Source organism: Lynx canadensis, chromosome C1 (genome assembly GCF_007474595.2).
Source record: "Lynx canadensis isolate LIC74 chromosome C1, mLynCan4.pri.v2, whole genome shotgun sequence".
NCBI lineage: Eukaryota > Metazoa > Chordata > Mammalia > Carnivora > Felidae > Lynx > Lynx canadensis.
This window is the reverse complement of record NC_044310.1, coordinates 53489935-53767056: the sequence shown is the minus strand read 5'-3', so window position 1 is coordinate 53767056 and position 277122 is coordinate 53489935. Positions and strand designations below refer to the sequence as shown.

The window sequence follows — 277122 nt, the reverse complement described above, 5'->3', positions numbered from 1 at the left end:
GAGGCGAGGCGATCCCAGCAGGAAGGCGGCGCCGCTGCTACATTCAGCAGTTAGCTGCAGCGCGCCCACCCCAGCCCCAGCTGGGGCTTCTCAGACTCCCGGCTGGGCCTAGGGGTTCCAGCGGGGTTCCTCCCACTCCCAGACTTGCGGGCCTCTGCTGCATCAGGGGCGCAAAATGCTACAGCAAAGATTGCAATAACTGAGAGGGATGGGAGAGGAAAGCAAATTGGCAAAGGGCGGAGGTAGTGAGTTTCCTGTCACCAAGTCACCAAGGATGTTCCCGCCAAGCATGTTGGTCATGCCTGTCAGGAAGGCTGAAGAGGGCACTTACGCGTCTGTGCGAGGCTGGACTAAATGACCACTTTACTTCTCTTGCAGTCCTGAAATTTAATGGCGTTCGATGTAGCAAGCAAAAAAAACCAAGCAAACAAAATCCGTCCTTGAACAGAATACAGCCCCTAAGTAATAGACATTTCCTAAGTCTCCACTCAAAACGTTCACTCCCTAATCTATTTATTAATACACTTTTATTGAAGGCCTACTATGGGTCAGACAACATGCTACGTACAATTATGATGTTCATTCAACTTGGACTAATGACAGACTAGCAAGTGTTCATAACATTACCAGTTATGAGGGGTGATATGAAGGAACCCAACGGGGAGAGAAAGAAAGAATAAAGGGAAGTGGACATACTCTGGATTGGGTGGATGGTTAATTTTCAAAGGTCTCTAGAAATGAACTTGCCTAATACCCTCATAGGAAGATGCATCAGACACACAGCGAGAAAGTAGCCCAGAGATGGGTAGGGCCAGAAGCAACGTGTCTTGGCTCCTGGCCCAGCCGCTTTATCAACTTGTGAGCTTTGTTAAACGAAACTTGACCCATAGGAATATCCTCTCAGAATCAGTGACACTTTTATGAAGAGCATTTAGATCTCTAGACCACTTGTTGAAGCCACTTCATTCAGAAATTTCCTATTTGTGGGGTGCCTGGGTGACTCAGTCGGTTGGCTCAGGTCATGATCTCACTGTTGGTGAGTTGGAGCCCCACACTGGGCTCTGTGCTGACAGCTCAGAGCCTGGAGCCTGTTTCGGATTCTCTGTCTCCCTTCTCTACACCTCTCCTGCTCATGTGCTCCCTCTCTCTCTCAAAAGTAAACACTAAAAAAATTTTTTAAAAGAAAAGAAATTTCCTATTTGCGCCCTGAATGGACTTTCTGGGGCACTGTGGTTAGAAGCATTAACCTTTGGGTTTTATCAAACCACAAAGAGACAAATGTCTCCATTAGATAGAGACAATAATTGGAGTAGAGATACTGACTTCCCCAAATTATTGTGAAATGAAACAACACAACAGAATCCTTAATTAGATAATCCCCTATGAACTAGCATATTCGTTTCCTAGGGCTGCCTTAACGAACGACCAGACTTAATGCTTAAAACAAAGGAAATTTATTCTCTCACTCTTCTGAAGGCCAGAACTCCAAAATCAGGTCCGCACTCCTTCCCAAAAGTCTAGGAGGGAAACTTCCCTTGCCTAGTCCAGCTTCTGGTGGCTCCAGGAATTCATTGGCTTATGGCTGCATCACTCCAATCTCTGCCTCCATCTTTGTATGGCCTTCTCCTCCATGTCTTCTTCTCTTCTGTCTCCTACAAGGACACTTGTCATCAGATTTAGGGACCATTCACATAATCCAGGATGATCTCAGCTCAAGATCCTTATTTAATTACAACTGCAAAGACCCTTTTTCTAAATAAGGTCACATTCACAGGCTCTGAGATTTAGAATGTGGACATACTTTGCGGGGGAAGCCACCATTCAACACACTAACTAAGAGGGACCACATTCATTGTCTGCTGTGGTATCAGGGTGTCATTTCAACACCATTATACAAAATCATATTTATACTAAGTATAATCTATCCTTTCATTGCAAGCTACTGAAAATAAGTATCATCAAACCCGAGCATTACGTGGAATAACTACCATCAGGAAAAGAAGTACAGAGGCCCAAGCCCGAAATTCATGTTTGAGTCACAGGTGATACTTAAAGGCCAACCGTGGCTCTCAGCAGCTACCATTGTTAAATTACTACAGAAATACACCCCACATCTGTAGGTATGGATTTCTGATAACGTCATCCAATACTGAATGTCTACTAGGCCGCAGGCTCTCCATCAGGGGCTCCTATGGAGCTTATATTCTAGGTTAGGGGGCACCTTTGAGTCTCATTCCCTCTGGCACAAAGCCTGCTGCATATCTGAAGCCGATAAAGAGCTGTTGAATGAGTAGATGGGTATAAATAAATCACTACCAACCTTTTAGGCAATTATTACCACACTGAAAAACATGTCTATAATAAGATAGGATTTACTAGAGAAAACAGATTAACACTCTGACTCATTCAGCATTTTCTTGAGTGAAGAAAAAGTCCTTAAAGGAAAAATTTTGATTTGAAAAAGAAAATAATGAGATATCTATCTATTTTCTCTTTTTTAATCAATAATATGCCTATTTACACAGAAACAGATCCTGCTGGGAACAGTCAATCATGACTGAAGTAATAGTTACTTAAAATGAATAAAATATTTTGTCTAAGTATTTGGTTGATAGTTTCAAAAACAAACATTATTCAACTAGTAATTTCATAATATTGATGCATCACTTCTTTTTTTTTTTTTTTTAATTTTTTTTTTAACGTTTATTTATTTTTGAGACAGAGAGAGACAGAGCATGAACGGGGGGAGGGGCAGAGAGAGAGGGAGACACAGAATCAGAAACAGGCTCCAGGCTCTGAGCCATCAGCCCAGAGCCTGACGCGGGGCTCGAACTCACGGACCGCGAGATCGTGACCTGGCTGAAGTCGGACGCTTAACCAACTGCGCCACCCAGGCGCCCCTTTTTTTTTTTTTAATTTTTTTTTAACGTTTATTTATTTTTGAGACAGAGAGAGACAGAGCATGAACGGGGGGAGGGGCAGAGAGAGAGGGAGACACAGAATCAGAAACAGGCTTGATGCATCACTTCTTAAAACTCTTGCAATGATTTCAGTGACTCCACTCTCTCCTGGTTCACCTCTTCCCTTTTTGACTTCCCTTCTCACTTTTCCCCTCTTATAATTTTAGACAATCAACCAGCATATTAATAGGTACCAAACTGAGTCTTATTCTTGGGCTTCCTTGGGTCATAGGCCAATCCCTTCACCAGTCACAGTGGCTAATGAGTTGGAATACGATGGCCATCCAGGTATGAGCCACCTGTGCACTCCTGGAAAACAGGGATTGGGAGGAGAGTTGATCTCACTCACCCTAACCAAATGACTTAGAATGGGGAAAAGTGGTATCCCAAAATAAAACTAGGGTGCCCTTACTGAAGAGGAAACAGGCAAAAAAGCACAGATACTCAATACAATAGACATTCAAAAAGGTTTGCTGTTAACTGAATGTAGTTTTAATTAAAACAGTACTTCACCCTTTCTACGGTGTGCTAAATGTTTCTATAAAGTTTTCAAAACTGAAGTGACAATCATAACTATTGATTATATGTGTAATTACCACACAAATCTTTAACACTTACATTTATAAAAGACTGTGAAAAATATTTTTGTATGCATCCAAGGCCATATAGCAAGCACATAGACTCTGGAACCTAATTGCCTGAGTTGGTTTTATTTTTTATGCACATTAATTATGAGAATTTGAATAAGTTCTCTACCCTCTTTCTGTCTCAGTTTCCTTTTTTGTAAAATGTAGTCGATCATAATTACCCCCTCTGAAATCTCATGAAATGCAATGAGACAATAACTATGCCTTTATAACGGGACTTGTTACCTAGTACTCTATTATGTTTATTTATTGTTAACCACATTTATCTTTCACAGCATCGCTGGAAACTATTTTGGGTTGTCATACTCTGAGCATTTATTTTTCTCTTAACAAATAATCAGTATCTATTATGTTATCAGGTACAATTACCAAGATCAACAGCATGGGTCCTTTATACCCTCAAGGAGTCAAGGGAGGATTCCCATAGTTCAGCCAGGTTGGTGTAGGGCACTCCATTCAGTGGAACATAGAATGGAAAGAAAGGCACAGAGAAGAAAAGGCATAGCACCTTACACATCACAAGGTACTACAATCACACCCAGTAGTGTAGCGGTGGGTGTGTTCAGAGAAGTGTACCTGGAAAAGTACACAGAAGTCTAATAGGAAGAACTTTGAAGGCCATGTGGATTTTGAAGGTCATTTGGACTTTAACCTCATGTATGATGAAATATTGAAAACTTTTAGACTCCAGAATTATTTTCAAATTTGTAGAAGGAAAGCACATCCTGGGTATGTGAAGTGTGACAGAAAAAGGCAAATGTCAGGGGTAACAGTTAAGAAACTAGGCAATTGCAGCAGACCAGTGTTTCTCAAATTTTAACGTGCACCTGAATCAGATGAGGGCTATTTAAAACATATATTCCGATTCAGTAGTGCTGGGGTGGGGCCCTAGAGTCTGCATGTTTAATAAGCTCCCAGGTGATATCAGTGCTGCTGGTATCCAGCAAGGCAAGAGACTATTAAAACACTGCCAATGCTGTTTCCAACAAAAAGAAATTTATATCTAATGTACATTGAACTTTTAAGTCCTCATGGAGAAATAATTTGAAGCTCATAAAGCTGTCACCACTAATTGAAGAACTATTGTGTGCCACAAGCCAATAAAATAGAAATATTTTATCTTGATTCTTAAGATATCTCTGAGAAGAAATCCCTTTAAAGCCTGAACATCCAAGTGAAAATTACTTTGTTGTGTGTATGAGGAGGCAGTTGTGGTGAGTGAAAGAAGTATAATATAGGATACTGTGACGGTATTTTTTTTTAATTTTTTAAAAATGTTTATTTATTTTTAAGAGAGAGAGAAACAGAGCACAAGCAGGGGAGGGAGAGACAGACAGACAGACAGACATGGAGACCCAGAATCTGAAGCAGGCTCCAGGTTCTGAGCTGTCAGCACAGAGCCAGATGTGGGGCTCAAACTCACAGACAAGGAGATCATGACCTGAGCCGAAGTCAGATGCTTAACCAACTGAGCCACCCAGGTGCCCCTGTGATAGTCTTTTTGATGTTGTTATGTTGACTCAGCTACAGTGTCCAGTTATACAATCAAACACTAAGTGTTGCTATGAAGATATATTGTAGATGTGATTAAAGTCCATAATCAACTGACTTTAAGCAAGAGAGATTATCCTAAATAATCATGGAGGGCCTGGTTTAGTCCATTGGAAGGCTGAAAAAGCAGAGCTGAGGATTCCCTGAAGAAGATATTCCACCTGTGGACAGAAGCCTCAGACCATGACTAGTCCAGCTTGCCTTTCCTGACAGTCTGCTTTCTGGATTTTGGACCTGCCTAGCTAGTCCCTACAACCACATATGACCTGCAATAAATATCTTACTATGTATCTCCTACTGGTTCTGCTTCTCTAGTTGAACTCCAAAAGATTTTAGTGACTAAAAACAGAGCGCTGCTATAACAAAAACTCAAAAAATGTGGTAATGGTGTTAGAATTGGTCAGTGGGCAGAAACTGGAAGAATTTTGAGACACATGATGGAAAAAGCCTACCCTGTCTTAGACTATTAGTAGAAAGACAGTTGTTAACAACTCTGCTAGTGAGGACTTAAAGGAAGCAGGGAGCGTGTTATTGGAAATTTGAGGAAAGGAGATCCTTGTTATGTAGTGGCAGAAAGCTTAGCAGGATTGTGTCCTGCAGTTTTGTAGAAAGCATAACTTGGATACAATTTAATTGGACATATAGCAGAGGGGATAGCCAAGTAAAGTGTTGAAGATGTGTCCCGGCTTCTTCCTGCTACCTACAGTAAAATTTAAGAAGAAAAAATAAATTGAAAAAAGAATTCTTAAACAAAAAGGAACCAGGATTTGATGATTGAGAAATTCTTGGCTCAGCCAGTCTCTGAAAGGTACAAACATTGAGAGATTTGTGGCCAGGAAGGCCAAAAATATGGCTGGTCAACCTTTTGCTAATACTTCAGAAGGAATAAAAAAATCAGAGTATTCAGTCACACAGTGGCTCTTTGAAGAGATTCAGTATGTGACTCATAAATTCCCTCATATCCCCCAAATAGAAATGGTATTATCTAGGGAAGATCTATGGATAAGCCTTTTCTTTTCTGGAGTGAATTCCTTGTAACATACATAGGACACCTATAAGGTTCTTGAGAATTTTATACAGTGGAAATTCTGCCAGCTTGTATTTAAAGAGATAGAAAAAGCTGCTGGACCCCCAAATTCTAGGTACAGGAAACAGGCTGATAAAACTACACAGCTTGTACTACAAAACAGACAAAAATCCTGGGGCCCATCATAGACCTAATGAACAAAAGTCTCTGGGGTAGGGAAAGAGAACTCTGTGCTTTAACGGGCATGCCAAATGAAATCAGAGATAATTAGCTTTTGGAGAAAGGCAAGAATGATAGTTTACTTCCAACACTGAACAGACAACGATGAAGACGTGATAGATTTTTCTATATAGACCCTGTAAGCCAACTAAAATCAGCAAGTGGAAAGCACAGGTAGCCAGATTTAAACCAAATCAAAGGAATCACTTCCAGCTATCATAGCCATTAGAAGCAGAGTAGGCTACCAGTGAGACAATGAGCTCTTCATCAGTAGGTATTTTTAAATAGAGACTAAAGGATTGTCCATCAGAAATACTGCAGGACGACACTGGGTAGGAAAGACCTTAGATCAGAGTGACGGTAATTAGGGCTGCACATATCAAAGAATCTAAGGCTTGGAGCTGCAACTTCAGAGTATTTACGTGAAGAGGTTTTGGGCTGTAAAAAACAAGTTATGTAGTAAAAATGTTACCTACTATCCAGGGAGTTGATCTACCATTCACAGAGCATGAACAATCCCTCCAAAAATGAGGATTGCTTTACCTATTGCATCTGCTATTTTTAAAAAATTTTAAAGTTTATTTCTTTATTTTGAGAGAGAGGAAGAGGAATTGCATGGAGGGGAGGGGCAGAAAGAGAGAGAGAGAGAGAGAGAGAGAGAGGAGAGAGAATCCCAAGCAGGCTCCATGCTGTCAGCACAGAGCCTGACATGGGGCTTGATCCCGCAAACCATGAGATCATGACCTGAGCCTAAATCAAGAGTCAGACACTTAATCGACTGAGCCAACCAGGCACCCATGCCTGCATCTGTTTTGTATTGCAATAAACAAGTAAATAGAAAGTGTGTGTGTGTGTGTGTGTGTGTGTGTGGTGTGTGTGGTGTGTTTGTGTGTGTGTGTGTGTGTGTATCTTATTTTCAAGATAATTGGGGTGAATCAGTAAATCTGAAACAAAAATTAATTGATGTGGAGTGTTATTTAAACATACATATGCATGTTTGACTTTAATGAGTTCAGTTAAGCAGCCAAAGAACTACTAAGTAATTTGACAGCTTATAATGTATATGCTCTGCTGTAACCTTCACATTAATTGTACATAAATCCTTTAAGTTTGGGGCACCAGTACTCTACAGGAACCATTAGTATCTGCGGGTATAGGGGTATTTAGCAAATTTACCTTGATATTGATCAGTTATATATTCCATATCCCATAGTAATGTCAAAGAGATATGGAATACTCTAGTAGTAAAAAGCAAAAAAGAAAAACACTTTAAACATTTAGAAAGGAGACTGAAGAACAAATAAACAAAATCTGAGTTTCCAAATATTAACAAACAGGACAATGAGTATCAACTAGTGAAGTTTAGCTATTAGAAATGCTAGCAATTTTATCTTGAAAGGAATGATACTCAAAACTCCTCCTACTAAAATGCTATCTCCAGGCCCAGAATTTAGTCCAAATTATCCAGAAGACAGTTTCTATAATCCTCATTATATAATACAATATTCTACTCATAAAGTTGCTCCATAAATGTTTTTTGAATGAATAAATGATTTTATGAAAGACAAAGGGAACAAATATATACAAAACAAATGAACATTATGTTGTCAAGTTATAAATGATAAGAAAACAAATACTCCTAATAAGGAAGTTTAGACATTAAAATACATCAGTAAATTCTTATGCTCTTCTTTTTTTTTTACTTCTTTAACAAACTTTTTATTTTAGAATGATTTTAATTTTATAAAAAAAAGTTAGAGACAGCCCAGAGTTCCCATATACACCATAACCAGTCTCCCCTATTGTTGACATCTTGTGTTAGTATGGTACATTTGTCACAACTAAGAAACCCAATATGATGGATTACTGATTCACTAGTCATTACATTATTTAGATTTTTAACATTTTTTACTTAATGTCCCTTTTCTATTCAGGATTCTATCCAGGATACTATGTTAATATAGTCATCTTGTCTCCTTAGCTTTCTTTTAGCTGTGAAAGTTTCTTAGGCTTTTCTTGCTTTTAATGACCTTGACAGTTTTGAAGAGCACTTTTTTAGTCATATATTTTTTGGTCACGTACTTTGTGGAATGTGTCTCAGTTTGGATTGGGTGATAGTTTTCTCATGATTAAACTGGAGTTGTGGGCTTGAGGTTTAGGAAAAGCCACAGAGTTAAAGTGTCATTTTCATCACATCATATGAAAGGTATATGCTATGAACATGATTTTCCACTGTTGGTTTTAACCTTGATCATCTGGCTGTAGGTGTTTTTCAGCTTTCTCCACTGCTAAGTTACTCTTTTCCCCATTTCCATACTGTACTCTTTTTAAGGAAGTCAGTATATTTAGTCCATAGTTACAAACTGAAAAGTTATTCTCCACCTTCCTGAGAGGGGTGTGTCTATGTAAATTATTCGGAATTCCACACAAGAGATTTTTCTATTCTCTCCCATTTTAAAATTTATTCAGTCAGTTATTTATATAAGTATCAGTTCATGGTATATATTTTATACTTTCAGTTATAATACAATATACTATATTATTTAATATTTTATTCAAATTGTTCTAGTTTGGGCCATTGGGGGCTCTTTCACTTGGCTCCTGTGCCTCTTCCAAGTACACTTACCATTGTGCTTTTGTTACTTTTTTCTTGTTTTTCTCTTTTTTTAAATATAATTTGGGGCGCCTGGGTGGCTCAGTCGGTTGAGCGTCCGACTTCAGCCCAGGTCATGATCTCGCAGTCCGTTGAGTTCGAGCCCCGTGTCGGGCTCTGTGCTGACAGCTCAGAGCCCGGAGCCTGTTTCAGTTCTGTGTCTCCCTCTCTCTCTGACCCTCCCCTGTTCATGCTCTGTCTCTCTCTGTCTCAAAAATAAATATACATTACAAAATAATAATAAATAAATAAATATATTTATTTATATAGAAATATTATATTAAATATATAAATATATTTATTGACAAATTGGTTTCTATACAATACCCAGTGCTCATCCCAACAAGTGCCCTCTTTAATGCCCACCACCCACTTTCCCCTCTCCCCCACTCCCCATCAACCCTCAGTTTGTTCTCAGTATCCAAGAGTCTCTTATGGTTTGCCTCCCTCCCTGTAACTTTTTTTCCCACTTCTCCTCCCCAATGGTCTTCTGTTAATTTTCTCAAGATTCACCTATGAGTGAAAACATATGATATCTGTCTTTCTCTGACTGACTTATTTCACTTAATATAATACCTTCCAGTTCCATCCATGTGGCTGCAAATGGCCAGATTTTATTCTTTCTCATTGCCGAGTAGTATTCCATTGCATATATAAACCACATCTTCTTTATCCATTCGTCAGTTGATGGACATTTAGGCTCTTTCCATAATTTGGCTGTTGTTGAAAGTGCTTCCATAAACATTGGGGTACATGTGCCCCTATGCATCAGCACTCTTGTATCCCTTGGGTCAATTCCTAGCACTGCTATAGGGCATGTCATTTCCTTTGAGTCTCCCTGTCCCCATACACTTGGACTCCCAAATGTTCCCCTCTGGCAAGTGAGAGCAGGAAGAAAGATGGATTAATAGTTCCCAGCACACATGACCCTGACCAGCCTGAAGGAAGTACTGGATAGGCTGTCTTTCCACATATACAGTATAGTCCACCTGTGGCCTGCCATTTGATAGCTGTGTGGACATTGTCCCAGGCCTCTCGGAAATGAGAGAAGTTAGGCAGGGGGTGGGGATCTGGCTCAAGATGCTCTGGGGACCCCTACCATTGGGTTTCCCAGGTGGTTGAGTTATAAAATCTTTGCTCTAGGCATGTCAAGTTCCTAACAGAGATGGTAGAATTTCTGCCCCACTGGGCAAGACAGTTTTTCCCAATAACTGAGCTTTTGTGGAGCCAAACCCCAGTAGTAGGACTGGGGTATTCTGTTCCACTATAAGGTTTGCAGGGAACTAATTCTCTAGCCTCCCAGGGCCATTGATTCTTCATGTTGGTACCAACGAAGCATCCTATCCACAAAGGGAAGGTGAGTGCTATCAGAAACCTCTCATCACACTCCCAGCTGGCCAGGGTGGCCTCTGCCAATTCTGTGGTGACAAGTAGAGCAAGAATCACAATAACAGTGAGAGACAAAAGGTCACAGTGCATCACAGTAAGGAAACAGATATAGAAAATATGGACAGTCTATTTGTTCCACCGGACCATCGACTCCTCAGGCTTCTGCCATGCGTGGATTAGTCCGCTTCTGGAGTGACTAAAGCAGGGCTGCAGTCTCCCAGAGCCTCTGGAGTTGCAGATTGCTTCTTCTGTATAGTCAGCTTGCACAGGCTTGATGGACCAGGAATGAACTCCCAGTTTTGAGATGCTGGCTTCACTCTGCTGTGGTGATCCAGGGACCCACCTCGGCCACCTTTCCTGCCATTAGGGAACAGGGATGATGACCTTACTGGCTTCTTCAAGCTGATAAGGGATGGTGTGGGGGTACAGCAGTTAGAGTTTACCCAAGGGTCGGTTGAGTGGCCCACGGTATGGTTCTACAGGAAAGCTTTCTGGTTCAAACAGTGCCTCCAAGGTAACACGTCTGCAAACCACCTTCCATTCCTGGGGTGTCCATTGATTTTTTTCACACTTTCGATGGGAAATACACTCCAGAATTCTGGCAGCTTCCAGGATAGTGGTAGGAGCTAAGAAGGGAAGCCGTGCTCATTCTTTTCCGAGGCCCATCCGTCATTTCCACCCGTGCAGCGCCCAGCTCTTCCCTGCCCGCTAACGCTACTTATCCCGGGAAAGCTCACGCGGGGCGGTGGAGCAAACCCACAGACTAAAAGTGAAACTTGAGCAGCGCTGGCCCGGCTGCTGGCTGGTGCCTTTCCCCCTCCTGCCTCCCCGCCGTCGCCACCTTTATGCTCTTCTAAGAGTTCTAAACAAGTATTCTTGGGGTGCAGTGAGAAAAAAACATAACTACAATTTACATTTTTAAAAAAAGATATTTTTCTAAATATCTAAACAGTTTCTAAATTTTCCAAACAGTTACCTGAACACCTACCTACACCCAAATGGCCATGTATCATTCCGTGTAGGAATTTTAGGTCTTACATAATATTCTTAAGATACAGACTTCATCATTTTATGGACTGCTCAGAAGTGTCTGTGGTTCTCCTCTGCCTACAGTTTAAAGATTAAACTCACTCTGGTATTCAAATTCATTCTGATATTTAATTGACCAATATTTTCTCCCACTATTAAAGACAACTCCTAGTTACCTAAACACACTTTTGCTTTTTTTTTTTCCACTTCTTGCTTTTGTTCATGCTGTTCCATCCTAAATGTTCTTACTCCATTCCGCAACATCCCTCTTTCAACCATCACCCATTACCATCATCCATCTGCTGGGCGAAATCTTAGCCAATATTCCAAGATCCAACTAAATTGACTCTTCCCTATAAGCTCTCCAATTGGAGCTATGGTAGCTATGGTCCATGATCACTTAGAAATTTATTTTGTGTCCATTTTATCATCACCCAGTTAGTTGTGTATATACCTACATAAATGCCTTTGAGGGCAAATGATGTATTGTTATTAATGTTTGGTTTTCTATCCCCTAAAAGTTTATCACAGTATCTTGGATTTCTCAATGAATATGCATTGGACTAAAACAGAAGAGGCTTGGGGCTCCACAGTGGCTCAGTTGGTTACATGTCCAACTCTCAATTTTGGCTCAGGTCATGATCTCATGGTTGTGAGATGGAGCCCCACAGTGGGCTCTGGGCCGACCAGTGGAGACTGCGTAAGAATCCTCTCCCTCTGCCCCTCTCCAGCTCATGGGTGCATGTGCACTCTGTCAAAATAAATAAATAAACTTAAAAACGAAAATGAAATAAATAAAATAAAATAAAATAAAATAAAATAAATAGACAAATTGTATATTTTCAATTTGTTTCATTAAAAAGAACAAGAGCAAAAAATGTTTTATTTTATGGATAATTACTGTACAATGAGTATTTACCTACAGTACTATTTAAAATTTGCATACCAGAAAGAAATTTTATTCTAAATTTCTGTAGAATATATATCATAGAAATTATATATGTAATATAATTTCAATGAATTTTAAAATATATATTCACATGAAAAATGAGGAGACATATGACAAAATGTTACCAGGAGGTATCTTTCGATTGAGAAATTGATGAGTTTGTTTAGTCATTAATTTTTACCTTTCCAAGTGATCCAGAATAATCATATGTTACTTTATAGTCCCCCCCCCCAAAGAAAGCTACTTGAAAATATCTGTGTGAGATTACATGTTCTTTGGAAATGACTCCCAAGATCTAGATCCTTTCAGATACACCTTAAAGCCCAGGGCAGCCCAGGTACTGTTGGCTGTTGCTCACTGGGCAGTTGCCCCAGTTTGTAACTCATTTAGGCTCCTAATCTGTTGGAACACTTTTTCTTGTCCTTGGATGCTACTGGCTCCAATGTGGAGGAAATGTTATTATCCTGAATGCCTAAAAAGCTACATAACAGCAAGGAAATTCATAGTAGCTATTTCAGCTGTGATCAAAAAACTGTTTCGAGTTGAAAGGCAAGTTAATTGGATTGTTTGCTTACAATTTAGTACCAAGGATACAAATTACTTAACTCTAAGGTTAAAATTAGTACCAGAGCTTGGACTAAAATAGGACTTTTCTTCAAGGAATTTATTTTTTTGCATTGTCAGTATTTTTGTCAGGATACACAGTGTTATATTCATATATTTATCATCTATTTACCTCCTTATCAGAAATGGTACCAGGGTGTAAAAGAGATTACAAAATTCTCCAGACTTTATACTTAAGCCAAAGTAATTATTATTTCCTTGCATTTGAAAGAATATAATAAGAACTCAAGTTAAGAAAATAAATGTTGTGGCGCACCTGGCTAGCTCAGTCAGTGAAGCATCTGACTCTTGATCTCAGCTCAGGTCTTGACCTTAGGTTTGTGAATTCAAGCCCCATGTTGGGCTCTGCACTGGGTATGGAGCCTATTTAGAAAAAAGAAGAAGAAGGACAAGGAGAAGAAGACATGCAGAGAAATTACTCCTAGACTATTGCCTGAAAAGGCTGCTATGAATAAACAGTTGGCTAGAATCATTTCAGAATTATGCAGCAAAATGAAGTTTTCATAGAAATGCATTTCAGATTTAAGTCCCTACGGACCTTAAAGAAAAGTGGCCAGTATTTCTGATAATCCTGATGATTGGTACACACATACTATAAACTAATTTTCACATAGCACAAAGCACTTTGTTCTCTGCAGGCATATAATGAGATTTGAGTGCAAAAACCACCAGGCCCATTCATGGCCTATAAACCAAATCTCATCGTTGAACTGCTACAGAGTTTACACACATTTACAATGAAAAGGCTAAGTGTTTTTGTTGTCACTGTTGTTTTGTTGTATTCTGTTTCAGAGCCCAGTTTCTAGTCCTGAACCAATGGGTCATAAAAGACACGGTATCTTATTAATTATTTTACTTACCTTCATCATATCAATGTGATATTAAGAAACCTTAATTTTTTTCTTTTTTAAATTTTAGAGAAGGGGGGGAGCAGGGCAGAGAGAGGGAGAGTGACAATCACAAGCAGGCTCCAAGCTCAGTGCAGAGCCCAATGCAGGACTCAATCCCATGGCCGGGGATCATGACCTGAGCCAAAATCAAGAGTCGGACGCTCAACTGACTAAGCCACCTAGGCATCCCCAGGAAGCCTTTATTAGTGTGGTCCTACTAGATACCTACCCAGTACAGACTGTGGGGGAGACTTACTATTTTCCCAGCCAGCTCCCCCTTTTCTCTTCCTCTGGTCACAGTATTTCCTTTGGTAGCGAATTGCTGCCCCTCGGATTCCAAGCACATGGATCTGCTACAGCATCCTGGCTTCAGAGGCCACCTTGCACATGGCTTTGTGCTATGTGAAAATTCATTTATAGTATGTGTGTGCCAGTCACCAAGGCTATCAGAAATACTGGCCACTTTTCCATAGGGACTTAAACCCAAGGAGGATTTGTCATAGTATATCACAGTTCTATGGGGTGGGAACACCAATAGAAGGGTAGTGAACATTGATCTCTGAAGCTTTTCAAACAGAAGCTGGGTCGGGAGGATCAAGGGGTGGGCGTCAAAGGGTTCAGCAGCATTTTCCCCTCCTATGGTGGTGAATAAGTGTGGCTGTGAGCGGCAGCTTCCAGCAGCCAGGTTCTCTGCCACATGGAAGATCTCAGCCTGGGGGAGAAGACATAATTTGAAAATCAGGCCACGCAAGCAGGTGTTCAGCAAATGTGACAGTTTTTGTATGCAACTGAACTCCATTTCTCCAGTGATATCCTGTTTTACCAATGGATAGAAACCAAACCTCAATGAGTTCAGGTTCCTCTTTTTTCCCTTAACTTCTCTTCTAACTTCTAAGCAGGAGACAGTAAGAGAAACATCAGCTGGGCCCAATATAAGCAAAAGCTCTGATCCTTGGTCAGGTATTGAATTTCACATGGGACTCCTCATCCTGTCTGTTTTTCAGATGTTGATCTACATGGGTCCATGCCAAAGGTCACTTCAGGATCAATGACTCTCCCTGCTTTCCCCTAGTGCCTTTCTGAAGTGAATCGAGAAATATTCTCCAACCACTACCTGGGCTATGGCCACCTTGGCAAGGCTTTCTAACCCACAAGCATGCCCATGCTATTCTCAGGAATGATGCTACTGTCCCTACACCTCAGTGAGTCAAGTCAGAACTCTGCAAGGCTACTTCAGATTTGACTGCCTTCATTGCACAGACATGCTGCCCCATGCTATCCCAAGTTGCCAAGCCATTAGGGTCTTCTCTCCATCCCTACTTCTATTTAGGATAAAGGGCAACCACTCTTTCTACTCTGGATCCTCTCCACTCTTAGGTTTCCCCCACACATTGAGAGTGTCTGTTGCTCCCCCATTGAGCTCAGCCCTCAGATATAAACTTCATAGGATACTTCAAAAATTTGTTTCAACTATAGATTGGCTGTAATTGATATTATAAAACACATTCAGTTTAAGACACCAAACAACACAGACACTCACAGGGTGTTGATTAGTGAAGGATTCATTAACAGTATGCAGGGCCTCTTTCTGAACGGTGTACCAACTTAGCTCTCTTTGTTTCACCCTTGGCTTTCTTCTTTTCCCCTAATTTAGGATACTTCTCTTAGTCTGCAGAGTCTGAATTCACTCCCAGTCTGTGTTTCTGAGACTCAAGACACAGTCTATTATCACATCTCCTGTGGCAATGGACACAAAAAAATGCCCACGATGAAAAAGTGTTATAGGGAAAATAAACGAAGAGTACTGGGGAAAAACATAGCAAGTAATATATCAAAACATTCCTCCACAGAGAGCATGATGTCCAGGAAGAAGAGGGGCAGGGGTCACATGAGGGAAAAGTGAATCCTGATGGTACCCACCTCTTGGACCACGGCTCTGAGTCCCTCCCAGAGAGCTTTCTCCTGCCTTCATGAAGCTTAGTTGATCAACTCTGCCTCAAGATCTTTCCTTAATTCCCTCCTTTTGCTTAAGCTAATTCAAGTTATGCATGGCTGACTCAATATAATAGCTTAGCCAAGAATGGGCATTTTTATTTCATGGAATCAGGAAGAGTTGAGCAACTAAACAACCAGAAGAGCAGACACATAGCTGGTCTTCATGAACTCTAACACTACCATTAGCCTTCTCCATCTCTTCTCTCTGCTGCTCAGTATGAGTGGGTTTCATTCCTTTTTACTATGTCTCTCCCCGAGGTGGGAAACATGGCTACTGATCGTTCCCCAGTTTTTCATCAGTGGGTTCTACTATCAGATAAAAGAAGAAATAAGTCAGTGTTTAAAGTCTCTATTAATTTGTTTCAAATGTAGAAATGTAAAGAGAAAGAAAATTATTGGGTTCGCCAATTCTTCTTCCATGAAATATGGACAGTAGCTTCTGTTTGGATTATAACTGCATAAAAAAAATTCTCTCTATGACTAAGCTATCTGGCCCTTTTAAATTCCTTCTTAAAAGTGCATAAAGGAAAGAATGAATTTCAAAAGACTACTTTGTGTCTTTTTCTCAAGCTAAACACAGAAAAGAAGTAATGAGAACATAAACAAAAAATATATTTTTAAACAGACGAAAGCTAAAAAAGTCACGTGTTAATGTCTCTGCAGTCAAAATTAAATGTGATATGACACAACAAAAGAGGATATTACATTCCCAACAAAGAAGAATTTTAAAGTCAAGGAGACTGAACTACGATAAATAACGCCCTATGTTCTTCTACCCTGCCCAAACGTTGGGTACTTTGGAAATTTTGTTTCAATTACAAATTGGCTGTACTTGACATTATGAAACACATTGAATTTAAAACACCAACAAATACAAACATCCAAAGCCCGTTGCTTAGTGATGGAGTCATCTATAAATGAGCTTCTGCAATTATTTATAATAAAAAGGACTTGGATTAGTGCAAATACAAACGTTTCTGGATCTGTGAACATAAAAGTTCTTAGTCACTCAAACTTCATGGAAAAGTCCTGTAAACGTCTTGTTTAAACTTCCAGGTGCGCTCTTACCCTCTCCTCTCTTGCTTCCCCCGTTGGAGGGACAGTGAAATGCAATACCGAAACATGCAGAAAACAACCATTTTGGCTTTTAAACCTCCTTCTATTTTCCCCTGATACTATTTCCCTCTTTACCAGGATTGAGACCCTGTTATGTAAACAACTAAACTTGAGTGCCTGCCTTGACATCTTCACATTGGCCACTTGCCCCAGATTTGTAAGATTCTTGTGGTAAGATGAAATACAGCTGAATTCCCTTCATGTTTCAAAGTCAAACACTCACTTAGATCAATGCTTCCCAGGCTCTGGATTTCAAAAATGAAATTTCACAAATGAAATTTCAAAAATGTGTGGTGAACCAGCACAGGCTTGCCAACTTTTTCTTTTGCCAAGAAAGGATTTAGGGAAAATAATGCTCTCTACTATCAGTACCATTTTACAAAATAAAGAGCATTTTTAAGGCCAAAGAAGTAAGCAGTATATTATGTCAAGTTAAAAAAGTGGGGGGAGGCGGTCATCATTCCCAAGAAGAAAGAGTAGACAACAATACACTGATTGTATCACTCAGAATTCTCACAAGAAGCACATGGCACTCTTAGAGGGGTTAAATTAAAAGTACTTCATTCAAGTGACTATTTACAGAGGTGTGGGCAAAATTTTAAAAATTCCAACAGGGAATATGAGTTACCCAGAAATAGCCACAGCAGGAAGCCATTACTTCTCTGGGGCCTGAAGGGGTGGGGAAAGGGAACAGTGTTCCTGGAGCCAAGTGAGAGCGGGAGACAACAGGAGCTGGATCTGGGACAAAGGCAGCCATGGCCTGCCATGATGAAGAATGGAGAGAGTGAAGCTAAAAAGACCACATCTATCTCCTCCATCCTGCCTAAACTCAACTGGAAATCAAGGGCAAGGGGCCCTGGGTGTTGCAGTCCACAGACAGCCTCTAGGGGCACGGAACAGATCAAAAAGGGTGAAATATGGATGGGGCTGTGGGTCCACTAGAGCATATAGACATTCTCTGGTGGAGGGGCCAGGGACCAGGCAGAGCAAAGTGTGTACATGTGAATGTCATTTTTCATTTCAATTGCAGGAAAATTACAAGAGAAATTTTATTTTAAGATATAATATTACTTGTAATTACATGCTTGATACACTGGTCATTTAGTGGCTCAGTATCTAATAGCGTAACGTCAAGTGGTGTTCAAATGGGCAACTTGTTCTAGTACTTTATTTTTATCACACTCATTAAAAATTCAACTTCACAAAGCTATAAAATAGAAGCAACACTTGACATTTTTATTTAGTTCAGAACATTTTGAATGCCAAAATATAATAGCCTCCGGCCTCAGAGACTTCTCCTACCAGAGAGTTTCCCAAACTTTTGCTGCACGTTGATATCATCTGGGATCTTAAAAAAAAAAAAAAAAATACTGATGCCTGGCTTACACCCCAGAAATACTGATTTAATTGGTAGAGGTAAAACTTTGCAAAGGATATTTTTTAACAGTTTTTATTTTAGGAATTTTAGATTTAAAGAAAAGCCGTAAAGATAGAGTTCCCAGGGCATCTGGGTGGCTCATTAGGTTAAGCGTCCAACTTTGGCTCAGGTCATAATCTCAGGGTTCATGAGTCTGAGCCCCACATTAGGCTCCCTGCGGACATTGAGTCTCCCTCTCTCTCTGCCCCTCCCCTGCTCATGTTCTCTCTCTCTCTCTCTCTCTCTCTTTTTCTCTCCTTCTCTCAAAAATAAATAAATATTAAAACTTTTTTAAAAATAAAAAGATAGTAGAGTTTCCATATACGTCATACTTGATCTCCCCTATAATTAACATCTTACTTTAGTATGGTGTATTGATCACAGTCAATGACTCAATCTTGAAATACTGATACATAATTTTAAACTAACATCTATACTTTATTCAGATTTCCATTAGTCACCTTATGCTCTTTTTCTGTTCCTGGATCCCATCCAGGATAGCACAATACATTTTAGCATGTCTCCTTGGGCTTTTCTTGGCTGGGATCATTTCCCAGAATTTTCCTGTTTTGGATGGCCTTATAGTACTGAAGAGTACTGGTCAGGTATATTGTACGATATCTCTCAGTTTGGGTCTGTCTAATGTTTTTCTGATGATGAGACTATGCTTCTATGTTATATAGGGAGGAAGACCACAGAGGGAAAGTGTTACTCTCATCACATCATGTCAAGAGTACATACTATCAATATGATTTATCACTGTTAATGTTGACCTTGATCACCTGAGAGACACAGTGTTTATTTACCAGGCTTCTCTGCTGTAAAAGTACTTGTTTGTTTTCCTTTCCACCCTGTATTCTGGGAGAAAATCACATGCACAGCCCACACTTCAGAAGTGGGAAGTAGGCTCCTCCTCCTTGAAAAAAAATTTTTAATGTTTATTTATTTTTGAGAGACAGAGAATGAGCAGGGGAGGAGCAAAGAGGGAGGGAGACACAGAATCCGAAGCAGGCTCAAGGCTCTGAGCTGTTAGCACAGAGCCCAACACAGGGCTCATACTCATGAACCACAAGATCATGACCTGAACCGCTTAACCGACTGAGTCACCCAGGCACCCCAGGCTCCTCCTCCTTGAGGACAAAGGATTTACATAAATTATTCGGAGTTCTGCATGGGAAATTGATCTATTTCTGCCACGATTATTTATTGATTTAAGCATTTATTTGTATCAATATAGATTCATAGATATTTATTTATATTCTGGATTAGAATCCAGTGCCATTTTATTTATTTTGTTTGTTCACATTGCTCCATTTTTGGTCATTAGGAACTCCTTTCACTGGCTCTTGTTTCCCTTTGGTACACCCCATCACTGGGAACTGTTGTGTGTGTGGTTGTTTTCCTTTGTTTGGTTTTCTTTCTTTCTTTCTTTCTTTTTTTTTTTTTTTTTTTTTTTGGAACTTCCATACTTTCTGGCACCATAAGATGCTCCAGGCTCATCTTGTGTATTTCCTCTATAGTCAGCCATTTATCCAAGGATTTCTGGTTCCTTTCATTGGACAATAGTATTAGAAATAAACATATGGGTATGTATGTGTCCTTGTTTCTAAGCCCTTTCATCTGACAGACCAAAAAGATATGCGTGCATATAGCTAATCCCCATATAGATACATATCTATAAATATTTCTATATATAAACACCTATACCGTAGAATTCATACTAATATCTCTAACTCTTATCAAGAACCAAGAGGATCATTCCTGCCTCTCCTCTTGCCTACCTGTAGGCTCCTAATATCCATTTACTTAATTGTTTAATTCTGGTATACGTGTATATTGGTTTCAGAACTGCTAGTCCAAAAGGGCTAGTATCTAAAATCTATAAAGAGCTCACCAAACTCCACACCCGAAAAACAAATAACCCAGTGAAGAAATGGGCAGAAAACATGAATAGACACTTCTCTAAAGAAGACATCCAGATGGCCAACAGGCACATGAAAAGATGTTCAGCGTCACTCCTTATCAGGGAAATACAAATCAAAACCACACTCAGGTATCACCTCACGCCAGTCAGAGTGGCCAAAATGAACAAATCAGGAGACTACAGATGCTGGAGAGGATGTGGAGAAACGGGAACCCTCTTGCACTGTTGGTGGGAATGCAAATTGGTGCAGCCGCTCTGGAAAGCAGTGTGGAGGTTCCTCAGAAAATTAAAAATAGACCTACCCTATGACCCAGCAATAGCACTGCTAGGAATTTATCCAAGGGATACAGGAGTACTGATGCATAGGGGCACTTGTACCCCAATGTTTATAGCAGCACTCTCAACAATAGCCAAATTATGGAAAGAGCCTAAATGTCCATCAACTGATGAATGGATAAAGAAATTGTGGTATATATACACAATGGAGTACTACGTGACAATGAGAAAGAGTGAAATATGGCCCTTTGTAGCAACGTGGATGGAACTGGAGAGTGTAATGCTAAGTGAAATAAGCCATACAGAGAAAGACAGATACCATATGGTTTCACTCTTATGTGGATCCTGAGAAACTCAACAGGAACCCATGGGGGAGGGGAAGGAAAAAAAAAAAAAAAGAGGTTAGAGTGGGAGAGAGCCAAAGCATAAGAGACTCTTAAAAACTGAGAACAAACTGAGGGTTGATGGGGGGTGGGAGGGAGGGGAGGGTGGGTGATGGGTATTGAGGAGGGCACCTTTTGGGATGAGCACTGGGTGTTGAATGAAACCAATTTGTCAATAAATTTCAAAAAAAAAAAAAAAAAAAAAAAAAAAAGAACTGCTAGTCCATTCCCCCATGGGAAACTTCATCAACCAGACTAGAGTGCTTATGTACAATTCCTTTTTCCTCTGGGCTTCTAGTTGCTGCCACTCATTTCCAAGGCTATTTAGGTCAATGTACTTTTCCTCTAATCCTGGCAGTGAGGTTTTGTTCATACATTTGTAACATATTTAGATTGTTTTGTCATATTCTATATTCCGTCCTGGGATCCCTTGACCTCCCAAATGATTTTTTTTTTAATTTACATACATTAAGGTTCACTCTTTGTGTTGCAGAGATCTATGGGTTTTGACAAATGCATAGTATCAGGTACCCAACATTACGGTATCACACAGAAAGTTATCACCACCATTATGCTCGTGGATACTTCACCTATTCAACCTTCCCCCTCCCTAAACTTCAATAATGACTAATCCATTCATTGTCTTTATAGTTTTGCCTTTCAAGAATGTGCTATAAACTCATACAGTACATAGCCTTTTTAGACTGCCGACTTTCACATATGCATTTATCACTCATCTGTATCTTGAATGACTTGATAACTTATTCTTTTTTATTACTAAATAGTATTTCACTATATGTATGTGCCACAATTTGTTTATCCATTCACCTACTGGAGGATATCTGGTTGTTTCCAGATTTTGTTGATTATGAGTAAAGCTGCTATAAATTTTACATGGAGGCTTTGTGTGGATATAAGTTTTCAAATCAACAGGGTAAACACTTAGGAATTTCTGGATCATATGATAGATTATATTTAGCTTTATAAGAAACTGCCAAACTTTCTTGCAAAGCAGATGTCTGACTTAGGGATTTTTAAGAGCTTCCCAGATGATTTCAATGTGCAATAAAGTTTAGGGGCTGATGCTCTATTCCAAAAGGTTTGAGAAAAGCGTCAGTTAGGGATAGGATGAGTGTCTACCCATGAGGGCTGCAAAAAGAGAGTTTCAGGGCATTCTCCTCCTCAAGGCTACTCATAACTCAAGATACTGATCACACAAAGAGCAGTCAGTAATTTTTGTGGTGGATAAATCACAGGTAAATCTGGTGATAAATCTTGGAACTATACCTTTCCACCTACTTAACTTTGTGAGAGGTCAGATAAATGTCCATACTGCTAAAGATGTCCTCTGAAATGCCACCTCAATAGAAGATGTAAACAAAAGAACCAAAACGGGTAAGAAGGATGGGTTAGTCAGATGCTTTGCATTCAAGTTAACAGAATCCCAAATCAGCATAAGGAGAAAAAGGGTATGGGGAGAAGGGGTGGTATCTATTCACTTATGTAGTTGAAATGTGCAGGGGTAGTCGAATCTCAGCATGACACAAATGATACCAACAAATTGGTCTTTCTTCCATTCTTCTTTCTTCTTTTCCTCTTCTCTCCTTCTCTCCCTCCCCTCCTTATCAAACCCCACCTTCATCTCTCTAATCTTTTCTGTATTAACATTCTGGGTGGTGTCTCTGAATGTGTACAAATTTCTTCTTATAAGGACACCAGTCAGATTAGATTATGGTCCACCCTAATGGTCTCATTTCAACTTAATCACCTCTTTGAAGGCCCTATCTCCAAACACAATCAAATTCTGAGGTATTGGAGGTTAGGACTTCAACATACAAATGTTGGAGGAGAAAAAAATTCAGTAGTCCATAACAACTATGCTCCTAGTGGGGAATCATTTCTTGTTTTCTACGTGAAGGAAAAAAAGGTGAGGACCAGTGCATATCTATCTCATATAACTTTCACATTTTCTTTTTTTTTTATTTTTTTTCAACGTTTTTTATTTATTTTTGGGACAGAGAGAGACAGAGCATGAACGGGGGAGGGGCAGAGAGAGAGGGAGACACAGGATCGGAAACAGGCTCCAGGCTCCGAGCAATCAGCCCAGAGCCTGATGCGGGGCTCGAACTCACGGACCGCGAGATCTTGACCTGGCTGAAGTCGGACGCTTAACCGACTGCACCACCCAGGCGCCCCATAACTTTCACATTTTCAATGTTGACTTATTAAATTCTCTTCTTCTCTTTTTTAAAAATAACACTCATTGAATTTTTTTAAAGAATCCATCGTAAATGTGCTGTGAAAGGAAAAGCTAAGGGAAAGTAGCTGTAGTCTAGGAAAATACATCAGAAAACTATATCTTGAGCATCCTACTTGGATTCTTGGGTTTTGAGAGTCACCACATTGGGTGCTAAAAACTTCTTTTAGTTTTTGTCATTATTTAAATTACTGCTGAGAGAAGCCTAGGAAATCACTCTGAAGAGCCCTAATACTTTTAAAAAGAGGTAAAAGATGGGAACCCCATTGTTATCAGTAAAATTGTTTTTCCCAGAAAGCTATGTCTTAACACCTAATACTTATACATGTGACCTTATTTGAAAATAGAGTCTTTGCAGATATAATCAAATTAATATGTGGTCATTCTCAACTAGGATAGGCCTTAATCCAGTATGACTGGGGCCCTTATAAGAAGAGAAAGTAGAGACACAGGAAAAGAATGTTGCAGACAGAGAAGATGTGAAGATTCAGTCCGAGACTGGAGCTATGTTGCTATAAGCCAAGGAAAGCCTGGGGCTCCCAGAAGCTGGAAGAGTCAAGAAAGATCCTCCCCTAGAGACTTCAGATGGAACATGGACCTGCCAACATCTTGATTTTGACTTCTAGAAGCCAGAACTGGGAAATAATAAATGTAAGTTGTTTTAAGCCATCCAGTTTGTGGTACATTTTCACGGCAACTTCTAGGAAACTAATACACCCACCGAGAAGACTGAGAAGGGGAAGCCAGAGAGGAAGTAAGAAACCCAGCTTTTGGAAGTCAAAAGAAGAAAATGGATGGGGAGTTGTTTGTATTGTCAACTACTCTAGACAGGTTACATAATATCCAAATTGTAAGTATCTGTTGAGCTTAGCATTATGCAAGTGCATAGGCATTTACTATTAATATAAAGAATTGTTAAGCAGTTTCAGTAGAGAGATCACTTCTGGCTAAAGGATTAAGGAAAATTTCATGGATGGTATGGCATTGAAGCTGGAATTTAAAGCATAAATAGGATTCCAATATGTAAAAATGGAAAGTGTTGTAGTTAGAGGGGGAAAGTGAGTAAAATTATGGAGAGAAAAAAATTCAAGACATGCAGAGGAAATGGACAATAGTACATAAGGTCTTTATAAAGGAGATGTTATTTGGAGTCAGATCACGGATGTCCTTAAATGCTATGCTAAGAAGTATGAACTCTACTCTGGAAATTGGGACATGGTACAATATTAAGTATAAGTTAAAGAAGATTGTATGGAAAATGGTATATAAATACTAATGAGTAAGCAAAAATGGACAAATGAGAGGACTATAGACAAGGAAAACTGGAAGCTACTAGAATGCCCGGAAGAGACATTCCCAAGATCTGAACTAAAGTGACAATGAGAATGGAAATATAGTTCCTATTTTTGAAGCCCTATCATATACCAGGTGCTCAGCTGGCTGCATTATATAGGTTAATTGCTAAATCTGACAATTCCTCTCTCTGGTAGGGCTTACTGTCCTGATTGTACATTTGTGGAAACTATGACTCAGAGACATTAGGTATCTTATCCTAAGTCACACAAAACAAATAAATAGTGGGGCTAATATTTGTACCCAGAAATCTGGTTTATTTTTAGGACTCTTGCCTCATCAACTTACCTATCCTACAGTTCATGTTGCAAATTCTAGATACTATTTGGAAAGTATATTAAATGAAACTCTGCACACTTCAATTTGGCACCACCTCCTTCAAAAAGGAAAGAATAGGGGCGCCTGGGTGGCTCAGTTGGTTAAGCGGCTGACTTCGGCTCAGGTCATGATCTCACGGTCCGTTAGTTCGAGCCCCACGTCGGGCTCTGTGCTGACAGCTCAGAGCCTGGAGCCTGTTTCAGATTCTGTGTCTCCCTCTCTCTGACCCTCCCCCATTCATGCTCTGTCTCTCTCTGTCTCAAAAATAAATAAACGTTAAAAAAAAAAGGGAAGAATATTGTGAAAACACAGCCATTCTCTTTGGGAAACTCACTGTGTGGATTGTATATCGTTTCCCATCTATTTTCCCATATTTTCTAGCTCCTAAAACACACTGTTTCACTATCATAAGCATTTAATAACTTTCCTTTTCCCACCAGTACCTGGGACGCCAGGTGCATTTTGACATAGTACCTTTGAAAAGTACCTTTTTGAACTATCTTTGAAGCACTGCTACTCAGTGCACATTGATTTTCCTTTTAAACTAGAATCACTTAGTGTTTCCCTGTCAGACACTCACTGATGACCATTTATCCCTGAGACATACATGAATGAATCAGACAATGTTCTAATGATACTGAATTGGAAAGAAAATGGTACCTTGATTCCTGTTTATAAGTTTATTGTATCAAAATAAAGATACAAACTTTTAAAGAGGGCATGCTTCAATGCTTGATGAAACAGAACACAAGCTATCCTTTGATGAGCTTTTAAAGAAATCCTTTATTTATTTATTTTTAATAATAAAATATTGGGAAGTCAAGTGTATTCCTGCACATCTCAGGCATTGAAGGAAATGATCAATGTCATTGCAAGATAACTGGCTACCATCTTTTGAGAATCTAAACTAAAAACAGGAGAACTGGGGGATTAGGAGAGAAAAGCACAGGGACCGAATAATTGCCTTTCCTCCTTCTGTTTATATAATAAATGCACTCATCGTTGCCATGGCAAAGGAGCCAGTCTGTTTTTCCCATTCCTCTGTTTCTACCGGTTATTATATCCAACACCAGCAAATGTCATATTTCACTATCATCTTTCTTGGATCATTATGTTTATCCATCTACTCTGCATTTACTACTCTATCCATAGTCTTTTTCGTAGTGATACTGAGACAAAAAGTGATTTCAGATGAGGGAAGTAGCTTCAGATACAGTTAGAGGAACGAGGAAGCAAAGAGTGATGGAAGGGAGAAGGAGAAAAAGACCTCTGCAGTTAGCCTTCCTAACGTTGGAAAGCCCCGCAGGTCCAAAAGGAAAGAACTCTAAAAATGTCATATAAAGCAAATTCCATCTTGTTGATAAGTTGAATCAACTTTGTAGATGTATATTTTGGCTTTCTAAACCCAAACCACCATAATGATGGCAGTCATAGTCTCTTTTGTCATGATCAGGCTGAGCTCATCTCAGCATCAATTCTAAATTAGGGGAATTAATAATACCACTGCTCTCAGATAGTCGTGCAACATGTGGAGTATTCTGTCCAATCCATGATGCCACATCTTGTCAGAGAAAGTGACACATTAATGTGTTTTGCAAAGATGACAACCAAGGTCTTGCAACCACATTCCCCCACTCATTAATTCGTTTGTGTATTCAAAAATTACTTATTAAAAGCATATTATGTGCTAAGCAGTGATTTAACCTGAAATTAAAAACAAACAAACAAACAAAACATGAGTAAGCCTTCATCCCCTTCTCTCAAAAAGTTTACATTTCAACCCAGCCATGCAAGAGGCAGTTGAACGAACAGGGTGTTTTTAGTTTAGAAAAAAAGAACACTGAGTTTGAAGAACTATCCCTAAGAAGATAGAAAATTTAGGAAAATGCCACAATCTATAGGAAACAATCAATAAGGGCGAGATAAGTGGTTGCATCCTGTTTATATGCCCTAAGGATTGAATGTATAAACAATCAGCTCAATTGTTCTTTCTTGTTCATTTCCATTCCACAGGCAAAAGGATGAGGTAGCCTGCCTTTGCTTTCATAAATCCTTCAGTTGCAGGCTCTGATATTCTTGTTGAAACAATTCTACAGAACAAAGGGACCATGGGAAAGCTCAGGACAGGAAAGTTTCCAGCCTTGCACAATTTAGAAAGAGTCCAGCCAACAAACAACCTGGATTCTGCCTCAAAGATTTGAAAAGTTCCCATGTGGAATAACTTAGAGACTAGACTCACGCAAAGTTGCAAGAAACTAAATTGAGACTAATAAGTGGATAGTATAAAACTAAGCTTTCAAATCAATACTAAAAACAAAGAAACAAAAAAACTCTAGAGCAATACTTCTCAAACTATAATATGCATATAAAGTATTGGGAAAGCCTGTTAAATGTAAATTCTGATTCAAGTCTGGCATACAGCTTGGGATTTTTAATTTCTAACAAAATCCCAGTTTGGGCTGATGCTACTGATCCTAGGATTAAATTTCATGTATTGCTGCTCTACAGACCTCTAACATTAGGGCTTACGAGGATGTACTGGGTTACAGGCACTAGAACTACTTAAGCAGAAGCTTATTTGTCAGGCATACAACAGAAAGGAAATCTATGCTGCATGAGAGAGTGGGCTAGATGTTCCTTTTTAAATCTAAATCATTCAATTCAGGGCTTTTTATAATGGACTTAATTTTACATGTGATTGCTTCTTTTTAAGTATTAAAACATTTTCGCATAGATAATGAAAGTAAAGTGAGACTTTTCTTACCACTTCAATAGATGTGGAAACAGAAGATCTTAGACACTGAGTGATTTGCTCAAAATTCACTCTGTCATACAATGAATTTATTAAGCACCTACTCTTAGCCAAGATCTAGCAGAGGGCTGGACAACCAGCAATGAACATAGTAGAACCCTGCCTCCCAAAGATCACAGACTAGCTGAATAGCACATAACACATCTATGTGATCAATTTCATTTGCTATTAGCACACTGAGGTGCCAAAGACTCTCAGATCAGGAAAAACTGATCACTATGACAGTGAGACCAAGGGGAAAAGAATCTATCATTTGAAGTGCCATCATTCAAGTGACAGAGAAGAGCTCCACTGAATTTTCCAGCAGTTTGGGATCTATTAGGAGGGACAGCATGACTCTGGCACTTTGACAGGACAGCATTTCACTTAACTTGAAGAAAGTGTGATATAAGCAACAGTTAAGTCATCCTAACCTCTAGCAACAAAACAGAAACTAAAAATCCCATCTACTCACTTCTCCACCAGCTGACCTACCTCCCCACCCCCACTTTGTAGGATGGGACCGAAATCCTCCCATTAAGACCATCTAGAATCTTTCACACTGCAAAAATAGGCAGACTGAGACCTCACAGGAAATAAAAACCCACCAAGACGTTGTGTGCTGATTAGCATTTACACATTTAGTTTAGTGTAAAGTGAACCTGATAATTCCTTTCTTCATCAAGCTCGTCCATACAGCACCTCAGTATTACTCTCTTCCAATCCCCTCAATAATTTCCAGGATGACTTCCATCATACTTTATCTCTTTCTAAGACTCGGAGTACTGCTCAGTCCATTATGAATTATGTCTTCTGACTTCTGTTTCACTCTTACTACAAGGCTCCAATCCTTTCATCTTTTCCCTATGCCATCTTTATTTTCTTTTCTTCAACGCACTATTCCTACCATTTAAGGTTTAAGGTAATACAGTAGAGAGAATGTTGAGACATGCTAAAATAATTTTGTATATCCTCAGGTCTCTTCATTGTGTGTCAGAGGTTGGGTTTCCCAGGAAACAGACTTCCAGATAGAGATTTGCATGCAGGTGGCTTATCGGGAAGTGTTCCACAGAACACCATCTCCAAGGGAGTAAGAGAAGCAGGACTGGACAGCTGGGAAAGAAGAAAAACAATACAGCTGCCACAGGTGCCTAAGACAATTTCACAAGGAATACTGAAGCTGGGATGACCCTTCTGAGATATCCCTAATTGAGGCCAGGGGAGAGGGCTTTGTATCATCTACATTGATTAGTCAACAGTCCGAATAGCAAAACACAGCATCCACTATAATCCACTTCTCACGCTGCCTGAATCCATTTGCTTCACATAATGAATTTACCTCATCTGGGAAGAACTCTTCCAGAATTCTAATTGGTCTTTCCTCCTTGGAAAAACTTACAAGATGAAGAAAGTTGGTGGAACAAACTATAGCTTCTGCCACTGCAGCTGGTCCTTGAAACATAGCTGATTCTTTTTTTTCTTTTTTAATGTTTATTTATGTATGAGGAGAGAGAAAGAGCACAAGCAGGAGAGGAGCAGAGAGAGGGAGGGAGACACAGAATCTGAAGCAGGCTCCAGGCTCCAAGCTGGCAGCACAGAGTCCAATGCGGGGCTCCAACCCATGACCTGCAAGAGCATGACCTGAGCCGAAGTTGGACGCTTAACCGACTGAGCCACCCAGGCGCCCTGAAACACAATTGATTTTTATCACCTTCCTCTACTTCCTATTCTTTATTTATTTGTTTGTTTATTTATTATTTTAATTCCAGTGTAGTTAACATACAGTGTTATATTAGTTTCAGGTGTACAGTAGAGTGATTCAACAATTCTATAAGTTGCTCGGTGCTCAAGATAACTAACTGTACTCTTGATCCCTTGACCTATTTCACCCATCCCCACCCACCTCTCTTCTGATAACCATCTGTTTGTTCTCTATAGCTAAGTGCCTGTTCTGTTAGTCTCTTTTTTTCTTGGTTCATTTGTTTTGTTTCTTAAACTCCACATTAGTGAAATCATATGGTATTTGTGTTTCTCTGACTTATTTCACTTAGCATTATACTTTCTAGGTCCTTCCATGCCACTGCAAATGGCAAGATCTCATTCTTTTTTATGGCTCAGAAATACTTTATTGTATATATCTACACCACATCTTCTTTATCCATTCATCTATTGATTGACCCTTGGACTCCTTCCATATCTTGGCTATTGTAAATAATGCCACTATAAACATAGGGGTGCATATATCCTTTTGAATTAGTGTTTTTGTATTCTTTAGGTATTTACCCAGCAGTAGAATTACTGGACCATACGGCAATTCTATTTTTTACTTTTTGAGAAACTTCCATACTGTTTTCCACAGTGGCTGCACCAGTCTGCATTCCTACCAACAGTGCAAGAGGGCTCCTTTTTTTCCACATCCTCACCAAGACTTGCTGTTTTTTATTTTTCATTTTAGTCATTCTGACAGTTGTGAGATCATATCTCACTGTGGTTTTGATTTGCATTTCTCTGACAGTAAGTGATAACGAACATCTTTTCATGTGTCTGTAGGCTATCTGGTTGTCTCCTTTGGAGAAACGTCTGTTCATGTCTCCTGCCCATTTTTAATTGAATTATTTTTCTTTTGTGTGTTGAATTGTGCAAGTTCTTTATATATTTTGGATACTAATCTTTTATTGGATACATCATTTGCAAATATCTTCCCCTGTTCAGTAAGTTATTTTTCAGTTTTGTTGATTGTTTCCTTTGCTATGCAGAAGCTTTTTATTTTGATTTAGTCCCAGGAGTTTATTTTTGCTTTTATTTCCTTGCCTCAGGAGACATATCTAGAAAAATGAAATATGGCCAACGTCAGAGAAATAACTGGCTATGCTCTCTTTTAGGGTTTTTATGGTTTTAGGTCTCACATTTAGGTCCTTAATCCATTTTGAGTTTATTTTTCTGTACGGTGTAAGAAGGCTATCCAGGTTCATTCTTTTGGATGTACCTGTCTAGTTTCCCCAACACTGTTTGATGAAGAGACTGTCTTTTTCCCACTGCATATTCTTACCTCCTTTCTCAAAGATTAGTTGACCATATATAATCATGGGTTTATTTCTGAGCCCTCTATTCTGTTCCACTGATCTATGTCTCTATTTTTGTGCCAGTGCCATACTATTTTGGTTACTACAGCTTTGTACTATAACTTGAAATCTGGAATTATGATACCTCCATTTTTCCCCTTCATTTTCAAGATTGCTTTGGCTATTTGGGATCTTTTGTGGTTCCATACAAATTTTAGGATTGTTTGTTCTGGTTCTGTGAAAAATTCTACTCCTTATTCTTAATCCCCTTTATTCAGCTAGCATCTCTACTAGTCTAGGTAGCTTAAATGGTGGGTGATTAGGACTCACTTTCTCAAAATATATGACCCCTGATTACCATGCTGTTCTTCTCATGCCATTGCTACTTCACTTGTACATTTATTAGCGATAAGTAGTGATCAAGGTCAACATCAACACTGATAAGCCATATTAATAAAAAATCACTCTTTACTTACATCCAGGGTCTTCCTCCAAAAAATATATAACTCTAGTCTACTGAGGAGAAAAACATCAGACAAATCTCAGCTGAGGGACATTCTACAAAATACTCAACCATTACTCGTGAAAACTGTCAAGGTCATCAAAAACAAAGAAAGTCTTAGAAATGGTCACAGCTACGAAGAGTCTAAGGAGACAAGACATTGAAATGTAAAGTGGTATCCTGAATGTCATCCTGGCATTTAGGGGAAAAAAGGACATTAGGAAAATATTAAGGAAATATGAATAAAGTATAGACTTGAGTTAGTAGTCATATGTCAATATTGGTTCATTGATTCTGATAAATGAACCATACTGATGTGAGATGTTAATAAGAAAACTAGGGGCAAGGTACATGGAAACTCTGTTTTTGCAATTTTTGCAATTATTCTGTAGATATAAAACTGTTCTAAAATAAAAGTTTTTGAAAAACTAAATTACTTTTAAGGAGATAAATATCTTTTTTTAGTAAAAATGAACAAAAACTGTTTGTCATTATAATTATGGAATGGCAGTCCTAGGGCATGATAGAAATTTGGACAAGATAAACAGTGGACTAAATTTGGAGGGAATGTGATATTCTAAGAACTGACTAGCAGAAGGAGACTGAGGAGGAAATGGGAAGTAATCAGTGGTATAGCAGGAGACCATGGATACTGAAGAGTGAAGTCAGTCCCCAAAATACTTCCAGTGGTAGGAATGGCTAATGAAGTTTAAGAACAGTGTTCCGAATATCTAATTTAAAATTTTCTCCACCATTATGATGTAAGTAAGCTCCACCTTTGTGCTACTTCCTTTTTTTCCACTTAAGTATTTCTTCTAGACAACACCAGTGGTATTTTTGAGAAATCAAGGAAAATGGGATGCTTTGGGGCACATGTTGGCTAGAGGATAGAGAACAGCCACAAGAGGCAAAATGCAAAGCAAAAAGAAAAATTTCAGAAGTGGAAAATCAGAACAAGATGACCAGAAAAGACAAGCTGGGGCACATGGGTGGCGCAGTCAGTTGAGCGTCTGACTTCGGCTAAGGTCATGATCTCACGGTTTGTGGGTTCGAGTCCCAGGTCAGGCTCTGTGCTGACAGCGCAAAGCCTAGAGCCTGCTTTGGATTCTCTAATTCTATGTCTCCCTCTCTTTCTGCCCCCCCCCCAAAATAAATAAATGTATAAAAACAGTTAAAAGACATAAGCCCTCTGAGAGTCTTCAGAGGTATGAAGGGGAGCAGGAACACAATGGGTCTCCCCTAAACCTGGAGACATTAGTCACATGCACAGTATAATTCTGTGAGGCAATTATGTAATGAAACATATGCCTAGAAGAGTGCTAATTTATAGGCCTTTTTTCAAAAAAGGAATTGTGAAAGTAGCTGTCACTTGGCAATTTCATGAGTGTAAAATGTTCAACTCCAGTTCCTGCCCACCACTTCAAACAAAAGGAAGTTGCAATTTATTTGTTACCATCTTAGTTAGAATAATAATATGCCAGCACAGAAACTTCCTTTCAATTATGTGTTCCTGGCTTTCTGCCTTCTTAAAATAAATAAAACGGCTTCATCCTACCTCTCAGAACAAAGACAACAGCACCCTGTAGCAGTTAAAGCAAAACCTCCTTAGGCCAACTTCTAACTGTGGACGTTCACCTCCCTTGCTTATGTAAGTGGAAATGTTTTCAAATTGTTGTTTCATTGATGGCAGGATCCAGGTCTGTTAGCAGAGTAGGGCTCTTGTGGAAGGCACGTTAGGTGAGAATATAGGGGAAACAGATCAATTCAACTTCATGAAGCAATTATTAATTGATCATACCAGGCAGTTTGATAAGGGATACAAAACTCAGTAACACTGCCCTATCCTCAAGAAACTTTCAGTCTAATAGGCAAGGTAAATAAAGCAAACAAGTAAATAGCTATTTAAAAATATAAAGAAGGACTGCAAGATGAAAAGAGTTCTGGAGATTGGTTGTACAACAATGTGAATATACTTAGTACTACTTAACTATATACTTGAAAATGGTTACAATGGTAAATTTTATGTTACATGTATTTTCACACAACTGAAACTTTTTTTTTATTTTAAAAAGGAAAAAAAAAGTGTAAATAAAGATAATTGATTGACCACCTCCCTCTGGCTTGGCCCCGGGCAAGACTGGATTCTGCCTAAGAAAATCCACTTTAGGGGGGCGCCTGGGTGGCGCAGTCGGTTGGTTGAGCGTCGGACTTCAGCTCAGGTCACGATCTCACGGTCCGTGAGTTCGAGCCCCGCGTCGGGCTCTGGGCTGATGGCTCAGAGCCTGGAGCCTGTTTCCGATTCTGTGTCTCCCTCTCTCTCTGCTCCTCCCCCATTCATGCTCTGTCTCTCTCTGTCCCCAAAATAAATAATGTTTTCAGAGTGTATGCTGGCCCAATTCCAATGACTGCTTTGGGCACCTCTGGCTCCCTTTTTAAGTTGTTAGGCAAGCAATTCAGAATGTGTAGGGGCAGAGACTGGATAGCTATATAGTAAGGGCTAATGCTGGAGAACAAATTCCAAGGACCAGACAAAGAGGAAGGAGGATTAAAATGAGCTTTACCCAAATAAGTCAATCAGAGAAGACAAATACCATATGATTTCACTCATATGTGGAATTTAAGAAACAAAACAGATGAACATATGAAAAGGTGGGGGGAAAAGAGAAGAGAGGAAAACAGACCGTCAGAGACTTGTAACGATAGAGAACAAATTGAGAGTTGATGGAGGGAGGTGAGTGGGGGATGGGCTAGATGGGTGATGGGTATAAGGAGGGCGCTTGTGATGAGCACCGGGTGTTGTATGTAAGTGATGAATCACTGAATTATACTCCTGAAACCAATATTGCACTGTATGTCAACTAACTAAAATTTAAATTAAAAAATAATAATAAAGTGAGCTTTACAAGATGAAGACATTTTGTCATATGGGACGAGGGGGAAAAAAGCATTTCTGTATGAAATGAACAACATAACCACTGAAGCTGGGAAAGGCCAGGGATTGTGGTCACATATCTAATAGATGAATGTATCCAAAATTTAGAGAATTAAGAAAATTAAGAGAGTGGAGTGCCTGGCTGGCTCAGTCAATAAATAGAACATGCAACTTGTGATCTCAGGGTTGTGAGTTCAAGCCCCACGTTGGAGATAGAGTTTACTTGAAAGGAAAGGAAAGGAAAGGAAAGGAAAGGAAAGGAAAGGAAAGGAGAAAGAAAGAAAGAAAGAAAGAAAGAAAGAAAGAAAGAAAGAAGAAAATTAAGAGAATTAATGTGAAATAACCCTGGGGGGAGGGGGGGGGGGTTGGCAGGGAACTAAGGCCACACTATTAGGGTCTTTCAAACCAGAATGAAGCATTAAACAAAATTAAACTGGCAATAGTGTTTTTAATATAATTTAGAAAGAGAATACATAAAAGACCTACTTAAGGCTTTTGCAGTGACTCAGGTAGTAAGAAGATTGCACCCAATATGAAGTTTCATCTTGATTATGGCTGGTATTCCCAGAAGCTAAGGCCTAGTACACACCTGAGCTAAGATCATGACAATGGTGACAGGAAATGGGGAATAAACAGAAAAAATATGAAGACAAAATCAATAGGATTTAATATTAGATTAGAAGTGGGGAAAGAATATATGATCTTGAAATTTGGAGCTTGGGTGCTTTGGGAAAGGAGGGAGAAGAAAATGTATCTTCTACCCCTACCTGTGCATAGAAAAGATTTTTTCATGCAAATCTTTCTCATTAGAAGTATAAACTATGGTTGAGCTTGGTAAATACAGTACAGAAAGGAGCACCAATAAGTAGATTATAACGGACATGAAACTGAGTTTATAAATTATCTAGCTATACACGTTGAAACAGCCATGAACAGTATTCTCAGCTAAACTAAAAAGGATTCTAAGCAAACTATATGCTTTAATGAATGAACAGCTTAGATCCTACTCCGTTTTTCTCAACAGCAAATACAAAAAGAAAAAAAAAGCTAAGTAAATAGAAATGCTGCCCTATAGCTCAGCTCACAGTTTAGAAGCAATCCATTTACCTTAACGACTCCTAACAGATACCTTCTAAAAGGCAAAGATACAGGTAAAAGGAAACTCAATGTTCCCAGCTCACAATGTTTCCATCTCTGCCCGGATGGACGGTAAAATAAGCAAGATGATTTACATACTTCCTACCATAATATCTAGCTATTTGCTAAAAAGGATGTTTGCTTTTTACACCAGAGATATCCTGAGGTTCCCCTGACAGTCAATCAGAGAAGAGAGTGGCTCTCTCCTAGCAGACAATGTTAGAGAGTGAATTACATTAATATACCTGACTACATTTCTCTTTGAAATCTTAAACTACAGCATAAAGATGATGCTTGGTTACTTAATAGTCAGTTACTTAGTGGGATATTCACTAAGAAATCTCATCTTTCTTCAGAGAAACATGAGCATTTGAGATTTTTCTGAAGTTTTACAATCTAACAACAAATAGACACACGAACCTGTTAGCTGGAAATGGAGCCTCTTCTTAAGACTCCCTTAACCCACTTGATATAGTATGTATATATGGGAAAATAAATATATTGTAAATAATATTTACAATAAAGGTATTTTAAGTGGGGCACCTGGGTTGCTCAGTTGTGTCTCACTCTTGATTTTGGCTCAGGTCATGATCTCACAGTTTGTGAGTTGGGATTCTCTCTCTCCCTCTCTCTCTGCCCCTCCTCAGTTCTCTCTCTCTCAAAATAAATAAACATCTAAAAAAAGAGAGAGATTTTAAGTATATCACAAACACCAGCCACTTCACACCTGAACAAGCAACAGCAAATTTCTAAGGCCAACGACAGCACTTATTTTAGGTAAGGATATGGAAACACTTTGCACAACCATATGCACAACTGTATATTGCTTAGCCAACAGTGTTGTGTGTGTGTTTTTTTTAAGATTTTTATTTACTTATTTTTAGAGAGAGGGAAAGCACAACCAGGGAAGGGGCAGAGAGAAAGGCAAGAGCAAGAATCCCAAGCAGGCTCCGACTGTCAGCACGGAGCCCGAAGCAGGGCTCGAAGTCACGAGCCATGAGATCATGACCTGAGCTGAAGTTGAATGTTTAACCGACTGAGCCACCCAGGTGCCCCCAGTTTTTATCTTAGAGTCATCACTTGGTGGGTGGTCACTTGGTCTATCTAACCCCCTGCTCCCCCAATAGTGTTGTACCTATTATTGAAAATCAATGGGCATCTGATTCCTCAGGCACCCTGCAAGTTTGGCCCAGTGTTCCACAAACCTGATCAATTATTTACACTTTTGGAATCAACTCTCTGCTCACAGTCCTTTCTACTTCTTAGTTGAAGTCTAAAGAAACTCACTCAGAAAGGAGGTTGGAAGGTACTTCCAAGTCATCCAAGAGGGCTGAGGGCAAAATACAAGCACTTCGGCCATGAAGGGCCTGGCAGATGGCTAGTAAGAACTTTTTCCTAGATTCTATCATTAAACACACACAGGATAGGCCATTTCCCACAAAATGTCTAAGAAGGATGAACAGTTATTCTGGGTCTTAAAACACAGTGTTCACTCTGAAGAACTGTCATTTCTCATGTGCCTTTCCCCGAAATACCATTCTCACCACAGCCCAGATTGAAATTCCCAGGATTGGAAGGGGGAAAGTTGAGAAAACCCATGGTGCATTAGGGAAAACAGAATTTCTCGACCAAGAAAACAGAAATTTAAGAAGCACGAGGGAGTTTGTGCTCACAGAGAAAGAAATCTGGGATAGGACTCATAGGAACACTCATCCCCAGGACAGGCCTTTAAAGAAGTTGTGTTACCACTGACAAATTTTTAAGATTTTTCAAACTAACATCTGAATTCCCAGAAAATGTACTATGCTCTTAGGAAATGTTTCTCTCGGTCCTCTGCCTTGCACATTGTTTTCTGTATCTCTCTCTGGGGTCATGGACAGCAGAATCTCACAGTTAATACAAACAACAATAAAAGCTACCATCTATTGAACACTTACTGCGTGCCAGGCGCTACATGAGTATTTTATAGACATTGATTGTTTTAACCCTCACGGCAATTCCTGTAAGTTGGTAGTATTAACCTCATTTTAGATATATAGAAACTGAAGTGCAAAGAAATTAAAAGAGCTGTGGGAAAGTATGGCGTGAGGTAGCAGAGCCAGGATTGAAATCCCTTAGTTTGGCGCCATACCATTTTTATTCCTCATGAAAACAGAGGATGGACCAAGTATAAACTTGGCTACCACACTGGCATTTGGACTACAGCAAAAAAAATGTGCCTTCTTCCTCATGTCCCTTCTCACCCCTAAAACTGAACCCACAAGGGATGAGGACTAAGGGAAGGCATACACGTTGGAATTGGAGAAAGGCAGCTTAAAAGCACGTGTTTAAAGGTTGGTTAATTTGATTGAAGTAAGAGTGGAATGGAAGGGATGAATTAAGAGCGCCATGAATGGCCACGTCTAATCTCTGGTTTCATTCAAGATGCATAATTAGAGAGACAAAGTCCCAAGTACATCTGCCAGTCTAGAAATCTAACCAATTTTATTTATTTAAATGTCATCGAATCTTCTTCACTGTTGGATTCTGGTAGAAACCTTATTTCATTTTCCCTAGCTACGTACATATATTTAGATAGAAACTTGCGTGAAATGTGTGTGTGTATACATATATATATACACACATAACACTCGACTTACCCAATATTTATTTACTACACCTTCAACAACCCAGAATCTAAAAGGAAAACAAAAAGCAGGCAAAATGTTCTCTTTGCAGGCAAAATAGATATAGTAAACATCATGTACTTTGAGCACTGCATCATCCCTGCACGTGCCCACACTAAGAGCTTAAGAACCTTTATTTTGCTGTTACCGTTCACAGCTTGGTATTTGGCAACCTGTTTGTTTTTTCATTTCACTGTTGATAAGAGGTAAATAGAAAGGGATGATTATTAGAGGCAACAGTCCTTGTCAACAGCACAAAGTGACAACTGACAGGCCAATAGCTAAATGATAGAAAGTATATTCACATATAGTAGTTACTTAATGTACTGTGGTAGAATGAATGGGTGAATGAATAAACGTTCTAAAAACCCTATTACACAACAAGTTTGACAGCAGTTCATGGGAAAAGATCTAGGTATTTTAGTTGTCCAAAGGCAGAATGTGAGTCAAAAATTAGTGTTACATTAGGTCAAATAAACTGTTCTATGCAATGTGTGTGCATATGTGTGTGTGTCCATCTGTAAAGGTGGAACAGGGATTATGCTAAGGATTCAGAGATCTCACAGAATGAAGGCAGCTGACCCTAGTGGAAAGTGGAGCCAGGCACTGGGAAACCATGTGGTTCACAGGCAGCCAAGGAATGTGTCTCTCCCTCTGTGTTTCTCTCCATGGACCCGCACTATTTCTCTTGCTTCTACTCCATGAGGCTGTGCCTACACATGCCTCTACCTTTATACTCAATGCTGGGCCTTTCAACTTCTCTCCCTAGAGACAGAACTTCCAAATTCCCGGGAGAGGAATCTAATTGGCCCAAATAAAATCATATTATGTACCCTAATCCCAACCAGTTGTGTTCAAGCATGGCAGGGCCCAGTGTAACACCATAACCACCTGGAGTAGCCTTTAAGCATTTATTCATTCAACCACTCATTTACTTCTTTACATATGACATGTGGTCCCCAACCACATGAGCTCACATTTGAAAAGAGTCACATTTCATGTTTCATATTCAAAGAAACAGAATCTTCTGTTGCAGTCACTTTATGAAAGATATTAAGAAACTAGACCACGTTCATGGACGGATCACTAAGTCTATGAGAAATTTGGAAGCCCTGCCTCAAGAAGAATTGTTCAGGAGTCTGAGGCTGCTAGTGTAGAAAAGAGAAAACTCATTCAGTCATTCATCAAGACATTTCAGGAGTACCTACTTTATTTCCCACACTGTTCTACACACTGTAGTTGTAATGGAGCACAAAATATGACCCAATTTTCTCACATAGGAAACCTGTCTCACAAAGGAAACTTGATTGTTGTCTTCAAATTTTAACAATTTGTCATGAATAAAATATAGACTTATTCTATGCTGCTTTCAAAGGCAGAACTCATCAGAGAATGAAAGTTATAGAACTGAAGACAGAAGAATGTGCTATCTAACCATTGGTGGGGTCCAGAAATTAAAATTCCCAGGAGATTATGTCTCCATCCCCAACTATGGTACATGGGAGAACTATCAGGAATATTGTCAGTGATTCTGGCAAAAAAGAAAAGATGGAACTAAGGTATTTGCTAAAGTCCCTTGTAAGTCTAAGACTCCAAAATGGAGCTTCAGAGAACAGAGTTCGGAAACATAATACCACATCTGAACCTCCAGTTTAGCTCAGAGAAAGGGCTTCCCACTAGGCTTCATTATGTTATTTTCCACCCTCATTCTTCTCAGATACACTCTGTACAGATGGCATTGCAGGAATGTTCAGAGACACACAGTGGCTCCAAAAGAACATTTTTATAAGTAATGTTGTAGGCTGACTGTATAAATTGGCAATAGAAGCACTATAGGATCTATTGTTACTGATCTGTTTTTATAACAATACTGAAAAATGACACTTCTAACCAGAAAGGGAACTAAATAGTCTAGCTTGTGTGTGTGTGTGTGTGTGTGTGCGCGCGCGCCTGCATATGATGGAGATGAAGGATTTACGTAAGTGACCTTGAAGCTCATCTATATCTACCTAAGATGCTTTCTGTGGTAACAGTGGGAGACAATGAAGCTGAATTTTACATGTAAACTTCAGAGCCCACGAGATGTGGGTTTGAGTCCTGGCTCTCTCATCTCTACTTATGCCTGTTTCCTCATTTGTAGAATGAATATAATGACAATGTGTATGATTAAAAGAGATAATAGTACACACAAAGCACTTAGCCCAATGCAGTGCCCCGCCCACAGTGACCATACAACAAACACTAGATATAATATTTACATAACAATGAACATGCAGTGACTATCCTTCTATATGCCAGACAATGTGCTGACTGCTTTACATGTGTTTTCTCATTACTCTCTCTGTTTTATAGTTCAGGAAAGTAAGACTTAGAGGAGTTAAGCAAATCATTCAAAGTCAAACAGTGCATGAAGGGGCTGGAATTTCAGCCTAACTTTTAAATAAAGAGTTTAAACCCCAGTGGTTTCTAACTAGTGAATATAGCTCCACTTCAAGTTCATTCTCTCTGCCAGCATCTTGAATATCTGGCTTCTGCCTGAAATAGTATCTCATCATGGTTTTAATCTGCATTTCCAAGATTGTTCATGAGTCTATGTTCATGGTTTTGTCTTTCTCTTATTGATTTGTATAAATACTGTATATCGTGAATACTAATTATGGAGTTTATTTGCCAGATACACACTCACACAGATATGTGAAACCTTCTCCACTTCTTTTCCTTTCTGCTGTCTTTATGGCGTCTCCTGATGAATGGAAATTCTTAATTAAGGCAATTACATGCATCAATCTTTATGGTTTGTACTCTTTAGATTTTGTTCAAATAGTATCTTCCTATTTCAAGTCATAGACATTTTCTTATACTTTCTTCTAAAAGTTTTATTTAGCTTTGACTTCCACATTTACATTTTTGCTAGATATGGAATCAGTATTTGTTTACTGTGAAGTAGAGGTCCAATTCCATTTTTTCTAATAATTTCAATCCATTTGTTGACCATACCATTTTTCCACTAGTTTCTGTTATATATCAAATTTGTTCTGTTCCATTGGTATCTCGGTCCCTTAGTTCTTGCACCAATCACATTTCTTATTTAATATAACATCATAATAAGATTTGCTGCTTCTTTTTCAGAACTATTTTGGCCATTCTTGGGCCCTCAGTGTTCCACATAAATTTTAAAACCAGCTTTCAAACTTTGCTCTCTCAAGCCTTCAAGGACAGCACAAATAATTTTTCGATTTTTACTTTTATTTTTAATTTTTTTAAATGTTTATTCATTTTTGAGAGAGAGAGAGAGAAACAGAGAGCAAGCAGAGGAAGAGCAGAGAGAGAGAGGGACACCGAATCCAAAGCAGGCTCCAGGCTCTGAGCTGTCAGCACAGAGCCCAATGCAGGCTCAAACCCATGTATGCGAGATCATGACCTGAGCTGAAGTCAGACGCTTAACTGACAGAGCCACCCAGGTGCCCCTAGATTTTTACTTTAATATCATTGAATATGTTGTTTCATTTGAGTAGATGTTACATCTTCAAGATAGTCCATTTAATTTACATATATGGTTTACCTTCTATTAATGAATTTTAAAATTTTCTCCACAAAGATGTGGTTTTTTTAGGTTATTCCAGGAATATGTTTGTGCATGCCTGTGTATGTGTATAAAATTTCTAATGTAAATCAAATTGTATCTTTTTATTTCAACTATTTTCTAAGTTTTTGTTGCTGTTGCATAGACATACAATAGATTTTTGTGTATTACATTTTACCAACAACATATCTAAACTTTTTTATCAATTTTAGTAATGTATCTCTAGATTGTACAGGTATTCTATGTAAATGATCATATAAATTTCTCACAGCTGTAATTTCCTCTCTGTAATACTTAATACTTTCCATTTTCTTGTTAGTTTTGTTTTGTTTGTAGCATTAACTAATACCAGGGGAGCCTGGGTGGCTCAGTCAGTTAAGCATCTGGCTCTTGGTTTCCACTCAAGTCATAATCTCACAGTTTCTTGAATTTAATACCCACCCACCCCCCACCCGCCATCAGGCTCCATGCTGACAGGGCAGAGTCTGCTTAAGATTCTCTGTCTTCCTCTCTCTCTGCCTTTCCCCCACTTGCACTCTCTCTCTCTCTCTCTCTCTCAAAAATAAATAAACTTAAAAAAACTTTTTTTAAAAATTAAGAAAAACACACACACAAATACCTGAAAGATCATGTGTTAAAGTTGTACCATTAAGTATGGTTTGCTGTAAGTTTGGGGGAGATACCTTTTCTCAGGTTATGGAAATTCCCTTTATTTCTAATTTTATATGAGGTTTTCTCCTCAATCATGAACAGATACTGAGGGGGTGCCTGGCCAACTCAGTCAATAAAGCATACAATTCTTGATCTTGGGGTCATCAGTTCAAGCCCACATTGGGTGTAGAGATTACTTAAAAAAATAAAAAATAATGATAGCATATGAACAGACACTGAATTTTATCAAATGCTTTTCCTACATACATTGAGATGATAAAATCATTTTTATATTCTAATTGGTTGCTGTGAATGTTATTAACAGACTTTTCCAAAGTCAAAGCATGTTTATATTCTGAAATAAATTGAACTTGATTGAGATGTATTAATGTCTTCGGGTGCCTGGGTGGTTCCGTCGGTTAAACATCTGACTTTTGATTTCATCTCAGGTCATGATCTCACCATTCACGAGATTGAGCCCCAAGTCAGGCTCTGCACTGACACCACAGAACCGGCTTGGGATTCTCTCCTCCCCATCCCCCAGATCCCCCTCTCTCTTTGCTGTCAAAAATAAATAATATATTTTTTAAAGATGTAATAATGTCTTATTGACATTGCTGGGTTTTTTTTCAAGTATACTGTTTGGATTTTTGGTAGCTATGTTTTGAACATGAAGCCTATAATTTTTTTATACTTATTTTATCTACATTTAGAATGAAATAAGTTGGTCAACTCTTCTTATCTTTTTTTTTCTGGGAAAACTACATAATACCAGGATTTTCTGTTTCTTGGTTAATGTGTTTGAGCTCACCTGCAAAACCAACAAGGTTTCAATTCATTGATGAGTGGGGGAGTAAAAGAGGGAGGTTGATAACCATACTGCTATTAATGTATTTAATTTTCTGCTTTACCTTAGGCTAGTAGTCCCCCACCCCCACCCAGAAATGTACTTTTCTAGGCTATTATGGGCTGAATCGTGTTCCCAGAAAATTCATACGTTGACGCTCTAACACCCAGTACCTCAGGATGTGACTCTGTTGGGAGAACAGGGCCTTCAAAGAGGTGATTAAGTCAAAATGAAGCCATTAGGGTAGGTCCTAATCCAATCTGACTGCTGTCCTTATATAAAGAAGAAATTTGGATCCACAGAGAAATATGACAGCACGTATGCTCTCACACAGAGAAAACAACACATGAGGATACAGTAAGAAGGTGGACATCTGCAAGCTGAGGACAGAAGTCAAGGGAAACCAAACTGAGAAACACCTTGACTTTAGACTTCTATTTATTGTCCACAATATAATGGTGAGAAAATTAATGTCTGTCCTTTAAGTCACCCAGACTGTGGTATTTTGTTAGAGCAGCCCTGGAAAATAAATACAAATCTACTGAATTATAAGCTAGCTGTTGAAACTATTTTTTTTCTCTCACCCTTTTTATTGTGTATTTTGCCTCTTCATCTCTTTGCTTTTCTCCTCATCAGGCTTGCTAGAAGTTTTTCTGTCTTCTGAAGAGTAAACCAGACCCTCTGGTTTGGATCCTGGCTCTGCCATTAACTAGTTGTGGAATGTTTGACAAGCCACTCACCGGGCTGTTGTGGCGATTAGGAGCTAACATGAATAAACCACTTAAAACAGTACCAGTCAGTGCTAAGTATTAGCTCTTTTTGTTAGTATTGTGATGGTTATTATTCAAAGTATCATATTTCGGTATTGTTCATTTTCTCTATTGCCTTTCTGTTTTGTATTATCTTTATTATTTGTTCTTGTTTTTTGTTGCATGGTGGTGTTTTTTCTTTAGCTTACTCTTCTTTTTCTAGGTTAAGTTAAAAACCTTTGCTAACTTATTTTTCAGTATTTCTATTTTTTGTTCAGAAAATCTACTCAAACCTATAAATTTCCTCTGCTTTTAGCTACTTTCAGCAAATTTTGATACAAAATGCTTTCATTATCATTTACCTGTAGGCATTTGGTAATTTCCTTTTAATTTTTTTAATGTTTATTTATTATTTTTGAGAGAGAGACACACACACAGAGTGGGGGGAAAGGCAGAGAGAGGGAGACACAGAATCTGAAGCAGGCTCTGAGCTGTCAGCACAAAGTCCAACATGGGGCTTGAACTCACAGTCCAAGAGATCATGACCTGAGCCGAAGTCAGACGCTTAACCAACTGAGCCACCCAGGCACCACTGTAATTTCCTTTATTTTTTTAAATTTCTTTTTAATTTTTTAAAATTTACATCCAAATTAGTTAGCATATAGTGCAACAATGGTTTCAGAACTAGATTCCTTAGTGCCCCTTACCCATTTAGCCCATCCTCCCTCCCACAACCCCTCCAGTAACCCTCAGTTTGTTCTCCATATTTATGAGTCTCTTATGCTTTGTCCCCCTCCCTGCTTTTATATTCTTTTTGTTTCCCTTCCCTTATGTTCATCCGTTTTGTCTCTTAAAGTCCTCATATGAGTGAAGTCATATGATTTTTGTCTTTCTCTGACTGACTAATTTCACTTAGCATAATACCCTCCACTTCCATGCACATAGTTGCAAATGGCAAGATTTCATTCTTTTTGATTGCCAAGTAATACTCCATTGTATATACATACCACATCTTCCTTATCCATTCATCCATCGATGGACATTTGGGCTCTTTCCATACTTTGGCTATTGTTGGTAGTGCTGCTATAAGCATGGGGGTGCATGTGCCCCTTCGAAACAGCACACCTGTATCCCACGGGTAAATGTCTAGTAGTGCAATTGCTGGGTCGTAGGGTAGTTCTATTTTTAGTTTTTTGAGGAACCTCCATGAGGTTGTTGCCTGAGTTGTGAATATTAGCCATTCTGACAGGTGTGAGTCAGAATCTCATTGTGGTTTTGATTTGTATTTCCCTGATGATGAGTGATGTTGAGCATGTTTTCATGTGTCGGTTGGCCATCTGGATGTCTTCTTTGGAGAAGCACTGTAATTTCCTTTTAAACTACCATTTATTGCAAGGCTTCCTCAGAGCCCACTATTCTTTTTTAGTTTGTTTCTAGAAATTTTGAATGTGTTATCCTATTTCCATTATATTTAGCTTTATTGCAGTCCCTCCTTAATACATTCATCTCCATCCAGCTCACTGTCCGAAGTGCTTCTGTTCCTGGCACACAGATACCATATCTCCCTGTATTTTTCTGAGGATGACAAACTATCTCTTAAATAGTCCTCTGGATCCTAGAGTAGCTTGTTTTGAGATGTGTACTCTTTCCTCCAAATCTTCTTGATACTGCTTTTTTTTCTTTGCACAGTTTTTTCCACCCAAGAAACCATTCTAATTGATTTTCTCTTCTCTACTTCTTGAACAAGGCAAGACCTATTCAAGCTCCAGGTTCCAATAGCATAGGCTGGGTGGATCTCCCCTGGGTCCTACTTGTCATCTCTTGGTATGGATGTTGGCTACCTTTCTTACATCTGCAACCGAAGGGCAGATTCACTGCCACTGCTCTCATTCCAAAGTCTAGTTCCTAATCCTAGTCAACTTCCCTCTGTCTGGACTGCCTGTGCTCTACATGGTGAACATAGCCCGCTCACACTATTCCACAATCCCACTCTCCTGAGCTTGCTTTTATTTATTTATTTTTTGATTTTAATTTTTTTATCTTTAAGCCATCTGAACTGATTAAGTACCCATCCACTAAGAGTGAGTTTCTTCTTTTCAACTCAAATCTTCAGGACAATATTCCTGGGAGTTAGCTGTTTAGAATACAGTAGCGGCTACTAATTTTCTTTTACTCTCTCCCCAGTTGTTTCAGGGGATTTGTAGTTTCATGTCCATCTGGCATGAAGAGGATGGTTGAGTTTGATGGTGGACACAGGGAAGATCAAGAAACATGTCCTTTAAGCCCATTTTCTGTTTGTCTGAGTGAATGAAGAGGTATGCAGTATTGCCCTTTCATCAGGTGGATGTTTCTGGAAAAAGACCTGGTGTATGCCAGATGTTGCTTTGAAAATTACTTTCTGATGTGTCCTATCTCTGTCACTTACTTACAGGTAACCCTGGGTGCAAATTTATTAGCCCCTCTGTGCTCTGTTCTCCTCTTATTTTAAAAAATGTTTTAATTTTATTTATTTTGAGAGAGACAGCATGCATGGGGGAGGGGCAGAGAGAAAGGGAGAGAGAGAATCCCAAGCAGGCTCCATGCTGCCAGCACAGAGCCCAACGTGGGGCTTGAGCTCACAAAACTGTGAGATCATGACCTGAGCCGAAACCAAGAGTCAGACACTTAACCAACTGGGTCACCCAGGCGCCCCTCCTATTATATAAAGGAGATACCTACCTCATTGGGTTATTATGAGGCATAAAAGAAACCATGCATATAAAGTACTTAGAATTATGCCTGGCTGTAATGAACGCTTCATCAATGGTAGGCATTATCATTATCACTCTTATTATTTAATAATGCAGTTGTTATTAAATGTGTCCTGAACTGTGAGCTCTGAGAGGTAGGTCCATTTCTATCTCTACCAGCTGAATAATTCTGAGCTTTACTTTCCTTGCTGTGCCTTAATTTTCTCGTTTGTAAAATTGTAGTGTTCAGATACATAATCATCAAAATCCTGCCTGCTCTGACATACTGAGATTCTGTGGAAACTATAGCAACGCTGCTTCGCACATCCTCTGGGGAAAGAGATCCTTTGTAAGAAGTCTGTATTAAATAAACACAGGTCTTTAAACCTCACCAAGTAAAAAAAAAAAAAAAAAAAAAAAAAAAAAAAAAAAAAAAAAAAAAAAAAAAATAAACCTCACCAAGTAGAATGGGGCCTGGGACAAGGACCTTAATACAAAGTTCTACTTGTCCTCAAGTGGCTCTGACCAAATATGTCTTTGCAGTGCGTCCTTCTTTTTTTCCTTCTTACTGACTCTCTGGGGTTCTTTCCCTCTGTCTTAGCTCAGGGCGCTAAAACAAAATACCATAGACTGGGTGGCTTATGAACAACAGGAATTTATATCTCACAGTTCTGGAGGCTGGGGGTATGAGATCAGGTGCCAGCATAGTCAGGTTCGGCTGAGGGCCTTCATCTGGGTTACAAACCGGCCACTTCTACTTGTGACTTTATGTGGGAGAAGGAGAAAACAGACCCTCTTGTGACACTTATAAGGACACAATCTTATTCATGAGAGTCCCACCCTAATGATCCCATCTAATCCTCATCCCCTCTGAAAGGCCCCACCTCCCAATACCATCACATTGGGGTAACATAGACATTCAACATATAAATTTGGGGGGCACATAAACACTCAGACCCTAACACTCTCCTTTCAAATTACTGGGTCCTTTTCTTTACCAACATTCTGTTCCTCTTCTCCAAATTGAGCTGGAACCTAAATCAGTTGGCTAATCATTGGCTAATTATACTTTATGACATAATACGATACTTCATTATTAAATCAAAATCTTCTCCTTCGCTCTATAATGTAGAACGTTGCTTCAACCAGAATTCTAGGCATCATCAAATAGGTGTGAAAGATATTTGGGAATGAAAAGAGGTAAAAATAATCTTACAAATCACATATTTATCATTTCTTCTACCGGGATGTGGCTTTATCTTCTCTATTACCTAGTCAGGACCATGATGGCAGAGTATTTTTTTTATTTTTACCAGGTTTGTGAACCTATCATGAGAATTCTCAACCAGACCCTACCTGGCCTAATCTGTCAGAGCTCACCTCTTTCCTGTCGCTACTTTAGCACAGGTGGTACCACCATCCACTTCTCAGCAGCATAACTCAACTTTACAGCAAACTACTGTCTACCACAAGAATTCCAGACACTTAAAAATAGTTCCAGAGCCAAGAGTCAAAGGAAGGTCTATCTGATCCAGAGCTGGTACGCTTGACAATCATTCAAATGCAAACTTGAGAACAGCATTTACCAAAGTGTATTTGGCACAAATCCAGTGTCATGAAACATGAATGGTTTTTGTGAAGTATAGGCAAAAGTTACTACGGTCACATAAATTTGGCTATCACTATGCTAAGCAAAATCAAACGATTTTATTTAGAACAAGAGTCCTCACAACCTTTAATAAGGCATTGTATTTTGGAATCGTCTAAGACATTTCTAAGCTCTTTTAAGCATGTTCCTATTTTTTAAAGACATTTGTGAAAGCTTGGATTAATATTTAGCAAACAGTCATTCCCTCTGCCCCCACTGTAGGTAAAGTATCCTTCCCAACCCCATTGACATTGGACTTGGACATGTGACTTGCTTTGGTCAATGCAACATTAGAGGCCTTAGATATTCTGGCACCGATTATTTCTCTGTTACACTTCTGCCTCAGCCTGGAGAACCTGTCTGGGTTAGCCACTTGTACTAGAATAATGATAGACACATAGAGAAGATCTGAACCCAACCAGTAGCTTGGAATCAAGACACGGTGACCACAACCTTGATGCCTAATATGCAGTGGAGCCCAGCCTAGACCAGCTTCACTGTGGTTGAACTGCAGACAGTGAGCATGAAAATAAATGTGTATGGGAGATAAGCCACTGAGGTACTGAGGTTAGCAGTCATCAAAAGCTGACTAAACACCTCACTGAAGTGATGTTCCATACAAAACAGTTTGGGAAAACAACTCCAGAATTCTTCAGAATCCCTCTTTCTACTAAACTACCATAATTCTTTGGTATTTAAGATTAGCATGGCCTTTTCAATTGAATAAACATTTCCAGTTTTCACTATGATTCACATATCTATAGTTCCCATAACAGAGTTTGGGAATTAGGATGAGCAGCCTCATTTCCCAACTAAGTAGGGAACTAGCAGGGCTAATGATGGGCAGAGAAGCCCATGGGACTCAGATTTCCTGGGCCTTGGCCCTGGTGCCTTGTCACTACACTTCATTGCCCCTCTTAATTTTTATAAAAAGCCCTTCATGCTGTTCTTTGTATTTAGTTCTAAATTTCTATTTTCAAATATACTTTCTGATTTAGAAATTCAGTGATTAAAAAATGACTTCAAAACAATCTCCAGTTGAAGAATATGAGTGTGGGTTGCATATTTTTGAACATTAATAATACCAAGAAAGCTTCCATTTATTCAGGTGCACAAAACCAGTCATCCAATGTCCTATACCCAAAATGGCCCAAGTAACTTTAAAAGCTGTTCTAAAGGATAGAGAGCTGTGAGAAATGACTAAATAGCACTGAAAGCAGTACTCTGCTCATAAAAAGTTTAAGAATTAGGCCATCTGGATGGTAGAAAGATGTGAACCAAAGGAACCAGGACAAAGTCCTGAACAAGTTCCCAAATTTGTTATGTAGACAAGTTAGGTGCTCAAGTACTGAAACCAATAGCTGCACATGTTTTTAAAAATATTCCTGTTGAGCCTGTTCGAGGGCAGGTGGGATCTTCAACATGGCATTTCCCTTGTGTATGGCATCTGCTGTTGGCCCAGTGGCCCCAGACATCATACTTTGTTTTCGTGTTGTAAGCTCCTGATTCCCGATACCCTCCACAGATCCTAGGAAACATTCAAGTGGTGCCTCCAAGTCCTACCCATCAAAAATATTTCTCTGACACAGACACTGCCTTAAATTTCTTGTAGGAGTGGAAATAGTATAGCATTATTGAAGGGCACTTTGTCAATTTCATTCATTCATTTTCCACATCCTCTCTGTGCCAGGCACATTTCTAGGGCTATAGATACTGCAATGAACAAAGCAGACAAAACTCTCTGTCCTTTTGAAACTGATATTCTAGAGGGTTGGGGATAGGAGAAGAAGATAGGTTCCTCTGGTGGAGAAAAATAAATGAATTAAGATGTCATGAACAAATAGAAGGTCAGAAATTCTAGAGAAAACTTAAGCATAATGGGGAAAGGAATGGAGTAAGGTGGAAAGAGAAGATCTCAGTGATGAGGCTATGTCTACCCCAATATTTTGTTTAAAAGTTTAGAGCCACAAAATAGAAAGACCCAATGGAAACACACAAAGTACTATTTGTGATTATCTTAAGAAGGTAGGATTTGGGGTCATTTTTTGTGCTGTGTTCTATATGTGTATGCTTGTGTATTTTTAATTAATTGTAATTTTTGAGAATGATGTACTTAGGCATTTCTATTTTTCATAAACTCCCCCAGGGGCACCTGGGTGGCTCAGTTGGTTAAGCATCCGACTCTTGATTTTGGCTTAGGTCATGATCCCAGGGTCATGGGATCAAGACCCGGGTTGGTTTCTGCTCTAAGCGTGGATTCTCTCTCTCTCTACTGGCACAAAAACAGACACTCAGATCAATGGAAAAGAATAGAGAACCCAGAAATGGACCCACAAACGTATGGCTGACTAATCTTTGACAAAGCAGGAAAGAATATCCAATGCAATAAAGACAGTCTCTTCAGCAAATGATGCTGGGGAAACTGGATAGCAACATGCAGAAAAATGAACCTGGACCACTTTCTTACACCATACAAAAATAAACTCAAAATGGATGAAAGACCTAAACGTAAGACAGGAAGCCATCAAAATCCTAGAGGAGAAAGCAGGCAACAACTTCTTTGACCTCAGCCGCAGCAACTTCTCTCTCAACACATCTCCAGAGGCAAGGGAAACAAAAGCAAAAATGAACTATTGATACCACATCAAAATAAAAAACTTCTTCACAGCAAAGGAAACAATCAGCAAAACTAAAGGCAACCAACAGAATGGGAGAAGATAATTTGCAAACGACATATCAGATAAATGGTTAGTATCCAAAATCTATAAAGAACTTATTAAATTCAACACCCAAAAAACAAATAATCCAGTGAAGAAGGCAAAAGACGTGAACAGACACTTCTCCAAAGAAGACATCCAGATGGCCAACCGACACATGAAAAAATGCTCATAACCATCACTCATCAACAGGCAAATACAAATCAAAACTACCTCACACCTCTCAGAATGGCTAACATTAACAACTCAGGCAACAACAGATATTCGCAGGATGTGGAGAAAGAGGATCTCTTACGCACTGCTGGTGGGAATGCAAACTGGTGCAGACACTCTGGAAAACAGTATGGAGGTTACTCAAAATACTAAAAATAGAACTAGAACTACCCTACAGCCCAGCAATTGCACTACTAGGTGTTTATCCAAGGGATACAGGTATGCTGTTTCAAAGGGACACATGCACCCCAATGTTTTTATAGCAGCACTATCAACAATAGCCAAAATACGGAAAGAGCCCAAATGTCCATCAATGGATGAATGGATAAAGAAGATGTGGTATACACACACACACACACACACACACACACACACACACACAGTGGAGTATTACTCGGCAATCAAGAAGAATGAAATCTTGCCATTTGCAACTACATAGATGGAACTAGAGGGTATTGTGCTAAGCAAAATTAGTCAGTCATAGAAAGACAAATATCATATTATGTCACTCATATAAGGACTTTAAGAGACAAAACAGATGAACATAAGGGAAGCAAAAAGAATATAAAAACAGGGAGGGGGACAAAACATAAGAAACTCTTAAATATGGAAAACAAACTGAGGGTTACTGGAGGGGTTGTGGGAGGGGGGATTCCTTAAGGAATCTACTCCTGAAATCATTGTTGCCCTATATGCTAACTTGGATGTAAATTATAAAAAATAAATAAATTATAGAAAGAAAAAATAAGATTCTCTTTTCTCTCTCCCTCTGCCCCTCCCCTGCTTGCCTACATGTGTGCTCTTTCTCTCTCTCTCTCTCTCTCTCTCTCTCTTTCTCTCTCTCAAAAAAACCAAACCAAAACAAAACAAAAAAAAACCTTCCCCAGGCAATTCTGATGCACAGCAGATATCAAAGAGCTTCCCACCTTCCCACCTAATATTTCAGGTTCTATGGTCAAAAGAATCCCAGTAAACTGAGCACAATGAATTCAATATTTTAATTAATTAATTTGTGTATATATATATGTATACACACATATATAATATTAAAATATAATATATACTATAATCATATAATATATATTAAATTTAAATATATGTATATACACATACATATACATATATATATAGATATATATATGTCTTCCTAAAATCCCATCAATTAGATTACTGCAGAGTCATACATAAATATCTCATAGTGCACCATGAGAAATAATGTAGTCCAAATAAAGAGGTTAACATCCTGCGCAATAAATGTTTAGCTATCATCACTGTTATTGTGAGAGGCTTAACCTTGAAAAAGGAATGGGATGTATGGGGAGAAGATACGTAAAGGATGTGGATAAAGGTCAGCTATTAGATTTTCTAGGCAGGAGAAATACATGGCCAGAGCCCTGGGCAATGAGCTTGTTTGGAGCAAAGGCCACTCTTCCTTTCATTCTGAATACATTTACTGAGCTATTTGACCACAAGCTCCATGAGCGCTGGGTCTGTGTCCATCTTGCTCACTGCTGTACCCCAGAACGTAGCTGTAGATACTTGTTGAACGTTCAAAGTATTTGAACCACAACTGAAAGTTTTCCATTTAAAATGTACCCTCAGGCTGTTTTTATGACATCAGTCATCATTTTAATGAGGAGCTAACCAGAACCATGCTGAGACAAAGAGTTAAGTGAGACATACTCAAACTTAACAATAAAATGCAGTCTTTTCTTGGATTTGTATGGCATCACAACTCATTTATCTGGTGTGGTTAGGATATGAGAAAATTCTTTAGAATGAAAATGGCCATTTAATGCTAAATAACTTAAAATTTATTTTAACAGAGTCAGATGGAAATATTTTAAATTTTTATTACAAATACCTGGGGCTTTTTAAACACTGCATATGGAACGAAATTGAGCCTTTCCTTTAATGAATCTGTGTCGATTAGAGATCACGAACTGTGAGCAGCGTAAAAGTACCTTTAAGCTAAATATTTTATTGGAATGTTTCAGAGTAGTCCCCAAATTAAAGGAAAATTAGATAACCAATCTTGAAAAGGTCAGGAACCATTGCAGTTCCCAGGGTCTGTGTGGAAGGAAAAATAAAGTATCTATTCAGGGTCCCAGGATGAAGCACCCCCAAAAGCTATGAGTTACCCTGCTTGACATGCAAATTCCTGTCCGAAAGCTACTGATCTGCTTAGACCAGACACTCAGCCTTGTCCAGGAGAGGAGAGGACACTTTAGGTGATGGGTCTTCTGAGACAGAGTACAACATGAGAAAGGAGTTTTCCAAAGGCCACAGTGCTGCTTCCAAAAGAGAGCAGAATGAAAGCTGGGCACGTGAAAACACAGAGGTCCAACACAGAAATCAGTGATCATGTTGAACACCACGGACAGTACTAGATTATAATCCAGTGATGTTCTTGGAATCTACTCAGCAGCTCAAGGCTGGTTTTCCCCTTTACTTAATGGTCTTGGATTTCTGTACTTCCGAGTTTCTAATTTGTGTAGCTCTTTTGCCTCTCTTTTTCTTTTAAAATGATTATCTGTTTCTTGCTACCTTCAACGTGCCTCCCTTTGAGACTTTCAATTTATCCCCCCAGCTATTTTCTTTTTTTTTTTTTTAATTTTTTTTTTTCAACGTTTATTTATTTTTGGGACAGAGAGAGACAGAGCATGAACGGGGGAGGGGCAGAGAGAGAGGGAGACACAGAATTGGAAACAGGCTCCAGGCTCTGAGCCATCAGCCCAGAGCCTGACGCAGGGCTCGAACTCCCGGACCGCGAGATCGTGACCTGGCTGAAGTCGGACGCTTAACCGACTGCGCCACCCAGGCGCCCCTACCCCCAGCTATTTTCAATTTACCTACCTCTACTTGACTATGGACTAGGAAATGAAGGAGCCAAGCCTGTCAAACGTATGTGTGTAATGAAGCTTTAAATGAGTCCGGGTCCCCGAGTGAAATGCAGATGACAAACACGTAGGCTTGGTGTCATCCACACTAGCTTGCTGCTCAGGGGCTTCTCCTGCCCACAGTTAGTGGTTTAGCTATTTTGATAGTGACTAGATGAGGAATTTATCTGTAAATGGTATGCCACTGCTTTTTGAAGAACGCAATGTTCTTTTACAACTATTTATTTCATCTTCACCATGGCACTGAAAGGAAGGAAAGGGCAAATATTTGCTCAGGTTTATAAGTATAAAAATGGAGCCACAGAGAGCTTAAAGTGCGTAGATGGAAAGGCTAGTACGAACCCCAGGTGTCTGGTTTCCACTCTAGAAGTTAGTTAATAGATTCAGCTATGTCAATATCGGGAGACCTACAGCATCATAGGTTGGAGGCGGCTTAAAACTCAGGGGATCACGAGGGGATATAACAAGTGTATGATTTTTAAAAGGCACAAGGAAAATCCTACATGTAGCTGTTGAACATGTATTAAATCCTGAGAACAGTGGAAACAAGTAAGTGGGAACAAACATAGAACAGTATAAGTTAACTAAATGGGAACATAAATTTCACTGTGTAATCACTTCTAGCAACAACTTTAATGAAATACTGAAAATATGTTTACCAATTTTCAGGCAACACAAAACTGGGAAGGATTACTAATATATCAAATGACAGAAACAAGATTCAAGCTGGAAATATATGTATATGTATATATACATACATATGTATATGTATATATGTATATGTATATATATGTATATGTATACATATATATATACATATATATGTATATGTATATATATATGTATATGTGTATATATATATATATATATATATATATAAGATTCAACTTTACAAACATGGTATAGGGAAAGCCTAGCTTGATAACAGTCACAGGGATTTTGGTTTACTGCAAAGCAAGAAATAATAATAATAATGTTTATCATTTATTGAATATATATAGTGCTGTGAGCCTCAGACTAAGTTTTTTAGCTGCATTATGTCAATTCTCACAACAATTATAAAAAGTAAGCGTCATTATCATCACCATCCTCATGATATAGTTGAGAAAACTAATAATCAGGGAAGTAAAATGCCCAGAGTTTAACAGCTTGTCAGTATTAAAGCCAGGGGTTAAACCTACCTCCATCTCTATCTTAACTAATATGCCACTGTTAGTTTTTAAAAACAAATTTAATGTTTATTTATTTTTGAAAGAGAAAGAGAGAGAGGGAGGGGCAGAGAGAGAGGAAGACAGAATCTGAAGCAGGCTTCAGGCTCTGAGCTGTCAGCACAGAGCCCGATGCAGGGCTCAAACTCTTGAGCCATGAGATCATGACCTGAGCCAAAGTCGGATGCTTAACCAACTGAGCCACCCAGGAGCCCCTACTGTTACTTTTAAAAATAAATGCCATTCTCTGCACTGAGTATGGAGCCTGCTTAAGATTCTCTCTCTCTCCCTCTGCGCTTCTCCCCCACTTCCACTCTCTCTAAAAATATACATACATACATACATACATACATACAAATGCCATTAATAAAAGACTCAATAAAGGAAGTCTCTTTGCAAAACTCACATGTCAACTGGAGTACTATGTGCAGTTTTCTGGGCATGTATAAGTTTTAGATTCATCCATATATACGTTTTATAAAGATCTAGTCATGGTTTATCCTGAGAGCAATGGAAAGCAGCACATGAAGTATGAATAAGGAAGCCAAAAAGAGTTTATGAGATGCCTTCAAATACACTATTCTGAAATCAGAACTACCATGGTGTTGAGGAAGGGGCCTAGGCACTGGATTTAGCCCGACTGGATCCACCTGTCTTGCCCATGTGACCATATGTTTCCCCATCTGTAAAATGCCCAGGAGGATCCTTCCGGCCACTACTGCTGGGAGCACTAGAAACAAGGCATGGGAAGCCTCTTGGCCCAGCTCTGCTATCTAGAAGTGTTCATGAGATAGTATTATTACTGCTCCTCATGGAAGTATGGAAAATGGACTTTACCTTGATATTAGGGAGAAACTTTTAAAATGGCAGCTGCTGGAAAGAGAATTAGCTACCTCGTGAAATAGTGAACTGAGGGCAGTTAGTCAAATTTATACATGCACTTTAGGAAAATACTGCACTACATTAGATGAGTTTTAACATTAAATGCTCTCTGAGGTCCCTTTAAAAGTTGAGATACTACATACGAACTTATGTGCTTCCTTTCATCTACAAAATGTGCTGACCAACCAGCCGGGAGCCATGTGTTGAAATGCAACAGTGGGTGAGTGTGCATGGGGACACCTCAGCATCTTACCCACTCCCCAGCGGGTTCAAGGACATGCCCTTTACAAAAGCCTATCAAAGCAAAGGACAATTTGTAATCCCAGGTTGGCAGGCCCTTCATATTGTTAAGCAGGTGACTTTGGCATCAGTAATCATATATGTTTTATTTTTTTAATGTTTACTTATTTTGAGAGAGAGAGAGCAGGGGAGGAGCAGAGAAAGAATCCCAAGCAGGCTCCATGCTGTCAGCGCACAGCCCAATGCAGGGCTTGAACTCACAAACCATGAGATCATGACCTGAGCCGAAATCAAGAGTTGGACACTTAACCAACTGAGCCACGCAGGTGCCCCATACGTGTTTTATTTATAGTCATCACAAAAAGATCCAGAAGAGTAGAGTTCATTGAACAGGGGACAATAGAAATGGAAAGAATGAATGACTGACTCTCAATAGATGCAGAGAAAGCATTTTACAAAATACAGCATCCTTTCTTGATAAAAACCCTCAAGAAAGTAGGGATAGAAGGATCATACCTGGAGATCATAAAAGCAATATATGAATGACCCAACACTAATACCATCCTCAACGGGGAAAAACTGAGAGCCTTCCCCCTAAGATCAGGAACAAGATAGAGATGTCCACTGTCACCACTGTTATTCAACATAGTATTTGAAGTTTTAGCCTCTGCAATCAGACAACACAAAGAAATAAAAGGCATCCAAATCGGCCAGGAGGAGGTCAGACTTTCACTCTTGGCAGATGACATGGTACTCTATATGGAAAACCCTAAAGATTCCACCAAAAAACTGCTAGAACTGATTCATGAATTCAGCAAAGTTGGAGGATATAAAATCAACACACAGAAATCGGTTGCATTCCTGTACACCAACAATGAAGCAACAGAAAGAGAAATCAAGGAATCGATCCTATTTACAGTTGCACCAAAAACCATAAAATACCTAGGAATAAATCTAACCAAAGAGGTGAAAAATCTATATACTGAAAACTATAGAAAGCTTATGAAAGAAATTGAAGAAGACACAAAAAATGGAAAAAGATTCCATGCTCCTGGATAGGAAGAACAAATATTGTTAAAATGTCAATACTACCCAAAGCAATCTACATATTCAATGCAATCCCTATCAAAATAACACCAGCACTCTTCACAGAGCTAGAACATACAATCCTAAAATTTGTATGGAACCAGAAAAGACCCTGAATAGCCAAAGCAATCTTGAAAAAGAAAACCAAAGCAGGAGGCATCACAATCCCAGACTTCAAGCTATACTACAAAGCTGTAATCATCAAGATAGCATGGTACTGGCACAAGAACAGACACTTAGATCAATGGAACAGAATAGAGAACCCAGAAATGGACCTACAAACTTATGGCCAACTAATCTTTGACAAAGCAGGAAAGAATATCCAATGCAATAAAGACAGTCTCTTCAGCAAGTGGTGCTAGGAAAACTGGACAGCGACATGCAGAACAATGAACCTGGACCACTTTCTTACACCACACACAAAAATAGACTCAAAATGGATGAAAGACCTAAATATAAGATAGGAAGCCATCAAAATCCTCTAGGAGAAAGCAGGCAAAAACCTCTTTGATCTTGGCCGCAGAAACTTCTTAATCAATATGTCTCCGGAGGCAAGGGAAACAAAAGCAAAAATGAACTACTGGGACCTCATCAAAATAAAAAGTTTCTGCACAGAGAAGGAAACAATCAGCAAAACTAAAAGGCAACCGACAGAATGGGAGAAGATATTTGCAAATGACATATCAGATAAAGCGTTAGTATCCAAACTCTATAAAGAACTTATCAAACTCAACACCCCCCCAAAAAATAATAATCCAGTGAAGAAATGGGCAAAAGATATGAATAGACACTTCTCCAAAGAAGACATCCAGATGGCCAACCGACACATGAAAAAATGCTCATCAACATCACTCATCAACAGGGAAATACAAAGCAAAACCACAATGAGATACCACCTCACACCTCTCAGAATGGCTAACATTAACAACTCAGGCAACAACAGATGTTGGTGAAGATGCAGAGAAAGAGGATCTCTTTTGCATTATTGGTGGGAATGCAAGCTGGTGCATCCACTCTGGAAAACAGTATGGAGGTTCCTCAAAAAAATTAAAAATAGAACTACCCTATGACCCAGCAATTGCACTGCCAGGCATTTATCCACAGGATACAGGTGTGCTGTTTTGAAGGAACACATGCACCCCCAAGTTTATAGCAGCACTATCAACAATAGCCCAAGTATGGAAAAAGCCCAAATGTCCATCGATGGATGAATGGATAAAGAAGATGTGGTATATATATAAATGGAGTATTACTCGGCAATCAAAAAGAATGAAATCTTGCCATTTGCAACTACATGGATGGACCTGGAGGGTATTATGTTAAGTGAAATTAGTCAGAAAAAGACAAAAATCATATGACTTCACTCGTATGAGTACTTTAAGAGACAAAACAGATGAACATAAGGGAAGGGAAACAAAAAATATAAAAACAGGGAGGGGGACAAAACAGAAGAGACTCAAAAATATGGAGAACAAACTGAGGGTTACTGGAGGGGGTGTGGGAGGGGGGATGGGCTAAATGGGTAAGGGGAATTAAGGAATCTACTCCTGAAATCATTGTTGCACTATATGCTAACTAATTTGGATGTAAATTTCAAAAAAAATAAAATTAAGTTAAAAAAAAAGAATAATGAGTGACTGATTGTTAATTTCTTTGGCTACGTTGCACCCTTCACCCCTTTTCCCAAATGACAGCCCTGTTAATGAATCACAGTGTCTGGTCTGAGTTGCTTCCTTTTACTTCCTCACAATAGCATGCCATTGGTGAACTGATTTTCTTCTTTTTTTTTTAATGAATGTCTGATAGTAGCTCAAATTTACATGATGTTTGGAAGACCTGGGATGCTCTTTGCTTTACCTTTTGAACCAGATTTCACTGTAGCTTATTTATTTACAAAGTCAGGGGAAAAAAAGGTTTTATTATGTTACTAAAGTCTGGAAATTTATCCGGGGTGATGAAAAAGGGTAATTATAAACTAACCTCAAGTGTTGGGAAAGTGTTTTTTAAGCATTTTGTTTACAAGCCAGAAAAATGAAATCCACCTCTTTGAAGTTTTCTTCCTGACATATTTCTGGCCAGTCTAAAGTAAAGTGATGAGATTTGCTAATATCATGGGATGCTGAATTTCTATTTTGAACTTTGGAAAATTTTCACAATATGAAATGTATTAAAGTCACAATATACTCTGTTCTACATGCAGCTCCTCTTTCTTGGAAATCTCTTCCCCTCACCCTTGACCAGATTATTTTCTACTCATCCAAGGTCTCTGCTTAAAGGCATCACTTCCTCAGAGAGCCTTCCCTGTCTACCCTGCATTAGGTCTCTGTGTTCTCTCCCAGTTTTCTTCTGTATCTCCTCAAAATTTGTAGTTATGTATTAAACTGTAACATACCAGTTCTATCTTCTTTTCTATTGTGTCTCAATATTTAGGATAGTGTTTGGCATACATTAGGTGCTCAATAAATATTTGGTGAATGAATGAGTGTATTCTAACACTTTTTTTTTAATTTTTTAATGTCTATATATTTTTGAGAGAGAGAGAGTGAGCAGGGAAGGGCAGAGGGGGAGAGAGAGAGAGAGAGAGAGAGAGACAGAATCCAAAGCAGGCTCCAGGCTCTGGCCTGTCCACACAGAGCCTGATGTGGGGCTTGAACTTACAAACCATGAGATCATGACATGAGCCAAGGTCAGACACTTAATCAAGTGAGCCACCCAGGCGCCCCTAGTGTATGCTAACTTTTTATGACATTAAATCAAAGAAAGATAACTCAATGTTAAATTTTTACTCTGGTAAGTCTCCTCTGAAAGTTAAAAGTTTAACTCAGTCCCTTACTACTGCTTTTTTTTCAACTTTAGTCCACATTTCGTACTTAAAAATTATGACACTATAGAACTTTGTAGGTAGATCCTTTTTGAAGACATCATTCTCTGTTTGTTCATCAAAGGTTTGATCAAAGGTCTTTTGGAAAAACAGGTCAACCAGATCATTTTTTGACTGGCCACATGGGCAAAAACATTCGTGCACAAAGGTCACAAGAAATGTAAACATTATAAAGGCATAAGACCTACCACAGTCTCATTACTGCACTCCCTAATACTTCCTAGGACTATAATGTTGTCAAGATAATGTTTTGGAGAAAAAGTAAAAATTTAACTCAAAATGTGGGCATGTTTAACTGATAGCAGTGGTTTCCAGTTGGTTTGCCTTGAAGATTTGTTTTTTGTTTTTCCATTCCCTGATCTTAAACCCCATTCTTACCATAGATCCATGAAAGCAGGCACCAAACCCACAGTGTTGTTCATCTTACCCTTAGTGCCTGGCATAAAAAAGGTGCTCAATAAGCAGTCACTGAATAAATGAATGGATCCTACCTTAATCATGGTTCTCCTCACACAGAGGCAAATCAAGGGTGACCAAAAAAATAAATAAATAGAAACTTTTATATGAGCAAAGGAAGTTTGATATAAAATAAATAGTTCATTAATCCAGCATTACTTGATTACCAGTCATCATGAGTATTGTCTTTCTTTACTGCCATTTACAAGAACACCTTTGGAGCTCCCCTGTGTGAATCACCTTCAGAAGTTGTTTTTGAACTTCATTAAGGAAGACTGTCCTGATTGCTACTCGGGCCTGTTTACTGCCCCCTCCCCAAATGATTATCACGTGTCCCAAACATCCACTTTATTCACCATGCTTGACTTCAAATAGTCCTTGATTGGGACACCTGGTTGGCTCAGTCGCAAGTCCAACTCTTGGTTTCAGCTTGGGTCATCATCTCAAAGTTTGGGCCCCACATTGGGTTCTGTGCTGACACTGTGAAGCCTGCTTGGGATTTTCTCTCTCCCTCTCTCTCTCTGCCCTTCCCCCATTCATGCTATATGCCTCTCTCAAAATAAATAAAGAAACATTAAAAATTTTCAAATAGTCCTTGATAAATGTTGAAAATTACTTATTATAAAACAATTTTGGACATTTTTGAAATAAGGGTAGGACTTTCCCCATGCTATTGTTTGGATAGAAAAAAACACACATTTGGATATCAAAAATGATCATTGTTTAAGCTTTCACATAAAGTTTCATTCCTACAATATACACATAAAAAAAGTTTTCATTATAAATCTTAATGGCAAAGTCATAAGCAAATTTCCCTCTATTAGAGGGAAAAGAAATTTTCCTCTGTTTGCTTTGTTGGGAAGGGACCAGGGATTGGACAGGGTCCCAGTAGGGATTTACACTATATAACAACTTTTTCAATGTTGCTGATAGTTTCTGTTATTAAGAAATGCTCTTTCATATAATTATGATTATATTAGAGCTACTCTGATTTGTGTCGTTGTACAGAACTAGAACCAATGGATAGAAGTAACAAAAACACCAACTTTAACTGATTGTTAGAAAGGACCAGCCAACCATTAGCAACATCCTACTTAAAATAAGTAACTGGCAGTTTCTTGAAATCTGGTTCCTGCTTTCACCACAGGGGGCTTATAATAAATCCTAGAAATGATATTTGATCTCCTTGGTGATGGTGGTAAGGTGAGGGTAGTTACTGCAGCCTCTTGTGGGCTATTAAAATGCCAGGATTAGAACAAAAGGAGTTTGAAATATAATGCTATTGTTTAGGGAGGAATGTGTTCATCTAGTGGCCTAGTGGAATTTGAAGCAATTCAAACAGACATTATGGACTATGTTTTTGAGGGGAAAGGATGCCTAAAGGAGAGTGAGAAAGGAGGGTGAGAAAGGACAGCCAGGCAGAGAGGGAAAAACTCCCCCCTAGATAAACCTTTTTCATTTTGCTGGCTGTGTCCCATACCTAAGAAAGCTTCCTGGCTGACTCTGATCTAATCTTACATTAAATATCACTGCTGTGTGCTGTGTGCACAGGTCAGGCATAGGTTTCTCCATTTCAAAAGCTCTGGATCAGTGTAATAATCCTTGGGGGTGGGGGGTGGGTAAAGAGGCACTGAGACAGGAAAGAGAATGAGGATGAATCTAACCCTCCTTATTGGTACAAAGCCGGGGTGCCCATGGGAGCTGTTCTGATGACCCCAAACAGGCCCACCTAGCTCAGTTAGAAAGGTTATGTATGTATCAAACAACTACACAAGGGTATATGCATAAACACTCTCTGGCTGCTTGTTAGGAATGGTCTCTTTCACCTGAATCCAATTTTTCTAACTAGACTCAGTACACTCATTTACTCTGCCTTTCTCCTGGCTGGGAAGTCCAGGTGTGGATGGCCAATTTCTCATTCTAGTTTCTGATTTCCACCTTGGGCTCTTTCAAGAGAAGCCAGAGATTAGTCACATGTTGCCAATAGCATAGTGTCCAAATGCCCAGGACCACCATAATCTAGCTCCAACCCGACTTTCAAGGCCAACAATTTCCCCTCTTCATGAATCTTCAATCATCCGATCTCCTAGACATACCCTGTGATGTTCTAAGCCTTGACTTTCTGCTCATGCCACTTGCCAGGGATGCCATACAGCTGTTCTCTATATTATCGAAACTTTCAAGAAGGAGAGCAGAGCTCTTCTGACAGCCCAGGACCCAGACTGGCCTCACACTTTACACAAAGCTCTGACTCCCCTAGATTGGTCCACCTGGCTCATCAGAGCTCAGGTTATAGACCATGTCCACAGAAGTATTTCTTTCAATATAGTTTGGGTATGCATAATGCTTTACAAGAAGAATTTCTGAAATTCACCAATGTTTTAAAAGTAGACTATTACATGTAATGTTTTTTCACCTGGATTCCCAGCTTCATTTGAAATATCAGTAAATAAGGCATCTGAACTGACCTTGCTGCAGAGCAAAAGTTGACCAGCACTGAGCAGCAGCTGCTCTTTTGTGTAAGGCTTGTCTCTCCTATTTGCTGCATTTCCAGGCCCTCCTACAGTTCTTATACCCAGCTTCCTTTAATCATTTAAACCACCTAACTGGATGCTATGGGCATTTGAGTTTGCACACAACCACCCCTGCACCAAGAAACTGGCAACTCTAATCTTCTGGTACACATGGCTCTGTGAAGCTATTTTTCTTCCCAGGAAGAGCCATGAGACAGGAGAGCAGAAACAAGCTGGATATCCCAATTTGGCTTAGCCCTTCTCTGAAACAAATGTCATCTCCTTCCTCCCACAGCAGAGAGGAATACAGGTCCTAGTACTTTGTGAATTTGCTCCAACTCTATTTTCTCCTAGTTTGCAGGACAAAACTATTACTCTTCCTATGCCATCCACTATTTTAGCAAGCTTTTTACTTTAGAATAATTTTAGATCCACAAAAAGTTTAAGATAATACAGATTGTTTTCATATACCCCAGACCATATTTTCTGTTATTAACATCTTACATTATTAGTATGGTTCATTTGTGACAATTTTAATGTTTGTGACAATTAGTATGGTTCATTTATGACAATTTGTAACAATGTTAATACATGATTAAAAAAAAATTTTTTTTAATGTTTATCTTTGAGAGACAGAGCACCGGTGGGGGAGGGGAAGAGAGAGAGGGAGACACAGAATCAGAAGTAGGCTTCAGGCTCCAGGCTTCAGGCTCCAAGCTGTCAGCACAGAGCCTTATGCAGGGCTTGAACCCACAAAATGCGAGACCATGACCTGAGCCGAAGTCGGACACTTAACCGACTGAGCCACCCAGGCGCCCCTATTCATACTTGAATATTAACTAAAGCCCATGCTTTATTCATATTCCTTTTTTGCCTAATACCTTTTTTTCTGTTCTCAAGATCCTAACCAGAATATTATGTTAAATTTAGTCATCATGTCTTCTTAACCTCGTCTTGGTTATGAGATCAAAGATTCAGGGAGCTCAGAGAATACCAAGCATGATAAATACCAAAAAAATCTACACACAGGCATATCATATCCAAACTGCAGAAAATCAAAGACAGAGTAAATCTTGGAAGAAGATAGAATGGGTGGGGGAACACTTTACCTTTAGAAGAACAAGGATAAGAATTACACTGACTTCATTTAAAATCACATAAACAAGATGAAAGTGTGGTGATACATTTAATTGAAGTGTTGAGTGAAAAACAATCACCATCCTAGAATTCTGTATCTAGCAAAACAGATATATTTTTATCCTTCAAAAGTGAAGGAGACATAAAGACTTACCTGATCAACAAAAACTGAGGGATTTTGTCGGCAGAAGATCTGCTTTGAAAGAAATGTTTCTTCAGAGAGAAGAAAAATGACAGTGTAGGCCAGAAACTTGGATCTACATAAAGAAAGGAAGAACATTCAAGAAGGAATAAATGAAGGTACAGTTTGCCCTTGAAACATGGTTTTGAACTACAAAGGTCCACTTATACGTGGATTATTTTCAAAAAATACCATACAGTACTATAAATGTATTTTTTCTTCCTTATGATTTTCTTAACAACATTCTCCTTTCTCTAGCTTAAACCACAGGCCCAAATTGATGCCACTTAAGTTAAGGCTTCAAGTCCATAAACCAAGACTAGCCTGGTCCCTACCCTAACTGTAATTTTAACCCCTCAGAAATGTAACCTTTAACCAGTCAACATGGGAATTTCCTGGTTAGCACTAGGAAATTTACTGATATGCCATTCCCCTTGAGAGGGCAACTTTGCCAAATAAAAAACAATAGATCCATTGCAAATAATTTCCTCTTTTCCACTCCTCTATCTTTAAAAACTTCTCCTTTTCTATAACCCTTTGGAGCTCCCCTCTACTTGCTAGATGGGATGATGCCTGATTCATGAATTGATTAATTTGATCTTTAAAATTTATTCAGCAGAATTTTTGTTATTTAGCATTACCTTATTATAATAATACAGTATATAATATATATGACATAAAAAATAAGTGTTCATTGGCTGTTTATGTTATTTCTGGTCAAGATCAGGCTACTTAACTACTTAATTAGTAGTTAATTTGGGGGGAAGTCAAAGTTATAAGCAGATTTCCAACTACATGGGGGTCAATGCCCTTAACGCCTGCATTGTTTAAGGGTCAACTCTACTACTATGGTGACTCTGGGAGGTAAGAGAGCTAAAGCACCCTCCAGAAGCTCACAGAAAGACTTTCCCTCCAGTATCATCCTAATGTGTCCCTCAGTGTGGATTAATTTCTTAAATTTTTTCATCTAAATTTGAGATTTAGGGATTATGTACAGTTATCAAAGTTGTTCTCTGCACTGTGCTTTCTTGGATGAAAGAATGTTGTTACTACCACAGTTCCAATCTCATGGATCAGAGCGATCACCATGAAGAATATGTTTGCAGTTATACCTGGCCCTCTGCAGGTAAGCAGTATCACACTGTTGTCCCATTTCAGTTTGTTTGCCATACAAGTTTTATAAGCCCGAATTCTACAGGCATTCATATAATATAGGCTGTATAATGCTATGCAGCTCTACCCAATGCTGTATCTGTTCTAACCTGTTGATGGTGATGCTCTAGGCTAGGAATGCCTGAGGCACTTGCCTGGACCTGTATTACTCCTCGTGAGCCCCACAGACATTTTCCCCAGTGGAGCCAATGTTGTGGCTGGACCAACCCTTGAGATTCTTATGATTGAAAGACACACATCAGCAAAAGCCTTCACGGAACTTTGAGGAAGATTTTGTAGCTACAAGTCCTGGAGGGTACAGCACACCCAAAGGCCAAACCAAGATCATGGGTAGAGAAAGAGAGCATGGATCTGAGGCCTTTATTAGAGTCTGAGTGTAGAATGTCTAGGGTGTCATGGGTTCATTGGCTAATTTAAAGCATTAAGAGCATAAGAGCAGGAATTAGGATGTTGGACAGGAGACTCACAAAGTCAGTTATCTAGGTGAGCCAGGACTTTCTGTAACAGGGAACTTCATGGGTGTATGGGGCGGGGAGCCCACTCCCTTGTCTGGTTGTTTTGCTGGTAACTGTGTCATACAGCTGACAACATGTTTATTCAAGACGGATATCCTTTGATGCCTCAGCAAACAAAAGCTTAATGTCAGGCATTTACACTAGATACTAGCATTTGAGATCTAAAAACTCAAGCTGTGGAGAGTTACTCAGATTGGATACAAATGTACTATCAACTTCAGTTTTGAAACTATATGAGTAGTTCTTTATCTCTTAATTTGGATCTGTTCTGCTATTCAATACCAAAAAAAAAAAAAGAAAAACAAAACCTGATTATCTCAAAAAGACCAAGCTAAATTTATATGGAAGCAAAGGGAAACTCCCTATTAGTTTTATGGCAAAAAATATATAGATAGATAGATAGATAGATAGATAGATAAACCTTAAACAGACTGAACAAAAAGAAAGGGGGAGAAAAGAGGGTATCACTCTATACCCTACAGGCATTAAGCAAATAATAAGGAAATCCAACAAACAATTCTAGATTCATAAATTTTATAATTTAGATGAAACAAAAAAATTCCTTGAAAAACACAAACTGACAAAGCTCATTCAAGATCAGATTACTCAAAGAGTCCTCTACCTATTAAAGAAATGATATTTACATTTTTTTATATACAAAAAATAAAAGAAAACATAATTTGACTTCACCAAAATTAAACACTTTTATGTTTTCAAGGGCATCACCAAGAAAGTAAAAAGACAATACCAGCACACAGAATGCCAACCATTTATCTGAGAAAAGACCTGTATCTAGAATGTATTAAATTCCTACAACTCAATGATAAAATGATAAATAACCCAATTAAAAGTGGACAAAGGATCTCAACAGACATTTCTCCAAAGAAAACATATAAATGTCTGATAAACATATGAAAAGATGCTCAACAACATTAGCTAGTCAAGAATTAACTTTGCCTAAAGATAAATTTGGCTGACCCCTAGGAGGTAACCTCTAAACCTCTGGAATGTTCTGCCTAATAGAAGGGTCTTTGATTACTTGGGGTCATAGGTCAAGCCAGATAGTCTAGGCTAACTCTATGACTTACGGTGAGGGCCTTCTACCACATCAGGTGGTCTGGGCTAACAATGTGATTTTTGGTGGGAGTCTTGAGTCACATGGAAACATCCCCAACTCTAGAAGGGCTGGAGACGACATTAGCCCCACAGGGTTAAGCTGTGTCTACCTGGTCAATCTCCACTAAGAATTCTGGCTTGCGTAAGCATATTATAACATACTGTGGCTGGAAAAAATAAATGTTGTCCACACAACTCCACTGGGAGGGGATAGGTTGAAACTCTGCACGTCATCTCTCCTGACCCCTGCCCTATAAACCTTTTCCACTACTGAATTTAATCTATATCCTTTTGCTGTAATAAACCATAACTGTGACAATATTGCTGAGTTCTGTGAGTCCTTCTAGTGAACTATTAAATTTGAGTGTGGTCTGGAAGACATCTCAAACTCACAAAAGTCAGATTTTAAAAAATCCTATTTCTATATACTAGCAATGAAACATTGGAAATGGAAATTTTAAAAAATTAAAAGCATAAAAAACATAAAATACTTAGGGATAAATATAATATGTACTAGCTTTATACACTGAAAACAAAATACTAGTGAAAGAGATCAAAGAGGACCTAAATAAATGGAGAGACAAACCATGTTCATAGATCAGAAGACTCCATATTGTTAAGATGTCAATTCTACACAAACCAATCTACAGATTCACTGCAATTCTAATAAAAATTCCAGCATGGGGGCACCTGGGTGGCTCAGCTGGCTGAACATCCTGCTTTTGATTTTGGCTCAGGTCCTGATCTTACAGTTCCTGAGTTCAGCCTGTGCACTGACAGCATGGAGCCTGCTTGGGATTCTCTCTCCCACTCTCAAAAATAAATAAACATTTTTTTAAATCCCAGCATGACTTTTTGTGAAACCTAACATACTATCTGATTTTCAGATATATTCATAGAAATATATTACATTATACATTTATCATACATAGAAATACATTAGTCAAGACAGTGTGGTATTGGTGAAATGGTAGTCATAAAAAAATCAATGGAACAGATTGTAGAGTCCAGAAACAGGCTCGCACATATGTTGATTTATTCTTTATAAATACACAAAGGCAATTCAAGGAGAAAGATAGACTTTTCAACAGATGGTGCTGGAACAATTGGATATCTATATACAAAAAATAAAAATAAAAAAAGAACCTCGATTCATAAGTCATTCCCTACGCAAAAAAATTAATTCATATAGACCATACACCTAAATCTAAAACTTAAAAGTATAAAACTTCTAAAACATAGGAGAAAATCTCACAGCTTTAGGTTTGGCAAAGCCTTCCGAGATGGTACCAAAAACATGATCAATCAAAAAAATTGATTAATTAAACTTCATCAAAATCTAAAATTTCTGTTCTTCCAAAGATGCTCTTAAGAAAATGAAAAGACAAGCCCAGGACAAAATTATTTTCAAAATTCAATATTAATGAGTCAAACAACCCAATAAAGAAATGAGTCAAAGATTTCCTAAACACCCAACTGAAGACACAGATATCATAAGTAAGTCTATAAAAATATTCTCAACATCATTATTCATTAGGGTAAATGCATATTAAATCTACAATGAGATATCACTACATACCTATTAAAAAGGCTAAACTTTAAAAACTAACAATTTCTTGTACTATTAAGCATGCTGAACTGGGACTGTCTTACATTGCTGGTGGGAATGCAAAATGGTATAGCCACTTTGGAAAATAAAATGAGTTTATTAGAAAGTTAAATGCACATTTACCATTCAACCCAGAAAATCTGCTTCTAAGTATTTAACCAAGTGAAATTACTCATTGGTACTTCAGACAAGAATATAGTCAGCACTTCAGCTAATATCTCTGGTCATTATATATAATCTCATTTGACTAAATAGTATCTTCCCAAATTACTTGAGGTGATGTAATTTTTTTCTTAGTCGGAAATAAACGTTACCCTCAGAAAGATTTAAAATTAAGCATAGAAATGTTGAAGAGAATCAACCACATAATATTAATGTTTTTGTATTAAATCTGCATATTTGATGCTTTATATACTTACAATGTTAAGAGTTTCACCTGTTAGAGAGCTAGTGGGTTACTTTAAAACATGTAATTGAGCAATTGATTCAGCCTTCTATTTTAAGTTGAAATTTTCTTGTTTATTTGCAGAAATGGAACATGGTTTTAAAAAAAAAACTAAGTTCAACATCTTTACAAGTTAGTGACCTCTAACTTAAAATTGCTAATACTATGTATTGAAAGATTTGCAGTTAAAGAAAACCCTCTATTCAGTTAATGCAATCACCAAAAGCTTCACAGGAAAACAAGTATTGACTGTTCCTAGTAATGAGTTTACTCACAGATCCATTCATTATCTTCACATTATTAAAGACTTCAAGAAGAAAGATAAAATTACAGTCAGCTCCCAATGTTAGCTTACTCACACTGTGTTGGACATATGAACAAGAAATGTCATTTGGGGTTAGAAGGCCAAAAGGAAGAATGACACTTAACTTTGCCCCACATGCGGCATATTAACCTCTCCAAGCAGGTGGCATTCCTCTTACAAAAAGCAAACTTTAATTCTAAGCTGCTCTTTATTAAGTTATTTACTATTGACTTGGATCAAAACTCATTAAATGTAGCCAGGGGCAGCATTTACAATCTCCATAACTTGGTAAAGATCTTTTGACCTGTGCTGCCCAGAAGGATTAACTTACACCCAGTTTTCATCCAGTTAGAGTGACTTCCTCTCAAATGTGCCCAGACCATCCTAATTTACACTTGTTGCGCCAGGGCAATGAATGGTGCCTACTTCCACTCTCAAAAGTGCCTCAGGGCAACAATCCATAACCCACACATCTAACTCACTGTCCATTGAGGCTGGCATTTGTATAGTACTAAGTCACGGCCCCTGAAGTCAGAAAACTTGGATCTACGTAATAGCCAGGTTATTTCTGATCTAAGACTTAGAGAACCTCCAGATTTCCCAGTGATGATGCTGGTTTTTCACAGTTGCTTTGTGAACTACATGAAAACATGAAATGAAACAGCTTTGTAAACTACAGATGACTGTACAAACACACATTATCACAGTGAAGCAAGTGGATGTTTGCAAATGTAAGATTGTAATAGAATACAAAGAATTCAAAATGTTTAACTTTTTTGACCCAATTCCACCCTTTCATTTAAAGTTATTCATCCTGGGGCACCTGAGTGGCTCAGTCAGTCAAGCGTCCGACTTCGGCTTAGGTCATGATCTCACGGTTCGTGAGTTCGAGCCCTGCATCAGGCTCTGGGCTGCAGCTCAGAGCCTGGAACCCACTTAAGATTCAGTGTCTCCCTCTGTCTGCCCCTTCGCTGCTTGCACTCTGTCTCTCGCATTGTCTCAAAAATAAATAAACATTAAAAAAAATTTTTTAAGTTATTCATCCTTTCCTCCTTGCCTCTCCTTCCTTTGTTTTCTTCCTTTCAATAATCTTGAGTCCCTACTGTGTGCCAGGTACTAGTCCGGTGCTATGTGAAGAAAAGATACCGAAACAAAGGACTAAGATATGGTCCTTTCCAACATTAATGAACTCATTCAACCACATATCAATATTTACTAAGTGCTTACTCTTTAATGCCTTAATACTTAAACATAGTATATCTTTTTATTCATGTCATACTTATATGTCCTGCCCAAAATTTTTGACATTTTTCTCTAAGGAGGCATTGCACATTTTTTGGAAAGATTTATTTTCCTATTAGAAAATTGGGGATGCCTGGGTGGCTCAGTCAGGTAAGCACCTGACTTCAGTTCAGGTCATGACCTCACGGCTTGTGAGTTCAGCCCCGCGCAGGGCTCTGTGCTGACAGCTCAGAGCCTAAGAGTCAGCTTTGGATTCTATGTCTCCCTCTCTCTCTGCCCCTTCCCTGCTCATGCTCTCTCTCTCTCTCTCAAAAATAAACATTAAAAAAATTTTTTTAATAAAAATATTTTAGAAACTGGTATTCTAATTAGTTGTAACTGGTACATAGGAAAGAAATAGCTTTTTCCTCTGTTTGTTTATTTAGAGAAAGAAAGGGAGACAGAGAATCCCAAACAGACTGCGCACTATCAGCACAGAGCTGACATGGGGCTCAATCCCATGAACTGTGAGATCACAACCGGGGCGAAAATCAAGAGTCAGACATTTAACTGACTGAGCCACCCAGGCACCCAGCAATTGCTTTTTATGTTGATCTGTATAAAATAAGCTTGATAAATATTTTTTCTAATAATCTATAGATTTTCTTGGATTTTCTAAGTAAATAATAGTACAACCTGCAAATAATGACTTGTTCATTCTTTTTCACTCTCTCTAGCCCTTCTGTGTCTAGCAAAATGTGGAACAAGTGATAGAAGTTAGCATAATTAACCATGCTGCCAGAATCGGACTATTGCTATTAATGTTTACATGTCTATCCGTCTTATAGCGGGAGGGCCTCAGGATCATGGCTGATGCCTCCTCCCTGTAAGTCAGCGATTCAGAGAGTCCTTGTACATCCATACATCACAGTCTCTAGTACATGGTCTCCCGTGCACGATAATCCCTCAATAGTGTGTGTTGAACTGAGTAGAATGTCCCTTCCATGAAATTTTTCTCAGCTTCCTTGGGCACACTTACTTGATCTTTGCATTCCCAAGGTGTTTGTTTGTTATTTGTTTTGCTTTTTATTGAGGTATATCATTTGGTGAGATAAAAGGAAAAAATAGTATCTTGGTCTCTGTCCCTGGTTCCTGGCAGTGAGCTCCTAACACCTTGAAATGTCCTAAGTGGTAAGAGCACTAGCAGCATCTTTTTTTTTTTTTTAATGTTTATTTATTATTGAGAGAGAGAGAGAGAGCAAGCGTGAGTTGGGGAGGGGCAGAGAGAGAGAGGGAGACAGAATCCGAAGCAGGCTCCAGGCTCTGAGCTGTCAGCACAGAGCCCGATGCGGGGCTCGAACTCACAAACTGTGCGATCATGACCTGAGTGGAAGTTGGACGCTTAACCGACTGAGCCACCCACGAGCCCCAAGCAGCATCTTTTATTCTAATCTTTGGCCTTTGACCCCAGTTCCTGACATGGAGCTCCTAAATGCCTTGGAATTTCCAGGGTGATAAGTGTCTTTTGTTCTAATGAGGTGACTTTTGGTGGGCTCCAGGAGGGCTCCTAGGTGGGCACTGGTCACCAAAAAGATCAAGCCATGATAAGAAGCGTGGCATTTTCAGTCTCACTCCCCACCCTCATTCTCCAGAGAGGGAAGGGGCTGCAAGTGGAGTTAATGATCCATCACGCCTACGTGATGAAGCTTCCATAAATATTCCAGAAGTACGGGGTTTGGAGAGTTTCCAGGTTGGCGAACACATGGAGGTGCTTGGAGAGTGGCACTCAGACAAGGCACTGAAGCTCCATGTTCCTTCCCACACACCCTGCCCCACACACCTCTTCCATCTTATCCTTCGTTGAATCGTTTTATAATAAATTGATAATATATACTTTTCCTGAGTTCTGTGACCTCCTCTGGCAAATGAACTGAACCCAAAGAAGAGATCAAGGGAACCTCTGCTTTTTAGCCAATCTGCCAGAAGCTGAAGTAATAACCTGGACCTGAGATTAACATCTGAAGGGGGTGGGACAATCTTATGGGACTGAGCCCTCAACCTGTGGGATCTGATGTTATCTCGGGTAGACAGTGTCTGAATTGACTTAAATTGGAGGACACCCAGCTGGTGTTGGCAGAAGTGGTTGGTGTGGGAAGTATTCAGAGTGTGGTGTCCCGTGAGAGTAGAGGAGCACAGGAGGAACAAAATTGCCTTTACACATACACACAGAAAAGTGTACGTATTGTCAATGTATAACTTCATAAACTTACACAAATTTAAAACTGCTCTGTCTCCACCACTAGATCAAGAAACAGAACATTTCAGTATTCCCAGAGCCCCCTTCCCAGTCTCCTGCTGTTACCATAGCCCCATAGCCCCCAGAGTAAACAGCAAGGGTTAGTTTGCCTGTTTTTGTGCTGTTTCTAAAGGAAATCATTCAATATGTACCCATTTGGATCTGGTTTCTTTCACTCCACGTTATGTTTGTGAGATTCATTCAGAGCTTCACATGTGGCTAGAGACCATTCATTCTTATTGCTGTGCAGCATTCTACCACATGAGAATTCTACAATTTACATATCAATTCTACCACTGATGGGTATTTGATTATTTCCAGGTTTGAGTTCTTATAAATAACGCTGCTAAGAATTTCATTATATTTTTAAGCTATATGTTTCATATAACAATTTTCAAGGCAGAGTCCCAAATCCTTGCAGGTAGCAAAGCGCTAGCTAATAATACACCCATATAACCAAAAGATCATCACCTCAGTGTCCCAAAGTCTATAAAATTGGGTGGATTATCTTTCCATGTTATAACTTTAAAATTTGTCATTATAATCATAATTTAAAACAAAACGAGACAAAATTGGCTTGATTCTCAGCACACACATAGCAGGGTCCTCCCCCAACAAACATTTCTGAGGCATTTGGGGTGGCTTACATTTCTCCCACTCACCTCTTGGTCATTTTGTTCTGAATTCTTTATCTTACCCAGTGACTCACACAGTGATGGCTGTCCTCTCTCTTAGCTCACATTGGCCACAACATCCATTCTCCTTTTCTTAAATACCCCCTTTCCTCTATATCCCAAAACACCAGTGTCAACAACAGTGTGCATCCCAGGCTTGGGAGTCTGGGTAAGGGAGAGGGTCGTGGTGAAGCAGGGAAGGCTTCACCGCTGTCCGGCAAAAAAACTGAAAGGTTATTATGGAGCCTTGGTTCTCAAAAGTCATTGGGCTGGGGCAGCTGGGTGGCTCAGTGGGTCAAGCGTCTGACTTTGCTCAGGTCGTGATCCCTCAGTTCGTGGGTTCAAGCCCCACATTGGACTCTGTGCTTACGGCTCAGAGCCTGGAACCTGCTATGTTTGTGATTCTGTGTCTCCCTCTCTCTCTGCCCCTCACCCGCTCAAGCTCGCTCGCTCTCTCTCTCTCTCTCTCTCTCTCTCAAAAATAAATAAACATTAAAGATTTTTAAAAATAAAATAAAAACTAAATAAAAACTAACTAAATAAATAAGTCAGGCAGGCAGGCAGGCAGGCAGTCTTTGGACTGTCAGCCTCAAAGAAACGCCTCCTGGGCACTGTTTCAGCCTCAGGTCCCAGCCCTTCTAGCTGGATTTCTCTGTCCCCCCCCCCCCCCCCCAGCACTTCTTCCGCGTATTTCCCTACTCGCCACAACCACAGGCCCTTCCACATTCTGAGGCAAAGCCCAAATTCCTCCTGCTTTATTATGCAAAACATTTCAACCCCTCTCCGCAGCCGTGGGCCAAGGCTCCTGACACTCAAACGGCTCCTCTGAGTTTAAGTAAACAAAAACTAAACGTTGTGCTGCTGGCCTACAAAATGGCAACTTTCCCCCAGCTCATTTAATTAATTAAATGAATGCAATCCAAGGGGTAATACTGAGAAATCACTTTTTCTTTTTTTGACCGTTTAAACTTAACCAAATATATGAGTCCTGGCGGCAAATGACTTAATTACACCAAAGTCAATTCCTGGAGTCGCCACGAGAGGGCGATAGCACCGAAGCGTCGGTATGCCTCAGGGTTTTTCCAACCCTCTCCCACCGCTGTATCCCTGCCCCTTCGGCTACATCAAATGTTAACATCTTCAATCTTAGCGCCTCAGGAACCGACAAGCCAAGTGGTCCCTGCTGGGGATGTAGCTCACCAAAGGCAACATTATTAGGTTACAGTTTGGGTTATTTTGGTTTTACACAACATTCTTTGCCAACCTCATTGGAAACATGTTTTCAGGAGAACTCATCTCATTCCACCTACTGCCTGCTAAATTTATCTCCACAGAGGTTAACGACGTGGATCTAATTAGGGAGGAAGCCATTTCCTGAGTACTTTGGACATAACTGATTCTATGCCTCTGATTCACCAGTCATTGCTTTAGCCCTCTGTCCCTGAACAAAATGCATTTATTTATGTTTTCTGTGGTTTGTTGGTCTCTTTTTTCCTTCTTTCAAAGACACACAGTTAATTTGTAAAAGCAAATTGGGTTTTGTTTTCTCTCTCTCCTTCTTTATAAAATAGTTCTAATTGAAACACAGGAATCCCATTGAGACAAGTCATAGCATGCTACTCCTGCTCAAATCCTTCTCTTGGCTTGTCATCTCTAGGTAAAAGTCAAAGTTGCAATAATCTGTAGGCTCTATCTTAACCCCGATGCACCCTTCACTCCTCCCCTGAGTGCTCCTTGCTAGCCAACAATGAGAGCCCCACCCTAGGACCTTTGCACTTTGTTTGTTCCTCTTCTTGGGTCGTCTTTCCCCACTGCCACCCCAGAACTATATGTCTTCTCCACTTCCTTCAAATGTCTTGTCCAAAGTAAGCCTTCTCTGGGCACTGTATCTTAAATGAGCACCACCAGGGCACACCCACAGGCATACTCACACACATCATCTTTATACTTCCTTTATAGTTTTGCTCTAGCATTTCCACTACATATCATATATTTGATTTGCTTGTATAGTTTATTCTTTGCTTCCCCTACAAAAAAGTAAACTGCATGGAGGTGGAGGTTTTGCCTATTTTATTCACTAGTATATCCCCAGCACCTAGAATAACATCTGGCACATGCTCAGCAAAAAAGTATTGAAAGAATGAGTCAACAACAAAACAACAGAATTGTGCCCTAAAGATAGGCCATATCATGTTTGTTCCTTATTATTCCTGTCTCTGCTCAACAGTCCTCTGTCCACCCTATTTAAGTAGCCCATCCTGCAAGTCATTTTCTATGCCTTTATCCTGATTTATATCTTCATAGCATTCACCGTTTATTACTCAAATATCTGGTAGCTTTAAAAATTTAGTTATTTGTCTTGCCCATTGGAAGGTAAGCTCCATGAGGAAGAAGAATTTGTCCTGTTCACTGCTTGTCTTCTCAGCCTAGAATTTTTTTAATAAAAAATCATTTTAACCATATATGTGTGGACCTATTTCTGAATCCTTGATGTTGTCCCATTGATCTATATGAATGTCTCTTTTCCAATATCACACTGTCTTAACTAACTTTTACAGGCCTGACAATCAGGATGTCTATTAATTTCAATCCCTTTAAGTCAATCCCTTAAGCAACAAGGACTCATGCCCTAATCCCTGGAAGTACCCTGTGAAGGTGGAAAGACCTGAAAGGGAAAGGAGCTTTCTGGTTTAAAGCCTCATTAGAGATGCCCTTGCACCAATGGTGGCCCCAAAGATGCAGAAACCACTGATCCTAAAAAGATCATGTAACTGGAGGCAATGAGTATCTCAGCAGTGACTCATGATGGATAAGGATCAATGACTGGAGAGGTAGAAAACTTGCTCCTTGCTTTAGGAGGAAGAGAGAGAATTCCAAGCAGGCTCCACACTGTCATCATAGAGCCCGATGTGGGGCCTAATCCCATCAACTGTGAGATCATGACCTGAGCTGAAATCAAGAGCCAGATGCCAACTGAGCCAATTATATTTCAATTTTTTTTTAAATAAAAAATAGGCACACCTGAGGTTCTCTCTCTCCCTATCCTTCTGCCCACTCCTTAGCCCTCTCTAAAAAAAATGAAAATCAGAAATAGAATTACCATATGAACTAGTGATCCCACTTTTATACATATACAATACTTTTGTATCGTATATATCCGGAGGAAATATACACTCTCATGTTTATTGCAGTATTATTCAGAATTGCCAAGATATGAAAACCATCTGAATGTCCATCCATGGATGACTAGATAAAGAAGATATAATGTATGTATGTATGTATGTATGTGTGTGTATATATATGTGTCTGTGTGTGTGTGTGTGTGTGTGTGTGTATTGAAAGGTTGTTACCAGGTGCTGGGAGTAGCAGGGGAGGGTGAGAGAAACAGAGAGATGCTGGTCAAAGGGGTACAAGTGTTCTATTACGAGATGAGTACGTTCAGGAGACCTAATGTACAGTGTGGTGACTATAGTTAATAATGCATTGTATATTAAAATTCATGTATGGAATAAATCTCAAGTGTTCTCTCCACACACACACACAAAAATTATAACTACGGGAGGTGGTGGATGTGTTCATTAGTTTTTGGTCATCAGTTCACAATTCATACGTATATCAAAACATTGTGTTGTTCACCTTATCTGACAATTATTTGTCAAAAATAAGTGATTTCAATAAATTATTTGTCAATTTGACAATTTTTTGTCAAAAAGAAATGAATAAAAAATATTTTAAAAAAGAAAATGCCAACTATATTTTAATAATAACATAGAATAAAAAGAAGGAAAACATGCTGAGTGACAACAGCCAGTCACAAAAGACCATAAATTACATGATTCCATTTATGTGAAATGTCCAGAATAGATGACTCCATAGAGACAGAAAGTGGCAGGTGAGTGGTTTTTTAGGGCTCAGACATGAGGGAGTTGGGGAATGGGTGACTGCTCTCAGGTACAGATTTCATCTGGAATGATGAAAATGTTCTAAAATTGATGGTGATGATGGTCGCACAACTCTGTGTATATACTAAAAACTGTTGACCTACGCACTTTGAATGGATAAATTGTGTGGTATTATGACTACCTGTGAGTTAATTTAATTATCAGTTCAGACACTATTCCCATGTTGCTAAGAGTCGTGTCAAACCCAAACAAACTGAAAAGGACGAACTTGAGAATTTCCCAATGGGTTGAGAGAGGCAAACTTGAAAATCAATGAAACACACCTTTAATAAGACACCACATAGTCCTTAATTACCAAGGACTGAAAAGCAGAGGCTAACATATAGGTCATAATCTAATCTCCTAAACCTATGTTTAGCTAAAGCTATCTAAAATAATCTTACTACATGACTCCTTCTCTAAGAAACTCCCTATCAATTAAATTGCTATTTCATGTTCAGAGTTCCTATTATGTGCTACCTGTATTTGTCCTGATTAAAATATTTCTCAGTCCAAATACAGAAAGCCAAAGCAAAATCAATGTCACCTGATAAAACATGTTCATTTAAGTTCCTCTAATTGCTAATGCCGCCCAGAAATACAAGAGATTCGGCACCTACAGAATCACCTGGGTTATGTCAGACACAATGGGGGTTGTAATAGGATTGATTTGGTGTAGAATTAAAAAGCCCCTAACAATTAACTGTTTTCAGCAGTTTCCAACTTGCCTCAGGATAATTTCTCATAATGAAAAAATGTATTAAGAGTAGAAAAATAAAGAAGAGAGAACACAGGGGCGCCTGGGTGGCGCAGTCGGTTAAGCGTCCGACTTCAGCCAGGTCACGATCTCGCGGTCCGTGAGTTCGAGCCCCGCGTCAGGCTCTGGGCTGATGGCTCGGAGCCTGGAGCCTGTTTCCGATTCTGTGTCTCCCTCTCTCTCTGCCCCTCCCCCGTTCATGCTCTGTCTCTGTCTGTCCCAAAAATAAATAAAAACGTTGAAAAAAAAAAGAGAACACAGAAAAGCCTTCCTGACATTGCCTTCATTCGTCTTCAAAATTCAGTCACTACAGTTCAGGTACAAACTGCTACTGCCTCAACCATCTAAGAGGGACGCTTACTCCCTTCCTTAGCAATGGCCATGACCTGGTCAGAACCCCAACTAACACATCCCTTCCTAGATAGATCAAGAGCTATTTTATTGGCACTTCTTCATTCTCCACCTACAAATGCCAAAGGTAGCTGGAATTTTGTTTTTAATGAAAAGAAAAATCACTGCAGACTTATTCTACCAAATTTAAAAACATATTATGAAGCTATACATTTTTATAAAATGTGGTACCGGTTCAGTTCGGGAATACATAGAAGTCAAAGAAGAACAGAAGAGAAAATCTAGAAATAAGATAGGTGGAAATAAATTTTTATTCTATATGAAAGGTGATATTTGAAGTTGAACACATTACTTAGCCAACTTGTTAACCAACTAAGATACCTGGTAAAGAGATACCAGTCTTGCATCCTATCATTTACCAAAGCAAATTCTAGGCGAGTTAAAGATAAATGTATCTTTAATGAACCCATAAATGCTTTAGGGGAATGTATTTTTCTTCTCTTGAAATAGACAAGAACTTTCTTTTTTAAATTTTATTTTTTTATTTTTTTTTTTAACGTTTATTTATTTTTGAGACAGAGAGAGACAGAGCATGAACGGGGGAGGGGCAGAGAGAGGGGGAGACACAGAGTCGGAAACAGGCTCCAGGCTCCGAGCCATCAGCCCAGAGCCCGACGCGGGGCTCGAACTCACGGACCGCGAGATCGTGACCTGGCTGAAGTCGGACGCTTAACCGACTGCGCCACCCAGGCGCCCCGACAAGAACTTTCTTAGAACACACACAAATTCAGATCTTCAGGGAAAGAAATTAATGTATTTGGCTACACAAAACTCAAAAGGTTCTGTGGGTAGGAAAATTACATAAAGTTTAAAGTCACAGAACTACCTTTTTAAAAAATGTTTCTTTCTTTATTTACTTACTTATTTAGAGAGAGAGAGAGAGAAAGTGTGAGCAGGGAAGGGGCAGAGAGAGATGGAGACAGAAGATCCCCAGTGGGCTCTGTGGGACAGCACAGAGCCCAATGTGGGGCTTGAACTCACGAACCAAACTCACAAACCGTGACATCACGACCTAAGCCAAAGTGGGCTGCTCAGCCAAATGAGCCATCCAGGCAACCCAGGACTACATTTTGCTAGATGATTATGTCATTTAAAAAATGCATTTGCAGAATAGAAGAAAAACAATACTTTGATTCTAAATATGTATAGAATTCTTACAAATCCATAAAAAAGAGAAATTCCCTGGGGCGTGTGGGTGACTCAGTCGGTGGAGCATCCCACTCTTGATTTCATTCAGCTCAGGTCATGATCTCACGGGTGTGGGATCAGATTGGGCTCTGCACTGAACGTGGAGCCTGCTTGGGATTCTCTCTCTCCCTCGGCCCCTCTCCTCTTCTCTCCCAATCACACCCTCACTCTCTCTCTAAACAAAAATTAAAACATAAAAAGATAAACGCCCTAAAATACATGTGATTCACAAAAGAAAGAGAATAATAAGTATGAAAAACAATTCACTATCACCAGTTTTTAAATGTATGTTCCATTTAAAATAACATTGAAGTTGGTTTTTTTCTGAATAAATTAGTAATTCTTTTAAAATAAGAAAACACATATTTTTGCAGGGGGAGAATATTCTCAAGAACTGCTAAACAAAAGGGATGCCTGGATGGCTCAGTCGGTTGAGCATCCGACTTCAGCTCAGGTCATGACCTCACTGCTCGGCTCATGAGTTTGAGCCCCACGTCAGGCTCTGTGCTGACAGCTCAGAGCCTGGAGCCTGCTTCAGATTCTGTCTCCCTCTCTCTCTGCTCCTTCCCTGCTTGCGCTGTTTTCTCTCTCTCTCTCTCTCTCTCTCTCTCTCTCTCTCTCTCAAAAATAAGTAAACATTACAAAAGATTAAAAAAAAAAAGAACTGCTGAACAAGAAGATGATTTGGTACCACCAAAAAATGCATATACTTTTCAACCCACCTTAGGGTTTCTGGAAAAGCATCTTAAAGAACTAATTAAGGATGTGTACAAAGATTGACTTGCCCTCTGAACCCTTGCTCTCTTTCTCATCTTTTTTGGGTCTGAACTACAATGGCTTCACGCCACCCTATCTAAAGCCACAAGGCCCCACATTCTATTTATCTGCCCTCCCTACTATATTTTCCCCACCATAGCACCTGTAGATTCATGACCCTCTCAGGAGTTTTCCTGGTGTAATCTGAAACCAGCCCCCCTAATGCAGAGGGCAGGGAGAGACCAAAGAAAGAGGCAGCCACTTCAGGTCAGTAGGTGGCAATTTTAATGATAGCAAAGGGAACTTCCATAAAGGGTTGTCTTGGGCAGTAGCCAGAGAAATGGATCCCTGTACCTGACCTTCAAATCTTAAAAGCTTATAAAGAGGCCCTAACTGGGCTCGGTCATGTATACTGTGTAGGTGTTTTCAACATCACATCACCATCTCAAGGCTATGTCCTTGGAGCAGCCACTGGGAGCAAGGAAGGCAAGTGGAACCCACATCCCAAGGGAAGGGGAGGGAGTGAGGAGCCTCCAAGAATCCGGGTCGAGCTTATGGGTCAGTTGTGGTCATGTCTTTTTTGATCATGTTCCCCAACAGCACCTACCATATATTTCATTTTTTTTATCTAGTTTTAATTCTTCTTCCCCTGAAATATAAGTTCTATATGGGAAGTATTTTTGTCTGTTTTGATCACTATTATGATCAGGGAGTGTCCTAAGGTTGGTGGGGTCTGACACTTACACAATTTTGGGTCCTCCTTTAAAAAAAAAGAAGTGTTTCAAAAATAAAAATAAATTTTAAAATTTCAAATTTAAAACAATCTGAGAAATGAGACAAATTCTACAAAATCTAGAAAAGTGACAACACAGGTTTAAATTAAAACCCCCTCATAAATTGAATTATTCTGGTGTTAGCTGGATTCCTGAAGATCTTTCCCCACAAAGCCAGGGAATAACAGAATAATACTATTTTTGTATTTCAGAGAGTTCACTCATTCATTATATTTTGCAACTTTATTGAGATATATTTCACATACCACAAAATTCACCTAAAGTATACAATTCGTTTTTATTTTTTCCCTCTATATAATATAATTTATTGTCAAATTGGCTTACATACAACACCCATGCTCATCCCAACAACTGCCCTCCTCAATGCCCATCACCCATTTTCCCCTACCCCCCCCCACCCCACCCATCCTTAGTTAGTTCTCTGTATTTAAGAGTCTCTTGTGGTTTGCCTCCCTCCCTCTCTGTTTATAGCTATTTTTTCACCTTCCCTTCCCCCATGGTCTTCTGTTAAGTTTCTCAAGATCCACATATGAATGAAAACATTGATAATCTGTCGTTCTCTGACTTATTTCACTTGGCATAATATTTTCCAGTTCCATCCATGTTGCTGCAAATGGCATGATTTTATTCTTTTTCATTGCCAACTAGTATTCCATTGTATGTATAAACAACATCTTCTTTATCCATTCATCAGTTGATGGACATTTAGGCTCTTTCCATAACTTGGCTATTGTTGGAAGCACTGCTATAAACATTGGGGTACTTGTGCCTCTATGCATTAACACTCCTGTATCGTTAGGTAAATTCCTAGTAGTGCTATTGCTGGATCGTAGGGTAGTTCTATTTTTAATTTTTTGAGACACCTCCACACTGTTTTCCAGAGCGGCTGCACCAGTTTGCTTTCCCACCAGCAGTGCAAGAGGGTTTCCCTTTCTTCACATCCTCGCCAGCATCTGTAGTTTCCTGATTTGTTCATTTTAGCCATTCTGACCAGTGTGAGGTGGTATCTCATTGTGGTTTTGATTTGTATTTCCCTGATGACAAGTGATGAGCATCTTTTCATGTGTCAGTTGGCCATCTGGATGTATTCTTTGGAAAAGTGTCTATTCATGTCTTCTGCCCATTTCTTCACTGGATTATTTGGTTTTCAGGTGTTGAGTTTGGTAAGTTATTTACCGATTTTGGATACTAACCCTTCATCCAATATGTCATTTGCAAATATCTTTTCCCATTCCGTCAGTTGCCTTTTAGTTTTGTTGATTGTTTCATTTGCAGTGCAGAAGCTTTTAATCTTGGTGAGGTCCCAATAGTTCATTTTTGCTTTTAGTTTCCTCGCCTTTGTAGATGTGTCAAGCAAGAAATTGCTGCGGTTGAGGTCAAAGAGGTTGCTGCCCGCTTTCTCCTCTAGAGTTTTGATGGTTTCACGTCTCACCAATTCAACAGTTTTTAATAGAGTTGTGCAAACATCACCACAATCCATTTAGAACCACTTCATCAGCCATGAAAAGTTTGTACCGCACCTAGCAGTTGATGAGACATTTAGGTTGTTCCTACCTTTTATTCTTTGTTTGACTGTTTTTTATGATTTTTGTAAATTGAGATGAAATTCAAGTACCATGCAATTCACCATTTCAAAGTACACAGTCCAGGGCCGCCTGGGTGGCTCAGTCAGTTGAGTCTTCAACTCTTGATTTCGGCTCAGGTCATGATCCTAGGGTCTGGGACTGAGTCCCCACATCAAGCTCCATGCTGAGCGGGAAGCCTGCTTAAGATTCTCTTTCTCCCTCTCTCTCTTTCTCTCTCTCTCTCTCTCTCCCTCCCTCCCTCTACCCCTCTCCTCTGCTTATGTTAATTTTAAAATAAAATTTAAAAAACTAAAAAATATATACATTCTAATGACTTTTAGTATATTCAAAGAGCTGTGCATCCATCACCACTGATTCCAGATTTCCATCACCTCCAGAAAATTCTGTGACCACTAGAGTCATTCCTCATTTTCCCTTCCCTCAGTCACTGGCAACAACATGCCTATAATTTATTTCTATGGATTTGTTTATTCTGGACATGTCAGGTAAATGGAATTATACAATATGTGGGCTTTTGTAACTGCCTTTTTCCACTTAACATAATGTTTTCAAGGCTCATCCATGTTGTAGGATGTATTGGTATTTCATCTCTTTTTATGGCTGAAAATATTCCACTGTATGGATATACCACTTTATCCACTCATCAGTTGAGAAACATCTGGATTGTTTCCACTTTTTGACTCTTACCAATAATGCTGCTATGAACATTTGTGTACAGTCTTTTGTATGATGTATGTTTTCATCTCTCTTGGCAATATACCCAGGAAAATGGAATTTCTGGGTCATATTGTAACTCAATATTTAACATTTTAAAGAACTGCCAAAATCTTCTACAGTAGTTACACAATTTTGCATTCTCACCAGCAATTTATGAGGGCTCCAATTTTTCTGTATCTTCGCCAATACTTGTTATTGTCTGTCTTTTTTATTTTAGCCATCCTAGGGAAGTGTGAAGTGATATCACACAGTGGTTTTGATTTGCATCTCCCTGATGACTCATGATGTTGAGTATTTTTTTTTCATGTATCTATTCGTCACTTGCCTATCTTTGGAGAAATGCCTATTCAGATCCTTTGTTCATTTAACTGGATTATGTGTCTTTTTGTTATTAAAGTGAGATGGGAGGACACTGGGGCAGAGGAGTGACATCTGCTTTACATTTTACAGGCTCACTCTGACTGTGGTGTTGAGACTAGTCTGATGGAGAAATCAGGCAAAAGCAGGGGACCCAGCAGTCGGGAGACTAGTGCATTAAGCCAGGCAAGATATGATAGTGTCCTTGAACCACAGTGTTAGCAGTGATGGTATAAGAAATACTTTGACTCTGAACACATTCTGAAGCTAGAAGTGACAAGATTTCCTGATGGACTGCATGTGGGATGTGCAATATGTTCTGAAACGCTTCCAAGCCTTTTGTTCTGAGACACTGAACCAGGGTGTCTATAGTTTGATTTTGGACATGCTGGGTTTGAGATGCCTGCTAGGCATCCGAGTGGAGAGATTGTGTTGGCAGTTGGTTATACAACTCTAGGGTTTAGAGAAGTCTGGGCTGGAGATTAAAATGTGTGCCAGTTGCCTACAAAAGGTATTTAAAACCACGAGACAGCATGAGCTCACCAAGTCAGTGAGTACAGATACAGAGGATGGGTTTTTGTTGCATAAATGAAGTTTACTCCTTAATGTATTTTATACATATATAAATTAAACTTCCAAATTAAATTTGTGGGAAGTGTGTTAATCCTGTTGCTCCCCATGCCACTAATTAGCCCTCAAAAATATGTTTTATGTGACATCCTGCATATATCTCTGATGTGTCTTAGGGCCCCACCTTCAAAGAGCCTGTGTATTTGCCCCAGAACCTTCAATGTCCCCTTACTGTTAAGCTATAGAAAAAATAGGAGATAAATGTTGATAAATGTTGATAGGAGGAATATGGCGATAAAATGTGTTTCTTAACTGCGAGGACATACTACTGAAGCAGAAACATAGATGCATTTATGCTTTAAATTATTAAGTGAAATAGTTATCCAGCTCAGGTTGAGTTGACGGTTTAAAGCTATTCCGAGGATTAAAAAAAAAAAAATGAAGGCACAACTTTTGATATAATAATATCTAATAATTAGAGTGTGTGACACATCTATAATTACCCAAATTTTGATAAAGAGATCACCAACAATAAAGATACTGTGCAGCCTCAAGATTAGGACCACTTTGCCTACATGGACAATATTGAACAGGGATAATTATTTCAAAATGATCATCTATTAATTTTGCACTATGCCTGATGACTACATAGAAATTAAAAGGAATTGGAATTCATTCTCTACAAAGTTACACGTTTTAAAAAATGTGGGGTAAGTCTTGAAATTTAAATTCTTCACCAACTTTAGTTCTTTTTTTTTTAAACAGACATTTGTTTTCTACTTCTTTTTGCAAAAACTGATAACTTCAGTGGAAATTTTTAAGAGCCATTTTAGGAAGTACAAAGGAGAAGATAACTTTCCAATTACAATTACTGGACAAGACCTTTTTATTCACATTTAGCTAACAAAAAACAAATAGGAAAGTGTGCTGTTTTTTGTTGTTGTTTTTTTTTTAATCTCAAAACAGGAGATGCTGATAAATACCAGGTGCGTGATTTCTCCAGGCACCCATTCCCAGCCCCAGAGGAATCTCCATGCATCCAGTGTGCTTTCTAAATGAAAATGCGTATGTACAAACCCTTGGACCAGAGAAGTTTCCTTGGGAACTGTGCTTCTTTTTATCGGCATTTTATAGGTATGTTGGTATTATTAAATTTCTACTAAAACTTTAGCTTTACACTTAGTTGGGCGAAACAAAGAAATAACCAGCTCCGTTTGTCACCTAGCTGCCTAACCCCCACCCCCCCCACCCCGTGAGAAAGACACCAGCTCTTCCCCAAACGTTCGGTGCAAAAGGATACATTACTCCTTAAGTAGTATTTTACATCAGTTCATTCTTTTTCTGTAGTGCACAAAAAAAGACTCTTCAGGGTATGTACAGCGTGTTTTTAAAGTATCAAGTGCTCTCTCTTTTCCAATACAGCGAATTATTAAGCACGCCTCGACAGCCACGTCTCCCCACAGGATTGTGAGCCACAACACAGGTGTAATTAGGGCCTGGGTTCTTTCCAGTTTGTGCATATGCCTGGACGGCTTCTCTTCAACCGCAGTAAGTACAGGCTCAACACTAGTCACATGCACGTTAAGATTATCCAAACAAAAACACTGGGGAAATCAATCTGCTAAAAATTAAACATTTTAATTTAATAACGTACATAAAAGTCTTTGTGAAAGTATAAATAACAAGTTTTATTTAAAAAATAATCGTCCTCATCATACATATATAATGCAACCTAAAGCAGTCCTGGAGATCGTTCACATCATGTTTGGGGGTTACACGTATCACTGCTCTATTCCGGTAGCATGGCCACTACAAAGCACCTTGTGATTGTAATAGCATAATGAGCTATTATGCACTGGGATTTTTGCAAATAAGGTATTTCATGAGGCAGAATGGGGAAAAAAAATTAAAACACACAAGTTACATCCATTTACAGAAATAACAATTTCTAGTTGTGAACTAATTACTATGCTTGGAAAATGCTAGCATCCGTATAAAATTTGGTCAAATTATGGTGCAAAATCTGGATTTTTTGCAAACTTGTCATATTTTTGTGACATCTCCTAAGCATTTCCCTCAGAGCATAAGGAATGGTATTAACTTAATGAAACGTTGTGGCCTCTAGAAGAGTCTTCATGAAGGGAATACCTCAGAGGTAAAGATTTCTTGAGGACTGTAAGAAAAATCTGTGAGTCCACAAGTGGAGGAACAGGAACAACCATGAAAAGTACGACCAGCTGAGAACCCACCCAGAGGAAGGGGTGAGGAATGAGAGGTTTGCCCCTAACCCATATATTACCCTTCTATAAACTGCTGGGATGCTTTTTCACTGTACTTGGAAACACTACCATTTTCTGTGAATGAGCCGTTGGGTTCCAAGGCGTTCCCCTGCAAAACTGCAGCTGCCACAGGCGTGGTCACTACACACTGGGGGCACTGGTAAGGGCTCCAGATGAGGGGGAGATGAGCACAAGTCCTCCTTTCTTTCTGGGAAAGAGGTAGACCAGACTGCTTTCTTCTTCACACTGCACTGTATCAGCTATAATAAGAAAATGGACTGGGTAGAAGTAGAGAGGTGGGTGATCTGGGAAAATGAGGAGCCCCAGGAGGTGGGGCAGGCTGGGAGGAAGGCCCCTTGTCAGGAGAGGAGGCCAACAAAACTCAAGGGAATGTACTTGGACCCCAAGGGCATTAGGGGATGGAAAGTGCTGCAAAACTTGAAGACCTTTGTTCTTAGGAAAAGAGGTGGAAACTTCCGCTTTCCTTTCTCCACCCTGTCCACGCTACCCTGTTTCCAAGACCCAAAACTCAGGCAGGTACCTTGAGCATTGTAAGTCAACTACATCAGGGGTTAGCCTCCCTCAGAAGGCTTGGCCTGGCACTCAATCACCAACCTCCCACTTGCTGTGCGCAAGTGTTTCAAAGTCTGCCTGTAAACCAGTTGTGTGGAACATGATAAAGAACTTCCTCATAAGATTACTTACTTGTCAGCAATTCTTTATGTGTATTCTTAGTTTTAGAATGTAAGCAATGTGCTTTGAATCTCCAAAATATTTTCTATGGCATACAGGAAAAAAAAAATGAACTTTTTATAAGGAAAAAGAAATGCCCAACATGTGTGTCATCAAAAGGAAACTTCTGTATTGTACATTCATAGCAATACTTCCCACTGGCATTTATAATGACACTTAAGCACTAAAAATAAATGTTTGTTTTCAGACACAGAGCAAATCCAACAATCTATCACTTCAATAAACCATTCCATTATTAGGGAATGGCTACAAATATTCTCTATGTGTACTTTATATCATTCTGGAAGTACAATCAAGAGGCAATGCTTTATTTAAGGCTACATATTAAGGCTACCTGGGTTATCTGAAATCTGAAATATGTATAAGCAACAAAGATACTTTTGTTAAAGGGAGTATAAATTAAACACTATTTCCGTTTTAGGAAAAGAAATGCTATTACAAGCCAACTAGACATTCAAAATGATATCTTAAAATGTACTGCTATTCCTGTATTGCTCAAACTACCCATTTCAGAACACCAAGAGATTCTTACTTTATTTTTTTTTTATCTTTTAAGCAAGGCTACATCAGAATAAAGACTTTTGAAATTAAACTTTCTTTTGTGTTAAAAGAGAAATTTATTACAATAAAGTAAGTGCAAGTGTTATTAAAAACGCTGGCTAAAATTATAAAGTGTCTATATAATTTTTCTAATTATAAATATTGGAAATAACGTCAACAATTCTATATGCACAAAGAACTTTGAAAACATAAAATCAGGTGATGGGTATTGAAGAGGGCATCTTTTGGGATGAGGACTGGGTTTTGTATGGAAACCAATTTGACAATAAATTTCATATATTAAAAAAAAAGAAAACATAAAATTATGCACAAGGCCACAATATAACTGCACATTATCCTTTTAGGTTTCGCTTTTATCTTCTCCTAGTCCCAGATCATTCCAGAATACGAAAAGATATGCTAATTCCTCAGATTCCAAACTTCAAAATTTTAGTGTTTTCAATGCGTGTAAGTTATCACACATTAATAATCCTTTAAAATCATTGTATTCTCATCAAGTGGTTCTAGTTCCCATATTTTTCTTTACAGATCTTGGACCAAAAGTTGAGCTAGAAAAACTGACTACAGGATCTAGCGTGGCACGTACTCACAATGATTCACTTAAAAGTGGCAGAGGGGTTTTATACATATATATAAAAAGATCTACAAGGCATGAAAGACAGTAAGTAGCGTCTTTGGGCACCCTCTGTTTGCTTACTTGGCTCCTGTTCCTGTAGGAAGGAAAAGTCAGAGCCGTGAGGAAGTAAAGGCAAATCAGAACTGCTGGGAGTGTGTTGGTTTGGAGGGGGGGTGGAGGTGGAACGCAGTACAGAGAAGGAGCTGGGGAGAAGTGTGTGATTATAAAGGGAAGTTAGAAAGTATTACCTATCTGCTCTTGCCCCCCTGCTAAAGCAGGGACTGGTTCCAGCCTGGCCTCCTTCGGTACAGCCCAGTTACTCTGTTACCTTGCAGTTATTCTGTTTCCCCAGCTCTGTGAAAAGAGCTATTGCCTTTCAGACAGTGAAGACATAACTGTTCCCTACTGAGAACAATTCCACAAATGTGAGGAACAATACAGGTTTGGACATTTCACAAATACCAGAGAGACTCTGAAGTAGGCCTCAACATGAAGGCAGGTGAAACAATTTTTACAAACGAGCAGCTAATACCCAGAGAGGTTAAGAGGTTCGGCCAAAGGGAAGACAAGGACACTAGAGGTGATACTTATTCCCCTGTGACAGCACTTGTCAAACTTTAATGTGCATGTAATTCACCTGGGAGCTCATCTAAAATGCACTGGATCTGTTGGCGGGGGGGGGGGGGGGGGGGGGGGGGGGGGGACCTCTGATTCTGTATGAACTGGCTCCTAAGAGATGCCAGGTGCTCTATGGACCACACTTCGAGAGGCAAGGGTCTACAGAGCCGCTCTGTCTCTCTGGGCCACAAGTATATCTTGGAAGTCCTGAGTAAAACAGACTTGCTCCAGTGCTGTCTGCTTACCCACACTCATCCCCAGGCAAAATATGTAAATGCATCACACAAGTGAATGGCTGTGTACAAGACTGTGTTAATATATCTTCTGAGAGCACCATGACTATATGAAGAGCCAAACAAATAAAATAATTCAACTTGAGTACATGGAGAGGTCTATTAGCTGGAAACAAAACTGAGCTTTCTCTCCTGTAGTCCTTCTTACAGTGAACATGATATAAAGGTATAAAAAAATAGCATAGGAAATTTCATAGTAAAAGGCCACATGTGCACACAAATACATATAGCATGACTTCTAAGAAATAAAATGCAATTTATCAGAATAAAGTGCTACCACTGCTCCCAGCTAAAATCATCTCCTCTTCCAAACACAAGGAAAAAACCTTGAATTGTCAGGAAAATGACTGCATTGCCTGCCAGCACAAGGCCACAGGCTCCCCATTTGATCTGAAACACAAGGAAAGAGGATTAAATCTTTACTTTCTTCATATCATACTCTTTGAAAATCTGTTATTTTCTGCATTAGAATCATCCAATGAAATATTACATAAAACTGCTAAAAGGCTTAATAACCTAACAGGCAGGAGACAGTGAACTATTCAGTAATTAGCCTAATTACTTCGTGATGCTTGATAATTAAGTCTGTATCATCCTTATCATTTTCCCCATTAGACATATTTCTCAACATGTTTTCAGTAGACAATGATTGCCTTAAGTAAAATAAAAGCACCCAGAATATAAAGGGTCTAATTATAATACCAGGTACTAAAAGATCTATACCCATTGCCTCCTTTCAGGAAAACAGGAGTTGCAGAGAATTATGGATTGGTCTGTTTCTTTTCTAGGCAAGAACAGACTTTAAATAATAATCTGCATACAAATGAAAACAGCTTCCCAGCGTGGCAGATGGTTCTACAGAGGCGCAGTAGGGGATGAGAGTACCCTCTAGTGGGCATTTTGTTTTAATTTAAGCAATAGAAAGAAAACATCAATGTAAGTTTCTTCATAAAACAGAAATCCTTACAGCCAAACTTAAATATTAGTCTACAGCACAAGGAGAGTAAGGTCTTGAAGATTTTGCATTCAAAAAGCTCCAATGCTTCTCATCTAAATAGAGTTCAAACTGGCATAGCATTCAAGAGCCTGCGCAAGTGGGCTTCCCCAACCTTTCTAGCCTCCTTCTCAATCACGTCCTTTTGACTCCGCCATATTGAACTGCTATTTATTCCACATATTGCATTTTCACACTTGGGTGCCATTCCATAGAACAGCCTTCCCTACTTGAATCAAAACCTTATTTAGCCTTTGAGGCCTACATCAAATGCCAGTTGGAATTTCTCTCTTCCTGGTGCTCCTATGGTGGTGTGATCATGTTTCAATTATCACACATAATACATTCATAGTATACTTACCCATCAGGCTAGTTTCTGTGCCTCTGGGACACAGACAATGTCTGGCTCTTATTCCTGGTATCTTACAAATAGCAGATGTCCCCAAGATCCAATGCCCCAAATAAGAGTTTCATGAAATTGAAACAGTATGTAGTTAGGGGGAATAAAAGCAAGTAGCATGAAAAGCAGTGAATGTTAAAAAAGAAAGAAGTGAATAAATTATACCCACAATGTGTGTTTTGGAGACAAAAAGAAAACAATTATACTGGATATGAAGATGGCATCTTATTCACTGTATCTTCTTGTAACCATGTAGGTGTCCCTTAAAATATGCCTATAGTATTGAGTTGGAAACTGTGTTCACGATCCTATATGCAGAAGAATTTGATGTGATGTTCATTTTGGAACCAGAAAAGCATTGCTATTACATTCTCTGTGGATCGCCCTAAGAGGCAAGGATTTGATAAGCACAATTCCAGAAAACAGTTTAAAGAGCAAGAAATCACATGCCCTGGCTAAAAGTTGTAAGAGAGACAAAGAAAGCATTCTGAAAACATAGCCAAGGCACCGATAGGGAGATCTAAAATGGAAAAGAGAAACTACAAACACATCTGGATTTGAGAATTAAGCCTAAGCAATGGCAGTGAAACTGATGTTCTGAAGTAAACTCAGCAACAACCGAGCAAAACAATAGAAAACAAAACTTACCACAGACACACGGGCAAGAATAACAGGAAATCCAAAGGCAGAAACAACAATTCCAGTAGTGAAAAAATATGCCAGCTCCCGACAGGCACTACTTGTGGCATCAGAGTCATACGTTGCTCTTTTGGCAATGAAATGGGGGATGGGAGAGATGGCGTGAAATATCAGGACAAACAAGGGCCAGTAAACGCTGTCGGATGGACCCAGAAGAAACCCAAAAAGAAAAGTTATGGTTACATTGTAAAGACATGCTGCCATTTCAAAGTTAGAATTATCCTCAGCGTCTAGGTCAAACAATTATTAATTTAATGGTCAATGCTCGTACATGAGATGATTTATACCAGGAACAGGTAAGGTGCAATGATTAAAAATTACTAGTCCAGGGATGCCTGGGTGGCTCAGTCAGTTAAGCATCCGACTCGCGGTTTCGGCTCAGGTCATGGTCTCACAGTTTCATGGGTTCAGGCCCCTACATCAGGCTCTGTGCTGGTAGCGTGAAGCCTGCTTGGAATTCTCTCCCTCTCTCCCTCTCTCCCTGCCCCTCCCCTGCCCGTGCTGTGTCTGTTTTTCTCAAAATAAATAAATTTTTAAAAAATTTTTTAAAAATTACTAGTCCATTAGTATGTCGATACCTTACCCTGTGTTAAAAAAAAAAAAAACAACTACACAATGTGTAATCAAGAATCTTTATTGTTTTCTGTTATTCCTGAGCTGTAATTTCTTGAAGGCAGAATCTTCACTCAGTCACCTTTGCTTTCCCTATAGAACGCAACACAGTGCACCCACTTAGCACCCACTAACTCAACAGAGATCTTCTGAGTGTATACACGTTGGAAACCCTTCAGTGGCTTAGTAAAACCCAGATTCCTTTCCCTGGCCTACAAAGCCTTCCATGATCTGGCCAACTTCTCCCATTTGCATTATGCCATCTTCTCTTTATATACTCAGTCAGTAGCCACGCCAGCCTTTTTTCTGTTCCTGAAACACTCTGAGCTCATCCCCATCTTAGGGCCTCTGCACTAGCAAACCCTCTGCCTGGAATGCTCTCCTCCCTGTCTTCTCGTTGGCTGGCTCCTTCTTGTGCAATCTAAGCTGAGAGGCCTCCTAAAAGTGGCTTTCCCTGATCATTCAATTTTATTTATTTTTTATCGGAGTATAGTTGATGCTTTAGTTTTTGGGGTACAACACAGCGATGCCGACAACTCTATGCAATATGCAATATTCACAAGTGTAGCTGCCATCTGTCCCCATACATTGCTATTATGATACCACTAACTATATTCCCTATGCTGTGCCTTTTATCCCTGTGACTTAGTCATTCCATGACTGGAAGCCTGCATCTCCCACTGCCCTCACATTCTGCTCAACCCCAATTTGTTCTCTTCAATAAATGGTAGTAGGAAAACTGAATAGCTACATGCAAAAGAACGAAGCTGGACCACTTTCTTACAACGCACACAAAAATAAACTCAAAATGGATTAAAGACCTAAATGTGAGACCTGAAATCATAAAACTCCTGGAAGAAAACACAGGCAGTAATCTCTTTAACATCAGCCTTAGAAACATTTTCCTAGATATGTCTCCTCAGGCAAGGGAAACAAAAGCAAAATCAAACTACTGGGAATACATTAAAATAAAAAGCTTTTGCACAGTGAAGGAAACCATCAATAAAATGAAAAGGCAACCTACTGAATGGGAGAAGAGATTTACAAATGATACATCCAAAAAGGGGCTAATATCCAAAATATAGAAAGAACTTTCACAACTCAACACCAAAAAACACCTACATAATCCAATTAAAAATGGGCAGAGGACCTGAATAGAATTTTTCCAAAGAAGATATACAGATGACCAACAGACACATGAAAAGATGCTCAACGTCACTCATCATCAGGGAAATGCAAATCAAAACTACACTGAGATATCACCTCACACCTGTCAGATGGCTAGTATCAAAAAGACAACATGGGGGCGAGGCGCCTGGGTGGCTCAGTCGTTTGGGTGTCCGACTTCAGCTCAGGTCATGATCTCACGGTTCGTGGGTTCAAGCCCCACATCGGGCTCTGTGCTGGTATCTCAGAGCCTGGAGCCTGCTTTGGATTCTGTGTCTCCTTCTCTCTCTGCCCCTCCTCCACTTATTCTCTCTCTCTCTCAAAAATAAATAAACATTAAAAAAAAAAAAAAAAGACAACATGGGGGCACCTGGGTAGCTCTGTCAGTTAAGCATCTAACTTTTGACTTCGGCTCAAGTCATGATATCACAGTTCATGAGTTTGAGCCCCATGCTGGGCTCTACACTGACAGTGCAGAGCATGCTTGGGATTCTCTCTCTCCCTCCCTCTGCCCCTCCCCTGCTCATTCTTTTCCTCTCTCTCTCTCTCTCAAAAATAAATAAATAAACTTAAAAAAAAAAAAAGACAAGATATAACAAGTGTTGACAAGGATGTGGAGAAAAATGAACCTTTATTCACTGTTGGTGGGAACGTAAATTGGTGCAACCACTGTGGAAAATAGTATGGAGGTTCCTCACAAAATGAGAGTTACCATATGATCCAGGAATTCCTCTACTGCATATTTACCCAAAGAAAACAAAAAAGCACTATTTCAAAAAGATATATGCACATCTATGTTCACTACAGCATTATTTACAATAGCCAAAATATGGAAGTAACCCAAGAGTCCATCAACAGATGAATGGATAAGGAAGATATACATGGAATACAGAATATTACTCAGTCATAAAAAAGAACAAGATCTTGAGACAACATGGATGGACATAGAGGATATTATGTTAAGTGAAATAAGACTGACCATCCATTTTAAATACTTCAAGTTACCCTTGAGCACATCACCCTCTTGACTTTTTGCCAGCATTTATCCCTATTTGATATTTCCTTGTTTATGAGAACAAGAATCTAATTTGTCTCAATCAATCACCATTTATCCCCAGGGCCGAGATGAGGTATTCCATTACCACTTACTGAATGAACAAAATGAATTTTAAGTATGGAAATCATAAAACTAAATATGCTTACCAGTACAAACTTTAGATATACTCTAATCTTTATTATAAGACATAATAATACCATAATGCAAAAAAGTTTTCTTCCCAAATTTTAATGTTTTGTATTTATTAAAAATTGTCATCTGCTTTTCAATTACATTTGCTCTATAAATACTTCAAAAATATTTTTCTCCATCAGTCAGATGTTTATTATGCTTCATTCCTTGAGAGAAAAAAAAAAAGGAAAGTCTCTATTCACTTTAAAATATCCACATCACAGTAATACACGGAGGGCCACCCCGACAGTCAGCACCTCTAAGCAGAAGTTGTGACAAAGCTAGACTGTAATGAAAGCTTATTTCAGCCACAGATCTAGGAGTACGGGATGGCAACCAAAAAGCAAGAAGGGGAAATGCCCTTCATCAAGAGGACTCAAGATGTACACACTGAATTCTAACTCCTAATTCTAAACTATAGGGATTATAGTGGGTTTCAAGAATCACCAAATAATATTGTTGAAGGGGCTGTTAGAGATTATCTAGTTCAAAGCCTTTATTTTACCAGTGAGGAAACACAGATACAGAGACAAGAAGAGGTCTGGAAGAGACCCAGCTATGACCTGACATGCCCACAGCCAGGAGCTCTTAATTATTAACTTCCTAGAATATAGTGAGAGTTTTCTGTACAACAATCTAAGGCACTGTGTTCCCACTCATAGTAAGCGATCAATATTCAACTATGAGAACTATTAATGTAGAAGCAACCTTGTTTACATACAAAATTTGGGTACTAAATATACACTATTCAGAAAACGTGTAGGCCAGAGATTGGCAAACTTTTTCTGCAAAGGCCAAATAGTAAATATTTTAGACTTTGCAAGTCACAGGGTCTCTGCCTCAAGTACACAACTCTGCCCCTGTGGTGCAGAAGTGGCCAGAGATGGTACATAAATGAATGTGGCTGTATTCTGATAAAACATTTAATCTCAAAAACAGGCATCAGGCCACGTTTGGCCTGTGGGCCAGTTTGCTGACTCCTGATGTACCGGATAATCCTGGGTCACCATCATTAAATATAAAATTAATTTCTTTGTAGTACCAGTAAATGGCTCGTTTTTTTTAAAACCTTATAGAGATCTTAGAGAATTAGAACACCTGGATTTAGAGTTGGTTGTAGAATAATGGTCAAGAGAGTGAGAACATGAGTCCAATCTCTGCCACTTAATGCTGTGTGACTTGGGTTAAGTCTTTGACCACGCTGGGCTTTTGTTTCCCAGCTAGAAATGAGGATAATACCTTATATCCTTAAAAACCAGACTCTGGTAACAGCTGCAAACACTCTGGACAAATAGAAGTTATTGCTTACAACCGGCTCCCTCTTGTGTTTAGACAATCTCTGGCCAGGACTGGGGTGAGAGATCTGAACTCATCAAATGTCCCAACAACTAGCTCCAGCTGGTTTAAGTTAGTCCCAGCATCTCCTGTGCAGTTAGACGCTCAACCAATCACCTGGGAGGCATCCCAGAACCCTCTCCCCCTGCTGAACCCTGACATCAGTTAACAAAACCTGTTAGTTCTGCCACCTAGATCTCTCTCTTTCCTTTCATTTCATTCCTACTGCCACAGCCCGACATTTTGCTTGCTTTATGACAGTAGTGCCCTACTGCGTGTCCTGAGGGCAGTCTCAGCACCTTGCTATCCACTCTTACATTTTGGCCAGACTGACTTTTTTCAAACAGAAACCCCCTAACCCTCCAAACCTATTCTCAGGATATTTTTCCAGCTCCTATGGCTTGAAGTGTAAAATCTGACCTCTTTTACATGACATACAGTGCCCTAAAAACTGATTGACTCTACATCCTTGACCAACCCTTCTATTGCTCATCCCAGCTACACTCTATGCTCTACCATAATGAACCACATGTGGTTTCCTGGAGAGTCTCTATGCCTTAATGTCTGTGGGCCTGAGCATATGACTTTCCCACTGCCTGAAGTCCTCCTTCCCCAGTTTCTGGCATGGCCTGCTTCCTTATTTTCTTTGCATTTCTGCTCACAAGTCACCCTCTCAGAGAGGCCTTCCCTGACCACCCTCTCCCCAGTCTCTGTGCCCTTTATCATTTATTCTTCATAACATTTCTACCTCTGATAGAATGGACATTTTTAAATCTGTTTAGTGTCCATCTCCCCCATTGCAACACAGACTCTAAGAGAGTAGGACCTTTGTTCTTATTTCTTAATCTCCAGTTCCCATAACAGTGGCTGGCATGTGGTAAGCACTCAACCAAGAGTTGTTGAATAAACACATTTTGGTGAATGTTCCCACTGCCTGGAATGCCCTCCCCTAACTCATCAGCCCCACAAACTCTTATTTAGACACAAAGTCTCAACTTAAAGACAACCGCTTCTCTGCAGCCCTGCCTGACTCTCCCAGAGAAACTCAGATACACCTTCTCAAAGCTCTCCGTGTACTGTGCACATGTCTCCACTACAGCTGTCATCTTCTGGACTAGACCGACGCCTGTCTGCCTCTCAGGCACAACTCAAATTGCAAGCTCCTTGAGGACAGGACTGTATCTTTTCCTTTTTATATCCCCAGCGGGTCCAGAGTAGGTGTTCAAGAAATGCTTACTAAATGAATACATCAAGTCTAAAAAGAGCTTTTCTCTGCACAAATATAACTGACCCACGAATGGACCTGGACTTCACTAACTCATTGGTTAGAGCCCGGCGCTAAATTCACTAAACTTGCTAACACTCACAGGAACAGTGACAAACGCACAAAAACAAGAATAGTTCTTTTTGAAATGAACACTTACCCATAATCTTCTAAGGCACATCCCAGCATAAGAAAAGTCAGCCCAATAGCCCCACTGAAGGATAATGCCACAAGAGCTGTGAAAAATAAAACCAAGAGTTAAAAGGTCCCAATCAGTGGTTGCCAGGACCTGAGGGAAGAGGGGAGGAATGGGAGTGCCTACTAATGGGTATGGAGTTTCTTCTGGGGCATGGGGCGGGGTTGTGTGTGAAATGTTCTGGAATTAAATGGTAGCGACGGTTGCACAAACTTGTGAATAAACTAAAAACCATAGAATGTTCCACTTTTAAAAGGTTAATTTTATGGTATGTGAGTTATATCTTAAACAAAAACATTCACTTAAAGAAGTAAAAGGTTCCCAATTTACGCAAATGTAGTGATTCATTTCATTAGTTGACATCACATTTGACTAGCAAATGACTGCCTGTGTCCACCACTTTAAAATCACTAGGTGAGAAAGGTCTCAAGCATTTTCCAACCCCTATCTAATATATAAATTCCCTCTATTTGTCACAAGAGGCCAACCAGCTTGTCTGCACAACTCCAGTGAAGAGAACTCACTACTGCCTGAGGCATATCATTTCCTTCTGATAGTATCTAAATGCTGAAAATCCTTTCTTCAAATTATATCCAAAACTGCCTCACTGTAATATATATATGCCCTTTGATCATTCTGTCTCTCCCAACCCCAGTACTTCAAGTATTTGAAGACTACTTTCATGTTTTCATAGAAAATGACTCCCAAGTAGTATCCACCAAATAAAATATTTATTCCCTACATCTGTTCAACACTAATCGCTGAGGGGGTAGGAACGTTATTTGTCCTTGTCATGCTGCTAAGTGGGAGACAGAGTATCAAGGCTGTTAAAAAAAAAATCCTGAGCTCTGAGTCACCAATACGGGTTCAAATCTCAACATTGCCACCAATTGGCTGTGTGACCTTGGAGAGAAACTGAACCTCTTTCAATCAAATTTCTCACCTATAAAATGGGAATAATGGTGCCACCTTATCAAGCAGCTTATGAGAAGTAAAGGAGATAATCCATGTGAAGTGTTTGGCAAAAGAAGGTGTTCCATAAATAAATGCTGACTGATGAAGGTACTTGCTCATTTTAGCAATATTCTTTGCTAAAGGTATAAATTCAAAGCATCAGACACAATTTAGCCAAATTTTCTTCTGAAAAAAATCCCTAATACTCACAATTAGTCATTCACTAAATTAATTAACATTTTGATTGCTTCCTTTTACTTTAAGAGATTTAGGGAGACTGTTTTATAGGAAGATGCGAAGGTGCTTTTTAAAAACATCTGGAAGTATACAGACGTTAGGGCACAAGACTGCCAATTTTAATTTTTGTACTCTTCCATGTCGTACATGTCACTTTTTAAAGAAAAATGTACAAAAGGAACTTTTCGCATATTGTTTCATTACAGATGGTCTTTTCTTGGTTGGCACTATCCCTTCCCTGTGCCTGACCTTTTGTATCACTCCCTTCTTCAAAGCTAGGAACCAGAGACCTCTTCTTTCCGGTCTGTGACACCCATCTCTCAAGGTTCACAAATATCTCCAGTTGATTGATTCTTTTTTCTTTTTGGGGGGAATCAACATCCTCTGCCATATTTTAAAGTTGGAGCTAACAAGGAATCCAACTTCATTTCTTTAGACTGTCCTTCTGCTGAGACATTGCGTTTGACCCAAAGTTCCCTAGTATGATGAGGGCCCAGCCACATCTGATGCTGCAGCCCAGAACAGGTCCTGGGACCTAGGCCTGCACCTCCAACTCCAATCTGGACTTCTCTGCCCAGGTAGCCAACAAGGACCTCAAAGTCGACATGTATAAAACCCAAACATCCCACCCTCTCCTTCCAAACACATTCTTCCCTTTAAGTTCTATCCTGAAAGACCAACCAACACTATCATCACCTTCTGTCTTACAGAAGATCACCAAGTTAAGGTGACTCAACCTCCCAAGTGTCACTCAAAACCACCTCTATACACTGAATGAGCGTGTTCCCTCCCCAAATTCATGTTAAATCCTCCTGCCAATGTGATGGTACTTAAAGCTTTTGGGAGGTGATTAGGTCATGAAGGTGGGACCCTCATGGATGGGATTAGTGCCTTCATAAATGATACCCCAGAGCTCCCTTGCCCTGTCTGCCATGTGAGGACACAGTGAGATGTCTATGAACCAGGTAGCAGACATTCACCAGACCCTGCATCTGTTGGCACCTTGATCTTGGACTTCTCAGTCTCCAGAATTGAGAAACAAATGTTTGCTCTATAAGCCATCCAGTTTCCAGTATTTTTGTTAGAGCGGCCCTAAAGGACTAAGATACCCACCCTCTTCTCTTGAACCCTCTACTACTGCCCTGGTGCATGCCCTCACCATCTCATGCCTGCCTCCAACCTTGATTCTTCCAATCCATCTTCCACACAGCAGACAGCGATCTCTCAAATACACAACGCTGGTGTCACCCCTTCACAGCCACTTTCACAGCCTACGAGTTGATCTGGCACAATTCTCCCCACTTGGAAAAACTGTCCTTGCTCCCTCCTTAGCCAAGTGACACCTTACTGATTTTTTTAGATTTAGATTTAGATTAGATTTAGATTTAGATTTAGATTTAGATTCAATTCAAGAACTGCCTTTTTCTCCCCAGAGCAGGGTTAAGTTATCCCATCTGTGTTAGTTTCCTGGGGCTGCCATTAACAACGTACTACAAACTGGACCGTTAGAACCACAGAAGTTTATTTTCTCACACTTCTGGGGGCTTGACGTCTCTAATCAAGGTATTGGCAGGACCATGCTTCCTCTGAAGGCTCTAAGGAAGAATCTTTCCTTGCTTTTTCCTAACTCGTGGTGGTTGCTGGCAATCTTTGATGTTTCCTGGCTTCTAGCTATATCAGTCCAATTTTTGCCTCTGTCTCCACACAGTGTTCTCCCTGTGATTCCATGTGTAAATTCTGACCCCCCCCCCTTTTTATAAAGACCCTAGTCATTGGATTAGGGCACACTCTAATCCAGTATCATCATCAAGTTAATGATAACATCTGCCAAGACTCTATTCCCAAATAAGGTCACATTCACAGATACTGGAGAGTTAGAAACTTGAACATACCTTTTGAGGGATACAATTTAATCCGTAACACCATCTTTGTGCTCCTCCTGTTATCTAAGGACACCCTGGACACTTCAACAGTAATATTATCATTTCCAGTTTTGTCACCCAAAAATAACTTTTATCTTTTTATCCCAAGTCACAGGCATACAATGGTCCCTCAATCTGTAAGATAGTTCACCCCTTAGTGAACTATCTGTAGCTTCCTTCCCTTAGTCCTTTTCCATTTCATGGTCTTCCTTTTCACTACATCACAATTTCTAACACATTCACACATAAACAGTATCATTACTTGATAGTTTCTGGGCATGACTAAGCACAGCGCAGTCCAGTACTGGGATACTATCGGTCACCCCTTTTCTGCATTGTCTTCAAATGGACACGTTACACACTGGACACTGTCCAAGTAAATCACATTTACTAAACTGATGGTGAATATAAAAGTCAGCCAGAAAAAATGATACAATGTGTCTGCTAATAGCTCACATACTCAGATAAATTTCAGAGTGCACACACATGCATGCAAGTATATCCTATACATGTTTATAACAGATGTTGATTAACTAGGAAGATCTTTGGTTACCAATTCCAAAGATGGAAGTTAACTCCAACATAGAAACAAGTTACACTACTCTATTCAAACATCAGAAATCGAATGGTTTCCTACCAAAATAACAGGAAGCCTTCCAATAGCCTCTCCTACCGCTGCCATCCCCCACTTCTCTCAAGTCATACAGATAAGGGAAGCGGCGTTCTTGGTACCTCCTTTTTCAACTGCCCCTGTAGTTGAACACTCTCTGTACAAACACTGCTTTCTTGTCTGTCCATAGATGAATAAACACTAAAGAAAGCAGCGATAACATTCCACCCAATCTATTCTCCACAATTATGAGAAATACAGCATTTCCGTGGGCTTTCTGTTGCCTGCAGTCAACTCTGCCCAACTAGGAAAACTCATCAGTACCGAAAGCATTAAGAACCCCGGGGCCGAGAAGACTGGAGACAATGGCTGCTCTAGAAGAAACTGGAAACTGCGGAGCGGCAGGAAGAGGGAGGAGAGGCGTCAGGGTGGACATGTCGGGAAATGGAAACCCAGTCCGTTTAAAACTGAGCAGAGATGGGGACGGGGGTACGCTCTGAAGTACTGAGGAGCCTAGAGGTGATGCTCCTGGTCTACCCGGGTCTCCAAGAAGGGCACCGCTCCTGGCTCGCCTGGAAGGTCCCGTAGAGACCGGCAGGAGCGTGCAGACCAGTGAGGTTCCACCCGCATCCCGCGGGGCGAAGGAAGAGGGTGAGCGCTTCCTCCGCCCCCGGAGAGAAGGGGAGAGCAGCAGGCTTGGGGGAGGCCGTTCCCCGCCCCACGCTGAGAGCGCAGCTCCAGGCTTAGCCCGGGACGGCGGCGACACCCCACCGCAGAACCAGCTACCTTTAACGCCCGCCATGTCTCCCGAGCTGGGGCCGCGGCTGCTTCCGGCTTCCTGCCACGGCCGGCCGGCCGCCCAGACCCGGCCCGGGGTCGCACCACGGGCCCCGGGCCCGCCCCTCCACGCAGAACCCCGCCCCTCCACGCAGAATCCCGCCCCTCCACGCAGAACCCCTCCCCTCCACGCAGAACCCCGCCCCTAACGTTTCCGATCCTTCCCGCCCCGCCACACAGAGCACGCCCCTGCGGGTTCCAGCACCTACAGCCCCGCCCCCATAGCCCCGCCCCTGCTGGTCTCATCTCCGCCTGCCACGCGATGTAGAGCCCCGCCCCCTGCTCGTCCAAGACCCAATTGGCAGAGCCCCGCCCCTGCCTGTGCCGTCTCGGCCAGCCCTGCCACGCAGAGCCCCGCCCCTTGCCTGTCGCTATTCCTACCTACCCAGCCACATAGAGCCCCGCCCCTGCTTGTCCAAGCTAGCCACGCAGAGCCGGGCCCTTGCGGGTCCCTGTGGGCTCCAAGTTTACTCCAACCACGCACAGCCCCGCCACTGCCAGTCCCGATTACTCCCTGACACGCCACTCAGTACCCCACCCTGAGGGTCCCGATCGCCTTTTCCCCTCCACTCAGAGCCCCGTCCCTCTAGGTCCTAAGCCCACTCCCCCCAAGCAAAGCCCCGCCCAGATCGTCCACAACTCCTCCCCCGGCTCGCAGAGCTCCGCCTACCCCGTGATCCTGGTCCTAGGCTTGCCCCGGAAATGCACTCTCAGCCTGTAAACCGGGTCTTGTTCCCGGAGCCTTTCTCCCAGATCCTGAGCCCTACGCATAATCTCTTAACCTGCCCTACACCCATCCTTTTCAATCTGTCGGCTGGGGCCTCCGCTCCTCCGGGACTGCTGGGTCCGCGGGCCAAGACGCTCCAAGGCAGCCAAACCAGTGCAGGTCCTGAGCTACAGAGGCCCAGCAATCGCGGTTCCTGGCTGCAAGGAATCTCGGCCTTAGGGTGGAGACCGAGAAAATGGGGAGACGGAAGGGGGGAAATTACAACCGGTAGCGAAGGAAAGGACACTCGTTTACTGAGCAGCACTTTTCTCTGAGCCCCAAGATGCTTTTGTGTGTGTGTGTGTGTGTGTGTGTGTGTGTGCGCGCGCCTCCCCGTCTGCGTTTCCGAGGCTGTGGCTGCAGCCGGTTTAGCTGGGGGTGGGAACACCAGAGAACAAGTCCGTAGAAGACCTTTCTGCGAAGATGGACTTGCCTTGCTTAATATGAACTTTAGCACTTTTCAAACACTCGTTTTCTCTCTTACACCCTGGTTTATTTAGAGACACAAAGACCAATAACCTCTTTTGCTCCTGAAGCTTTCATGAACCTTTAAATAGTTATTATTCTTACACCTTGGGACCTCAAAGTCTGCAGGTAACTAAGACCAATTTAAACCTCAGAGGGCCATTTTGTACTTACTCTTCCTCACGGGAATAGAGAGTTTCTGTCTTGGTGGGGACAATCTGGAGGAGATCTTAAAAGCCATTTGATCCAAGTGCTTCATTTTACCTTAATGGAAAGAGGCTCAGAAAAGGTAGGGCTTGCCAGCTTTTTGGAGGAGGTTGGGTTACAGGCCACTTATGCCTCATTGTAACCAGGAACTACTGCCCCCTTTCTATTGCTTTTTCTTAATTTTCAAAGAGACTGAAAGATAAAGGGGTTCCTTTGGCTGCTTGAGAAGTACAAATTCTCATCACCGCCACCTTTCAGGATCCCCATTAAGTTTACTTTTTCAAAACTGTACAGTCAACTATTATTGTCTCAACATGTTTACCTATGAGTTCATTTTTCTAGCCCCTACCATATCTCGTCATAGATGGAAGGTAGTTATTAAAAACATTGTGTTGCTAATACCCGGCTCATTGCAGACCCTTGCAGATCCAGAATTACATTGTACTCTGCTTTGTAGCCTGCAATCTACTCAAGATCCTTCAGAATGTCTTTTTCCCGCTTTTGAGTATTACTCCTTTCTAACAGCAGTGAAAGTATTCAGGGGGAACTGTCTGTCAGCCATATGTTCCTTCACTATAATGCCAAGCCTGTGAGCTGCTCTAGCAAACTAATCAAACATGAGGAGGAGGTCCTGGGAACCTCTGATGTATAGCCAGTCCATCAGAAGTACAGGTAATAACTTGCCAGAGGGCAAGGTGTGGGGAGAGGGCACTGAGCTTCCAAGCCCTCTCTAGGTGTGTCCCCTCTACCCACATTCCCAGGTGTTTGCCAACTGGAAGCTCTCTGAACGCTGTCCTTTTGGGTTTTCATGGAGGCTTCATTACATAGGTACAATGGATTAAATCATTGGACATTGGCGATTGAGCCAACCGCCAGTCCCTCTCTCCTCCCCAGAGTTCAGGAGGTAGGACTGAAAGTACCAATCCTCTAAAAATGTGGTTGGCTCAATTGGCAACCAGCCCTGATCCTTAGGCGATTTCCAAACATAATGAAATCTTTATCACTCTCTACATTTACGGAAATTCTAAGGGTTTGGGGAGCTGTAAGCCAGGAACTGTGGATGAAGACCAAATATATATACTTTGGTCATCTGAATGATCACATACATAAATCACAATATCACAGTTTTCAACAAGGTTTCTGCCTACACCATCTGTCCTTTCCAGTTTACTAAACACTATGAAGAGAAAACCATCTTTCCAGAAGCTCTAACCATCTCCTGAGAACATCTGCTTTCCTTTTGCCAGATGTTGCACTGAAAAATTGTTCTTCCACTTACCCATTCCATGTTTCATCAAGAATAAAAGAGTCCCCAAAAAAGTACATAAAACCTTAGAAGCTGAAACGTACCCCTGATTTGGATGTATAAGAGCCATGTCCTCTACCGTGCTGCCTAGGACTTCTTTAAATCGTCATATTCTCTCAGAACTACTTTAAATCGTCATATTCTCTCCTTGCATTCAGTTCTCTCACACTGTAGGTTATATTATCTCCACTTTACAGATGGGAAAACTGAGGCTCAAATAGGAACTAGTAAGTAAAGAATCTGAGATAAAACTCAAAACTGTTCAACTCTAAAGTCAGACAGTGCGTATACTACTCCATATAAATCTGTTGTAGTAATTAGAAAAACAACAACCTCTTATGTTTAACAGGGAAATCAAATCCATTTGTTAATTTTGATTTTCCCTTACATTTCTATTAGTATCTTGCATACAATTTACACAAAATATTGGTTGAATTAACAGGTAAGTTCACCATCCATAGAACCATCTCTCCCTATCCTAACATCTAGCCTCAAACCCCAGCTCTGGGTAAATGTTTCCATGCTTCTGTTTCCTGAGGTGGGATTTACAAAACCTGCCTCCCAGAATTTTTTGAGAATTAAATGAGAAAACAAATCTATATAATAGCACCTAGGGCAGTGCCTGCCAGATAGATGCAGTGGCATTATATCTATACTGGGGTAGGCTCTCAAATCAGTGCTTAAGTTAAATCCAAAGGTGATGCTACTGTTGAAATTAGTCAGGGTTAGTTTCCCTCCCGCTCAACCACTTCCCTTTTTCACACAGCCATTCCCTTTACAAAACCTACAATTCAAATCTCTGCCATTTTAGGGAGACAGAACTCTATCATTCCAAGGATATAGAAATAAGGGCCAAGGCACAAGTTTCTTTTGATGCTTTTTTCTATTTGTGTTACTCCCTACAACCAACTGGAAGTTTCGATATAATTCCAGCCCCAATGCTGATCTGCAAGGATACACTTTGTTCTACAGATCATTAACAATATCTACTATTTAATGAGTACTTGATAATAGTTTATATACAGTTCCTAATGCCTCCATTGTAGGGCTACTACCAATATCCCTATTATACATATGATAGGATTAAGTCTTAGTTTAACAAAGTTGTTGAATATGACAGCCCTGAAGTAAAAAACCAGGATTTAAATGTAGTTTTCTGGTCTCAAACCAATACCATATCATTATGCCAAATCATGGTTTATTTTAGAACAACCAAAACCTATTTACTTGACCTAAATTTCCCCATAGATGTTTCCAGTAGGGAAACTGTCCTGTTGCTGTGATAACTGTTTATGGAATTTAGTGTTTGTGTTCAGTCCTTATACAATGGTGTCTCATCAGTGGCATTAGGATCCGACTTGAACATTCTTCCAGACAGAGACAGTAAAAGAATGATTCAAATGCTTTTCCTTTGCAGCATGTGCTTCCAAATGAACATGCTGCTTCTATCCTTAAGAACTGAAATACAGTTGACCCTCGAACAACACAGGTTTGAACCACACAGGTCCATTTATACGTGGATGTTTTTCAGTAAATACAGTACAGTACGGTGAATGTATTTTCTCTTCCTTATGATTTTCTTAACATTTTCTTTTCCCTAGGTTATCTTACTGTAAGAATACAATATTCTCAAATACAGAACATTATACTGTATACAGTATATATATGTATACATGTATATGTGTCAATTAACTTTATGTTATCATTTATATGAAGTCAATCAACTTTATGTTATCATTGAGGCTCCTAGTCAACAGTAGGCTATTACTAACTAAGCTTTGGAGGAATCAAAAGTTATACATGGATTTTTGACTACATGTGGGGTCAGAAACCCTAATCCCTGCATTTTTCAAGGGTCAGTCCTGTTTACTATGACAAAGTCCCAGACTTCCAAGATCAATTTCTTTGCCTCAGCATACAAACGCAGCTTTGAAAATTCATTAATATTCTATCCAGGAGACCAGGATTTCTATGCCAATTCTTTTTGAAACATAGTGTTTATGTAGCATGATCGTGTGTGTGTGTGTGTGTGTGTGTGTGTGTGTGTGTGTGTGTAGGGGAAAGGGTGGTAGTGGAGGTGGTTAATGTATAAATCCAGAAATCCTATCAGATTACGTTTCGGTGCAAATGTATTAAATGTTTTCATGCTCTTTTCCCGTTAATTTTCTAAAAAGCGAATCATGTCAGAAGATATAACTCAAACCTGTCATTATATTCCCAAATATAACTTAGGTTATATTTAGTGCAAAAATAACTTAGGTTTCTACAAATATTTTTGAGCCTTTTAATATACATTACAAATATTTTAGACCAATCACATTTTGTTGTGTGTAACTTATTTACAAAACAAAAAATATATTACAATAACATGAATGAAACAGTGAATCTGATCAACAACAAGCTTTGTCACAACCAGATATTTAAAAGGAATGCAAAAATCTGTTGGTCTGCATATGTTAAGAGTTTTGAGATAAATAGGGGTCCAGAATTATAATGTATCTGGAAAAGAGATGAGGGAAATCCCAAATTTAATAAGTTAGGTAAGATTCTTTCTCATTGCTAATTACATAATGTTTAATGATGTTTTAAACTGTGAACATTGATGAATTATCCAAACATGATACAAAGCTAATAGAGTTCTATCATTTCAAAATGTACGTGACATTCACATAATATCCTTTTAATTATTATCATTATATACTGTAGTTCACACAATATCTACAAATGTGAATGAGAAAAAAAAAAAACCAGGTCACAGCAACATGTCTCACATTCCAATTTTAAATAAGACAAGCACATACTGGTTCAAACATTATTTCATAATACGTTAATAAATAACACCTAGTTTGTTATGGTTACCTTGACGGTTTACAGCTGTATATTTAAAAGGAGAACATTTTCTGTGAGCTTCACATTGTCAGTAAAGGGTAAAATAAATAATAAATATTTATAATAAAAAAAAAGGAAAGGGAGGAAGAGAAAGAAAGCAAGCAAGCAAGAAAAAAAGAGAGAGATTTCTATACAGAACATGAAGTATTTTTGACATGCTGCTTTTCTGGTACAGTTTGCCACAAGAAAATTAAAATAGGAACAAAAAATGATTGTCTTTTAAAAACAACTTTTGAAAGCTTTTCACCATATTGAGCATGAACCTTTTAAGATTAGCATGGAAATCTTTTTGCCCATCTGCTTTGCATATATATACTATGCACATCATGGATGTGCACACCAAAAGAGATCCCCCTCAAGTCACAGGATGGCAACTGCTGATCCCTCAAAATGAGGAACAGCCAAAACACTGAAGTGCAATCCAACCAGTGTGAAGTCTGCAAAGGTTTCATTCTTACTTTGCTTTCACAGATGTCCCTGCATGAATGTTATTCCTGTAGACCCCCGACTACTTTTAAAACGCTAACCCCCACTGTAATAATCCAAGGGATCCAGTTTCAACAGGTGGGGAGGAGAACATGGTCCCTCCAAGCAAATCCTGACCAGCCATCTGACTCGGTCCGGTCCGAAGGTGAGCACAGCTCTCCCGCTCCAACTGCACCTGTCTCATCACTGGTGTTGTGTTGTTTTCTACTCTCTTACCACAACCACTCACAAAACTAGAGGACAGGGACTCCTTACTAGACACTGGTCCTGATACGTTGTGGTGTGCCAAACTGCTTTACAACCTGTTTCCAGCTAAAAATATTTTCTTGGCTAAGCAAAAGGAAGAGCATGAAGCCTTATGACAAAATGATAAGTTTCTTCCAAATCAGGTTTAGAGTTGAAGTTACGTCCTTAAGACATTTTCTTTAAGCAACTACAGTTTTCTAGGGAGAGGAAGGTAGCAGCCCAACTTTCTGACCAGGAACAAAGATTTCTCTCTCCACAGAGTCCCTGTTTTCTTCAGTCAGCATTTGCACTAATTTTTAGCTTATCCAGGGTTGGCAATCACTGGATTGTAATACAATCACTTCCCACAATTTACATTGTCCTCTTGACCCAAAGACGTATACAGTATTATGCTAAAGACCATTGTAAATTTCCACAAAAATAAAATACTTGGTGGTTGTGTTCCTGAAGTCAATGGAAAGCCATGGCTTTAATGACATCTTTCCAAGAAAATCTAAAAACCATTAGTTAAAATCCACCATGTACTTCTATTATCATAGCTTTTGCTCATTAATCCTATTCTCATACAATGAGATGGGTGTTATGCCTTTGGTGGCCTCTGGTTTCCATTTCCCCACAAAATGCTGAGTCTGCCCCCCAAAGGGCAGGCTGGAATGTAGGAACTCCACAAGGTCCTCTGACTAAAAGTTCCTTCCCTGCTCTGGACCTTTTATGCTGGGGACTTGAGGAAATAAACATCCACATTCCTTATCAATGAGTAATTAATTCACGAGTAATTTAACAGTTTAGTACTGGATACATGTTACTGGAGTTTTTGGTTCACCTGTGAAAACTTCAGAACTGTGACACACACTAAGCATTAGCACAGGTCTGCAGCAGAAATGGAAAAGCTCAAAAACTAATACAAGGGCTTTTGACCTTGGTTTTCAAACTCAGACCAGGCATCATTGAGCTCCATAAAAATCATCTTTGCGTATTGTTCATAGGGTTGCCCAGTAGCCTGTAGAAAAAAGAAAAAAGAACAGCAAAACACATTAGATACGACAGACTGAAATTTTATTTGTATTAAAATTTTCACTGCTAAGATGTGGGCTGTAAGTAATTGAAATGTTTTTCTATTAGGCCATTTCTTATTTTATAGCTCACTCTATGTGATCCTGATTATTATAACCTCCCCAAAACTCTCTCCCCTTAGAAATTCACATATGGTGGCTCAGTCTGTTAAGCGTCCGACTCTTGATTTCAGCTCAGGTCATGACCTCATCGTTCGTGAGATCAAGCTCCGCATTGAACATAGTCTATGCTGACAGTGTGGAGCTTGCCGGGGATTCGCTCTCTCTCTCCCTCTCTGCCACTCCCTCGCTCGTGTGTGTGCATTCTCTCTCTCTCTCTCTCTCTCTCAAAAATAAATAAATAAACTTTATTTAAAAATTGGAAAAAAAACTAGTCAGTGATAAATCATATACCTAGGGAAAGCCCTCCCATTCCATTATTGTAATATATAGTTTAATTTCTTCTCTTGCTTCATAAAGTATAACTATTTGTTTAAATACTTGATGTTAGCCCATGGACTTTATCATTTAAATGGACTAATAACCAGAAAATTGAGAGTATAATGTTTTAATACATGGTCATAAGCTAATGAAATAAGGAGCAGAGAAGTGCTCTTCCAGGGCGGATCATACTCACTTTATCTGGGTGCACCACCAGCACAGCCTTCCTGTATACCTTTTTCACCTGCTCAGGTGTTACCAGGTCAGCCATGCCAACTGGTTTCCACTTGGTCTCCCCAGCCCACAACACAGTGTGCATCGTGGACAGAAGTGCTCTGATATTTCTCTCTTTACCTTCAATCCATTCCAGAATCTGTAAACGCAGAGGGAATTAGGAAATAGAAATGTTTTCAAGTCCCTAAGGTCTCCACTTAGCCTCTGGAAATGGCTTCTGCCCCAACAACATTAACCACATGGGGCACTGTGCATGCTCCAAGCTGTTTTCTCTACCTAGGATAATTTTTCACCTCCTACCTTGGGTTGCCTGTTAACCCTTCATCATCCTTTAAAAGCCTGCTCAGGAATTTCATACCATTTGCCTTTGAGAGATTGAATCCCTTCCTCTCTACCCCACCCCAGAGTTAATCTCACTCCTAAAGCATGAACTCCATGGGGGCACAGACCGTGTCCATTTTGGTCTCTGCTATCTGCCTCTGTCTGGTATAGTATCTGGCACACACACACTAAATAAATATCCCGGTGGGGGGGGGGATTTCTCTGGGCTAATCCCTTAAACATGTTTCTATCTTAATATGTGCTAAATTTTATCATAATCACCCATGTGTGTGTGTTTTTCCTTGCCATTAGGCAGAGCTGTTTGAGAAAAGGTACTGTTTCTTACCAAGACTATAACTCAAGAGACAAATAACATGACTGCTTCAAAATACAGCTTTAAAAGAAAACTCGAAAACTGTTAAATGAATTAATCCAAGTAGTAATATGAATGTTCACAGTTTGAGTCTTCTCAGGTTGCACAAATGAGGTGATTAAGTTGAAGGGTTTATAAGAACACACCAGCATTTAGCACATAGTAGGAGCTCAGTGTGTATGTTGGTGAATGAATGGTTTAGCCAAGGTTAATAATGCCTACTCTCCCAAGCAGCTAAATACCATGTACCAACTAAACAACCGAGCATCATTTAAAAGACATAAACTATTTTCTTCCATAGAAAAAACTGTCAGAGTTTGCCTAGTGAACAAATGTTGTCAAGATGGAGCACAGAGCTTTGGAAGAAACAGAAAGTCTCGGTAGTGTTACATGAAGCAAAAAGTAAATGCAAACCAAGGATCCTATATTGTATGCAAAAGAGAATCTAAGAATCTATGTATCCTTCACAAATGTTCAAATCTGTCTGGAAATATGTTACATTTTTTCAAAATGTGTAAGATGGACTGGCTGTGCTAGTCCTGGTTTTGGAAACCCTTTAATGCGGTAACAGATTAGAGCCCCATCTCCCAGTTCATTCTGGCATCAGCATACTTAGTATTTTGTCACATAGGAATTCAACCTCTCTGTCTGTCAAGAACATTCCAATTCTCTTGATCTTTACAAAAACTCTTCCACTACCTCACACAATACATCCACATAATGAAACCACCCTTTTCTTTCCAAGCTAAACTGGGAGTAGCTGGTTGGCAAATCTTTTTTAATGGGGAAATATTCTTTTTTCCGCAAATCCAATCTTACCTAGACTTCTAGAATCAAAACAGATAAAAGTAGAACTGCTCTAGCTGAAAGTGGATGGAGGGAAGCAGTGAGGAAGCTGGGAACCAGGAACACTGAAGGCTCCATACCCATAACCTTGTCACAGGACTTTTTCACACAGAATAATCACCCTGGGGCAGGAGCTCACACACCTTTAATTTCTCAGGATCCATTTCCTTAGCCATTTCTTCCTTTCTCATCTCAGCTATTGTCCGAGGCCCCTTTTTGTCTTTGTGTGCATTGAAACCTTGACCAGAAAGTAGGTCTTCAAAGTCAGCTGCTTTTTGTTTCCCTTCTGCAATATAAGTTTTAAAAAGAAATCATTATAGTCTCTACTCTTAAACATAAAATCATATCACCTCATAACACTTAAGAGTCTTCAAGGTGCTTTCACATATATTAATCCTCTTACACTTAACCCAATGAGTAGGGTATGAGACTGTCATGCCCATTTGGCAGATGAGGAAAATGAGGCTTGAAGAACCTAAGAGATTTTTCCAGAATCATATACCATATCCACAGCAAAGCTAGAACTCAAGGCTGGATTGTTACAGTAAATCCAACTCCATAACACCATTTCCACCATATCATCTTTTTATAGCTGAAAATACTCATGGTGCACCCCCACCCCACCCACCCCAGTTATACAACTAGTTAGTATCAGTGATGGAACTAACACTGGGTTTTGGTACTTGAAGTCCACGGATGCCACCACTTTCCTGACCATGCCCAGTTCTAGTCCTACCCACTGACAGCTCTAGCCCATCATACTGCTCTTTTCCTCCAAGTCTGGCTGTGGCCTCACAGTCTTTCTCAATGTTTGGAGAGGCAGCCTAGCTTGATGGCAAAGAGCAAAGTCTCTACAGCTGGACTCCCCAGGCTTGAATTACACTTATCAGCAGTGGGACCCTGGGGCAAGTTACTTATTATCCTCTGGCCTCAATTTCCTCATCTGTAAAACAGGGATGGTGTTAACAATACTACTTACCTCACAGGGTTGTTGTAAGAATTGAGAAGTTAACATTTTCAGGAGTTTAGAATAGTGCCTGATTATTTAAATGTTTATTAAATTAAAACAAAACAGAACCGAAGCACAGCAGTCCATGCTTGTCAATGCCCATCAACCAAAGTTGACATCTGGATTGAAAGCCATTTGCCATCTCTATACCGTAAGACGTTCTGGACACACACCCACACATGCACACACTAAATGCAAGTGCTCTGAGATGAGGGAATCTGCCTGTCTTGTTCACTTCCATAATTCCCAAAGTTTTCTACACTTAAGATGCTACAAAAATATCTGCCGACTGCTGACAATTACCCTACATCTACTCAAAATAAAAATAGAGGGGGAGCCACAAGACTCTATGGAACTGTGCAAGCAATACCCATCGTGAACCAAAGAACAAACGTGATGTTACATATTCCCGGCAAAAGAGTCCCTGTCATGTTATTATTTTGAGAAGGTACCTGTGTCGTATCAAGTAGAGTGTGGCAGTTAAGAGGAGGGGTTCTGGAGCTGAATTGCCTGGGTTCAAATCTTGGTTCTGTCACTTACAGCTGTGTGGGTTTAAGAAATTACTTCATTTATCTCTGTCACAGATTCTTCATCTACAACATGGAGTTGGTTTTGAAGATTATATGAAATAATGCGTGAAACTACTTAGAACAGCACCTGACATACAGCAAGCACTCAACGTTAGCTACAGTTACTAGAAAAAGTAGAATTTCCTTTTCCATGTTCTACAGAGAGAAAGGCCTGTTTCTTCACCATGCCCCTAAAGACTCAGCTCTTGAGTATGACCAAATCAATTGAGATGGGAAATATAACAGGACTTTTGACAAACTCAAATTTAACCATTGCTGCTATGCAAAATACAGTATTTTTTTACTTGTTACCAAGAATCCCATTCAAAAAAAAGAAAAAAGAAGAGACTGAATCCTACCCAGAGTACCCTCTAGCCTTAGCTGTTGGCCCATTTTGTGTTCTTTTAACTTTCTTCTCAGAAGAGAGGAAAAAACCATGTAGGAAACCCAGTGATCTGAAACATCTGCCAACCAGAGCATAAGCAAGATAAATGTCCCAAGACATACACCCTCCTCTGATGAGGATCCAAGGGCAAATGTGAACACAGAGCTTACAAGGCTCCCAACCTTTCTCCTCTCCCCCCTCTTCCAAAGGAATAACAGCTTCAAGATCCAGCCACTCCACCACTCACATCCATTCAGTATTCATTTAGTGCTTATTGCACGCCAAGCCCTCAGCTAGGTGCTAATGATCACATGACACCATACCTGCTCTCCATCAGCGGTCAGTGTGGAAAGAGACAGACAAGTGCACTAGCCTAAGTCACAAAATGATGTGATGAGTGTCAAGAGCAAGGTAAACCCAGGTGCTTCAGGCACAGAGTGGGAGGGAGGGATCCTGTTGTATCTCTACAACGAAAGATGGACTCAGAAAATACTGGAATTGTTTTCTGTCTCCTTCTTCAGGCACACATACAGGTAGCATGACAACACAGGCTACCCTATAGTCAGGCTACACGCCATCACCCTTACCCAAATTAGCTGATCCTTTCCCACGTTCATTCTGCCCCCCAGGCACGGCCGAGAAGCTCACATTGTAGTTGGGTCGGTTCTGGGGAGAGGAGTGGGGCATGCTGGGCTGTGGCTTGGACTGTGTCTGCTGCCAGTTGTAGCCACCTCCCTGCTGCCACCCTCCACCCATAGGCTGCGGAGATGCCTTCTGCGGTGAGCTGAGAGGCGCAAATCCTCCACCCAGTCCAGTTGGTGTGGTGGGTTTGCTGGCAAAGGAAGAACTACCTATGGAAACAGAGAGAGAGAGAGAGAGAGAGAGAGAGAGAGAGAGAGGAATGCTGTTTTGAGTAACCTCTAGTTCTATGTCCCAAGTTTTTGTTTTCAGTGACTTTAGTGGAAATTACCTTGACTGATGGCACAATTAACCTTCCTAATAATTAAAGGAATTGCAGGCATATATTTCCTTGAATCCCCACAGTGATGTTTCTAGGTGTATATTAATAACCCCATCTTTTTCTTCAGATATACAAACCGCAGTTCAGAGCAGCTGAGTGATTTTCTCTAAGTCACACAGCCAGCAGTGGCAGAACTGGGACTTGAATCCAAGTCTTGGACTCCAAGCCAGAAAAGCCCTGTCTTTTCCCACACTGCCATGTCTCCTCTCCTTCCCACCTTATAAGCACATTCTATTTCTCACTGGGAAAAAAAAAATAACAACTACCGAATTGACAAGAAGAGAGAATAAAAGAAAATACATTCATTCATCAAGGCACTACTTAAACTTCAATGATCACGATTAATCATTGTTTGTTGTAAGTACAAACATGGTTAGTGCCCGTGAGTAAACAAAGATGTTTTGAAAATTCACAAGTAGGTTTCAATTTCACACTTCTTGCATTTCATTGCAGGGGTATAAACACAGCCAGCACTATGGCAACTTTGAACTGGGCAAAGGATCTTACTCAAGCTTTAAAAAAATGATTATTACTTTGTGCCAGGAATTTAAGTAGAATTCTGATTCCACAATCTCCTAACTTTCAAGTACTCACTGCATTTGTGCTGGGCTGTTTCCAAAATACAAAGACCAACAGTGTCTTGTGTTTAAAGAGGTAAAATGAGAAACTGAAATGTGGTGATCTCTAGGAAGCCTTTCGTGCACCAAACCCAAAGTAACAGTGATAATAAAATAACTAATATGCATGTACAAAATACTTTTGTGTCTATTACTTCCTTCAGTCTATACAACACTCTTAGGGAGGTAGGTAGTACTACTGACCCCACTCTAAAAATGAGGAAATCCAAAGTTCAGAGAAGTTTCCTGACTTGCTCATGATCTAGTTAACGGAGCTGAGTCTTGACTATAGGCATCCTTCCTCCAAATGTCATGCTCATTTGCTGCACCCATAATCCCTAATTCCTCCCCAAATCTCTGAGCCTGTCACTACAATTTATCCCTTACCATCTCTTCTTTCTAGAGATCTCTCCCTTTACTTTGATCTGGGGCTCCTCCTTCTTTCCCCAGTGGGAATGCTGTATAATGGACCCTGGAACTTGGAGTCAATCTGAGTTTGAGTCTCAGCTTTATCACCCATTCATGCACATACTTATTCATCCATTCGTACATTCACTCATCAGTATTTACAGAGCATCTGTGTGCCATATAAAGTACTGGGCATTGGGAATATGGTCTATGGAGAATCCCTGCTCTTCCGGAGCTCAGTGAAAAAACTTCACCTCCTTGAGTCTCAGTTTCATTTGTAAAACCAGAACTACATCTATGTTACAGGTATACCATAAAGACACAAAGGCTATATGAATATATTTCACAAACCATGAATTAAGCAAATTAAGAGACATTATACATTATAATATAATGCAAGTTCATATGCCCAGAATACACTGAAACATCATAAGGGCTTAATAAATACTTGGTAACAGGAAAAGGTGACGACAGAAGCTCTGACATTGCCCCCTGTCAGTGCATAACTTAGCATGAAGCGTCTCTTCATGAGGACCTGGGCCCTCCTGCCAACAGCACATCAACATACACCTTAGGCTGGGTATTCATTCTGCACTGGAATTTCATTTTACAGTCTAAGGATGCTTACTATCTTCCTTCTGATATATATACATTATTTAATTAAATAAATATGGAAACGCCTAAACACTAAAAAAAAGCTTCCTTATTCCCATTACACTGCCATTTATTCATTCATTTATAAAACACTATCGAACATCCTTCACACGCTAGGCTGCAGACACGGTGGTGAAAAGACAAATGCAGATCCTGTTCTCAAGGGGCTCGTCAACATTGTAGGACTTTCTGATGCCCACTCTTCCAGAATCTTCTCTTCCCATGTTCAGAAATTTAATTTTTAATGCTATCGGAGCAGGGAACTGACAAAAATGCAAAGCAGCTGCTAAACCCAGAGGCTACTGCTATCCTCATTAAAAGCTACAGCAGTTGGTTATCAGCTGTGGTTGGGCATTACCATCACCTGGGGAGCTTTTAAAACTCCCTATATTCAGGCCACCGCCAGACCAATTAGATCAGAATGTCTATGGGAGGAACTAAGGCACTGCTGTATGGAACAGAATTGCTCAATGTGAAAACACCTTTAGGAGAAGGACACTGTCTTTTGTCTTTTCTGAACTGCTGCTATGTAATTTGGAAGTTTGATTTTAATCTTCAAAGCAACTGCCTAGGTGTCAAAAATTCTGGCTTGTAGCCCTGCTTATACACCTGTTCATTGTGTGGCTTTAGGAAAGTCACTTAAGTTTCCTAAGTTACGTGACTTGAAACATGCAGGAATTTAGGAAACTAGTTTTCCCAGCGACTGTAAGAATTAATTACATTTCAAAAATGACAAAGAATTCCTGAACTCCTCCCAACAGGTTGGTTGTTGTAGTGATATGGGTGTCACTATTCTGAAATTTTTGTTGTGTGGCAATTAATGTTGTTGAGATCCAGGGAAATGGAAAATACATATGTGGAAAAGGGCAAGGCAAAGGAGCCCCCTGTGTATTGGATGGGATTATATATGTAGCTATATCCACGCATCTCCTATCTCTATCTAGCTACTGAAAGGCAGAGCAATGACTCCCACCCCAGTACCAATGAACACACTTAGTGCACAGATCCTGGTTTCCGAATATCATTCTCCACAAAAAGGAACAAGGATTCCTTGGGGAATGACTGATTCTAGGACTGGGGAGAAAACATTTCACAACAAGCCTAGAACATCTTGTGCCGTTAAGAAAGAAAGTTTTCAAAAAATGATGAACTTGAGTGAAAAGAACACAGAATCCAGAAAAAAGGAGGGGATTTCACAAACCAAACCAAATCTTAGACATGAACATTAGAGAAAATAATGACAGTAATGAATCAAAAAAGAATCTATTAGGCCATTCTGATGAGAGACAGAGAGAGAAAGAAAAGGAAATTTTTTTTTTTACAGTGCCAATTAATATATGTAGAAAGAAGGGAAGAATCAGAAAAATCACAATTCTGCAACCATTGCAGTAATAACTGCTTCAGGCAAGAATCATTAATGACTGCTAAAACCAGTAGCTAAATCAGATAGAGAATAGAATATTCTCATATAGGGTAGTCGCAAATTATCTCCTCCAGCTAACTCATCAATTACAAAGGGAAAAAATAATAACATTATGATAAAGAAGCCTGGCAGATACCCTCTTAGGGAAGTGATCAAAGTTAATACCAAACCTAAATTGAGACTTTCTCAATTGGCCTCTATCCTTCAAGGATCAATGTCATGAAAGGCAAAAAAAAAAAAAAAAAAAAAAAAAAAGGCAAAGGAATGATTCCAGATTAAAGTTGCCTAAAATGACATGATGTCTAAATGCAAGATGTGATGCTGGATTTTTAAAAGGAACTTCCTATAAAGATCATCTCTTCAGAGAGGCCTTTCCTAACCACCTGATACCTGAAATAACACCCCAGGCCATCTATCACTCACCATCCCTCTCTGCTTTTTTTCTTTCATAGCACTTAGCACAGGGCTTAGGAGTGTGAGCTCCAGAGCCAGACATCATGGTGCTGAAAACCCATGACTCAGGAGTGTGACCTAATCGTTTGTGCCCCAGTTTCCTCATCATCTGCAAAATGAGGATAACAGTCTCTACTTCAAAAGATTATTGGGGGGTGGTGCCTGCGTGGCTCAGCTCGTTAAGCATCCAACTCTTGATTTTGGCTCAGGACATGATCTCACAGTTCATGAGTTCGAGCCCCACATCAGGCTTTGTGCTGACAGCATGGAGCCTGCTTGGGATTCTCTCTCTCCCTCTCTCTCTGCCCCTCCCCCTGCCTTCCTCTCATGCGTGTGCTTTCTCTCTCTCTCTTCTCTCTCTCTCTCTCTCTCTCTCTCTCTCAAAATAAACTTAAAACAATTGTTTTAAAGATTATTCAGGGTAGGGGCACCAGGGTGGCTCAGTTGGTTAAGTGTCTGACTTCAGCTCAGGTCATGATCTCATAGTTCATGAGTTCGAGCCCTGCATCAGGCTCTATGTTGTCAATGCAGAGCCTGCTTCAGACCCTCTGTCCCCCTCTCTCTTTGCCCCTCCCTGACTTGTGCTTGCTTGCTCGCTCTCTCTCTCTCTCAAAAATAAATAAACATTAAAAAAAAGATTATTGGGGAGATTAAATGAAATGTAAAACACTTAAAATAGTGCCTGGCACACAGTAAAGCCCCAATAAACATTAATTGTTATTTTTATTTGACATTATATCACATATTTATTCATTTACTATTTCATTCCTCTTCTAGAATATAAGCTTTAGGAAAGCAGGAATGTTGTTTTGGTTTTTCTTGTTTGGTTGGTTTTTATTAAGACAATGTTAACACACAGAAGGCACTTAGTAAATAGTTGTGGAATGAATAAAAAAATGAACAGTGAATAAGATTTTATTTGAAGTAGAATTTCACCTGTTATTATTTTAAAATTTGAAACTTACATTAAGAAGGAAGAGAAAGGAAAAGGAGAGAAAGGAAAATGATTTTAAGAGTTATTAAAAGAAAAAACAATTCTAAAGAGGGCATGATGGAAGGTTAAGACTCCAATACAATTACTGGCAAAAATGGAGTCACGTTCTTATTCCCTTAAGACAATTTAGCTCTAAATGCCTCATAAGGGCTCTCTTGAGAATCTAAACTATCAATATGGCCAATTCAAAACTGTGTGTGAGGGCTATCTCCACCCCCTTATTTAACTCTGCACTGCACGGAGAAGAAAGGAAAAAGGACGAAGAAAAGGTTTCATAATATGCTAGTCCAACAAGCTGTTCCTTGAAAAAAGGTTCCTTGGTGAGATAGATGAGAACCCTACAAACTGTATCCTTTTGGGGAACCTCACCAAGAACAGGTATGCTCAGAAGTTTTTGCAATAATCCAAGTCCACAGAACTTAGCAACTTAGCGCTTCCAAAATCACTTGCTCATGGAACACTCATCCCTCAAAAATGATCAACATATGATGAAAAACACTTTGAGAATTCTATACAGAGTCTATTTTCTGTATGGAATTTTACAAACTAAGCAGAGAGCACTGTAGTCAGTGGAGAGAAGAGGGATGCCAGTGTGAGGATCTCAGGAGGAACATTACAGGAAGGCCTGTGCATGGCTGGCCCTATACGTCACAAATCTATACGACTGGCCTCTTCTCTCAGCATTTCCGTACACATTCATTACCTTTGCTGTAGCCAAACTGTGTTGTGAGGTACTCCTGGAAGTTCTGGCTGTACTCATGCTACTAAACCAAAATTAGGCACTGGACAAACTATTTTATAGGGGTTAGTTCCAACCCAGTACTTGGGGCCTGTTTCCTTTTTTTAAAAAGCCAGTCTCAGGTTTTAGAGCATTGCTTAAGAATACGTACTATTCTAGGTCCCAGGTAACAATATCAGCTTGTCGTAACACCAAAGATTTAGATGTGAGGCTTTGTAGCCATAAGTAAATGTTACTAATATCTTAACCTGTTGAGTTCATACCTAGAGTCCCAAGGTCAGCAAAAGGATCCAGAGTCTGCGGTTTGTTTTGATGCGTGGGCGTGCCATGCGAGGATCCTGTTGGGCTGGTGGCAGCTGACTTGCTTCCCATTCCAAAGCTTCCTGAAAAGGAAATAAAATCATTGAAAATGAGTTAGTTGTCGGAGGCTGAATTCTGGAATTCAGAAATCCAGGGCTACTGCTCATTTTACCTCTTAGGGGAAATTAGGACAGGGTTTGCAAAGATGTTACAAGTTGCTAGTGAGTAGTGGCCTGGAGCAGGGACAGGGAACAGAGGAGGCATATGTCATTTCCTAACCATCCCTGCAAACTACTACATCCAATGTTAACCTCTCATCTCACCTGACTCCATTATTTCCTCTGGGATTTGGAGTCAGGCCTGGCTCTGAATGCCACTTCCTAGCTGAGTAACTTTTGGCATGTTGCTTAACTTCTCTGAGCTTCAACATTTTCTCCTTGGTTAAATTAAAGAAACAGCAACCGCTCCAAAAAGTTGCTGTGATAAACATATAGTGTGTGTGTGTGTGTGTGTGTGTGTGTGTGTGTGTGTATGTGTGTTAACCCGCACAGCATTGGAAATGCAATCACATGAAGATGGCTCTCAAGAAATACCATACTAGCCATGAGAAAGAGAATTTATTTATTACAGACAAATTCAGCCCTAAAACAAACCCTTTGTTGAGAAAGACTATTCAGGGGCACCTAGGTGGCTCAGTTGGTTGAGCGCCAACTTTGGCTCAGGTCATGATCTTGCGGTTCATGGGTTCGAGTCCTACATCAGGCTCTGTGCTGACAGCTCAGAGCCTGGAACCTGCTTTGGATTCTGTGTCTCCCTCTCTCCCTGCGCCTCCCCCACTCATACTCTGTCTGTCTGTCTGTCTGTCTCTCTCTCTCTCTCTCTCACTCACTCAAAAATAAAATAAACATAAAAAATTTTTAAAAAAAGAAAGAAGACTATTCAGATTATTCAGTACCTACTCTATGCCAGAAAATTTCATATGAACTATTTCACTTATACAGGGGTGCCTGGGTGGCTCAGTTGGTTGTGCATCCGATTCTCGATTTTGGCTAGGTCATGATCCCAGGATTGTTGGATTGAGCCCCACATCAGGCTCCGCACTGAGCATGGAGCCTGCTTAAGATTCTCTCTCTTTCTCCCTCTGACCCCCCAGCCTCTCTCTTTCTCTCTTTAAAATTAAAAAAAATGTATATTAGAAAAAACATGTAGCTGTGTGGGACAAGAATTATAAACCCTATTTTATGGATTTAAAAAACAGAGGTTCAGGCTTATAAAAAAATCCAAGTGTCGCTAAGTGGTTGAGTTAGCTGTATACCCAGATTTGTCTAATTCTATTGTCAAGACAGACATTCAGCAAATGAAACTGAGAATAGTTATAAATAATGTATAAAACACACTATTGTCATGCCATCAAAGACAGTGTGAAAACCTCCATGAGAATGTAAGTCTTTAGGAAATTACATAGGTGAGCTATATGATACTCTATAAGTACTCATTATAGCCTCAGTGAAGGATTATGCTTTAGCAGTTGGCTAAATACGCACAAAAATAACCTGTTGACTTTTACCTGGTTTGGTATGCCAATCCCAACCTCCCGAAACATCTGGCTGAATGTTCACAGCAGGTGTACTAGACGCTGCAGAAGAAATGGGGAGAAGAGAAAGAATCGTCACAAAATAACTGAGAACCCACTTTTCGGAGTTCACACAGATAAATACTGTCCCTTCCATGAAGCCTGCGTGAACTGCCATGGCCCCACATGATTCATCTCCTTCTGAGCGCTCCAAACATTTTGCAATATTGATATCTTTGGGTCTCCATGTATGGTTACTTACGTGACAGTTGGTAGAACCCATATACTCTTTGTTACTCTTCCTTCTTTGGCTTACCTATATTTTACTTCCATCCACACTTCGAATTATAACTGTGCATATGTCTGTCTCCATTAAATTGTTAGCTCCTTGAAGGCAAGAACTATCTTATTCACCTTTGTGTGTCCCACCTCTACATTTAACACAAAGTCAGTGGCCAATAAGAAAAGATGAAAAGAAACTTAAGCTCAATTTGCCTTAAGCTGGTATTAATAAGTGTAGGAGAGCCATGATCAGCTTAGAACTGAAATTTTGTTTTCTCCTCTGCTGTGACTGAACAAAGAATGATGAGTCAGTCAAAACATGTGCTGAGCAACTATACATCATCCACCATGCTGCTGTCAGAGAGAGTCTACTGTCACTCAAAACAAATTTACTGCAGCTTCAAAAGAAATCATGCTGGCCCCTCTCAAAATTCCAAATGCAGGATTTAAAAGAAATGTTCAGCTACAAAGAATCAGGTATATTAGAGGAATACACATTGGTAGAGTAAGTTTTTCCTGAACCTATAAAATCCAAATAAGAAACAAGGTCCCATAAGAAAGAATTTATTTCTAAGGCATCTGTAGGTTCTGTCCATAAAATCAGTGGGTAAAATGCAAACATTAAACTTACATGGCAAATAGTACTAAACACACACACACACACACACACACACACACACACGCACACACACACCCCACCACCACCAGAGCACCAAAATTAGCACTACCAAGTCTTGTATTTGTCTGTACAAGACTTCTTGTACTTTCCCATCATTAAGTTAAAAAGAACATGTCCTTATCAGCCAGAAGAGTTCTTTCCTTTCTATTCCTCTTCTACCATAGTAACCCACAAAAAATGTGATAGAAATCAAACAATTTCACTAACACTTGCTATTTAATTTCTTTAACTTCTGATCGTAGTCTTATATTCAACTAGTATGTATAAATAGTTGTTAGAACCCCAACTTTGTTACTAATCAAGCCCACAAATCTTTATGACCATCTACCATATGCAAGGCACCATACAAGGGAACAGAGAACTAAAAGACATTGTCCTCAAGAAATTTAAAATCTGTTGAAGATATAGGAATATACAAATGGAAAGGTAATTACCTAACACTTTCAATCTCTATTTTGCTTTTAATTATGGTTATTTACTTTCTATTCCACACTATGCCCCAAGTGATTGTTCTCTTCAGAGTAGATGTTCAATAAATATCTGTAGAACTCAAAGGCAGGAAGTATTTCTTGATTTTCAGAAGAGATCAGTGGTACCTTATAGAAGTCAGAGGTGGGCAATTTGACCTCCTAATATGACATCTGAGTCTGACCTATATGTTATCCTGTATGAAGATAATGCAACTGACCCGCTAACAGTGGAATAATTGTTTTTTCCAGAAAGGATAGTGGAAAATTCCTTTCAGTCTGGCATGACACAGGACAAAACAAGAAGTATAGCAGCAAAACAAAGAGGTGCTAACTGGCTTCGAGTGGGTGATAAACATCTTCTAACCAATTAACAAAAAACAGAGAACTGAGTCCAGAATTGTCATGCTGAACTATGAACATCCATACCTATGGGGACACAAAAGATAGTATCCTTATGAAAATAATAAGTTCAAAGTATTAAAGTCAGGAAAATACATAACCTTATTAACACTATCACTAACTATGTCTCAAAGAGACTTAGGAAAAAAATGAGTTAATTCATTTTATATTTACATATTATATGGTAAGATAGATAACATCTACTGTGTACCAATAATTCTTCTAGGCACTAGTGAAGCATTAATGAACAAAACAAACTAAACTCCTTGCCTTTATGAGCTCATATTCTAGTGGGGAGAGATGGGAAACAAAAAAAGAAACAAAACATGTAAGTAAATTATTGAGGATTTTGGAAGTTGATCAATACAGCAGAAAGGAAAATCTTGAGTCCGGGCACAGGGATGACTTGTGATATGAAATGGAGCAGTCAGAGTAGACCCCACTGAGAAGGTGCCAGGTGAGAAAGATCAAAGGAGGTGAAGAAATTCATCACACCAATGCCTGGGGAAGAGGGGACAGCCGGTACAACAGCAAGAAGACAGTATGGCTGGAATGGAGAGGGCAAGAGGGAGAGGATATGGGTCACACCACTCAGGTCAAAAGCACATAGGGCCATAAAGGCCATCTAAGGACTCTAACTTCCATGCTGAGTGGCATAAAGACGCATTTTCAGCACAGCAATGACATGACTTACATTTTAAATAAGTGATCAAAAACAATAGGTTTAACCTCTATCCCTGCATCTTTCATCCCAAAGTAACCAGCTTCCAATCAGGAGATTCTCTTCAGTGGGAACTATTCAAGGGTGAGAGGTGAATTTCTTGTATGTTGTCTGGTGGACCCACTTCAAATAGTTTGAGATTTAAGACCAATTGGAAATCACCCACAAAAGTTATTCCTGGAATGAGTTCTCATGTTTAGTGAAGTTAGAGTTTGACCAAAGTTGTACAATTCATCTTCTGTTTGCGTTTGCATGGCTTCCAAGAAGTCAAGCTGATGACTAGACTGAATTCACCAGGCGAGCTCCTTCCACAAGGTGCCTTCCACAGGACCTCACCCTCCAGGTTGAGGCCAGTACTGTTCCATAGCCTTCAACATCAGGTATAAGCTACAATTCTCTAGCTCAAAGTCATTTGCCCTCCACTTAAAGAGCTCCAGTTTTAATCAGAGTTACCTAAATGATACCCTTTTGCACTTACAAGTAGATACCAGAGAAATATAAAGTGGGCTTCACATGGAATTCAAAATTTTCTAGTGGTCACATCAAAAAAGATTTTAAAAAAACACTGATGGAATTAATTTTAATACATTTTATTTAACCCAATATAGTCAAAATATTATCTTCTGTGATCAATATGAAAATATTAATGATATTTTACATTCTTTTTTTGTACTAAGTTTTGAAACCTGGTGTGTATTTTATACCTAGAGAGCATTTAAAATCAGACTAGCCACATTTCATGTGCTCAAGATATCCCAGAGCTTTTAAAATATTAATGTAACTACTTTATGGGGGAAGGGAAGGGGAAAAAAATAGTTACAAACAAGAGGGAGGGAGGCAAACCATAAGAGACTCTTAAATACAGTGAACAAGCTGAGGGTTGATGGGGGGTCAGGAGAGAGGGGAAATGGGTTATGGACATTGAGGAGGGCACTTGTTGGGATAAGCACTGGGTGTTGTATGTAAGCGATGAATCACAGGAATCTACCCCTAAAACCAAGAGCACACTGTATATACACTGTATGTTAGCCAACCTGACAATAAATTATATTTTTAAAAAATAAAATAAAATAAAATAATAAACTTTTATCCATGGTAAAAAAAAATGATTAAATTCTAATTGTTCAAATCCAGTGTCTACAATATGTTCTGCAACCATTCGAAGGCTATTAAAACTAACCTGTTTATTGATACTACTTTGGACTTCAATGTCCATACGGATTTAATTTAAGCAGGAGTTGTTGGTATTTTGCATGGGCACAGAGTGAGGCAGCAGAGTTGAGAAAAATATATATCACCCTGGGAATTAAGAGATAAAAAGTTCTGGTATATTTTCTATTTTTAACTAGATACTTCATCCTAAGGAAGTCAATAGTTATCTGTCTCAGTATCTTTCTCTAAAATGAATAAAAATATTTGATCTACTTAGTTCAGAGGGTTGTGAGTTTTCTTTGTAAAGGTATCTAAAGATACCAATAATATTTCCCTCCCAAACATACCATCTTTTGACAGGCTGCTTTAAACAAATGTGTTTTCTCTCCTTTCTTTTGCAAAAATTATAGGCCTACACATTTCATTTTGAATTTAAATAGAACGATTGTATTCTGAAAAATAAAATAAAATGTTAACTTAATTGTTAATTTCCAAAAGAGAGAGGCGCCTGGGTGCCTCAGCTGGGTAAGCGTCTGACTTAGGCTCAGGTCATGATCTTGTGGTTCGTGGGTTCAAGCCCCATGTTGGGCTCTGTGCTGACAGCTCAGAGCCTGGAGCCTGCTTTGGATTCTGTGTCTCCTTCTCTCTGCCCCTCCCCCCACTTGTGTGTGTTCTCTCTCTCTCAAAAATAAAGAAACATTACAAAAATTTTTTATTTTTTTTTTAATTTTTTTTTTCAACGTTTATTTATTTTTGGGACAGAGAGAGACAGAGCATGAACGGGGGAGGGGCAGAGACAGAGGGAGACACAGAATCGGAAACAGGCTCCAGGCTCTGAGCCATCAGCCCAGAGCCCGACGCGGGGCTCAAACTCCCGGACCGCGAGATCGTGACCTGGCTGAAGTCGGACGCTTAACCGACTGCGCCACCCAGGCGCCCCACAAAAATTTTTTAAAGAAAAAAAAAGAGAGATGCATTATATAGGCTTCCCCAAACAAAATAAAACAAACACCTACTGGATGCTTTTATATCTGAGAACCTATTGTTATTTTGTGGAAAACTATGTTCCACAGAACACAATATAAAATATGTTCTTACCATGCACTGTAGGTGAAGGACTTCTTGTAGGCTGAAGAAAGGGGTCACTGGAAGCACTAGATGTGGTCAGAAAAGAACCCAGCAAATCCTGACCTGATGGTTTAGAAGGTGCTCCAAATGGGTCAAAGGTGGCACCTAGAAAAAAAAAAGGAAAAATGTGTTTCTTTGTCCTGTGAGTTCATTCATTCAATAAATATTCCAGAGCTGCCACTATTGCCAGGCCTTAGGCCAAATATTTGAAAAACTGGGATGAAGCTTGCATTCTGGGCTGCTCCACAGGCCCATCTTATCCTTAAAACTTCCTCCAGGGCCAACAATGGAACCTAAGGATTTTTGACCTCAGGAAGAATCCCATCTTTGTGGACAAAGGAGGACTGTAGATTTATCCATTGGAAGATCTGTCAACACTATAAACGAGGGCTTCTTGGGCCCTCCATAAGTGGCAAAACCATGTTTGGACCAAAGGAGATGCCCAATGAATAAGCTGTGCTTATATTCAATAAATTAATGGACAAATACCAGGCAGGAGGGGTTTGCTATTAAGGTGAACATTAGAAAACCTCACTGACCAGGCTTTGCTTAGTATTATGTTTTTAGTGGTCTTTGGCTCGCTTGAAAGTGAAAAAGAGGAGAAATGAGTGTTGCTATGTAACTCAAATGCTGTTCCCAAAACACTGCCTCTCAATAACTTGCTAGAAACTAGATGCAGATTTAGAGAAGTGAGGACAAGTTTGTGAATATACTAAGAAGACTAGAACAAAGCCAGCAGATGAGATCTCTGGCAACAACACAATAAAACTAATATTGTATCATTTCTTAGGGTTTACATTGCCTTTCATAAAAAATACTTCAGCTGATTCTCAGTCTCTCCCTATCACACAGTAGTATTATCTTCATTCTATAGACAGTGAAACTGAGGTTCAGAAAGCCAAGTCAATCAATATATCCAGCTTCAATTTCATTATCTACAACCTGAGGCACAGATTTAACTAATGTCTCTCAAAGATCCCTTCTAGCTCTGACACCAGAACATAACTATCTTCATGGGACTGTGATGAATTAAATAAAGTCACACAAGGTACATGGTCTTGAAACATGACTGAGTACTATGATAGTCTGGATCTTGCAGATTTTTCTTCCCTGACACCTTTAATTCACTGTGGTGAGTAAGAACTGGATAAAAGGAAGCCAAATATAGAAGAAACAGCCTGGATACCACCGTGGCTCCATCAATAACTAATGTAGGAGTTTGAGCCTCAGCAACCACATTCCAGGATTTTAAGACTCACTCTTACAAAGAATGCCTCCAACTGAACTACTTACTACAAATCAAGACCACCCAGAGCCTTCTGAGAACTGAAGGATTAGCTTGGGAAAGGAAGTCCCCGCAGATTACCATATGAGTGAAGAGTTGAGACATTTCTCTTTACTCTTCCTAATATGATGTCATCTTGGTTAATAGTGATATCAGGTAAGAAGGGGCAGCTAAAATGCTTAGCCATCTACTGTGTTTTGCAAATTTCAAAAAATTGCAGATGATTAGTCACAAGAAAGGTCAAGTCTGCAGCAATGAGCAGAGTGAAGCTGAACCACATGGGCACCAACTGGCAAGGGCTCATCTGCTACAGTCAGCTGTGCGGCTGGCATGAGTCCCTTAAATATATCTTGAGGTAACCAAGTACTCCCTTGCATAACCAAAGTGGATTTAGAAAATTACAGTTCCAGGAAGACATTACAGAAAAACTAAGAGGGAGCTCTCAAGTCAAATGGCCCAGTTTTGGACCCTGGCCTCACCAATGATTAGCCTTATAAATGTATGCTACTAATTTGACCCTAAGCCTCCATTTCCTCAACTATAAATATAGGGATGGGGTGCCTGGTAGCTCAGAGGTTAAGTGTCTGGCTCTTGACTTCAGCTCACATCATGATCTCACAGTTCATGAGTTCAGCTCCACGTTGGGCTCTCAACTGACAGCACAGAACCTGCTTGGGATTCTCTCTCTCTGCCCCTCCCCCAGCTTGTGTGCTCTATTTCTCTCTCTCTCAAAATAAATAAATAAACTTTAAAAAATAGGGATAATAAAAGCACCTAACTGCCAGATTTTTATAATAACTGAATCGTGTTTAGTGTTAAATTCCATGTTTGGCAAATAGTAAGTAGCCCACAAATATTAGCTGTTATTATTAGTAATAATTCATCAATCTACATCTCCAATAAGAAGTAACTAAAGCAGCTCAGAGATTGAAGCTTTGGAGGAAAACAAACAAACAAACAAACAAACAAAAAAACCAAAGAAAGGGCGAAGAGCTCAAATATTCACTCTTACACTGTCCTACCAAAATGGACATTTCCCCATTAACTGAAAACAGAGACCTCTAAGGGACTTTCAGGGAGACCAGAAAAGTCTAGCTTATTAGGAAAGTTCAATTCTACCTGCTTCACCCAAAGGTTCCAATTCAAAATTGAGAGGTTTAGTGTAATATGGAAAAAATTACCTTCTCCCACTCTTAGGGTTGGAGATGCAGAGGTGGAGGGGGCAGAGCGGCGTGGTGTCGACTGGGTAGACGCAGGTCCACTCGGATGAAACACGTCTTCCACCCCTGACTGTCCAGCCTGGGCAGCCCCCGCCGCACCTCCACCTCCAAACAGGTCACTCAGCAGTTCAGAATTAGTGGGAGGAGCCACTGGTGGAGAGAAGTTCTTACTCACTGCAGATCCTTCTAGACCCAGAAGGTCCACATCTTCAGGGGGTGGAGGGGCAGCTGGCTCCTGCTGCTTTTTGCTGGGCTTTTTAGCTCCATGCTGTTTGTCACCACTAGCATTGGCATGTGGACTGGAAAGGGTCAGAAGTTCATCATCCGATTGCTCACTTTCTGGATTCACTAGGGCAGCATGGTCCTCCTCACAGAATGATTTTTCCGATTTCTGATCTAAGGAAGGCCAATATGCCAATAAATAGTTAGTTACTGGTACCAGCATTACTGATTTTTGTGAGTTAGAGTTGGTACATAACTCTGAAAGAGAGAGGCAGCAGCCCTGAGCAAACAATGCTCTCAGACCCTTACCAATAGAAAACTGCTGGATGTATTTCCCATCATCCAATCACCTTTTGTTGAGCAGCTGAGAGGCAGTATCGTGGAGCAGGGAAAAGCAGGAAGTCTGGAGCCAGACAGGCTGGGTTTGAATCCCAGCTCTAATTACTGGCTCTGTGACACTGAGAAAGTTACTTTACTTCCCTGTGCCTTGGTTTCCTCCTCAGCAAAATGGGGGTAACCAATAGTACCTAACTCCAATGGCTATGGTGAGAACTACATGAGATGATAAACAGAAAGTGTTCAGATCAATATTAAGTAGTACCTAAGTGTTTATGATTATGATTATCATCTTCCGGGTACTCTTCTAGGTGCTTTGAAAAAAAGTCCCATGGGGCGCCTGGGTGGCGCAGTCGGTTGAGCGTCCGACTTCAGCCAGGTCACGATCTCGCGGTCCGTGAGTTCGAGCCCCGCGTCAGGCTCTGGGCTGATGGCTCAGAGCCTGGAGCCTGTTTCCGATTCTGTGTCTCCCTCTGTCTCTGCCCCTCCCCCGTTCATGCTCTGTCTCTCTCTGTCCCAAAAATAAATAAACGTTGAAAAAAAAAATTAAAAAAAAAAAAGTCCCATAATTTCTTAATCCTTTGCTGATTCCTTTTTTTTTTTTTTTTTTTTTTTTTTTTTCATGTGGCCTGCAGCCAAAAGCAAGGCCTTCCTCCCACAGTCAGGAGTAGAAGCCAACCACACACCTAACCAGTGAATAGCCACAGAGATTCCGCTCAGGATGGTCCCTATACCATCCTGGACGGCGATACATTCAGCATAAAGTGGGCAGCAGGGAAGAGGTCTCTTCTGGGGAAGGGATGGAGAGGCTGATGGGTGACTTTCCAGGCCCTCCTTGAGACAGATCCTTCAAGGAAACTTGGTTATTTAATGTTAGGTAGACCCACATTCTAAATCAAGGGCAGATCCACATCCCTAATTCCCGATTCTGAAATGCAAAAAGCTATGAAAAGGGAAAGGTTTCCCTAAGTCTGGAACAAATTTGGCTGGTGGAAAAATCTGACCAGAACTGATACGTACATATGTATACTCTTCATTTATCTCACCCAAAGTGATTATTTTTACATGTTTCACTGTGGAAACATTAATACGCTCCATTACAAGTTGTCTGAGATGCCGCTGGGGATGCTGAGTAATATACCATTTATATCCCATATCGCCTAAAATTAAAAAACTTTTGCATTCCTGAAATACTTCTGTGAAGTTCAGATAAGAAATTGTGCATTTCTGCTAAAACCTATTTCAGAGCCTACTAACAGGAATGACTTCTAAATTACTACAATGTCAGTGGAGAGGAAAAAGTGAAGTTTAATTAAAAGCCCTTATGTGAGGAAGGGAAGATGTAGGGGACCTGTTACTGGGGGAAACTGGGGAGTCAACCTGTTATCTAGATTTCACTGGGTTTTCCAATTTTTTTATGTTATTGGTCCCATTTCCCAGGAGGAAATTCCCTGAGCTCTTGAATGTCTACCCCTACCCTGACTCCCACAGCTCCCACCTATCACCCTGGCTTCAGCCATCCCTCTGAGTTCCCATTTCCCAGGAGGAAATTCTGAAAGTAAGGCTTTTAATTCAAAGGAATTTTGTGAACTTTTTTTTTTTTCACAAAACATGGAAAATTCCATAGGCAACAGGAATACTGTCTCATGTTCGCACAGTGAAGAAAGGTCAACCAGAAAACTCTAACCAGAGCGTTGTCAAAGCTATTTTCCTACCCTTTCTTACAGAAAGTCCTTACGATTCAATTCTACATTCAATCTTGCAGTTAACCTCAGCAAACTCTATAGCAAGGAGGCAAATGTGTATGGATAGAATGCCATTGCCAGTCTACTGATGGCAGCAATCTGAAGTGTTATGTTGGAGAGATTTTAAAAACATGTCCAGGTTTGGTGGAAAAGGAAACTATGATTGAGACCAATTTTTGCCATGGCTGTTAAAGCATGTAGCAGAGACATATGGGCAAAGTATCCCCAAAGTATTTCTGCACCAGGAGAAGCTTAGATCTGCCCTCCTAGTGGCGAGATCCCTCTGGGGGAAATGCCAGATTTTATATTTTCAGGATATGTACTCAAGGGCAGGAGATAGAGTCTTATGTTAATTTGTGTGTCAGCAGCATAAAGGGAAATCCTAGAAAATATCACATTGATTCATAAGTCCAGGAAAGATGTAATCCAAAAGACAGCATAGAAAGAAAAGGTAGAATTCAGCTTTAAATGGCCTTTTACATCAGTCTAAGAGTATCCATGAAGTTCAAAGTAGAGAGGTAATTTCAAACTGCCTGATTTGAAAAAAGAATGAGCAGGGAGGGTGTAAAGTAAGGAAGAACAGGGATGACTTCTAAATGCTTCTTTTTTTGAAGCTGCTTTGAGAACAAACCATGTTTACAGAATCACCACATGACTTAAGTATCTAACCACGTAACTTAGAGAAATGCTTAGAAGTACCTTGCCAACAGAGAGAGGAAAAGAAGCCACCTTGCCCAAAATGCCTGGGGTTGTCCGGAGGGATATCTATTGGAGCCTGTCCTGCAAGAGAAAAGGCCATGCAGCATCAATGAAATAGGAAATAAGTCAAAGTGATAATAACACAGAGGCTTTGTCCTGAAAACAAAACCACCAGGTGACTCATACCTCCTAAGACCAGAGTTTCTTGATGTTCCTGGTGAGAAGAGAAGAGGATGCTGGGATTGACATCTTTCGTGCAGTAATGTTCCCATGGTGGGGTTAAGTCTATCACTTTGTCGTGGGGCTGTAGTTCTATATCTAGAGTCACCTGAAATAGCTGAGGATATTTTTCTGGTACATCACATGCGTCCAATTCAGGTCTAAATAGCAATTTAAAAGAAGAAGATCAGTGAAAAACAATGGATCCAGTATGATGTTCAGCACAGAAACCATTGTAGGTTGACTCAGGTTAACCCTAAGACTCATTTCTAGGGAAAAATCAATCACTAACCAGATAAGGTACTTTACTCTTCTGGCCTCACTAGAGGAAAGGGGGAGAATAATAAGTACAACTAAAGAATTTGGATATTACTGCATATAAAAACATGTTAGGAAGTAGGGCAATAGATCCAGCCAGTATGCCCAGGCAAGGCTAAATTAGTTGTTAACATAGTGAGATAGTCCCCAGCTGCCACCCTGAACTCTTGAATGTCTACCCCTACCCTGACTCCCACAACTCCCACCTATCACCCTGGCTTCAGCCATCCCTCTGAGTTCCCTAAACCACATTATAATAAAGCGACTAAGGTTCATTCTCTGGTACAGAAGGGTACCCTGCTTTAGTGCTATAGCCTGGCATCCTGTCTCAAGGGTCATTGCTCATATCATACCACTGATTAAACTGCCATCACTGTTGAAAAACACAAAGGGATACACAGATGCAAAGGGCCACAGTATTGATACTTTGTTTCCTCTTTGTTCAGTCTTGTTCTCTCACATGGAATTTTAGACCTTTCTATTTGAAGTCTTTGATCCATTTGCGCTCAAGAAAAATTATACCCAACCGCAAGCTGTGAAATGCAACCAGGCTCTCTGTGTTGTTAAGCTACACTCAACAGTCCTGCAGCACAAGATTCCAAGGGTTGCTGCAGCACAGAGCAAAGGAACCCTGGGTATTTGGCTTCCAGCATTTCCCAGCTGCTTATATTGAAAACGGATTTCAGTCCAAGTAGCACTCACTTGGTGAACTTTAAAACTGTGGTTTCCAGTGGTATGAATCCAGTATGAAACTGAAGCTGGAATATCTGGGTGTTGGTCACCTACAAATACATGAGAGAAGCACGTGACAATCAACCAGGGAAAGGGGACTAACTGCATCAAGAAATTATACTTTGGGGAGCCATGCACCTTCAACTGTTTCTACATTGGAGCTTCTGTTTATTATGAACACTAAGAGACCTCCCCATTTGGAAATGGCCCAGCATCATTTCTAGCCTCTCATCTCCATGAACTCTGCTTTGGCAAGCCATTGCCTCTTCCACTAATGTCCCATGTTCTTGCATACTGCCATACTTTGGCTCATTCCATTCCTTCTCTTCAGGATGCCCCTGCTGCAACCTAATGAACTCATCCTTCAATGGCCACCTTGAAAGTTCATATCCTCTCTGTAGCCACCAATGACTAAAGCAGACCACTCCCATTATAGTATCTCATCCTACCTCTACTATGTGAGTGGATATTCGTACATGTGGTGAATTTCTCCTGCTAGGCTGAGCTCTCTGAGGGCAGGGACAGTCTTATTCTTGTCAATCCTATACCCCTAAGGCAATGGCTGGCACAGAGCATGCACTTGGCAAATATTTGATGAATTAAAATACAATTACTTATAACATTATTCATAATATCCCAAAAGAGGCAATGACCAAAATGCCCATCAACTGATGAAGAGATTAATAAAAAGTGATATAGCCACAATGGAATATTATTTGGCCATACAAAGGAATGAAGTACAGATACATGATACGACATGGATGAATTTCAGAAATATTATGCTAAGTGAAAGAAACCAGCCACAAAGAACCACTTATTGAATGAGATTCCATTTACATGAATGTCCAAAAGAGGCAAACCCTTAGAGACAGGGAGTAGATCAGTGGTTGCCCAGGGGATGGAAGAGGGGAGGGGCAATGGCCGATAATAGGTATAAGGTTTCTTTTGAGGATGATGATGTTCTGGAATGATATGGTGGTGCTGTATTTAGTATTTTGAAAATACTAAACATAACTGTATTGTACACATTGAAAGGATGAATTTTATGTTATGTGAATGTTATTCTAATAAAACATTGAAAAACTATAATTACTTAATCCTACATCCTTAATAGAAATATCTCCTCTCACACTGATCCAAATGGGACACTATAAAAAAGGGCATGAGCTTCTAAAGCTCAAGGTTTGGTACAAGTTCCAGAGCTGTCAGTTTCTGGCAAAGTCATCATGCCAAGGCCTCTGGGCAAATCACATTCTCTCTGAGTCTCGTTCCCTATAAAATGAGGGAAACAGACATAAATAATCTTTAAAGGTTCTTTCTAATTCTAAAACCACAGTCACTCAAGCCCAAAGTGATACAGAGAATATACTCTAAAATCCTCCTCATCTAAGGGATGCCCGGCTGGCTCAGTCAGTAGAGCATGAACTCTGTTGTTTTTAACTTCTATTTATTTATTTTGAGAGAGACTGAGTGTGAGCAGGGGAGGGGCAAAGAGAGAGGGAGACAGAGAATCCCAAGCAGGATCGATGCTGTCAGCGCAGAGCCTATCGCAGGGCTCCATCCCATGAACCAAAATCAAGAGTCAGATGCTTAACTGACTGAGCTACCCAGGTGCTTCGAGCATGTAACTCTTGGTCTTGAGGTCATGAGCTCAAACTCCATGCTGGGCTTATGAGCTTATTTTTAAAATAAAATAAAATACCCTATTGAAGGCTCAGAAGAGTTTATGCCATGATTCTTCCTGAAACCATACCTTAGCCTGTAGTCGGCTCCCAATGGTTGACCTCAAGTGATACATGGAAACAACCACATCTCCTTGCACAGTGATGCTCAAGGGAATAAAGATTTTTCCATCTTGGACACGGTATTCTCTACAAACAGAGACAAAAATATACATTGAAAGAGTCCAATCTTGTATGATCACATAGGTATAGTCGTCTTGTGGCTCAAGCCAAAGGACCTATTGCCCAAGACTGGGCCCAAGAACCATTTCCTATCTTAAGCAGAGTCAGGAGCACAGCCATGGGTGCAAACTGGTTCTGCCATAGGATGGTGTTGGTCTAATGGTAAACCCCGCCCCCCCCCGTCCCATCTGGACTTCAGATAAATTGACTGCCCATCCCTACTCTGCAGATCTCATAATCCTCAAATACACTTAGCCCTGATATACTTGTTGTTTCCTAACTTTAAATTAATAGTAAAAGCAGAGACAGAGGGAACAAAAATGTCCAACCAAGATCAGTATAGAAACTGCAAAGCCATGCTCTGTGAGGGTCTTAGATACCAATTCCCAAATTCAACCTATTCCAAACTAACTTCATTTTATGTCACCATCTACTCCCTTTTCTCCATACCCCCTACCACCTCCTACTGGCACCTGCTTTTTATTTTGGATTCTGTAACTTCTTTCATTATATTACCATCTGCCTAGCTGCTCACCTAGAAACTAAGCATGCAGGTCCTCTGTCCCCACCACTGTCTTAACCCTCATAATTCATGTTAGTCCCTTAGCTTGTATTTCCATTTGAGAGGGAGCCATAGCATTCCTTGGTTTACTTATGCTTTTCTAGGATTGTACCTACATAGAACTTTTTTTTTTTAATATCAGCCTTTTCACAATGATGTATTCCTCACAAGAAGAATATAATTCAACCTAGATAAGAAATGAGCAATTCCTAAGAAGAAGTGAAGAAAAGTATCATGACCTACTTCATTCGTTCAAAATCTGCACAGGTCGTATATATTTTGGTTTCTCCAATCAGTACATCACAGTAAGGACGACATCCATTTCTCTGTTTGTTAAAAAAAGGGACTGGACTGACAGTGATGGACTTAATCGTGAGAGGCTTGAAGTGAGGGCGGTAGGGCTTGTCTGCTAGGAGGTCACACATATAGCCCAGGTATCTGAAACAGAAGATTGACATTCTGTGGGTACGCAGCACACCAAACCAAAGAAGCAATCAATCTTGGCTATGAAGTCTATTCTTGTAAATTACTAACTTATAATAACAATTTACTGTGTTAAATTCTTAAACGTTAACTACCAAAAGAGAATGCAACCAACAATTTATGAAAACTTTTATCTAGTGACATGACTGTATTTCCCCCCCCCCCAAAGAACTGGTAAAGGGGTAATTTATTAAATGAAAAAGGCTTATGGGAGCTTTATACTAACTTCACATTGGCATATCTGTTCCTATTTGATCTGCCAGGTTAAGTTTATCAGCTAAAAGCCGGCTTTGGAAAAATTTTAGAATTTATCATCAGAAGCACTTTTAACTCAAAAAAAGTAAGAAGGGGAAATTATATAAGAGAAAAGAAGGGGTGCCTGGGTGACTCAGTCAGTTAAGCGTCTGACTCTTGATTTTGGTTCAGGTCATGATCTCATGGTTCTTGGGATCAAGCCCCACGTTGGGCTCTGTGCTGATAGCACAGAGCCTGCTTGGGATTCTCTCTCTCCCTCTTTCTCTGTCCATCCCCCACTCACACTTTCTCTCAAAATAAATAAACATTTTTTAAATAAATAAATAAGAAAAAAGAAGAAACTGCAAGTAACGGAAATATAATAAGTCCATTACCTAAAAAGGGTTTCCCTTTTCTTAAGTGCACAATACCAGTTAGAAATTGTGCCTACCCTGCATCTAGCTTACTTTACCTCCTGTGGGATGGCGACAGTCCGATTCCGGGTCGCTTTGCATATAACAATCGAACGGCTGGGCCAGGAGTAGAGTAGAGATTACAGAAAATGAACATAGCACCAACCAGAATTGACGATGCTGCCCGTCCATCCTGCCAAGGAAGATACATAAACCTGTCACAAACGTGGCCCAGTCGGCCACTCACCACAGAGAATGGCTGTACTTGCAGTTAAAGGAGGGAAGAGAGAATGGGGAGAATTCTTCTTAACAGAATGATTTTCAGTTCAAAATTATTCACCTGAGGGTACCTGGGTGGCTCAGTCACTTAGGTGTCGACTCCTGATTTCAGCTCAGGTCATGATCTTGCAGTTCGTGGGATCAAGCCCTGGACTGGGCTCTGCACTGACAACACAGAGCCTCCTTGGGATTCTCTCTCTCTCCCTCACTCTCTCTCAAAATACATAAATAAACTTAAAATAAAATGTGTTCACTTGAAAACCAAACTCTGTCCCAAGCTCTTCAAATCACAAAGCAGCAAGGAAGGCTTATTCTTAGGGTAAAACTGACTCTCTACTAACCTAAGAAACCAAGCAACATAAATTTGATCTGCATATATTTATGGGAAAATAGTCTAATCTTCGAAGTAACTTTGGACTCATAGGATCAGAACTAGTAGTTGAGGTCTCTTGGTTGCAAGCCGGAGGTAGAGTTCACAGATTAGGCAAATACTGCTCTTTGGAATATGCTATGTATATATTTTACCCAAAGTATGTTTCTAGATTCATACAAAATAAAGAAGCTTCACATGATTCAACCACATTCAGTGGAGAAATACATGTAACATTCCTAACAGATGGTGGCCCAGGCTCTTCTAGAACACTCTGAGTGACAGGAGGCTTGTTGCTACTTGAAGAAACCAAGCCCAGCCCAGCTTACAAAGTTCTTCTTCATCCTGAATATGTTGAGTTGAAGTCTATTCCACTCAATGATCCTCGTTTTTTCTTCTGTCAGGAAGGAGTAAACCTACTTCTTTCTTCCCGGGGTAGCCTTATACATATCTGAAATATCCTCCCCTTCCACCAACTCTTTTATTTTCCAGGTTAAAGGCACACCCAATCTGTGACGGTTACTTTTATGTGTCAACTTGACTGGGCTGAGCGATGCTCAGACAGTTGGTAAAACATTACTTCTAGAATTGTCTATGAGAGTGTTTCGAAAAGAGATCAGCATTCAGGGTGCCTGGGTGGCTCAATCAGTTAAGTGTCTGACTTCGGCTTGGATCACGATCTTGAGGTTTGTGGGTTCTAGCCCCACACAAGCTCTGTGCTGGCAGTGTGGAGCCTCCGTGGGATTCTCTCTCTCTGCCCCTCCCCTGCTCATTCTCACTCTCTCACTCAAAAATAAAATAAACAGGGGCGCCTGGGTGGCGCAGTCGGTTAAGCGTCCGACTTCAGCCAGGTCACGATCTCGCGGTCCGTGAGTTCGAGCCCCGCGTCGGGCTCTGGGCTGATGGCTCGGAGCCTGGAGCCTGTTTCCGATTCTGTGTCTCCCTCTCTCTCTGCCCCTCCCCCGTTCATGCTCTGTCTCTCTCTGTCCCAAAAATAAATAAACGTTGAAAAAAAAATTTTTTTTAAAAATAAAATAAACATTAAAAAAAATTTTTTTAAGAGATCAGCGTTTGACTCTGAGTAAAAAAAGATGTACTCTCACCAATGTGCATGGGCATCACCGAATCTGTTGAGGGTCTGAATAGAACCAAAAAGCAGAGAAAGGGTGAATTTTCTATCTTCCTGAACTGAGATGTCTACCTTCTTCCCTGGGACATCAGAGCCCCTGTGTCAGGCCTTGGACTCAGACTGAATTACATCACCAGCTTTTCTGGTTCTCTAGTTTGCAGACAGCAAACAAATTGTGGGACTTCTCAGCTTCTGTAACTGTGTGAACCAATTCCTATAATAAATGCATTATATATTGGTTCTGTTTCTCTAAAGGACCCCAACTAATATATAATTTATTTGATTCTTCCTCACTTGATATTCCATTTTAAGAAACATCATTTGGTGAAGTTTCTCTGAACAGACCCATTTTAAAACAACAACCTTAAATGTGCTACCCAGATGTGAAATGCAAAATATGAGGTGCACTCCAACCAACTAGAGAGGAAATACCATCTCCTTTATTCTGGACACTATGCTTTTACTAACATAATCCTAGGCCAAACTAGTTTATATGCAGGCTAAGTCACACCCTAAGCTCTTATTGATTTTCCTATCTACTAAAACCCCCAGTTCTTTTTCAAATGATGTGTTAAGCTAAGAGACAAATATATTTAATCTTTTACAACAAGATTCAGGACTTCACATTTATCCTGTGTTTAATTTCACATTCTTAGTTTCCGTTAAACAACCAACCTGCAAAGGCTTTTAAAATCCAGATTCATTATATGACCTTCCCATTTCTGAGAAATATTGGAAGCTTGATCTTCACATCCTCATCACTGCTTTTAATTAAAAGGGCAACCAAACGCAACCTTCTCCTGGGAAGATGCTGATCCATTAATCACCTACCTTTGGAAGCAAGTACTGAGCCACAATCCAACTAGATGTATAATAACCTAGCCCAAATTTCTCTATCTTGATTATAGGAAATTGGGAAATACCTTGCAGGAATACAATAAGCTATCCCTACTAGTCTATTGGTCTTGTAAAAGTTCAGCTGTTTTGATATGCACATTCATAATGAACCAATGAAGACTCCTTTTTCCCAAGAGTTTAAAATCATCTGTGCAAAGATTTATATTAGACTTTTGCCTTAAAGTGCCATCAGGTTCACCAGCCTGTAACTTTCCAGGATCAACCTCCTCCGTATTTTGGAAAAACTCTCCTGTCTTTGTTTGCCTGGCACCTCTTCTTCCTGTTTCCTCATATTACATAAGGAATCCATGATTGCTTTTCCAAGTGCTCTCAGCATTCTGAGACATAATTTAAGTCTAGAGAGTGGATTATTTTTAAAGTACTGTGAGGCTCCTTTACTATCTCACTACCTATCAGCTCTGTCTTAATGATCATTGTTACTACTGTCCTAGCCTGACATTTGCTCCCCTGACAAAGAAAACAGAATAAAAGAGTTAAGATTATATCATGTGCCTCAAGCATTTGTTATTGTCCTTATTTCAAGGACAGGTTTTTCCTTTTTTTAAGACATTTTTCTTAATCTTAATTCTTTTAGATTTAGCCTTCCTGGTACTCTTAACTGATTCATGGTTCTTGGATGTGTCCCCCTCCTTTTATCTACCATGCAAATCTTTTTAACGGTTTAATTAGTTTTTTATTAAAAGATGAGTATATGCTTATCATTTTTAATAAAACAGAAATATATATGACAAAAGTAAAAGCTCCCATTTCCAGCTTCAATTCCATTTCCCAAAGACTTGGTGCAGATGTCTGATTCATGCGTACCCTTTTTCAGTGAGCTAGAGAGCAGCAATGGTGTCATAATCCTTTGCTTCTTTTTCTTCTTCATTGGCTTTTTATTCTTCAAGATTGTATCATAAGAACTGGAAGCCTCTTCTCTCTCTTGAGCCATCTTCCCTTACAAAGCTGTCAGACTTTGGCTCTCTGGACTTTTAGAAATTTCTTGCGTGAAGACAAAATCACCAAAGTGCCTAAAGCTGCTTAGTCCCTGAAAGGAATCTGTTCTGATGCACAATCTGTTGTGCCTCTGACAGGAAAACCCTTTGGCCGTTCATGGACACGAAATTTTTCCTTTGTTGCCAAGAGTTTGGGGATGTGAGATGGAAAGAAGAAAATATGTTCTTTCACTTTCCTCCTCTTTTAGCCAACTGGCTCTCAAGAAGGAGGGAGAAGATCATCAAGTAATCACATAGAAAAAAAAAAAAAAAAAATACACCCTGAAGTTTATAGAAGAATGAGTAGGGGCGCCTGGGTGGCTCAGTTGGTTAAGTGTCTGACTTCCGCTCAGGTCATGATCTTGTGATCTGTGTGTTCGAGCCCCGCGTCAGGCTCTGTGCTGACGGCTCAGAGCCTGGAGCCTGTTTCAGATTCTGTGTCTCCCTCTCTCTACGACCCTCCCCCGTTCACATTCTGTCTCTCTCTGTCTCAAAAATAAATAAACGTTTAAAAAAACTTTAAAAAAAAAAAAAAAGAACGAGTAATTCCAGTATTTATGCTCAGATTCCACTTGTGTGTTCACTTGACCATGTATTCAATCATTTATTCAAGCCTCTCAGACCTGGGGTGCAAAGGTAAAGGAGACACAGTTCTTGCCTGTGAGATGCTCACAGTCTAGTAGGAAAACAGGCACACCACCAGATCATGATGATGCAGTATATTAGATGCCACAGAAGACATTCAGATATACAATGGGAATGTCCATACAGTGAAAATACTCAAGAGTCAAAAAGAGTTTTACCAGATGTTGACTTTTAAACCATAGGTAAGAGGCCACCAGAGAAGAGTTGGGGGAAGGGACTCTAAGAAGTCAGTGGTCGGAAAATTCATCAGTCCCACTAGAAATTGCTGTAAAATACAATCAATCTATGTGACTACTTACAAAGGCATAGGCGTCTTCTTAACTTCATTTTCACTCAAAAACAAAAAGATAAATATTCCAATGTGTTTATCAATTTCATTCACACAGAACTCAATGGTATTTTTGCCTGTGTACCCACAGTCCTCGTTTCTACCTCTTTTATAATATTTAGCACATTGTAGAGGCCCTGTATTACGTGTATGTATCTGCCTCTCTCACTATTACTCAAGCTTTAAGGCAAGAAGAATAAATTCTTCCCTCATTTTTATATCCCTCACATCCCCTAATTCCTAAGTAGGGATTCAAAAAGCTTATTCAGCTTAAATGTTACCTGTTCACCAGCCTCTATAGAGCCAGCTGTATTTGGCCAAACCAAACCCAACTACCACAAATGACAACAACAAAGGTTACTCACCAAGCAGTGGACAACACAGACGTTTTTGGGATTCTGTAGTAGCCAATTATACATATTCCGACACACAGCAAAAAGGTTGTGCAGACTGGGGGCCTGCCTAATGGGCCAACTGCATTCTGAGACCTAAGGGAACAGAGCAAAAGGAAATGAATTCCCCAAGTGACTCCTCTCCATACGCAGCTATCACACTAAACAACTTCTGGAATATGATACCACATTCTCTTTTAATATAGCCAGGAAGAGGTGTGAACAGGGTTCAAACACAGAAAGAAGAGTTGTTTAATATAGCAATTTCTTAGTTAAAAGATTCCATTCCAGTAAAGGTATAAAAACAAATTTTGAGGTATATTTTAAATTAAAAATAGACCATTTAAACTACATATTTGGATTTTTTTTTAATCCTGTAGGGTTACAATGCATTTAACTTCTATTAAGAATACAATGTTTTGACCTGCCTATTGGATACTTAATTATAGTATTATCTTATAAATCCTGCACTATCCCTAATTTTATTCCAGCTCTCATGAGAACATGAAAAGAGCTGCAGAGTGAGCCAAACTACACTTGCTCAGAGCTCTTATTTCTTTCTGTCTTACTGAAGGAATCCACAACACCATGGGGCAACCTTCAGTATTTTCACTCATCTAACACACGTGTTCATTTAACCCATTACAGAGCATTGGCAATGTTCCTGGAATTCTGTTTGGCTCTGAGCAGTATCACAATCGTACAAGACCGGTATTAACATGATGTCCATTCTGCAGATGAGAAAACAGACTCTCAGAGTCTGTCTTGTCTAGAGTCATGCTGCCAGTCAGGACCAGGAGAGCAACCCAGGTCCTCTGAGTATAAATCATTGCGGGACAAGACTATACTGGTAGAGATTATCATTTGCCTCAAAATACTAGGTATGAGTCCCAAATGATTAGATATTTACTAATTTAGATAACAAAAAATGAGAAGTTTAGACTTGAACAAACTCTGTGACCTCTTTTAACCTTTTTTTTTTTTTTTTCAAAAATGTGGTGAGTGGCACCTACCTACCCGCCTCATAGGGTGTGGTTAGTACATGAGGATGTATTTCAAGGGCTCAGCCCAGTACCTGACATGCACAAAGTGATTAAGGAATATTAGCTATTATCATCAGTATCAAATCCGGTAACTGCCAGTACAAAGCCCTGAGTTCAGATAAAGCCAGCTATGTTTGAATAAAATGAATAAAATCCCATATGGCAAAAAAGCAGACTGAAGGGCCAGATCATTCAAGGTCCTGTTAGCAGCTGGGAGAATATTTAAGAAGGAGTGACTCTCATCTGTATTTTCCAAAGACCTCTTAAGCCAGTGCAGAGAATGGATGCGGATGACATGAGAGTAGCCGGGGGGAGCAGTCAGGAGGCTGCTGAGGAGCCCAAGTCAGGAATGATGGCGGCTTAGGCTGGTTGCTAATGTAGGGAATTCTGAAAAAAGACTAGATTTTATATGGATGGTGTCATCAGAAAGTACTCTGCAACACTACTGGCCTAAACAACAACAACAACAACAACGAATATCTCAAATCCCTAATGTTTAACAGTGGGCAAAGGGAGGCAGGAGCAATCTATTGGTTCACCCTTTTCTGGTAACCAGATAATCGCTAGTCAAGTTTCTCTCTCTGGGAATGCCAAGAAGGCCCATTTTTTTGGTTAATTTGTACCTTTTTCTACAAGATGATTGTAGGGTAATGGCAGGGGTGCTTCCAGGTACTCACTTACCTATACCTTTGGCAATGACAGGTATGGTTTATTAAACAAAGTAGTTGAAATGCTTGACACAGCTACTAAACAATCTAGGGTGACCCACTACTGGGCCTCTGCCAGTTTAAACTCCGGAACAGCTTGCCCCTTCTACCCAACATGAATTAAGACTGTTTCTGGCCCATTCTTTACCACCAAATGGATTCCCTGCTGCTGTGTTCTCAAGGAACAGAAATGATATATTGGTTTAAAAAAAAAAAAAAGAAGAGTTGGTAAGATAAATTCTGCCATCAGGGAAATAACAAAATGTACACTTGTACAAGCTGCTTCTTGTCTGCAATGCTTTTCTTCCCTTAGTAAATTCATATTCATCCTTTAAAACCCAAGTTCAAGTGCTCTTTTGTTACTGACAGTTTCTCTAACACCCAGAGGCAGAAATTAGTTACCTTACTTCTTCGTACCCATGCCCTTGTCCATTTTCATCTATTACAGCTTTTATCAGTAGAGCACCATGGTTAAACCCACAGGCCGGGTTTTCACCTTTGCTTTACCACTTATGATCTGATTAACTGTAGTCAAGTTTCTGATCTCTTGGAGCCCCAATCTCTTGTGTGTAAAGTGAAAATGGACATTACAAGAGTAATGAGAATTAAGTAGAGCAACATAAGCGCAGTAAATGCCAGCGTATTGTCAAACTGTGTTCAAATTAATTGTTCACCTCTGTCGCCCCCTCTAGACACTAGGCCTCACCAGAAGAGACACCATAACTTACTCGTTTTGTAACCACAGAGTTGTTGTGTTAGTTGAATGGAAGATGCTCAGTATTTGCTGAGTGAACGAATGATTGAAAGAACAAAGGAATGAACCCCATTTGGCAATCACTTCTCATACTAAGATTTGTCTACAGGTACAATATCTCAAGGAAGGGGCAGATGAATCAAATTAGCTGTTGTTGTAAGTTGGAATCATGGAAAAATATGAAACAATTGCTTTTCCAGACAGTATTTTTAAACCTTTTAGAAACTGTATGTCAACCATACAAACACTAAATGTCAATATCTGTAATGAGTCTCAGCTAAAAGTTGGCTAAATTGTTCTCAGCACAAAAGGCTAAAAGCTCCAGAATCATTAAATCAATCAAGTAAATAATATTAATTTAAAGTACTCCATAATTACATATTTACTTGATCTATAATTATACACCATTAAGCAAACATACAATTAGAATTTTTTAAAAGCATGTACTCTGTCTAAAAGGGAAAAAAACACTAAAGCATAAACAAAACCAAAAAAAATTTTTAAGGAATTCAATCACTGTAAGCTATTTTTGTGTCTCCCTGGGGTTCACAAGTTCAGGCAATAAGCAGCACAATCCTTGGGCATGTGACACTTCATGATGCCATCTCCAGTCTCTCTAAACACCTCCCAGAGCTGCCAAGCATCAGAAAATGCCATATGGATTACAGGCTGCCATGATACCACCCAGTTGGGAAAGAAGCCAAAACAGCACCACAGCCGGATGCCATTTGATTTTTCTCTCTCCATTGCCCCAAGCATGGGCTCATCGATGGCAGAAGCATCCCACCTGCCAAGCACAAGAGCAAAATGTACTACAGAGAATCAGACTCAAGAGCCATACCACATTTTAAGAATCTACACCATTCTTGGAAAACAGGGGGATTTTAGTCAATCATTTACTGTGGCATTTTAGTATTACTAACATCAATCATAACTACCACTTACCGAATGCTTACTATAGGGTAGACACTGCTATCAAGTTTATTCGTTATGGCAAAACTACAGAAAAGAATTTCTAAGTATTTGCAAGGTAGGTATTCGTATTGTCATCCCCATTTCATACAGGAGAAAATGGTATCTCGGGTGAAGTGAAGAGATTTAACCAGGAAGAGGAACAGCTGAGATGTGAACCTAGGGTAATTTTTAAAGCTTAAAATTGTCATCTCAATAAAAATTACTGATAAGACTCATGTACTTTCTATTATATCACACAGTCTGATGGTGATTATTAACTGCAATTCCACCTCACATTTGTGGGTGGTTATGGCTTCTAGTGATGGCCATATTTTCAGTTTCCTTAAAACTGAAGCATGGTGGCAGAGGGAGAGATGAAGTATAACCTGTAAAGTCACCTCTCACCAACCAGCAAACCACAGCAGAAACAACTGGGAGCTCTGGTGACCTCTGGTGAGCTTTGGAAGGAAAAGGAAAGCAAACAAACAAAAGATGGATTGATAGCATCCATCAAAGTTGAAATTGATAGCATATTTCCCAAAAATTGGGAATATTTCCCAAAGTTGAAATTGATAGCATATTTCCCAAAAATCAATTTGTTCTCAAAAGGGAAGAAATCCTGCAAGATTATGTAGTTTAGAAACAATCAAAATGAAGGAAAAGTCTAAAGGAATCAGCTGGGTTTATTTTTTTATGCTATTAACAGGGCTCCTTCAGCATACTTTTCTTCCTGGTTGAGAGGAGGAGGAAGGACACTCCAAGTGGTGCTGGAGTGCGATCAGAACGTAAGAACTTTAGGACCAGGCAACATGCAGTGGCCATTCACCTGGTTTTCTACTTCTTACCAACAGCAATACCAAGAAATGTGTAAAGCAGTGGTTCCTGATATTCTGAGCAGAGCTCAAAACCTGTGCAGAAAGTGAACCAGTTTACATGCACCTACAGAGTGGATGGGTACAGTGTTTATTTGGGAGATGATGGAAAAGGTTTGGGTATAGACAGTGGTGATGGTTACACAACATTGTGAATGTATTCAATGTCATTGAACTGTACTCTTATAGGTTGTCAAAATGGTTAAGTTTGTGTCATGTATAGTTTACCATCAAAAAAAAAGTGGGGTGCTAGAAGAAATGATTAAACTCTCCGAAGCCCATCCATGGATCTAAATACACAGGTGGACCCATATTTCTTTAACTCAGATCAAGAATACCTGTTTTAGATAATGCATCTCATTGTTCTCCAGGACTTTACTGTCAACATTGGTAATTTTTATTTCCTCAAGGTGGAAACTGGCTAAGAAGACTAAAAAAACAAACAAACAAACAAAAAAACTAATGTTCAATACCTCTTGTGCAGTTCTGAATAGGCACTCTAGCACATTGCTTTGAAAGCAGGGCAATCTGGCATATATTGAGTTGGGGTCTCTGCTAAAAATGGAGACTAAATATGAATCCTATTCTAACATTCCGTTACACATGCAAATCCTAAGAAAGCTGCTATTTGATTATTTCATCCAATTCCTGTCAAACCATGTGGCTTCTAAGCATAAAAGCTAATCAAAATATAGAATGACTCCCCTCAGCAAAGTGAAATCTTCATGGAAACAGCCTGTCTCTGCCACCACCACCATATTCCAAAACACATATCACACAATAAATTGTAAAATGACTTAGTTCAGGGTTCAAGACACAGGGATATAGACAGAGCTGGACTCCTGTGAGTCTACAAATAAAACCAGTCTCATGTTTGGTCTTTTCCAACACTGGTATTTATGGAAGAGTCTGCCACCTACATTAATTTTTAAATTTTTTAAAAAAGATTTAAGTAATCTCTACATCTAACGTGGCCCTTGAACTTACAACCCTAAGATCAAGAGGTGTATCTTCTACTGATTGAGGCAGCCAGGCACCCCATGCCATCTACATTTATTAAAATAAGATTTGGAAAACTTCCAAACTCTTTCTATGAAGCCAGCATTATCTTGATTCCAAAGCCAGACAGAGACCCCACTAAAAAGGAGAACTATAGACCAATTTCCCTGATGAACATGGATGCAAAAATCCTCAACAAGATATAAGCCAACCGGCTCCAACAATACATTGAAAACATTATTCACCACGACCAAGTGGGATTTATACCTGGGATGCAGGGCTGGCTCAGTATCCGCAAAACAATTAATGTGATTCATCACATCAATAAAAGAAAGGACAAGAACCATATGATCCTCTCAATAGATGCAGAGAAAGCATTTGACAAAATACAGCATGCTTTCTTGATAAAAACTCTCAAGAAAGTAGGGATAGAAGGAGCATACCTCAAGATCATAAAAGCCATATATGAACGACCCAACACTAATATCATCCTCAATGGGGAAAAACTGAGAGCTTTCCCCCTAAGGTCAGGAACAAGACAGGGATGTCCATTTTTGCCACTGTTATTCAACATAGTATTGGAAGTCTTAGCCTCTGCAATCAGACAACACAAAGAAATAAAAGGCATCCATATTGGCCAGGAGGAGGTCAGACTTTCACCCTTGGCAGATGACATGATACTCTATATGGAAAACCCAAAAGATTCCACCAAAAAACTGCTAGAACTGATTCATGAATTCAGCAAAGTTGGAGGATATAAAATCAACGCACAGAAATTGGTTGCATTCCTATACACTGACAATGAAGCAACAGAAAGAGAAATCAAGGAATCGATCCCATTTATGGTTGCACAAAAAACCATAAAATACCTAGGAATAAATCTAGCCAAAGAGGTGAAAAATCTATACACTGAAAACTATAGAAAGCTTATGAAAAAAATTGAAGAAGACACAAAAAAATGGAAAAAGATTCCATGCTCCTGGATAGGAAGAACAAATATTGTTAAAATGTCAATACTACCCAAAGCAATCTACATATTCAATGCAATCCCTATCAAAATAACACCAGCATTCTTCACAGAGCTAAAACAAATAATCCTAAAATTTGTATGGAACCAGAAAAGACCTCGAATAGCCAAAGCAATCTTGGAAAAGAAAACCTAAGCAGGAAGCATCACAATCCCAGATTTCAAGCTATACTACACAGCTGTAATCGTCAAGACAGTATGGTACTGGCACAAAAACAGACACTCAGATCAATGGAACAGAATAGAGAACCCAGAAATGGACCCACGAATGTATGGCCAACTAATCTTTGACAAAGCAGGAAAGAATATCCAATGGAATAAAGACAGTCTCTTCAGCAAGTGATGCTGGGAAAACTGGACAGCGACATGCAGAACAATGAACCTGGACCACTTTCTTACACCATACACAAAAACAAACTCAAAACAGATGAAAGACCTCAATGTAAGACAGGAAGCCATCAAAATCCTTGAGGAGAAAGCAGACAAAAACCTCTTTGATCTTGGCCGCAGCAACTTCTTACTCAACACGTCTCTGGAGGCAAGGGAACAAAAGCAAAAATGAACTATGGGGACCTCATCAAAATAAAAATGTGAAGGAAACAATCAGCAAAACTAAAAGGCAACCAACAGAATGGGAGAAGATATTTGCAAATGACATATCAGATAAAGAGTTAGTATCCAAAATCTATAGAGCTTATCAAACTCAACACCCAAAAAACAAATAATCCAGTGAAGAAATGGGCAAAAGACATGAATAGACACTTCTCCAAAGAAGACAGCCAGATGGCCAACCGACACATGAAAAAATGCTCAACATCACTCATCATCAGGGAAATACAAATCCAAACCACGAGATACCACCTCACACCTGTCAGAATGGCTAACATTAAGAACTCAGGCAACAACAGATGTTGGCAAGGATGTGCAGAAAGAGGATCTCTTTTGCATTGTTGGTGGGAATACAAGCTGGTGCAGCCACTCTAGAAAACAGTATGGAGGTTCCTCAAAAAACTAAAAAGAACTACCCTACGACCCAGCAATTACACTACTAGACATTTACCCAAGGGATACAGGTGTGCTGTTTCGAAGGGACACATGCACCCCCATGTTTATAGCAGCACTATCAACAATAGCCAAAGTATGGAAAGAGCCCAAATGTCCATCAATGGATGAATGGATAAAGAAGATGTGATATATATACACAATGGAGTATTACTCGGCAATCAAAAAGAATGAAATCTTGCCATTTGCAACTACATGGATGGAACTGGAGGGTATTATCCTAAGTGAAATTAGTCAGAGAAAGACAAAAATCATATGACTTCACTCATATGAGGACTTTAAGACACAAAACAGATGAACATAAGGGAAGGGAAACAAAAAGAATATAAAAACAGGGAGGGGGACAAAAGAGAAGAGACTCATAAATATAGAGAACAAACTGAGGGTTACTGGAGGGGGTGTGGGAGGGGGGATGGGCTAAATGGGTAAGGGGCACTAAGGAATCTACTCCTGAAATAATTGTTGCACTATATGCTAATTTGGATGTAAATTTAAAAATAAAATAAAAAATAAAATAAAATAAAATAAGATTTGGTTTATGTTGGTTAAGGGTCCAACTCTTGATTTTGGTTCAGGTCATGATCTCATAGTTTGTAGGATCGAGCCCCACGTTGGGCTCCGTGCTGACACTGTGGAGCCTGCTTGGGACATTGGGACATCTCTCTCTCTCTCTCTCTCTGACACTCCACTACTCACACTTTCTCTCTCTCAAAATAAATACACATTTAAAAAAATATTTTAAAAATAAAATAAGATTCAATTGCAGACCTAGAACTCCATTATCCTGGAAGGAGGAAGAAATGGTTCTAGCCCTCATGCACTGGAAGATGAGAACCTAATGCAATAATGAGATGCAAATCAATTCACAGCATTAGTGCTGGGGAGAGAAAGGACTGTGGCCTGGAAAAGAGATGCAGCCAAATCCAAAACAGAGCTCAGATGAAAATACTAAGGTTTGGGGGCTGTCTTCCTGAGATACAACTGAGGGCTGAGAGAACCAGTTAGGTTGGAGGGTCCAGTTGCATTCTGCCAAGTTCTAGGACTATCTGAGAGAGGCTAAAGAGGTAGTGCAAGCCTGTGTTTCTGAGAAAAGAATTGGAAAAGACTTGTGGTATACTGAAACCCTCCCCTTAGCAAAGTTAGGCTGTTAGGATGGGTGAGGGGTGTCGCATGGGGGCCTCTTAGGAAGAGGGAGTAGCTCATGCAAAGAGACAGCATGTGTCTTCCCTGGTTGGAGTATAGAGTTTTTTAGGCCATGGAGAACAGTGGAAAAGAAGCTGGAGAGGCAGGGCTAAGACAAAATCATGAAGAGCTACGTAAGACACATTCTACGGTTTGCACAGAGAGGAAATAACCCTATTCCTTTCACTTACAGTCATAAGTAAGCAAGACTTATTCATGCCTTAAGGTCCAGCTCTCACTGCTGTCTCCTTTCCCCAAACTCTCTTAGTATGGATTGTATTATTTGCATTTGTCTTTAGCATGTCTTGGCTTCTTTTTCAGCTAGGCTTAAGTGTCTTGAGAACAAAAACCAAATATTTATTTTATATCTATATGTTTAACAATTCTTGGCACATTCATTCTTCTGAGAAACCTGTATTAGCCATGCCAAGCACGCTCCTAGGTAGCAAATAAAATAAACATCCCTCCTGCTCTTCTAGAGCAAATGAGGGCAGCCCAGGACAGATGTTCAATATGTAAGTCCTGGTCTTTTGGTAAGACTGTTAAGACTGGTCACAAAATATGCAGTTGCACTAATGGATGCCTTGCTTTAAATATCTTTATAGAGATTGCTTTTACAAATACTACACAAAGGGCCATCTAGGCGGCTCAGTCGGTTAAGCATCCGACTTCAGCTCAGGTCATGATTTCACGGCTCATGGGTTTGAGCCCTGCATCAGGCACTGTGCCAGCAGTGCTGAGCCTGCTTGGGATTCTCTCTCTCTCTCTCTCTCTCTCTCTCTCGTTCTCTTTTCCTACCCCTCCCCAACTTGAACTTTTTCTCTCAAAAATAAATAAACTTAAAAAGAAAAAACAGGGGCACCTGGGTGGCTCAGTCGGTTAAGTGGCCGACTTCGGCTCAGGTCATGATCTCGCGGTCTGTGAGTTCGAGCCCCGCATCGGGCTCTGTGCTGACAGCTCAGAGCCTGGAGCCTGTTTCGGATTCTGTGTCTCCCTCTCTCTGACCCTACCCCGTTCATGCTCTGTCTCTCTCTGTCTCAAAAATAAATAAACGTTAAAAAAAAATTAAAAAAAAAAAGAAAAAACAAATACTACACAAAGAGACATCTTCATACATATGAATGTTTCTACAATGATAATTATATCTTTATTTACTTTCAGAGGGAAATTTTTCCAGATTATCACAGATCTTCCATGATTAAATAAAATTTCTATGGAATATTGTGAAGGGTGTTCCACAGTTCTTCAGTTATGAAAATGATGACATTGACTCTCAAACAATAGAAATCAATCCAAAAGATTTGCATCTGAGTTAGAAATGGAATATCTACCCACATTCTGTTTGATGTTAATTCACTTGCTCTGAATCAGGTAATAGATGGGATAAGAGTGGGAAAGGCAGTTAATTATAGGGAATTTAAAAGAGCTGCATTTAAAATCTCCATTATAGAGCGGCAATTTAGACCAAACTACTTCAGAATGGTTTTATCAGTGCTTCTCGAGAGTGGTCCCCAGGGCAGCAGTTGGAGTGGCGCCCAGGAAGTTGTTAGCAGGTGCAGATTCCCATCACTCTCCTATGCTGCTAAAGCAGAAACTCTGGGCCTGGGTGTCTGCCCAACCCTCCAGGTGGTTTGTTGCTCACTAACATTTGAGAACCACCAGGTTTCCTCTTGCCTATTCTGGGAACCTTCACGGAAAAGAGAGTCCTTAGCAAAACTGTCCCTTATGTCATTGAACATTAGGGCAGGTGAGGCTTTAGAGAACATATAGACCAACCTTCCTGTGTTTTTTACAGATCTGGAAGCTGAAACCCAAAGATTATCAATGGCAACTAAAATTGGAGCAAAATGTGTTCTAACATCAAAGCTGAGATACACAGGATGGACAGGCAGCTATAATTTTGCTTACTTAAAATAAATTTTCACTTTTCAAGGGTCCATTGTGTGGAAAACCCTTTATATTTAGGAATAGACCCAGATGTAGTTGCAAAACCAATCACATCTAAGGCTAAATCAAAATATTTGAAAATGTTCTGGAAAGAGAAAAAGCCTTAATTCAGTGAATAAATCGAGAATTCCCTGACCAGAAAGATCAGACTTCACATCAGATTCAAACCTAAGCCAACACTCATGGCTTCTCAACCAGTCAGAAACTAGGAATATTTCCCTGCCTTATTCAAAAAGTTCCTTAAGAGGATAAGCCAGCTTTCCCAAGTAATAGTGTCGGCCCAGAGCAATGGTTAAGAACACAAACAAGCCTTAGACCACCTGCTAGTGGTAATGGTCTTGGACAAGTCACCTTAGTTCTCTGTGCCCCAGGTCTCCATCCACCTCAGAGGACAGTGTAAAAGCTCCAAATATTAGTAACAGTATTACCAAACCCACAGTGTGGACTGTTTGTGTGCTATTTTCTACTTATGAAAAAAGCACCTTTACTGAATGTCAGAGAGCTATTTCCATTATACTGAGTGGTGTCTATATTGGTCTAGCGACACTGATGCATCATGACACCTAAGTAGCAATAAGGGAAGGTTAAGGGCATAATTAGTGTTACAGTAGAAGGGTCACCAATTGCCCTCCATAGCAGCTCCATCTCCAACTGAGCCTCAGAGCAATGTGCCCTAACAACTAAGCAAACAGCCACAAGTGATTTGAGACCCCAAATTATATGGTATCTCATTGACAGATAAACTTTTCCTGCAAATGTCCTCACCCAAGGAAAATCTTCAAAATATTTTGTAGCAGCCTAATAAATACTTCGTGGCTAGAAGTGTCCAGAGTGTATAGTTTATCAGCTTTGTGTGTCTGAGGACAAATGCTTTGAGGATATCTCTTAAAGGGAAAAATACCCTGTTACATCTTCAACCATGGCATCCCAGTGCTAAAACTCCTTACCCTGCTGTGAAACTTGGCAGTTCGATAAGACTTGGGTGACAGATTGTACACCGTGTAGTGGTCAAGATGTCTGGAATCCAAAAAGCTTCGGATGTCATCCACCTGATTCCTGAATCCTATGTCAACGTTGTCCAGAGGAAAGGACATCACTAGGAGGGATCACAGAGAGAGAATATCGGTTAAATGGGTATGCTGTTGCAATGAGCAGCAACTGAAAGCTGAGCTGTTAATAAACATGAGAAACTTACCAATAATTCTGGAGGTAACATAAGTAAAGTCTAAATCTCCCTTCGTGTAGCTAAAAGCAAGACAGGAAAGGGTGCTCATTAAAGTGATCCAAATATGCCAGGATATCCCCCTCTCGATCACTTGCCCATCATGACTTGGACACTTCATCCAGTAGGCGTTTTTACTTAGCTCAAGGCCTTCTCTCTAACAAAGGATAATTGTTGAGAGAAGCAACCCATACCCTCAGGAGCGTAAATCTACCACTCCAACTGATGTACCCCAATACCCTTTGTAGGTGACACTTCCTGAACAGAATCAATCTCAGAATAGAAAACAGTGCTTATTCATTAACACTGATTATTCCAGCCTCTTTGCCTGCTTGAACATCTCCTGTAAGTGTGAACAGTGAGAGGGTAGGTAAGGAAGTGATGGAGAAACAACAAGGGATATCTTTTCTCTGTCCACCAGGCCCTGGTTGGCAATTGCTGGTAAGGGATAAATTTTGCCTTTGAACAAAGATTAAAATCTTGATTAATCTTTTGGGCTTGACATTTGAATTTATGATTCAAAACTGCATATTACAACCTAAAGTGATCTTAGAATTTTCTAATACCTAAGAATAAAATAGAATTCATATGGCCTGCTTGTAAGAATTTTCATACAGCAGAAGGGTAGAAAATGTCTTCCACTAAACAAGATTCAAAGAGCTACTAAGATACAAAAAATAAATGTTTCCATTACAATCCAATGAGTATTTTTCAGATTGCATGTGCATTATTATCTCATTTAACTTCTCATTTAATTCTCAAACCAACCAAAGATATGAATCCTACCAGAGTATAAAAGTCAAGCTCAGAGAGGTTAATTAAATTGCCTAGATCACATGGTTAACAAGGGCAGATAATGCATTAGAACCCAGGATGCTGGATTCAAAAGACAGGGATGGAAACCAGTATATTTTAATATAAAAATGCACTGAGTCCTCCTGGCCTGTGCTTGTAGCTTCTGAAGGCCTCAACTTTATGGCTTCAGTGACATTGCTTGGTTGATCAGATTCCATGCAATTATATCACAAAATTGACAGTCCTTGAGCCAGAAAATCAGTTGGCTGGTAACCAGGTAACCAGATCCTTTGGAGGCACGGAGGTCCATTAACTTAACTGGGAAGAATGCACATACCTGGTAACAGATTGTATAACTCTGGAAGATGTGTCTTTGAGGGTGTCTTTCAAGTTGTCCTTTAAGTTACTGAAGAGCCTCCCTGCACCTCCTTTCACCATGTCGAAGAGACCTCCCCCATAGCTGGGCTCCATGTCTGGGGATGAGGCACCTGCCAATGAAAAACAGAAATGGAGCTGATACACAGACTACACGATCTCTCTTCATTCCCATAACATACGCAGACCAGGAAAGATATTCCTGTAAGTTATGCTCGCTCTCAGAACTTACTGACTCTGGGTTACTTCAGTGCTGCTGGGCCTGGGAGACCAAGGGAAGCGCTTTGCTAAGTCTCATTTTTTAACATGAATATTAGAAAAAATGTAATTGTCCATGTGGCCTTCATTATACTTCTCTGAGACAATGCCCACATCAGAGGAAGAGCAGCTTAGCTTAGAAGTGTGTGCAGGGGCCTCCTCTGCCCTGCGAGGGAGTTGAATGTGTTAGAAGATTCATCTCATGCCTCTCCCGCTAAGTCATTCTTCACGTCCATCATGGAAAATAACCTCTCAGGGGCCTTTTAACAGTTTTTAGATGCATGGTGATCATCAGTATTATTTATCAACTATTTCAGTTTTTCATTCCTTACAGCTTCACAAAATTGTACCTTCTGGTCCCTTGTGGTTAGCTCAACCTTGGCACCATTGACATTTAGAGCCAAATACCTCTTTGCTATGGGGGTGGGGATGCCCAGTACATTGTAGAGTAAGCATCCCTGGCTCCTAGTCACTAGATAGCACCAGTAGCACCCCACTGCCACCAACTGGGACAACCCAAATTGTCTCCAGACATTGGCACATATCCCCTGGAAGGCAAAACTACCCCTGGTTGAAAACCACCACTCTAGTCTATGATATGTCAGTGAAGGTAGGTACTGTGTGTCACTCAGGATACAGCACTTAACTGTGAGTGTGAAACTCCCCATAGTTCTCATTCCCTCTCTGTGTTTCTGTCCCTGTCTCTCTCTTTCTTTGCCCTAGCGACTGGCAAGGTTTGAGATCATGGCTGCTCTGTCCAGGACTCCCAGGTCCTGGAATAGGAAACTGTGTGGCAGAGCTCCCAGCTGACCTTCAATGAACATGCAGGATGAGTGATGACCAACCCTTTATTATTAGAAGCACCCCCATTCCATTTTGGGAATGTTCCTCATCATAACACAACTTAGCTTACAAAGGCTGATACAGGAAGAAAGAAGGAACCTGCATAGAGGAGGCTAATGTAAACAATGGCCAGGTAGCCTCTTCAGCCTAGCAGTCAAGAGCAGGAGTCATTCTCAGCTGGGTTCTGGCTCAGCCTTGCTACTCCTGTGTGACCTTGGGAAGGAAGTAACAGTCTTTTTTTTTTTTTTAAGTTTATTTATTTATTTGGAGAGAGAGAGCAGGGGAGGGACAGAGAGAGAGAGAGAGAGAGAGAGAGAGAGAGAGAAAACAGAGAATTCCCAGTAGGCTCTGCACTGCCAGGGCTTGAACTCACAAACTGTGAGATCATGACCTCAGCTGAAATCAAGGGTCAGAGGCTTAACTGACTGAGCCACCCAGACACCCTGGAAGTAACAGTCTTTATAAGCCTCTTTCTTCCTGACTCTAAAATTGGGATAAAAATAGTGCCTTCTTCATAGGGAAAGGTTAAATAAGTGCATATAAAACTATTAGCATAGAACCTAATATATTTAGGGGCCAACAGACTGCAGCTAACTATTATTATGTCACACCCTGAAATTCTTATGTTATTTTTAATCATTATTCACTTTTCAACTATATGATGACATCTCTTCTTTTTTAAAAATTGTAATATTTATTTACTTTATTTTAAACTGTAATATTTATAATGGACTTTAAAATATGTTAAGGAGGGGGGTGGTGCCTGGGTGGCTCAGTCAGTTAAGCCTCTGATTCTTGATTTCAGCTCAGGTCATGATCCCAGGGTCACAGGACCAAGCCCCACCTCAGGCTCTGCACTGGGCATGGAGCCTGCTTGAGAGTCTCTCTCCTCCTCTCCCTTGCCCCTCCCCCACTTACACTCATGCTCTCTTTCTCCCTCTCAAATAAAAAATAAATAAAATATTTTAAGAAGACAGATTTCATGTTAAGTGTTCATATAAAAAAAATACTTCACAAGGAGATTTTTGGAGATTGTGGTAATAGTATCGTAAGTATACACACATATTTAAAGTCATCAAAATGTATACATTAAATGTGTGTAATTTTTATATATCAACTATACCTCAATAAAGCTAGAAAAAAATAAATTGGAAGAAAAAGGAAAGTTGGAGGAGGAATCTATAGATCAAAATGTATTAAGGGACAAATCAGCCAATGGGCACCTGGGTGGCTCAATTGGTTGGTTGAGCATCCAACTTCAGCTCAGGTTGTGATCTCACTGTCGGTGTGTTCGAGCCCCGCATTGGGCTCTGTGCTGATAGCTCAGTGCCTGAAGCCTGTTTCAGATTCTGTGTCTCCCTCTCTCTCTGCCCCTCCCCCACTCACGCTCATGCTCTCTCTCTCTCTCTCTCTCTCTCTCTCTGTCAAAAATAAATAAACATTAAAAAAATTTTTTTAAAAAGACATATCAGATCTTGTTTGGAACTTAATCCAAACAAACTATAAAAAATTAATCACATTTATGGGGCGACTGGAATTTGAGCACTTCCTGAGTATTTGATATTAAAGATTTATTGTTACTTTTTTAGGGGTAATAATACTGTAGTTATGTTCAACAACAGTCTTCACTTACCAGAATAAATACTGAAACATTTATAAATGAAAAATTGTAATATCTAAGGTTTTTTTAATAAATAAAAGATAAAAGATTCGTGTAATGAGAACCATAATTACGAACGCTCATGTAACACTGAACTATCTGCTAGGTATTATTCTAAGCATTTTACCAATATTTATTCATTTAATCCTCAAAGCATACCTGTGAAGAAGATATTATTTTCTTTCACAGATCAGAAAACTGAGGCAGAGAGTTTAAGAAACTTGTTCAAGGGTGCACAGCTAGTGAGTAAGTGGTAGGGTTTGGATTTGAGCCTTAGGCAACCCTTCCAATCACATCCCTCTTTCATTCCCTAATACTATTCTGATTTTGATATGTATCATTCCAAATTTCTTTAAACATTTATTATATATGTAGTTATCCGTAAGTAATATCCATATATTATCCATTAATAATATATTAATATTGTTTTCCATGTTTAAAGCTGTTTATAAATGGTTTTGTGTTTGCAATTTTCTTTCTTTCCTCACTATGATTTAAAATTATTCTATGATGGTGCTACCTGTAACTTTATCTCACTTAAAGTATGATCCATTACCCCACTGATGGACGGTCGGGTCATTTACTATAACAAACAATGTGGTTATGAACACATTGCCTTGATTATATACAGGAGATTCTCTCTAGGTTATATGTAGGAGTAGAATTTACTAGCAAGAAGGATATGCACATTTTCAGATTTCTAGATATTGACCAGTTATTTCCCAGAGTAGTCATATCAGTTTAAACTCTTACTAGTAGTGCTGTACAACACTTGGTTATTGTTTGACTTTATAATTTTACCAACCTGGTGAGTGTGAAGCAATATCTCATTTTGGTCTTGTTTTATGATTTTTCCCCAGTTAGCAAGTTGTGTATCTTTCACTGTGTTTATTGGCCAGGCAGCTGTTCTTTATATTTTTTTAAGCTCATTTACTTATTTTGAGAGAGAGTGTGAGTTAGGGAGGAGCAGAAAGATAGGGAGAGAAAGAATCCCAAGCAGGCTCCACACTGTCAGCATGGAGCCCAACGCAGCGCTTGATCTCACGGACAGTGAGATCGTGACCTAAGCTGAAATCAAGAGTCAGATTTAACCAACTGAGCCACCCAGGCAGCCCCAGGCAGCTGTTCTTTAAATCATACTTCAGGTTCCCACTAAACTCTTATGTGCCATCTGAATAGCAATACATATACCTATAAATACTTGCTGACTATTGTGTACTTTCATCCTCATCACAAAAGCCATTAATGCCTAAGTCACCATTAGGCATCTGCTTGAAAATACGGCTCTATTAGAAATTGCAAAGAACAATCGATGCTGGTGAATAAACAAACAAGTGGACACATGGACAAATATGAATGATGTCTACCACTAACTGAGTTCCCCTATGTACAGGAACTCTGGACTTTTTTGTTAGCACAATTTCACATAGTGGGAAAGAGGTAGAATGTTTATTATCCCCATTTTATACATGAAGAAATGAACTCTCAAAGAAAGGAGGCAACTGTCCTAAAATCTCAGCTGACTAGTGGCAGAGCCAGGGATTCAAAGCCAGATCTGCACAATCCAAAGCCCAGGCTACTTCTACTATCTCCCACTATTTTACAGCTTCATAGCAGCTCCGTTCTAACAGCTGTACTTGGGGTGGTCTTTACCTGCCTTGCACACAACCACCCCTCCCCTGTTCCTTGCCCTCCTCCACCTCCCGCCTGTATGCCTTTCATCTGGCTGTCCTCGGCAGCAGATGTCCCCACAATAAACACTCCCATAAATCATGGCATCTGTCAGACCAACCAAACCAATCTCATTATTTAGGCAGACAGCCTGTGTCGCCCCCACTGCTTCACGGCCCTAAATAAAATGCCAGCAATTGATCTGATGGGCAGCCCCACAGATTAGGACTATAACTACAGATCAGAGAATGTCCTCCTGGGTTCTGTTTCTCTATGACATAGAGCATATTATTTCCCTTTAAACACATCCTCACATAAAAAATCTGTACTGTGTTTTCATTTTAAATATATTGAGGATAGAGTGGTATAAAATGTTTGTAATTCCCCCATTTCCATCGAAAGTTTCTACTCCAGCCTGAATACCCTTGTTATATACCATTGTTCTAAGAGATGACACCAAATTGATTGTTCAGACCTCTCTTGGACTCTTTTTTTTTTCTTTTTAAATATAATTTATTGTTTTGTGCTGGAACAGAACTCCATGGTACCAACCATTAAAAGATATAAATATTCTTGATCATCTAAAAATCAGACTCTCACCATCTCTAAGGCTGCACCCACTGTTGATTAGAACCTTAGAGCCCTGCAGAAACCAGACCCACTTGGCAGAATCTACCTGTAGCCTTTATATACCCATATTATATGTCAAATTAGGACACAAAAAAGAGAAGAAGGACGTCATCTGAATTTGCCCTAATGGTTCTTTTAGGTAGGTATTCTGGCTTTCCCTGATGAGCTACATGAGGGCCAGAAGAATAGATTCTCCAAAGGCTATGTAAGTCTCAGCTGAGAGAAAGCACAGAGGGGCTTCAAAAAAAATGACACAGTAGAGGGAAATGGTGAAATCAGAAAGTAATACACAGAAGGCAGAAGAAAAATAACAGCTGTTGCAGATCAGGGGTTGACCAACTATAGCTCATGGGTCAAATCCAGTCTGCTGCCTATTTTTGTACAGTATGTGAAATAAGAATGGCTTTTACATTTTTATATGGTTGGAAAAAGTCAAAGGAGAAAATGTTTAATAAGGTGAATATTATTTGAAGGTCAAATCTCAGTATCGATAAGTAAAGTTTTATTACACTCATACATACAACCACACTCATTCCTTTACATACTGTCTGTGGCTGTTTTCATGCTACTATGGCAGAGTTGAGTCACTGTCACAGAGACCTCATGGTCCACAAAGTTAAAGTATTTATTATCTGGCACTTTTTAGAAAAAGTTTTCTAATCCCTGCACTAGCTGGTTGAAAATACTTGCATTCTGAGGAACCCAAACCTTGCCACCTCCAACATACTTCTAAATGCTATGACTAAATGGCAACTAGTGGGAAAACACCCTGAGTTTACTAAAGGTTCCTCAGGGATTTGTGGGTCTTAGAGGGTGGGAGGTGGCGAGGTTAGAGCTGATAGAGCATGAGAGTGCCATCCAAAGAGAAAGATCCAGGTCTGTGCCCGGAAGGCTCCAAGTAGATTCTTATTCTATGCTGTCTTGTCATTTTAAAATGTAAACCCACCAAAGACCAGCGCTAAAAAAAAACTGCACCCTGTCCCGTGTCATTTCTAAGGATACACAAGTTTTTCCTAGGATTCCTAATTTAGGAGACAAGACACAGCATCCCAACTGCTCCCAAGTCATGGGAACTCACCACAGGTAGAATCTGAGTGGTTCTCCCTTGGAGAGTGAGTGACACAAAGCTTGTATCTCTTGGGAGAGAATCTCTGCTTCCCACTGGACTGTGAGTTAGCTATTTGTCTGTATTTATATCATGCTTCATTCCAAAAAATATTTGAGCTGGTTTAATACTTATTTGGAATAGAATATATTTTTAAGAAGACTAGCACAAGTGTTAAGGCTGGTCTTAACTGACTTTATGAAATAGGATAAGTAGGCGTGGCTACTTTTCATTAACATCTTAATGATTTGTCAGCCGTAAGAAAATACTATTATGAGAAGTATTATGAACTTCTTTATTCTATGTAACTTTTTTTGTTGTTGTAAAACTTATTAATGTAAATTATAGAAAATTTAGACCTGTATTATGTGCTAGAACAGAGCTCCATGGTACCAACCTATTAAAAGATACAAATATTTGATCATCTAAAAATCAGACTCTCACCATCTCCAAGGCTGCACGCGCTGTTCGTTAGAACCTGGAACATTCTCCGTGTATGCTCCTACTGCTCACATAAATATGTATCCATGGCACCCTAGGCTGCATACAACTTTGCTTAGTGGCCCCCAAGAAAGGAGGCTCCCCCATAAAGTACTGCCATCAAAAGAAAAGGATGGTATGCAAAGATTTAGCAAACCAGATATTCACTGAGGTATTGTTTATAAAGGCGAGAGACTATAAATAATGTACCTCTCCCACAGTAAGAGAAGTGGGTGAGCACCTCTAACAATGCCACAAAATTAGCTATTGAAACCACTTTGTAGAAAAGTACAGAGGCTCATGACAAAGAATTAAGTAAAAAACAAGCAAGATACAAAACACACAAAGTCAAATCTCATTTTTGCAAAAGAAGATTATTTGAGTTTAGAGAAAGAATTTAGACAATTCAATGAACATAAAATAAAAATAACAAGTCAAGCTTACTGAATGCCTACTAGGTATCAGGCACTAATCGAAATTCTTTATATTCACAACCACCCTATGAAGGAGATACCATTGCTGTCCCTATGTTCCACATGAGGAAACTGAAGCAAAGACACATCAGTGACCCACCCCAGGTCCCAGAGATAGTAAAGCCAGAATCTGTACCCAGGCAGGCTGCTCCATAGTCTAGGCTCTTAGCTGCTACATTTTCAAAATAATTACAGCAATGATATCTAAGTAAGAGAATGATAAGTGATGTTTTGTTGTTGTTGAACTAGAATGTCTAAATTTTCTATAATTCACATTAATAAGTTTTACAGCAAAAAAACAAGCTACATAAAATAAAGACAACAGCCAAATGCTATGCTGTTAAGCTTCAGTATGTCAGTCCTCAGTGGCTGTGGAGACCTCCATCCTCTGTGTACAATTCATCAGAGTTCATGGCCACAAAACGATTTCTCAGCCCCGCCTGTAAGATGGAGGCCAACACTGTCCACAAGCCCTCGAAGAGCCCTGTGTGGAGCCTTCACTCTCCAAGTGGGATGGAAACTTGCCAGGAGTATCCTTCAGTACCTGATTTTTTTTCTAAGACCCAAGACCCTGCTTCATCAGGGTAGTAACTGTCTCAGCTCTGGTGAGAACACTCAAGCTAATCCAATACATCAGGACAGGAAAGAGATGGCAAAGGACCCTTGGCAAAATTGAAGTTCTTGGGCTATCAGCCTTTCTCATTAGGTCCTCTGAGCCTCCACAAAGACAATCCTGTAGAGCATCACCTTCTCAATTCTGGAACACCTCTGTCATCCAGGTCTAGTCATGTTGAGTTGTCATAGCGTTCAGCCCATTTGAGGGATGACTGATAAACCTGAATTTTGACATGATGATCTATCTGTTCGTGTTCATGCTCCTTTTCACAAAGGGAACATGATTTTCTGTACTTATTTGTTATAATGCCACAAATGTCCTTTCCTACCTTCTACAAAGTTGGGACCTTGCAGAGATGCACTATTAGCTCCTATCCTAGGAAAACACTATTCCTTCTCCAGGACACTCAGCAAGAAGCAGAGAACCAGTGTCATCATCACAGAAGGCTTCATCCTTCCTTGTTTATAGCAGACTTTTCAGCTCTTGGCTTCCTGCAATTAGAGAAATGGATCACATAGGGGATAATAACTAGATCTACCATGAAAAAGCCCACTGCCCTGGCTTCCAGAATCAAAGGCTGCTTACACCTTATTCCTCTTACACCCTAGTTCAGGACAGCTTAGAAAAAAGCCTGACACTGGGGAGACAGGTCTTGACTGAACACTTCACTTTTCTACCTAAAAACTCTGTGGCCTTAAGCATGATATTGTACTCCTCTCAGACCTCTTCTCCCTCTGTAAATGGGAACAAATTGAGAACAAAAACTTTCCTACATGTCTCATGGCATCAAAAGGATCAAGTGAGGCCATGCATGTCAACATGATTTTTTTAAGTTTATTTATTTAAGTAATCTCTACACCCAACATGGGGCTCGAACTCATGACCCTAAGATCAAGAGGCACATTATCTACTGACTGAGCCAGCCAGGCACCCCCAATGTGATTTTTAAATAGTGAGATTTTCTAAAACAACCAGGAATTTTTATTTTAATTCTTAGAAATTCAGCTCTCATGTAAATGAGTCATTGGATTGCCTGCCACAAAATACACAAGAATCCAATTAAATATAGCAATTTCACAGAAAAATAAATAACTTTAAGCAAAAAAAAACCAAAAAAACAATATTCCTTGTGCCAACAAGAGGCTAGGAAAGGAACAAAGCCACCACAGTCAAATATGGGCTTTAAGCAGCTAGACCTGGTTTGGATTCAACTTCTGCTACAGCTGGCTGTGTAGCCTGCAGAAGTTAAGCAACTAATAAAAGTCTTGGTTTCCTTATCTGTAAACGGAAAGCATTAAGAGAATATCACATAGGATTGTGGTGAGGACCATACAAGAAAGTTCTATAAGCCCTTAGCATACTGCCTGCTGTGTTGTATGCCCTTAGTAAATGATAGCTACCAGGCGGCTCTGGGGAATGGAAAGAATTAAGTGGTGAAAAAGGCTGTCTCCAGCAAAATTTCACAGGCTCAGCAAAAAAAGATCATGCCGTTCAGTGTCAGGGTTGATAAAGCCAGACTGGACAACAAGGACAGAACCTCTTTCCAGAGCTTCAGCTACAGCACATGTAAACTCCTCACTCGCAGTAGTTCGGTATCCTGAATGTTTAACAGAGGTGAACTTCTTCATAGTTCTGGGGTTTCCTTGTCTCATCTTGAAGTGATCTGGTGGCTGGTATGGGAAACTATTATGTGCTATGCTAATATCCAGGTTCACACAGATTCAGTGGTACTGGTTTTTGAAATACTGAAATACTTCCACACTATTTGGCACACAGTATGAACTATTAAAACTGTAAGTCACTTAGAAAACTACAAGTCACTGCACGGCAGCCATCCTAGACATGGACAGATCTGGCAGCTGCTTTAATGAGTGGGGGCAGAGGCCTGGGCATGTGTGCTCCTACTAGCAGTTCCAGAGAGCTCAGCGCTGGCAGGCACAGGCCACAGAACAGGTGGTGCCAACAATTCGGGCTTTGAGGGCCCAGACCATGTAGGAAGTGCTAGTATCCACCTGCATCACGGCCCTGATAAATCAATGGTACACCCAGCCCTTCTTTGACCAGAATAAGGTCCTGGGGCTCTTATGACAATCAAATTAATTGGGAAGCCGCTGGAAGGATCTGATGCCATTCCCTATGTCAAACAGCGGCTCAGCAATGGTGAACATTTAGCGACAGGGACACTCTAGAGAATGTCCAAAATCAACAACAAAGAAATGAAAATTAGAATGATTTGTGTTATAAATATTATCACCTGCTAAATAGCTATATGTGCACATATTTGTTTAGAAAATAAAAGGGAGCTATACTTCCCCCCCCAATTCTAAAACTCTAACACTATCATCATTTAAAAAACATTTTTTGAGAGAGAGAGAGCATGTGCATGTGCACACATGCATGTGGGGAGATGGGCAGAGAAAGAGGGACAGAGAATCTTAAGCAGGCTCCATGCTCAGCACAGAGCCCAACACAGGGCTTGTTCTCATGACTATGAGATCATGACCTGAGCCTAAATCAAGAGTCAGACGTTTGACTGAGCCACCCAGACAGCCCAGACACTATCATCATTTTTAAAAGGTCATGTATTAGAAAAAGGAACCTTCCTTCACTGTTGGTAGGAATGTAAACTGGTGCAGCCACTGTGGAAAAAGGTTTGAAGGGCCTCCCAAAAAATAGAACTACCATATGACACAGTAATTCCACTGATATTTACCCAAAGAATATGAAAACACTAATTCAAAAGGATACATGCACCTTTATGTTTATTGCAGCATTATCTGCAATAGCCAAATTATGGAAGCAGCCCAAGTGTCCACTGATAAATGAATGGATAAGGAAGATGTGGTATACAGACACAGTAGAATCTTAGCCATAAAAAGAATGAAATCTTGCCCCTTGCAACAACATACATGGATCTAGAGAATAGTGCTAAATTAAATGTCAGTTAGAGAAAGACCATATAGTTTCACTTATATGTGTAATTTAAGAAACAGAATAAAGAACAAAAGAGACAAAACCAAAAAACAGACTCTTAACTATAGAGAACAAACTGATGGTTACTAGAGTGGAGGTGGGGGGGGGGGTGGGTAAAAAAGGTGAAGACCTATTAAGAGCACATTTATCTTGATGAGCACTGAATAATGTAGAGAAGTGTTGAATCACTATAACGTACACCTGAAACTAATATAACACTGTATGCTAACTAGACTGAAATTTTTTTAAAAGGCCGTCTATTAAACACATACTCCAGGCACTCTGCTGAGCAGTTTCCATAAACTATGGAGTTAGACCTTCACACTAAGCACAGTGGCAGGTAGGAGTCCCAATGAGGAAACTGAGGCTTTGGTGAAGTTTAGTCCCAGCCGTGGCAGAATGAAATGGAACCCAAGTTTGGCTGGATCCAAACAAAGCCTCTGCTCTTATATACCTCCCATCCTGACATCCTTTAAAAGAACTTTGTCTCTCATGGCCCCATTCTCCCACCTCACTTTGGGCCCCCATCCTAGAATTTAGGCAGTCTGACTTAAATAAGAATTATTTATGAGTGGGTCTGACCCACCACACTCAATCCCAGTGATTCTGAGTCTTCAATAACACGGACAATATTTCACTTCTTTACAGCCCCCTAAAATCTTGGCACAATACCTGATACACAGAAGGCGCTCAATAAATGTATATGAAACCAGGCTGCTGTGGAATACAGGAATAAGAAAGAAGAAGGAAGGGGTGGCAAGAAAGACCAAGCAGCTCAACTTGGCAGAGACTTGGCCTTTGACTAAATGTAGACAGCAAATAAAACCAAATGCTTTTACTGTCCCCTCACACTTCTCTGAATTTCTGATTGCAGTACCATATCTTCAAGCACCCACTGAGCATTCTTGCCTGAGAGATGGGAATTTCATGAAACTCAACAAGAGCTTTACTGTATGGAAGGCTAATACTTAAAAAAAATTTTTTTAAAAAGGCCAAGGAGAAATTTTTATCTTCAGATAGATAAGGGGAGATAATTAAATAATCATCACTAGCTACTCTTTACCGAAAAAATCCAACATATAAAAGAAAGAATGATGAGAGAAGAAAGAATGAGAAATGCAATCAAAATGAAGACTACCATGAAACCAAAATTGACTTTGTGTAGAATAAAAGCAAGGCACAGGGTTGATGCTGGGGAAATTCCAGCTAAATGGATGTAACACATTTTGTTCCGCATGGATCACTGGAATCAGGCTACAGCTGTCAGTCCAAATTCTATATACTCTCATATAAAACAACGGATACGTGGATATTGCTTAATTTGATTCAACAAATATTTTAATTACGGTGTGCCAGAAAAAGAGATCTATGTGAAAGATTTTGTTTTATTACTCTCAAACACTTACTTGAACCAAATAAAGAGGTTCACCATTATGAAATAGTAACGATCAAATCTATTTAGCAAGATCAGAACCTCTAAAAGAACTCTGAAGAAATAGAAAGGGTTCTGCTTACCACATGGCCTCTCAACTCCAGGAAGTAAGGGGTTATCAATTTTTTTTCTCCCTTCTCTAACCAAAAGGTCAGAGCTAAAATTGCATTAAATGGACTATGACATTTCCCTTAATGACTAGCCTTCTTGTTGAGTCAGAGAAAACATCCTCACTGTTATCTGACCCTGTCTGTGAGGGAGGACAGAGATAGCAAAGGACTGATGGCCTGCTTGAAGAATACTGCGAAGCAAAAGTCAAACAACACTGAAATCAACATTTCAGTTCTCCTTTTGGAAAGAGGGAAGACAACAGAAATCTCAAAAGGTGGCTTAGAGAATTCTAACAGTCCTTCCAAATAACCCCCAGATATTCACAGAATCTTAGAAAAGCATTGTTTGCTGTTCAAATGCAGCTGTAAGATGAGTTTCTCAACCCCTTTCCTTCCATGAGGCTGTCTCATCTTAGCCCCTCCTGGATAGAGATCCTGGAGTTCCCACTGCAAGTGGACTTCTTAAACAAAGATCCAACCATTGTTCTCCAGAGGTACAGCAACTATCATAGATGGATATTGTCTGTTGTTTACAAAATCAGGGTCGATGTGTATATACTACACACTACACAAAACACACACGTATGTCACACATAGCCAAAGGAACCTTACTACAATCTAAGTGCTAGGCTAGGAACGTACACTCTCCCACGCAATACTGAGAGATATTTTTGCTCTTGTTTTTCAGATAAGAAAATGTGTCTCAAAGAGGCATTTTCATTCACAGAGGGTTACTCAGCTAGGGTATACAAATGTTTACCTAATGACAATACCCATGCTTTTTTCATTTCATCAGAACATAAGTGGAAGTCCTGCTTGGGCCATGAAAGGAAGCAAGTTACACTCATAATATTTCAGTACTCAATGGGATATTAGCAATGTATTCCCATGCCTCAAATAGATATATCAGAAAGATAAAATGATTTTCTCCAAACACCATTACAATTAACTTAAAAAAAAACAGCTTTATTGACATATATAAAATTGAAATACAATGAACTTCACATATTTAAAATGTAAACATTCAATAAGTTTTTGATGTATATGTGTGTGGATGTACACACATGCACACACACACACACACACACACACACCACCACCACCACCACACACCCCTTTAGCTCTAAAGTTTATGTCCCCATTGCCATATACTTGAATAGCATCCAGACTGTCTGGAAAAAGATAAGGAATCACCACAAAATACTATCCTTGGTCCCATAGGATTATCTGCCTTGCCATGGCCATTCTCTTCTCAAGTGCAGTGCTGTAGTAAGAAGTAGGGAGGGAAGCATGCTCAATTATTCAGGACAAGTCAGAGTGAGAACTCTATGCCTAACCATGTAGCACAGAGCTCAAGGGAGGGATCAACTAATCTGCAGGATAAAGAATCCTGGGGTTTTAGAGCTGGAAGTACAACTGCTCAAGAAATTTTCTTTTGCATGTGTGTACGTGATGGTGAGGTTGAAAGAAAGGGAGGGAAAGGGGGAAAAAGGTATGAGACAGAGGATGTGAATTTCAGTTTCCGAAGGTTTTCATTCAGATTTAAATATATATATCGTATATATGTTATATATATAACTTTTTGTTATATTGCATTTTCTTATACAGCATATAAAATACATGTTATATTGTATTTTGTTATATAACATACATAATATACATATATAATTACATAATAACGTAAGATGTATGTAATACAGAGGTCAGTCATATTCAACATGGAAAATTTAGGTACACGCAAGGACACATATCCAGAGCATTAGAAAAAGAATAGATGGCTAAAAAATGAGGATAGGATGGGGAGGAAAAAAAAAGAAATCTAGAATCTAGAATCAAACCAGAGAGGCATCCGTGCAGTTTAAAGACCATAAAGCAGTATGATTAATTCACTTCTCTGCACCCGAGGTCCACTAAAACAAAAACAAAACAAACAAACAAACAAAAACAAACAAACAGAATTAAAGCAAAGGGGAAAATAAGAAAACAAATAAGGGTAACCACTGTTAACATTTTGGAGAACCGTGTATCCTTGCATTTTTAGTTCTACATTTTTATGTACATGCACACATACATATTGTATGTTCTGTATACACGTACACAGAAGTAGGCTCATACTATCTGCATTTTGGGACCGCCATTTTTTCCACTTAACACTGAAACATAGTCTTGAAGTCATTAATGTGTTTTTCTCTAATATCTCTCATAGAGCTGCACCAGAATTGTTAACTGCTTGTCTCTTGCTCAGACTCACTAAATATTATTTATATATATATACATATAAAGTGGACAGGAGTTCAGAAGTGCTTATGCCCAGCTTTAAGAGAGGGATGCTCGTCACTGGAAGTAGGAAAGAAGAAGGCTTTATGGAAGATGTGGTATTTGATTTGCAGTTTGGGTGGAAACGGGCTAAAGGGACATAGATAAAAAGGAAGCAGATCTTAACTGGGCACCAATTATAACAGACCTGGGGATCCACACTAAGAGCACAAAGACACGGGTATCCCAGGGTCCACCAAACAGTGAGGAAGCAAGGGGCACTGTGTGATGGTGAGTAACGTACCTGAGGCAAGTCCTGGAACGGGGACATCCTGCAGGGAGCTGGGAGGATGTGGAGGGTGTGCAGAGGCAGAGGGAGGAGAGACTGGGAAGGGGGGTGGGGGGTGGTGCTGAGATCCCAGAATACTTGAAGGTCAAGCTAAAGAGCAAGAATTTTACTGCTCTCTGTATAGCTGCTTATGGAATCTGGTCCTCACACTTACATAACAAATGATAAAAAATGGTTATCAGCAGATGTCCAAGAAGCTGTTCCCAGAGCAGATTAATATTGCCTCAGACAAGTGGAATCCCCCAGGGATAGCACATCCTTTAGGACATATTTCAAAAGCCATAATTCTGTCTGAGGGCACCTGAAGGAAATTTCAGAGCAGTACCTCCGGCACCTAATTATCAAATAAATGTGTTAGTGGGAGCCTCTGTAGTTAAGTCGTGCCAAGCATAAAGACGCTCAATGAGGCTAACGTGAACTCAGAGTAAGGACACATCTAAATGCTAACTAAATAGAGAATGCAGAAACATTCTGAAGGTGAATCCTGGGACAAACAAAAGACAAAACAAAACAAAAAAAAAAAAAAAAAAAAAAAAAGGCAAAGAAACAAAACCAAACCACAGCAAGCAATGGGAAGAACATCTGTTACCTAAGGGCAAAGAAAACCCACAACCCTTCTGTCTCACTACTGTCAAGGACAAAGCACCTGGCATGGAATTGGCTTATGGAGACCTTCTCATAAAGGTCTGACCACTCCCCTCTCGTGTAGGAAAACCAAACACTGCAAATTCAATCAAAGGCGATGACAGGGCTTGGCTTCCAGTACTTGGACAGACCTGGGTCTGGACTTGGCACACAGCAGATGTGGGCTAAATCTCAAGAGCACACGCTTACCTATTAGACAGTAGGTTGGTTCCAAACCTCTCTTTGGACCTTCTGCTTTCAAAAAATGACCCTCTATGTGCTACTTATCCCAAAGAGTGTCAACCCAACAATAAGCACTCCTAGAGAACAAGGAAAAAGGAAGAAGCATTTGGTACAAACGATGTGACTGAAAGGAGCTAAGCTTTTGCAAATCTGGATTCATGACACTGACCTTCTTTATTTCCTGTGCAACAATAGGCAGACTAATTAATCTCTCTAAACCCCAGTTTCCTCTACTGTAAAAGGGAGCAGAAAATATCTTCCTTCAATTTGTGTTATGAGGTTTAAATGAGATAATGACATTATGTCATAAAAGCATCTGTCACTTGGAAAGCAATCATAAGTAGTATTTGCCCATGCATGCCTATCTTCTTTTTCCCATAGGGGAAAGTGGGCAAGATCCTATTGGGCAAACAACCATGAGAAAAAGAGAGACACAAGCACTTAGGAATGGTCTGCATGTAGGAACTGCCAAGTTCTTCCACCAATTTAGTGGAAAGGCCATCTACTATCTGTATAAACTTTAGGCAAAGAAAAAGCCTATGACACCTTCCTCATAGAATCATCACAAAGATTAAAGCCACCATTTGTAAAAGCCTACTGTTCATTACACTTAAATGGTAACGTAAGGTGGAAGTATATGTGGTGGCATTAAATTAACTAGAACACTGCTCACAATGGATCACCAACTGGGACAGTGGAATCGTTTCCCTGTCTGAAGATTTTACCACATGGGGATTTGAACTAAACAAAGATCAGAAATCCAGAAAATGGTTGGAAATCCAGTTGGAAATCCATGCTGCCCGAGACAGGCTTACCAAGCAAAGGGGTCCCTCCTGGCTCTATTAACTAGCTATTAACTAACTATTAACTATTAACTAGCTGTTCTGGCTGCCTTTCTGGCTTAATTATGCTCCTATAACCCTGACAAGACTGGCTGAACTTCACTATAAATCATGACAGTGGAAAGCCTAAGATAAAAGCAAGATTAATGATATGACCTCAGTCTTGGCATAAAGTCCCATTAATTGGAAATTATGGACTTAACTGAATTCTAGGCATAGCGCTGGCAGCTAGATTAAATTTTCCAAGACCTGTTTCTCTACCCGCAGGAAGACAATTGAAATACACCAGTGAAAACTAAGCCAAACATTGGCTGTTGCTTAGAAGACAGACATAAAATTGGTATTTCCCTGGCATACTAGCTACCCAACCATGAACAGAGTCTCAAGTCAGGTTTGGAGGAACCACAGGCATCATTTCAGCTACCTTCCCTGTCTTCTACATGCTCAAGGGTGCTATGTAACCTCTCTGAACATTAATTTTGAGATAATAATTTTAACTGCTACACACACACACACACACACACACACACACACACACACACACACACGAAATGCTCAGTAAGTACCACCACCATCATCCCATCTTTGCCACCATCCACTACTATAAGGAGCCTGGAGGGGACGGGAAAGAGCCATGTGCTTCTCTTCTGCTGGCTGCAGAAAAGGCACCACAAACAGCACAGACAAGTCACTATACACCCAGGACCTTCCTGAGTTCAAAGTAGCTTCTGTCTCTGCTTGGCATTTGGCAGCTGCGGATTCTTGTATGTCTCTTTCCTGCAGTCTGGTCTATGTGAGTCCATCTGCTCTTAGGACAAAGATTTACAGGCATGAATCCTCACCCAACACTGAGAGATGGGCATTACAGTCTCCTCTATAGAAGAGAAGGAGGGGACTCTAAGATGGTGACTAACTAAGGCACCAACTGTGGTATGTGTTGGAACCAGGATATCATGCTGTTTCCTTGGGGAAGTGGGAGGATGTGGAGGGTGTGTTAGAGGGTGGGAGGTGAGACTTGGAAGGTGAGTGGTCCTCAAGTCCCCAAAGGCTTGAAGGTCAAATTAACCTTCAAAGGAGCAGACAAAGTTGCTTAGAATTACTGGGAGGGGTGGGGGAATGCCTTTGTTGAAGCTGCAACAAGACAAATTAATTGAGAATCAGCAAGAAAAGCCTAGTGAAAACATAGACAGTGCTTAGCTTGTATCTCTGTACCAAGCACCCAGTAAGACACCTACCAGGGTAAACAGTGCAAAACAGTCCAGTGAATCAAACTGAATTAAGTCTATCAAGAAATCAAGAGCTCCACTTCACTCTTAAACCTGCAGCAATTGCTCTGAAGCTCTGCAAGGTAAAAAAAAATGGCAGTAGCTACCATTTATTAATCACCTTCTGATTGCTGGGAATTGGTCCTACAAGCGTTATATCCATTATCTCATTTATTGCTCACATGATGTTGCCAGGTAAACCTTACTATCCCCCTTTTACAGATGTGCAAACTGAGGACCCAAGACAGAAATACGGTCACACAGCCACAGCTCTTCTCCAAGTCTGTCTTCCTCCAAAGCCCATGTTCTTCTCATGATATTTTGTTAAAAGCATAAGACACAAAAGGAAATGGTCAAAGCGGAAAACACTGTTGGAGAATAGAGAAGCCAGATCCAGGCCTGATGTGTGCTCTGGTATAATCGAAGGATATCTTTTAACACCAGATACTCAGGAGGGAAAAACTGAGAAAGCTCAGGTGCTCAAAAGGCACAAATAAATGAAAACTGCCTTCTGAGACTTTGATAGGAGAGGAAAGCCAAGGTCTAGCTGTGCTTATGGTCTCTCATGCGACCTTGGTGGTCATAAAAAGGGATGCTGGCAGTGGCTTAAGATGTTCTTTTCTTGAGCACCTGGGTGGCTCAGTTGGTTAAGTGCCTGACTTGGCTCAGGTCATGATCTCACGTTTGTGAGTTCAAGCCCTACATCGGGCTCTGCACTGACAACACGGAGCCTGCTTGGGATTCCCTCTCTTCCTCTCTCTCTGCCTCTGTCTTGCTCTCTCTCTCAAAATAAATAAATAAATAAACTTAAAAAAAAAAAGATGTTCTTATATGTGGAATCTAAAAAAAGCCATACTCATAAAAACAGAAAGTAAAATGGTGTTACCAGGGGCTGGAAGGTAGAGAAGGTAGACAAATGCTTCCGTTTGTCGTTTAAAAGATACAAACGTGCAAGAAGTAGTAGGTGGGTCCTAGAGATCTAATGCACAGCATGGTGAATATAGACAATGACACTATTATAATCAAACTTGCTAAGGGACTAGAACTTAATTATTTCAGTCACAAAAAAGAAATGATGATTATGTGACATGATACAAGGGCTATGGCTATAATGGCAATCATATTACAATATATAAATGTATCAAGTCAACATACTATATACCTTAAATTTACATAATGTTATATGTCAAATATATTTCAATTAAAAAAAATGCCCTTTCTTAAATAGCCCCTTCTAGCTGCCTAATGCTACTCGCCCTACAGGCACACACAGTGTTCAGGGTCAAAAGCTACTCAGACTTTGCTTCTTGTGTTCACCAACCACATGCACAAGCGTTCCAGAAATGGCAGCCAGGGCACCCAGAAAGGGAAAGAGTAAGAGCTCAAAGAGCTAACCTGCAAACATGCTCTCTATCTTCCCCAGAGAACCATTCTACAGACTTTGTCAAGGTGCTTTGAGGTATAAAAGCACATTAGCACTGCCCATTGTCAAGGTGCTTTGAGGTATAAAAGCACATTAGCACTAGCAAACCCATGGTCACAGCCTTCTTTGAGAAGGCTATGGCTGAGAGAGAGGATAAATCATTAGCGGTGCCTGGTCTCCCTTGGTGCCTTTTAGATCCCAGATAACATAATCAGAGTTCACAGGCTCTGAGATTTCAAAGATGGGCACTGACAACCACAAAAAAAGAGTCTTGGTCAAAGAGGGACAACATGAGAGGCTGAAAGCAGGTGGCCTTCCATCATGAATAATATGTCCTCCGCAAAACCCAAAGAATGGTAAAAGAGTGGGTTAGTGGATGCATTTGAAAGGTTTGGTTTCCTTCTTTCCAAGGAGGAAATGAGATTACAGCCAGCTTAAACAAAACCTTTATACATGTTGGAAAAGGGTGATAACAGCTTTTTGTTATCTGGTCTCAGTCCCCACCTGACCACTGGCAAAAGCCTGTATATAGCACAGTGGTACATGCAAATGTGGCAACCCTGGGGGAAACTAATCTTCACTGGGCTCCCCCTATGTCCCAGATCTAAGCCACATGCTTCACACACACCGATTCATTTCACCCTTACAGAGACCCTACAAAAAAGGCTGAGTTGATCCCACTTTACAGGTATTGAGATGAGGCTCACAGAAGTTACATAACCTGCCCAACATAAGAAGCCTAGTATGCCAAACTTCCTCACTGAGGATAAGCAGCTTTAAGTGAAGGTGGGTTGGGGGAGACGGAGGCAGGAAGGGAGGCAGGAAGAGAGGGGGAGAGAAAGTGAGACACAGAGAGAGAGAAAGAGAGAGAAGGAGAAGGAGGGGGGAGGGAAGGAGGAGAGGAGGGAAAAGAGGGAGAAATGGAGAGGGGAGAGAAGGAGCTATCATTTACTGAGCATTTTTTATCTGCCAGGTGCTTTAAATAGGCTACCATATGTGAAACCTTACAGCAACCTGCTGAAGGGGATATTATTATACCCATTTCAAAAAGGAGAAAATAGGGGCGCCTGGGTGGCTCAATCGGTTAAGCGTCCGACTTCAGCTCAGGTCACGATCTCGCAGTCCGTGAGTTCGAGCCCCGCGTCGGGCTCTGGGCTGATGGCTCAGAGCCTGGAGCCTGTTTCCGATTCTGTGTCTCCCTCTGTCTCTGCCCCTCCCCCGTTCATGCTCTGTCTCTCTCTGTCTCAAAAATAAATAAACGTTAAAAAAAAATTAAAAAAAAAAACAAACAAAAAGAAGAAAATCGAGGCTCGCTGAAGTTAAATAACTGGATAAAAGTCACACATCGAACAAACAGCAGCATAAGAACACGCATCAGGTCTACCTGGCTCTAAATCCCACGTCCTTTTACTAGCACATTCTTCATTTCCCCTGTTCGACACAAGAGTAGAAGTCTCAGTGCCATCACCAACAGCGCTTGGGGGAGGTACATCTGAAAGGGCCCCAGGAAGACCTTGTCCAACACAAACCAGGCACAGAGATGGCTACACCCTAGGGCTTCCCGACCGTTCCCTCAGCAGCCACTGTCACTGGGCTCATCACAGGGGTGGAAGCCTGGACTGCCCAAGGATAGGATGATGGGCACAGCACAGGGGTGGAGCCAACACTCTCCCACGCACGTCCACATCAGGGTCCACTCCCTCACTGGCCTGAACCCAGGCATTTGGAAATCTGTATTCTCTGGCTCAGGAGGAGAAACAAAGGAGTTCAAGTTCCAAATACCAGTGTGCCCTGAAGCAGACAGCGTACTCTCTCTGGGCAAAATCTCTTCCTCTGTAAAACAAGGAGATGGGATCAGCTGCTCCACAAGGTCTCGTAACACTGGTGACTCCATAATTCACAGACTCTATACAACATGAGTGTGCAATTCGCTACCAGGCAAGGAACCAGTAGGGCACTACCAAATTGGACACGGAGTTGAAATTTAACTGCCACCAGGGGCGGCACTGGTCAAACAAAAGCATTCAAATCTGGATCCTGACTCCTGTTTTCTATTTCTGTCTGGGAGGCCCTGCTGGGGGCTGTTATGTAACAGACTGGCCAGCTGCTAGCTCCTTCTGTCCTCTTTCCCTGCACTTGGCACTAATTTCAAACTGACCATTCCCTTGGTGCCCTTTTTTGTAACCTTTAAACATCTGCATCTCACCTTTTTAACTAACTGTAAGCTCCTAGAAGTCCAGCTGGGTGGGTTAGACAAGACTGCATACACAGTGCAGAGAATATTCTAGCATCCTGCTAGTAAAAATACACAGTAACAAAATCAGCTAACATTTGAGTGCCTACTATGTACCAGGGATTATTCTAAAAGCTTTACAACCCTATGAGGTACATAAAATTACCATCTTGTGTTCTGTAGATGTGGAAACAGAAAGAGGCAGTCTTCCTTGCTGAGGTCACACAGTTAATAAAGGCAAAGTGCTGACAGTGTCTCACAATGATTTCTTGAATGAATACATCTAGATCCAGACCTAGACAACAGGTGGGGCTGCATGCCTCTGGCATCAGACAGACCTGGGTCCAAACTCCAGCTCAGCAATTTACTAGCTATTCCTTTAGATAAGCTGCTTGAACCTTTCTGTGCCTCAGTTTCTTCATCTGTAAAAGGGGATAACAACATCTACCCTGTGGAGTTATTCTGAATATCAGACACAAAACCCATAAAAGAACCTAGTGTCACACCCAGTCTACTCATTTACTTGCGTATTTATTAAGTTGCTACTTAGGGAAAGGCTTTGTGTTGGGTGGTGGGAAAACAGAAGAAAGCATGATCCCTCTGCCATCAAGCTGCTGCCAGTCTACCGATCACATAAACATAAACAAAAAGAGTATATACCACATGGGAAGGCCAATGTTATACACAGGAGATACGTAGATATGTATGTAAATATATCTATATATCTATATATAGATGTATAATGAATACATGCACACACACACACACACACACACACACACGCCTCATATTTGCAAAGGAAAAGATAAACTCAAAACTACCTATGGAGTGGAAAACAGGGTATAAGGAGCAAGGATAGAAGCTGAAGTTCTTTGAATACAACTTTTTTGATAGATTTGAATTTGAAACTAAGTAAATATATAATTACAAACATGAATTTAAAAGCAACCCCTAAAAAGTGAGAGCAAAGTGAGGCAAATGAGCCCAATTACCACACAGACAGAAACTACCTCAAATGACTTGAAGACACAAAGTAACTGTCTTCAAGTGAAATATATCCAGACCAAAACATAAGACAAAACAACCAAACAACCTTTTACAACCTTAAACTGGTTTGGTGGTAGTGTTGGTATTGTTATTCTGTGACTGTAAATTATGGCAAAAGGTAAAATAGGTAATTATATTGGTATAACTGAGAACCAGGATTTTTGAACGGGAGAAAAGAGATACAGACATAAGACATAACGATGTAAAAAACTGATGGAATTAAGTAAAAATTCCACAATCCTGAATTTGAGTTGGAAATATCATAAGTAATCCATGATGTGTTTTATCTTTTTAAAAAATCTGTTTCTAACTCTGTCCACTGAAGAGGGCTAGACACGACGACTAACTAGGTAGCAGTGAGCACCCATTACAAGAACGTGGTCTTGCAACGTCATTTCCCTCTATATAGAACTAGACCCTTTGCACTTGTTGGGATGAGCACTGGGTGTTATATGTAAGTAATGAATCACTAAATTCTCCTGAAAAAAAAAATTTTAATAATAAATTTTTTAAAAATGAAATCCTACTGAAAAAAAAAGGAACTAGAGCCCTTCAAAAAATGTCTGATTCAAAGATTGGAGCAAAAAACAAAAAACGAGGATTGGAGCAGAAAATGTACACAATGAGCCTGATTTGTGATATCAGAAAGAAAGGAAAGAGGGGATGACTACCACAGTGTGTCAAAAAGACTCAGACACCAACATAAGAGGTTGGCTTTGGCCAAAGATGGGTCTACTTGAGCATCAGTAAGAATAGTAACTGTAATGGATGGAAACATCATATGTTTACAAACAGGAGTTCATAACAGTAAGATAAAGAGGAAAAGAGAGAGAAAAACTTCATTCGTCACCCTTGGAGAAGACTAGGGAACCAGTTCTTTATTTTTGAAAAATAAAGGGAAAGAATTGAGCCTTTTCCTGCCTTTGCTGAATGAACTGTATTTCAGGGTCACCAAATATCTGATGAGGGGAGTTTCTTTTCATAGAAATATGCCAGCTAACAAATAGAGAAGAAATGATAGAATTCACTCTTCACAACTCCTAGAAAATGGAACTAGACAGTGATCAGGAAAACAGAAACAACCACGCATTATGTACCCCCAATGGAAATACAAAACACAACCTGTGAGACAGTCTTGCAAGAATCTAATCTGAATCTCAATCTGATCAAACCTCTAGATCTAACTACCAGGGAACACAGGGACAGAGGAATAGGTTGTATACCACACGGATGCAGCCAGTAAAATCAGGGTGTTGAAACAAATCTATAGTGCACATAACCTGGTTTTTTCAACAAAGACATTACAAAAAAAGAGATGGAGAAGAAATTTCAGAAGGTAAAGAAAACCAAGAGATCTGTCAACCAACTTCAATGTGTGGACACTATTTGGGTCCTTATTAAAGTGTAGAAAGGAAAAAATAAGACTCCTACTTAAAAGAGTTGGGAAAATTTGAACACAATGGATAGTTGATGATATGAAGGAATTACTATTAACATTCTAGATGTGAGGAGGACACTGTGATAATGTTTTTAAAGGAAGACCTTATATTTTAGAGACACACTGAAATGTTAAAAGATGAAATGACATTACAGCTGGGATTTACATCATAATAATCCAGAGAAGCGGGTACAGGTAGAGAAGAATGAGATTGATCATGAGTCAATAACTGTTGAAACTAAGTGACAAGGACATGCGTTTCCCTTTCTACTTTTGTTGTTTCCCCTTCCTACTTTTATATATATTTGCAATTAGGAAGCTGTATGTATTTACGTATTATATACATTACATGCCATAATTATAATGCAATATTTTATAGACACACATGAATATAGAAAAGGGGCTGCTGGGGACCTCAGTCAGTTAAGTGGCTGACTTCGGCTCAGGTCGTGATCTAAGTTTGTGAGTTCGAGCCCCAGGTAGGGCTCTGTGCTGACAGCTCAGAGCCTGGAGCCTGCTTTAGATTCTGTGTCTCCCTCTCTGCCCCTCCCCTGCTCACATTCTGTGTGTGTCTCTCTCAAAAAAAAAAAAAAAAAAAAAAAAAAAAAAAAAAACCATTAAAAAAAGAAAAAGAAATAATCCACCTTTCTTCACTACCTATGTTGCTACCAACCATAGACCTAAGTCACCATCAATTGTTACCTGAATTATTACAGTGGCCTCTTAACTGGTATCGTTGCCTCCACCCTTGCCCCCCTGCAGTCTGCTAAACTAAGAGCAACAAGTTTCTAAGGAATAAGGCAAATTATGTTACTCTTCTGCTTAAAATCTTCCATCGGTTTCCCACCCCACTTAGAGTAAAAACCAAAGTTCTTGCAATGGCCTGCATGGCTCTGTAAGTGGAGCTCTGCACACCCTCCAGCTTTATCTCCAACGTCTCTTTCCCTGTCTCTTCGCTGCAGCCACACTGCACCTCTGTTCAACATAGAGCTGTCTCAGGGCCTGGGTACTTACTATTCCACTCTTCCCCCAGATATGCACCTGGCGTGCTTCCTCACTTCCTACAGGTCTCTGCTTAAATGTTCTTTTGTTTCAGAGAGACTTTCTAGATCACCCTAAATAAAGTAGCACCCCCAATCTCCATATTCTAATTTATTTTTCCTCCTGGTGTGTGTGTATATATATATATATATTTTTTTTTTTCTGTCTCTGCCTACTAGAAAAGGAGCTCCATAAAAGGATAGACGTAGTTTTTGGGGACACCGTTATTTCCCAAAGTGTCTGGCTTAATGAACATGTTAATTTTGTTTTTAATTTCTGAACTATCAACTAGTCAGCAATATTTCACTGAGTGTTGAGCACAGGGTAGTGAGGTAGGTAGGAAACACGCTATGGAATGCTTGTATGCCCCTTTAAGACACTTGAATTTTGTCTTGTAGGTGACAGGGAGCCTCAAATTATATATAACAGGCCTTCAAATTTTAGTGATAGACCTCCTTACCACTTCTGTTATTATCTTTAAAGAGACACATGTGATTTGGTGTTTCTATGGTATATACATTAGAAGGTCTATCACCTTCTAAAGCTGAACCACTATACTTCTAGTTAGTCACTTAAGATAGATGTTTCCTCCTGGATTAGAATAAAATGTCCCTGCATAAAGAGATATGGACATACACAAATAAGGCCATCATTTGCCCACAAGGTTCTTTGAATTAAAAAAGCCCCAAGGGCATTAGCAGCTTGGGGTGGGAGTAGTTATTTGGAAAGACTCTGTTCAAGAATCAACAAAACTCTGTTGATTGACTGCAAAAGCCCCAGTGGCAACAAAGGTTTTATGTCAAAAATGGGTGAATACAAAGAGATCTGAGCGGAACCTTGTCTCCTCCTCCTGTTCCTACAGGCAAACACCAAATCCATCCCACCTTGTACAAACCCACAGCTGGCTAGCGCCTTAGTTGAGGCCACCTCCATCCCCAGCCTGTGTCCTACTAAGCAGTCTCCCTACTGCCAGTCTGGAACCCTTTCAGTCCTCTCCAGAGAGACATCATTAAAACACAAACTTAATCTTATCACAGCCCTTCTTAGAAACTTGTAGGTGCTCCAGGAAACAGCAGCTCAAATGACCTGGGAGCTTCATACAGTCTCACCTCCTACATTCCTCCCTAATTCTCCAGCTCCTTGCTCCAGTCCCAGGAATCCACATGCGGTTCTCCAAACAGCCCATCCTCTGGTTTTCTTCTGAACACTGTACATGCTTTTAGAGATTCCCTGTGCTGTCACGAGAGTATTTTGCTGTCTTCTCTCCGGCAACAACTCTGCATATTTTACATTTTGTGTTTTATCCCAAAAAAAGCCATTCTAAGAGACCTCACATGATTTACCACCTTGCCGGAGGCTGTCAGGCTTAAGGGTTTTGTAGTCTATGTTCTCCTAGTTCTAGCATCAAACATGATTGCACCTTACACTTGCAGTCTTCCTGTCTGCCTAGAAAATTTTGCAAGTATGATCTCATCTGGGAGTCTTCTTTTAGGTCATGGAGTCCCCGTCTCTTCCTCAGTGCTGCCTGCACAAGTGGCAGCCTTGTCTTACCCAGCATCATGGCCACCCTCAGACCTCTGGTGAAGCCCAAGAGGATCAAGAAGTTCATCTGGCACCAGTCAGACCCATATCTCAAAATTAAGTGCAACTGGGAGGCGCAGGAAGATGGCGGCGTAGGAGGACGCTGGGCTCACCGCGCGTCCTGCTGATCACTTAGATTCCACCTACACCTGCCTAAATAACCCAGAAAACCGCCAGAGGATTAGCAGAACGGAGTCACCGGACCCAAGTGCACACGAGAGGCCCACGGAAGAGGGTAGGAAGGGCGGTGAGGCTGTGCGCGCTCCAAGGACTGGCGGGAGGGAGCCGGGGCGGAGGGGCGGCTCCCCAGCCAAGCAGAGCCCTCGAGTCCGGCTTGCAAAAGCGGAGGGGCCTGACGGACTGTGTTCCGACAGCAAGCGCGACTTAGCGTCTGGGAGGTCATAAGTTAACAGCTCTGCTCGGAAAGCGGGAAGGCTGGAGGACAAAGGGAGGGTGAGCTGCGGAGCCCCCGGACGACAGAGCTCAGTTTGGCGGGGAACAAAGGCACTCGCCAGCGCCATCTCCCCCGCCCATCCCCCAGCCAAAATCCCAAAGGGAACCGGTTCCGGCCAGGGAAATTGCTCGCTCCGCGCAAACACCCAACTCTGTGCTTCTGCGGAGCCAAACCTCCGGCAGCGGATCTGACTCCCTCCGGCTGCCACAGGGCCCCTCCTGAAGTGGATCACCTAAGGAGAAGCGAGCTAAGCCTGCCCCCCCTCCCGCCGTGCACCTTGCCTTCCCACCCCAGCTAATACGCCAGATCCCCAGCATCACAAGCCTGGCAGTGTGCAAGTAGCCCAGACGGGCCACGCCACCCCACAGTGAATCCCACCCCTAGGAGAGGGGAAGAGAAGGCACACACCAGTCTGACTGTGGCCCCAGCGGTGGGCTGGGGGCAGACATCAGGACTGACTGCGGCCCCGCCCACCAACTCCAGTTATACACCACAGCACAGGGGAAGTGCCCTGCAGGTCCTCACCACACCAGGGACTATCCAAAATGACCAAGCGGAAGAATTCCCCTCAGAAGAATCTCCAGGAAATAACAACAGCTAATGAGCTGATCAAAAAGGATTTAAATAATATAACAGAAAGTGAATTTAGAATAATAGTCATAAAATTAATCGCTGGGCTGGAAAACAGTATACAGGACAGCAGAGAATCTCTTGCTACAGAGATCAAGGGACTAAGGAACAGTCACGAGGAGCTGAAAAACGCTTTAAAGGAAATGCAAAACAAAATGCAAACCACCACAGCTCGGATGGAAGAGGCAGAGGAGAGAATAGGTGAACTAGAAGATAAAGTTATGGAAAAAGAGGAAGCTGAGAAAAAGAGAGATAAAAAAATCCAGGAGTATGAGGGGAAAATTAGAGAACTAAGTGATACACTAAAAAGAAATAATATACGCATAATTGGTATTCCAGAGGAGGAAGAGAGAGGGAAAGGTGCTGAAGGGGTACTTGAAGAAATAATAGCTGAGAACTTCCCTGAACTGGGGAAGGAAAAAGGCATTGAAATCCAAGAGGCACAGAGAACTCCCTTCAGACGTAACTTGAATCGATCTTCTGCACGACATATCATAGTGAAACTGGCAAAATACAAGGATAAAGAGAAAATTCTGAAAGCAGCAAGGGGTAAACGTGCCCTCACATATAAAGGGAGACCTATAAGACTCGTGACTGATCTCTCTTTTGAAACTTGGCAGGCCAGAAAGAATTGGCACGAGATTTTCAGGGTGCTAGACAGCAAAAATATGCAGCCGAGAATCCTTTATCCAGCAAGTCTGTCATTTAGAATAGAAGGAGAGATAAAGGTCTTCCCAAACAAACAAAAACTGAAGGAATTTGTCACCACTAAACCAGCCCTACAAGAGATCCTAAGGGGGACCCTGTGAGACAAAGTACCAGAGACATCACTACAAGCATAAAACATACAGACATCACAATGACTCTAAACCCGTATCTTTCTATAATAACACTGAATGTAAACGGATTAAATGCGCCAACCAAAAGACATAGGGTATCAGAATGGATAAAAAAACAAGACCCATCTATTTGCTGTCTACAAGAGACTCATTTTAGACCTGAGGACACCTTTAGATTCAGAGTGAGGGGATGGAGAACTATTTATCATGCTACTGGAAGCCAAAAGAAAGCTGGAGTAGCCATACTTATATCAGACAAACTAGACTTTAAATTAAAGGCTGTAACAAGAGATGAAGAAGGACATTATATAATAGTTACAGGGTCTATCCATCAGGAAGAGCTAACAATTATAAATGTCTATGCGCCGAATACCGGAGCCCCCAAGTATATAAAACAATTACTCATAAACAGAAGCAACCTTATTGATAAGAATGTGGTAATTGCAGGGGACTTTAACACCCCACTTACAGAAATGGATAGATCATCTAGACACACAGTCAATAAAGAAACAAGGGCCCTGAATGAGACATTGGATCAGATGGACTTGACAGATATATTTAGAACTCTGCATCCCAAAGCAACAGAATATACTTTCTTCTCGAGTGCACATGGAACATTCTCCAAGATAGATCATATACTGGGTCACAAAACAGCCCTTCATAAGTTTACAAGAATTGAAATTATACCATGCATACTTTCAGACCACAATGCTATGAAGCTTGAAATCAACCACAGGAAAAAGTCTGGAAAACCTCCAAAAGCGTGGAGGTTAAAGAACACCCTACTAACGAATGAGTGGGTCAACCAGGCAATTAGAGAAGAAATCAAAAAATATATGGAAACAAACGAAAATGAAAATACAACAATCCAAACGCTTTGGGACACAGCGAAGGCAGTCCTGAGAGGAAAATACATTGCAATCCAGGCCTATCTCAAGAAACAAGAAAAATCCCAAATACAAAATCTAACAGCACACCTAAAGGAAATAGAAGCAGAACAGCAAAGGCAGCCTAAACCCAGCAGAAGAAGAGAAATAATAAAGATCAGAGCAGAAATAAACAATATAGAATCTAAAAAAACTGTAGAGCAGATCAACGAAACCAAGAGTTGGTTTTTTGAAAAAATAAACAAAATTGACAAACCTCTAGCCAGGCTTCTCAAAAAGAAAAGGGAGATGACCCAAATAGATAAAATCATGAATGAAAATGGAATGATTACAACCAATCCCTCAGAGATACAAACAATTATCAGGGAATACTATGAAAAATTATATGCCAACAAATTGGACAACCTGGAAGAAATGGACACATTCCTGAACACCCACACTCTTCCAAAACTCAATCAGGAGGAAATAGAAAGCTTGAACAGACCCATAACCAGCGAAGAAATTGAATCGGTTATCAAAAATCTCCCAACAAATAAGAGTCCAGGACCAGATGGCTTCCCAGGGGAGTTCTACCAGACATTTAAAGCAGAGATAATACCTATCCTTCTCAAGCTATTCCAAGAAATAGAAAGGGAAGGAAAACTTCCAGACTCATTCTATGAAGCCAGTATTACTTTGATTCCTAAACCAGACAGAGACCCAGTAAAAAAAGAGAACTACAGGCCAATATCCCTGATGAATATGGATGCAAAAATTCTCAATAAGATACTAGCAAATCGAATTCAACAGCATATAAAAAGAATTATTCACCATGATCAAGTGGGATTCATCCCTGGGATGCAGGGCTGGTTCAACATTCGCAAATCAATCAACGTGATACATCACATTAACAAAAAAAAAGAGAAGAACCATATGATCCTGTCAATCGATGCAGAAAAGGCCTTTGACAAAATCCAGCACCCTTTCTTAATAAAAACCCTTGAGAAAGTCGGGATAGAAGGAACATACTTAAAGATCATAAAAGCCATTTATGAAAAGCCCACAGCTAACATCATCCTCAACGGGGAAAAACTGAGAGCTTTTTCCCTGAGATCAGGAACACGACAGGGATGCCCACTCTCACCGCTGTTGTTTAACATAGTGCTGGAAGTTCTAGCATCAGCAATCAGACAACAAAAGGAAATCAAAGGCATCAAAATTGGCAAAGATGAAGTCAAGCTTTCGCTTTTTGCAGATGACATGATATTATACACGGAAAATCCGATAGACTCCACCAAAAGTCTGCTAGAACTGATACATGAATTCAGCAAAGTTGCAGGATACAAAATCAATGTCCAGAAATCAGTTGCATTCTTATACACTAACAATGAAGCAACAGAAAGACAAATAAAGAAAATGATCCCATTCACAATTGCACCAAGAAGCATAAAATACCTAGGAATAAATCTAACCAAAGATGTAAAGGATCTGTATGCTGAAAACTATAGAAAGCTTATGAAGGTAATTGAAGAAGACTTAAAGAAATGGAAAGACATTCCCTGCTCATGGATTGGAAAAATAAATATTGTCAAAATGTCAATACTACCCAAAGCTATCTACACATTCAATGCAATCCCAATCAAAATTGCACCAGCATTCTTCTCGAAATTAGAACAAGCAATCCTAAAATTCATATGGAACCACAAAAGGCCCCGAATAGCCAAAGGAATTTTGAAGAAGAAGACCAAAGCAGGAGGCATCACAATCCCAGACTTTAGCCTCTACTACAAAGCTGTAATCATCAAGACAGCATGGTATTGGCACAAAAACAGACACACAGACCAATGGAATAGAATAGAAACCCCAGAACTAGACCCACAAACGTATGGCCAACTCATCTTTGACAAAGCAGGAAAGAACATCCAATGGAAAAAAAGACAGCCTCTTTAACAAATGGTGCTGGGAGAACTGGACAGCAACATGCAGAAGGTTGAAACTAGACCACTTTCTCACACCATTTACAAAAATAAACTCAAAATGGATAAAGGACCTAAATGTGAGACAGGAAACCATCAGAACCTTAGAGGAGAAAGCAGGAAAAGATCTCTCTGACCTCAGCCGTAGCAATCTCTTACTCGACACATCCCCAAAGGCAAGGGAATTAAAAGCAAAAGTGAATTACTGGGACCTTATGAAGATAAAAAGCTTCTGCACAGCAAAGGAAACAACCAACAAAACTAAAAGGCAACCAACGGAATGGGAAAAGATATTTGCAAATGACATATCGGACAAAGGGCTAGTATCTAAAATCTATAAAGAGCTCACCAAACTCCACACCCGCAAAACAAATACCCCAGTGAAGAAATGGGCAGAAAACATGAATAGACACTTCTCTAAAGAAGACATCCAGATGGCCAACAGGCACATGAAAAGATGTTCAGCGTCGCTCCTTATCAGGGAAATACAAATCAAAACCACACTCAGGTATCACCTCACGCCAGTCAGAGTGGCCAAAATGAACAAATCAGGAGACTATAGATGCTGGAGAGGATGTGGAGAAACGGGAACCCTCTTGCACTGTTGGTGGGAATGCAAATTGGTGCAGCCGCTCTGGAAAGCAGTGTGGAGGTTCCTCAGAAAATTAAAAATAGACCTACCCTATGACCCAGCAATAGCACTGCTAGGAATTTATCCAAGGGATACAGGAGTACTGATGCATAGGGGCACTTGTACCCCAATGTTCATAGCAGCACTCTCAACAATAGCCAAATTATGGAAAGAGCCTAAATGTCCATCAACTGATGAATGGATAAAGAAATTGTGGTATATATACACAATGGAGTACTACGTGGCAATGAGAAAAAATGAAATATGGCCCTTTGTAGCAACGTGGATGGAACTGGAGAGTGTGATGCTAAGTGAAATAAGCCATACAGAGAAAGACAGATACCATATGGTTTCACTCTTATGTGGATCCTGAGAAACTTAACAGGAACCCATGGGGGAGGGGAAGGAAAAAAAAAAAAAAGAGGTTAGAGTGGGAGAGAGCCAAAGCATAAGAGACTGTTAAAAACTGAGAACAAACTGAGGGTTGACGGGGGGTGGGAGGGAGGGGAGGGTGGGTGATGGGTATTGAGGAGGGCACCTTTTGGGATGAGCACTGGGTGTTGTATGGAAACCAATTTGTCAATAAATTTCATAAAAAAAAAAAAAAATTAAGTGCAACTATGGAAACCCAGAGGCACTGGCGATAGGGTGAGCAGAAGATTCAAAGGCTGGATCTTGATGCCCAACATTGGTTATGGGAGCCACAAGAAGAAAAAGCACATGCTGCCCAGTGGCTTCCAGAAGTTCCTAGTCCACAACATCAAGGACTTGAAGTGCTGCTGATGTGCAACAAATCTTACAGTACAGAGACTGCTCACAATGTTTCCTCCAAGAACCGCAAAGCCACTGCGGAAAGAGCAGCTGGCCATCAGAGTCACCAACCCCAATGCCAGGCTGCACACCAAATAAAATGAATAGACAGCTTATGTGCACATTGTATTTATATTAATAAAACCACAGGGGCACCTGGGTGGCTCAGTCGGTTAAGCACCTGACTTCGCTTAGGTCATGATCTTGCAGTTCATGGATTCGCACCTGGTGTCAGGCTCTGTGCTGGCAGCTCGGAGCCTGGAGCCTGCTTCAGATTCTGTGTCTCCCTTTCTCTACCCCTCACCCACTCACATTCTGTCTCTCTCTCTCTCTCACTCAAAAATAAGTAAACATTAAAAAAACTATATTAATAAAACCATAAAACTACCAAAAAATAAAATAAAATAAAAAATAAAATGCCATGTAAACAATCAACAAATCCATAATAATGATTCTCCAGGCTCTGCCTTTAATGTGGTATCAATATTAAAGACTGCAGCTTTGGAAAAATCATATAGTCTTGAGGAATTCTAGACCCAGGAACATTACAGAAAGTGTTATCAAGGTTAGTATGGAACAGAATTTGCAGTTATTTCCTTAAAACATTTGAAGCAATATTCATGGAGAAAAGAAATCCTTAAGCCATTGTTCTAAAAGTAGCACTGATGTTTTTTAAGATTTTAAAGCTACAATTTTTTTTAGAAGTTGTGCCTATAAACACAACATCTGGTTTGTAGTCCTGATTCTGTCACCTGCTAGCTATGCTGTGACTTTGGGCAAGTCACTTACCCCTTTGAGCCTCATTCTCCCCAGCCACAAAATGAAGATAATTATACTCAGCTCACAAGGCAGTTGTAAAAATAAAGTAAAATGATGTCTGTGGAAGCCCTTCATCAACCAAAAATAAGGCATTGATGGTTTATACTCATGGACAATGCCAAAGAGCAATGCGATTAGAAGATAGAGCTCTTCCCAGAACATCAGTTCTTCACCTAAGAGTCCATTTATTTCACCAAGCTGTTATTTTTATTGTTATTGGAAGTACATCAAAAGGATTTCTGCTGAGCCTAGGCAAACAATAAGTCTAGAATGTACTATCAAATTCCCACAATTAATTACTGGGATTGTGGAGGGTTTTTGCTCGCTTTTTTGTTTAAGAACTCTTTGGTATGTTACAAACCTTAATACGAATGACTGAATTAACATTACGTTAAGAACCTAAGTGTCCAAACTGGAACCATGTGCAAATCTGCTAGCAATGGATGGACTGCTGCCAGTTGATGCACATCTGTGAGGCTCTAGTCACTGTAAATAAAAGAATCTGCCATTGTTTTCAGAGCAGCTCAGCACCTCTGCCAATAGAACACCCTTTGAGTACGCTCCACTTTTCTATAAGTCACAAGTTTAAGGCTCTGGTGTAATCATCTGATTTTCCATCCTTTACAGGCTTGAGTGGATTTTTAAAGCAAAGGGCGATCCAAGTATTTTTATGAACCACTGCTAATATCAAAAACATCACTGATTTCTATGTTCAAAGCCCCTGGAGATCCCTAAAGAATTCAGAAAGGAACACTGCCAATGTAACTACCTCCAAAGGTGAGTTCAATGAAGCAAAAACGAACAACACTTCATCAAGGAAACTGCTGATCACTCTTCCGAAGATACCTAAGGAAAGTAAAATTTGACAAGCACGATCGCATTTACCCCAACATCACTGAGGATACTCTCCAAAATAGCCATTGACTCTCCCCTGGGGGTGGGTTGGGGGTACCACTGAAAATGAGCTTCCATCTCCCCTTCTGTAACAAACTCTAAAATATATAAGGCTCAAACAAGATCCCAGTTTATTTCTTGCCTCTGTCTCACTCAGGGCATTTGCTTTTACTATTCCTCCTTCAGGAACCTCTTCCTGGCTCTTTAAATGATTGTAAGGAATAAATGATTGGTCCTCTCAGACCAACGTGGAGTCAAATCCCAGCCCTACCATAGGTAATAAATCCTGTAATCTCTGCCCCTCAGTTTCCTCGTGCAAAAGAAAATATCCCAAGGAACACTACTGACATCAAGATGGAGCACAGGAACAACAGCCTTTGCCAATTTGGTCACCAATTTTTTTTTATTTTCTTTACTGAGCTCAGACTCAGCAAAAGGATGTAAGACCCATCCCTTCAACATGAGGCTCATAACCTATTTAAAACAACAGTTCCTGCTCAGGTTATAATTAGAAGTACCTGATTATTATGAAGAACATGAGAGGGCTTTATGAAGTGTTAATGAGCAACTCTGCTTTGCCGGGCATCAAAGTGGAGAGAGCAGTGACCTCAGGCCACCAGCACACCACCAGAGGTGGCAGTTTTACCACATATTTGTTATGCAAGCTTGGGGAAGTTACTTCATCTCTCTGAAAATGTGATCTGTAAATTAGGGATTAATAACGGTACTTGTCTCCCAAAATTCCTCTGAGAATTGAATAAAATAATGCATGTTAAGCATTGACACAAGCATAGAAAATAATTAGTAAGTTTGAATAATGATAGCCATTTTTACCATTGTGACCTCCTCACCAAAGACTCTGAATTTCAATCTTTCATGAAATCCTGAGAATTTCTCTTAATTCCACTGGGGGAGTCCTGCTTTGTCATCTTTCCTAGAAATGGAACTTCAAAAGCCCGGAAGGTAGTGGCTTTGGAGTACCAACCTGAGGCCTGTTTTCCTGGAGCTGAAACATGAGGACAGGGGTGGCAGAGACTGCTATCTGCTAAACCAATATCTAGTTCCCCTTCCCCTTCCTTAGTAATATATTTTAGCTGGTCATGGGGCCTCCCAAAATAAGACTACATTTCCCATGCTTCCCTTTAGCAAGGCGTGACCATGTGATTAAGTTCCACCCAACAGGATGTGAATGGAAGTGAGAATGTAACTTCCAGGGTGTTTCTTAGAGGGAAGACGTAGGCTGGAAAACAAACGTGTTGGTTGGCCATCTTGGAGAAGGAGGAAAAGAGTAATATCCTAAAAAACATACTAAGACAGACAAGCCTGTGACCCTCATTATTTCATAGAGTAGAGCTGCCATTCCAGATCAGGCTTTTATATGGGCAAGAAATAAGCTTCCATCAGTTTTAGCCATAGTTATGATGGCCTTTGTTACATGCAGCCAAAGCTCTGTCGCCTCATAAATATTGTAGAGAGGAAGAATAATGGCAGAATGTGGTGGAGAGTTATGAAATGTGCCTGGCACAAAGTATGTGCATGATATTTGCACCATAAGCATTTTTGCCATAGATTTCTTTGTCTCAAGCACTTTTGCTGCAAACATTTTCATCATACAACTAATTGGCCATAAGGCAATTCTGCTGTAAAATATAAAATCATGAAAAATAAAAGACATTCACTTAAAATTACATAATGAAATATGAAAAACAAAAAGACTTCATTGCAAAATACAAAAGAATGAATTTAAGATGTGTGTAGATTCATGTCAATACTGCGCAAGTAACTGATTTTATTTCGTGGACTATACCTAAGCACTTGCCTTTGAAGTTGTTCATTCATCATTTATACATTTTTTTGCTTGTTGACTCATCTCTTCATTTGACATCACACTGTTTTCTTTTTTTGCTAAAATTTCTTCATTAAGGGAGGTACCCATTTCCAAATATTAGGATGCTTATTTTTTTTTTTTAATTTTTTTTCAACGTTTTTTATTTATTTTTGGGACAGAGAGAGACAGAGCATGAACGGGGGAGGGGCAGAGAGAGAGGGAGACACAGAATCGGAAACAGGCTCCAGGCTCTGAGCCATCAGCCCAGAGCCTGACGCGGGGCTCGAACTCACGGACCGCGAGATCGTGACCTGGCTGAAGTCGGACGCTTAACCGACTGCGCCACCCAGGCGCCCCTAGGATGCTTATTTGTAACCAAGCTTTTTATTGCATTGTGAAAGCCTTCTATACTGTTGTTTGTTTTGGCATACTGTCACAAATCTATTTATAGACATTCCAGAACTCTATGGGAAATGTAGGACAAAATTCTATGCCACTATATAGACTATTATAAGAGCTAAGAATTATATGATATGAAAATGGGAGTGATGTGTCAATAGAGAAATGAATCCAAACTGTCAACCAGTTTGATGAAAAAGCCAAACTGTCAAACCAAACTGTCAGCCAGTAATTTTTTTTATCTTTTATGGAAAAATTGCCTTATAGCCAATTAGTTATGTGGCAAAAATGTTTGCGGCAGAGATCTCAGTGGCAAATGTAAAAGTAACCCACAGAATAGGTTCTCATAATTACTTGCAGAATTAACCTTTAGGGTTTTAGGCAATCAACTCAAACTTAGAATATTGAGGTCAGTTCCAGAAACAAGAGGACAGTGGTCAGCTGAGGAGTGTCCACAAGACAATGACTAGGGCAATGAAAGGTCAGAAAAACCCATCTCAAGAGGAAAGAGTGTAAGATCAAGAAGGAGAAAGGTAAGCCAGAGCAACAGAATTAGATTTCAAGTAACTCAAGTGTAGTAAGTTGAACAGGGCTCCTCTCTTTGCACTCTAGTTTCCTCATCTGTAACAGATAAGACCAGAAAATCATTAAAATACCTTCTGGCCATCCCACAAGGGATCTACAGATTCAAAGGAATTTACATTGTACCACAGGACAGAACTACAACCCACCTGGACACAACACTGTGAAAGTGAAGGACAGATTGCCACTGAACATCAAAAGACAACTTCCTAGGGGTGCCTGGGTGGCTCAATCAGCTAAGTGTCTGACTTGGGCTCAGGTCATGATCTCATGGTTCATGAGTTCGAGACTCACATCGGGGTCTGTACGGTTAGTGCAGAGCCTGTTTGGGATTCTCTCTCTCTCCCAGTCTCTATGCCCCTCCCCCCAAAAAAAATTAAAAAAAAAAACTTTAAAAATTAAATAAAGGGTATTTAACAAGAAAAAAAGACAACTTTCTAGCAATGCTTCTCATCTAGAAATAGAATGGCTGCCTTCCAAAGTCCAAAGTTACCTGACTAGAAGGATTCAACCAGAGAGTTGATAGGTTTCCAGAGGAAGTGCTGAGTTTGGGGAGGACCATGGAGTTAAAACAGACTCAGCTCCTTCTTACAGATTGGTCAGGCCAGCAGGCTTTATAGTAGACGGTCCTGTATCTCAATCCAATTCTGTCACTTACTTGGTTATATGATCCTGGACAAGTTATTTGCCTGTTTTCAAAGTTTATTTATTTTGAGAGAGAGAGACGGGGGAGGGGGTGTGCACGAGCAAGTGGGGGAGGGTTAGAGAGAGAAGGAGAGAGAGAATCTTGAAGTGTGGAGCCCTATGAGCAGCTCAATCTCCTGACAGTGAGATCGTGACCTGAGCAAGTATCAAAAGTTGGCCGCTTAAGCGACTGAGCCACCCAGGTGCCCTAATTCACCTTTTTTTTTTTTTGAGTCTCAGTTTCCTCATTTTAAAAAATGGGAATAGTAAAACATAACTTAAAGTATATTGTAGGAAAAGAGATAATACATGGCAAGCACAGAGCACTGTGTTAGGCCCCCAGCTCTTTATAGCAGTTATCATCAGTATTACATCAGCTTTAGAAACGGAGGAAGAAAAGAGAAAAATGTGAGGAGTACAGAAGATGGGAGTCAGTCATCCTGGTGGAAGCACCAGTAGGTAGAGGGCTGGAATTTGTGGACAGGGTGCATAGTTGCGCAGCCCAAATTAGCCAGGACTTGGTGTGACATGATGTGTCATGCAAGCAGGATCAAACGCAATGCAAAGAGTAGAAGAGGAAGGGCAGCTGGCAGTTGGAGACTCATCAGAAACGGAAAAAGAACTCTTATCCAAGCCTCATCCACCCATCCAAAATTTCTTGGTTATCTACAAGCAATTATAAGATGGTAAGAGTATCACAAGATGTTAAACACAGAGTATAATCAGGGCATGGAGGAGAACCATCTGACCCAGAGGTCAGATAAGGGTTCCACAGAAAATTATAGCTAACTTAAGATGGACATTACTGAGGAAAAGGTGTTTGGGGCAAAGGGTAGAAAGAATTCAGGTTGATAATATATTTGAAGAAGGGTGGAGAATCATGAAACCTTTCAAACCTACAAAGCTCCCACATTCTGAGTGACTACAGGACTGCTAATTGTCCTAGTCTAAGGTTCCACAATTATGGCTTCAGATGAAAAAGCAAAATAAAATACATGCTCTGCACACATTTTTAAGAGACTAGTAGTGGAGTGGGTGTGATGTGGTTACAAAAGGCAACAGGAGGGCTCCCTGTGCTGTTGGAACTGTTCAGTATCTTGACTGTGGTAATGGATTCATGAGTTCACACAACTGATAAATACCACAGAATGTGCACACGCGTGCGCACACACACACACACATACACACACACATGCATGCCCCAAGGAAATATGAGATGGAATGCATCAGCGTCAATATCTTAGCTGTGATATTATGTTACAGTTTTATAAAATATTACCATTGGGAGAAATAAGCAAAGTTTGCCAGGCTCTCTTTGTATTGTTTCTTACAGCTACATGTGAATCTATAATTACTTCAATACAAATTTCAGTTATGAAAGTAGCAACAGAAAAAGAATATAGTTATATAAAATTGCAGTTACGAAATATCAATTTACTATTGAAACTTTAGCAAAATGCATAAAAAATAAAATGTTGGAATTACTGGTACCCTATGACCCAAATATCCTTTTGTAATATTTTGATCTCGTTCTTTCATTTTTAGACTAGTATACACCCTTACAATGATTTTCCTGTATGTATATATACATATGTATATATATATATATATATATATATATATATATATATATATATATGTGTGGTTTTATAGTTTAATTAACATAGTTTGCTCCTTGTTAATCCACATATTTTATATTTAAAAGATCTTCCCATTATAGTAAAAATTCCTTAAGCAATTTTGTTTTTAAATTTTTTTATATATTTATTTTTGAGGGGTGGGAAGGGGCAGAAAGAGAGGGAGACAGAGAATCCAAAGCAGGCTCCATGCTGTCAGTGCAATGCCCAATGTGGGGTTTGAACCCACGAACCATGAGATCATGACCTGAGCCAAAGTCAGATGCTCAACTGACTGAGCCACCCAGGCACCCCTAACAATTATGTTTTGATGGTTACTTAGTAATACCATACAGGTATATCATAATTATCTGAACCAATTCCCTTATTTGGAACATTTTAGGCTGTTTTTAGATTTCTCCTATTATAAGTAATTCTACAATAAATTAAATCTGACTGGTTGCTGACATTACTGAGATGAACGAGAACAAGTCCTTAAACACCAAAATGTTGGAATCAGCAAGCATTTTAGAAATCATCTGCCCAAACAGTCCTCCTAAAACAAACACACAGTCACATATAAATCATTTTATAATTATGAAAACTATGTGCCTATTCTCACTTTAGGAAGCAAGGACACAGTACAATTTCAAAAGCTGCTTAGAAAAAAAAATGAGCCACCAATCTTGCTCTAAATCATTTTTGACCTTGAAGAATAAAGTAGAAAAAGCATAAATGAAGAAATTATAGAGGAAAAAAGTTTCTAAGACTTTGGTACATTCTAGGGGCACCTTGGTGGCTCAATCAGTTAAGCATCCAGCTCTTGATTTCGGCTCAGATCATGATCTCACAGTTCATGAGATATAGCCCCATGCTGGGCTTAGTGCTGAGTGTGGAGCCTGCTTAGGATTCTCTCTCTCTCTCTCTCTCTCTCTCTCTCTCTCTCTCTCTCCCTCCCTCTGCCCCTTCCCAGTGCATGCACACTCTTGCTCTCTCTTGCACATACTTAGTTATAGTTGCCTAGATGCCTGTCTGCAACTGATGTTAAAGGAACAGCGCGAGGGTCAGTTCTGTTCCTTTTTCATCCTTGAGTAGGGCTTCACCAACCATGTTGACATGACAAGACAGGTTGCTCACATCCCCTACTGTGGCTACAACTACTGGATGAGAGGTACACAAGTAACATCTGCTAAGCCAACTGGATTCTCCCTCTTGGAATTTAGAGCTTGAGATTCAGAGACAGATGGTCCATAGAGACTGATTGTTTGAATTAGTGATGTATAAACTTGTCATGTTTGGGGTATCCATGTACACAAAGAAGACAGGAAAACTGGTCTACAGAGAGAGAAAGAAGAATGAAGCAAATGTACAGGTGAGGGTAAAACAAGAACCATGAAGCACAAGAAAGAGAGAAGCTGTCAGAAGGCTCTCAGCAAGTAAAGCTGAGTTCCACATCCTGGTCCTGGGACCCAGAAGGTACCCTGTGAATTTTCAACAGCCCCCTTCCTTTGGTTTTCAATTTAGATGTTTTGAAATAAGCTTTTATTACTTGCAACCAAAGACAATTTACTAAGATATGGGTAAGAACTCCAATGCTTTTTCTTCCATCCCTTTATCACTCTATTTTTCCCCTGAAACCCTATTTCCTACCTTATCTAAAATTTAAAAATCCTACCCAATCTTTACACTGACTCTAAATACAACCTAACCAAGGATCCTGTCTCTGCCCTCTCTGAACTCCCTCTTAGAACATTGTTTCTGTGCTTGACACATGTACATGAAAGTTATTCGTATATTTGCCTCATGCTTCATTTAAATCATTTCTTCTCTCCAGACTTCAGGTACCTCACTCTTAAAATGAGTGAACTGTTTGGGGCACCTGGGTGGTTCAGTTGGTTAAGCGTCCAACTTTGGCTCAGGTCATGATCTTGCAATGTGTGAGTTCAAGTCCCATGTCGGGCTCTGTGCTGACAGCTCAGAGCCTGGAGCCTGCTTTGGATTCTGTGTCTCCCTCTCTCTCTGCCCTCCCTTATTCATGCTCTGTCTCTTAATAATAAATAAATGTTAAAAAATTTTTAAATAAAAATTTTTAAAAATGAGTTAACTGTTTGAGACTGGTGGTTGTCAAAGTGGAATCTCCACAGCCTCAGCTTTGGCAGTTATGAGAGAGAGGAGAGTGGTCCCAAGAAAGCAGTGTCCCAGCCTCCTATCCTTACTTTAAAAAGAGTTGCTCCGTGGATGGAACTGGAGAGTGTAATGCTAAGTGAAATAAGCCATACAGAGAAAGACAGATACCATATGGTTTCACTCTTATGTGGATCCTGAGAAACTTAACAGGAACCCATGGGGGAGGGGAAGGGAAAAAAAAAAAAAGAGGTTAGAGTGGGAGAGAGCCAAAGCATAAGAGACTGTTAAAAACTGAGAACAAACTGAGGGTTGGTGGGGGGTGGGAGGGAGGGGAGGGTGGGTGATGGGTATTGAGGAGGGCACCTTTTGGGATGAGCACTGGGTGTTGTATGGAAACCAATTTGTCAATAAATTTCATATATAAAAAAAATAAAATAAAATAAAATAAAATAAAATAAAATAAAATAAAAAGAGTTGCTCTGTTTTCAAATATTTCCTATATTGGTAGTCTGGGTAATGCTTTATTGAGAAAAGGAATCTAGTACTAATCAAATTTGAAAATCCTAAACTAGATAATCCATAAAGCTCCAAGATTCCAGTAGTAGTAGTAGTAAAATAAATATAACAAAACCAACTGAAATTTTATTGAGCTAGACATTGTTCTAAATACTCAGTTTGCATGATGAGATACCACAACACACCTGTCAGAATGGCTAAAATTAACAACACAAGAAACAACAGGTGTTGGCAAGGATGTGGAAAAAAGGGAACTTTCTTGCACTGTTGGTGGGAATGCAAACTGGTGCAGCCACTCTGGAGAACAGTACGGAGGTTCCTTAAAAAGTTAAAAAGAGAATTACCCTAAAATCCAGCAATTGTACTACTAGGTAATTACCCAAAGGATACAAAAATGCAGATTCAAATGGGTACATGCATCCCAATGTTTATAGCAGCATTATCAACAATAGCCAAGCTATGGAGACAGCCCAAATGTCCACTGATTGATGAATGGATAAAGAAGATGTGGTATATACGCAATGGAATATTACTCAGCCACCAAAAAGAATGAAATCTTGCCATTTGCAATGACATGGATAGAGCTAGAGTGTATTATGCTAAGTGAAATTAAGTCAATCAGAAAAAGACAAATACCATATGAGTTCACCTACATGTTGAATTTAAGAAATGAAACAGATAAACATATGGGAGGGGGGAAGAAGAGAAGAGAAGGAAACAAACCATGAGAGACTCTTAAAGATAGAGAATAAACTGAGGGTTGATGGAGAGAGTTGGGCATGGGCATGGGCTAGATGGGTGATGGGTACCAAGGAGGGAACGTGTTGTAATGAGCACTAGGTGCTGTATGTAACTGATGAATCACTGAATTCTACTCCTGAAACCAGTACTGCACTGTATGTTAACTAACCAGAATTTAAATAAAAATTTGAGGAAAAAAATACCCAGTTTATCAACATTTTAATCATCACAACAATAAAATGAAGTAGATATTCTTAACCTCATCCTAAAATGAGGACTCAAATCACGTAGATTACAGATGGCAGAGGCAGGAACCTAGGAATCACAGATCCAGATCTGAGTTCTTAAACACAATAATGTCTTCTAAGCTCCTTTAGGGGAGATACTATGGCTTTTGTTTCTTTTTCTTTTTATCTCAGAGCACACTACTTGGGCTAATAGTTACTTTAATAGTGTCTTCTGAATGAATAAATGCTTGAATGAACAAAGGAACTGTATCTTGGATTCTGAAAAAACTGAGACAGGAACTTGAACTCTCTAGGACTTCAGGGGTTTTTAGGGAATAGCCCTAGGCAAAGAACTATTTCACAGCTTAGACCTTTTCCACACCATCTCTCTGAAAAGTGAAGGATCTCCCTGAAGCCAGGAAGAATTCCTTCTAGATACAGTTTAATATGTAGTGCTGAACAGTACCTGATGGGTCCATGGACACATACTTCACCAAGTTCACCATCTTCAACTCATAATCAATATATTCATTTCTTTTGTATGAGGGTTTCTCAGTCATTGCACTATTGGCATTTTGAGCCAGACAATTTTTTGCTGTGGGGAGCTGTCCTGTGCATTGTATGATGTTTAGCAGCCTCTCTACCCACTAGATGCCAGTAACAACCCATCACCCACCCCTGCAAGTGTGACAACTAAAAGTGTCTCTAGGCATTGCCAAATGTCCCATGTTGGGGGAGGTATAAACTAGCCCCTCACTGGGAACCATGTCTTTACATGAATTAGCTTTTGTGGAAACACTGGGGAGAAAAAATAAAGATAAAAATAAGCAATGCCTAGTTATACTTAGAACATAAGTGGTAATTTCCTTTCATCCTTAGAAAGTTCCTCATTTCATCCTTACCCCCCCCCCCACCAACAAAGAAATTCTCCTTAAACTGGGCTATTCTGAGCACCCCATCATGTATCAAGCCTGCGAACTGCCTCAACCAAGAGTTGTAGTAAGAAATACGCTACACATTTATGAGGACTATACGGTGACCACAAATTGACTCAAAGCTTATAAACAATCCCAATATGAATATAATGAAGAAAATGCTCAGAACCTTGTAGAATGAAGACAGAAACAAGATCTACCTTGGAGAAACCCCAGGATAATAAAATACTGCCAACATGGTCTTACTTTCTTACTTCACACCAACATCTCGACACAGCCAACATTTATGAAGCATCTACTATAGGGCAGGGAATACACTAGGTACTTTTCTACTCCTTACCCCATCTGATTTTCCTACCAATCAGATAAGAAAGACATTATCTGTTTTGCAGAGGGGCTCAGAGGAGTAAAATGCCTTGCCCAAGGTCACAAAGCTCATCAGTGATGTCAAAACTTGAGTCTGAACAAGCACTAGCTCCAAACCCAGTGCTGTATTGCAATATTTCACCAGAAAACAAGTAGCCACAGTCAGTGAAGAACAAAGAAGGTAACACCATCGCTTCATTTATACTTTTTGCACAGATAAGAGACAAAAGGACATATTTCAAAATGTCAATAGTGGTCACCTACAGAAAACAAGCTTACCAGTTATTTTTTTCCTTGGTGCTCTTCTGCATTTTCCAAATTGTTTCACCATAAATATGTATTACCTATGTAATAAAAAGTAATTAAAACCCAATTCCAATGACAAAAATAACTCAAGGAAGTATCAAAATGTAATGCCAGTTTCAATGAACCATTACCACAATTTCTCACTTATGAGACTGCCAATGATTAAGAAGTTTCATGACAACATTCGGTTTTAACAAGGTTCTGGGAAAACAAGCAGTTGTATATACTTTTAGTAGAAATTTAAGTTAGTAGAATTTTAAGTTAGTACAAAGCTCTTCAGACAGTAACCTGGCAAGATCTATCATAATGTGATGTGTGTGTGTGCTCTTTTTCTTAGCAGCTCCACCTCTAAGAATTTATCCCATGGGTGTACCACATATACCATATACATAAATACATACTCAAAAGATATTTGCTTCCCACCAATAGAATTGGGACAGTGGATTCAAAGCAGTCATTAGAGAAAATGAGGTATATCCCTAGATACTATTGCACGAAGTTATCCAATACATAGTGTTAAGTAAACATCGAGTTCTATAATAGCATGTATAGAAGGGTTCAAGAATATACAGGTATTTATTATGCATGAATGTGCATGCAAACATGTGTCAGTGTGCAGGAATCTGCATGTGTCTATGTGGTTGCGTATAAGCTTAAAATGCATAGAAAGTTCTGTAAGTACATAGAAGAAACCATTAATATTAATTATACCTGGAGAGTAAAACTAAAAGGTGGGAAGGAAGGAAATGAACTTTTATTTTCATTTTTATACGACTTACTAAATTGTTTTATAATTTTTCTTCATAAATATGTATCTTGCTGTAAACAAAAATAGAGCTTTTGTTTGGGTTTGGTTTTGCTTTTTAAGAGACAAGAAGCCCAGCTCTCATGCAACGGACTGAAAACAAAGCAACATATGAAATAGAACTGTCCTCTGTTACAACAGCAAATGATCACAAAACAAGACAGTGTGTGAAAGCCTCCCAGGATCTGTGTGCCAATGAGGCATAATGGAGACAGTTCTCTCCTGGCACACTGAGAGACAAAGCCAGGCTCCTACCCCATTAGGGGATTTAGTGGCTGGATTTTAAGACCAATAATTAAAGTGAAATGCTGCTACACATTTCTCTTTTTTTAAGTTCATTTATTTATTTTGAGAGAGAGAGAGAAAGCATGTGCAAGTGGGGAAGGGGCAAAGAGAGAGGGAGAGAAAGAATCCCAAGCAGGCTCCACACTACCAGTGCAGAGCCTGATGCAGGGCTCCAACTCACGAACGATGGGATCATGACCTGAGCCAAAGTCAGATGCTTAACCAATGGAGCCACCCAGGTGCCCCACTGCTATCCATTTCAAGGCAACCTAAGCCAATTTTCTTAGCAGTTAAAATCCAGTTTTTACTGTTATATTCCTCCAACTTGTCTCCATTTAAAGTAGCTGATAGATCTTGGCCACAGGGTGCCCAAGACCTCAACTCTCTTCCTCTGCAAATGTGTCACTCTTCAGTATGTTAGAAGACCTGAAGCCTGCTGCTGGTTTAGATGCACATCAGCTCACTGACCTCTACAGAGCTTCCCATCTCTAAAATCTTGTTAATGCCACCGATTTCACTGGGACATTCAACATTCTAAGAACTAAGTAGGATAGAGTATAGAAAAACATGTTGTCAACACTAAGATGCTATGAGAACATTAGTTCATTTGAATTTTAAAAAGTTGACCATTAATGTTGAACAGTAATAGTCACTGATATCATCTCTGGCATATAAATCCTGTCTACAGTCTCGAATACCTATGAAGCTATGAAGGAACCTCAAATCCTTTCCTGATGCAAGCAGACAAAATGGTCTCTTACAAATACAACTCACACTTCACTTGTCCCCCTTCCCTCCCAGCTCACTAAGTGCTGGTTTTAACAGTCACATATCCTTTTGCAGACCTTGGCCCCTCTTCCAGGTCTTTGCATTTGCTGAACCTAGTACTTGAAATGCTCTACATACAGCTCTCGCTCTCTCACTGTCTCTCTCTCTCTCTCACTCTGTCTCTTTTTCCTGTTTGTGTCTGTTTCTTCAGATGTCACCTCAAATACTACCTCCTCAGAAAGGCCTTACTGGATCATGCTCTGTAAATTAGGCTTCCCTCCTCCCCACCACCACCTTGAGTTCTTCTCTCCCTCACTCTAGCCCCTCCGTGGCATTTAGCATACCTTATAATCCTTTATCTTGGGTTACTGGTTTATGGTATGTCTTGTGCTCTACAATATAAGCTCATAAGCACCGAAGTCTTATCTGTCTCGTCCCCCACTGTATCCCCATGGCTACAACAGTGCTGGCATATAACAGGCGGTCAGGAAACATTTATGAAATGAATGAATGCAGAATTACCCACCACAAAGTGTTTTCCTCCACATTCCCACATTTCCCCCTTGCCTATGAAACTGGCAGGGTCAGTCTGATTTTTCTCATTTGAATTACCTGCCCAACGTCACAGGTATAAATGACAACAACGTCTGGCTTATAAATGACAAAGCCAGACCTTACATCTAGGGTTTCTAACTCATGGTTCCCTAATATCCCCACTGTTCAATAGCATCCACAAATTTGGACTTGAAAGGGTTGAAAATACAGCCATTTATCTAGGTTTTAGCAATAGGGGAAGGGAAGAGAAAGATCTGCTTTCCTGCAGGGGTGAGGTAGGAGAGACAGGGAGGGGGAAATGGTGTGTTATTATCTTGCACTCCCTAGCTGCAAATTAGTAAGTAAAATTCTTTCCTTCATCTGAATGAAATGCAGCTACCTCTGGGACGGAGGCTTATGAAACCTCTCATCACCAAGTCACAGTGCAGAACACTTGGCTAATTGAAACAGCAAGTGAAATTTTAGGTAGGTCAGATGCAATTACCCAATTTGGAAAGTGACACCAGTGTTCACACTCATTGGATCACAAGCAGCAAGCAGCCTGGGATCTAAGTCACACATGTACACCCCCACACAAATACCCCCCGAACTACAGTCATCCACACACCTTCCTACAGCATGGGGTTCCAAGTCTCCCCAATATGCTGACTCACTTACTGGGGAAAAGGGGAGGACATGCAGATAGGAGAGGGGAAGAAGAGAGAGGGGGGCAAGGAAGCTAAAGATGCAGGAGAAGGAGGAAGAGAAGGCAGAAGGAAGAGAATATTGGGAAGAAGGATCACAGAAGAGAGAGACAGCGAAGGGAGAATAAGCAGCAAAGAGAAATGTCAGCCTGCTGATTTTTGCTGTGATGCTCAAGTGACCAAAGGCTGACACAAGGCAGTCCTTGAGAATTTCTGGGGGTCGGGGTGTTGCTTTTTTTCAGGCATTTGTCTGTTTCCAAGAATTCCTGCTTCAATAATCATCCTGCAAGTTTCTCTGGTGTTTGAGCTTTCTTCACGTGCCTCCATCACCAAGAAAGGGCCCAGAGCCTGGGGCTTGCCCCTGAGAATGGGCATAAGGGCAGGCTGGCTACTTTACACCATCCTGGCCTCCGGCCACTGGCCTGGAGTCAGCCCAGTGCCACAGAATTTCAGTTCTAGCATTTCCACCGATTACCTTACTCCTCCGCTAGGCAAACACAGGCCCTCCTCCTGCCTCCTACCTCCTCCACAGCACTCCCATGGAGATCTGCACAGCCTAATGGGCAGCCTACCAAAAAAGCTGAAAGCCTGGTGAAACCTTGTGCCAACCTGACAGCATATCCAGCCCTCTCTCTAGTATGCTCACGATGCATAGAAAACCCCTGGTCACATTTTCCACTTCCACTTTTTAGCTGTCTGTCTGTCCATTCTTTTGTGCAATGCTTTCCAGACCTACTTCTTTCTTTTTTTCACTGGGCTGTCATTATTTCTCAGGTCATCAACCTAATGGGCATTTACTTATTCTCCCTGTCCCCCAGGTACATGCACCCCCTCTGTCAGTATGCCCCCTCCCTAAATCATAAATCCCTGGGGCCCAGGAACCTGTGTTTTCAACCAGCATCTCAGGAAAATCTAATGCAGGCAGGACACACTTGGGAACCACAGATGGGGTCCATCTTTTATGCAGCTGCAGAATGTCTCCAGTGCTCACTTATTACAGTCTTCTCTCTGGAACTGCAGCAAGACCTTTGTGGGCCCTAGGCACTTCTGCCCCTGTGTGCTCATTCCTCCATTTAAAAACAAAAACAAAAACAAAAAAAAAATATATATATATATATATGTGTGTGTGTGTGTGTATATATATATGTGTGTGTGTATATATATATATAATATATATATTTATGTTTATATATTTATATACATTAATGTTCATTTATTTTTGAGAGAGAGACAGACATACAACATGGTGGGGGAGGGGCGGAAAAAGAAGGAGGCACAGAATTCAAAGCAGGTTCCAGGTTCTGAGCTGTCAGCACAGACCCCAACACAGGGCTCAAACTCACAAACCATGAAACCATGACCTGAGCCGAAGTGAGATGCTTAGCCAACTGAGACACCCAGGCACCACTCACTGCACTGGTATGAAAACGAATTCCTTAATTCCCTACAGTTATACTCATTTATTTTATTCTGCTTTGTAAAAGAAATTAAAATTAAAACATTTTTCTTGGCCTTAAAATTATTCTGATCCCTAGGTGCTATGCCTGTGGATAACTCAGCCCTGCCTCAGCCCCTCTCCCAAATCTGCAGGATCCTCCCATTGCCTACAGAATAAAGTCCAACCTTCTCAGCTGGCTCACCCTGATCTAGGTTCAATCTGTATTCCCAACGCCATCCACCGTAGCTCTTCCAACCCATATAGGCTCCAGCTTCCAGGCCTAAATGTAGTTCTTTCAACACACCATGCATGTATGATGATGCCACTATGCCCTAAATCTCAGCCCAAATCAATTTTCCTTTCCTTGTCTACCTACTGACCTCCCGCTCAAACAGCACTTTCTACTCTGGCCTTCCCTAGTCGCACTGGTTGAAATTAAGCATCATTCTTCTGCACTCCATAGTACTATATGTGTCTATTATTATACCACTTATTCGCCCTGCCTTTTGCCAAATATACCCAATTCTGAAATGCACTTCTTTTACGGTATAACGTCTTTCTTTTTTTAAATTTAGTTATTTATTTTTGAGAGGGAGAGAGAGTGGAGGAGGGAAAGAGAGAGAGAGAATCCCAAGCAGGCTCTGCACTGACAGTGCAGAGCCCAGTGTGGGGCTAGAACTCACAAACTGTGACATCATGAGCTGAGCCAATCAAGAGTCGGACGCTTAACCGACCAAGCTACCCAGGCTACAGCATAACATTTCTAAAATCAGAAAGTGGCTGTAACACGTGCCAAACTCGCCAGCCACCAGGTATAGTACTACACTTGAACATGTCAACAGTAATTTTCTGCATGTGCAAACCCAACCTGCGTAGCAAGCACTGAATCATCCGATTGCTTCCTTGTGGGGTTATTTGCATTGTTAACATCACACACAGCTGAATTTTAATTTTTTATCCTTGGTACCTTTTTAAATTATGCTTTGATGTATTACTGAAATAAAAAGCTATTTTGGACTAGGCTATGGCCTGTAGATGTCAAGTAAAGCCAATAAACGAAGTAGAAATTGCCAGATCTCTTGGCACATGTCATGAAATTTCCTAATTCCTTGGACCATGAAGAACTTATTATTCAGACATTGAACTGCTCTGTCAAAAGCTTCTAAGTAATTTCAAGAAATGTTGTTTAGTATACAATAACTATAATTTAGTTTTCTCCTGAGCCAATAAGGAAATGTACAATTTAAACTCCAGGATTCTTGCACGCCTGGGTGCCTCAGTCGGTTAAGCATCTGACTTTAGCTCAGGTCATGATCTCACAGCTCGTGGGTTTGTGAGTTCAAGCCCTGCATTGGGCTCTGTCTCCCTTTCTCTCTGCCCCTTGTGCTCTCTCTCATAAATAAAATAAACATAAAAAAATAAACCCCAGGATTCTTTAATTCACCTCAAAATTATAGACTCTTTCCAAAAGGAGTTCAAAATGGTGAGTACAGGTTATAAAAGGTTACCATAATGCTTACCTACAACTGCAGATGACCAAAGGTGAAACAAAGAATTTTTACTTTGAGAGAGAAAGTGAGAGGGTAAGCAGGGGAGGGGTAGAAGTAAAGGGAGGGAGAGAATCTTAAGCAGGCTCCGCAGTCAGCATAGAGCCCGACACAAGGCTCCATCTGATGATGGTGAGATAATGACCTGAGCCAAAACCAAGAGTCAGACACTTACTGACTGAGCCACCTAGACACCCCAAAAATTTTTAATAATAAACCTTATAATAGTGAAGATTCCAAACTTGTGATACTGATGAAGAAACACACAAATCTACAGATAAAAATCATCTATTGTTAGTTCATTAAAAAAAATTATACACATTTAGTTTTGGTTTTTTTCTGCTAAAAAATTATCTTAATGATGAATGGCATAATACAATGCGTTTTTTTGTCAAAAAAGCAGTCTTTTGGTAAGCTTATTATTTCTTTACATTTCCACATTAGAAATCTCTTGGGGGTCTGGGACTATGTATTAATTATCTTTCTCTCCCCTCTAGTGTCCTTGCATATGAAAAATGCTCATTACTGAGTTGGTCTAGCTTTCTGCCAACAGTTTCATTTCTATTAAGTCTGGCCTCATTTCTATTAAAATCTAGCTGTATGCTTATTTTTTGAGTTGGATGGGTACATTTCATTAAAAATGCCCTTTTTAAAAATTCAAAATCAGTTCATGCTTTTATTCATTCGAGTATTTATCAGTGCCACGCAGTGACAAGAAGACAAAGGTGAGTAAGACACAGCCCTGTTCTGAACTTTACTTACAGTCTAGAGGGAAAGATAGGCCAAGCAACATATCACAAACCAGTGTGATGAGAGGTATGGCAGGGACATACAAGCTGCTGGAGGCGCAGGGAGAATGGTCATCCCATGCAGCCTCCAGGGGTAAAGGAGCTGAAGAATGAGTAGAAAATAACCTGGAAAAGTGGACATCTAGGTGGCTATGGGAGAAGCTTGCCTAACCTGAGAGAACAGTGTACATGAAAGCATAGAAATGGGGGTGGGAGGACCCACCAGGGGAGAAAGGACAAGAAGTTCTACTGGGCTGGCTTGCAGAGGTACCATGATGGGCTTCCGATGTCCAGTTAAGATAAAGTCCAGTTCTGGGCTTTATCCTGAGAGCAGTGGGGATATATTTTCATTGGCAAGATATTATTCCATGAAGTCATAAAGTGGTACCAATTATATTGTTCTCCAATCTCTATATTGGTGTCATATAAGGATGTAATCAGTCTTAGTCAATACTGCTTTTCTTTTCCTGCCTTCCTTTACTTCTAGCATTTTAAAATTCTTTATGTTATATGTAAGTCAAGAGAGATATCTTATTTATAAGATTCAAAGTGAAAAACAACTATATTCATTTCAGTTACCTCAGACACCCCTATTTCTCCTTACTGCAGAGAAAGAAGCAAACAGAAACATTCACCACTAAATTCTTCATTTGCAATCCTATGGACATTTATTTTTATTTTTTTAAATTTTTTTAACGTTTATTTTTTTGAGAGACAGAGACAGACAGAGCACGAGTGGGGAAGGAACAGAGAGAGAGAGAAACAGAGAATCTGAAGCAGGCTCCAGGCTCTGAGCTGTCAGCACAGAGCCTGATGCAGGGCTCAAACCCATGAACTGCAAGATCATGACCCGAGCCAAAGTCGGACACTTAACCAACTGACCCACCCAGGTGCCCCTATTTTTATATTTTCCATTGCATTCTTTTCTGTAACCCTTAATTCTTTTTTTAACAAGAGCATGGAAAACCTATATAATAAAAACTTTTATAATAAAAATTGACTAAAAAACCTTACTAAAGTTAAAAAAATTATATATTATATATACACACACGTTTATATATATATGTATGTGTATATATGTATGCATGTATATGTATGCATGTATGTATGCATGTATATATGTATATGTGTATGTATGTATATGTGTATATGTGTATGCATGCATGCATATGTGTATATGTATGTATGCATGTATATGTATGCATGTATATATGTATGCATACATATATACACACACGCATATATACACGTATATATATACATATATATGTATGATTAGAAATAAACTGGACTGGGGCGCCTGGGTGGCGCAGTCGGTTAAGCATCCGACTTCAGCCAGGTCACGATCTCGCGGTCCGTGAGTTCGAGCCCCGCGTCAGGCTCTGGGCTAATGGCTCGGAGCCTGGAGCCTGTTTCCCATTCTGTGTCTCCCTCTCTCTCTGCCCCTCCCCCGTTCATGCTCTGTCTCTCTCTGTCCCAAAAATAAATAAAACGTTGAAAAAAAATTAAAAAAAAAAAAGAAATAAACTGGACTAAGAAGAGAAACAGGATATGTTCTCTAATTTTCTAAGGGTGGCCATGTGGGTAAGGGATTGGATTTATTTTGTATCTAGAGAGCAAAAAGTCCAATTTTGCTTAAATAAAAGGATGAGAATAGTGGAAACGTATAGCCTCAAAGGCAGTGATAGCTCCATCACAGAAGGTGCATATCATAGACTATATGGTCATCTTTCTAAAACTCGATTCAAAAGATTCCCCTTTTAAGTCTATGAAACCTGGCAGTCTCCAAGCAAATTTGAACTTTGACACAGATGCATCCTTAAATGGCTATCCAGAAACATTCAAACTTTAGCCACACATTAAATAAATTAGTAAGTCACTTTCCCTTCACCTTACAAGACCCTTAAATGCACAGGTATTCCTAAGAAAGGGATATTAGCACATATATGCTTATATTCTTTCAACGGAGGATGAAGTTATCCAAATAAATACTTCATAATGTTAAAGCCTGATTTTTTTTAACGTTTATTTATTTTTGGGACAGAGAGAGACAGAGCATGAACGGGGGAGGGGCAGAGAGAGAGGGAGACACAGAATCGGAAGCAGGCTCCAGGCTCTGAGCCATCAGCCCAGAGCCCAACGCAGGGCTTGAACTCACGGACCGCAAGATCGTGACCTGAGCTGAAGTTGGCCACTTAACTGACTGAGCCACCGAGGTGCCCCGAAAGCCTGATTTAAAATGTAGATGTTGGGGCGCCTGGGTGGCGCAGTCGGTTAAGCGTCCGACTTCAGCCAGGTCACGATCTCGCGGTCCGTGAGTTCGAGCCCCGCGTCAGGCTCTGGGCTGATGGCTCGGAGCCTGGAGCCTGTTTCCGATTCTGTGTCTCCCTCTCTCTCTGCCCCTCCCCCGTTCATGCTCTGTCTCTCTCTGTCCCAAAAATAAATAAAAAAACATTGAAAAAAAATTTAAAAAATAAAATGTAGATGCTGTGTTTAAACACTACATCCTACAGAATAGGATTTTTTAAAGGTAATTTTTGCTTTCAATCAGATTTATACGAAACAGGAAAGAATTTTATTTTAGCATTCTTCATTATCTTTATACTCTTAAGTCCCATTAAAATCTGGAAACAGTTTTTAATTGGACTTCTGTTTTATGGCTTGTCATTACAAACTTGGTAAGTAAAGCCTAATGTTGGAACAATTGAGTGACTCAAGACTGGGAGTTCTACATTTGTGGATTCTGCTTTCCATGGTAGGTGAAATGCGCACAAAAGAAATATGGGGTTTTGAGCTAATGAACTGGGAAAGCTGCAGTGCCATCTGGGAAATGAGAGGATGACCTTTGAATGACAATCTTTTCTAAAGAATAATTCAAATGAAGAGAAAGTGAGCCAGGGCAGGCAGACAGCTCTAGAAACAGTTCTGGCTTAGGGGCTGCTCTGGAATCTACCACTTGAGAGTCTGTTGACTTAGAAAGTCATTATACTTCTGTGAACATCTGTCACTCTTTCATTTAAAAACAGAGGGGAAATCCAAGGAGATAATATTGTTTCCATCTCAATAATTAGTTGATATTATTACCTACACAGGAAAACAGTTCCGTTCAATGGAGAAAAACTTAGAGCTCAGAGTCAGAAAACCTGAATCTTGCTGTCAACTAAGTAGCTATTTTACCTTGAACAAGTCTCCTACCATCTCTAAGAATAAGCTTCCTCATCTAATTGGAAAGACACTGACAGCAACACAAAGAAAAACTGCAAATGTATCCTAATGTTGTTTTAAGCCTCAAACTAAAAGCTCTATTTTAAGAACAACTATTATGATTCTTTTATAAATGGGGAAGAGGCTTAAAATTTTTCTAGGTTCTACAGCTAGTAACAATAGTGCAGATGTTTGATATCAAATCTCTAAGACTAGACATATGCCACTTACCCTACCTAATAGATTTCTGGGGAAACGAAATAAGATAAGTGTCCAAGATGAACTACTGGGATCTCATCAAGATAAAAAGCTTCCACACAGAGAAGGAAACAATCAATAAAACTAACAGGCAATCAACAGAATGGGAGATGATACCTGCAAATGACATATCAGATAAAGGGTTAGTATCCAAAATCTGTAAAGAACTTATCCAACTCGTCGACACCCAAAAAACAATCCAGTGAAGAAATGGGCAAAAGACATGAACAGACCTTTTCTAAAGAAGACATCCAGATGGCTAACAGACACATGAAAAGATGTTTGATGTCACTCATTATCAGGGAAATACAGGTCAAAACCACCATGAGATACCACCCGACACCTGTCAAAATGGCTGAAATTAACAACTCAGCAACAAGAGATGTTGGCAAGGATGTGGAGAAAGGGGGACACTTTTGCAGTGTTGGTGAGAATGCAAACTGGTGCACCCATTCTGGAGAACAGCATGGAAGTTCCTCAAAAAATTAAAAATAGAGCTGCCCTACAACCCAGTAATTGCACTACTAGGTATTTATCCAAAAGATACAAAAATGCTGATTCAAAGGGGCACATGCACTTCAACATTTATAGCAGCACTATCGACAATGGCCAAAGTATGGAAAGAGCCCAAATGTGCATCAACTGATGAATGGATAAAGAAGATGTGGTGTGTGTGTGTGTGTGTGTGTGTGTGTGTGTGTGTGTGTGTGTGAATATATATATGGAATATTACTCGGTGGTCAAAAATAATGAAATTTTGCCATTTGCAACAATGTGGATGGAACTAGAATGTATTATGCTAAGCAAAATAAGTCAGGCAGAGAAAGACAAATATATTATTTCACTCATATGTGAAATTTAAGAAACATGGGGCACCTGGGTGGATCAGTCAGTTAAGTGTCAGACTCTTGATTTCAGCTTGGGTCATGATCTTATAGTTTGTGCGTTCAAGCCCCATGTCAGGCTCTACACAGAGCCTTCTTGGGATTCTCTCTCTCCTCTCTCTCTGCCTCCACTCCGTCATGTGCTCACGCTCTCTCTCTCAAAAATAAATAAACTTCAAATAAATTTTAAAAAAAGAAACAAAACAGATGAACACAGGAGAAGGGAAGGAAAAATAAGGTTAAAACAGAGAGAAAGGCAAACCATAAGAAACTCTTAAATACAGAAAACAAACGGAGGGTTGCTGCAGGGGTGCTGGGTGGAGGATTGTGCTAAATGGGTGATGGCCATTAAGGAAGGCACTTGTTGGGATGAGCACTGGGTGTTACATGTAAGTGATGAATCACTAAATTCTACTCCGGAAACTATCTTTACACTATATGCCAACTAACTTGGATATAAATAGATGGATAGATAGAAAGATAAAGATAAAATGTTCTACCTATTATAAATAGTTATACAAGCATAGGGTATTATTAAAACTAAGCTTTAAGTCCTGTAGATTTATTTTTAAATCCTCTAGACATACTTTTTCTACTCATAAACATTTCTATTAGAACAAAAGCCCCATGAACCACCTATTCTATCTAGCATGTCACAGTACAATGAGTTGAATAAATGGGTAGATCACTGCTGCTTTAGAAATGATCCATGAGTTTAATTAAATGTCTTAAACAAATGGATACATTTACACTGCACAAGGCCACTCTTTGAGGATCTGAATAGAAAGAACTATAATTAGACAAGATAGATATAGTTGCACTAGTCAATGAAACTTGCTACCCACTAAAAGAAACCCCACTCTCAGGACCCAATCGTTCATCCAAACCGAACAAAGAGCATCCTCCCAGACTTCGCTCGATTGCAATTATGCATCAAAATAGTCAGAAGATAAATAGTACTGCCCTAAGGCAGCCACAACATTCCCCTAAGCAGAAAGAGGAGTGGGGAAAGGGAGGAATCCCTGCAACCTCTTCATACAAGGCTAGTTTGATCAAATTGAAGAATCAACTCCTAGCAAAGTGCTTTAGAGATAACAATATTCTTAATAAAATGTTTTCCCATCATAAAAGTTTATCAATTCATTTTTATTCTCTAAACCTATTGAAAAAGTGATTTGGTAAAAAAGACAATCCTCAAAAATCCAGAACTTACTATATAGGCTGCTGTGTGTTTGAGTTACTACTACTATTATATGAGCCCCCTAAAGGCCAGAAGTGTCCTCAGCACAGTACCTGGCATATAACAGACTCAGGAAATAGGTGTTAAATTTATTCTAGGATGTAACAAACTTTAAAAACAAATTCCAATTCTTAAAACAAAAATCCCTATGAAAAGTGAAAACTACACAAAATTTCATATTTCTTTCATTTTCCAGAAGTGGGGCTCTCCCTCACTCATTTGAAAACTGTTCATTCCATTTCAGTCATGCGTGTACTTGTCCACTACGTTCCAGAAAGGATGATGGCATCATTTGGAATGCATGAATCTTTTTTTTAAGATTTAAAAGAGATCACATCCAGGCAAAAGATGCTCTGGACTTTATCAAAGATTTGAAAATCATAAATCAAATACCCGTGTACAACATCAACACCAAAGCTGTTAGAACCATTAGTCCCTTTGGGTAACTTTAGCTTTAATTTAAAATGGTCCTGAGAAAACACTGCACCAACACCTTATTTAACTTCAGTAAGAGCTTGTATGGGTAAAATATGTTTTCAGGCCAGGACACTTGAACATCTGTAAACAATATTTTATCCCACCTATGGGATGAGTAAAATAGAAAATGGTAGTCCAGGGAGAGCCATTACACGATTAAAAGAAACAAGCATTTACTTCCAAAGTGCAGGAATTAAATTTTCTTTTCATTACTTCCCAAAAAACCCAACATGAATCTTTCCTCTGGATTCCTCAGTTGTCCAATATATTAAAGTTACCTGTGTAGAACAAAACACTGAGCACTTCAATTATAAATTATCTCTATGTAAACAATCCTCTGATCCTGGTTCCTTGAAAAGGTGAGCAAACAGCTATAATAATACCCCTGGTCCAACATACGTATATTAAATGACAGTTTTGCTATGGAAATCACTAAAAGAGCATTTCCAACAGAGAGAAATCCAACTTGTCAAAATGCTTTATAAACGAAGGTTGCAAGCCCAGATACAAAGTTTAGAGGCATTTTCATTTTCCTTACATGTAAAGTTTATGATATATTAGTACACTCAATGCAAAAAAGATAAGATCAAAGTCAATATCCGATGAAATAAATTTCATCGTACAAAGCCTAAAGCTGTGTAAAAGATCTCTAGATAAAAATTTGCTCAAGGTAAAAATTGCTCAAGAAAGGTAACAGCATTAACCCTAGCAGACAGCCAAATTGAGAAGAGGCACAGCTTTGCAGAATTGCAAATGACATCAGCATTACGAGAATAATAATTGGAATAAATACCGTCTGCAGGCTGCAAAAACATTCAACGCACTTGCTCCTTCACCTCTCCCCCTCATCCAGCTGGGTAGTGAAGGCAGCTGCTCTCCCTGCCCTCCTTCCCAGTGGCTCCTCGCGCCACCCTCTCCCTTCTCGCCTCCACCCCTTCCCTCCCCTTTCCCCTCCTCTCCCCGCCTCCAGCTGGTGTATTCAGCAGCCTAGAGAGATTAAGAGGCGCTCGCTACAGTCACTGGGCCTCAAGACAGATCTAACGTTTCCTAGCTCCAGGAACTAGAGAAATTAGAGACGCGACACCCTGGTGGTATTAGATGCCTTCGCTCCATCCCTGCCCCTCCCAGGCCAAGGCTGAGGTGGGAGCCTCGGGCTAGCGGAGTGGGCCGCCTCTTGGAGGACCCAGTGGAGTTCAGCGGGGCGCACCCCGCCGCCAGCGCTACCTGAGCTGTCCATGGTGCTGGCGCGTTCCTGAGGCTGCTGGGCGGGACTCCGCGCCGCCGCCCCGGCGTTCACTCTCTGCTTGCCGCCACCCGCGCCGCTTCCCGCACTTAAGTCCCGGTTACTGTCCACCAGCTGCAAGGATTCGTAACCATCGTTGCTGGTCTTTTTCCGGTAGCTCCCGAGGAGACTCATGGGCAAGCCCAGAGAAGAGGGGGGAAAAAATCAACCTGGGAAACGAAGGGGAGGTGGAAGGTGGAAAGGGCTCGAAGGAGGAATTTAAAAAAAAAAAAAGAAGAAGGAAAAAAGAAAGAAAGAAAGAAAAAGAAAAAAAAAAAAACCATCAAGTGTCCGACATGACGCATAGATGAGTGAAAGAGGGAGCGGCCACCAGAGAAGAGCTTGGCGGGGCACGCGGCAAGGCCACCGCCCTGGGCAAAGAGAGGCTCTGGGCGCCCGGCGCGACCGAGGTTGAAAAAGAGGGCGCGGGCGGGAGGGCTAGCGGGTGCGCGCGTCCTCGGCGCCGCCGCGGAGCCGCCGGCCCTGCCGAGCTCCGGGACCCGGGCCAGCCACCCTCTGGCTGGGGAGTGCCCGGAAGCAATCCTATAGGTGTCGCCGCGTCGCCCCGCCGCGCAGCAGGGCAGCTCCAAGCGCGGCTGGCCCACGGGGAGGGAAGAAAAGAGAGTAAGGGAGGGGAGACTCTGAAGAAGGGGGGCTGAGGGCTGAAAATGGGGCGTGGTGGAAGGGGGAGGGAACTACTACGACCCGGGTAGTGGGTGTTTTCGCGCGCGAGGTAAAGAAGAAAGAGGCTGGGTGTCTGTGTTTGGTAAGCTTTGGGGACGAGGGGGTCTCTTGGTAAAATCCAGACACGCCCATTTTGTATAACTTAGCCTATATTTGCTGGAAGATTCGGCATATCAAAGGTTATCGTCCTGGAGGACTGACTTGTAACTTAATTGAACAGAAAAAGAACGCATGTTAAATGCCAGTTATATGTATGCTAACACAGAAAGAAACAGCAGTATTTTGCACATTTAGGATAATGGGAATGATCCCTAAGTGAGATTTCAAAAAGCTGGCTATTCTAAGTACGAGACAGGGTCCATTCCACCTTGGGAGTAGATGTGACTGTTTCAGGAACTATTTGTTGAACGAATAATTGGGGGAGGAGGGGAGGTCGAATCAGGTGCAATTTCAGTTCTGACATCATTTACCTTGGGACCTGGAGAAAGGACTATACCACTCAGTTGGCTTGAGGGGATGGTTAGGAAGAAAGCTAGACAAGGATTTTCTTTCCATTCTCTAGCCCCTCCCCCTTTTTTCTTTCATAATTTTCAGAAAACAAAGAAAGCAGTCACTCATTATCAGTGCAGAATTAATCACAAAGTTAATCAAGCTGAAGGGTCAAAACCCCTTTCTTGCAGAAGCCCTTTGCAAGGTTATGCACCTAATTTTATATTTGTGATTTTATATTCTTATTCTTAAAGAGAACCCCAGCATTATATGTTTCATGGCTTGCAAAACTTGGACATAACTCTAAGTCTCAAAATGCAATTGCCAAATGTTCATTTTCACCTGAATTACTAATACTGCAGAAGTATCTCTCATTTTTATCATTTCAAGTAAAATCCTGGTTTAAAATGATACTTTTCCCTGTTAGGACTTGCAATGACTAAGTAAAGAGCTTTTCAAAAGTCATTTGGCAGAGTTTCATCACGGATCAGCAAGAAAAAAGTGCATGTATATAAAATTTGCTTAAGCCCATACACAAAGGCATTTTTGCCTTCTCACCTTTCGTGGCTTTCTCTTGCTGTTATTTTGATCACTTAAGGACATGAAATCAAACAACGTCTAAGAGGCTTGGGTCCAAATGACTTGGGACCCTAAGTTTCCAAGAAACTCTAGCTCTACATAGATCTACATAAAATAAATTAATTGGATTGAAAGACATTTGCCTATTCAAGGACCACCCAAACACAAAGTCTTAGAAGAATAGGACGAATCAGTAGAGGCCAAGAATGCTGCAGATTCCTCCAGTCCCTCTGGGAAGACCTCAATTCCCTGACCAGTTGCTTTCCAAAGTGCAGTATCTGAAAAAGGTCTGGTGTGACCCAAATCACAAATTGCAGTTAATGCTCATTTACAAGATCAAACAACTTGAGTGAGAGCAGTTAAAACTGTAATAAAATTTTAAACACAGATTTCATACTTTTAATTTTCCAAATCTGTCAGATTGAGCTATTTTATGTACTTGACTAAAGTAATACTCTATGAAGTCTAGTAAATACATATTTTCCAATAACATTTTAAATCATCTTTTTCTGCACTTTTCCTTCTCTCTTAATTCATTACTGAGACACAGGGAGAGTAAATACCTAGTATCCATCATATGCCTTGCCAAATTCTGGATTTATAATCACTGGATTAAGAGAATTTAGACATGACCACTTTTCAAAAGTGAAAAATAATTATTTTCAAAAAGAGCTCTCTCAGTTCTTGGGGCGCCTGGGTGGCGCAGTCGGTTAAGCGTCCGACTTCAGCCAGGTCACGATCTCGCGGTCCGTGAGTTCGAGCCCCGCGTCGGGCTCTGGGCTGATGGCTCGGAGCCTGGAGCCTGTTTCCGATTCTGTGTCTCCCTCTCTCTCTGCCCCTCCCTCGTTCATGCTCTGTCTCTCTCTGTCCCAAAAATAAATAAAAACATTGAAAAAAAAATAAAAAAAAAAAAAAAAAGAGCTCTCTCAGTTCTTTTTGTTCAACTGTTTTGAGAGTTCCAGACATACTGCTGGAAGAAATTAAGATGAAACATATGCCTTTGTATTTTTGGATATCTATCTCCCCAGTTTGCAAATTTAAAGAAAAACATGAATGGGCTAAAGGGACCACTGAATTTTTTTCTTCACATTAATTTAACATAAATAAAATTAATCAGAATAACTGTTGGGGCACCTGGGTTGCTCAGTCAGTTAAGTATCCCAACTCTTGATTTGGGCTCAGGTCATGACCTCATGGTTTGTGAGATGAGCCCCACGTCAGGCTCCATGCTGTCAGCATGGAACCTGCTTGGGATTCTCTCTGTCCCTCTCTCTGCCCCCCCCAAAACCCTTGATCTCTTTTTCTCTCTCTCTCTGCCCCTCTGCTGCTGCTCTCTCTCTCAAAATAAATAAATAAACATTTTTTTTAAAGGAGTAACTATTAATGACCCTACAAAATTAAGGATATAAAGAACATACAAAGGCAGGAAAATACAATAACTGTGTTAATTTACAACAGTCTAAAAACTAGTTTGGGGCTTAAATTGGAATACACACCAATTTTGACACTAAAATTGTCTTTACTATCCTAAAGATCAAATTCATAAAGAGTTCACTTATGCACGAGGAGCTTACTTTTCTACTCCATAAAATACAGCATAGTAAAAACAGCATCACTGTATAGTTGAAGTAAGAAATTAGTACCTAACACATAGAGAGTAAGTACTTAACAAATATTCACTATTATCACTATTATTGGGCTGGCTTGGGCACGGCTGTGTCCTCAATGCACAATAGTCCTAGTTCTTCCCTGGGGGATGCTCAATAAAGGACAGTATTATTTTTTCCAGGATTATACTAATGGAAATTTGTCTGTGTTATTCTGAATGAGGACCTGTGCTTAAGGAAGGGAGATGGCACTGGTAAAATCCAAGGTGAACATTTAGAGCCAAACTCTCCTGCTTTTCCAAAAGCAAGATTGCTCCACAATTTATTTTATCTCGACAATACGACCTCACATATGGAACAGAGCCAAAGAATTAGATGTCCTCTTCAGGGATCTGGGGGTAGCATTCTTTCCCTTTGCCTTTTCTACTGCTGACTTAGTAAGTCACTTTTACTAACTTGGTAAAGGTTATCCACACTGAGGAATGTTCAGGCCCTATTCCTGCCCATCACGTCCACCCCCTCAAAATACTCTCCCATCACAACAGATGTCACAATATTTTGTGGTGGGAGTAGAAGATGATATATGCCATGACCCATCTGGGAATATGATCCGTGCTTTTAAATTTCCAGGTATAACATACCGGTTAAAACTGAGGTTCTAGAACCATATTTCCTAGGATTGAACCCTATTTCTACAGACTCTTTTAGCTGTATCTCCTAAAGTACTTAACCTCTCTGCCTCACTTTCTTCCTTTGTAAAATGAGCATAAGAATAGTACAATCAGAATAAGGCTGTAGTGAGAATTAAATCAGTACCTAACATATAGTTAGTGCATAACAAATGTTATCTGCTATCACTATCATTCTACTGTTTTTATAAGGATAAGTAACTTTTTTATTTTTTTTAACGTTTATTCATTTTTGAGAGACAGAGTGTGAGCAGGGGAGGGGCAGAGACAGAGGGAGACACAGAATTCAAAACAGGCTCCAGACTCTGAGCTGTCAGCACAGAGCCTGACACGGGGCTCGAACTCATGAATCGTGAGATCATGACCTGAGCCGAAGTCTAATGCTCAACCAACTGAGCCACCCAGGCACCCCAAGGATAAGGAACTTTAAAAAAAAAAATGTAATTTCCCATCTGTAAAATTAGGCTAATATAAAAACGTTATGTATAATGTAGAAATTGTTCTGCCTTGACATTTTAGATATTTTTATGCATCTCTTTCCTATTAGATTTCAGACTCCTTGAGGACAAAATCCATGTTTTCTAATGTCTGTATCCCTCATGATGTCTAAAGGAGCACCTCACACTCACTAGAGATTGAGTAAATATCTACTGAATTAATAAAGTAGTGAATAAATTAACAAATAAAATGCATTTGTGTCACCTAGTCTAGTGATTTTTTTAAAAACTGTACGTTGTGGTTTACTAGGTTATAAAATAAACTTAGCAATTCATTACCATTATTAAATGAAACAGGTCAGAAAACATCGGTTTTTGGCATATGGTAAGATATGGTTTCTTGAACTACTGTTTTGAGTTTGTGTGGTGAAAGTATGTTTGTGTTTCTCCTCAATAATGACATAAATGTGTTTTTCACTATGGGTTCTAATTATAAATGTTTGAATGTCTATGTATAGCAGTAGTAAGGGGTCCTAGGGTCCCAATTGTAAATGTCCTACCCACTGTGACATCTGAATGCACTTGCCTACATAACTGGACAACAAAGAGTTCTGGCTCTGTTCTCTCTGTGGCAAAATGCAAAAATGATTATGTATGATCAGGTTTCTAAAATGCATTTCTTGCAATCCCTATCAAAATAACACCAGCAGTCTGCACAGAACTAGAACAAACAATCCTAAAATTTCTATGGAACCAGAAAAGACCCTGAATAGCCAAAGCAATCTTGAGAAAGAAGAACAAAGCTGGAGGCATCACAATCCCAGACTTCAAGCTGTATTACAAAGCTGTAATCATCAAGACAGTATGGTACTGACACAAGAACAGACACTCAGATCAATGGAACAGAATAGAAAACCCAGAAATGGACCCACAAACGTATGGCCAACTAATCTTTGACAAAGCAGGAAAGAATATACAATGAATTAAAGACAGTCTCTTCAGCAAGTGGTGCTGGGAAAACTGGACAGCAACATGCAGAAAAATGAACCTGGACCGCTTTCTTACACCACACACAAAAATAAACTCAAAATGGATGAAAGACCTAAATGTAAGACAGGAAGCCATCAAAATCCTCCAGGGGAAAGCAGGCAAAAACCTCTTTGACCTCAGCCACAGAAATTTCTTACTCAACACGTCTCCGGAGGCAAGGGAAACAAAAGCAAAAATGAACTATTGGGACCTCATCAAAATAAAAAGCTTCTACACAGTGAAGGAAACAATCAGCAAATCAGAAGGCAACCGACAGAATGGGAGAAGATACTTGCAAATGACGTATCAGATAAAGAGTTAGTATCCCAAATCTATAGAGAACTTATCAAACTCAACACCCAAAAAACAAATAATCCAGTGAAGAAATGGGCAAAAGACAGGAATAGACACTTCTCCAAAGAAAACATCCAGATGGCCAACTGACACATGAAAAAATGTTCAACATCACTCATCATCAGGGAAATACAAATCAAAACCACAATGAGATACCACCTCACACCTGACAGAATGGCTAACATTAACAACTCATGCAACAACAGATGTTGGTGAGGATGCAGAGAAAGAGGATCTCTTTTGCACTGCCAGCGGGAATGCAAGCCGGTGCAGCCACTCTGGAAAACAGTATGGAGGTTCCTCAAAAAATTAATAATAGAAATAGAACTACCCTATAGCCCAACAATTGCACTAGTAGGTATTTATCCAAGGGATACAGGTATGCTGTTTCAAAGGGGCACATGCACCCCCATGTTTATAGCAGCACTATCAACAATAGCCTAAGTATGGAAAGAGCCCAAATGTCCATCGATGGATGAATGGATAGAGAAGATGTGGTATATATATATATATATATATATATATATATACACACACACACACACACACACACACACACACACACACACACACACTGGAGTATTACTCGGCAATCAAAAAGAATGAAATCTTGCCATTTGCAACTACATGGATGGAACCAGAGGGTATTATGCTAAGCAAAATTAGCCAGAGAAAGACAAATATCATATGACTTCACTCATGAGAAATTTAAGATACAAAACAGATGAACATAAGGGAAGGGAAGCAAAAATAATATAAAAACAGGAAAGAGGACAAAACATAAGCGACTCTTAAATATGGAGAACAAACAGGGCTGCTGGAGGGGTTGTGGGAGAAGGGATGGGCTAAATGGGTAAGGGGCATTAAGGAATCTACTCCTGAAATCATTGTTGCACTATATGCTAACTAACTTGGATGTAAATTAAAAAATAAATTAATTAATTGAAATAAATAAAATAAATTTAAAAATAAATAAAATAAAATGCATTTCTTCAATTTAATGCTTTAATATAAATCAATGAATAGCATTGAAACTCTCTTTGGCAACATGCCTCAGGTATATAATTCAGATTATGTCCTTATTGAATAAAGGTCTATGGATATAAACAATGCAAAGTGCTCAAACTGAGGACCAACAGGCCATGTCTGGCCCCCAAACACGTTTTGTTTGTCTTTTTTTTTCATTGTAAGCTTACATGCCTCCACAGAAGGTACATAGGCTCCAGCTTGAGTGCCATAGTTCACCACCACTTCCCCATGTGAAATACCCAGCCTGCCCCACTCATTCTTACCATCAGTCAGCCCTTGAAGGCATTTGAATTTGAGACTTCTACAGTAGTGGCCAGAACTATAGGAGTAACAGCACCAAGAGAGATGCCAAAAGCCACATCTTTAGGCCACAGTCCAGAAGAAAGAGCAATGGGCTGGAACCCTCTCCTGACTCTATTATTAATCAGCAGAGTAGCCTTGATAATCGTTCTCCTCTTAGCAGTAAAACTGAAGGTGTTGATTACAGGATTCTTGCTAGTTCTCAAATTTTCCTATCCTTCTCAAAACTTTAGCTGTCATTTCCTTCCTTCTCCAAATGAAGCCCAGAGGGAAAAACCATGACCGTTTAAGTGTTCCAGTTTTAAGTCCCAGTTAATCAAGGTTTTACTACAGAACACATGCTTAAATAGTGGCAGCTGTCAAGAGTTACACATAGAGCAATACACAAGAGAGATGAGGAAATATGCTGGAAAAACTGAGTGAGCTGGTAATATTTAATAGAAGAAAACCTCAACTATTCCTACAATAGTTCTTTGGAGATGAGGTTGTCTGTTCCTGATGTCTGATGGAATGCTGGGTCTCCTACAAGACAGGACAAATTTTCCAGCCAGGGCATTTTTTTTTAAGATAACTCAATACCCCCAAACCTGTGCCTCCTTGAATCTCTAACAGTAATAAAAATAACTGTCACTAGTTACTTTCCATTTGCCAGGTACCTTATCTACCATAATTTCCACCTTCCCAACCACCTGCAAAGGTGTTACCCTTTTTTTTAAGGCAAACTTGGAGAGGTTAAATTACTGGCCCAAGTTCATACAGCTAGTGATCAGTATTCAAAATCCAGTCTTTCTGGTTATGCTTTGGCCACTGCACCAGTCTGAGGGGACAATTCCAGTGGTCAAAGTGAATGCTGGATGGCTCTTTGGGTCATTTCTTGGATCTGACCTAAGGGTGGCCAGTGAAAAATGGCTGGGACACCTTACCAGAACTCCCCTTGCTTTACTATCCACAGGGTAGGTTCTGCTCAGTGAAACCTGCAAGTTTTCAATGTATGTGGCTTCCCAATAGGCAATCTTGTTTTGTAACTATCTGGCTTAGAGGACTTGATATATTGTGCTCCTGAAAATTGATACTTGGCTACTCTTTGGCCTAGTTCTAATCACTAGAAGGAAAAATAATCTTCATATTCATTAAAAGAAAGCCCCTCACTTTGAAAGAAGGTTATCCCCCCATTGTGTTTGCACATGTGTACATGTATAAATATATGTGTATGCAGATTAAAAAGACATTGTTTCTTTGGGAAGAAAAATACAACTATGAGTTCAGGACTCTCCACATGTAGGTGTTCTATAATCTAATTTCCCACTCAGAGCCACATTCCCTTTCCATGAAGTTGAAGAGACTACTTGTCCTCCCTCACAGAAAGAATCAAATGAAATAAGGTCCATGAAAGCACATAATTAACACTAAAGCCCTACTCAAATGCTGCATTTCATCAAATCTAAGAAATCGTCCATTTTGAAAAGCATTAAGAAAAATACACGACTTATGATATACATATGACATCTTTAAAAGGTTTCAAGATTGCACAAGTGTTAATATATTAAAAGCTGTTTTAGAACTGATGCAACAAATTTTACTATCATTTGACTATCTGTTAACCTGAGAATATTACTTGTCTATTTATAATTCAGGTATTTTGAGCACCTCTGGTAGCTAAAGACAACATTCATCACATTTTACCAGGCCTAACATCGTGCTTGCCAAGTAATCGGTGTTCAGTATCTGCTAACCGAATGAAAATGCAAAAAAAAAGAAAGTTTGAAAGGCCATCTTTAACTTACAGAAAAATTCACCATGGGTTTCTTCTTAGTAAGCTCACTTAAAATGCAGCTCCACTTGCTAAGATTCAATTTACCCTTGACTTTTCAAGGACGCGCTCATGGTTTAACAATGTAACACCTACATTACCATTTCAAGAGTAACTCATAGAAGCACCTGTTTCATTCATTTGTCATTTTATGAGCAAGGAAATCAGCTTCTTAAATGGACAGACACTGACAGACTACTGTAAACTGGCCCTGTGTTCAATTGCTCTCAGTCTAAGGAATAACAAACTGAAAATTTTCATGTGGTAAATAGCTCCTCAAAGCAAGTACAAATCTACACTGAAGTAAAAGTTTCCCTAAATCTTAGATATCCCCATGTTTGACCCTGAGTTCATTATATATGATTTTATGTTCAAGATCCTTAACATGTAGGTGCTTATTCTCTGTAACCACCCTTTGGTGCCTAAAGGTTGAGCCCTAGTGCATGTGACAAATCCTATATGATGGTGATAAGGAAAACAATGATCACCTTAGATGTGGGTAGAATCCATTCCTTGGGTGTTGAGTGTCCAGGGCACCAAACCACTGCTACCCACTTAATCATATTTCACTGAAGGGGGAAAAAACTAGCATTTCCTGGGCACGAAATTGCCTGGGGTTTTATTATTATTATTTTAATCTATTTACCCATTTAAACCTGAAAGGTCTTTTGAGAAGGATTACCATACCCATGGAGACCAGAGCTCTACACACAGCTGAGCGTGAGCTAAACAGTGATTGTCAGTGATCCTCAATATTCTTTTCCATCTTCTTCTATGCTAACCTTGATCTTTGGGTGGGCACATGGCCATCTATTACAACAAACATATTTCTCAGTCATCTTTCATGTCTTGAACCTGCCAGAAGCAAGTTTTCTATAATCTGCTAGGTATACACATGAGACTAAGTTGTGGTATAATAATAATGATTTTGTGATGTAAGTATAAATGATATGTGCAATTTTTAGTATGCATCCTTGAAAAGGAGGTGGGTTTCATGTTCTTCTTCCATTCCTTTCCCTTTCTTCTGGTTGGAATATGACGCTCCAGCACACATCTTGGACCATGAAGTAAACTTGAGGTTGAAGACTTCCACATGAAGCAATAGAAGGAACCTGATTTCCAGAGAACCATGACAACCCTGGACTGATTATCTCTGGACTTCATAAAGATAAAACTATTTTGTTCTAAGCCACTGTTACTTGCTTTTTTCTGTGATGTGCACCCAAAGGTAATCTTCACTGTGACACAAAATGCAACTTAACCATTGGATTTCAGCTGTTTTTTTGCCACAACATTTACTGGCAATTATTTAGTCTATGTGACCATGGACAAATAAGTTCTCTATGCCTCACCTTCCTCGTCTGTAAAATAGTAGCATCTAACTCATAGAGCAGTCATTAGAATCAAATGATATAAAGTACATAAAGAGCTTAGCACAATACAATGGAAGTTATCTATTTTGTTATTTCTTGTCACTATCCTTCAACTGACACATAGCTGAGTCTCTTATGCCTGACTCCAAAGCCAGTGATTTCTCCACCTCACCTTGTTATCCAGAGACTGCCTTCTTAGACAGACCCAGCCCGGAGCCACAGAGCTCTGCCTATGTCATCAATGAAATCCCTAGAAGAAGTGCTCCTTCTGTGGGGTGTAATTCTCTGTCTTTGATCTGCCCACATAATCTCAATGCAGTCTGTAACATTTTAAGCCATTAAAGTTGATACAAAACTTAAAGCAAAGTGTCAGTGCTATGATATAGTAGTCCTGAGTCTATTTCAATATGAACAAGTGAGAGAGAGTCTGATTCTTTCTCCATTCATGCTAAAAATAATAAAGAATTTGGATAATAAGTCAGAGCATCTTTATTTTATTATTTTATCTTTTACTACTATGGAAAATTTCAAACATATACAAATTATGAATTTATATAATTGATCCCTTTGTACCCATCATTCAGCATCAACAATTACCAAGTCACAGCCAATCATGTTTTATATGTATAAATCCCTAACTACCTTTAAGCAAATTCCAGACTTTCTGTTATTTCATCAGTAAATATCTCAGTATGAAGCACTTTAATTTTTGGGACATCATATTTCATTATATTGTAATGGGGCAAGGTGCCCTTCCACTGTGTACTGAGAAATGAAAATCACCCACCAGTTCCCTTTCAGGAGACTATCAGAGGAACCTGCCTAACCTTTCTGTCTCCTTATTTCCCAGTGGAAATAATATATCATCCATTCAGCTTCCTGTCCCTACTCTCATTCACCCCTATCCCCACATACCTCACTTCTTCAAGTACTAATCATAATCTTAGTAAGGCCTTGCTGCCCAAAAGATGTGGAAATCAGCATGGAATTCTGTTTTTCCAGGATAGCAGAAATTTATGGAATATTAAAGTTGGACGGAGCTATAAAGGGCAGGATATTCCTTTCAATTTAAAGATAAGAATATTGAGACCGGGAAGTGAACAAATTGATTCACTTTTGGCTTTCTGAAATGCAAATCCAATTATGTGACTCAGCTGCTTAAAACCATTTGAGGGCTTCCAGCTGCCCTCTGTCTAAGGTATTTAACATCATGAACTCCTCACATTTTAAGATAAGCTACTCAGCCCTCACCACTTGCCCCTCTCTCCATTCTAAGTCTAAACATAAAGCTTCTTTATGATCCCCTGTCTGGCCAATTCCTGCTTGCCCTTCAGATCCCTGCATAGATAGCACTTCCCCAAGGAAACCAACGAAGTTCTCAAAACCAGAGTTCTCAGAACACTGTACATCTAACATAGCACTTATAACACACTAATTTGTGTTGAAATTTCCTGTTAGATTTATGACTTCCCACATTAGATTATAAACTTCATGATGGCACAGCCATGTTTGCTCTAACTCCATGCCTGACACAATGCAGACACGGATATATACATGTTAAATAGAAGAATGATCACTGCCACCGAGAAGAGTCCATGAAAGACATAAGGGAAAGTTGCTCTGTATACTGCCTAGCATCCAATGAAGATTAGTCACTGCATTTGTTACTACGTCACACATCAGAACTACATATAAGGGACTGGCTGGCTTTCTGACCAGCACAGGTCAGAGCTCTTAGCTTTCCACCGCACTGCTTAATATGGATTCTGCCAGTACTGTCACTTATTGCTAGTTTCCTATGTAAATAAAACCATTTCTACTGAGTAATGGAAAGTGCCTAGATTTATAGTATTTTGAAATATTTTTGTTTGGGGGCAGCTGGGTGGCTAAGTAGGTTAAGTGTCCAATTCTTGATTTCTGCTCACGTCATGATGTCATGGTTCGTGAGTTCTAGCCCTGCCATCGGGCTCTGCACTGATAGTACAGAATCTTCTTGAGATTCTTTGTCTCCCTCTCTTTCCGCTCATGATCTCTTTCTCTCTCTCTCTGTCTCAAAAATAAACATTCAAAAAAAATCATTTTTGTTTGAAATGTACTTTTTAACCTGACTAGGAGATTCACATACTCAAGATCATCTTCTTGCAAGACTTATGGATCATCATTTTTATTTTTGATTTTATTAAATTTATTTATTTTGAAAGAGAGTGCATGCACGTGAGAAGGAGAGGAGCAGAGAGGGAGAGAGAGAATCCCAAGCAGCTGCTGCAATGTCAGCCAGCACATAGCCCAACAGCAGGGCTCAATATCATGAACTGTGAGATCACAACCTGAGCTGAAATCAAGAATCAGATGCTTAATCAACTGAGTCACCCAGGGGCCCCTGGATCATCATTTTTAAAGAGTATTTCCTTTGGGCCAGGTATTGTTTATAAATAACAGAAGATGGCCCTTTCATCTTTGCCTCTGAAATCACTATGCCCATATTGTATAGACTGTAGGAAATCATGTGTTGGTGAAAAATGAGATGGAAAAGTTCTCAAAAGAAAGTATGTGATTGGCTGCACAACTCTGGTATCAAAGACCACTGAATGATACACTTCCTTTAAAGTTTATTTATTTATTTTGAGAGAGAGAGAGAAAGCAGCGGAAGGACAGGAAGAGAGAGAATCCCAAGCAGGTTCTGCACTGTCAGCACAGATGGGGGCTCAATCCCACAGACCGTGAGATAATGACCTGAGCCAAGATCAGGAGTCAGACACTTAACTGACTGAGCCACCCAGGAGCCCTGAATGATACACTTTAAATGAGTTAATTATATGGTACATAAATCAGGTCTCAATAAAGCTGTTGCAAAAAATAATAATGATATTAGAAATGTTATAAGGTATAATTGGATATGATTTTTAACAATATAGTAGCTAATATGTATTAATGTAATCAACATAATAGCTAACATTTATTAATGTAAATATAATAGCTAACATTTGCTAGTATGGTAAATACAGTAGCTAATATTTATTGCCAACTATGTGACAGGCACCAAAAAAAAAGAAAAAAGTGTATGATCAAAAATTACAAAAGCAAATGCCCAAGTGGTGATAAATCTGTTTTAAACTCATTACTACAAAGATAATTATGGTAGACCTTTTTTGTGACCTTTAAAGCTTTGGATACAAGATTGGAGAGCACAGGAGTATAGGTTTCAATTCAGGAAAGATTTACTGCATGTTACTGTGGGGCCAGTTGCCTTACCCTCATTCCTATCACAAATTTCAGTGGAAAACAGTTTGGTCGGGGAGAAAATAGCAAATTGCTAATTCAGTAAAACTTAAGTCAACACAACCCAATTTTCTCAAATTCTGTCAGTGTAGTGGTTAAGAACATGGGCTTTGGTGACAGATCTGAGATTCCAGCCTGGATGTTTGAACTTGGACAAAATATATAACATCATTGAGCCTTAGTTTCCTCATTTATAAATTGAGGTATTACCCCACAGAATAGCTGTACTTATTAAATTACCTAAGGTAGGTGCAGTATACACTCAATCTCTTATTAACCAAGTCTTTCACCGGGAAATCTTCTTCATCTGGCATTGGAATTAGAGCCATGGCCCAGGGATAGCTAACTGAAACCAAGCTAGGTCAACCTGGCCTTTTCACAGGACTTTTCAATTTAAAACCAGGGAGAATAGGTCTGAGTCCTCTCCTAGAATAAGGATGACGGTCAGGAGTAGTAAGAGCCACACTTTGTGAAATGTGGAGGGAGATAAGTCAACTGAGAGAACACTGTTGTCAAGAAGGAAGAAGTAAATTTGAGAGGAAGAGAGAAGAAAAAAAAAAAACAGCAGTTATATCCTAAGAATTCAAGAGGCCCACACGTACCAAAGGAATCCCACCTAAGACAATACTTAGCACAATGCCTGCATCATCTTAATGTACTGGCGTTACTGTTTGCTTACATAGCTGGATTATCACTCCTCTCTTTTCCCTGCTACACTTTAAGAGGAAAAATTAAGATGCCTAAATAAAGCTTGCATTAGAAATTTAGTAAAATAATAATCTTATGCTATCACTTAGAATCCCTACCGATTCAAACCTTCCATACTTTTTGTGGCTATAGCTCACACTTATTCTGTACACTATGTTCTACAGGGAATTTCCAGGCAGTGTAGTGCTGACCAGTAGAAATATAATGCAAGCCACAAATATGAGTTCTATTTGTAATTTTTTTAATGTTTATTTATTTTTGAGAGAGACAGAGCAGGAGCAGGAGAGGGGCAGAGAGAGAGGGAGACACAGAATCTGAAGCAGGCTCTAGGCTCTGAGCTGTCAGCACAGAGCCCGACACGGGGCTTGAACTCATAGAGTGTGAGATCATGACCTGAGCCCAAATCGGATGCTTAACCAACTGAGCCACCCAGGCACCCCCATATATATAATTTTTAAATCTTTAGTAGCCACATTTAAAAAAAATTTTTAATGTTTATTTATTTATTTTGAGACAAAGAGAAAGAGCAGGAAAGGAGCAGAGAGACAGGGAGAGAGAAAAGAGGGGGAAAGAATCCCAAGCAGGCCCTGGGCTACCAGTGCAAAGCCTGACATGGGGCTTGATTTCACAAACCATGAGATCATGACCTGAAATGAAATCAAGAGCCAGGTGCTTAACTGACTGAGCCAGGCGCTTAACTGACTGAGCCACCCAGGTGCCCATAGCCACGAAGAAAAAGAAAAAAGAAAGAAGAAAGAAGAAAAGAAGAAAAGAAGACGAAGAAGAAGAAGAAGAAGAAGAAGAAGAAGAAACAAGTGGATTGATTTTAATATATTTTATTTACTTCAAGGAACACAATATATCACCATTTCAATATGTAGTCTACATGTTGAAATCAGTAATCAGCGAGATACTTTATATTTTTTCAAGCAAGGCTTCAAAACCCAGTGTGCATTTTACACTTACAACACGTCTAGATTTGGATGAGCCACACATTTCAAGTGCTCAAAGGCCACTGGGAGCTGGTAGCTACTGTATTAGTGCAGATATAAATTGTCTCAGTCAATCTCCACAGTAACTCTAAGAAGACTGAAGCTTTTATAACTATAGATGAGACAACTGAAATTCAAAGAAATTAAGTAATTTGCTCATAGTTGACAGCTAGAAAATAGAAAGCCGAGGCTTGAATCTTGGTCTTTGGCCTCCAAATTTTATGCTCCTTATCACATTATGCTAACTGCACAGTAAGAACCGATGCTCAACATGACTCTGAAATACAGCCAGATCAAATAAGTAATAATGATGTGGCCTCACCTACAAAATGAAAGGGTTGGACAGATGGCCTTGGAGCATGGGTGCTATATTTTCTGATTGATCACTCAGGACACAGAGCCTGCCAATGGGACAGAGGTGCTCATATGGGAACAATCCCAACTTCTCTGTATCTATTGATTCACGAGCATCATGAATCTCTTACTATCACAAGTGGAAGTGTTCCCTCCACTACACCTTTTTGTCTAACTAGCTATCACTCTGTTCACAGAATCAAAATCAAAAATTTTGCAAATAAAATTGTTCACCAAAACAGTCTTCAACGGCCAACAATGTAACTTTAACACCTGAACTAGTCCAGCAAACTGGTGTCTTTAAGCATCAGCGAGAAATGCAGAGCACAAACTTTCATCTGTTGTCAGCGTCCCAATCTTCCCACCATTTACAAGGGGGAGACTGCCCTTTCCTCAGCAGTTATAGTTGACAGGCTAAGCTTTCACAGGAAAAATGGGAATTGCTGATAATATCTTAACTATTATAATTTTCTCTGGATCATTTCATCACATAAAATGCATTGTTTTTTCACTGAAGCAGCAGATTATTAATCCTGGAAATTAACAAGAAACTTGCTTCTAATCAAGATAACTGTGAAAGTGCTTAACATAGTGCCTAGAACACAGAAATTTATTGTTGGCTTCCTATGCATCATAGATTAAACCACACTGTCAAGAAATATTTAATGCTTGGGAAATACCTACAATATAATGTTAAGGGAAATTATCAGAACACAAATCAGATTCTAGATATGAATCATATTCTTTTTTACAAGAGAAAAAGGTCTGTCTCTATATATGCACAGACAAAACAATGGAAGGAAATACACCAATATACTAACAGTAATTATACTTTCATAGTAGTATTTAGAATTATTTAAAAGATGCTTGCTTTTGTATGTTTTGGAAGATTGTTTGCAAAAATGGCTGCATTCATCCCCCACCTCCCACTGCCACTCCTTGCCATCTACACCACTTTGCAACATTCCTTCACATTTCCTCTTATCAAGAGGTAGAGTTTACTTCCTCACTCCTTGAATCTGTACTGGCCTTAAAACTTTCTTTGAACAACAGAGGGTGTTATGGACTAAATGTCTGTGTCCCCCCCAAATTCATCTATTGTAGCCCCAAATGTTATGTGGAGGTAGGGGCTTTGGGAGGTAATTAGGTATTGGTGAGGTCATGAGCATGGGACCCCAGTGATGGGACTAATTTCCTTATAAAAAGAAGAGAGATGAGAGCTTTTTCTCTCTCCATCATGTGAGGACACAGCAAGAAGGTGGACTTCTGCAAGCCAGGAAGAAGGCTCTTACCAGGAATCTTATCTCCTGGCACCTTGGACTTCCCAGCCTAACAACTGTGAGTAATAAATGTCTGTTGTTTAGACTACCCAGTCTATTGGAAGGCACTAAGAGAGGAAGTGGCATTGTACCAGTTCTAAGCCTAGACCCAACCAACAGGCCTGGTGTACTCGTGTTTGCTCTCTTGGACTCCCCTCCCCTTCCCTAGGAGAATGACCTCAAACTAGTCTGCCATAGGCTGGGAGGCTTCATAGAAGAACTGGCCCAGTCATCCCACACATGACAGCAAGCAAGCCTCACTGACAACAGCCAAGACGGGCCCAGATCAGAACTGCCCAGCAGAGCCCACCTCCTGGCCAAAAGAACTGTGAGCTGAATAAATATAGTCTTAAGCCACTAAGTTTTGAGTGGTTTGTTATGCAGCAAGCCTAAATGATTAATATGTGTTTTATAGAGCTTCTACAATGAAAAGCATAGCATGCATTTAAAAAACAAAACAAGGGGCGCCTGGGTGGTTCAGTCAGTTAAGCGTCCAACTTCAGCTCACGTAATGATTTGGCGGTTCATGAGCTCGAGTCCCACGTTGGGCTCTGTGCTGTGCTGACATCTCAGAGCCTGGAGCCTGCTTCGGATCCTGTGTCTCCCTCTCTCTCTGCCCCTCCCCTGCTCGTGCTCTGTCTCTCTCTTAAAAATAAACATTAAAAAAAATAAAAAACAAAACAGAACAATACAATCTTCATCAAAAACAAGAAAGGGAGGGAGAGAGGAAAGGAAAAAGACAAAACACAGATCTGGGTTCAAATCCTGACTCCACCATCCAGTAGCTGTGTTAGCCAAATTATTCAAAACATGTTGAACATTTCTAATATTACCTACATCAAAGAGTTGCTTTTTTAAATTAAAGGTGATATTTATAGCATCTAGCAGAGTAGTTTAATGGGCACTAAGTACATCCTAGATCCTTTCCTAACCCTCTCCTTCCTTATAGTCTCAGCAATGCCTTTATTTTATGGAAATAGCTCAGCTTTATCCCACTCAAGGTGGCAATACTTGAATTCACATTTATTCTTAATACATTTTCATCTCCTTTCTAAGAGAACAAAGTCAATTACTTAAAATCCACTTAACTGGGGCGCCTGGGTGGCGCAGTCGGTTAAGCGTCCGACTTCAGCCAGGTCACGATCTCGCAGTCCATGAGTTCGAGCCCCGCGTCGGGCTCTGGGCTGATGGCTCAGAGCCTGGAGCCTGTTTCCGATTCTGTGTCTCCCTCTCTCTCTGCTCCTCCCCCGTTCATGCTCTGTCTCTCTCTGTCCCAAAAATAAATAAACGTTGAAAAAAAAAAATTAAAAAAAAAAAATCCACTTAACTATGTCCTTATGTACTTTTTGCTTTGGGGAAAAAATGTTAAATAATAGAATGCTACAACCTTTTTTTTTTTTTTGAGAGAGACAGAGTGAGAGAAAGAGAGAGAGAGCATGAGCAGGAGAGAGGGGTAGAGGGAGGAGAAAGAGAGAGAATCTTAAGCAGGCTCTATGCTCAACACACAGGCCAGCATGGGGCTCAATCCCATGACCCTGGGATCGTGACCTGAGCCAAAATCAAGAGTCAGATGTTCAACTGACTGAGCCACCCAGGCACCCCTGCCATAACTTCACTAATAACTAACTTTTTCCCTGATCATTTTATTATGAAATTTTCACACATACTACAAAGTTGAAAGAATTTCACAATACCCACATATCTAATACCTAGATTCAACAACTGAAAACATTTTACCAGTTTGCTTTATCTAGATATTTGAGGGTTTTTTCTTTTTGTTGAAATTACTGCAAATGAATTGAGACATCGTATTACTTTATCTCTCAATTCTTCATCATGCATCTCTGAATAAGGACATTCTCCTACACAACCACAAAATTAATAATAATTCTCCCATGTATCTAATACCTAACATTTATTCAAATGTCCTAAATTGTCCCCAAAATGTCTTTTATAACAGCTGAATTTTTGTTAATACCTTACATATAGATGTATACATATACATGTGATGCTCACAACAATACTTTTAGGTAGATACTATTAATCCCATTTATAGTTGAGGATAAGTTCAGAATGCTAATCTGCCTTGCCAAAGATCATACAGGCAGGGAGTTTGTGGCAAAGTCATTATCTAAATTTATTTAATGTTTTTTAAACATCATCTATTTAGTGATTTTAATAGAGCAGGCTGACATACGAACAAATGAATTTTAAAAGTTTTTAGATAAAAACACTCTAAAATAATAAAGCCTCTAGAAAAAAGCATAAAACAATATCCTTATGATGTTAAGACAAGCAAAGATTTCTTAAACAAGACCCCAAAAGTATTAACTATAGCAAAAATTAATAAAGCATACATTAAAGAATTTGCTTGTCAAAAGACATTATTAAGTTATCCAAGGATACAGGTGTGCTGTTTCAAAGGGACATATGCACCCCCATGTTTATAGCAGCACTATCAACAATAGTCTAAGTATGGAAAGAGCCCAAATGTCCATTGAGGGATAAATGGATAAAGAAGATGTGGTGTACACACACACACACACACACACACACACACACACACACACACACACAATGGAGTATTGCACGGCAATCAAAAAGAATGAAATCTTGCCATTTGCAACTACGTGGATGGAACTGGAGGGTATTATGCTAAGAAATTAGTCGGTCAAGAAAGACAAAAATTATATGATTTCACTCATATGAGGACTTTAAGAGACAAAACAGATGAACATAAGGGAAGAGAAACAAAAAGAATATAAAAACAGGGAGGGGGACAAAACAGAAGAGACTCATAAATATGGAGAACAAAATGAGGGTTACGGGAGGGGTTATGGGAGGGGGGATGGGCTAAATGGGTAAGGGGCATTAAGGAATCTGCTCCTGAAATCATTGTTTCACTATATGCTAACTAATTTGGATATGAATTTTAAAAAATAAAAAATAAAATTTAAAAAAAAGACATTATTAAGAGAGAGAAAAGGCAAGCCACATGTGCAAGAAACTTTTGCAACACATATATCCAAAGGATTCACTTCCAGAATATGTAAATCAATAAGAAATTTTCAAATCAATAAGAAAATGGCAGACAACCCAGCAGAAATTTTAGCAAAAGTCATAATCAGGCTTTTCACAAAAAACTATACACAAATGTCCAATCAACTACTGGAAAGATGTTTAATCTCAGATTCATCATAGAAATTGCAATTAAAACCACAGTGATAGAACACTACACACCCACCAGAATCACTAAAATAAAACTAAAAATAAAACAGGTAATATCAAATGTTGGGAAGATGTTGAGCAACTAGAAATCTCATACACTGATGATGGAAGTAAAACTTGGTGCAATCACTTTGTAAAACTGTTTGGTGGTATTTACCAAAGCTTAATGTACATGTCCATTATGATCTAGCAATTTCACTCTTAGCACACAGCCAGCAGAAATAAGTGCACCAAAGGACACAAAGAGAAAGTTCATAGCAGTACTTTTTGTACTATGCCAAAACCACAAATTACCTAAATTTCTGTCTGTCAAAATTAAAATGAAAAAAGTAAAGTGGTGTATTTACTCTCTGGAATACTGTATAGTAATGAGAATGTACTACAATCACCACACAGCACGGATGATCTCACAAATACAACACTGGGGAAAAAGAAGCCAGAACAAAAGATTCGGTACTGAATGATTCCATTCGCATAAAATTCAAAAACAAGCAAAAGTAATCTATAGTGGTAGACCTCACATTAGTAGTTACTCTTCGAAAGGGGTCTTCAAAAAGAGTAGATCCCTGGGCACCTGGGTGGCTCAGTTGGTTAAGCAACTGACTTCAGCTCAGGTCATGATCTCACTGCTTGTGGGTTTGAGGCCCGTGTCAGGGCTGTGTGCTGACAGCTTGGAGCCTGGAGCCTGCTTCAAATTCTGGGCCTCTCTCTCTCTCTCTCTGCCACTACCCCACTAATGCTCTATCTCTCTCTCTCTCTCTCAAAAATAAACAAAATTTTTAAAAATTCAGAAAGAGTACATTTAATTGACCAACTGAATTGGGAAGAATCACTTCATACATTCTCAGCAATAAAAGACTCCCCCAGACCCAGAGAAGGAAAACAAAACTGACCAATCAGTATATCTATTTCGTGGCTTTAAGGAGTGTTGGGGTGGGGATGGGGGGAGTGGAGAGCTGAAATGGTTTTTCACATGCACTAAATAGAGCCTTCTACTTAAAAGCCTGAAATACTGAAATTGGTTTACCTCTCAACAAACAGTACAGATAAAGAAATCTATTATGGGACTTCCTCTAGTAGTCTGATCAACTTTTCTTCCAAGCCTGGGGGAAAAAAAATTCCTAAAATGCTTGACCAGAAAGGAATGAAGTACTTATCCATATGAATAAACCTTGAAAATACTATATACCAAGTGAAAGAAGCCAGACACAAAAGACCACATGTTGTATTATTCCATTTATATGAGAAGTCAAAGAAAGGCAAATCCATAGAGACAGAAAGTGAACTAGCAGTGGCCAGGGATTGCAGAAAAGGGGAAAAGAGGGAAGAGCATGAATGGGTACCAGGTTTCTTTGCAGGCAATGAAAATGTTATGGAATTAGCAGTGATTGGTTGCACAACTTTGGGAATATACTAAAAAACCTCTTTATTGTATAGTACTGTAAAAAGGCAAATTTTAGGGTATGTGAATTATATCTCAGTAAAAAAAAAAAAAAGAAAAGAGCTCATTGGAATATTATTAGAAATGTTCAACTTAAATTTTTTGGTGTTTGTTTATTTCTTTGTTTGTTTTAAGCCGTGCAATTCTTTCCTCAAAGGAAATCTTACCCCATATGAAAAAAAAAATCTCCACAGAACTCTAGCACTCGAGAAAGCCCAGTTTGAAAATCTCTATATCAAAACCCACTCTCTCATTTACGTAGATGGGGAAAACAAGACCCAAATGTGAAGTCACTGAGTCAAGTTGCGTTGGGAACTGGACTGTAAGTAGGAAAAAATTCAGGCCTCTGAACCTCCAGGTAAATGGAGTTTTCATTCTCCCTGGCCTCCTCATTTATTGAAACATCTCAAAAAATCCTCCAAGTCACCAAAATAAATAAGAAAGGTTATGTAAACAAATATATATATATATATATATATATATATATATATATATATATATCAATTTGTACCCTATCCCATATATGATTTGTCTACCCTGCCATTTGGATTATTCTCCTAAATTAAACATGGTTCTGTTAAAAGGAGAGTCTGAAAGGTGAAAGTGCCAGTTTCTAAATATTCTTTTTTTTCTTTTGTTTTTAAAGTTTGTTTATTTTTGAGAGAGAGAGCAAGCGGGGGAGAGGCAGAGAGAGAGAGAATCCCAAACAGGCTCTGCACGGCCACAGCAGAGCCTGATACAGGGCTCAAACTCACAGATTCATGAGATCATGACCCGAGCTGAAATCAGGAGTTGGATGCTTAACCAACTGAGCCACCCAGGCGCCCCCTAAATCTTCTTATAACAACTGAAGGCCTATCTATTATTGTGAAATATTTTGAATGTTGCAGTATTTTGCAGATACTAAAAAGTGGAAGATGTTTGAGCAGTCATATAGGAAAAAAGTAAATATGACCTCAACAAGATAAAGCACATATATGGAAATATAAAGATATGCACAGAAAAGGGATACATCCAAATTTTTATAGTGGTCTCTAAAGTATGGATTAATAGATGGTTTTACAGCTTTCTCTGTGCTTTTCTGAATTTTCATACTTTCTTTTGAGAACATATATACATTTTAATTACACTGAATGGAGTCAGTCCTGTGTCCGACTATGTGTCAGGCACTGTCCTAGGTGCTTTTTATGTATTATTTCTAATTTCACAACAACCCTATAAGTTGGGTATTACTATTTCAGTTTTAAAATGAGGTAACTGGGGCGCCTGGGTGGCGCAGTCGGTTAAGCGTCCGACTTCAGCCAGGTCACGATCTCGCGGTCCGTGAGTTCGAGCCCCGCGACAGGCTCTGGGCTGATGGCTCAGAGCCTGGAGCCTGTTTCCGATTCTGTGTCTCCCTCTCTCTCTGCCCCTCCCCCGTTCATGCTCTGTCTCTCTCTGTCCCAAAAATAAATAAACGTTGAAAAAAAAAATTTTAAAAAATAAAAAAATAAATAAAAAAAAATAAAATGAGGTAACTAAGGCTCAGAAGTTAAGGAACTTGCCCACTTTGTTAGTCTAAGAGCAGGGACAAAACATGGCTTTCTTTTTTCTTTTGTTTTGTTTTCCTGCCCCTCTCTCCCTCCCTCCTTCCCTTCTTCCCTTTTCTTTCCTTCCTTCCATTTTACAGTATGTACGGAGGGCTGATGGTGTGCCAGAACTTAATCTAGTAACTAAAACTATGAGAAGTGACATGAAAGGGAAAACACAGGATGCTCTGGAAGTATGCTATAAGGCAGGGCATGCGGAGGGGATGTGGAGTTAAAGAAAGCCTCACAGAGTAAGCTATTATCTGAAAGAGTAGAGCTAAGCCTGGAAAGAGGAGGGTAAATACATTCCAGACAGAAGGAACAGCATGCTGGGAACTGAAAACTCTAGTCTTTGAGAAAGTAAAATGAATCCAGGATGATTTAATGATCCACTATCAATTCCAAGGGCTATGTGTCTGTGTGTGTGTGTGTGTGTGTGTGTGTGTGTGTGTGTGTGTGTAAATAAAACATCCTCACCACATCTTCAGTAGGCCAAATCTTGCAAGAGTAGGAAGGAAAGAGGAGATACCAACCACTGTTCCTTCCCCTCCTTTATCCCATTTAAGGCAATTTCCCTCCCTTGCAGCCCCTTCTTTTGAAATCTTCTCCTTTTAACACTGGTTCCCATATTTTCCCATTTATTCCAAGCAGCAAGAGTCACAGCTGGGTTCAATCTCTGCACCCCCATCCCCAGTTTGGAAGAAGTATTCTAAATTTAAACCACACGCACCAAACTAAAAATGGCTTAAAAGGGAAACAAAGTACCTTGTGCTGGGATCCTGTTAGATTTCACAGACACAAATTACCTTTTTCTAAGCATATGTAGTCAAGTGATTCTTAGGTAATAACCATCTTCAAGGTCACACGAAATAAAAGTGTCTGTTTTTTAATGACCAGGGAAGAGGTTGAAGAGGGCAGGAAAAGGGTGGGGAGTTAAGTGTTGACTCATGTGAGGTACATTTGGGGTTCTGAGAATGTCATCCAGCTCCAGTGAAGGCTGGATCTTTCCTTGTCCTCTTTCTGAATCAACCCCCTAGAAAAGCAAGACAGAACCAGGAGTAAGAAACCTAGCTGACAGTCCCTGCACACCCCCAAGCAGCTTCCCCTTTCCAAGCTTTGGTTCCCTCCTTCCTAATCATTTTAGGGATTTGGAGGACAATCTTGATCAGTGATTCTTAAGCTCTTCTGTCCTTGACACTTCCTTTTTTGTATTTAACATGAAAACGTTAGTTCTTTCAAAAATTTTTATTCAAGTACAGCAGACATACTGAAAAGTGATCCAATCACGTTCGGCTTTATGAATTTTCACAAACTGAATGGATCTAAAAAAACAGTAGCCAAAATAAGGAATAGAACATTACCAGTACTGGAGTAGGGAAACACATCTGAAAAGACTGAAAAATGTGTGCTAGCTTGTTTGATTTTAACAGGAAATTTGAGGAAACATGAAAAACATTTCCACAAATGGGTAATGCACCAATCACTCAGTCACCCTTCAGTTTTATGCCACATTTGAGGAGAGCTATTTATTGCCCTGACCTATTTCCTAGAACTATAAAAATGTGTATTTGAGAAGGAAGGAGTCTAGTGCACAAGTGTTCAAAAAATATGAGCGAGTGAATGAACTGAACTTGAATTCGAGAAACTGAGGACACGGGCAGCAAGATGAAGCTCATGGGTGTGGCCAGCACTGTGCATGACCCTGCATCTGGACAAGGACTTTGAAAAAAACACCTACTCAGCTATAGTAAAATATTTGAATCAGTTTTTCTAAAACTTACGGTAATGTAAGCATTCAAATTATTTTGTGAATTTTAGAATCACAGAGAACTTGGGAGGTAAGAGTTAACAATTCCAAATCATAAAATCACAAAAATATTAAACATTTGGATGGAGGACCAGACTCGGGAAAATGAAAAAGTCTTTTAGTTACACATATTCTCTGGAACAAGGCACACAAATGTATATACATTTCAGAGAAAATATGGGGAAAGAAGATACTGACACACTTTTAAAAAGCAAGAAACTGTAACTATCAATTGCACCCACCCTTTATTATTTACAGAAGATGTTTAGAATATCATTGATATCTTGGGGGTTTTTTGCTCCATTGTTTTTAGTTTTTAATAGAGCCCACATTAAAATTAAACAGAACATCACCTCACGCCAGTCAGAGTGGCCAAAATGAACAAATCAGGAGACTATAGATGCTGGAGAGGATGTGGAGAAATGGGAACCCTCTTGCACTGTTGGTGGGAATGCAAACTGGTGCAGCCACTCTGGAAAACAGTGTGGAGGTTCCTCAAAAAATTAAAAATAGACCTACCCTATGACCCAGCAGTAGCACTGCTAGGAATTTACCCAAGGGATACAGGAGTACTGATGCATAGGGGCATTTGTACCCCAATGTTTATAGCAGCACTCTCAACAATAGCCAAATTATGGAAAGAGCCTAAATGTCCATCAACCGATGATTGGATAAAGAAATTGTGTGGGGCGCCTGGGTGGCGCAGTCGGTTAAGCGTCCGACTTCAGCCAGGTCACGATCTCGCGGTCCGTGAGTTCGAGCCCCGCGTCAGGCTCTGGGCTGATGGCTCGGAGCCTGGAGCCTGTTTCCGATTCTGTGTCTCCCTCTCTCTCTGCCCCTCGCCCGTTCATGCTCTGTCTCTCTCTGTCCCAAAAAAATAAATAAACGTTGAAAAAAAAAAAATTAAAAAAAAAAAAAAAAAAAGAAATTGTGGTTTATATACACAATGGAGTACTACGTGGCAATGAGAAAGAATGAAATATGGTCCTTTGTAGCAACGTGGATGGAACTGGAGAGTGTGATGCTAAGTGAAATAAGCCATACAGAGAAAGACAAATACCATATGTTTTCACTCTTATGTGGATCCTGAGAAACTTAACAGAAACCCATGGGGGAGGGGAAGGAAAAAAAAAAAAGAGGTTAGAGTGGGAGAGAGAGCCAAAGCATAAGAGACTCTTAAAAACTGAGCAAACTGAGGGTTGATGGGGGGTGGGAGGGAGGCGAGGGTGGGTGATGGGTATTGAGGAGGGCACCTTTTGGGATGAGCACTGGGTGTTGTATGGAAACCAATTTGACAATAAATTTCATATATTGAAAAAAATTAAAAATTTAAAAAAATAAAATAAAATAAAATAAAACAGAACGGGGGCGCCTGGGTGGCTCAGTTGATTAAGCATCCAACTTCAGCTCAGGTCATGATCTCACAGTTAATGGGTTTGAGCCCCGCATCAGGCTCTGTGCTAACTGTTCGGAGCCTGGAGTCTGCTTCAGATTCTGTGTGTGTGTCTCTCTCTCTGACCCCCCCGGGTTCATGCTCTCTCTCTGTCTCAAAAATAAATAAACATTTTTAAAAAATAATAAATAAATAAAAAATAAATGAAACAGAACAAACGGTCTGGTTCAACTTTCAGCTATAACAGAGTGGAATATAGCAGACCAATAGTTCTGTTGAGGGCAATCAGAAAGCCAGATAAAATCCAAAAACATCTGTTTGAAGCAAAGGTAGAGCTACTGATCAGTCAAGATTTAAGGATCCAGATCCTGGGGAGACATGAGGCACACTGAGGTAAGCCCAGCTTTCTGAAAGCCCATTTTTCTCTGTAGGGTATTTGCCAGTTCTTGGCATGGGGCAAGAAGTTGAGAAGCCAGGCAGAGGGCAGCTGCTAAAAGGCAGAGAAGCCTGCAGAACTTTTGACATTCTTATGGGGCTGCAGCAACAAAAAAGCGGAGTTCAGGACTGAAAAGGCGTATCCTCGAGAGGCTCAAAGAAGTGAACCTGACATGAGCTTTCTCCTTGAAGTATTGTTAACTGAGATGCACAGGATAAGAGACTCAGAAGCCAAGGAAATCAAAGGCAGAACGAGCACTTTGGGTCGTGGAGAGTATTCGGTGGACTCACAGTATCAGGAAGACAAAAAATTAAGTTTAGGACCTGCTGAGGGAAACATCTCAGGCTCTCAATCAGTACTCCTGGGGGCCTAGGAAACCCAGAAGTAGATCAAATCTTCAAAGTCTGCAAAACACACTTAGACTGAGTGCTTGATTAGATTGAGGTGATCTTTCTACTGTGGGCAAAGAATAGGGTAAATGCTCTCATAAAGGAGATGACATCATCCAGAACATCTTCATACACAATATTAGACATTTAACAAAAAATTGCAGGGCGCCTGGGTGTCTTATTTGGCTAAGCGTCTGACCTCAGGTCTGGTCATGATCTCACAGTTCACAGGTTCCTCACAGTTTGTGGGTTCGTGCCCCACGTCAAACTCTGTGCTGACAGCTCAGAGCCTGGAGCCTGCTTCAGATTCTGTGTCTCCTTTTTTTGTTCCTTCTCTACTCTCACTCTGTCTCTCTCCCTCTCTCTCAAATGAATACAATTTTTTAAAAAATTGCCAGGCATACGAAGAAAGAAAACCAAGAAAAAAAAGCAGAAAATATAAACAGACTCACAAGTGACCCAAATATAGGAGTTAATAAGCATGGTCTTTACAGGGCACCTGTGTGGCTCAGTTGGTTAAGTGTCCACCTCTTGATTTTGGCTCAGGTCATGATCTCACAGTCATGGGATAGAGCCCCAAAATAGAACAGAGAAATGAAGAATAGGAGTATAGGTAATAGAATCGGACACATATGGAAGAGAGTAAAAAGTTCTAACATAAAAGTAATTAGAGTCCCAAAATGGGAGAAGAGAACAAAGCAGAAACAATATTTGAAAAGATAGTGGCAGAGAATCATGAGAATTACAAAAAACATCAAGCACATAGATTCAAGAAGGGCTGAAGGCCCCAAGCAGGATAAACAGAAGGAAAATCATACCTAGGACAACTGCTGAAAACCAAATATATGAAGAAAAGTCTTTAAAAATTGACAAGGAAAAATGATGCAACATCAACAGCAACAATAAAACTAGTATCCAGGGCTCCCTGGGTGGCTCAGTTGGTTAAGCGTCCAAATCCTGATTTCAGCTCAGGTCATGATCTTGCAGTTTCATGAGTTCGAGACCCGCATGGAGCTCTGCTCAATGACCATGTAGAACCTGTTTGGGATTCTCCCTCTCCCTCTCTCTCTGCCCTTCCCCCACTTGTGAGTGTGCTCTCTCTCGCTCTCAAAATAAATAAACTTAAAAAAAAAAAAAAAAGCTAATTTTCCAAGAAAGAAAGCCAGCAACAATGGAATAGCATCTTTAAAAAATTTTTCTTTAACGTTTTTTTTTCATTTTTGAGAGACACAGAGAGACAGAGTTTGAATGGGGGAAGGGCAGAAAGACAGGCAGACAGAATCTGAAGCAGGCTCCAAGCTCCAAGCTGTCAGCCAGATGTGGGGCTCGAACTCACAAACTGCGAGGTCATGACCTGAAGTTGGACACTTAACAGACTGAGCCACCCAGGCGCCCTGGAATGGAATCTTTAAAGTGCTGGGGATGAGGGGGAGGATCTTTTTCCCCAGAATCCTATACATCCATTGAAATTATCTTCAAAAGTAAAGGCAAAACTAATCATTTCCAGACCAAAAAACTAAGAATATTCTTTTATACCAGATATGCATTACAAGGAATACTAAAAGAAATGTTTTTTGTTTGTTTGTTTGTTTGTTTGTTATGCAGAGGAAAAAGATACCAGAGGGAAAATACTGCACTAATGAAAAGCAATGGCAAGGGTAAATATGTGAGTAAATCTCAATGGAGAGTGACTAAAAAACAATATGTCTCATGGAGGATTGAATATATATATGTATATATGTATGTATATAAAAATATATATAATAAATATACATACATAAATATATATAATTAAAATTAATTATAATAAAGACACAAGAGGGGAGGGGGTATTGAGAAGGGAAGACAAGGTAAATAGAGTTAAAGTATCCTCAGAGCCCACCTTTGTCTGGAATGTGATTAAGTAAAAGTAGGATTGGACTAATCACATATACACAAAAAGTAAAATAGAAATAAACGGGTAACATGCTAGCAGAGGGGAAAAAGAGAAAGTTAAAATAAGGCTTAATCAATCCAAAAGAAAGCAAAAGGAAAAAAAATGGTAAGTAAAACAGATAGGACACAAATAGAAACAAATAGGAACATGGTAGCCATATAAACCTTAATATATCAATAATTACATTAGATGCTTTAAATAATTGAACTAAACTGTCAGACTGGAGTTTCAAAAATTCATTTATACGCTGCTTACAAAAGATGTAGATTAAACATAAATGCAAATAAATTGAGGTGTAAAGATGAAAAAAGATCTACAAGGTTGCCTGGGTGGCTCAGTTGGTTAAGCATTTGACTCTTGATTTCGGCTCAGGTCATGATACAGGGACATGGGATCAAGCCCCACATTGGGCTCCACGCTGAGCATGGAGTCTGCTTAAGATTCTCTCTCTCTCCCTCTCTCTCTGTCCCTCCCCTGTGTATGCATGTGTGCACATGTGCACACGCTCTTTCTCTCAAAAGAAAGAAAAAAAAGAAAACAAAAAACATATACCATATTGTATATATAGCCCAAAAAAACTGGATGGCTCCATTAATATTAGAAAGATAGACTTTAACATAGGAAGCATTACTAGATATGAGAGACATTTCACAATAAATATACAATTCTAAATGTATATGGTACACACTTAAAATCACAGCCTCAAAGTTAAATAAAGCAAAAGTTAGCAAATATAAAAAGACAAACAGGCAAATCCAAAGTCATAATGGGACAGTTTAATCTCTCTCAACAAACAGAATGAGAAAAAAAAAGGATACATAAGATCTGTGCTATAAGATTTTAAAAATTGAGACAATTGACATATACAGAACATGGAACCAAATAACCTCAATGTGCACATTTTTTTAAAGTAGACATGTAACATACATATATAAAGTTGACAATATACAGGGCCCAAAGCAAGTTGCAACAGATTTCAAAGAACTAACATCATCCAAAGTATGTTCTCTGACCACAGGTAAAGTAAGGTAGAAACAAATAGCAAAGAAAAAAAAAAAACAAAAACAAAAAACAAAAAAACTAGAAACTCCACAAGTGCTTGGTAATTAAGAAGTACATTTCTAGGTGGGTGGGGGATGCATGAAATAGGTGATGGGGATTAAGGAAGGCACTTCTGATGAGCACTGGGTGATGTATAGAATTGTTGAATCACTATATTGTACACCTGAAACCAACATAGCGCTGTATGTTAACTAACTGGAATTAAGATAAATAAATGATTTTTTTAAAAAAGAAGTACATTTCTACATGACCCTGTGTGTCAAAAAAAAAAAAAAACCACAATGGAAATTAGAAAATATTTTAAACTTAAACAATATAAATTTAAATAATACAAAAATTATAAAATATTTTAAACTAAATGACAATAAAAACATGATATAACAAAACTAACAGCATGCAGCTAAAGCTATTTAGAGAAAAACCAAAACACTTAAATGAAAATATTTTTTAGAAGAAAACTGATAATCAGAGATGTAAACCTCTATCTTAAGAAACTGGAAAAAATTTCAGAAAATTGGAATCAAAGAGTGTAAAAGTAAATAATAATGATACAAGTAAGAAATGAGATAGAAAACAAATTTATAATATAAAAGAACAACCAAATTAAAAATACTAGCTTTTTGCCAAGATAAATAAAATTCACAAAACCTTGGCCATATGCATCAAAAAAATGAGAATTACAAGTATAAAGAACAGAGAGATGGGAATGCAAGCTGGTTAAGCCACTCTGGAAAACAGTACAGATGTTCCTCAAAAAACTAAAAATAGAACTACCCTACGACCCAGCAATTGCACTACTAGGCATTTATCCAAGGGATACAGGTGTGCTGTTTCGAAGGGACACATGCACCCCCATGTTTATAGCAGCACTATCGACAATAGCCTAAGTATGGAAAGAGCCCAAATGTCCATCAATGATGAATGGATAAAGAAGATGTGGTGTGTATATATATATATATATATATACACACACACACACACACACACACACACACACACACACATACATACACAATGGAGTATTACTCGGCATTCAAAAAGAATGAGATCTTGCCATTTGCAACTACGTGGATGGAACTGGAGGGTATTATGCTAAGAAATTAGTCAGAGAAAGACAAAAATCATATGACTTCACTCATATGAGGACTTTAAGAGACAAAACAGATGAACATAAGGGAAGGGAAACAAAAAGAATATAAAAACAGGGAGGGGGACAAAACAGAAGAGACTCATAAATATGGAGAACAAACTGAGGGTTACAGGAGGGGTTGTGAGAGGGGGGATGGGATAAATGGGTAAGGGACACTAAGGAATCTAGTTCTGAAATCATTGTTCCACTATATGCTGACTAATTTGGATGTAAATTTAAAAAAATAAAAAATAAAAATAAATAAAAAAGAACAGAGAGAAATACTGACATCAACAAAAAAATAGGAATAAACCACATAACCTACAAATATTAAGATCTTAAGAGGATATAAAGAAAGACTTTTACCAATAAATTTGAAAATTCAGATAAAATGGACAAATTCCTAGAAAAACACAACTTACACAAAAAAGAAATAGAAAATCTGAATAAATATATATCTATTAAAATAAATGAATCCATATTTTAAAATCTTCCTACAACAAAATTTCCAGGCCCATATGGTTTCACCAGTAAATTCTTCCAGACATGTAAATAATAATACCATCTTACAAAACCGTTCCAGATAACAGAATAAAGAGGAAACATCTCCTAATTTGTTTTATAAGGTCAGCAAAATCTTGATGTCCAAACCTGGCAAGGGGCCACAACAATAGAAAACTGCAGATTAATCTCTCTTGTGAACAAAAATATTCCTCAATAAAATATTAGCAAGTCAAATCCAGCAATATGAACAAAGGATAACATATCACAACTAAGCTGAGCAAAGTTAATTTAATACTCAAAAAAGAAATCAACGTAGGGGCACCTGGGTGGCTCAGTCCATTGAGCGTTAACTCTTGATTTTGGCTCAGGTCATGATCTCGAGGTTTGTGAGATAGAGCCCCAAGTCAGGCTCTGTGCTGATATCCTAGAGCCTGCTTGGGATTCTCTCTCTCCCTCTTTCTCTCTGCCCCTACCCCATTCATGCTCTCTCTCTCTCTCTCTCTTCCTCTCTCTTTCTCTCTCTCTCTCTCAAAATAAATAAAAAACAGGTAATTCATACTAACAAATTAAAATAGTACAATCATATGATATCACAACACAAAAAACTTTCGATAAAATTCATGATAAAAATTTAGCATACTAAGAATAGAAGATAACTTTCCTAATCTGAATTTTAAAAATGCCCAAGTGGGACACCTGGGTGGCTCAGTCAGTTAAGCATCTGCCTTTGGCTCAAGTCACGATCTCACAGTTAGTGAGTTCGAGCCCCGCATTGGGCTCTGTGCTGACAGCTCAGAGCCTGGAGCCTGCTTTGGAATCTGTGTCTCCCTCTCTCTCTGCCACCATCCCCCCTCAAAAATAAACAAACAGAAAAAAAAAGTTCCTAGGTAAATCCTGCATCAAATATTGTATTTAAGTAATGGTCAAATATTGATAGCTTTTCCTCTGAGATGAGGAACAAAATAAGGATAATCACCATCACCACTTCTATTCAATATAGTGAGAGAGACCCTAGCTAGTGCAATAATGCAAGTGATGAAAAGTCTAAGCATTGGAAAGGAAGATATAAAATTGTCATTATTCACAGAAATATAACTGCCTGTAAAAATCTAAAAACTATTAAAATTAATATGTGAATTAGGCAAGGCCACTGAAATAAGGTCAACAAATAAAAATCAGCTATATTTCTTAACAACAAGCAATAGAGAATAAAATTTTAAAATACCAGTTACAGTAGCATAAATAAAAGCAATTACCAGTGACATCATTTCTAAGAAGACTTATCACATCTATATCCCAGTATTTCTGCCATAAAGAGGGAAGTTTATGCTCAGCTCAATCCCATTGTGGTAGATTGTTCTAATTTTTTTAAGGAACCAGAAATATAGAATTGAATATATAATCTTCAAAAGTTGTAATGTTGGCTCAAATTCTTTAAAATCATTGAGGTCAAAATAAAGTCATTTTATATAGCCTGAATAACACAAATATATGTAGATATAAAAATATTTTGTATTTCCCTGTGTAGTATCTCAAAATGAAACTGAAATTAAACAAAATTAAACAAAAATATATATAATACACAAAATTAAAAATATATATAATACGCCAACTATAATGTAAGAGAAGTAAAAGAAACGTTATTTATAATAAAACAGGGGCGCCTGGGTGGCTCAGTCGGTTAAGCGTCCAACTCTTAGTTTCAGCTCTGGTCATGTGAGCCCCACATCGGACTCCGTGCTGACAGTGCGGAGCCTGCTTGGGAGTCTCTCTCTGTCTCTCTCTGTCTGTCCCTTGCTCTCTGCCCCTCTGCCCCTCCCCCACTTGTGCACTCTCTCAAAAATAAATAAACTCAAAAAAAACCCCAAATGGGGGCACCTGGGTGGCTCGGTCGGTTAAGCATCTGACTTCGGCTCAGGTCATGATCTCACGGTCCGTGAGTTCGAGCCCCGCGTCGGGCTCTGTGCTGACAGCTCAGAGCCTGGAGCCTGTTTCAGATTCTGTGTCTCCCTCTCTCTCTGCCCCTCCCCTGTTCATGCTCTGTCTCTCTCTGTCTCAAAAATAAATAAAAGTTAAAAAAAAATTAAAAAAAAAAACTCAAATGGATTTCAATATGCAAATGCTCAAGCAGTACTATATTAGAATATATAATAACGTAGTCACACACATGTACTTCTATGTAGACTGAACGAGACAGGTGCGTTCTACTGGTTTCTCAAATACAAGCAGCATTGCTTTGGGTAAGTAGTTTTTCTGAACAAAATTAAGCATAATCTCTCCTCAATTTACACAGCATTTGTAATCCTGGAAATTTCAGTGTATATATATTTCAGAGTAAAACCAGTGCATGTTCTAGGCTTAGAAAAGTATAGAGGGTTTTCACTTACCTGTTCAGCAAAACATTCGAAAGTCGCACAGGACACAAGATAATTGGTCACTGAATGCAACAGTCCGGAACATTGCAGGACATCTACCACATTTCTGGTTTCTTCCCAATGAATGCTTCTAGAGCCCCTATTTACTTCCAGTGTGTCCCCCAGAAAGCAGTACTGTGCCCACTTGAAAACCACTGGTAGAGACCAGCCTTAAAACCCAGTTTTATCACATGCTAGCCCTGAAAACTAAGAAACCAGTCAACCATTTACAGATCATCCCAGCCAACATATCATTTCTCCAACCTACCCAAGTCACAAGCAGCAATGACAAAAATCCCTGAAGGAATTTGAGTTTCCTCTAAAAGTATCAACACAGTCATAGTGGTTAAGAAAAGTCACAACATTTTTTGATTTCCTTACACTTACTGTGTTTGGATTATGGACTGACAGGATGTACACCACAGTCTTCTTAATATTTAGCACCCAGAAGTCTAGGTCTGTCCATATTCAAACACTCAATCAGATTTTATAATAACTTTCACTGAAAAATCAGATTCTTTCAAGAACTGCCCGCATAGACAATGCTCTAGACAATGCTCTACACCTGGTTTTACCACATTAAAATGTTATATATAACTTCATTTGCTCCAAAAATGTCATGCTTGTTATTCTGAGATAAAATATGGAAAAATAACAAAGTTTAAAAGAACTTTTTGCCCTAAACTCTTGGAGAAAAAAAAATTTTCCCAACCAAATTTTCAAACTCTCCCCTCCTATTCCTTCATATCACTACTTTTAAAACCTTGTTGCATAAAATACTCAGAGAACTGACTAAAAATAAAAGGGAAATTTCAAGCTGACTTGGAACGCCTATTTTCCAAATAAACACAATCCAGAAAATTAGTCAAAAGCCATCGTTTTTCACGGCTCTCCTATGCCTTTTTATAGTAAGTTAACTCTAATAATAGACGACGTTGAAAATTTTAGTAGTAAGTATGCAATTTCACCATGTGACTTATGCTCAAGCCCTTGACTACCACGTGTATGATCTGGGAGGTGAAATTATCTGGGTTTGAATCCTAAGTCTGCTACTTACTATGTGTCCCTCTACAAAATTCTGAATCCATTTCTTTACATGTACAATACCCCCTGCCTTACAGCGTTGTGACAATAAAGCACCTCACAGAGAGCTTTTCACATACTAGTTGTTCATCAAATAGCAGCTATGGTTATTATTATTAATTAACTGTCAAGTTTGCCAATATCTACTTATTAATGCATTCAACTATTTTCTTCTTAGGTGCCTCGTACATAATATTTTCTTTTGGCTTACAAACCATTTTGAGATATGCAGGGCAAATGTTATACAATACCTTTTGTATTTAAAAGCCTCACTGAACCGTCTTAAGACAAGATGTCCCAAAAGGAGAAGAAAGAAAGGCATTTGTTAAATCCCAACTCCGCATTTACTGAACATTAGTCATGTGAGGATAGCTTATAAAAATTCAGTTTCTGCCTACCAATACCTGGATAATTTATTTTCCCCTGACAATCTCTTCAGATTTTATCGGATTCTTTGTTTTCAGTCTTCCGAAACAATTCACAACGTTGTAATAGTTTTTCTGTGGTATTTTCAGCATAAACACTAATTTTTAGATATTTACGTTTCATATTCAGGTCACCAACTGGTACTCTGGAACCTAGAAATAGCTCTCATGGTCTGGTTACCATGGTCACACCTTTTCCTCACGACCCGGCACAGATGCCACGCACACACACACGCACGCACACGCACACGCGCGCATGCGCATGGCCACCTCACACTGTATACTCAGCTGGTCTCTGTCAACACACACCTATTTCCCGGCCCTGGAAAGAGTCTACGATCATTAATAAATTGGCTTGGAAGGGTCTTGGGAGACCTTAAAAAAACAATCATTCTGAACCTGTTGGGGATCTTAGAACTTTCTGAAAATCTGAGGAAAACTCTTGACGTTCTCCTCAAACATAAACAAAATGGACATGCATATAGAAGACTGCATTTCACAGACTCCCGGAAAACCACGTTAATACGCTGTGCTGTATTTCAGCGTTTCTCAAACTCTCGGCTGGGATTCACAGTAAGAAACAGACCCGATATCAAGGCAGCCCATACCTACATACATAAACAAGCACAGAATCTAAAACAAGTTTCAGAAAACAGTGTTTACCCTCACTGGGTGCAGTGGTGTCTGATACCTTCTGTGCTACGTCATCTTTCTAAAATGCTGCTGGAGACTCACTAGATTCTTTTCTTACCACCCACAATCGTAAGAGCAATGATCCAGTCTAACATTTCTTCATTTTAGAAATAAGGAAACTAAGATCCAAAGAAACAAAGGGTCTTGTCCTTGGTCACATTTAATAAGTTAGGTGGTACAAGCCCGAACCTAACTATCCTCAAAGCTCTTTCCAAAACAAAGGGAAACAAAAATTCTAAATACCACCTCCCCTCAAAAAGCAGCGAGAGACGTGAACCTTAAAACACATTGACACGCTGAGAAACTGTTAAAATTCCAAACCGTGCTGAATATTAGCCTCATCCTGAGCGTCCAATTGAGGCAGTCTTAACTTTTCTAAAACATGAGCATGGCCTAGCATGACATGGCATATAAGCAATTTTTTTTTTCTTTCCAAAAACCCTTTCTCTGGCCACTGACTGAAATCAACACAGGGGAAGCCAACACTCTCAAGTTCATTTGAAATACTTTAATTACATAGGCACAGGTTTTATTTGTTCACCAGAGGCTGGCTTAGGAAACGGCAGTGGAGAGGCCCTGTTTCCACTGGCCAGGCCCATGCTTACATAGCTCTTTTCCCTCACCTATGGCTGCTTAATTAAAATTTGAACATCAAAACCACACAGATCAATACATGGATGTGAATGATCCAGAGCCTATTAGATGTTGATAACTACCAACATCAGCTACCCCTGGCTCTTTTAAAGCTTCACTACAGAAAGTAGCATTGCTTGGAGACTTCATTACAGTTTAGTGGATTAAAATGCCAGTCTCCTCACTGGCCTCAGGCTGTTTATGGCTTTTTTTTTTTTTTTCCTTTTCATTTTTTGGTGTGTAATAAACATCACTGGCCACCACACGGTAAGAATCTTGTAACAAGCCAGAGAGCAGCTGGGAACTGGTCTGGGGAAGCCCAAGCCGGGCGGCCCTGCGTACAGGAAGGAAAAGGCTGGGGGCATGTGTCGTCTCCCCCGTCACCCAAACAACTTCGCGTGGGAGAGAGACCCAGTGGAAGCAAGTAACCTCCCCGGGGCGCGGCATGCCAGACTCCTCCTGCGCACCCCAGCCCGGGTGCCCAAGGGCAAAATGCTGGGGCCTCCTTAACTCAGAGCGCACAGGGAAAACAGGGTAGGGTGCTAACTGCTGCGCAGTGGCTCCGGTGCGAGCAAACCGACAGCCCGCGGGGGGGGGGGGGGGCAAAGGGAGGCCGGCAAACCCTAAAATTAGCGCTCGGGAAGCAGGGGTTGGGTACGGTGGCGCGGAGATGGCGTCCTCTGCTGCGGCGGCTTCCCAGGAGCTTTCCTGGAAGGGAGGCGGGGGAAGGGGGGTGTGCTTCCCCAGGAGCCTGGCCCCTCTGCGCCTTCCACCGGCACCCGGACAAGGAACAGGAGCAACGCAGCATGAAGGAAGGGCTCCCTCCGGAAACAGGGTCTGGGAACACGTGGAGCCTCCGGAGACCTTGGGGTCTATCGCTCCTCCCCCAACTGCGGCAGAAAATTTAAGGAGCCTCAGAATTTAAAACATCAGAATCCTCCAGAATCCCCGTTGTTGAACTAAAAAATTGGTTGGCTCATTTTAGTGAGCCCTGCCCTTCCCTGAGTTTTCATTTAAATCCTTTTCTCTCTCCCTCCATGGCTCAGACAGAATTAGAGTGAAGGGCTGGAGGGTAGGGGGTAAGGTACCAGGGACGTCTCTAGGCTGGAGGCTGGAGGGGTGGGGGTAGTTTGCATCCGAATATCTCTGCAAGATAAACAGTTCTGAAGGTCAATGATGGCTCTCCGTTGGGTCCTCCCTAAAGGATTGACGTTAAGGAATTATCTGTCAACGTTTTTCTTGTGAACCCAAACTGCAGAAGTCCGAAGTATTTCAGATATTCCAATTGCAATAATGCATCGAAAGCCTACATATTAATTAACTATTGTGAACTCTCCCAAAATAAAATTGTCAAAATCCTGGGAGCTATTATAAGAAAATCTGTGAAATGGAAGTATCTGTAACCCAGCCAGGATTAAATGAAGAATGCAAAAATATTGTTCTATTTGGTAGCACAAATATGGAAAACTGAATGACACAATATTTGGAAACTAAAAGCCAGTCATTAAAAAAAAAAAAGTCATGTTTATTATATAACTAGAATTTTAAACTAACATATACACAGTAATTTGTAGTCAGCCATTAATACAAACTAAATATATCTGTGGAGTGACATCTCATCCCTAGCATCTTTTAGCCTCCCCTCTGCAGTTGACCCCTTACCTTTATTTTCAGAATCTTTCATTCTCTCTTTCCTCCCTCTGCTGCAAATGAGCAGGAAAGTCGGGCTGGTTCTCCAAACCTGACTTTTGATTTGTCATTCACAGAAAGTCAGCGATCTCAGGGGCGAAGTCCCTCAACGGAAGAGCACCCGAGCTCTGATAATTGCATGCAAGTCAGTGTGCGGGGTGATAATTTTGCTTATGCTGGAGCTGAAAGGATGGGGATGAAGGCCGACGTAAACACAAATTCCAAAACATGGCATGGAACTGGATCTGGAGTCTAGGCTTGCCTTTCCTTCTCTAAGGTTAGGGAACCAACTGCTTAGTGCCTCCTCGGCTCTCTAGAGACTTGGTTCCGGTTGAAAGGTGAATGTCTGTGCCATGTGCCATGTGCCCAGCATATTCTCAAACAGAGACCTTAATTTTGGAGGGAATTGAGAGACCTGTGCTTTCTCTTTCATATTCGTTCATTCAACAAATATTTCTTTCACCTCTCTGTGGACCAGGCCTTATGCTAGGTAGTGAGGATACAACAGTGAAGGGGACCAGTCCCTGTCCTCAAGCTGCCCACAGGCTGTTACAGTACAGAGACCTACAGCGTAGTATGGTGACCTGTGTCTGCTGCATGGACACGTATTATTGAACCCAGTTTATCCAGGTGTAAGTTGATTCTTAAAGCTGAGCCAGAAATGGGGATGAGACCATAAAAGCCCTCTCTTAGAGACCAAGGAAGATTCAAGCAAATCTTTCAATCATCCAATTTAATCATTACATAGCTAGGATTCATTCCTTCATTTCTTCGTTCAACAAATGTTTATTTGTGCCAGGTAGAATTCCATCTGTTAGGGATTCAAGAGTACAGAAAACAGACCAAATCCTGCTCATAGCTGTTACATTTTGGTGGGGGTATTCAAACAGACACTAGACAAACAAATATAAATATATAATAAATAAAAATAAATGCCATGAGGAAAAATGAAGTAACACACATGCCATTTTAGACAGGGTGGCTAGAGGAGGTATTTATTTTATGAAACATGGGTCAGTGTCATCATAGTCCCTTTGGAACATCTTCATTCAGACATTGTCCTTTTTTTTTTCTTTAACGTTTATTTCTTTTTGAGAGAGAAAGAGAGGGACAGAGTGTGAGCAGGGGAGGGGCAGAGAGAGAGGTAGACACAGAATCTGAAGCAGGTTCAGACCTGCTTCAGTGGGACCGTGAGATAATGACCTGAGCTGACCTCCTCTGCCGTAGTTGCTCTGTAGGTGATGGGTAGTGGTTATTCCCCACTATAGATCAGTCAGCTGAGCTCCAAAAACATTAACTGACCCAATTCAGGACCTCACTAAGTTGTGAGTAGAGCAATAACAAGAAATACACCTACCTGTTGCTCTCATCCCCAGAAATTGCTGGGTGAAACACAATATTGACGTGGAAAATTTGCTGGAGCAGGAGTCAAGATAAGAGAGTTGAAGACCTGTCTCCACACTATTAACTGAGTGGTGTAGGGTAGGTGACAACCTGTCTGGCACCAGTTTCCTCATCTGTAAAGTAGGGCTAATCATATGTGTCCTGTGTGTGTGCAAGGCTTTTCAGAAGATCAAAAGGGAGAACAGATGTGGTACTTGGTACACTAAGTCCTATATAAAAGCAAGGTATAATTAGCAACATACTTGGGCTAAGAGAACTAACTGCTAGTGTTCATCTGGTCATTGTAGCCCAAGAGTCAAATATAGCTGCAGAGTAAAAACCTGTCCTGGCCACTAGGGGTCCTGGAGTTGATTTCTAGCTACCACACTGTAAAGACTCCTTGAAAGTTTGGGGAAATTTTTAGTATTTGGTTTTTGCTCCCATCTTTCCTTGGCAGTGAGTAATACCTTTATGCTCCTCTTTGACAAGTTAAGACCAGAGAGGAAAATCTGCCTTCACTGGAACTCCTTGCTGGTCACCAAATGAACCATGTTGGTGCACTGACCACGTCAAAGAAACAGGCAACTCCATTGTCAAGGACCAAGTCCAGGACAGCCAAAATGTGCCCAGTTAGGAGCACTTTAGGGCCAGAGAGGGAAGACAAGAAGTAGGTGGTGAGAGGCCACCATTTGTGCACTCTTTCATTCAATAAATAGTCATTGTGCCAGGCACTGCCCTGAACACTGGGAATGAATGACACAGCTGCTGAGCAAAGCATTCTGTCCTCAAGAAGCTTGTGGCTTCAGGGCAAGAGGTTTCTACAAGGTATGCTGATTTAGTGATTAAGCAGAGGAATGCCAACGCCTGCCTGCCTGGGTTTCAATAGAAGGGCAGGGGCCATAATGCAGGAGAGATGGTTCAAACATGGGCTCTGTCATTTACTGGCCCCTAAAGTAAGCCAGGACACTTTCCTACACCTCTCTCTGTCTACATTTCCTGATCTGTAAGATGCAGATAATAATGGAACCTATACACACACACATATATATACACACACATACACACACACACACACACACACATATATACATATATATATGTACATGGCACAGAGCCTGACACATAAAGTGAGGGCTCCATAAATGCCATTAGACTAATATTACTACCTTGTGACCTGGGTCAAATTTACCCCTCTGCGCCTGATGCAGAAAATAATAACTAGCTTGTAGGGCTACTGTGAGAGTTACACATCAGAAAGGATATAAAGGCCTTGGCATAAAGGCCTTTGTTCCCTCCAGGGGGTGAGCTTTAATCAAGTAGGCTTCCCAGGAAAAAACACAAGGAAGTGAGAAAAGGGCTGCCATTTATATTAAAAAGGAAGCAATGTTTTCCAAGAGTGTGGTCATTTCTAGGGTACCTAACATTTTACCCAATATTGAATTTTGAAAAGTTTCAGGGACACCTGGGTGCCTCAGTCAGGCGTCTGACTTGGGCTCAGGTCATGATCTCACGGTTTGTGGGTTCAAGCCCTGCATCCAGCTCTGTGCTGACAGCTGGGAGCCTGGAGCCTGCTTCAGATTCTGTGTCTCCCTCTCTCTCTGCCCCTCTCTCACTCACACTCTGTCTCTCTCTGTCTCAAAAATAAATAAACATTGAAAAAAATTTTTTAAAGTTTCAAACATACAAAAAAGTTGGAAGCATTGCATGATGCATTTTGTTCTATTTGTTTTATCACGTATCTGTTCATCTCTCTATCCATCCTTAATTGAATTAAAAGAAAATTAAGTGGAAAGAGGTTCAAAGTCCTTTTCAAAGGCTCTTTTTGAGCCTTTATTTTCCCCTCCTGCTACAATATTTATAGAAGCCTTAGACCTCTGATTCTGGGGCCAGTCCAAGCAGGGTCAGGCGAATTCTCAGAAGCCTTGTCCTACCCCACAGTAAACCCCAAGGTCCCACCCAGACAAGAATGGGCTCAAGCCTTGGAGCTTTCCAAAATAAAGCAATGTCTCTGACAGACCCCACACTTTAAATAAGCTGGTACCAAGGAGCACTGTAAACAACCATTAATGGAAACGATCCCCTATCTCAATAACTGGATTTAGCGAAAGCTCAGACAGGCTCCACTGGCCACCAAGTCCTTTCACAGCTCTGCACAGGCCTTGTCTTGGTTGATGCCACTTCTGAGTCACCAGACCAGTGACTCATGCCCAGTAAGGGAGGCCATCTTGAGAGCAAGACCAAATGGAATTTTCAAGAACAATGAGTGAAACCCTGAACTGAACAAGAATAAGGCTTTTTATTGTCCCTTTCAAACAAAAGCGAAAGAGAAAATGTGGCTGTTAATATTGTGGGTTCAACTTCCTAGCTGTAAATTTTACTCTGACGAAAAACTGAGCAAAAAAGATCTTTTACGTTCTCTTGGAAATTTGAGAGCAAAAGAGACTTGAAGCTTATGTTCCAAATTAGGCAGACCTAATGACCTTTCAATGACTTGCCCCGACCCTCTTCTAGCTTAGTCATCCATTCCCAAAACATGCTGAGGTGGTGATGGCAGGCACTGCCACATTCAATCTTCCTCCATCCAGCCAAGCCCCTGTATGGTTTGCTCAGAGCATCTGTCTGGCCATAAAGGAGGTGAAACAGAGAGAGAAAAATTGCTGACTGGGGGTGGAGGAAGGTTTGTGATGAGGGCCACCACAGAGGAGGGCAGCATGACTGTAAGAAAAGCTAGGTAGGCTCGCATGAAGCCAAGCTACAAGACAACGAAGAAGGAATTGCTACTTGGAACACCAGCTCTGTCCCAGGCACTCTTCTTAACATCATCTTCATACATTTATTGGGAATTTATTTGCCAAGCATTGTGTTTAAAGCAAAGACTTTCACAGAACACTGCCTGGCTTTGCATCCCAGTGCATAACTTTGGAAACGTTACTTAACCTCTCTGTGCTTCCATTTTCTCATCCGTAAAACAGAGGTGGTAAAACAAGGTTACCATCAAAATTAAATAACATAAAAATATGCACAGGTTTTGAACAGTGGCTGGCACACAGCAAGCAGTGCAGTTGTGTTAACACTTGCCATTCCATCTTTTTTAGAGGAGAAAAAAGTGAGGCAGAAATGAAAAGTGACTTGCCAAAGGATACATAACTAAAAAGAAGTGCAGCTAGGATACTTTTTTCTCAAAACAACATTGTGAGGGAGGTGATACCATCTTCCTTTTATGGATGAGAGTTTGCAAGCCCAAGAGAGGCCCAGTAACTTGCTCATGCTGGAAGTTACTCATGGCAAATGGGAGAGTTAACATTTAGAACCCACATTTGCTGACTTTAAAGCCTTTGCAGATCCCACTGGGCCAGAGTTTCTCAAACTTTAGCATACATCAAAATTACTGCAAGCCTTGTTAAAACAGATCTCTAGGGGCACCTGGGTGGCTCAGTTGGTTAAGCGTCCCACTTCAGCTCAGGTCATGATCTCACAGCTTGTGAGTTCAAGCCCCTGGTCAGGCTCTGTGCTCACAGCTCAGAGCCTGGAGCCTGCTTCAGATTTTGTGTTTCTGTCTCTCTCCAACCCACCTCCTGCTTTCACTCTGTCTCTCAAAAATGAATAAACTTAAAAAAAAACAACTTTAAAACATATTGCTAGACCCTACTTCTGGTTTCTCATTTGGTAGCTCTGAGGTGGGAGCCAACAATTTGCATTTTTAACAAGTTCCAGGAGATGTTGATGCTGCTACTCTGGAGACCACGCTTGGATAACCACTGTTCAACAATCATGCACCTGTATGCAGAACAGATGCTAGGGGGGGAAAGAGAGCCTAAAGATCACAGGTCAGTGAGTCTTTTCCAGTCTGTCACAGTGTTGATTACTTCACAGAGCCTAGCAAATATCCTCATATTTACATAGACCTTTCATATTTATGATCCCATTTGATCTTTCCAATATCCCTAGGTAGTAATCATTATCTCCACTCAATGTGACTTTTTTAGGGGCATATGGCTAGAAAATGGCAGTGAGGAATTTAACTGAAGATCACCTGTCCTCCTCTCCAAGTAACTTGTCCTGGAAAGCACATATGCTGACAGAGACTGGCTATAGTTCCAATCTCTGTCTTTCCTGGGGAAGACTACAGCTCAGGAAAGGGCTCTTTGCCCCACCAAGGCTTGGGGGGGAGGTAATTTCTGGTGGGAGAAACTCAGAGCCAGTTTTCTTCCATTATTTCAAGGTCTACTTCTTAAAAAATACTTTCACCAACTATTCACTTCCTTCTCTGTAACCTAAAAGTTTTGATATTTGCCTAAAATGTAGTTCTTTTAGAAAGGCTGGAAGCATTTGGAGGGTTAATTTCCATTGGAAACAGCTTCTTCATATTCCCATTAGGAAAAGCTTGAATTCTTAGGTATATTTTTTAAAGTTGTTTGGACATATAAGCCAACAAATGATCAATATCCAGAGTATTTACTTATTTTTTTAATGTTTATTTATTTATTTTGAGAGAGTGTGTGGGGAGTGGGGAGGAGAGAAAGAGGGAGAATCCCAAGCAGGTTCTGTACTATCAGCACAGAGCCTGACCTGGGGCTCGAACTCACAAACCATAAGATTGTGATCTGAGCTGAAACCAAGAGTCAGATGCCTAACCAACTGAGCCACCCAGGTACACCAGTATCCAGAGTATTTAAAGAACTGTAAGTGAATAAGAAAAAGACAAACCATCAAGTTAAAAAAAAAAAAAATGGGAGGGGCACCTGGGTGGCTCAGTCCGTTAAGCATCCGACTTCAGCTCAGGTCATGATCTCAAAGTCTATGAGTTCGAGCCCTGCGTTGGGCTCTGTGCTGACAGCTCAAAGCCTGGAGCCTGCTTCAGATTCTGTGTCTCCCTCTCTTTGCCCCTTCCCTGCTCGTGCTTGGTGTGTGTCTCTCTCTCAAAAATAAATAAACATTAAAAAAAAAACTTTTTAATAAAAAAAATGGGAAAAGAGATGAATAGGCCTTATTCACACATAGCCAATATTCATGTGAAAAGATCTTGACTTCATTATTTGTCAAGGAAATTTAATATAAAACAACAGTGCAGTACCATTTCACATTCATGAAATGGGCAAGCATTAAAAAGTCTGACAGGATGTAAGGAATCAAGAATCGTACACACTCCTGGTAGGAACGAGATTAGCACATGTATGGAGATCAGCTATCTTTCCAAATTAAAAAAGCATATACTTCTAACCCAGTAATTGTCCTTCTAGGTATTTATCCTACTTACAGTCACAAATGATCATATGGTAAATTTCAGGTGCATTCTCTTTGGATATACCTCCATATCCGAAAGGATCTTTTCATTAAAAACACAATTTATTGAATATCTGCTGCATTCAGGACACAGTGTTAGGCTGAAAAGATGCCAAGAGTCCCCCAAAGCTAAACTACTTCTCACTTGCAACCCTGGTGGAATAAAAACAGGGTGGTGTGGAAGACTTCCTGGTTAGTACAGAAGGAACAGCTGCCCCTAACGAGCTTCCTGCCATGTTTTATTCCCACAGGTTACTGAGCTCTCCAGCCTCGTGACTAACCATCGTTGGGATGTGATTGTATGGTAGACTCTCTGAACTAATGTTAATAAAAATAATAACTACCATCTTGTGAGCTGTGTCCCAGGCACTTTATATACATTAACTCATTTGATCATCACCGTAACTTATGACATAGGAATTACCATCTCTCTTTTGTTTATGTTTATATCATCTCTATTTTATTTACATATGTGATACATGACTGAGTTTTGGAAAGATTTAGCACCTTGCCCAAGATCATACGGCTTATCACTGTGCCACTTACTGATGGCAGATTCAAATCAGAGTCTGGCACCAAAGTATATGATTCTAGATGCCCAAATTGGTGGCTATCAATTATGAAATGATGCCCCATCATTATGAGAAATTCAGACCACCTTTAAAAAAGATATCAAATAAAATTGGGATATGGATTTCTTTCATTGTAAGATATTTATTGATTTTACTTCTCTGCATTTTCGTGGAGGGAGATGTGGCAGAAAGAATGTATGGGCAGTCAGGCCTGACTCTGCCACTCACCAGCCATATGGCCTCCCGCAAGTCACTGTCTCTTGGTTCACCCTCTCATCTATAAAATGGGGGAAATAAACACCATCTGCCCTCCCTCCTTCCAGGGTGCTGTCAAAATGAAACAAGATCTTATAGTTGACCTATTCTATAAGCTGTAAAGTACATAACGTAAGACATTACAATGGTTGTAAAGGAGAGGGGGAAATAGAGAAATATAGTGATTGACCAAGATCTTACTTAAGAAACAAGAGGTATGGCATGGCAATGAGCCCTAAGAAGCCATGGGTGAACTCTAGGACAGAAACAGAGAAGAGAGAACAGGACAGCTATGTACACAGTATAGACCTGGCTTTAAAAACCATAGAACTAGAGTGGCGCCTGGGTGGCTCAGTCGGTTGAGCACCGACTTGGGCTCAGGTCATGATCTCACAGTTGGGTTAGTGAGCTTGAGCCCTGCAGGGATTCTCTGCTGTCAGTGTGGAACCCACCTGGGATCTTCTGTCCCGCTCTCTCTCTGCCCCTCCCCTGCTGGTGCTCTCCATCTCAGAAAAATAAACATTAAAAAAAACACTATAGAACTAGAAAACTTATTCTAATCCATTTTACTACAGTGGGAATGTCCATTTAGTCCTCTTTCATAAACGTTCACACAACACCTGGAATTACACTCTGCATATAATTATCACTCAAGGAATACTTGTTGCAATGACCCTCCTCTTTGACTCCTCAGGCAAACTAAAGAAAAGGGGCGGTCAGCCTTCAAGCCTATGAAGTTTCAACAACAGTTCAATGGCAGTGGGGAAGGAATTTAATTGTGCATTGACTAAAAGTAATAACCCATTCTTTGAAAGCCAGCAAGATGGCCATACCAAGCCAGTGTTGCTCTAATGACCGACAATAGAAAAGCTTGTTTTCTAATGCAATAAATAAATATTTAAAAGACAATTCTTGCTCCTCATCCAATTTAGTTTTAGAATGTTTACTGTGTGCCAGCACTTTACAATGATTAACACATTCAGCTCATCAATTCATTTAATCTTCAAAACAATCCTGCAGTGGAGGTGGGTGGGGTGACCACTGTATCTATGACAGGGCCCTGGTGCAATGTAGTTTCTGCCCTGGGTCAGGTCGGCCATTTTAGAAATCAAGACATGTCAGTCTCTCAGAAAAAGAATCCTCAGATGATGGAAACAGAAAGAACAAGACAGAACCTACCCCACCCCCACCTCCCCCCACACACACTCACACACACACACACACACACACACACACACACACACACTCACACACATACTAGCAAACAGGTATCTAGAAGGTACCAAGCCCGGACTTAGCCTGGTAGGGGATATAAAGATGAAGTAGATGAGAGCCTGCCCACGTGGAATCTAAAATACCAGATGAACAGTGACAGATGCCGTAGAGGTGAGGACATACTAAAAGAAGAGGTTACAGGTGGCAGAAACCTGAGGAAGGCCTTCACAGAGAAAATGGCATTTGTGCACCCCTGATGGACAGGCGGGCTGAGAGAATAAGGAATGGATGGCCATTACAAATACGCACAAGGCAGCGAGCTAGCAGATCAGGTCATGTCCCGGCTTAGAACACTTCAGTAGCTTCCCGGCTCACTTTAAAAAGAAAAACCAAGCTCCTCCTCATGTCCTACCCAGACCCTGATCCAGGTCCTGCCTCCCTCACCTTCCCCTTGCTAGGCTCAGGCACACTGGGAATGTTCCCACTTGTATTTCTCTCTGGCAGGAACACTCACCCCAGGCTCCATGCTGGAGTAACTCCTACTCAGTCTTCAGGTCTCCGCTTAAATCATGTTGCCTCAGAGAGGTCTTCCCTGTCCATCCATCGGCCGTGTAAGCCAGGGCGCCTCTGCCTTTTTCCCTCTCCCAGCAGACTGTGGGATTCCTTCCCAGCACACACAGCAATTGGTAATGGGGATGTTAAGCCGTTTTATGTGTGTCATGTCTGTTTCCCCCTCTAGAAGTAGTGCCAAGAGCTGGGCCTTGCCTACCTTGTTCATTCCAGGCCCTGGCACACGGCAAGAGCGCAATAAAAACTGTGGCCACAATGAATGGAGTGCATCGGTGATTGAATAAATGTGAGTTAAGGCCCTCGTGGGGACAGGGTGGAATGCGTTTGGGAAGTAGTTTCTTAGGAGTAGAGCTCAGGCGGTAACAGGGAATCACCGCAGACAGGTTGGAAAGGGGGTGGGTCTAGATGGAGAAGACCTTGAAGGTAGCCTTGGGTCCGGATTCATTCCCCCAAAAGGCTACTGCATTGCAGGCACCCGGCCAGGTGTCGGGCGAGACACAAACCTGAGTAAACCGTGTCCCCAAGGCACCCTGAATTCCTTCTGTCCAGGGTCAAACGGACACACAGGGGTTTCTGCGGGAAACAAGCTGCAACCACCCGGCCCAACAACAGATGCCTAAGGGGCCAAGGGGTGGAGGGAGAGAGGGGACAGCGCCAGACCGGCCCCCGCACTTCGGCGAGCAGCCCCGGGAAAGCTGGGGGCGGGGGGTGGTCTTGTCACAGGGGCCGAGGGTCATCCTGGCAGCGCCGCCCCGGTCCTCAGGTCCCAGGGGGCGGAGAGGTGGGCGCGAGCCGCCGCCTACGGCTGCGGGAGGCACCGCGGCCCCCCTGCAGTCGAGGCGCCGGCCGCGCGCGGTAACAGGTCCCCCGGCAGGACCACACTCACCCTGCGCCGCCTTGGGAGCCGAGCGCGTCCTCCACAGCCGCCGGGTCGCCTTCCACGGCCGCAGCGAAGAAAACAGCCTCCGGCTCTTCTTGCCGCCCTTCTCAGTTGCTCCCATCTGTGCGCCCGCGCCCCTCCCCCGCTGCCGCCGCCGCCCAAGGGTGGCCTAGCGCTGCCCCCGCCGCCGCGCTTCTGCAGGTGCCGGGCGGTCGCCGGGGTGGACGCGGCCGCCGGGGGAGGAGCTTGCGGCCGGGGTGGGGATGGGGGGAGGGGGTGGCGCCTTGCGCCCAGCCTGCGGGGTGCTGCGGCCCGACGCGCGGACGCTGCTTCGAGACGCCCCCCAGGGAAGCCCGGAGTGCCCGGCGGCTTTGCAGGTGAACGCTTTAGTTCCCCCGTCCTTCAGTCAAGAGACGTCTATGGAGTGCCAGGTCCCGCGAGGCATCATTGCTTAACACCGGAACCCCCGGGGAGGTGCGCTGATTTTATCCCCAAATTGCAAATGATCAAATTGAAGCTCGCGGAGGTTATAAGTCGTCCGCCCAGAGGTAAATGGTGACGTTTCCCAAGTTCTGAGCTCTAGCTGTATTTTTTCATACCTTCCCGTTGCCTCAGAATGATCCCACAATTGTATTTAAAAAATATGTATTTTTTAAATCTAACAGATGTTCCTACTTTCCTCTTACAACAGCTCATGATTTTTTGAGAACCCATTCTATGTCACTTTAGGCACTTTTACATACATGCTATTAAACCTCACAGCATCCTGTGGGGTGGGAGGCATTTTCCCATTTTACAATTGAGGAACCCAAAATGGCAGAGCAGAGACCCCCTGCCCCACACTACTTTGTCTCTGTCTCTATTTTACTTGTAATTGGAAGTGTCTGGGAGGAAGCTCGAAATCAATATCCCTTAACGCTTGCCTGGCTGCACTAAGAATAACTAATATTTATGGGGTGGTTTTTATGTGCCAGATTTTACATACATTACCTTATTTAACTCTCCCAAAGATACTCAGGGGGAGAGAAATTATTAATATCCACACTTTACAGATAAAACAAACAGCATCAGAGAGGACAGGTTACACATATAAAGCCTTAATAAAAGTTGTATGCCTGTTGAATCATGAAACTGCCATTTTTCAAGGCCCAAATGTCATACACAGCTTTACCAGGTGATCAAAATTAAAATCACCAAAGGAGGCAGATAAAATGTAAATGCCTCCAGATGTGTTACACTAGAGAAAGGCACATCAGCTTTGTAATATTTTGGCCACAAATGCACAACCTGAATCTAATCATAGGGAAATCTAAGGTAAACTCCAAATGAGGACTGTACTTTAAAAGTGGGAACGGTAGGGGCCCCTGGATGGCTCAGTTCATTTGTTCCTTCAGCGTCCGACTTTGGCTCAGGTCATGATCTCAGGGTTCATGAGTTCGAGCCCTGCATCCATTCTCTGCTGTCAGTGCAGAGCCCGCTTCATATCCTCTGCCCCCCCTCTGCCCCTCCCCTATTCACTCTCTCTCAAAAATAAATAAACATTAAAATAAAAAGTGGGAGCGGGGGTGGTACAGTATTCTTCCAACATCTTAAAAGATGAAGAAAGGCTGTGGAGATGTTCTAGGTTAAAAGAGGAGACCTGGCAACAAAAATACCTGGCCCTAGACCACACCAAGTACTGGAGGCTTTTATCATCTGGGCCAACTTTCAAAAAAATCGAAATATTGATAGCAGAGTAGATAAAGTGTTTACCAATGAGAAATTGATTGGAGTTGATAAGTACACTGTGGTTATGTGAGAAAATATCCCTAAATACACATTAAGGTATTTAGGAATAAAGGGTAATGATGGATTCAACTTAAGCTTTAAATGGTTTAGGGGAGGGGCACCTGGGTGGCTCAGTCGGTTGAGCGTCCGACTTCAGCTCAGGTCAGACTTCAGCTCAGGTCACGATCTCGCGGTCCGCGAGTTCGAGCCCCGCGTCGGGCTCTGGGCTGATGGCTCAGAGCCTGGAGCCTGCTTCCGATTCTGTGTCTCCCTCTCTCTCTGCCCCTCCCCCGTTCATGCTGTGTCTCTCTCTGTCTCAAAAATAAATAAACGTTAAAAAAAATTAAAAAAAAATAATAAATGGTTTAGGGGGAAAAGTATCATATATATATATATATATGTAAAGTATATATATATGTAAAGTATCATATATATATATATATATATGTGCGCACACACACATTTGTGTGTGTTTGTAGGGGGGCAAGTAATAAGGAAATGCAGCAAAATGTAAATAATAGGTGAATCTGGATAAAGATACGTGGGTGTATTTTGTAAGTTCCACAGAAAAAGAAAATACAGTGGTAAGAATTACTCTACCTGATATTAAGGCCTACAATAAAACTATAATTATCAAAACAGTGCGGTGTTGTCAGAGGGATAGACACATAAATCAATGAAACAGAATAAAGAACCCAGAAATGGACCCATAGACATAAATATGCCCAAGTGATTTTTGACATTGTGTGAAAGCAACCCAATAGAGGAAAGATAGCTTTTTCTACAAGTGATGCTAGAACAACTGGACATCCATTGGCAAAAAATGAACCTCAAAACTAAACCTCAAATTTCATACAAAAATCAAGTCAAATGAGTTGCAGGCTTAAATGTGATATGTAAAACTATAAAAATTCTGGGAAAACAAAGTAGGATAAAATCTTCTAGTATCTAGAGCTAAGCAAAGAGTTCTTAGACTTGTTACTAAAAGCGTGATCCATAAGAGGAAAAATCAATAAATTGGGCCTTATCAAAATTAAGTACTTTTGGTCTGTGAATGACTTTGTTAAGAGGAAGAGAAGACAGGCTACAGACTGGGCAAAAATACTTGCAAACTACATATCCAACAAAGGACTCGTATTTATAATAAATAAAGAATTCTCAAAACTCAACATTAAAAAAATCTAATTAGAAAATGCACAAAAGACATGAACAGATATGTCACTAAAGAGGATATACAGATGGTAAATAAGCACATGAAAAGATATGCAGCATCATTAACCATTAAGGAAATACAAATTAAAACCATAACGAGATATCACTACACGCCTATTGGAAGGTTCAAAGGAAATATAGTGACAACACCAAATGCTGGCAAGGATGTAAAGGGAGAAACTGGATTAGTCATACGTTGCTGGTAGGAATGTAAAATGGTACAGACACTCTGGAAAAGTTTAGCAGCTTCTTATAAAACTAAACAAACAACTACTGTAAGACCAGCAATTGTACTCTTTGGGTACCCATCTCAGAAATTAAGAAAACTTATGTTCACTCAAAACCCTATACACAAATGTACATACAAGTTCTGTTCGTAATAGCCCCAAACTGGAAACAAGTCAGATGTCCTTAAATGGGTGAATGGTTAAACATGTTGTGGTACCTGCAGACCACAAAATGATACTGAGGAATAAAAAGTAACAAACTGCTGATACAGGCAGCAAACTATATAAATCTCCAGAGAATTTTCTTGACTTAAAAAAACCAATCCCAAAAGCTTGCATACTGTGTGATTCCATTTATAGAACATTCTTGAAATGGAGAAATTATAGAAATAGAGAATATATAGTGGATGCAAGGAATGAGGGAGGTAGTTGTGGCTATAAAAGGGCAGCACAGGGAATTCTGTGGTGATGGAACTGTTACTGTAACCTTGACTGTGTCAGTGTCAACATACTGGTTGTGATTTTAGATTAGAGTTTTGCACAATGTTACCATTATATTAAAAACAAGTGATTGTGGGATCTCTGTTTTAGTTTTTACAACTTCATGTGAACCTATAATCATTTTTAAAATAAAATTTTAATTTTTTAAAAAAGTTACATATCTACAATTTAGTATAGTTTGCTCCAATATCGAAAAAAAGGTTGAGCCAGGATTCAACCTAGATTGCCTTCATGGCTACACTCAACTGAATCATGAGCCCTGGCTCACTGTGGGAAGCCAGGGACCATCTGCTAGGTCTCCAGGAGGACTTCGAAAGGTCACAGGAGCACAGCGACTCAGGTCGGTCAAGAAAGGCTAGATTAACATTTCGTTTGGTGTGAGGCCCTTAGTGGTCTAGATAAATGACACTCAAAAAGTACTAATGTGACAGTCCTATATTATTCTTTTTCTAATCCAGAAGAATAGGAAGATACACAATAAGGAAGGGAAAGTGGAAGAGACCAGGAAGAGCATGGAAACTGCGAGTATCTTCTCTATCAGCAACAAGCTGACTTTTCTTCTGCACCAACCTTCACTCCCCATGGCATCCAGACTAAAGTCTAAAGAAACAGGCCCTGGAAGAAGTGATCTAATTAACAGTGCTACTCAGGAATAGTGGCCACATGCCACCAACTCATAGCCTAGACTAGGATTGCCCTTTGCTCCTGGGTCCTCTTACCTGGCCCTGGGGTTAGGACACCTGGAACCTAGTCTTGATTACCCCAATAATCTGTAAAATATTGGTCCCTTCTCCTAGCTTATACTTCTTTAATCACCACTACCACCCTCGCTCCCTTTAGTGGAGGGGACTTAATCAGATAATCTAAAAATTTCCTTCTGGGATCTGCCACCATCCTTCCCTTTATGTCCTGACTCTCACTCACTGGTTTTGGAATTGTGCCAAGTGACAGGAGCCCCAGTGGGCCTGTCTTAGAGACTCATCTTCTCTTCCATTGTGCTGGCCTGTCCAGTGGACCGAAGCAGCAACTTGGGGCCCACTTGCTCACTGCTTGGATTTCACTGGCCAGGGCAGGATGAGAAAGACATTCTTTGGCTTGCCCTTTTAGTCCAAACATCATGTGATTTCATGGCACTCCTCCAGCTCAGAGCTGAAACAAGGCCAAAAGCCTCTGGCTCCCACAGTCACAGCTTGCTCCAGGCAGATCCAGTGGGGAGCCTTCTCCCCAGTCCCTGGAGTCCATGGGAAAAGAATGCAGCCTGAAGGAAGATCTAAGTAGAAACACCCAAGTGCCCTCAGGCACGTTAATGAGCACTAGCAACATGGAATTTCTTTTCAAATGTCAAAAATGCAAAACAAGCCCACTTATTTGTACAACTGGATCACTGGGTGTAGGAACAAAAACAAAAAGAAAAGAAACCTTGAATTCCATTCCTGTCATTGTGTTTACAAAGCTAAGTCCAGAAACATGAAAATGACAGTCCTCAAAGTCAATGGAATACAAGATTCTCCTGTGTGTGTGTGTGTGTGTGTGTGTGTGTGTGTGTGTGTGTGAGAGAGAGAGAGAGAGAGAGAGAGAAGGGGGACAGGGGCTGGTAGAAAGAACCTAGGCTTTCCAGCTAGGCAGAGTTGTGTGAATCCTAGCTCTGCCACTTACCAACTTGCCCAGCTTCTCTAAGGCTCAGTTTCCCCATCTGTAAAATGGAGGCAGTAAATAGCACCTAACTCAGAGGTTTGCAGTGTTTTATTATTACATGTAATGAACCCAACAGGCAAAATATATGGTAGCTTATTATAATACTGTGTCCATTTAGAGAGTCAATGACAAATTTTAACAGAATGGCATCTTCTTTTTCAATGAAGAAGTGTGTGTGTGTGTGTGTGTGTGTGTGTGTGTGTGTGTGTAAAGAGAGAGGGATGAGAAGGTCTTGATTTTTGGTGAAAGTCACATCTTTTAAACTTCATGATTTAATTCTATGTCTCTCTTCTCTTATGCCTGAGGGGTCCTGTTGTCAGTCCTCCCTTACAGAAGGCTCCAGAATATAAAAGAAACTGTCTAGCCTAAAGGCATCTCAGGTATCTTTGGAACCAGTAGAATTAATGGTGTTGTTTCTAGTTACCCTAGTGGCAATTCTAACAGGACTATTGTTAGTATAGGAAACAATTAAGGGCAGGCCCCACTTAAACTTATTTTTCAGTCCACAGTTCTCCCAAGTTTATGGCATTATGATGTAGTCAAGATTTAAAGAGTAATACCTACATAAAGCTTCCCAACCATGACATTTTCAGCAGTGGGACCTTGTATGAGAGGAGAAACTGCTCATGTAAAATGTTTTCAGGACTTCTAAGAGATTTCAGTTATCTTTTGCTGCGTAATAAACCACCCCAAAACTTAATGGCTCAACACAACAACAATCATTTATTTTGCAGTTGGGCAGGGCTCAAAAGGGACAGCTCACTTCTGCTCCACATGACGTCATCTGGGGTTGTTCGGGGCTTGCAGGTCGACGTCTCAGGTGGCTCATCCACGTAGCTAACAAATGGTGCTGGCTGTCAGCTGGGTGCTTAGCCAAGAGCCTCGATTCTTCTCCACATGGTTGCTCGGACCTCCTCACAGGACAATGGCTGGGTTCCAAATGGGAGAAGGCTGAAACTGCTAGGCTTCTCAAAGACTTGGCTGAAAAATCTCCAGATGCCTTGGCTCAAATGTTCCCAAAAAGTACCTCCTGCTTAATATTCTATTAATCAAATCAGTCGCAGGCTCAGCTGTTCTAGAGAGGTGTCATAAGCTCTGCCTCTTAATAGGAGGACTGGTGAGCCCACACAAGGAAGACAGAATTATTTGAGGTCATCTTCAGGGACGAGCTAGCCCAGGCTCTCACCAGCCAAAAAATAACTCCAACCAGCAAGTGAATGCCCAGGATCTCCCAATTAGTGATTAGCTTACTCTCAGGAAATTGGGGTTCTGCAAGAGGCTCATGAAATGGCAAAATGGGCACAGAAAGGGGTAATCATTCAAGGAAAAAACCATAATATCACAGATCAAAACCATAAGAAACCTTTTTTAAAGTACCTTCAATGCTCAAACTAAACCTTGTGTTTCTCTCTCCCATTAATATGAAAAGAGGACCATGCTTGGCCTCAAAGACCTGGACTGAGTCTAGTTTACTTGGCAATTTAATGTTCTTGCACAGGGCACCTGGGTGGCTCAGTTGGTTAAGTGTCTGACTCTTGATGTCAGCTCAGGTCATGATCTTGCAGTTTGTGGGATTGAACCCTACATCGGGCTCTGTGCTGACAGCATGGAGCCTGCTTGGGATTCTCTCTCTCTGTCTCTCTCTCTCTGCCCCTCCCTGCTTGTGCTCTCTCAAAAATAAATTAACTTAAAAAAATTTTATGCTGATTCACTTTTAAATTGATCTAAAAATATAAATGATGTCTATTGAGAGAGATGTATGGCATAGCTATTAAAAGGCCTGACTCGGGGCGCCTGGGTGGCGCAGTCGGTTAAGCGTCCGACTTCAGCCAGGTCACGATCTCGCGGTCCGTGAGTTCGAGCCCCGTGTCAGGCTCTGGGTTGATGGCTCGGAGCCTGGAGCCTGTTTCCGATTCTGTGTCTCCCTCTCTCTCTGCCCCTCCCCTGTTCATGCTCTGTCTCTCTCTGTCCCAAAAATAAATAAAAATGTAAAAAAAAAAAATTTAAAAAAAAAAAAAAAAAAAAAAGGCCTGACTCTGGTGCCACACTATCCTGCCTCAACAATTTACTGGCAGAGTGATGTTAGAAAGTTGCATTAACATCTCTGTGCCTCATTTTCTCACCTAAATGGAGATAATAGAGCCCACCTCCTAGGTCTGTAAACACTCAATGGCAATGAATACGTGTGAACTCTTGTTTTGTTACTACTCCGTACTGGGCACAGTGATAAGAATTTTACAAACATGACTTATTTATTTATAGCACTCTATAAGCATCAGCTACTGTATGTCAGATACTATCCTAGGCTCTTCAGATTCATAAGGAATGAATCAGATAATGATTCCTGTTCTGTGGAGCTTACATTCTATTGGAAGATGGGGGACACAGATAATAAACAGTAGGCAAAATAAGTAAGCTTTGAAGTTTGGTAGAAGATGTAAGTGTATGAATAAAAGAAAAAATAGAGCAGGGTGGGGGGACCAGGAATGTTGGTTGGGGAAGGAGGAGCAGGGATAGGTCGCAGTTTAAATAGGGTAGTCATGGGGCGCCTGGGTGGCTCAGTCAGTTGACCATCTGACTTTGGCTCAGGTCATGATCTCACAGTTCGTGGGTTCAAGCCCTACATCAGGCTCTGTGCTGACAGCTCGGAGTCTGAAACCTTCTTCAGACTCTGTGTCTCCCTCTCTCTCTGCCCCTCCCCTGCTTATGCTGTCTCCCAAAAATACATAAATAAAAAGAAAAAAATAGAAAAAAAATTATAAATAGGGTAGTCATGGTAGACCTGGTTAAGAGAGAAAATTTGAGCAAAGACCTAAAGGGAGAGAAGTCAACTAAGTAGGTATTAGGAACAGAGAGTGAGGCAGAAGGAACAGAGAGTGAGGGGGGTTTGGAGGAACCCCCAAATCACCTTCCCTCAGCTCCTGAACTGTGAGATCATGACCTGAGCTAAGATCAAGATCGACATTCAATCGACTGACCACCCAGGTGCCCATGGATGGCATAGTTACAGAATTTCTATTGCAGAAACTTCTATTGGACAGACAAAACAGAAACATGCTTCACGCCCATTAGGCTCATCGCAAGTTCTCTAACCATGGCAGGACCCTGTGTGTATTTTATTCCAAAGCCTATTCTTTTTTTTTTTTCAAAGCCTATTCTTATTACACTATGTTTCATGCCCATTTATGATGATTCTCTTTTATTCAACTCATGTACACTGAACATTTACTGTTGTTAAACTGTATGCTGGATATTCAAACAAGCTGAACTATTATTTTGCTAAGAAATTTTAATGATTAGAGCAAAAAGTGTTTGAAATATAGACATACTGGACTGTCCCTTCTTTTGTGGATTTGTGGGGTGGGCACCAAAAATTTGGGCAATTTACTTACTTCTCTGAGCCTCATAGCAGTGTTGGAAGACTACATGAGATAATGTGTGAAAAACAGTAAATAATAAATAGTAACCATTATTGTTCACATGACCATCATCATCATCCCAGCTGGCAGGGAACACAGTGGAGAGGGAACTCAGCCCTATCCATAATGGGATAGTTGTAACCGTTACAGGCCTGCCTTGTTTAGATTTCTCTTCTTTATAGCATTTAGTCCCACGCCTTAGTTCTTTCTGCCTTGGGCTGCTCATTACAGCCCTTTGATATCTAAGGAATCTGCACTCTTGTCCCCTTTGGACACCCAGCCCCAGGTCCTTCACCTTCACACCCTCCTTTTGCTCTTTCTCTGCCCTTTTCACCATCCTCTGAATATTTTCTTCTTTCATAACATCTTTATAAAAAGTAGAACCTGGAATCTTCCGAAATATTTCATATACTGCCTAAATATGGATATTCAATGTCTACAAAGATACATGGCCATGAGGAGGGAGTCATTAAAATTTTCAAAATTATTTTAAAAATTCATTAAAAATGAATGAAATTCAATGAAATGAATGGATAATGAAGATGTGGTATATATATATATATATATATATATATACACATATATATATGTATATATATATACACACAATAGAATATTACTCAGTGATCATAAAGAATGAAATCTTGCCATTTGCAACAATGTGGCTGGAACTACAATGTATTATGCTAAGCAAAATAAGTCAGAGAAAGACGAATATATTATTTCCCTCATGTGGAATTTAAGAAACAAAACAGACGAACATAGGGAAAAGGAGGAAAAATAAGAGAAAAACAAAGAGGGAGACAAATCATAAGAGACTCTTAAATACAGAGAACAAACTGAGGGTTGCTGGAGGGGTTGTGGGTGGGAGGATGGGCTAAATGGGCGATGGCCATTAAGGAAGGCACTTGTTGGGATGAACACTGGATGTTATATGTAAGTGATGAATCACTAAATTCTGTTCCTGAAATCATTATAACACTATATGTTAACTAACTTGGGTTTAAATTAAAAGCAAAAACACATATGAAGATTTTACTTCTGCAACTAAATTTTGATATGTAAATGTAAGACTAAGTTCATGTGTACCACACACACACACATTTTTAACCTAAATGGTATTATAATCTACATATTATTCATATTTTTTATTGTTATATCTGGAAGCATGTCCAGTGCCGAGAACAATGATATGATGATCTCCATTAATCTGAACACAATACTACATTTCTATTATAGGAGCTAAGCCCATTTCACTTGTTTTGCAGGGAGTAAGATTTTTTTAACGTTAGGATAGTGTAGAGTCTGGTGTACAGTCATCTAAAATCTCAGAATTTTTTTATAACAATTGCAACTAAGCCAAGTTCCTCTCGTTCTATACTTCTGCAAATGAATTTTTTAAGCTTAAATGTGGAAGTTGGCATTCATTTCCATTAAAGTGCATTTTGTTGTTTTGACCTAGACTCAAGGTCTTTTGAAATCTTGATTCTTTTATCCAGACAGTGCTTCTCTCCTAGTTGTAAATGTAATCAATATGATTTTACTTCCAAGTCACTGAAGCATCCAAGGCCAAGAACAGAGTCCTGTGTATGATGAAAGCAGTGTGACCTCGCTCCACATACATGGATCTGCTTCCCCTTCCACCAATGTCTGCAGGAGCCTTGATCTGGGACTACATGTTCTACTGGATCCTGACCCTTTGCTTTCCCCCTTCCTTCATTTTAGGTTTAGACTTCAACCAACAGACAGTCACACATGGTAAAAGAGAATGTATCAATGGACTTTACTACTCGCTAACAGCTTTGGTGACAAAATTCAACACAGGACAAGTTTGAAACAATAGAGATAAAATAGGGTTTGGGGGCCCACTGAAGAATACTGAAAATTAGATATAGATCAGAAACTCATTTGATGAACCCATGACTTATTAATCATATCCTTGGTCTGAAGGACATGAAAGAGAAGTGATGCCTACTCTCTTTATAAAGAATCAGCAAACAAGGAAGAAAAGGAGGAGTCTCTTTTGTACATGTCACTTGCTTCAAACCTCTAGTTTGTGGTTGTGTGGAGTCATTAACAGGATTCACAAATGTCAGGCTCTCTCCTTGCAGGCATATGGCAAGGTTGAAGCTTCCCACATTTCACAGCCCTCCCCACAGAAAGCCACTGTTAACTATTTAACAGATATCTTTCCAGACCTTTCTTCTACATTTCCAAATATGAATAAGTACAAGAAAAAAATATCACAAGAGAGGCACCTGGTGACTCAGTCAGTTGAACATCCAACTCTTGATTTTGGCTCAGGTCACGATCTCATGGTTCGTGGGTTCGAGCCCCGCATGGGGCTTTGCGCTGGCAGTACAGAGCCTGCTTGGGATTCTTTCTCTCCTGTCTCTCTCTGCCTTTCCCCTGCTGGCTCTCTCTCTCTCTCTCTCTCTTCCTCAAAACAAACAAATAATAACTTTTAAAAATTATCACAAGAAAACATTTAGAAATATTAACCAAATTCCTTCCTTGTCATAACTCTCCAATTCAAACACTTTGGCTTTTTTTGTGCTCATTGCCATGGTGACAGAAGGAAGACAAAAAACAAGTATATGGGATATAAGGGTCTTCCCCTGGCTTTGCTTTTCAAAGGTTTAGAACCCTTGGAATGAGGATGAATCCCAGTATATGCAAAGCTCTTAGAAAAACATAAGTAAAGTAGAAGATTTGAGGACACAGGAATGGCCCACGTGTCACTCTCCCACCTTGGAGGTCATTCCCTGGTAAGTGGAGAATAGGGAGACTGAAAGAAAATGGTAAGACTATAGATTTTGGAGGGTCCTGAAATGAAGGGCTCGGTGACCTGTCTCTGAGGCAGCATCCTGAGCAGCTGCCTGTAGACAGTTTCTCAGGTACTCCAGTGCCCTGACAGACAGCAAATGCAACAAAACAAGTCCTGGGCCTGAAGAATGCTATCGTGCCCGTGGGCAGGGTGGAGCAGACAACAGAACCTCTGGGGCTGACAGGACAGGTACACTCATGTGAACTGGATGAACAAGCATCAGACAGGGAGATGAATAGCTCACTAGATGCCTGCATTGACAGATGGGCTGACTGCTGTCCCTTTGGCTATATCCTTGGAAGTCAGATACAAACCTGCAGAAAAGGAACAAGACACTTCAGATTCATTGAGAGTGTAGCTACAAAGTCAATGTGGTGGGGATTCAAAACAGAAATTAGACAGAAGTATAGACGAATAAGAGAAGTTCTATGTCTTCTACACCTGAGTTACGGACTTACTATCCACCACATGGACATACAGTATTGTTTACATAAATGGCATCATAATCTACATATTGTTCCTATTTTTCATTAATAATATATCTGAAAATTTTTCTGATGCATAGCATTCCATAAAAGTGTAGATTATGATTTATTATTATTACTTAATCATATCCTTACTGTAAGATATGTAGGTCATTTCCAATTTTTGCTCCTTCAATAAAGATTTCAGTGGATATCATTTGTATATAACTTTATGCAAAATGTATTCTAGAGGATAGATTCCTTGAAATGAAATAATAGGATCAAAGGAATGTGAATTTTTAATTTTAATATGTACTGGCAATTTACCCTGCAAAATGATTCTATCAATTTGTGTGTCATGTGACAGCATATGAATTTGCTTTTACACCATAACCTCACAATCCTAAATATTATTAATATTTTTAATTTTGAGAGTTTGATAGCTAAAAATGGTTTACATTGTTCTCTTTGTTTTTAAGTCTCTACTTGAGGGCTTTATTTTTTTATGTGAAATTTATTGTCAAATTGGTTTCCATACAACACCCAGTGCTCATCCCAACAGGTGCCCTCCTCAATGCCCATCACCCAGTTTCCCCTCCCTTCCACCCCGTCAACCCTCAGTTCATTCTCAGTTTTTAAGAGTCTCTTAAGGTTTGACTCCCTCCCTAACTTTTTTTTTCCTTCCCCTCCCCCACAGTCTTCTGTTAAGTTTCTCAGGATCCACATAAGAGTGAAAACATATGGTATCTGTCTTTCTCTGTGTGACTTATTTCACTTAGCATAATACCCTCCAGTTCCATCCATGTTGCTACAAAAGGCCATATTTCATTCTTTTTCATTGCCAAGTAGTATTCCATTGTATATATAAACCACAACTTCTGTATCCATTCTGGACAGCAACATGCAGAAGAATGAAACTAGACCACTTTCTTACACCGTTCACAAAAATAAACTCAAAATGGATAAGGACCTGAACGTGAGACGGGAAACCACCAAAACCCTAGAGGAGAAAGCAGGAAAAAACCTCTCTGACCTCAGCCACAGCAATTTCTTACTCGACACATCTCCAAAGGCAAGGGAATTAAAAGCAAAAATGAACTATTGGGACCTCATGAAGATAAAAAGCTTCTGCACTGCAAAGGAAACAATCAACAAAAGTAAAAGGCAACTGATGGAATGGGAAAAGATATTTGCAAATGACATGTCAGACAAAGGTCTAGTATCCAAAATCTATAAAGAACCCACCAAACTCCCCACCCGAAAAACAAATAATCCAGTGAAGAAATGGGC

General features: G+C 40.1%; 2 protein-coding genes across 6 annotated transcripts; both read right to left on the bottom strand.

The window, feature by feature from the left end:
* Window positions 1-86785: 86785 nt before the first annotated feature.
* Window positions 86786-102745, bottom strand: LEPROT. Its single transcript, XM_030324223.2, has 4 exons — window positions 102643-102745; window positions 98098-98173; window positions 92281-92467; window positions 86786-90628 (listed from the first exon to the last, which is right to left on the bottom strand). Exons 1-4 carry the CDS (start codon window positions 102656-102658, stop codon window positions 90512-90514), a joined length of 396 nt encoding a protein of 131 aa, XP_030180083.1. The 5' UTR covers window positions 102659-102745; the 3' UTR covers window positions 86786-90511.
* A 4962-nt stretch (window positions 102746-107707) lies between these two features.
* Window positions 107708-263851, bottom strand: DNAJC6 (DnaJ heat shock protein family (Hsp40) member C6). 5 transcript variants are annotated; one of them, XM_030326220.1, is made up of 19 exons: window positions 263727-263851; window positions 155610-155760; window positions 154451-154500; window positions 154203-154351; window positions 142682-142804; window positions 137733-137866; window positions 136787-136981; window positions 135831-135948; window positions 134048-134127; window positions 132995-133188; window positions 132809-132889; window positions 129768-130202; window positions 127272-127406; window positions 122465-122533; window positions 120861-120980; window positions 114876-115139; window positions 112469-112611; window positions 110748-110924; window positions 107708-110058 (listed from the first exon to the last, which is right to left on the bottom strand). In XM_030326220.1, the coding sequence occupies exons 1-19, from the start codon at window positions 263839-263841 to the stop codon at window positions 109957-109959; spliced, it is 2835 nt and encodes a 944-aa protein (XP_030182080.1). In that variant the 5' UTR covers window positions 263842-263851; the 3' UTR covers window positions 107708-109956. The 5 variants fall into 5 exon arrangements, with proteins under 5 accessions (XP_030182080.1, XP_030182078.1, XP_030182081.1 ...); XM_030326218.2 differs by lacking the exon at window positions 263727-263851 and adding an exon at window positions 214643-214904; XM_030326221.2 differs by lacking the exon at window positions 263727-263851 and adding an exon at window positions 163712-163869.
* Window positions 263852-277122: the final 13271 nt, after the last annotated feature.

Bases quoted from the DNA above. Each gene is read 5' to 3' on its own strand.
- DNAJC6 (XM_030326218.2), bottom strand. From the start codon at position 214,835: ATGAGTCTCCTCGGGAGCTACCGGAAAAAGACCAGCAACGATGGTTAC. The intron at 133,189-134,047 runs GTGAGTGCTACT...ATTGCTATTTAG, and splicing joins ACAGTTTTAAAGTTCACCAA to ACCTGAATTGGACGCATGTG. The intron at 112,612-114,875 runs GTAAGGGTGATG...CTTATATTGCAG, and splicing joins GAAAGGATCAGCTAATTTGG to AAGGGAAACAAAAAGCAGCT.
- LEPROT (XM_030324223.2), bottom strand. The intron at 92,468-98,097 runs GTAAGTGTTCAT...TCCATCCGACAG, and splicing joins TGTGCCTTAGAAGATTATGG to CGTTTACTGGCCCTTGTTTG. The intron at 90,629-92,280 runs GTAAGTTTTGTT...CTTGTGTTTCAG, and splicing joins TTCTTGCCCGTGTGTCTGTG to ATCAAATGGGGAGCCTGTGG.